The sequence below is a fragment of the Macaca mulatta genome, chromosome 5 (assembly GCF_049350105.2).
Source record: "Macaca mulatta isolate MMU2019108-1 chromosome 5, T2T-MMU8v2.0, whole genome shotgun sequence".
NCBI classification, from domain to species: domain Eukaryota; kingdom Metazoa; phylum Chordata; class Mammalia; order Primates; family Cercopithecidae; genus Macaca; species Macaca mulatta.
The window spans coordinates 148113695-148386709 of NC_133410.1; the positions used below are offsets into that span (position 1 = coordinate 148113695).

Genomic DNA, 273015 nt, shown 5'->3' on the forward strand with positions numbered 1-273015 from the left:
GTTTCATGACAGTAGAAGTCTTAATCTGTGAATTAGGGAAAAACTGTTCTTATCAAGGATGCCATCTGCTTCTTGGGAGACATTTCCCTGGTCGGCTTTACCTCAAGGGTTCCAATGGATGCACAGTTCCAATAGTGTGGAGGGACCCGGGAACCTTCTCAGTTGTGAAATCATAAACCCAAAGCCCAAGGTTCTGAAGTTTTGTTGTAGTGTGGATGACAAGGACAGTCTTTCTCTGATGTTTTCAGAAGATCCAAACCATAAAAAAGCTTTTTTTTTTTCACCTGGTAAAAATACACTGTAGCATAATAGTCTACTGTTATAACATCAGCCCTCTTGCATGGGAAAGCTTTTATACAACCAGAAAACATACATTGAAAATAACAATTGAATGAAATCCCTTTATAAAATGTTTAAATGGTCCACCAGGTGAACAAATGTATGTGAAACTTTGTCTTCTCAGGAATATAGAACCAAGCTTTGGTTGTAATGTTTTAAACAATTTCAGTATCAGCTGTTTTTTGTTTTTTTCTTTTTTGAGATGGGCACTGTGTCGCCCAGGCTGGAGTGCAATGACATAATCTTGCCTCATTTCAACCTCCACCTCCCAGGTTCAAGCAATTCTCCTGCCTCAGCCTCCCAAGTAGCTGGCACTATAGGCATGTGCCACCATGCCTGGCTAGTTTTTGTATTTTTAGTAGAGATGGGGTTTCACCATGTTGGTCAGGCTGGTCTCGAACTCCTGACCTTGTGATCCACCTGCCTCGGCCTCCCAAAGTGCTGGGATTATAGGCATGAGCCACCGTGCCCAGCCTATCAGCTGGTTTAATATGAAAATCTGGCAGTATTTTCTTGGTATTTAATTAATTTTTGTTCTACTCGGATTAGTAGCTTTATACAAGGAAATCTGGTTATTTCTGTGGTTTACAATAACAATTTAATAACTGTAATTATAATTGATAGCACATACTACTTTAGAAATCCCATACAATTTTGGAACATATATTAGTACTATTCACAAAAATATAACCTAAAGAAGACTGAACATCATTTGGCAATCCCATGTACCTAACATGTCAGAAAATCCTGTTTACCTCTTTTCTGAATGTTTTCAGGGCTCTCTTTTTTTTTTTTTTTTGAGACAGAGTCTCGCTCTGTCACCCAGGCTGGAGTGCAGTGGCGCGATCTTAGCTCACTGCAAGCTCTGCCTCCCAGATTCACGCCATTCTCCTGCCTCAGCCTCCTGAGTAGCCTCCCGAGTAGGGAATACAGGCGCCCGCCACCATGCCCGGCTAATTTTTTTTTTTGTATTTTTAGTAGAGACGGGGTTTCACCGTGTTAGCCAGGAAGGTCTCAATCTCCTGACCTTGTGATCCGCCCTCCTCGGCCTCCCAAAGTGCTGGGATTACAGGTGTGAGCCACCATGCCCGGCCTCAGGGCTCTCTTATCCATCCAAAACGTCAGGGATTAGGAAAGACAACTTTGAAACCAAGGTTTGATTTTAGAATTCCGGATTACCATAAATTATTTATTTTGCCAAAATGACTCAGAAATGTTAAACTAGTAAAAACTTTTTATCACCTTTTACAAAAAAATAAAAATAAAAAACACATTCAACTGTTCTTACACACCTTGCATGTAAAACTGTTTCTAGTAGGCCGGGCGCGGTGGCTCAAGCCTGTAATCCCAGCACTTTGGGAGGCCGAGACGGATGGATCACGAGGTCAGGAGATCGAGACCATCCTGGCTAACATGGTGAAACCCCGTCTCTACTAAAAATACAAAAAACTAGCTGGGCGAAGTGGCGGGCGCCTGTAGTCCCAGCTACTCAGGAGGCTGAGGCAGGAGAATGGCGTAAACCCGGGAGGCGGAGCTTGCAGTGAGCTGAGATCCGGCCACTGTGCTCCAGCCTGGGCGACAGAGCGAGACTCCGTCTCAAAAAAAAAAAAAAAACTGTTTCTAGTAGTCTTAATTGCATGTTACATTGGCAACTCTTAGCAATTTTAACTTTAATGTAAAACCTGGTAAGTTCTGTCCTGATAAGGTTTGACTATTTCCAGCAGAGCTAGGAGCATGGCCAACTCCACACATCCCCAGGCCTTACCTAGCTGGAAAGCAGGCAAATTAAACAATTTTCAAAAGCCAAAGAAGCAGTTTATGACCTTAAAGCATTTAGCAAACCTAATATTTGAACATAACTTAGACCACATGTTTACATTTTGAAGATACGGTATTTTACCAATCTTTAAAACCATCTTTATTTCCCAAAGATTGCTAAAGTCATGTGAACTAAAAGGCATTACACTTTCTAGTTTTCTGACAAAATATTTGATTTAAGCTCTTATTATTATTAAACCAATTAATTTAAAACTTTACACAGGAGATAAACAGTGACTTTCACTTTATATTTAACCAGTTTGCACAGAGAGAAAGAGACCAGAGACTGGTAAGAAATTCTTACCTTTTTGCCAGCATGCCAGGTTTCTGGGTTCTCTCGCCCTGAGCAGCCCTCACGACCCTGCTTCACCATATGCAAAGAGATGCATTGCTATGAATTAAGAATATTCATAGATAGTTTACAAATTTTGGAGAAACTAGGAAGAAAGAGAAATAAGACTCAAATTCTATTTGAAGAGTATACTCAACAACTTAAAGTATCAGGAAGCCTAAAATCCAAAAAGTTCGTTTAAGGATAGAAAGCTGGTGTGCTCGGCCGGGCGCGGTGGCTCACGCCTGTAATCCCAGCACTTTGGGAGGCCGAGGCGGGCGGATCACAAGGTCAGGAGATCGAGACCACGGTGAAACCCCGTGTCTACTAAAAATACAAAAAATTAGCCGGGCGCGGTGGCGGGCGCCTGTAGTCCCAGCTACTCAGGAGGCTGAGGCAGGAGAATGGCGTAAACCCAGGAGGCGGAGCTTGCAGTGAGCCGAGATCGCGCCACTGCACTCCAGCCTGGGCGACAGAGCGAGACTCCGTCTCAAAAAAAAAAAAAAGAAAAAGAAAGAAAGCTGGTGTGCTCCATTAATTCCTGCAGGCCCGACAGAGGTAGCTTGGGAATTCCAGATGAATGCAACTAATGATGACTTGCTAGAAATGCATGGGAAACAAAATAACTCTTCACAGAACCAAATGAAAGCCTTCCACTGTAAACTAAAAAACATCACAGTTTTGTATATATTGATACACAATCAGTCAGAGGCAAATAAACAGCAAACAAATGAAAACTAGAAATAAGGCTGGGTGTGGTGGCTCATGCCTGTAATCCCAGCACTTTGGGAGGCTGAGATGGGTGGATCACGAGGTCGGGAGTTTGGGACCAGCCTGGCCAACATGGTGAAACCCCATCTCTACTAAAAATACAAAAAATTAGGTGGGCACAGTGGCATGCAACTGTAATCCCAGCTACTCAGGAGGCTGAGGCAGGAGAATCACTTGAACCTGGGAGGCAGAGGTTGCAGTGAGCCGAGATAGCGCCACTGCATTCCAGCCTGGGTGACAGAGTGAAACTTGGTCTCAAAAAAAAAAAAAAAAAAAAAAACTAGGCCGGGCGCGGTGGCTCAAGCCTGTAATCCCAGCACTTTGGGAGGCCGAGACGGGCGGATCACAAGGTCAGGAGATCCAGACCATCCTGGCTAACATGGCGAAACCCCGTCTCTACTAAAAACACAAAAAATTAGCCGGGCGAGGTGGCGGCGCCTGTGGTCCCAGCTACTCGGGAGGCTGAGGCAGGAGAATGGCGGGAACCCGGGAGGCGGAGCTTGCAGTGAGCTGAGATCTGGCCACTGCACTCCAGCCTGGGCGACAGAGCGAGACTCCGTCTCAAAAAAAAAAAAAAAAAAAAAAACCAAAAACTAGAAGTAAAAACAAACAGGCTGGGCACGGTGGCTCACGCCTGTAATCCTAGTACTTTGGGAGGCTGAGGCGGGCAGATCATGAGGTCCGGAGTTTGAGACGAGCCTGGCCAACATAATGAAACCCCATCTTTACTAAAAATACAAAAAAAAAATTAACTGGGCATGGTGGCAGGCACCTGTAATCCCAGCTACTTGGAAGGCTGAGGCAGGAGAATCACTTGAACCTGGGAAGCAGAGTTTGCAATGAGCCAAGATCGTGCCACTGTACTCCAGCCCAGGCGACAGTGCAAGACTCCGTCTCAAAAAAAAAAAAAAAAAAGAGGTAAAAACAAACAGGAAACCAACCCTAAATTCTCCTACTCAATTTACCTTAGAGGTTACAGTTACCCTAGGGCCCAAAAAAAACCCACATAATCAATATTTTGTTCCTGATACACAAATCAATCTCCCTACGTTCACCAATATCATTATACATTCTGTGCAATCAAGAAATCCACTTTAGGCACATGACCAGTAAGTACTCTTGGCACTATCCACACAAAACAGTAAACATAGTGTGAAGCAATGCAAGCATGTATGTGAAATTTGGCTTTACACTAAATCCAGCTTCATGCTTAACTATGTTAAAAAAAGAATTGCCGGCTGGGCATGGTGGCTCACGCCTGTAATCCCAGCACTTTGAGAGGCAGAGACGGGCAAATCACCTTAGGTCAGGAGTTCGAGACCAGCCTGGCTAACATGGTGAAACCCTGTTTCTACTAAAAATACAAAAAATTAGCTGGGTGTGGTAGTGAGCACCTGTAATCCTAGCTCCTCGGGAGGCAGAGGCTGAGCCAGGGGAATCGCTTGAACCTGGGAGGCAGAGATTGCAGTGAGCTGAGATCGCGCCATTGCACTCCAGCTTGGGCAACGAGAACAGAACTCTGTCTCAAACAAAAGAAAAAAAAAACAAGAATTGCCAGACTGCCAATGCCAATGCATTTTTTACAATACTTCTTATTTTGCTTTAATAAAGACTAAGAGCTTTAACTATGAAAATGTTAATTAGCCAAATATCTCCAGTTCTTTATCAGGTTTTAAAGAATATTTTATTATTTGAACTTTTTCCACATCTTTCTCCCCTACTTAATGGCTCCTTACTACATTGTTGCATAAATAACCTTTGCAAATCTGTAATTTGAACTAACTTTTACATAACTTCTGAATTAGACAAAATTATTCTTTTTTCCACTAATAACCGATTCTGGCACATTTTGTATACAGAATTACAGGTTAACTGTAATTTTTATCCTTATTAACCTAAAACTTTAGTGAAACCCTAAAAAGCAAGAAATCCTGAACTATCAGATATGGACATTTATAGATAAGAACAATTCCACAATTTCAGAAACATATTCCTATATTACAACCCGTTCTTAATTGGAAATGACTCAGGTATTAAATGAGCATTGTTAGAAATACCAAATTTGTTAGAAATAGATAATCAGTGCCACAAAGAAAAGTCAGCATGGAGACAAAAGATCTCTCAGCAAGGCAATCTTTACTTTCTGCAGAAAGGGTGAGAACACACATGAACAAAGGAAAAGCAGACATATTTATCCCTTACGCATTTGGGTCAGCCTTACTGCTGTGCCCTGCATCCACTGGCTGTAGCGGGACCTCACACTCTTAAACTGATACCCGATTTGCTAATAGCTAAAACTTTTCTAAATAGGTAAGTGCAGGGAAGAACAAAGAAGTTGCTTATGAAAGGTTTAAGGAAGAAATAACATTTCCAAATAAGGAAGGGGCATAGGCTGTGAGCTGGAACGTGACTGTGAGCATGTCCAACAGTTACATAGGATAGAGCTTAACAAAGAGTTATTAGCACAAAGCAAGGAGGCTTGAAGAAAGTCTTTAAAAGAAACTATTATTTCTAACACTTAACGACTTATTACTTAACAAGAGGGGGAACTTTGAAGAGGAAACTTTTTACTTTCTACAAGCATTAAAAATAACTTTAAGATTTTAATTTATGGGCTGGGTGCAGTGGCTCACTCCTGTAATCCCAGCACCGTGGGAGGCCGAGGCGGGCCGATCACGAGGTCAGGAGATCGTGACCATCCTGGCCAACATGGTGAAATCCTGTCTCTACTAAAAATACAAAAATTAACCGGGCATGGGGGTGTGTGCCTGTAATCCCAGTTACTCGGGAGGCTGAGACAGGAGAATCGCTTGAACCAGGGAGTTGGAGTTTTCGGTGAGCGGAGATCATGACACTGCACTCCAGCCTGGCGACAGAGTGGGACTCCATCTCAAAAAAAAAGATTTTAATTTACACAAAAAGTCTACCTGAAACATTTATCCCATTCACTGTATGTTATTTTTTACTTTTAACAGGGGATACACGAGACATCAATCAACATACTTAAAATGAACCTTGGTTTGGAGGTGAGGAGGGAGCTTGGGGGCTTTCAGATCACAGGTAGGTGGGAGGCAAACAGTTGCATTCTTTTGATTTCCTGATTAGCCATTCCCAAGGAAGCAATCAGATATGCATTTATCTCAGTGAGACTTTGAATAGAATGGGAGGCAGGTTCGCCCCAAGCAGCTCCCAGCTTGAATTAACAATGACATTTAAAAATATCTAGCAAAGACAAACCAATGTAAAATTCAGACAAAATGTATGCTGACAATTCTGAAGGCATTTCTATCTTTACTCCACCAATAATTTTAAAGCTAGCTTGTTTATTAAAGTTATACTTTAAATAATGTGAACTTGAGAATTGCTTAGACCTATTTACTTAATTTATAAGTGCTTTTTTACTTATAAACTAATTTTGGTAGACACAACATATAACAATAAGTGTACGTACAAATAAACACATCTAGACATGCATACACACACATAAATGAAGATCCGGTAGCTTGGAACCTTAGCTATGAGATAGCAATACAAGCTTGCCCCAATAGATACTCCAGTGAAGGCTGTGAACCAAAATTTCCGTTAAAGAAGTTTCCATGGCAGTTTGATTTTTAAAGACCAAATCTCCCCAGACTCCAAAGAGTACTGGGGCCAAACCATACCAAAGGAGGGTGTCACACATTAACCAGGCTCCCTGCTTAGAACAGCAGCACAAAAGCCTAGATACATGCAATGCCATTCCACTTTCCCTTTAGACAGTAAACTCCAGATTCCAAACAATGTTGGGGCCAAGCAGCATTGCAATTGCAACAGAAAATTCTAAGGAGGGGGCCTGGGCGCGGTGGCTCACGCCTGTAATCCCAGCACTTTGGGAGGCTGAGGCAGGAGACTCGCTTGAAACCGGAAGGCGGAGGTTGCAGTGAGCCGAGATTGCGCCACTGCACTCTAGCCTGGGCATTAAGAGCAAAAACTCCGTCTCAAAAGAAAAGAAAAGAAAATTCTAAGGAGGATTTAGCACTAGACCTCAGAGCCTCTGCCAAGAGCGTCCCCTTTGGACAGGTTGAGGTCTACAGGACCCAGGGAGCATCCTCCTGTGGGGTCCAATCTTAGAGTGTTAGATGTCTTAGACCTTAGGTGGGCACCAGTACCACGTGCAGGTTTTCCCCTCCAAGGCCTACCTCCTCCTATGAGCCTTGTAAGAATAGCCATGAACTCTAATGAGACTAGGATTCCAGGTGGTCTTTCTGTACTTAGCCTGTAGAGTACCTAAGGGAAGAACTTAGCATAGGAAAAGAAAGTTTAAGTCTCCTGAAACACGTGGGAGTTTGCTCTGAGCTGCAGGGATCAGGGACCGCCTGAATCCCCTTCCCCCTTCTGGGCAGGGCAATTATAAACAGCCGCTGAAAGACTGAAAAGAAAGGAAAAAAGAAAGAAAAGTGAGAAAGAAACAGAGAAAGAGAGAGAGAGAAAGAGAGAGAGAGAGAGAGAGAGAAAGAGAAAGAGAGAAAAGAAAAGAAAGAAAGAAAGAAAAAGAAAGAAAGAAAGAAAGAAAGAAAGAAAGAAAGAAAGAAAGAAAGAAAGAAAGAAAGAAAGAAAGAAAGAAGGAAGGAAAGACCCAGAATTCCTTAAGCGGCTGTGAAAAGACCCAGTTCCCTTAAGCCAATCATGCGATGGGCAGTTAGGCGCCTCAACATGGCAACCCCTCAGTTTCACCGACCACCGGAAACCTGCAGCTGTCTCCATGCTTAGGCGTGGCCCACCAAGCTTCCCCTAGTTGGAAAGGAAAAGAGAGAGCGCCCCTGTATGGAGCGGAAACGAAAGGGAGTAAAATGAATCCCAAGCTTTCGGCTTACCTCTTCCTCCTGCCTGATTCGCCAAAATGTTAATTGTGAAGGGTGTCCCAGTCCTTGGCTTCTTGAACAAAGAATTGGACAAAACGCACCAAGAAAGGAAGGAATGAAGGGTTTTATTGAAAATGAAAGTACACTCCATGGTGCGGGAGCGGGCCTGAGCATAGGGTCTCAAAGCCTGTTGCAGAATTTTTGAGAGTTGAAATACCCTCTACTTGGGGTACGCGCTATGTAAATGGAGAGGATGAAGTAAGTTACAAAGTCATTTACTTGGCCTAGGCCCTATGGAGAGGATATTTCCTGTCATAGGTGAAGTGAGAATGGGCTTTACGTTCCCTGCCTCTAGACCCTATTTTCCTGCCTTACCAGGGCCAATGGAAATGTACCCTAGAATAGAAGAAGACTGTTGAAAACTAAGATTTTAGTCTATTTTGGTGTCTGCTTAGAATAGTGCCTGACATGTAGAAGGCACTCAATAAATACTTGTGGAATGATGAATGAGTGAGAGGATGAGCGTATGAGTGGGAACCCAGCCAAGCCCTTGACCTGTGGTTTTCTCTGGGTTTCAGCACCCCAGCAGCTCTCCTGGCAGGGAGGCAGAGACCCTGGGGGCCACAGGGCAGGGCAGGCAAGATCTGGAAGTCAGTGATCAATGAGACTAGAATGAGTTACCCATAAAAGGAAAACTTTTCACTAACTCATCTGGAAACTCAAGAGTGAGGGTGTTCTGTCACCCCACTGAACACCAGGAGTGACTTCACTGATCCTTCTGCTCCATGTGTGTCAATCTAGAGCCGTGACTCCTGTCCAAGAGAGCGACCTTTCCACATACAAATAGAGAGTGTTCTAGACGGACCACATGCTGAGTTTCAGAAACAGAAATAATCACTTTGTGTGGTCTAGAAACACAGCTGTAATCCTGCTTAGAGTTGCTTTTTTTCTTTGTTTGCTTGTTTTGTTTTTTGGGGAGACAGGTGTCAGGAAATAGCCTTTATAATAATGACATTAAAAATTTTCTTCTCTTAGGGCCAGGCTGGTGGCTCATGCCTGTAATCTCAGCGCTTTGGGAGGCCAAGGTGGGCGGATCACAAAGTCAGACATTCAAGACATACTTTTCACATAGTGAAACCCCATCTCTACTAAAAGTAACAAAAATTAGCCAGGCATGGTGGTGTGTGCCTGTAATCCCAGCTACTCGGGAGGCTGAGGCAGGAGAATCACTTGAACCCGGGAGGCGGAGGTTGCAATGAGCCGAGGTCGCACCACTGCATTCCAGCCTGGCGACAGAGAGAGAGTCCATCTCAAAAAAAAAAAAAAAGGGAACTTTCCATGATCAAAAAGTAGTACAATGCAATCCAGATGGGCTAGCTGAGGCTAAGAGTAGTCAATAAAATACTTGATTAATGGCATAAGAGTTGCCTCCAGGTACTGGTGTTCTGATTATATAATATCTACATTAAAAAAAAAAAATCTAGTTCATGTGAAAGCGTGGACATGCTTTAGGCATTAGGCGACAGTAACTGTAATAGGACCAGTAAGGCAATGGCCCAGTCCAAACATGTCCATACGCTGTTATTCATTACAGTTATGTTCGAAAGGGCTAGAGCTCTAGGTAGCACTGAAACTTAACCAGCAGAAACTCTCCAGTAACCAGAAACTCTAATTTTTTATTTGTTTTTTTAGATATGGGTCTCACTCTCACCCAGGCTAGAATGCAGTGACTCACTGCAGCCTCAAATTCCAGGCAGTCCTCCAGGCTCTGGGCAATCCTCCTGCCTCAGCTTCTCAAACTGCTGGGATTACAGGTCTGAGCCACTGCCCTCAGCCATGCAACTCCGATTAAAATAGTAGGCCGGGCACAGTGGCTCATGGTTTTAATCCTAACACCTTGGGAGATGAAGGCAGGAGGATTATTTGGGCCCAGGAGTTCAAGACCAGCCTGGGAAACATCACAAGACCCTGTCTCTACAAAAAGTAAAATTAGCTGGGTGAGGTGGCACTCACCTTCAGTCTTGTGAGGCTAAGGGTAGGAGGATCGCTTGAGCACAGGAGAGCAAGGCTGTGGTGAGCTGTGATTACGCCACTGCACTCCAGCCTGGGTGACAGAGTGAGGCTTTGTCTCAAATAAAATAAATAATTTTAGTAGTGTCCACAAGAATCACCTGCAGACCCCAAAGATCTTAGACTTTGAATGTTCACCTTGACTGATCCCTTTACCTAGAATGCCCACTGATCTTAGACCAGTCTAAGTACCCGCCTCTCCATTTGGCTACCCCTCCTCAGCCTTCAAAACTCAGGTAAGATTTTCTCCTTAGCGAGGAGCCCTCTTTGAGCATAATTCACTTCCCCACTTCTCCTATAAGCCCCCACAGCATCTTTCACATTTCTGTGTAGTTAACACGTTACATAGCATATTTTGTTTGTCTTTCCCTCTGCCCAGAAGGTAAGCTTCTCAGTCTATTCATGCACCTAGTAAAAGCAATTACCACAGTAGGCAGCTCAACAAATGCACACTAAGAAATGTTATTCAGCCTTGAAAAGTAGTGAATTGGCCAGGCACAGTGGCTCATGCCTGTAATCCCAGCCCTTTGGGAGGCTGAGGCAGGCAGATCACCTGAGGTCAGGAGTTTGAAATCAGCCTAACAAACACGGTGAAACCCCATCTCTACTAAAAATACAAGATTAGCTCGGTGTGGTGGCAGGCACCTGTAATCCCAGCTACTCGAGAGGCTGAGGCAGGAGAATCGCTTGAACCCAGGAAGCAGAGTTTGCAGTGAGCCTAGATCGCGCCATTGCACTCCAGCCTGGGCAACAAGAGTGAAACTCTGTCTCAAAAAGAAAAGAAAAATAGTGAATTAATTTGATCAAATAAAAGGTGCTTAGAGAGCTCTATCTACAATAAACTTTGATGCTACAAAATTTTCCAGTGATCTTTAAGAGGAAAAAACTGAGAAGCAGTGTTCCCTTTTCTTTCAGTTTCTTCTTTCCAGGAGGATACTAAGAAGTAATGATGCCTCTCTTTTTATGCTCAGAAAAATCTCAGATGAGGACAATCACCTTTATTTCTATTTTCAGCATGAGTTCTTGCTGTGAAAACAACTGAGAGAAATTATATCCAGGTACCTACTGCTCTGTACTTTTTCTTTCTCTTCCAGGTTCAGGATGGCACATTCCTAATTCCCTCTTGACCACAAAATGTGAGGATCTAGCCTCAAATCTGCAACGCTTGTATCTAAGAAACAAATTGTTTTTAAATTTCCATTTAACAGAAATACAGATGCAGAGCCATGTAATCATCAGTCTTTGATCGCTCCGCAAATCACAGAACAAGGAACAAATCCTAGAGGGGATGACAGGGAAGTTTTTGATCCTATAGTCCAGCAACCTCAACATGGAGCTGGAACTCTTTCCCACATTAATAGCAAGGCAAGCAAGTGACAGACTTTTGCTTTTTAGTCCAATCTTTTTTAATCAATTATGAAAGATGACAAACATACACCTCTCTTGGGATACTTTAGATAGGGCCTTATATAAGTATTATGTGTCCTAAAGTCAGGAAGATCTTTCTTTATCCCCATCACATATTTTACATTTCTGAAAGTAAAACAGGAAATTACTTGAAGAAAATGCCTGGAAGAAAATCAAATATTTTCAAACTATTCAGAAGAATGGAATTTTTCAAAAATTAAAACTTGCCAAAGGGAACCAGGATGGTGGGTCACACCTGGAACCTCAGTACTTTGAGAGGCTGAGACAGGAGGATAACTTGAGGCCAGCAGTTTGAGACCAGCCTGGGCAACACAGTGAGACCCTGTCTCTATAAAAAAAAAAAAAAATTAGCTAGGCCTGGTGGTACATGCCTGCCGTCACAGCCACTCCAAAGACTCAGGTGGGAGGATCACTTGAGCCCAGCAGTTTGAGGCTAAAGTGAGCTATAATCACACCACTGCACTCCAACCTGGGCAAGAGAGCAAGATCATCTCTTAAAAAAAGGGAAAATAAAATAAAATAAAATAAACTTGCCAAAGGGGAAAAAAAGCAAGTAATGTCTAATTATTTAAAGACCAAAAAGAGAAAAAAATAGCTGTTATCCCACTATTATGCTATCATATTTGGATGCGCCTTTCATTGGGTTATTATTATTGGTATCTGGGAACATACTCGGACCTTCTCTGATCTCCTGTGTCCCAACAGTCCAAAGGAGGGGGATAGCCAGCTGCTTCTCCTTGTCTCATTGTCTGGCCATGGGGAATGCTTTGGCTGTCACTTGCAGCTCGGCTTCTGAGTCTGTAGTGACGGGGGAAGTGCCTAGCTGGTTTTATCTTTTCTAGATGCAGAGGATGCAACAGGGAACCAGAAACGCCTTCCTGAAAATGTCATTTGTTTGTATTTTCTGAGTCTCTTACAGAATCTCTGGGACTCATGCAGAGACAGAAAAGGATACTCTCTATCTTCCATGACTTTTATTAAATCCTGAGATTTTAAAATGTAGTAACTGGGACTCATTCTGATCTTAGTTGAATGAATTCTCATTACTGTGTTTCTTTTCCATGTTAAAGAAATATAATATTTGTGCTCCCTTAAAACTAAAATTACAACTGAAATCAGGGTAGTGAATGGTTCACTTAGAGTGGAAGGTTTAAAGCACCAGAAGAGTTTATATTTAATAAAATTACTCACTTGGCCCGGTGCAGTGGCTCACGCCTGTAATCCCAGCACTTTGGGAAGCCAAGGCAGGTGGATCACCTAAGGTCAGGAGTTCGAGACCAGCCTGGGCAACGTGGTGAAACCCTGTCTCTACCAAAAATACAAAAAAATTAGCCGGGCCTGGTGGCAGGTGCCTGTAATCCTAGCTACTCAGGAGGCTGAGGCAGGAGAATCACTTGAACCCAGGAGACAGAGGCTGCAGTGAGCTGAGATTGCACCATTGTACTTCAGCCTGGGTGACAGAGCAAGACTCCTTCTCCAGGAAAAAAAAAAAAAAGTACTCACAAATCTGTAATTGCCTCCTCCTTCTACTTGGTTTTACATTTTTCTATATCCATTTTCACAGAGTGTGAATGTGATTTATTGCAAGTTACTGCCAATACCTTTTGAAGTCCATATGGGTAAATATTACAAGTAAATAACTAATATAAAATTTTTTTTTTTTTTAGAGATGGGGTCTCTCTCTGTTACCCAGGCTGGAGTACGTGTGATTACAGCTTATGGCAGCTTCAACCTCCTGGGCTCAAGCAATCTTCCTTCTTTAGGCTCCCAAGTAGCTGAGACCACAGGCACATTCCACCATGCCAGGCTAATTTTTTTTTTCTTTTTTTTTTTTTTAGAAACAGGGTCTCAGTATGTTGCCCAGGCTGGTCTCAAGCTCATGGGCTAAGTGATCTTCTTGCTTCAGCCTCCCAAAGTGCTGGGATTACATGCATGAGCCACAATGCCTGGCCTAAAACATTTTCTTAATCATCACTATGTGCTTATGTGTTCTGGCACTGTTCTGTATGCTATGGAGAAGGCCTAATAAGATATTTTGGGCCCTTTATTTATTTATTTTTTATGCGGAAGCCAGTTGTTCGGAATATTTTGGATCCTTACGTAGACTGTAACCCAGAGACTCAGATAAGGACTGATACCTTATTTGTACTATTTATCCACAAGTCAGGCATTACCTTTGAAATGTTTTTCTAGTAGTGCTAATGAGCTTGTGCTGCACCAACCGCTTACTCCTTAGTGGCCTCTTCTTTGACTCGTGCATACATTTTCTAGAAGTCTTATAGTAGGGACTGTGGGTTTTGTTCTTGAAACAAAACAGAGATAACTAGAACACACAGGTTTCTAATTCCCAAGCCTGGCCTGATTTCTATCATCCTCTAGCCTGCTAATCACATCTCCACAAAGAAAGGAGCCAAGTGCAGAGAAGAACATGTTTCCCAGTTTTAATTGCAACAATTATGTAACAGCATGTGACACCAAGCTCTAATAAACTGGCAAAGATCAAATCAACAAATACATAGCATGATATACGGTGATAAATGAGAAATATATAATGTAAGTTTATTTTATTTATCTTGGGATAATGCTGAAAGGAAGAACAGAGATAATTAAAGGGAGAAAGTAATTTGTTTGCAAATATTAGGAACATCTTCTGAAAAGGCCAAGAGGCAGAAAGGAAACGGAGACTGTGGAAATGATTTATGAAAAATAAGGAAACAAAATTAACTGATGGACTTACAGACTGTATATCAGCAAACACATGATGGGTAATGAAGGCCATTGAGACAGAACTAACTGGTGGAAAGTGCTGGAGCCTGCAGTCAATATCTTTAACTTTATTTAGAAGGGTGCTATAGAATTTTTGAGGCCTAATAGACCATAGAAGTGGCATTTGAGAGAAGGATTTTAAGATTCTTAAGAAAATAAACCATTTAGAATCAGCCAGATTGACAAGGAAGGGTAATGTTCTGTTTATAGCAGAAGAGCTATGAGAAGTTCAGAGAAAAAAAACAACAGTATAATTTAGTTATTAACTATAGGGGCAGGGGGCAGAAAATAAGACTCAGCATTCCTAAAAGATGAAGTTCATGATCTGCCTTACTCTTTGGTAGGATTTATAGGCATTGCAGGGTTACAGTTTTTACATCATAGGCAGTGTCTGCCTTCACGGCAAACATGGGTTTCCAAGTCTCCTGGCAGCCGTTTAGCCTCAGAATATGTCTGATAATGACAGCACAGATTCTTTCTTCCATCCATTCTCACAGGTACAGTGGTAATCTCAACTTTTTAGAGTCGGAAGGAAACTCAGCAGACATTCTAGTTCAACTTTCTCAGTTTACAGGTTAGAGAGGATATATGATTTGTTCAAGGTCACACAGTTAGTTTAGTGCTGAAGGAGAGTAAAACCCAGGCTTACAGGTTCTCAGTAGTGTTCCCAAATGTATTTGTTTCTATTTCAAATATGCCAAATGTATGTTTATTCTATTTTAAAAGGACCAGTTAGCCAATTATTCTTCTAGGTTTTGAAAAAATGATAAAGTACCATGATAAACATAAAACAGTGAAGTTATACCACTTTTTAAAAACAATTTTAAAAAATAGAGGTCGGGCATGGTGACTTATGCGTATAATCCCAGCACTTAGGGAGCACCAGGTGGGTGAATCATTTGAAGTCAGGAGTTTGCCACCAGCCAGGCCAACATGGTGAACATTTTTGTATTTTTTTGTATTTTTTAGTAGAGATGGCGTTTCACCATGTTGGGCGTGGTGGCAGGCACCTGTGATCCCAGCTACTTGGGAGGCTAAGGCAGGAGAATCACTTGAACCTGGGGAACAGAGGTTGCAGTGAGCCAAGATCACACCACTGCACTCCAGCCTGGGCAAGACAGTGGGACTAGGCTCAAAAAAAAAAAAAAAAAAAAAAAGGTGAGATGGGGCTCACTCTGTTGTCCAGGCTGGTCTTGAACTCCTGGGCTCAGGCTGTCCACCTGCCTCAGCCTCCCAAAATGCTGGGATTATAGGCGTGAGCCACTGCACTCCTGCCTTTTTCTTTTCTTTTCTTTTTTCTTTCTCTTTGTTTTTTTCTGAGACAGAGTCTCACTCCCTTGCCTAGGATGGAGTGTGGTGGCATGATTACAGGTGTGAACCATCATACCCAGCTTTATCTCACTTTTTTTTCTTTTTGAGACAAAGTTTCACTCTTGTCACCCAGGCTGGAGTGCAGTGGCGCATTCTCGACTCACTGCAACCTCCGCCTCTCGGGTTCAAGCAATTCTCCTGCCTCAGCCTCCTGAGTAGCTGGGATTACAGGCACCTGCCACCATGCCTGGTTAATTTTCTATTTTTAGTAGAGATAGTTTCCCCATGTTGGCCAGGCTGGTCTCAAACTCCTGACCTCAGGTGATCCACTTGCCTCGGCCTCCCAAAGTGCTGGGATTACAGGCATGAGCCATCACGCCCCTATCTTACTTTTATCTAACATTTTTATTACAAATATTTCAGACATACAGAAAAAGATATAGTATAATAAATACACATGTACATACCACCTTGCTTGAAAATATCCTAACATTTTGCCATTTTTTTGTTTCACGTCCTTCAAAATAAATAATACAATAAAAATACAGGTAAAGTTTCTCTGTATTCCTCCCCATCTCATTCCCCTCTGTCCCTTCCTCCTCAGAGGTAACCACTATCCTAAAATACATATCATCTCCCTTCATATTTTTACGCTTTTATAATACACGTAGGTATCTACAAACAACAGATAACATTTTTCTTATTTTTAAGTATATAGTATCATACTCTACATATCCTTTTACAATTTGCTTTTTCCATTCAACATTATATTTTTGAGATTTATCCATGTTGATACATGTAGTTCTATTTCTTCTGTTTTCACTGATATATAGTATTCCCATTCTTTCTTTTTTTCTATTGATTTTCTGCTTACAAAAATAAAAATGTATAAACCTCCAATTTTTTGATTCATTATTATTATAATCAGTAAGTAGCAAACTAAGTCACTCTGACATGAAGAGTCAGGTTTAAATGCTTGGGAAATAAGGAGGTGGAGGTTGCAGTGAGCCGAGATCACGCCACTGTACTCCAGCCTGGGTCACAGAGGGAGACACCATCTCAAAAAAAAAAAAAGAAGAGATAAAAAAATAAATACCTGGGAAATAATTTTTCAGAAACAGTGAAGCTAAAGCAAAACTGAAATTGTAGGTCCTACATTTCAATGACACCATGAAAAATGTTAAGAAGCCATTGAAATGAAATTTTTAGAGAGTCAAACACAAGATTAACATTATCTTTTGTTTACAGAAAAGACAAGGCTGAATATTATATTTGCATAACAGTTACCACAAAATTTAAGTGAAATCTATATGGTTATTCTATCTCAGCAATAGAAAATGGCTTTTCTAAGCCTATTTATTAAAAACAGCAAAAAACAAATTTTCTATAACCTCAAAAATTTTATTTTAGTAGCTTCAACAAGAATATTTTTTAATTACAGGTAATTACATTGGTTATAATGATTGTTATAGAAAGTTTGTTGACTCTAAGTTTAAATTATAAACTATGTGTCAGCACTGTCATGGGTACAAGAAGGAAAAAAGGAAAAAAAAAATGTAGAAAAAAATTATAGACTATGTTTGATCTAGGAGGTTGATTTCTCTTAGTAATGTTAAAATTAAACCAAAAGTTTAGGGTAAAACATTAAACTTTTTCTTGTTAATTTAGATGTATAACTAATATATAACACTTATATAATATATAAGGGTATTCTTTTTCAGTAAGTTGCCTTCCTAGAAAAATAAATAAATGATTTAAACAGATTAAAATCCATGTAGAATCTGACTTTTCCAGGACACAGTTGTAGCAACAAACCATAAGTTATTTCTCCATTTTCTATTAATATTAATTTAGGTCTTTTTTATTTATTTATTTTTTTGAGATGGAGTTTCACTCTTGTTGCCCAGGTTGGAGTGCAACGGTATGATATCGGCTCACCACAACCTCCGCCTCCTGGGTTCAAGCAGTTCTCCTGCCTCAGTCTCCCTAGTAGCTAGGATTACATGCGCCTGCCATCACGCCCAGCTAATTTTGTATTTTTAGTGGAGACAGGGTTTCTCCATGTTGGTCAGGCTGGTCTCGAACTCCCGATCTCAGGTGATCCGCTTGCCTCGGCCTCCCAAAGTGCTGAGATTACAGGCGTGAGCCACCGCGCCCGGTCTAATTTACGTCATTTCTAATTTTTTGCTATTACAATGTTTTTGGTACTGTTCTGGTACTCACCGTCTTGAGCACATGTCAGAGTTTCTATAGGGTACATACCTAAAAATGAAATGCTAGGTCATAGGGTATGTATGAGTATCTTCATCTTTACTAGATATTGTCAAATTCCTTTTCAAATCAGCTCTACCAATAAGCACTATATATACAAATGCATTGCTTGGCATTGTTAGATTTTTGAAATTTTTGTAAAGATGATGGGTATAAAATGTTTACATATTAATTGTTTTTTGTTTGCATTGCCCTGGTTACCAGTAAAGTTGAAGATCTTGTCTTATATATGTATTAGTTATTCAGCATTCTTCTTCTATGAATTCTTATTCTTTGTGAATTTCTATTTAGAGTGTTTCTCTTTTTCTTGTCCATTGGTAGAAATTGTTCAAATATTCTGAATCTTAGTCCTAGTCCTTCCTAGTTTTATGTCTTGCATATATCTTCTACCTATGGCTTATTTTTTCACTTTCATTATGGTGACTTTTGTTGTATAAAAATTGTTTACCTGTAATCCCAGCACTTTGGGAGGCCAAGGCAAGGGGATCACCTGAGATCGGGAGTTCGAGACCAGCCTGACCAACGTGGAGAAACCCTGTCTCTACTAAAAATACAAAATTAGCTGGGTGTGGTGGCATGTGCCTGTAATCTCAGCTACCCGGGAGACTGAGGCAGGAGAATCACTTGAACCCTGGAGGCGGAGGTTGCGGTAAGCCGAGATCACACCATTGCACTCCAGCCTGGGCAACAAGAGCGAAACTCAGTCTCAAAAAAAAAAAAAAAAATTGTTCATATTAGTATACTCCAATTTATCAATTGGTTCCTTCTGTTTTGTAATTTTATGCTTTGAGATATCCCTCCTTATCTGAAGTCACAAAAGTATTTTCTTTAAAAAATTTTGGAATTTTTATTTTCATTTTTTGTTAATTCATTTGCAATTTTTTCTGCTTATATTACGAGGTAAGAGGCTAACTTTATTATATTTTTCCATATGGGTACCCAGTAGTTTCCACATCACTTACTGAAGGGCCCATCATTTCCTCTCTGGTTTGTAACCAGTCATATACTAATTTACATATATGTATGAGCATTTATCTCAGTTCCATATTCTTTTCTATTAGCTATTTGTCCTCTACCAACTATCTTAATTCTTAATAGCTTTGTAAGTCTTTATATTCAGTAGAGTAAGTCACCCCCTACACACACACCCTTTCCTTCAGTTTTTTTTTTTTTTGTTGTTGTTGTTTGTTTGTTTTGAGAAGGAGTTTCGCTCTTGTGGCCCAGGCTGGAGTGCAATGGCACGACCTCAGCTCACCGCAACCTCCGCCTCCCGGGTTCAAATGATTCTCCTGCCTCAGCCTCCCGAGTAACCGGGATTACAGGTACCTGCCACCACGCCCGGCTAATTTTGTATTTTTAGTAGAGACAGGGCTTCTCCATGTTGGTCAGGCTGGTCTTGAACTCCTGACCTCAGGTGATCCGCCCACCTCGGCCTCCCAAAGTTCTGGATTACGGGCATGAGCCACCATCCCCGGCTCCTTCATTTTTTAATGGTATATTTTTTAGCCCTGTATTTATATTAGACTTCAAACTATGGGAACTTGACTAGACAAAAAATTCATTCATGCGAAGAAATTTCAGACAGTCCAGATGATGGCCAACTGTGTGTGCTGACAAAAATATGAGAAACTCTGCCTCCAATTAGTACTGAGTTGTGAGGAAACAGGAAATTGAACTGTAGGGAGAAGCAGGAAATGTTACTGCAACCAAATAGCCAACAGGTAAAAGGGAGTTAAGATGGTCCTGGGACCCTGCTTCATTACTGTTGTTTTCCTGAATAAGTCTTTTGAAATGAGATATGATTGGATAAGAAAAGCCTTTGCAAGAACTTGTATTAGCTCTCGTATCAACTTTATTCATTTATTTTATTTTATTTTTATTATTTTAGAGAGAAAAATTTATTGCAAGATGGCTGAGCAAGGAGACAGAAGATGGGCTCAAATCTGCCTCCTCTCCTCAGCTCACAAGCAGTATATTTAAGGACAGTGGTTTTAGGAGCTCTCATATCAACTTTATTATACTGACTTGATTCCTGAGCAGGTTTAAAGGAATAATATGAGGATATTGAGTATTTGTCAACTTTCAGCTTAGGAGAAAGTTAGTCACTCTTACATGAAGAGTCAGGTTTGAATACTTGGGAAACAATCTCTTCAGGAACAATGAAGCTAAAATAATGTGAGGTGGCACATGTAATTGCACTGGAATCTGCCTGCAGCTACAGTTCTCATGTAAACTGATTAATGTGATGATGCTTGTTCCAAAGCTCAAAAGGCTCCCCAGAGCGCTGCTGAACCCCAGTCCTACATTTGGCCTCTTTAGTTTGTTAACAAAGATTTGAAGGACAACAGTCTAGATGGAAACATGAACAAGATATCAATAAATAGAATGCTCCTTCCTCACCTCCCTGCCAACATCCCCCAGCAAAAAAAAAAAAAAGTACAAATGGAATGAGCATTCCATTCAGCATAACAACTGGGCTTTGTACTGAGAAAAGAAACAATAGGCATATATATGTGTATATATGTATATATATGCCTATTGTATGTATACATATATATGCATATATATGCCTATTGTGTGTATATATAGTATATGTATATATAGTATATGTATATATACATATATATGCCTATTATGTGTGTGTATATGTGTGTGTGTGTATACACACACACATATACACACACATAATAGGCATATATATGTCACACACACACATATACACACACAAAATAGGCATATATATGTATACACACACACACACACACACACACACACACACACATACACTTGCTCTCTCACCCAGGCTGGAGTGCAGTGGTGTGATCTCAGCTTACTGCAACCTCTGCCTACCCAATTCAAGCAATTCTCCTGCCTCAGCCTCCCCAGTAGCCGGGATCACAGGCTCCCACCACCTTATATTTTTAGTAGAGACGTGGCTTCACCATGTTGGCCAGGCTGGTCTCAAACTCCTGACCTCAGGTAATCCACCCACCTTGGCTTCCCAAAGTGCTGGGATTACAGGCGTGAGCCGCCGCACCTGGCCAAGATTTACCTTTTGGAATATAGTTAGGTTGAACCCTATGAAATGGCTGTTTTGGTAGGTCAGAAATGGCCAAATACCAGCAGATTCACAGGGTTCAGCTCTATAAAACAGGCCGCAGTTCCACAAGCCTCACGATTTCATTCAGCAAACATTTATTGAGGCCCTAATGTAGTCTTTGTTTTCAGGCAACTTTCATTCTAGTGAGGGATTCTAAAATATAAACAAATAATTGCAAATCAGAATCATGAATGCACTAGTAAAGGCACAGGGTAGCACAAAGGAAGGTGTCATCGGGTCAGCTCAGTCAGGCAAGGAAAGACTTTACAAAGCAGGTAATGTTTAGTTGAGTAGTTAGAAAGGAGTTGGGTTGGTTGAGGGATGGATAGTGTCTTTTTAGATGGAGTGAACTACCTGTGTAAGATCTTTGGGGCACAACACGGGATGGCAAGTTCAAGGAATAATGCAGTTAAATCATTTAGGATGTCTGGATCTATAGGGGAGGGAAGGTAGCTGAAGGCTGCAGGAAAATAGGAGTAAGGACAGAAAATAAGTGTGGAGAGAGACTAAACAGTTGTGGATTGTCGAATGAACAAGTATAGGTTGCCTTCAATGTCATAATATAAGAAGTTTGACTGTAAAGACACAACAAAATTTTTTTTTTTTAGACAGAGATTTGCTCTTGTTGCCCAGGCTAGAGTGCAAAGGCACAAACTCGGCTCACTGCAACCTCCGCCTCCCAGGTTCAAGCGATTCTCCTGCCTCAGCCTCCTGAGTAGCTGGGATTACAAGCATGAACCACCATGTCCGGCTAATTTTTGTATTTTTAGTAGAGACGGGATTTCACCACGTTGGGGCCAGGCTGGTCTCAAATTCCTGACCTCAGGTGATCTGCCTGCCTCGGCCTCCCAAAGTGCTGGAATGACAGGTGTGAGCCACCGTGCCCGGCAGGATATAACAAATTAAATGTCTGCAATCAGATTATGGTAGGCTAGTGAAGTTTTAGCTGGGAGTTAACACAATTGACTTACCATTTTAGAAGGTAAGTAATTCTGTGAACTTAACAGTAGGGATATTTGCTTAGAGTTTACAGGTATGAAGAAGTGAACTAAGGTAACAATCTGGAGATGCAGAGAATGGGAAGGAGTGAGAGATATGGTAGAAGTAAAATTGAAAGGGCTCAGAATACTTTGCTAGTCCTTGAGTTCTCTTGAAATATGTGACATATTTTCTTTATTGAAAGTTCTATATGACTAAAATATCTGCACTGTGACTTTATAACAACTGTTATTCTGGACATCTTAATAAAATCACTGCATAGTGAATTTAATTAATTACCATCTAATCTTAAAATGAATTTTAAAACTCGGGTTAATTTTTCATTCTATTTGTTTTCTATTTGAGACATTATAGATATAACCACAATCTTCATAGAATCTTCTACTGCAAAGGAACGTTCCTTTTCCTAGTTCTGAATGAAAGTATTTCTGATATGTGAGGAATTCTCATTCCTAAAGGGGAAGCAGTAATGCCCACAGTCTTCTCATCATCATGCCACTTGATAAAGGAAAAAGCTAATTTAATTCTTTTTAAATTTATTTCAAAAAACAGAACTCTTCACGAATTTGTATGTCAGCCTCCTGCAGGAACCATGCTAATCTTCTTTTTATCATTCCAATTTTAGTATATGTGCTGCCGAAGTGAGCTGCTGATATGCTCTTAATCCATTTTTTTCCCCTGGAAATCACTATCCATAAGAAATAATGTCAGAACATGAGTTTTTTATTAGTTTAATTATTAAATTGAGCAACGATTATTTGAAATTATATGTCCATGTGTGAAAATCAAATAACAATATCTAACTTTCATAATTCTTCCAACTTGTTCACTAAAATCTTACCCTAAAAGCTAAATAAAATAATTTTTTTCTAGAAATTTTTTTAGTGATTCTATTCAATGGGGAAAAACATTATATAATGTGTTTTATTATACTGGACAGTGTTGTTTCTAGTCAATGAATGCTATCTGACAGGACAAATAGTTGGCACCAAAACCACTAACACATTCAGAATCTAATCTCCCCTGAATCCAGCTTGAATTCTCAAAAACTGGCTGTGGCATATACTGTACTTTGTAATAGAAAATTCACACTTTAAAAAGTGGACAAAAATGGTTACCTCAGCTCTATTGTTAAAGACTGCTCAATACATTTTTTTCACAATTAAGATAATATTTATTTATTTATCTATGTATTTGAGACAGGGTCTTGCTCCATTGCCCAGGCCAGAGTAAAGTGGTGTGATCGACTCTCTGTAGACTTGAATCTCCAGGTTCAAGTGATCCTCCTAACTCAGACTCCTGAGTAGCTGGGACTACAGGCATGTGCCACCACACTTGGCAATTTTTTTTTTTTTTTTGGTAAAGACAGGATTTTTCTTCGTTGCCCAAGCTGGTCTTGAACTTCTGGCCTCAAGCAATCCTCTCACCTCAGCCTTCCAAAGCACTGGTATTACAGGCACTAGCCATCATGCCCAGCCATTAATACATTAATATTTAAATTTTATGGTCATGTCAGTGTTTGGAAAATGTGTTAGATTTTCTTTTTTTTTTTTTTTTTTTTTTTGAGACGGAGTCTTGCTCTGTCACCCAGGCTGGAGTGCTGTGGCCGGATCTCAGCTCACTGCAAGCTCCGCCTCCCGGGTTCCCACCATTCTCCTGCCTCAGCCTCCCGAGTAGCTGGGACTACAGGCGCCCGCCACCTCGCCCGGCTAGTTTTTTTTTTTTTTTTTGTATTTTTTAGTAGAGACGGGGTTTCACCATGTTAGCCAGGATGGTCTCAATCTCCTGACCTTGTGATCCGCCCGTCTCGGCCTCCCAAAGTGCTGGGATTACAGGCTTGAGCCACCGCGCCCGGCCGGAAAATGTGTTAGATTTTCTAATTTAGGCTTCCTTTATATCTCTTGTCTACATCAAAGAGAAGTAACTGAACTATTTGATTCTGTGCCTATTTTTTAATCAATTAATTAATTTTTCATTTTTTAATTTTTTTGAGATGGAGTCTCACTCTGTTGCCTAGGCTGGAGTGCAGTGGCATAATCCCGGCTCACTGCAACCTCTGCCTCCTGGGTTCAAGCAATTCTCCTGTCTCAGCCTCCTGAGTAGCTGGGATTAGAGGCGTGCACCACCACACTGGGCTAATTTCTGAATTTTTAGTAGAGATGGGGTTTCACCGTGTTGGCCAGGCTGGTCTCTAACCCCTGACCTTAAATGATTCACTCACCTCGGCTTCCCAAAATGCTGGGATTACAGGGGTGAGCCACTGCACCCAGCCTTCTGTGCCAATTTTTAGCTTTTGCAATCATTTCATATTCTATACCTCACACTCTATCTCACTTTGACTTCTTCAATATATAGTACATTTTTATTGTATTACGATCAGTCAGGCCGGGCACTGTGGCTCATGCCCGTAATCCCAGCACTTTGGGAGGCTTAGGCAAAAGAAATTACTTAAGTCCGGGAGGCGGAGGTTGCAGTGAGCCAAGATCATGCTGCTGCACTCTAATCTGAGCGACAGAACCAGACTCCATCTCAAAAAAAAAAAGATCAGTCAATGGTATAACAGTAAAAATGCTTTTTATGGAATACTGTTGTTAAACCTTCGTTATACTCAAAAAAGATCAATAAAACATAGTGCTTTTGGATTTGATAGCTGCTGTTTCAAAGGGTCATTTTATTTTATCTTATTTTATTTTGAGACAGGGTCTTGCTCTATTGCCCAGGCTGGAGTGCATTGGCGCTACCATAGGTCACTGCAGCCTCAGACTCCTGGGCTCAAGTGATCCTCCCACCTCAGCCCCCTGAGTAGCTGGAACTACAGGCACATGCCATCATGCCTAGCTAATTTTTTAATTTTTTGTAGAGATGAGGTCTTGCTGTGTTGCCCAGGCTGGTCTTGAACTCCTGGCCTGAGTGATCCTCCTGCCTCAGCATGTTAAATAATACTGAACTTTAAAATGAAAAAAATAAATTCTTCTGTATGCAGTCACATTTCCGCATTTAGCAAGTCTGAAAAGAATTTAGAAAAGGTAACAATTGGCCACAAGGCTAAGCCCGACAGAATCTGTTTCTGCTAAGCACAGCTAGTTCTTTCTTCATTCCCATTGAGGAATGTGAAAAGCAATGATACTAAATCTAAAAAAAAAAAAAAAAAAAAGTGTGTCAAATTCAAGTATTTCTGTTTCTTTTTCTTTTCTTTCCTTTTTTTTTTTTTTTTTTTTTTTGAGACAGAATTTCGCTCTTTGTCACCCAGGCTGGAATTCAATGGTGTGATCTGGGCTCACTGCAACCTCCACCTCTTTGGTTCAAGTGATTCTCCTACTTTAGCCTCCTGAGTAGCTGGGATTACAGGTGCCCACCACCACGCCCAGCTAATTTTTGTATTTTTAGTAGAGACAGGGTTTTGCCGTGTTGGCCAGGCTGGTCTCGAACTCTTGACATCAGGTGATCCATCTGCCTCGGCCTCCTAAAGTGCTGGGATTACAGGTGTGAGCCACTGAGTCTGGCCTATTTCCTAAGTATTTTAACTACATATTGCTACTTAACAAACTACCCCAACTTCATGACTTAGAACACAACCATCTTATTTGCTCACAATTTAGCGGGTCATCAATTTGGTCTGTGTTCAGCTGGGTTGTTCTTTTCTGGTCTCTCCTGGGGTCGTTCATACAACTGAAGTCATGCGGCATCGTGGCTGGAGCTGGATGATCTGGGATGGCCTCCTTCACACATCTGAGGTTACTGTTAGCTGTAGATGGAGCACCTCTCTCCCTGTGATCTCTCATTCTCATGGAGGGTAGCTCAGGCTTCTTTGCATGGTAGTCTCAGGATTTCAAGAGGGTGAGAGCTCAGAAAGTCACTTCCATAGCATTCTGTTGGTCAAAACAAAGTACAAGTCCCGCCCAAATTCAAGGGAATGAAGAAACATTCTCTATCTTTTGATGGGAAAATATGTAAAACCACATTTCTTTTTTATTTAAAAAATTTTTTTAAGTAAAAAAAAAAAAAAAATTTAAGTAGAGACAGGGTCTTACTATATTGCCCAGCCTGGTCTCAAGTTCCTGGACTCAAGTGATTCTCCTGCCTTGGCCTCCCAAAGCGCAGTAACTACAGGTGTGAGCCACCATGCCTGGCCTAAAGTCACACTTAACAGGAGTGTATACAAAAAGGTGGGAAGAATTTGTGACTATATTTTTTCAATCTACTGTGTTAACATTGGCTCAAAATTCAGAAACAATACATAAAAATATTGAATTTGATTACACTGAAATAAAAAAATCTTATACTACAAAAATACCATAAGTAAAATAAAAAGTTAAATCACAAACTTGGAAGAATATTTGTAATTTATAGCACAGACTAAAGTTTAATGTCCCTAGCATATAAAGAGCTTCTAAAAAACAGAAGGAAGGACTGACACACTACAGGAAAATGCACTAGAGATATAAACAGACAGATTGCAGATAAAGAAATGCATAGAGTCCTTAACCATTAAAAAAAAAATTGTTTTTATGGTCCTTAACCATAAAAAAAAGTCCAGGTGTGGTAGTTCATGCCTGTAATCCCAGCACTTTGCGGGGCTGAGGCGAGAGAATCTCTTGAGGCCAGGAGTTTGAGACCAGTCTAGGGAACATAGTCACACCCTGTAGCTACAAAAAAAGGATATTAAAAAAATTTTTTTGGCGGGGTGCGGTGGCTCACACTTGTAATCCCAGCACTTTGGGGGGCCGAGGCAGGCGCATCACAAGGTCAGGAGATCAAGACCATTCTGGGTAACATGGTGAAACCCTGTCTCTACTAAAAATACAAAAAATTAGCTGAGTGTGGTGGCACACACCTGTAGTCCCAGCCGCTTGGGAGGCTGAGGCAGGAGAATCACTTGAACCTGGGGTTGCAGTGAGCCAAGATCACACCACTGCACTCTAGCCTGGGTGACAGAGCAAGACTCCGTCTCAAAAAAAAAAAAAATGTTTAATGTCCAAACTCACTCTTTTTTTTTTTTTTTTTTTTTTTGAGACAAGGACTCACTCTGTCACTAAGGCTGGACTGCAGTGGTGTAATCATGACTCACTGAAGCCTTGACCTCCCAGGCTTAAGCAATCCTCCCACCTCAGCCTCCTGAGTAGCTGGGACTACAGGCGCACACCATCATACCCTGCTAATGTTTTGTAATTTTTGTAGAGACAGGGTTTCACCCATGTTGCCCAGGCTGGTCTCCAACTTCTGTGCTCAAGTGATCTGCAGCCTCAGCCTCCCAGAGTTCTGGGATTACAGGCGTGAGCCACTGGGCCCAGCCCGACCTCACTCTTAATAAGGGAAATGCAAATTTAAACTGCACTGAGATATTTTTCATCTGTCACGTGAGCAAAAACCCAAATGTTAGGGCACTCACATACATTGCTGTTTCTGCATGTAAAACAGGAAACAGGCGCTCACATACATTGTTGTTTTGGGGATGTAAAATGGTAGCCCTCCTATGAAAGGACTTTTGTAATAGCAGCAAAATTACGTATGTATTTGACTTAGTAATCCCTCTTTCAGAAATCTATCCCAATGATACAGTGGCAAAAATACGTAGGCATGAAGTTATACATTGCAGCACTATTTCTAATAGCAAATTCTAGAAATAAGCCAAATGTCCATCAGAAGGAGATTGGTTGAATAAACAATCCATGGTGCCCATACAACGTAGTTCTATGTAACCACGAAAAGCAATGAGAAATATTACTATCTACAATTTAGAGTAATCTCCAGGCATATAGTTGAATGCAAAAAGCAAGGTAGAAAAATGTATGTGTATAGTAAACTACCTCTTATCTAAGAAAAAATAATATATGTAATATATATAGGTTATGTATATTATATATATAAAGGATGGGAATAATTTGTGACTAAATTCTTACATATATAATTTCTTAAGCTCTCTCTATATAATTATATATATAATTATACATATATATGTATATTTATATATATAATTTCTTAAGCTCTCTGTGTATATATATATAGCTAAGAAAGAAGGATTTTGGCTTATCCTTTCCATTTTTTCTTTGTATAAGCTATATATAACATATTTTATATGTTATATATATGCTATATGGTATATAGATACATATATATATAGCTTATATAAAAAAATGAGAAGAACGATAAGCCAAAATGATTCTACACTGGGAAGTGGAAGGAACAGATGGAAAGAATATAGAGAAAGGGTATCACTATTTAACAACTCCTAATAAAATAATGAATCAATGGCTTCTAACATCACGAAGAGAAAAGCACCAAATATGCACCTCCTTATGGATGTATGAACATGACCCACAGATAATTCCTGCCAAAGCCAGGCACAGTGGCTCACCTCTGTAATCTCAGTACTTTGAGAGGCTGAGGTGGGAGGATCACTTGAGACCAGGAGTTCAAGACCAGCCTGGGCAACATAGAGAGACCTTGTCTCTATAAAAAAAATATAAAAATTAGCATGTGCTTGTAGTCCCAACCACTTGGGAGGCTGAGGTTGGAGGATTGCTTGAGCCCAGGAGTAGGAGGCTGCAGTGAGCTATGATAGCACCACTGCACTCTGGCCTGGGCAACAGAGGGAGACCTTGTCCCTAAAATAAATAAATAAATAGGAATGATCGAACCTCTAAATCTAAATACCAATTTATAAGCAATATGGGGGAGAGGAACATGTTAAAACAAGACAAACACATATGGTTGCAATAAGCAAAATCCAGAGTGAAAAATTCTACAGATCAAATGAGTCACTTTATTGAAACCATAAATTGCAAAGAAAAGTAGAAGAGAGATGGAGGAGCAATCTATAGAAAAAGAGACTTAAAGATGTATTTACCATTTGTGGACTTTTTTTTCTTTTTTGAGATGGAGTCTCGCTCTGTCGCCCAGGCTGGAGTGCCATGGCGTGATTTTGGCTCACTGCAACCTCCGCCTCCCAGGTTCAAGCAATTCTCCCGCCTCAGCCTCCCAAGCACCTGGGATTACAGGCACCCGCCATCATATCTGGCTAATTTTTGTATTTTTGTAGAGATGGGGTTTCTCCATGTTGGCCAGGCTGGTTTTGAACTCCTGACCTCAGGTGATCTGCCTGCTTCAGCTTCCCAAAGTGTTGAGATTACAAATGTGAGCCGCCGCACCCGGCCACCCATTTGTGGACTTTAATTGGATTCTGACTTAAGAAACAAACTGAAGGGAGAGAGAAATCCTTTATGAAGTAGTTGAGGAAAATTTGATCATTGATCATTGACTAGATAATTAACAATAATAAACAATTATTATTATTTTACAGACATATATCCAGTATCATAGATTTGACTTTATAACCTTATTCACATGTCTCAAATTAGTGTTAGCTGTAGGTGGGCCCTCCGTTGTGGTGGTCAAAGGCAATGGATAGGAATATGAATACAAGATTTGCCATGAGTTGATAATTGGTAAATCCGGGTGGAGTGCACATAAGGATTCATTATACTATTCTCTTTACTTGTGTTTGAAATTTTATACAATAAAACATTAGAATAAAAAAAGTATGAAGTTTTTTTAAGATGAGGAAACTCTTTTTTTTTGTTTTTGCTTTTTTGAGACGAGTCTCACTCTGTCGCCAGGCTGGAGTGCAGTGGTGCAATCTTGGCTCACTGCAATCTCTGCTTCCCAGGTTCAAGCGATTCCCCTGCCTCCGTCCCTTCCCGAGTAGCCGGGACTACAGGTGCGCATAACCACACGCAGTTAATTTTTTGTATTTTACTAGAGACGGGGTTTCACCATGTTGGTCAGATGGTCTTGATCTCCTGACCTCAGGTGATCTGCCCACCTTGGCCTCCCAAAGTGCTGGGATTACAGGTATGAGCCACCTTGCCTGGCCTGTTTTTTTTTTTTTTTTTTTTTTTTTTGAAACACTCCTGGTAGACTCTGTAAAATACCTAGAATTGTGGCGATTCATCCTATGATTACCAGAAGGATGAAGCCAAAACATTCTTTTTTTATTGACACAGAATCTTGCTCTGTCGCCTAGGCTGGAGTACAGTGGCATGAACATGACTCACTGCAACCTTGACTTCCTGGGATCAAGTGATCCTCCTGCCTCAGCTTCCTATGTAGCTGGGACCACAGGCATTCACCACCACACTTGGCTAATTTTTTGGGTTTTTTGTAGAGACAAGGCTGCTCAGGCTGGTCTCAAAGTCCTGGGTTCAAGTGATCCTCCCGCCTTGGCCTCTCAAAGTGCTGGGAATACAGGTGTGAGCCACTGTGCCTTGCCCAAAACATTCTTGATAGAGCAGGACAACAGATACAACCAGGGTCTTGATGAATGAGCCATGAAATAAGCCAACCCTGGATATCTAGTTATATAATAACAATCTAGTTATGTAATAACAATCTCTGTCATTTAATCCCTCTTGAGTATGTTTCTGTTATTTTTAGTAGAAAATGGAGGAAAATGCATTTGTATGTGTGTGCAAGGTCTCATTGCCCTCTAGCTGAAGAGTGATACAACTCCAGAATCCTATTCTTAGAGCCTGCTTCCTAGGATCACTTCCAGTACCAATGATCTAAAGTGACGTTCCCTAGAAACAGGAATTCTTTGGCCGGTCTTTTATGAGAGGAGTATTCCCCAGAGAATGGAGGGACGAAAGCAGAAAAGGGCAGGGGGAAGAGCTAAGCAGGGAAGTCATCTCGCCGGAGATCAACTTCAATCTGCTCCTTGGGGTGGGCTGGAGCATGAACTATTCAATTGTACTGCAGAGTCGGTGTCACCTTTTGTAATACTACGGCAGTCAGTCATTGGTTGTGAACTGCTTATGGTGATGGTGGTGCGTGGGGTATAACACCCATAGCAGCTGGGGATAAATGTACCCAGTTAAGGAGCCCAATTAAGGGGATCTAGGCAGAGCGTCGGCAGTGTCCACTACAATTTCCCAACTTACTCCATAGCCAAAACCTTACATGACCCTGCATGATCTAGCCCACCTCGCCTCCCCACTCCCTTTCTCTCTGAGACCATCTCTGGCTACTCTCCCTCTTTTTCACTCCACTTTAGCCACACTGGCCACCTCACAATTTCTCAAATTCCCAGCATGATCCTGTTTTAGATCCTTTGCCCTTTTCTGTTCCCTTACCTGGCAGATCCCCCTAACTCCTACCATTGGATGGTCCCTTATATATCTTGCAGGTTTCTACGCAAAAGATACCTTCCTAGTAAGGCCTCTTTTAGCCATCCTACCTAAAATTACAACTTCCACCTCGAACTAACACAATCCTTTTATTTTCATTACTTTTATCCTTAGCACTTATCAGTATCTAATATACTATATAATTTTCTCATTTGTCTTGTTACCTGGTTCCACTCTAGAATATAAACTGGGAACACTTAAAACAATGCCTATTATGTTGTAAGTGCTCAGCTAATATTTGTTGATCACGTGAATGAATGAATGATTTCTGGCACAAAGTGTTAATCCTCAATAAATATTGTTTGAACTGAACTGAAACAGAAAATATCTACATAGTCCCCTTTGTAAGTACTATAGATGGGAGAGGGCATACATATTGTTATATGCAGGGTTCTCCATAGACTATATGCTGTTTCTTCAATAATATTACGAAAGCTTGCATTTCTCATATGATGTTATGTATGTGTATGTTAATATGTATTATTTGTACATGCAAATATTAGTGAAAAAAGTAGAAGCACCAAAGCTTTTCTAATTTTATTTGACTCAAACTATATTTTAGACCTACATACCATACAATAAAGTAAGCTAAAAGCATAGCAAAATTAAAGTAAATACAGGTTGTATGGATAGCTCAATTTCTCTCATATAAAATGTCAATTCAGAGATAGAGTGATAAAAGAAAAATGTCTAGGAAAAAAAAAGCCAAAGATGAAACTATTTAAGCTCTTTACTGCAATGTCATATTCTGATCTCAGACAGTAGAAGAGTAATAAGAAATGTACAATCTCAAGTCTCTCAGTCCTAAAATCTATCAGTGGATGCCAAAAATCTTCAAGACACATTAACATTTTCTAGAAAATGTCTTTTTTTTTTTTTTGTAAACTAAGTGTACTAAAAACACAAAAGCACTTATCAGACACTCTATGGCATTTGTTGCTGAAATGTCTACCAGCTGGAGATTAGCCTTGAGCGGAAGCAGCCTCAGAGCCAACACTGGCTTCCTCCTGTAAATCATCTCCAGCAGAGGACTCTGACTCAGCTGGAGAATTTTCTTCTTCTAGTTCAGCATATTCATCAGAGCTTTCGTTCTCTGTTGTATCTTTATCATTATCGATGGTGACAGCTTCATCCAGGGCAGCATTTGTAACCTCTGGGGTTGTTTCAGGGTTTACTTCTGCGGTTTCCCTTGCTGCTGCATCTGTCACCTCTGGCCCAGTTTCAGCACTGACTGCTGTGGTCTCCGGAGCAGCCTCCACGTGACCTGGACAGGCAGATGCCTCTTTTATGACCACAACTGTAGCACCGGGACTTTCTTCAGCATCTACCACCTCGGCTTCCACTGCAAGTACTTCTGGGGCTTCTGAACTTGCTTTCTCAGTTTCCGCAACATTCTCCTTTTCACCTTTAAGAATGAGTCATTAAGCAAGGTATTAATTTAAAGATCGCGGGAAGGCAATGAAACACTGTGGTCATTTAAACACGTAAGACAGAGCTACATGCACCGATGTGTAACCGTCTTCAAGGTAGACTCTCAAGTGAAACAGCAAAAAAAGAACAACGTATACAGTCTGCTAGTATTGTTAGGGCAAAATGGGAGGGGAGCAGGAGGCGGGTAAGTTGTATGCCTACGTAATTGTATTTGCAAAAACTCTCCAGGAGGATTCAAATAAACTGGTTTTATTGGTTGCCTCTTGGAGGGAAAATGGGGGTTCTGCTTTTCTGTAAACTCTTTGAACTTAAAAAAATACACTTGAATATGTTACTTAGGCAAAGATGAAGAATACAAAAATAAGCAGCTACCCTATTCACCTTTCATATGAGATAGCATGGAAGAGTAGCCAAGTTCCTAGCTGGTGACTCAGAAATCACTAATCCTCTCTCAACCTCATTTTTGTCATCTGTAAAATAGGGTATTCATAATATCTACTGCACAGGGCTATTGTAAAGATTAATTACAATACTGTATATGAAAAGGGGATTAAAATAAAAAGTTCTATGCAAATGCTTATTTTATTAGTATTGTAAATAACCACGTGATTATATTCAATAATATGTATTGATGATATTCTGTTTCTTCTTATTGTCATGACAGGTGAAAACTGGTTCATAAGCCCCTAATATCTCTATCCCTAAATAGTGATCATAGTAATTGATAATAATAGCTTGCAAAAAAGTATGCTTTAAAGCAAGAAGGTGCTAGGCATAGTGGCTCATGCCTGTAATCCCAGCACTTTGGGAGGCTGAGGCAGGAGGGGATCATAGGAGTCCAGGAGATCAAGACGACCAGCCTGGGCAACATAGTGACACCCTGTCTCTGCAAAACATAAAAAATAAACTTGCTGGGCATAGCGGTGCATGCTTGTAGTTCTAGTTGCTTGAGAGGCTGTGATAGGAGGATTGCTGGAGCTCAGGAGTTCAAGGCTGCAGTAGGCTATGATTGCACCACTGCACTCTAGCCTGGTTGACAGAGGGAGAACCCATGGAGGGAAGTGGGAAGGGAAGGGGGAAGGGAAGGCAGGAAAGGAGGGAAAGGAGGGAGGGAGGGAGGAAAGGAAGGAAAGGAGGGAGGGAAGGAGGGAAGGAAGGCAGGGAGGGAGGGAGGGAGAAAGAAGTGTAGGAAGCAAGGAACGAAAGAGTGAAAATATAAAGTTTCTGTTCCCATGGTCACCATTTTATCAAATGAAGGACTCAATATACACGACTGATCCTGTTGTGTCAAATGGACCTTGTTTGCACAAAGGCACACAGGTGATCTTAGCCCAAACTGAAAGATAATTAGTTATATTATTATTTTAAATAATGAGGAAAATGAAAGCTCATGCCTGCATGGGTGGATGCCTGAGCAGCGGAAAGTAATATTATCACAAGAAGTCAAAAGTCACTGGTCAGCAATATAACTGTAAAACGTTCATTTGTCAAATGCATGCATCCAAAAGGTGTAACAGTGTTCTTCAGGTTTCAGTTGAGCTTTTTCTTTCTAAATGAACTTATACCCAGAGTCATTCTGGATTAAGCTAGGAAAGAAGCCAAAAGCAAATAGTGTTCATTGCTAGACTAAACGGATGGAAATCAGTGCCTCAAAAAATAATTAAAAATAAAAAATTAAGAAATTCATTTACCTTGAAATGGATGTATCTCTGCTTTTGTTTTTTCTTTCAAATCTGTTATATGTTCTGTGTGTTTGGCTTGGTCTGATGTGACTGTCTTGTAAGCCTGAAAGTAAATGTATGCTTAGGTTTATATCTTGAACTTTAAGATTTGTCATGCCACATTACACATTACAAGGTACACTCAAGTCTCCTTGTAATCACCATTAGACGTTTAAACCATAATCCCAATGTAGCAAAGAAGAGAAACCAGTGCACACCACTTACTCTTTTACTTCCCTTTTGGAAACCTTTGTTATTAAATTGAATGCTTTAAAAAGGAAGAAAGGTGAGACGGGGGGGAGGAGAGAAAAACTACCTATTGAGTATCATACTTACTACCTGGGTGATAAAACAATCTGTACATCAAACCCCCATGGCACACAATTTACCTATTAACAAACCTGCATATGTACCCCATAACCTAAAATAAAAATTTTTTTAAAAGGGAAGGAAATAAATGCACTATCTTAGCCAAAGATAACTAAAAAGGAAAAAAAGGAAATTATGCTACAACCAGAATATCCTGACAGGCATATACAAATATTCTCTAACATTTATCCTTGAGAAATGGAAATCTAGGTTCATATGAAAACCTGTACACAAATGTTCATGGTACCTTTATTTGTAATAGTCAAAAACTGGAATCAGGCCAGGCGCGGTGGCTCATGCCTGTAATCCCAGCACTTTGGGAGGCCAAGGCAGGTGGATCACCTGAGGTCAGGAGTTTGAGACCAGTCTGACCAAGATGGTGAAACCCCATCTCTACTAAAAATACAAAAACACCCAGGTACGGTGGCACGCACCTGTAGCCCTAGCTATTCAGAAGGCCGAGGTGAGAGAATCGCTTGAACCCAGGAGGTGGAGGTTGCAGTGAGCCGAGATAGCGCCATTGCACTCCAGCCTGGGCAACAGAGTAAGACTCCATCTAAGAAAGAAAGAAAGAGAGAAAGGAGAGAAAGGAGAGAAAAGAGAGAAAGAAGGAAAAAAGGAAAGAAAGAGAGAGTATTCGGAAGCTATTTTAACCATAGACGAAATGTGCAGGCTTCCTTTCATTTTATATTTAAGTAGTCTTCTTTGGCCTGTGTTCATATTGGAAAATGATATTAAAAAAATGAAAATCTCATTATTCAGTTACTATTGTCTATATTAATTTAGCTTTTTAAAAAATGTTGGTAGTGGTTTAACTTTTAACGGTAAGATGATAGATTTCTAAAATTTATTTATATATAGTGTCTTCTAAATTTTTAATAATCAGAAACCAAATACCTTATTTAAAAATTGTACTACTTAATTACAAACAATTTTACAGTATAAAAATTATGCTGTACATGTTCTCACTCATAGGTGGGAATTGAACAATGAGAACACTTGGACACAGGATGTGGAACATCACACACTGGGGCCTGTCGTGGGGTAGGGGGAGGGGGGAGGGATAGCTTTAGGAGATATACCTAATGTAAATGACGAGTTAATGGGTGCAGCACACCAACATGGCACATGTATACATATGTAACAAACCTGCACATTGTGCACATGTACCCTAGAACTTAAAGTATAATAATAATAAATAAAAAATATGCTGTGAAAATAGAAAGTCTGTAATGTCGGGGCTAGGCACACTGGCCCACACCTATAATCCCAGCACTTTGGGAGGTTGCTGGCAGATCACCTGAGGTCCGGAGTTTGAGACCAGCCTGACCAACATGGAGAAATCCCGTCTCTACTAGAAATACAAAATTAGCCAGGTGTGGTGGCGCATGCCTGTAATCCCGGCTGTTTGGGAGGCTGAGGCAGGAGAATCACTTGAACCCTAGAGGCAGAGGTTGCGATGAGCCAAGATCGTGCCATTGCACTCCAGTCTGGGCAACAAGAGTGAAACTCCGTTTCAAAAGAAAAAAAAAAAAGAAAAAGAAAAAGAAAAAGAAAAAGAAAAAGAAAAGAAAAGAAAAAAGAAAAAAAAATCTGGGTTGGGCACGATGGCTCAAGCCTGTAATCCCAGCACTTTGGGAGACCAAGGTGGGCGGATCACGAGGTCAGGAGATCAAGACCATCCTGGCTAACACGGTGAAACCCCGTCTCTACTAAAAGTACAAAAAATCAGCCAGGCGTGGTGGCGGGCGCCTGTAGTCTCAGCTACTCGGGAGGCTGAGGCCGGAGAATGGCGTGAACCCGGGAGGTGGAGCTTGCAGTGAGCTGAGAACGCACCACTGCACTCCAGCCTGGGCGAGAGGGAGACTCCGTCTCAAAAATAAATAAATAAATAAATAAATAAATAAATAAATAAATAAAATAAAACAAAAATAAGTTTCTGAGGATTAGAATATGTATTTTGGTTTGGTTTGGCCGTCTTACATAGTCTATGAAACTGCTTCTAGTTATGACTAAACATCCCTTTATTCATATTTCTTTTTTTTTTTTTTTTTGAGACAGAGTCTCACTCTGTCACCCAGGCTGGAGTGCAGTGGTGCAGTCTTGGCTCACTGCAACCTCCATCTCCCAGTTTGAAGCAAACCTCTGCCTCAGCCTCCAGAGTAGCTGGGATTACAGATGCCCGCCACCAAGCCCGGCTAATTTTTGTATTTTTAGTAAAAATGGGGTTTCACCATTTCTTGGCCAGGCTGGTCTTGAACTCCTGACCTCGTGATCCTGCCTTGGCCTCCCAAAGTTCTAGGTTTACAGGTGTGAGCCACTGCGCCTGGCCTGCCTTTATTCATATTGTTGTAGGACCAAACCAAAATATAGTGACTGTGTACTCATAGTTTACAAAGAATTTCTGCTTATTCTACTTTTATTCTTTCTTAACATTTTTTGTAGAGATGAGGTCTCGCTATGTTGGCCGGGCTGGTCTGAAACTCCTGACCTCAAGCAATTCTCCTGCCTTGGCCTCCAAAGTGCTGGAATTACAGGCATGAGCCACCACTCCAGGCTCTACTTTTATTCTTTTTCTTTTTTTCTTTTTTAAGACAGGGTCTTGTTCTGTTGCCCAGGCTTGAGTGCAGTAGTGCAATCTCGGCTCACTGCAACCTTAACTTCCCTTAACTTCCTAAGCGATCCTCCCATCACAGCCTCCTAAGTACCTAGGACCACAGGTGCACACCACCACGCTGGGCTAAGTTTTAAATTTTTTTGTAGAAATGAGGTCTCACTATGTTGCCCAGGCTAGACTCAAACTCCTGGACTCAAGCCTCCCAAAGTGCTGAGATTACAGGCATGAGCGACTGCACTACTTTTATTCTTTTTTTTTTTTTTTGAGACAGAGTCTGGCTGTCTCGCCCAGGCTGGAGTGCAGTGGCACGATCTCAGCTCACTGCAAACTCTACCTCCTGGGTTCAAGTGATCTCCTGCCTCAGCCTCCGGAGTAGCTGGGATTACAGGCACCTGCCACCACGCCTGGCTAATTTTTGTGTTTTAGTAGAGATGAGGTTTCACCATGTTGGCCAGGCTGGTCTTGAACTCCTGACCTCAGGTGATCCACCAACCTTGACCTCCCAAAGTGCTGAGATTACAGGTGTGAGCCACCATGCCTGGCCTACTTTTATTCTTAATAAAGATTATATTTTGATTTAGAAAGTTTATGACAAAGTGGTGAATGACTCAACAGGCTTATCTTACTTACCTAAAAAATGTCTGTTATTTTAGTCCCAAAATCTCACTATTAAAACCTTTGTCTTACAGTGGTTACCTGGAGGGAATTAACATGGGGACTGGGAAGGAAAATATACTTTTTATTTTATATATATCTATGTTACATTTTTTAAAAACTTATGAACAAATATGAATTTTTCAAATAATAAAACTGTGTGAAAATTTAAAACTAACAAAATTATGGAGACAGTAAAAAGATTGGGAGGAGAGGGGGAGAAATGAGTAGGTGGAGTAGAGGGATTTTTAGGGTGATGAAACTACTCTGTATGATACTATAATTTATTCTGTATGATATTGTAATATATTTGTAAAAACAGAATATACAACGCAAAGAGTGGATCCTCATGTAAACCCTGGACTTTAGTTAACAATAATATATCAATATTGGCTTGTCAGTTTTAACAAATATTCCACATCAATGCAAGATTTTAATATGGGAAAGGAGGAGGGGGTGTGAGGGGGTATATGGACGTTTCTGTACTTTCTGCTCATTATTTTGTAAACCTAAAACTGCTCTAAAAAAGACTATTAATTTTTTAAATAGTTATATTAATTTTTTTTTTTTTTTTTTTGGAAACAGAGTCTCACTCTGTCATCCAGGCTGGAATGCCATGGTGTGATCTCGGCTTACTGCAAACTCAGTCTCCTAAATTCAAGAGATTCTCCTGTCTCAGCCTCCTGAGTAGCTGGGATTACAGGATGCACCACCACACTGGCTAATTTTTGTATTTTTAGTAGAGATAGGGTTTCACCATGTTGGCCAGGCTGGCCTCAAACTTCTGATCTCAGGTAATCCACCTGCCTCAGCCTCCCAAAGTGCTGGGATTACAGGTGTGAGCCACTGCGCCCAGCTCCTATATTAATTTTTAAGTTAATCTTTCAAAATAGTTATTTTAAAATGTTAATAATAGTGCCTACCTTATAGAATTGTTCTAATCATTAAATGATCCAGGAGTCTGGCATATGATAAACACTCAAGTATCAGCTATCATTATTAGCATTTATAATAACATTATTTTTACTGAAAATCATCCATATTAATGGTATTAAGAAATGCTGACTTTACACATACAAAAATCTTCATAATTTAGAAAGCTGAGGTTCAAATGAAATAAAATTTAAAAATAAACAAAAATGAAGAACCTTCATAATAGTCTAGTTAATACATTCTTAGGAAAACCCTGTATTTCTAATGATTGCAAGGTATTTTTCAGATGTGTATGCTTAATGACACTTAAATCTCTTGCTATGTTGTATATTTAATTAATCCCATGTCCTGATCTCGACATTGCTTTGAGCTTTACCATGAGTTGTAAAATACATGAATTCTTGAGCACTGTGGTTATATAATCACTTACATAATATCCACCAGCACTGACTGTGACGCCTACAACCAGATAATAAATCATATTTGATCCAGATGATCCAGGGAATCTGTTAGATGACATCCGGCGCAGAGATGCTAGGAAAACAACGTTTAAACACAGTTAGTTTTACTACTTGAGCAAAACTATTTTAAATAATTACATCTTTTAAAATTTTTCTCCTCAGTGAACCTAGAATCATTAACATCAAGTGATTTTAGCTTAAGGGAATACGGTATTACAAGGCTGGGTAATAATTCCACTTGACATTCTCCCAATCTAATTTGATAAACACTCATGAAACCTGTCATCTTGATGCTGAGCATCATGCCTTCTTGGAAGGGGTGCAGGTGTGGGTAAGGAGAAATGACAAAAGCTCTAAACAATTTTAACAGCCAAATGAAGTGTACATTAGCAAAAGAAAGCCATGTACTATATGTACTCCACTACAGGATTCAATGAAAATGATAATTTTATAATGAATTCAGTATGTTTATACCTAAAATGTAATACAATTTGTATTTATATGTTAAATCAAGCATTTATGTTGAAATCATCATATTTCTATAAATCTGTAATACAAATGTAGATATAGAAAGAAATCTCAATTTTTCTCTTATAAAGCAAAGATGGGCATATAAAGGGTTTTAAGCCAAATGTTGCAACAAGGTTGTATCTGAAATAGAAGTATAATTCTGTATAAACTAACAGAAACAGATAAAAGTACTATATTATTATATTTAAACATATTTATTTTGTAGTACTAACATTTGCATATCCTATAATGCCCTGGAATTGAAATTTTTACAATAAACTCAAAGTTGGAAGGAGCTTAAAGTATATACAACTCAAATTTTTTATTTTAAAGATAAAGACATAAAGACATTTATGTATTCTTTCAACTAACACAACTGAGCATCTACTATGTATTTGGAACTGTTAGAAGCATTAAGAATACAACCGTGAATAAGACAGACAAGGTCCCTTGTCTCAAGTCATTCATAGTCTAGAAGGAGGATATGAACATACAGACAAATAATTGTGATGTTGTATGGCAAATGTAGTAAGTGCTAAGTCAAGCTACATGCAGAGAAAAAATTCAGTTAGTTGGCCAAGGTAACTGTCATAATAGAAGAGACCTGAGTTTTGAAGGAAAATAAGGGGATAGTTTTGAAGATAAATAAGGGAAAGAAGAATGGCACTGGAGGCAGAAGGTGTAACGTGTATGAGCATTTCGTGACCCAGAAGGTACAAAGTACAGGATGAATATCCTTTATCTAAAATGCTAGTGGTGGGTGGAGTGGCTCATGCCTGTAATCCCAACATTTTGGGAGGCAGGGGTGGGAGGATCACTTGAGCCCAGGATTTCAAGACCAGTCTGGGCAATGTGGTGAACCCCATCTCTACAAAAAAATTTTATAATATTAGCTGAGAGTGGTGGTATGCGTCTGTAGTCCCAGCCCCTTCGGGAGGCTGAGGCAGGAAGATCACTTGAGTCCTGCAGTGAGCTGTGATTGTACCACTGCACTCCAGCCTGGGCAACAGAGTAAGATTCTGTCCCAAAAAAATAATTAAAATAAAATAAAATGCTTGGGATCAGAATTGTTTTGGGTTTTGGATATCTTTTATTTTGAGATATATGCATACACATAATGAGATATCTTGGGGATGGGACTTAAGTCTAAACACAAAATTCATTTATGTTTCATATATACCTTACACACGTAGCCTGAAGGTAATTTTATACAATATTTTGAATAATTTTGTGCATGAAACAAAGTTTGTGTTAAGTACTTATATGTAAAATTTTCTACTTGTGGCATCATGTCAGTGCTCAGAAAGTTTCTAATTTTGGAGCATTTTGGGTTTTAGATTTTCAGATTAAGCATGTCCAACCTGCAATTTGATGTGGCCTAACATAAAGTATAGGGGTGCAGGGACTAGTGGAAGACTATGATTTGCACAGGGCAAATCTTAAGACATTTGCACTGCTTACAAACCTTCATAGTAGCAAAATCACAATGATTTCCTGTTTATGTTCTTAGTTTGGATATAAATGGCCATTTCTTGGAAAAAATTTTTTTTCCTTCTAATGTGCCCCAAAGGCTATGAGAAGAGGTTATGGCTTTGACTTGTGGTGGGACTTCTGATGGCTTAAAAGTACATCTGTGATTAAACAGGGAATATACAGCCTTCATATTTCTCAAACAGACAAAAATATCAGAAATATTTTTTAAATAGAACTAAAATTATCAGAGATTTAAATAGACTTAAATACAAATATAATGATGGACAAGTTACTTAAAAAGACAATGAAATGAGAAATTTTCAATAAGGATTAATTAGACAAATTTAAGCACATTCATACAATGTGAAACAAATAGACATAACTTGCAGAACAATATTTACTTATGTGAGAAAATATTTACAATGTATTAGGTGAAAAGTCATAGCAAAATACTCTGTATGGGACTATCCCAGATTTGTGGAAATAATGTGCATAAGGAAGGAATGAGGCAAAAAAACGGTTTGGAAAACTAAATATACTAAAATGTAACTAGTTGTGTTCACTGAGTGGTAGGATTACAGGTGAATTCCATTTCCTATTTTACCTGTTTTTCCCCCAATTATCTATTATAAACTTATTTATTCATTAAAAATTACCCTTTTAAGGCTGGGCTCAGTGGCTCACACCTGTAATCCCAGAATTTTGGGAGGCCGAGGCAGGAGGATCACCTGAGGTCGGGAGTTCAAGACCAGCCTGACCAACATGGAGAAACCCCGTCTCTACTAAAAATACAAAATTAACTGGGCGTGGTGGCGCATGCCTGTAATCCCAGGTACTTGGGAGGCTGAGGCAGGAGAACCACTTGGACTTGGGAGGCGGAGGTTGTGGTGAGCCGAGATCAGGCCATTGCACTCCAGCCTGGGCAAAAAGAGTGAAACTCCGTCTCAAAAAAAAAAAAAAAAAAAAAAAAAAAAAAAAAAATTACCCTTTTAAAAGCAAAAAGGAGAGAACAAAATGTGATGAGACACAGTTAAAAATTTTTCCTTCAATGAAACTGAAAAAAATTTATTTTTCATCAAAGTAGAAAGTATCAACAAAAGATTAATTAATGTCCACGACAGAAGACAAATTTGTTTCCAGTCAATAATAGTTCTTACATTTTAAGTGCTGCAAAAATAGTAGTTAGTTGAAAATTAGAGAAAGACCAGTACCTTTGCAAGCAGCATTGCTAGATACGTATTTAAAATTTTTAAACTACTTCTATTTTGCCGCAAATTGGGAAGAAAATTATTTGGAATTTCTGCAGCTACAAAAAATAGTGCGTGTGTGTGTGTTTGTGTGTGCGTGCAGGCGCGCACGTTGTCGGTGGGGAACGCAGACAGATAAAACGAAAGGCCACGGTCAGAGGACTAATCTTTCTCCCCATTCCCTACAGAGCAGTCCCGTTATATTACGAAGTTTAAAATAAATGGCTTCTCCCTACTTCATCAGGAGATATATATATATATATTTAAAAGCTCTATATTATTTGGTATAAAGGTCTAGAAAAATAAAGACAATAAAGATCTAGGAAAACGAAGACGTCTTGTTTCTGATACTTGAGGGGTAACTTCCTCCCACCAGCATTTTAAAAGAAAAATAAAGCGAGTTGGTTAGACCTCGTCCTTCTCTCCCACCACCACCAACAGAGGCCCAATCAACGTGAAAAAAATCGGCCCACGGAATTCTCCGCGCACGTCTTTTTCTCCGGCCGGATACTCTGGGCTAAAATTACCTCGGAAGCCTCAGAAAGCGAGGGGAAGCGAAGACAGCATTAAAAACGCTTCACGATGTTGTCTAAGAACCGTTCCCCAATCGGGAGTGGAAGAGAGAGGGGTGACGGATGGGGACTAGGGAAAGGCGGCTGGGGCTGAACCGCCCCGGAGCGCAAGCCTGGTCCCAGAGCCGCAGGCTGCTGGAAAGAAAAACAATCTTCCTTGCTCACACCTGCTAAGCACCTACTATGTTCCAGGCACTATACGAGGCGCTTTTCTATACGTCCATTTTTATTTAATAAGCTTCCAGTTCACACTGAAACTCCCCCTTTAGTTAATTTCTGAGTACCCTGCTTTTTCTCGCGCATCCCAGCTGCAGGACGACCTGCAACCTCAAAGGAAAGTGCCCCGAAGGCCGCTTCCTTTTTGGGGGTTGTGGATCTCAGAGCCAGGCGCTCGCGGGGTTCAGGCTGCTGAGACCCTGCCGAGGGTTAGATTTATTTACCCCACGAACATTCGCCCAGTGTCCACTGAGCGGGCCCTGCTTCTCTGCCTCCCAATGCTTACAGGGCCGGCTCATTCCCACCCTTCCTCTGCTTCCTCAGGAGGTTGGAGAGCGAATAGTGCCTCTAACAATAAAAGTGGTATGCTACAACTTTGTCAGCCAGGCACGTTTCTAAGTGCTTTTAACCAAACATTAACTCATTAAAAAGCAAAACTATTATCGCCCTTATTTTATAGATGAGGAAACAGGTTAAGCCATTTGTCCAAGATCAGGATGCGAACCCAGCTAATCTGGACTCAGAGGCACACCGGAAAGTTCCCTACTTCCAAAGCCTGCAGAAGCTTCGGGACGTCTTCCCGGGAGTCTCCTCCGTTCTCCTCGACCTCCAATCCAGGCTTCTGCTGTTCTGGGTCGGGTTTGGCCAACTGGGTGCCGGCCGGTACCCGGGCGCCGGCGAAATCTGCACCCGAGGCGCCCGTCCTCCTCTCCGGGCTAGATCTCCTTACTCACCGTCCTTCCCGAGCGGTGCGGGGTTGGGGGGCGCCCTCAGCGGCAGCGCCAGGGTCTTGGAGACCGCCCTGCGGAGATACATCGCGCCCGCTGTCCGCCGCGCAGCAGGCTCCGTACCCAGGCTCAGGCTGCACTTCCACAGTGAGGCTGAGAGCCTGGCAGCGCCCCGCCCGGAGAAGGCACGTCGACCTTCATCCAGCCCCGCCTCCGCGGCCCCCGGGAGGTGGGGAGACCTTTGTAGTCCTCACCATCCTCCCCTAACCCATCTCCAGCTCTGTTGCTTTCCCTGAAGTCTCGAGAGCTGACCGCGGCATCTCAGAAAAGGGATGGGGAACCTATAAGTCGCCGTCGCCCGCCTGACTCGTTCTGTACCACTGAATGTATCTCCTCACAGCACGCTGGAAATGTTTTGAGAATTGGACGAGATTAAGATAAGGACACAGTTTATCACGCTGGATGTAATCTGAACCCACTTTATCTCACGCATTCCATTAGCTTTCCTAGGAGAGGGGAGGATAGCGGGAAGTTTCTTACAAATGCAAGGAGCGCAGGGGTAGCCTCAGTCTTCCATTAGCGCACTGCGTGATGCTCAGAATCGTAAGAAAATCTCCAGACAATGATTGAATTTCTAGACAGTTCACCGTTACAATGACTTTAAAATATAAACTCCAAAAACACTGTATATTCCTCTATGGGATGTGAAATTAATATTTCCACATCAGCGGCCTGGCGCAGTGGCTCACGTCTATAATCCCAGCACTTTGGGAGGCCGAGGCAGGCGGATCACTTGAGGTGAGGAGTTGGAGACCAGCCTGGGCAACATGGCGAAACCCCGTTTCTACTAAAAATACAAAAAGTTAGCCAGGCGTGGTGGCGCGTGCCTGTAATCCCAGCTACGCGGAGACAGGAGAATCGCTTGAACCCGGGAGACGGAGGTTGCAGTGAGCCAGAGATCATGCCACTACATTCAAGCCTGGGTGACAGAGCAAGACCCTGTCTCAAAAACAAAACAAAACAAAACACCCCAAAACTAAAAAACAAAACAAAACACATCAACTAAAAATACTAAATTATTAGTTTCTTCCGTCTCACTGTGGCTACAGGAACTTGTCATGGTTTGAATATGGAAACCAATAATTTATTAAGTTTATAACATTGTCTAAATGATTACTCTTTGGAAGACACCATTTCCTACTACAATAATCCCTTATGTGTGTTTGCCACTTGAAACATTATAAAGCACTTTCACATCTATTATCTCTTTTAATTTTCACTGCAACCCTCTGAGGGAGGTGGCAATTATTCCCTTTAGCAAAGGTGGTGGGTGGGAATGTCCAAGGATTTACTGGTGGTCATGAATTAAAAAAACAAAAAGGACGTGAACATAATACTTCTAGCTTAAAGTTCTGTTGACATGTAACAGGCACAATATTTGTTCATTTGCTATGTAAATAAACATTTCTCAGAAGTTATAGTCTTGAACCCAATTATAATTATATTTAACATATTCTCATATGAAGAGTACAAGCCAATGATCAGATTGGTTTTTTGATACTCAAAAAGACAGTTAACTAGTTTAATCACTAGGGTGACAGAGTGAGACTCCGTTAAAAAAAAAAAAGTTTACAACATAGATGAGTGTGGTGGTGCATGCCTGTAGTCCCAGCTACTCCGGAGGCTGAGGTGGGAGAACTGCTTGAGCCCAGGAGGTCAAGACTGCAGTGAGCTGAGATCTTGCCAGTGCACTCCAGCCTGGGTGACAGAGTGAGACCCTGTCTGAAAAACAAAAAACAAAACAAAACAAAAGCCACCCACAGTGGCTCACACCTGTAATCCCAGCACTTTGGGAGGCGGAGGCAGAAGGATTGCCTTGAGCTCAGGAGTTCAGGACCAGCCTGGCAAACATGGCAAAATCTTGTCTGTTTCTTTTTTAGAAAGAAAGAAAGAAAGAAAAAAAAAAAAGCACATTAGATATGAAATGTAAAAAATAAAGTAAAAAAAAAGAAAAAGGATATAAAATGTGCTTAGCTAGTTGGAGGAAGCAGTGCTAGATTCTGACTTCCAGCCCAAGGTGAAGCTCAAGGCTCTCCTGCTGCCCTCTGCTGCCTTTCAGTGTGGCACATGGTGGGATTCATTGTATCCTACCATCTCTTATTAGATGGTAAGGTCCAGGGGGAGCTTATCACGCTCTCTAGGTTGAATGTGGCCATACCAGCTGGGATATAAAAGAACTGTGAGATAAATAGTGCCATTTCTCCAGATTATTTTCCTTAGTTAAAAGCTCATGCCTTTCAAGTTGAAGGGAATTTCTATCTACGCAACTGCTCCTGTGGCTTTCCATTTTGATGGCAAAATCTTTTCAAATCTTGATGAAATATTTTCCAAGAGAGGACATGCCCTCGAGTTGTCAAATTCACTCCATAGCAGACTATTTCTTCCAAACCCCAGATAAATTTAACATATTTTTGCTATGGAAGACTCTGTAAGGCTCAGCCAATAGTTTCCTAACTATTAATCATACTGCTCATAATGCTGCCCTTGAGCACATCCTTGAAAGTTTTCTTCGTTTGGTTGGAAAAACAAGAATTTAGGGTCAGAGATAACTCGGCTTACCTTAGATGACTTCCATCTAACTGTGATTATTGACAAAGATTATATTAGTCTTAAAAACATTATTATAAAGGTCCTCTACTGGCAACATTAATTATACTTTCAAGGCTTAAGTGCTATATAAATAAAATAAATTTTCAAAGATTGAGTGGTTTCCTGCATTTCACAGAAAAATCAGCTAAGTTTTTCTGAGCACTCAATTCTTAGGCTATTGCCTATACGTTTTAGGAGATAAATACTGACACACACTTAAACAATTTAGAGGAGCAACTAGGAGGACAAATTGGCAAGCAGTTAAGAAAGTCCTGATAAGCGTATGTTTCATGGTTTAAACTACTTAAAGTGAGGGAGAAAAGATAATCAAGGTGGTCAATTCTCAGGCTATTCTTTTTTTGTTTTTTTGAGATGGAGTCTTGCTCTGTCTCCCAGGCTGGTGTGCAGTGGTACAATCTCGGCTCACTGCAACCTCCACCTCCCAGTTCAAGCAATTCTCCTGCCTCAGCCTCCCTAGTACTGGGACTACAGGTGTGTGCCACCACACCTGGATAATTTTTGTATTTTTAGTAGAGACGGGGTTTCACCATCGCCAGACTGGTCTCATACTCCTGACCTTGTGATCCGCCTGTCTCAGCCTCTTAAAGTGCTGGGATTACAGGCATGAGCCACTGTGCCTGGCCTGACTATTCTTGAATGTCACTCAGTACTATCCCCATCTATTAACTATCTCTTCTGTAACAAAATAAACATCAGATTTCCTAACACTTCTGTATTATTTTCCTAAGGATACAAACTTGGATGGTTTAAAACAATTTATTCTCTAATAGTTTTCTGGAGGATAGAAGTCCAAAATGAAGATGTTGGCAGGGCCATTCCCTCTCTGAAACCTATAGGGGATGTAAATTAAAATTAAATCCTGAGCTCCCTGCCAACTGAATAGACCTCCTCTTGGCCAAGGGGACCCCAGAAAAATCTTAAAAACCAAGTTTCTGGCCCTGAGGGGGCCAGAAACCCGCTCCCTTTTGCACTTTAGATACAGTAACTGGCCAGCATAAATGTTAAAATAGAGATCCTAAAACTGATGGATGAGACTTTGTGGCAATAAGATACCAAATTATAAATGGGAGTTAAGGCCATGCTAGGCAAGGGTTAAGTCACTCACTCCTACACTTAAAGAATAAACGATTTCTAACTGCCACAGGTTTTTCTTTCTCTCTAGCAGCTAAACAAGCACTGGCATCCAGATAAGGAATATTAAAACAATTGTAGCTCATCAACAGACACTAACTGGCCCCGTTCCACAAGCTATAGCTAGAGCTTTGGATGAGAGACTGATTTCAGTAACTTTCTCCTGATAAGACCACCAGGCTGGTGTGGTGGCTCATGCTTGTAATCACAGCACTTTGGGAGGCCAAGGAAGGAGGATCACTTGAGCCCAAGAGTTCAAGCCCAGCCTGGGCAAGATGTTGAGACTCCGTTTCTATTAAAACAAAAAGAAAAGAAAAGAAAATTGGCTGGGTGTGGTAGCACCCACCTGTAGTGGGATACCTTGAATCCAGGAGTTCAAGGATGCAATGACCTGATTGTGCCACTGAACTGCAAGGCCATGTTTCTTTGGAGGAAAAAAAAAAAGGACCACCTACCAGGGACTGGCTCTGGCCTGTTTACAGATGCTGAGCACTTGAGTCCTTCATATCCTGAAAAGATCTTTTGATATACAGGGCCTAATTATAATACATTGAAATGTTAAGTCTCCACTCCAAAGCGAACACAAGTTGTATATTACATGCATGTTTGGCCAATATGCATGCATCAGGACTACTGATATCATTTGGCTCTGTGTTCCCACCCAAATCTCATGTTGAATTGTAACTTCCAGCATTGGGGAAGGGACCTGGTGGGAGGTGATCGGATCATGGGGGTGGGTTCCCCCCTCACTGTTCTCATGATAGTGAGTTCTCACAAGATCTGGATGTTTGAAAGTGTGTAGAATTTTTCCCTTCGCTCATCTTCTCTCTCTCTCCTGCTGGCCATGTGAATAAGTGCTTGCTTCCCCTTTGCCTTCCACCATAATTAAATTTTCTGAGGCCTCTCTGAAGTAGAAGCCTGCACAGCCTGCAAAACCATGAGCAGATTAAACCTCTTCCCTTTATAAATCACCGTCACAGGTAGCTCTTTCTTTTTTAAGATGGAATTTCACTCTTGTTGCCCAGGCTGAAGTGCAATGACATGATCTTGGCTCACTGCAACCTCTGCTTCCTGGGTTCAAGTGATTCTCCTGCCTTAGCCTCCCGAGTAGTTGGGATTACAGGCATGCCTCGCCACGACTGGCTGATTCTGTATTGTTAGCGGAGAAACTTGGTCTTGAACTCCCAACCTCAGGTGATCCACCCGCCTCGGCCTCCCAAAGTGCTGGGATTGTAGGTGTGAGCCACCACGCTTGACCAACAGGTAGCTCTTTACAGCAATGTGAGAACAGACTAAAACAAGTACCTCTGTGAATATTCATAGCTCCTCCTGTAACCTTTTGAATATGAATGCTTACCCAACCGTTCAGCATAAAGCTCCTACCCCAATCCCTTCTCCTCCAAAGTGCCTGTCTCTGGGCTCTGCTGGAGGTTATACTTTCCAGTCTGCAGGATGGCCACCTTGTAGGCTGTAACCCTTTACAAGAAATAAAGTTTCCATTTCCAAACTTGTAGATCTTGTGATTTTTAAGTTAATGGAGAATCCTTCTTTGACTTTTCTAGCTTCTGTTGTTTGCCGGCAATCCCTGGCTGTAGATTCATCCAATCTCTGCCTCTGTCATCACATGGCCATTTTCTCCTATGTGTCTCTTCTCTTAAATATACTAGTCATACTGGATTAGGGCCCACTCTACTCCAGTATGAACTCGTCTTTAATTACATCTGCAATGAACCTGTTTTCAATTAAGTCCACTTTTTGACGTACTAGGGGTTGGGATCTTAACATACTTTTTTTGGGGAAACAATTCAACCCACAACGTCTTATATCAGAAACTTAGTTTACACAGCCTGTTTTTTCCAAGGCAGCTTAATAATTTCAAGTGTGACTACCTAAATCTTGAAGAAAGGTCTACCCGATTTTGATCTATTAAACTCCTTGACTATACTCGACATATGATTTTGTCTGCATCTTTCTTTATATGGAAACCTTTTTTTTTTTTTTTTTTTTGAGATGGAGTCTTGCTATGTCGCCCAGGCTGGAGTACAATGGTGTGATCTTGGCTAACTGCAACCTCTGCCTCCGGGGTCAAGCGATTCTTCTGCCTCAGCCTCTTGAATAGCTGGGGTTACAGGTTGAGTATCACCATGCTTGGCTAACTTTTTGTATTTTGATTATAGATGGAGTTTCACCATGTTAGCCAGGATGGTCTTGATCTCCTGACCTCATGATCCGCCCACATCGGCCTCCCAAAGTGCTGGGATTAGAGGTGTGAGCCATTGCGCCTGGCCAAGAGCAAGAATCTTAATGACATTTGGGTTCCAGGCTTCAATTATTCCTGGGCTCAGGTACACTCCTATTCTTGGGGTCTGTGAGTCACTCTATCCTCACAATTTTTTTTCTTTTTTTTTGAGATGGAGTCTCGCTCTGTCCCCCAGGGTGGAGTGTAATGGCTCGATCTCAGCTCACTGCCACCTCCACCTCCTGGGTTCAAGCTATTTTCATGTCTCAGCCTCCTGAGTAGCTGGCATTACAGGCGCCGGCCAGCACACCTGGCTAATTTTTGTATTTTCAGTAGAGATGGGGTTTTGTCATGTTGGTCAGGTTGGCCTCAAACTTCTGACCTCAGGTGATCCACCCGCTTCAGCTTCCCAAAGTGCTAGGATTACAGGTGTGAGCCACTGCACCTGGCCTATCTTCACAATTTTTTTTTTTAAAGCATAGTTTGAGTTAGGTTCCAATTATTTAATTTAGGAAGCATTTTTACCAGCGCCACTATGTGGCACAACTCTAAATGGTGAGGTTCAGTACAGCAGCCACCAGCCCCATCTAGCTAAATTAATTAAAGTTAGGCTGGAGTGGTGGCTCACGTCTGTTCATCCCAGCACTTTGGGAGGCCGAGGCGGGAGGACTGCTTGAGCCCAGGAGTGTGAGAACCAGCCTGGGCAAAACAATGAGACCTTGTCTCTACAAAACATTTTTTCTTAAATGTATTAACAAATATATATTGAAAATTAATTAAGGCCAGGCACAGTGGCTCACGCCTATAATCCCAGCACTTTCGGAGGCTGAGGCAGGCGGATTACCTGAGGTCAGGAGTTTGAGACTAGCCTGGCCAACGTGGTAAAACCCCATCTCTATTAAAAACGCAAAAATTGGCTGGGCATGGTGGTGGGTGCCTGTAATCCTAGCTACTCCGGAGGCTGAGGTAGAATTGCTTGAACCCAGGAGACGGAGGTTGCAGTGGGCTGAGATCGCACCACTACACTCTAGCCTGGGTGATAGAGCGAGACTCCATCTCCAGAAAAAAAAAAAAGAATTAGTTAAAATTAAATAATACTAAACATTCAGTCACACTAATCACATTCCAAATGCTTAACAGTCACAAGGGGCTAGTGGCTATTGTACTGGACAGCACAAACAGAACATTCCATCATTGGAAAGTTCTTTTGGACAGCCCTGGTCTTCCATGAATGGCTCCCTGGACTCAAAGGGGCATAATCAAGAGGTAGGTCCATCATCAGTTGTGCGAAGACAAGGAAAATTTAAAAAAAGAAAAAAAAGGGGGAAGGTCCACACAACACAAGGTAGCTATATTCTCAAAGCCCAATGTACACTAAGTTCTGTTCATTAAAGGTGTACTTTATTTCCAAGGCTGTAAGTTTCCAAAATTTCAAGGGTTTTAAAATTTTAACATTTATGCTGGCCAGTTATTGTATCCAAAGTGCAAAAGGGAGCGGGTATAATGAGAGTTGTCTGATCTCCCATTCCCTCATGGCCAGGAACTTAGTTTTCTTTTTTTTTGAGATGGAATCTCGCTTTGTCACCCAGGTTGGAGTGCAGTGGCACGATCTTGGCTCACTGCAAGCTCCGCCTCCCGGGTTCACGCCATTCTCCTGCCTCAGCCTCCCGAGTAGCTGGGACTACAGGCGCCGCCACCACGCCCGGCTAATTTTTTGTATTTTTAGTAGAGATGGGGTTTCACCGTGTTAGCTAGGATGGTCTCGATCTCCTGACCTCGTGATCCACCCACCTCAGCCTCCCAAAGTGCTGGGATTACAGGCTTGAGCCACTGCGCCCGGCCAGGAACTTGGTTTTCTATTCCCTTTAGAGAGGTGAAATTTTAAGTGTTTTAGTGAAAAGTGCCCTGAATTGGTAGTTGATACTTGAACTCTTACTCTGTTACTATGTGACAAATCATATTAGCTTCATATTGTTGCTCTAACACAACTATTGTAACAACACAAATGTATTATCTTACTGTTTTGTAGGTGAGAAATCTGACGCAGGTGGGCTAAAATCAAGGTGTTAGCAGGGCTGTGTTCCTTTTTGTAGGCTCTAGGGGGGAATTTGTTTTCTTGACATACCTTGGCTGTTAGCTTCATCTTCAAAGAAGCAATGGCAAAGAAGACTCTTTCTCACATCACATCACTCTGACACATTCTTGTGCCTCCCTCTCCCACTTATAGAGATCTTGAGATTACATTGGGCCCAACTACATAATTCAAGATAAATGTTTAAATTACAAATTAACGAAGTGACAACTGAAACAAATTTTAAGTGATTCACAATAAAGGGTTTTGCTGGTGGCTCACACCTATAACCCCAGAACTTTGGAAGGCAGAGGCAGGCAGATCGCTTGAGCCCAGGCATTTGAGACCTGCCTGGGCATCAAAGCAAGACCCCATATCTACAAAAACTTTTACAAATTGCTGGGCACAGTGGCTCACACCTGTAATCCCCACACTCTGGGAGGCCAAGGCGGGCAGATCAAGAGGTCAGGAGTTTGAAACCAGCCTGACCAACATGGTAAAACCCCGTTTCCACTAAAAATAAAAAAATTAGATGGGTGTGGTGGCATACGCCTGTAATCCCAGCTACTCAGGAGGCCAAAGCAGGAGAATCACTTGAACCCGGGAGGGGGAGATGGTAGTGAGCTGAGATTGCACCACTGCACTCCAGCTTGGGCAACAGGGTGAGACTCCATCTAAGAAAAAAAAAGGCTGGGCACGGTGGCTCACGCCTGTAATCCCAGCACTTTGGGAGGCCGATGCGGGCCGATCACGAGGTCAGGAGATCGAGACCATTCTGACTAACACAGTGAAACCCCATCTCTACTAAAAATACAAAAAATTGGCCAGGCATGATGGCGGGCGCCTGTAGTCCCAGCTACTCAGGAGAGTGAGGCAGGAGAATGGCGTGAACCCAGGAGGCGGAGTTTGCAGTGAGCCGAGATCGAGCCACTGCACTCCAGCCTGGGTGACAGAACGAGACTCCGTCTCAAAAAAACAACAACTAGCCAGATCTGGATGGGCCTTGTAGTCCCAGCTACTTGGGAGGCTGAGATGAGAGGATCACTTGAGCCCAGGAGATCGAGGCAGCAGTGAGCTGTGATCGCATTACCACACTCAGCCTGGGCAAGAGGAGATCCAGTCTCAAAAAAAAGGAAATGGGCTTTCCTGAGGGTCAAATGAAGTACAGTTCACCCTTGAACAACATGACTTTGAACTACACAGGTTCTTATGCATAGATCCACTTATACAGAATTTTCTTCTCCCTCTTCTACCCAAGACAGAAAGACCAACTCTTCCTCTTCCTCCTCAGCCAACTCAGTGTGAAGACAATGAGGATGAAGACCTTTATGATGATCCACTTCCACTTAATAAATTACATGTTCTCTTCCTTAAGGAGTGCAGTGGTTTCCTGGCTCAATGCAACCTCTGCTTCCCAGGCTTAAGAGACTCTCTTGTCTCAGCCCCACAAGTAGCTGGGACTACAGGCATCATCCACCATGCCTGGCTAATTTTTGTATTTATTTTTTTGTAAAGATGGGATTTTGCCATGTTGCCCAGGCTGGTCTCGAACTGAGCAAGTGATTTGCCTGCCTCGGTGTCCCAAAGTGCTGTGATTACAGGATTCAGTCACCATGCCTGGCCCCTTCAAGTTGTTTTAAAAAACATTTTGTTTCCTCTAACTCACTTTATTGTAAGAATACAGTATATAGGCTGGGCGTGGTGGCTCACGCCTGTAATTCCAACACTTTGGGAGGCCAAGGTGGGCGGATCACAAGGTCAGGAGTTCGAGACCAGCCTGGTGAACATGGTGAAACCCCATCTCTACTGAAAATACAAAAATTAACTGGGCCTGGTGGTGCATGCCTGTAATCCCAGCTACTGGGGAGGCTGAGGCGGGAGAATGGCTTCAACCCAGGAGGCGGAGGTTGCAGTGAGCCGAGATTGTGCTGCTGTACTCCAGCCTGGGTGACAGAGCAAGACTCTGTCTCAAAACAAAACAAAACAAAACAGTATATAATACATATAGCATACAAAATGTGTTAATTAACTGTTACTGATAAGACTTCCAGTCAACAAAAGGCTATTAATAGTTTTGTTTTTTTTTTTTTTTTTTTTAAAAGCGATGAGGTCTTGCTATGTTGCTAAGGCTGGAGTGCAGTGACTATTTATAGGCATGATCCCTCTACTGATTAGCATGGGAGTTTTGACCTGCTCCGTTTCTGACCTGGGCCGGTTCACCCCTCTTTAGGCAACCTGGTGGTCCCCCGTTCCTGGGAGGTCACCATATGGATGTCAAAATTAGTGAGGACATCCTATCAGCATAGTGCACTATATCCTGAGCTCAAGAGATCCTCCTGCCTCAGGTTCCTGAGTAGCTGGGATTATAGGCTCATACTACTGTACCTGGTAATAGTTAAGGTTTTGGGGAGTTGAAAGTTATGGTGCTCCTACTGTGGAAGTCAAATGTACATTTAAAATTGTCGGCCAGGCGCGCTGGCTCAAGCCTGTAATCCCAGCACTTTGGGAGGCCGAGACGGGAGGATCACGAGGTCAGGAGATCGAGACCATCCTGGCTAACACGATGAAACCCCGTCTCTACTAAAAAATACAAAAAACTAGCCGGGTGAGGTGGCAGGTGCCTATAGTCTCAGCTACTCGGGAGGCTGAGGCAGGAGAATGGTGTAAACCCGGGAGGTGGAGCTTGCAGTGAGCTGAGATCCGGCCACTGCACTCCAGCCTGGGCGACAGAGCAAGACTCCGTCTCAAAAAAAATAATAAAGTAAAATTGTCTATTAACCCTTCATCTTTTTTAAAAAAAATCAATAGTTGCTGGGCGCGGCAGTTCACGCCTGTAATCCCAGCACTTTGGGAGGCTGAGGTGGGAAGATCACTCGAGTTTGAGAGTTGGAGACCAGCCTGGACAATATAGACAGACCTCCTCTCTACTAAAAATTAAAAAAAATTAGCTGGGCATGGTGGCACACACCTGTAGTCCCAGTTACTCAGGAGGCTGAGGTGAGAGAATCACTTGACCCTGGGAGTAAGCCTGTCTCAAAAATCTCCAAACAAAACCCTCCAAAACAAACAAACAAACAAACAAACAAACAGAAAACCAAGAGTCAGAGTTTGCAAAATCATAGGCTTAAAGTTGTATTAGCAACTTTAAGACAGCAAATTTTGTGTTGCTATAACAGTGAGTACAAGTAGTCACCCAAATAAAAATCATTCAAATTCAAGGAGAGAGTCAGAAAAACTCTGGTAACAGGATTCATCCTTCCTTTCTAACCTACCAAAATGACTCCTCTAATCTTTGTGACCCTACGTTTTTTGAGTAACAAGGTAGTTCTGCTTTCCTGATATACTAAATAAATGTTCTGATCAGAAATTAAAAGGTGACAACAAGAGTAAATCCTTCAGCCCTGACTTTTTTTTTTTTTAGATGGAATTTCACTCTTGTTGTCCAAGCTGGAGTGCAATGGCACGATCTCAGCTCACCACAACCTCTGCCTCCCAGGTTCAAGCGATTCTCCTGCCTCAGTCTCCCGAGTAGCTGGGATTATAGGCATGTGCCACGATGCCCAGCTAATTTTTTTATTTTTAGTAGAGACGGGGTTTCTCTATGTTGATCAGGCTGATCTCAAACTCCCAACCTCAGGTGATCCGCCTGCCTCGGCCTCCCAAAGTGCTGGAATTACAGGCGTTGAGCCACCGTGCCCAGCTAGTCCTGACTTTTGAATCTATGTTCACAACAACTTTTCTTACCAATGTGTCCTTAATTACCACTGACCTTCTTATCAGGTGGTACCTTCCATATTGAAATACTTCTATTAATATACCTTAGAATTAACATTTTCTACAAGTTGTCACAATATGCTTCATCTGAAGAATACAGAAGTATTTTTATTTCTTTTTATTTAATGATGCAAAATACAAATGCTGACTTGGTATATATTCACATATAACTTTTTCTCTCACATTTACAACTCAACAGATGGTGAATCCAGAGGAACAGCTAAAATCACTATACGGAGCATACCTATAATGAAGAAAAAAAAAAACTGTAGCATTAACCAGCAGAAATAATATTAAAATTAAACTACTCTGAATAATTCACCTTAGAACATCAGAAAAGAAACCCACAAAGAGTACCAATACCTGATTTTATTTAATTTTAACAAAAAATATTTTGCCTTAACTATGAAAGAATAGCAAAAGCCATCTGGTTTGCATTTAAATTCCTATTTCATTTTTACCTCTTTTTTTTTTTTTTTGGTAAAGACGAAGTTGCTATGTTGCCCAAACTCCTGGGCATATGCTATCCCACTACCTTGACCTCCCAAAGTGCTGAGATTACAGGCATGAGCCACCAAGCCCAGCTCATTTTTATCTCTTGATTGGCTGATTGGAGTAGTGAAATGGGCAGGATGCTAATAGAAAAAAGGCAAAATATTTCGATTATCAACTGTAAAGAGCTCAGTTTCAGAGTTATAAAATATGGAAAACAAAGGATAGTCTGTGATCACTATGTTTATTATACAGCAGATGTAAGTTACTTACTTTAATCAACCCAATCATGAAAGTTGAGTTTTTAAGTGACTTTTCACTTATAAAAGGATTAATATAGGACTTTTTAAAAAGGGTTTTCAGAAATACACCATATATATATACACACACCGTATATGGTATACTTACATATATTTGATACATATCTATTAGATGTATATATTATTTATTTATTCATTCATTTATTTTTGAGACAGAGTCTCGTTCTGTTGCCCAGGCTGGCTGGAGTGCAGTAGCCCAATATTAGCTCACTGCAACCTCCCAGCCTCTACCTCCTGGGTTAAAGCAATTCTTGTGCCTCAGCCTCCCAAGTAGCTGGGACTACAGGCACGCACCACCATACCTAGCTAGTTTTTGTGTATTTTTAGGATCGATGGGGTTTCGCCATGTTGGCCAGGCTGATCTGTAACTCCTTGCCTCAAGCGATCCACTCCCCTTGGCCTCTCAAAGCGTTAGGATTACAGGCTTGAGCCACTGCGCCCAGCCAGGTGTATATATTTTATATATAAAATAAACTTTCTCTTTTAAATCATGGACCATGCAGAATATGCTATCTTGTTCACAACTAGGTTTTTACCAGGAACTGTCCAATTGGATATTAGCTGAGTTGACAATCATAATGAAATAGTCACGCAGAAAAAAATTTAAAAATTGATTGCCCTGGCCAAACGCAGTGGCTCACACCTGTAATCCCAGCACTTTGGGAGGCCGAGGTGGGCAGATCATGAGGTCAAGAGATCGAGATCATCCTGGCCAACATGGCAAAATCCCGTCTCTACTGAAAATACAAAAATTAGCTGGGCATGTATCATGTTCACAACTAGGTTTTTACCACGAACTGTCCAGTTGGATATTAGTTGAGTTGACAATCATAACGAAATAGTCATACAGACAAAAATGTAAAAATTGATTGCCCTGGCCAGGTGCAGTGGCTTACGCCTATAATTCCAGCACTTTGGGAGGCCGAGGCGGGCAGATCACGAGGTCAAGAGATCGAGATCATCCTGGCCAACATGGTAAAACCCTGTCTCTACTAAAAATACAAAAATTAGCTGGGCGTGGTAGCGCGTGCCTGTAGTCCCGGCTACTCGAGAGGCTGAGGCAGGAGAATCGCTTGAACCCGGGAGGCGGAGGTTGCAGTGAGCCAAAATTGTGCCACTGCACTCCAGCCTGGTGACTCCGTCTCAAAAATAAAAAATAAAATGAATTGATTGCCCTTATACATTCATCACTTCTACAAATATTAAACTCCTAAATGGACCAGATGAGCAAGTTGCTGAATAAATGACAATAAAATAGATTTCTGTTCTCATGGAATTCACACTCAAGTGTACAAGATACCGAACAGATATTAAGAAATACACACACAAAGAATAATAATTTGTCATAAGTGCTATGAAAGCAAAGTATAAAGCACTATTAGATTTAAGAAAATAATATGATTTTGGTTTCATTCTTAAACATACCTTTCTTTAAACAGAGTCAAAGAGTAGTGATTAAAAATGATTATGCTAAAAGATTCTTGAGCCTAGCAAAGTGGCTCACCCCTACAATTCCAACACTTTGAGAAGCTGAAGCAAGAGTATCACCTGAGGCTAGAAGTTTGAGACCAGACTGGCCAACAGGTCTACAAACAAACAACAGACCAAAAAACCCAAAACCCCCCAAAACAAAACCAGCTGCTTGAGGTAAGGTATTACAAATTTATAAATTTGTCTCAGACAGAAATGCGGGTGCTAAAATGTAAAAACCTAATACAAAACAAACAACAACTTGTTTTTCAGTATTTAAAAAAGAGGTCAAGTTAATTTGCATAATCCATTCATCCAATAAACTTGTATACTTACTGTGTTAGTATTTCAAAAGTTTATTCCAGCCCATTTCTTCTTTTGTACTCTAAAATATCTTCATTGTGTTGTTTGATGAGCTATAAAGAGTTAAACAGTTAAAATTAGAAATGTAATCTTCCTGGATACTTATATTTTGTAAGAGGAATAAGAATAGAAAAAATAAACAACTATTCTAGTTAGAAATAAAAGGCTAAGCAATCCAAAAGTTCAAAAATCAGGAAAGGTATACACTTGCTCACCACAATCTGACATACTAAATTTGAGAAGGGAGACCTTAAATATTTATTTATTTATTTATTTGAGATGGAATTTTGCTCGCCTCCCAGGCTGGAGTGCAATGGCACGATCTTGGCTCACTGCAACCTCCTTCTCCCGGGTTCAAGTGATTCTCTTGCCTCAATCTCCTGAATAGCTGGGATTACAGGCGCCTGCTACCACGCATGTCTAATTTTTGTATTTTTAGCAGAGATAGGGTTTCACCATGTTGGCCAGGCTGGTCTTGAACTCCCGAGCTCAGGTGATCCACCCACCCTGGCCTCCCAAAGTGTTGGGATTACAGGTGTGAGCCACTGTGCCCAGCCAAAAAATTTTACCTTATTTGGTGGGTAATAAATGTAATGAAATGGCTTATCACAAAGGGGTAAATCAATATGATATAGTAGAACTTGGTTATTAAATGGGATCCAGGCTGGTTGGTGGGTGCGTGTTATACTTCTAATCTTAGAAGTGTGATACCTTGATTGAATGACCAACCCCACCACAAAACTGTATGTGTATTAATTAGATGTTATGGAGGACAGTCACATTTTTAGAACCACTGTCTGACAGAATATGCAACTGGAAAAACGGTTTATATACAATGACATTCATGGCAATCAAAGATCCAAGTTCAATCACTAGTGCTCTCAGCAGTAATCAAGCTTTTTGTTAGAGAAAACCTTAAATTAAGAATGCATAAAATTCATTATAAGCAACATCATTCAAAAAGATGAGTTACTATTAAGTTGTGAGTGACTCAATATCTCACCCCTTTCCAAGTCAACAATCTGAACCACTTTAACAAGAAAATTTAAAAAATCTAAGAGCTGGGGGACAGTGGAGGAAGCCCCAAACCCATCAGATAAAAAACAAAATTTTAAATATGAATATAGCAGATACTTTAACTTTAAAAACAAATTTTAGTCCTACAGAGGCAGTGTTTCACAGTGGTTTATAGGATAGTGTGGCCTCTGAAGTCAGGAGAACTGGGTTCAGCAAACTAGTTTCTCCAAGTGTGTTTCCTATCTGTAACGGGTCAACAGTATTAGGTACCACATAGTGTTGTTGAAATGATTAAACGCAAGTTTATGTGTAAAGCATACGGCGTGAATTTTTTTTTTTTTTTTTTTGAGACAGTCTCGCTCTGTCGCCCAGGCTGGAGTGCAGTGGCGATATCTCGGCTCACTGCAAGCTTCGCCTCCTGGATTCACGCCATTCTCCTGCCTCAGCCTATCGAGTAGCTGGAACTACAGGCGCCCGCCACCACACCCGGCTAATTTTTTTTTTTTTTTTTTTGAGACAGTCTGGTTCTGTCGCCCAGGCTGGAGTGCAGTGGCGATATCTCCGCTCACTGCAAGCTCAGTCCCCCGGGTTCAAGCCATTCTCCCGCCTCCGCCTCCTGAGTAGCTGGGACTACAGGCGCTCGCCACTACACCAGCCTAATTTTTTTTTGTATTTTTGGTAGAGACGGGGTTTCACTGTATTAGCCAGGATGGTCTCGATCTCTTGACCTCGTGATCTGCCCACCTCGGCCTCTCGCCACTACACCCGCCTAATTTTTTTGTATTTTTGGTAGAGACGGGGTTTCACTGTGTTAGCCAGAGTGGTCTGGATCTCCTGACCTCGTGATCCGCCCACCTCGGCCTCCCAAAGTGCTGGGATTACAGGCGTGAGCCACTGCGCCTGGCCTGAAAATTTTTTTAAAAAGGTAGCTACACACTATATATAATTTCCAGCAATGTATTTATACAAACATTGATTAAAACCTAATGTTTTGAAAGTCTACTGGGATTCAATTTGTACAACTTGTACACTGCTGGTTTGACCCTACAGCATCTGAAAAAGGTACCTTTATAAAACTCCAATTAGCCTCAATTCTCATTAAGAAATAAAGTATAATTACTATTTAGTAAAACTGCCATTCCTTACAAAACCATGTTAAGGAACAATAACAGAAATTTCAGTCCCATCATACTTTCTCAATGTTGCTGAAATCTTAATTTCTTTTTAGTCCTGGAGATTTCCCTTTTGGAGAAATATGTATCAGCAATTATATAAATATCCTACTGTTGTGAGACTTTCACTGCCATACAACGTACACGTAACAGCACCATTCAATCTCGCAATGTTATCTCATTCCCCACCACGCTGGCGTAGTCTCACGACATCCGGGAGTAAAGTACTTACATAGACCCACAAGAAGACGGTGGTGCCCAAGGTCAACCCAACTTTCAGCCAGTTAGGTTTGGCATTCAGCGGCTCTCGCACGTAGAACTTTGACCGCGCTGAAGCTGAAAGGGGCAGAGGGTCTGTAAATCTGTAACTTACTGCCTGGTAGGGAAAAAACCCTAACATTTACGTGCGTATTATCGCATTTAATTCTCCCTTTAACTCCCCCATCTCCCACTTAAACAGCCAAGGAAATAGCGGTTCAGAGAGGTCAAGTACTTCGCCCAGGGCCACTGGGAGAGTTAGACAGGTAGCACCTGTCCTGCCCGAGGCCTTCAAGGCCTCATTTAAGGGCTTGCGGACCCTCAGACGACTCGGGAGTGGTCATGTAGGAGGCGCCCGGGAAGGGTGTCTCCTCTCCCAGTCTACGGGACCGAACGTACAGAGGTGGGGAAGGCAGAGACCCAAAGCCCATTTACAAAGGCCAAGAGTGCTCAGGTTGCACTTGGATAAGTGCTGAAGGCGGGTGATGGGGAGCGGAGAGTCTTGCGTAGGGGACAGGCGCGGGCTGGGCCTTGAGTCGACGGCCGGCGAAGGTCACTGCAGGACGAACCCGGGCCGCTGCCGCCTCCTGCACCCGTGGGCTGGGTCCGCCTTAGGAGGGGTAATCTGAGGGTAGAGTCGGCCTGCAGGAGGATGGACACTCACAGCCGCTCGGGAGCCTGGCAGGGGCCAGCAGCCGAGAGAGGGGACGCAGCAACGCGGACGGCGCCATCTTGCGTGGCCAGGCTCAGTCTCTCCGAGTCGGCAACACAACCAGCGCCACCTGGCGGGCGGAAGTGCGGGACTCCAGGGCTCTGCAGCCGAGCTCCGTGGGGGCGTCAACGTGAGTTCCAGCACCGCAAGGTTCTCTACCACCCCGGCCTCAGCCTTCTGTCTATACAGTGGAATTAGGAAGAAAGTAATTAAAAGAAAAAAGAATTTCTATTCTCTGTCCTCTGGGGGTTTTTCACCCCATCTCTACGGCTATTCATCAAGAGGTTTATTAAAATTTTCCTACATGAGCCAGAAAAAAGCAAAGTGTCGTGCTCAATAATAACTAGCGCTTGGATTGAATTCTGTGGTCCAGGCACGGTGCATTAATGTATCATATGGTTTACATTCACTGCCTTATTTCATCTTCACAATGAGCACATATCATGCCGTGATTATAAGCCTCAATTTACAGATGAAGCTTAAAGACAGCTACTCACCCAAGGTGACATATTTTATAGTTGAAAAGATTTCTTAACACCATTTACACTCACGATCATACTGAAGCCTCACAAACCTGTGAAGTAGAATTAGTGCCTTGGATAGGCTCAAGGGCTCAAGATCACATAGATGGCAGAGGTGGGATACAGTTTGAGGTCTTCTGACCCCAGATCTAGTGATCCTCCTTAGCTCACCTAACAGACTTGGACCACCCTAGACCATAAGCTGTAGAATCAGCGTTCAAAGCCATTCTGCTCACCACTTTTTAGCTCTATGATTTCTTAACCTAGTAAGAGGCAAATTACCTAACCTCTCTATACCTAAGTTTTACATCTGTAACATACAACCTATAGGGTTGTTGAGAAGCTTAAACAACTCTCTGGTGGTAGTAAACAATTTATTTGGTTTTGCCTATTAAAGACATTGTTCTGAGGAATAGGTTTTATCTTGCACAATTGAGCCAGATCTTTGTACATTCAATTCAGTTCAATCTGATGTCTAAAGACTAGTAAAAATATTTATAGGTAACAGACAATACATTTTGACCCTTTAAAAGTAATCCGTTAAACCTTATGTCATTAATTTTAAAACCAAAATAAATGTTAGCAAATCTCCTATATTCTCTTTAGCAATGTTATTTTAACATCTTTTTTTAACCAAAAATTATTGACCAGAAAGTCAATTAATTGTACTATATTTTCTGGCTCATTTTAACATGCAAATGGTGGCTAAATGGATTGCTAAATTGTGAGTCACTTTAGTTTGTAATCTAGTTTGAGCCTCCTGGACTCATGCTCAAGTAAGTAAATTACCCAACGAATGTGCTGAGCCAGTTGTTGGTTCTCAACTTATTGGCTTCTTGTCCACTCAGCAGCCTGTCAGTTGTATATCCTTTCTACACCATCCTTTGGAAGCTTCTCCTGACGAAGCTTTTGCTAGTATCCAACAAGTTGAAACAGATGCTACCTTTAGTCAGAGTATACAGAACCAGTAAGCAAATTACTAATTTCGGTACTGCTGTTGGGAAAGACTGCTTTGTTCTTTTTCAGAGCTTTGGCCCTTGTAGCCTTTTACTAGTGTGTATTTTGGGAAAGTGATGAAGTATAAGCACATTTTTCTCAGCATATTAGAGCTTATGGGAACTGTACACTTGGAGTATGGAGTATGCAGCTGTATGTGAAACTCCATCTTGAAAAGAATCCTGATTAAGTAATTCCAGCTAGGAACTAATATCTATAATATTTTGTTAGAAGTTGCTTCATAACATTCATGTAAGCATCTTCAGAATTTGAACACTAAAATCTTATTTATGATCCAGGTGAAAAGATAGAGGATTTGAGTTAGCAGCCAGAAATGCAAAGTTTTAGTCCAAGATTTTTCCACTGGGAAAAAAAAATCACATCTCCGAAGGAAGGTAAAGAAAGAGCAAGAATTGAAAAACTGTATAAAATGCAAAACAACAACAACAACAACAAAAACAAACCAAACCAAACCGAAACAACAAAACCCCCCAAAAAACCACATATGTTTATTGATATAGCATGCATGAGAATACTATGAATCAAACTTAGGACTTGAGCCAGTCACAGTGGCTCAGGCCTCTAATCGTAGCACTTTGTGAGAACAAGGCAAATGGATTGCTTGAGTCCAGGAGGTCAAGACTGGCCTGTGCAACCTAGGTAGATAAACATCTCTACAAAATATATATTTTTTAAATTAGCTGGGTGTGATGGTGCACGTCTGTGGTTCCAGCTACTCGGGAGGCTGAGGGAGGAAGATCGCTTGGACCTGGGAGGTTGAGGCTACAGTAGGCCAAGATTGTGTCACTGCACTCCAGCCTGGGTGACACAGTGAGACCCTGTCATAAAAACAAAAGAAAACAAAAGAAAAGAAAAAAACCAACAACCTCCCACCTCCCCACACACCAAGATGTATCTATAAGTTTTTATTTTTTAAGACTCAGCAGCAGGCCAGGTTTTGGGGCTCACACCTATAATCCCAGCACTTTGGGAGGCTGAGGTGGGTTGATTGCCTAAGCCCAGGAGTTCAAGACTAGCTTGGGCAACATTGAGAAACCCTGTCTATACACACACAAAAACACCCAGAAGCAAAGGCAAATTGTTAACATTTGTTAAATCTAGGTGACAAATACATGAATTTCTTTTATGTTGTTTATTTTTTTTGGAACAAGGTCTCAGCTCTGTTGCCCAGGCTGGAGAGCAAAGGTGTCATCACAGCTCACTGCAGTCTTGACCTCTGGGGCCGAAGGAATCTTCCCACCTAAGCCCACCAAGTAGCTGGGACTACAGGCTCACAGCACCACACCTGGCAAACTTTAAAATTGTTTTGCAGAGATGGGGTCTCAATATGTTGCCCAGGTTGGTCTCAAACTATCTTCCTGCCTCAGCCTCCCAAAGTGTCGGGATTATAGGCATGAGGCACTATGCGTGGCCTATTTTTTTTTTTTTTTTGAGAGGGAGTCTTGCTCTGGAGTGCAGTGGTACGATCTTGGCTCACTGCAACCTCTGCCTCCCAGGTTCAAGCGATTCTCCTGCCTCATCCTCCTGAGTAGCTGGGATTACAGGCACGCACCACCATACCTGGCTAATTTTTGTATTTTTAGTAGAGACGGGGTTTCACCATGGTGGTCAGGCTGGTCTTGAACTCCTGACCTTGTGATCCGCCCGCCTTAGCCTCCCAAAGTGCTGGGATTACAGGCGTGAGCCACCACTCCCAGCCTTTTTTTTTTTCTTTTAAAGTAAGACCCAAATACTTTTTTTTTCTTTCCTTTTTTTTTTTTCGAGATGGAGTCTCGCTCTGTTGCCCAGGCTGGAGTGCAGTGGCCAGATCTCAGCTCACTGCAAGCTCCGCCTCCCGGGTTTATGCCATTCTCCTGCCTCAGCCTCCCAAGTAGCTGGGACTACAGGCGCCTGCCATCTCGCCTGGCTAGTTTTTTGTATTTTTTTAGTAGAGACAGGTTTCACTGGGTTAGCCAGGATGGTCTCGATCTCCTGACCTCGTGATCCACCCGTCTCGGCCTCCCAAAGTGCTGGGATTACAGGCTTGAGCCACCGCGCCCGGCCCCAAATACTTAATAAGATGTAACAGTCTCAATAGAGAACATCTTACGTATATGGAGAAATTTCACTCTACATATCCCTTTTGTAGAATTAAAGTTTGCAAGGTAAATAATTTTATTTCTTTCTTTTTGGTTAATAGTTTTCAGAGTTGGCATTTTGAACATAGTGACATGCAAGCACATGGGGTAAGATGAATTAACTAGCAGCAGCAGCAGCAGCCACAGCATATAGCCTTGGATATGTTAACGTTCTGAAAGCATGGCTGTCAAAGTATAACTCAAATGGGATCTCTATTTGTGAAATTGTGGTAATCAGAGTAAATATTTTTTTTAATTCAGTTCAGGTTACTATGTGGTCAGACTGTTACCTGTAGGTGCATTTTAACTAGGAAATGAATCAGTTAAATGTTGAATCAGACTAGTATTTGCCGAGCCTTTAAAATTGCCATTTGTTTGTCATCACCCAAAAAGAATGTAACATTTGCCAAACTCTATTTCTGGCTCATCTAATCAGGTACTAAGGTTCTGGTGGAAACTACTGATTGTTTCAAAGACCAGACATTTTCTTCCTCTGAAGGAAAATAGAATATTCTTTACAGGAGAAATTTAGAGAACTATAGCAAATAGTATTGCTGTGGGGATTTTTGGATATGAAGCCAGAGTTGGAAATCCAAGCTAAAATTATCAACTACATTTAGACTATTTTTCTGTCTTTCAACAGTTCAGACAGTTGAAAGACCTCTTGGGGCAGTGACTTTTTGCAGGTTATTATTAAATAACAGCTTAAAAATGAATTATAAGCTTGCCCTTAGTTTTATAAAGTTAAGGTTAAAAGACTGGCCATATTTCAAACTGAAGCATAGTTTCCTGTACATATGATTTTCTCAAAATTTTGAAGAGAGATCACAGAATTTAAGGAAACTCCAGGATTTGACTGTTAAAAACCTTATTTATGACCCCGGTGAAGGGAGAGGACAATCAATATAGCAGCTAGAAAACCCAAGTTTATATTGGGAAACATATTTCTCAACTCACACCTTTCAGGGACAGTTAAGAGAAGTTTGAAAATTAAAATGTCTTTGTAAATAAATTTAAAAGAGTAAAAAACATGTACATAACATATTGTTTAATAATTCGTAATGCAAAGAATGCTACAGAGTGAAATCAGGATTTGGAAAGAGGTAATCAAAAACCAAAGGTTAAAAGTGGCTCATATAACTTGAAAATTTTTAGATCGGCCGGGCGCGGTGGCTCAAGCCTGTAATCCCAGCACTTTGGGAGGCCAAGACGGGTGGATCACGAGGTCAGGAGATCGAGACCATCCTGGCTAACACAGTGAAACCCCGTCTCTACTAAAAAATACAAAAAAACTAGCCGGGCGAGGTGGCGGGCGCCTGTAGTCCCAGCTACTCGGGAGGCTGAGGCAGGAGAATGGCCTGAACCCGGGAGGCGGAGCTTGCAGTGAGCTGAGATCCGGCCACTGCACTCCAGCAAGGGGGACAGAGTGAGACTCCGTCTCAAAAAAAAAAAAAAGAAAAGAAAAAAAAAAAAGAAAATTTTTAGATCAGTGGAATGCCACTTTGAAAAAGTTTTATTGTCACCTGTTAATGAAATGACTTACATTTTTGGAAGGGGTCCTATTCAGTATCTAGTCTGACCTCGCCTACTCGAGTAGTTCTCTCTAGTATCCTTGCCAGTCTTTGGCTTCTAAGATCTGAGAATTTCTGGGGATGGGGAGTTCGAGTCACAATATTAAGCACTAGTTTGAAGTCAGCTCCAGGGTAAAGTCAGTGTCTTTAACTCTCCACCACTCCACTGCAAGGTGCCTCGTAAGGTTGGTCCGTCAACTCTGCATTATATGGCCTCAACAACGAAATTAAAACACATACTTTAACCTCCAGAGGCTCCCCTGGCAGTGCAAATATGTCACTTCGGATCTGGCTAACTACCTTTCCAGGCTGATCTTTTTTTTTTTTTTTTTTTTTTTGAGACGGAGTATCGCTCTGCCGCCCAGGCTGGAGTGCAGTGGCCGGATCTCAGCTCACTGCAAGCTCCGCCTCCCGGGTTTATGCCATTCTCCTGCCTCAGCCTCCCGAGTAGCTGGGACTACAGGCGCCCGCCACCTCGCCCGGCTAGTTTTTTTTTGTATTTTTTAGTAGAGACGGGGTTTCACCGTGTTAGCCAGGATGGTCTCGATCTCCTGACCTCGTGATCCGCCCGTCTCGGCCTCCCAAAGTGCTGGGATTACAGGCTTGAGCCACCGCGCCCGGCCTCCAGGCTGATCTTAAGCAACATTCACCAAATTACCGATACCACAGCCAGGCCCAGTTCATTGGTCAAGCTCTTTCACGCTTTTCAGACTCTATTAAGCCCCTTCCTCTCCAGGGCTGTCAATAAGTCTCCACTGCGGGGAAGCTTTTTTCATTTTCCACTCCGCCTCTGCTCCTTAAATTAGGCATTTCGTCCATAATCAACTACAGCGCTTCTCAAACACCTACACCTGTATTTTAGCGCTTTGGACTCAAACGATTATCACACAGTGTGCGAGACTCTTTCCAATGAATGAAAGGTCAATCTGGCAGGAAGGCGCCAGAGAGGCTATTTTTGATGAGGAGGCGGTCTGAATCGTATTTGCCTAGCCTCCCGTAGCTCAGCGGGCGCTTCGAGGGCACCACGCACTGAAAGGATGGGCGGGGCCTGCCCGGACCCTCCCGGCCTCCACAGGCGGGCCAGCCTCCAGGTTTCCCGGCAAGCTCCGAAACCCAGAGGAGGTGGGGAAAGGAGGTCACCGCGCCTGCGTGTTAGTTGGTGTGACCCGGGTGGGAAAGCCCTCTGCGTCCGCCATTTTGGCTGCCTCTGTCGGTCTGTTCAGTTACCACGTGAACCGCCGACGGAGACCCGTAGTGGGGGAGGCGGCGGCAGCGTTAAGTGAGAAAGGAAAAAAGACAACGAGGAAAAAGGAGGTGTCCGGGTAGGGCAACGCGGCGACACCCGAGGCCTGGTGGTGGCGGCGGATCGGTATATTCAAGGCTGAAGCAGCTAAGGAACGGCAGCGGCGACGGTCGGACAAACTGACTGACCGAGCCGGGTGGTGGCGGGAGCAGCAGGAGCAGCCGGAACGATGCCGGCCGTGAGCCTCCCGCCCAAGGAGAATGCGCTCTTCAAGCGGATCTTGGTAAGTGTGGGGCTCCGGGCAAGCAGTGGGGAGGATTTAGCCGGTAACCGGGCCTGTCACCCCTAACCTCGGCCCGGCGGGCACTGAGCCACTCCCGCCCGGGACCCCGCCTTCATAGTCCTCGTCAGGCCGAATGCATTGCTTTGCCCCCTCTCTGTGGTTCCTACTATGGCCCGCGCTCCAGGGACCACAGCCTTCTTCCTTCCATCCCCACGCTTGAGGCCCTGGTTCCGGACTAGGCCCCGATCTCCTGGGTCTAGACTGCCGGTTCTCGTTCTCCCCGATCTGGGGGAGGAGAGGCCCGGCCTTTGGCGGGCAAGTGGGCAACACCGGCAGGAGTCGCGGCCCGGTTGGTGTGGGAACCCTGCCGGCAGGCCGGGGTGGCACCCTTGGAAGGAACAGGTGGTGCGGATGCAGCAGGCTCATTCATTGCCTAAACGCGGTTCTCCCTCCATCATCTGTCCCTCCCTCTTCCTCCTCTCTTGGGATTCACCTGTCTCCGCCCGGCCCGGGGTCAAATGACCTGAGAGGAGGGAAAGAAAGAGTTCAGAGAAGGAAAGAAAGCTTTTCAAACGACTACCTCCTTGAGTCAGTTGCATACTGGAGTCTTCGGTGCCTCTGCCTCCCTTGTTCTCTCGTTTCTGGAGTAGGGATGAGGCATTTATTTCTTAGTTTCCGAGCGGGAAACAGCCCCACCCCGTCACTCTTCTTGGGAGGTGGGGCCCATTGGCGAGGGGGCGGTTCGGTAGGAAGTAAAAAGTTGAGTCTTTAGTTGAAACGTTCCAGACCTAGACTTTTCTTATACACTAAAGTGTATTAACACATGCAAAAACTCACCAGAGAAAAGAGAATATAAGAACTTTTGAGAAGGATTTTGTTGACGCTAACTCAGACTTATTCCCTACATTTCAAATGTGTGCAGTTTGCATTTTTTAAAACTATAAATGCATTGATGTTTGTTGGGACTGTTTACATTTTAAAATATGTCCTGTAGCCTGGGAACTATAATTAACACATTGTAGTACATTTTTTGTTTGGCATTTAGTATGTGGGTTGCCCCTTTCACGCAAACTTTTCCTTATGATAGAATTAACTGTGTTTGCCAAATTTCAGACTTTTAAAATTTAGGATGTGTGTGTGAAAGTGTTAACCTTTTCCCCTGCAGTTATAATTTATTTCACCTGTTTGAAAAGTAGAACAACTCTAGGGATTCAGTTTTTCTAGAAATAAATAATCATCCATTTGAACTAACTTTGATTTTACAAAAGTGTCCATATGCCTTACAGATTTAGTGAATTCATGTTGAAAAATATTAGAACGTCACATCCAGTGTCGGAAAACTGTTGCCCTGAAATTCTTATTGGCATTTTGTTTTGTTTTCTTTTAAGACTAAGAGTGTAGGTGGAGCTGTAAAATAGTTTTAGGAAAAAAGTTACTTTTAAACCGTTAAAAAGACTAATTGGTGTGCAGGTAGAACTATAACATAAGTTTATAATAACAATGTATCTTTAATCTCTTCTTCACAATTCTTTATTTTGAAAAAAAAAAAGAAAAGTTGAGAGAACAAGGAACACTCCTAAACCTTTACTTAAATTTAACACTTGATATTTTGCCATATATGTTTTCTCAGTATGTATATGTTTATATACATTTGTATAAAAGTAAGTTGTAGACATAAAACTTATCTCTAGGCTGGGCACAGTGGCTCATACCTGTAATACCAGCACTTTGGCAGGCTCAGGCGGATGGATCACTTGAGGTCAGGAGTTCGAGACCAGGCTGGCCAACGTAGTGAAATCCTGTCTCTACTAAAAATACGAAAATTAGTCAGCCATGGTGGTGTGCGCCTGTAGTCCCAGCTGCTAGAGAGGCTGAGGCACAAGAATCGCTTGAATCTGAGAGGTGGAGGTTGCAGTTCCAGCCTGGGCAACAGAGCGAGACTGTCTCAAAAACAAAAAATTTCATCTCTAAATACTTCAACAAGCATCTCCTAAGAATAAGGACATCGTCTTGTATACTTTTAACAGTCATTCTCTAATATTGTCTATTATCTGGTTCATATTAAGGTTTTCTCAAGTGTTAGCACTTTTTAAATAAATCAAACTTTTAATTTTGAGAAGACTGTATAATCACATAGTTTAAGGAATAATACAGTGCACTTTACTCAGTTTTCCCAACACTAACACCTTGCAGAACCATGGTTCATTATTAAACATTGATACAATCCACCAATCTTATTCACATATCCCCAGTTTACTTGTACATGCGTGTGAGTGCTCGCGCACGCGGGTGCAGTCATCGCTTGGTATCTGTCGGGGGTTGATTTCAGGATCCCGCGAGATTCCAAAATTTGCAGGTGTTTGAGTCCGTTATATAAAGTGGTGTAGTATTTGCGTATAACCTATGCATATCACCTGTACACTTTAAATATCTCTAGATTACTTATAATACCTAATGCAATATTAATGTTATATAGTTATGCTGTATTTTAAAAATTTGTATTTTTTATTGTGCTTTTTAAAAATAGTTTTTACCTATGGATGCAGATACCAAGGATAATGAGAGCTGACTGTATTTACTTCTGTGCAGTGTTATCCCATGTATAGATTGCACCACTACAATTAGGCTACAGAACAGTTCCCTCAGTCCAAAGTACCCCTCTGTTGCCCTTTTAGAACCACATCCAACATCTGTCCCACCCCACTCCCATCCCCTCTTGTTGCAGGCTCCAGCAATCAGTACATGTCCTGCATTTGTATAATTTTGCCATTCCCAGTGTGTTTACTAAAAATAATCATACAGTATACAACTTTTTGGGTTTAGAGATAGAGTCTTCCTCTGTTGCCCAGGCTGGAGTGTAGTGACTGTTTATAGGCTCTATCAATAGGGCACTGTAACCTCAAACTACTGGGCTCAAGCACTTCTCCCTCTTCAGCCTCTGGAGTAGCTGGGATCACTACAGGGCTACCACATCCAGCTAATAGTTTATTCCTTTTTATTGCCGAGTAGTATTCCATGATATGGATGTACCACAGTGTGTTTAACCATCCATAGAATAGCAATTTTTGATTAAATATCTTAAATATTTTTTTGTGGTAGTGTTAGTGGGGCAAAAACCTGTAAGTTCATTGCTAAAATCACAGTGCTGTAGATCTGTTAATAAGTTACATGTGAGAGAAATGTGAAAATCACTAAATGAAAGAAAAGGAGCTAAAATGTCCTTATTGTTCTCATACGTTAGGAGTGAAGAAAGTATTACTTACCAAAAGGATAGTATTGATTTTTTGAAATTGCTTCAGTTTCTTGAGATTCAATAGTAAGTTAGTGCTTTTGATTTTAAGATTTTTTTTTTTGCCCTGATAAAGGAAACGTTGGACTTTTAATGTGATGTGTGTGCTCTATGTAATCAAGTGTTGCTAGGTTGGTAACTTCTTTTTTTTTTTTGAGACGGAGTTTCGCTCTTGTTGCCCAGGCTGGAGGGCAGTGGCATGATCTCGGCTCACCGAAACCTCTGCCTCCCGGGTTCAAGCAATTCTGCCTCAGCCTCCCGAGTAGCTGGGATTGCAGGCATGTGCCACCACGCCTGGCTAATTTTGTATTTTTAGTAGAGATGGGGTTTCTCCATGTTGGTCAGGCTCGTCTCAAACTCCCAACCTCAAGTGATCCACCTGCCTCGGCCTCCCAAAATGCTGGGATTACAGGCCTGAGCCACACTGTTCCTGGCCACTTGGTAACTTGTTAAATCATTCCTGCAGCATTCAACTTTTGAGCTGCTACTTTGTTAGTTGTACTGTGCTTGTTATGATAAACTTATGTAGGAAATGCAGTTAGTTTGTATTTCAAAATAAACTTTTTTTTTCCTTAATTTTTTAATGGAAACCTGGTTTACACATAAGTTTGCAAAAATTTTAGAGTTTCTGCAGCAGATTTGCCTGGCTTGATCTAGTCTAGTTGATCTCTAAAATTCAGTTTTTTTGGTATATTTTTCCCTTCTTTTTTTTTTCCACTATTACTCTACTGTTTTCTGACTAAAGCATTGTCATAAGTTAGTCAAAATGCTTACATAGTGTTTCTTGCTGATAATTTGTCTAGAAAAAGGAAAGAGTGAATTTAATGTGATATATACTATGTAAGGGTTTATTTTATTTTATTTGTTTGTTTTTTTGAGACAGAGTTTTGCTCTGTCGCCCAGGTTGGAGTGCAGTAGTGTGATTTTGGCTCACTGCAGCCTCTACCTCCTGGGTTCATGCCTCAGCCTCCCAAGTAGCTGGGATTACAGGCGTCTGCCACCAAACTCGGCTAATATTTTTTTGTATTTTTAGTAGAGATGGGGTTTCACCATGTTGGCCAGGCTGGTCTTGAGCTAGTGACCTCAAGTGTTCTGCCCGTTTCGGCCTCCCAAAGTTCTGGGATTACAAGTATGAGCCACTGCGCCCGGCCCTATATAAGAGTTTAAGGAAGACTTGTGTTTGCCAGAAGCTGGGTTTTTTTTTTTTGTATTTACAAACTGTTTTAACTTATTTGGAAAATTAAGTCATTAGAAAATTGTGGCCTTTGCCTACTGTTGATGCTATTTGTTTATTTAAAAGTTTGAGGATGTTACCAGATTTTTACACCACTTTGTTAGGATCTAGGTTAAGGGTAGGAAAAATGAGGTTGCCAGGGTAGAACGAAATCCACACCTTATATTTTAACCCACTTGGAAAAAGTGGACATACCCTAATGCCTTTCAATCAAGTGTTAGTAGGTTGGTTGCTGTTGCTGCTGCTTCCTTCTCTCTTTTTTGCTCTCCAAATGTTAATGTCAGTTATAAGAAAAATTTAAATTGGGAATAGTTAAAATATTGTACATCAATAAATGTAGTTTTGGACCTTAGCCTGAATGATTTATATTGTTATAAGTGTTAAAGGATAGAATTTTATTTTAATTTTTTTATTATACTTTAAGTTCTAGGGTATGTGTGCACAACGTGCATGTTTGTTACATATGTGTATACATGTGCCATATTGGTGTTCTGCACCCATTAACTCGTCATTTAAATTAGGTATATCTCTTAATGCTATCCCTCCCTGCTCCCCGCATCCCAGGACAGGCCCCGGTGTGTGATGTTCCCCACCCTGTATCCAAGTGTTCTCAGTGTTCAGTTCCCACCTATGAGTGAGAACATGCAGTGTTTGGTTTTTAATGGACAGAATTTTTCTTTCCTAGAAAAGTGGTGAGAGAAGTTAAAATAGCATTATGATTATGTTTGTGATTTGTCACTATTTGCCAGGTAAAATGAGAAATCTACCATTTGCCAGGCTCTGCTCTAGGTGCTTTAGAATAGCACTGCACAGTAGAATTTTCTATGATGATGGAAATATTTGTTATCTGCTTTAATAGATAGCCATTGGCCATGTGTAGGTTTGTTTTTTGTTGTACTTGTTAAGACAGGGTCTAACTCTTATCACACAGGCTGGAGTGCAGTGGTTTGATCATGGCTCACTGCAGCCTCCACCTCCTGGGTTCAAGCTGTCTTCCCAGCTCAGTCTCCCAAGTAGCTGTGACTACAGGCGTGCCACCATGCCTGGCTAATTTTCGTATTTTTGGTAGAGACGGGGTTTCGCCATGTTGGCCAGGCTAGTCTTGAACTCCTGGGATCAAGCGGTCCTCCTGCCTCGGCCTCCCAAAGTGCTGAGATTACAAGTGTGAGCTACCGTGCCTGGCCTGGCCACATGTAATTATTGCACACTTGAAATATGGCTAGTGCAACTGAGGAAATGAATTTTTAATTAACCTTAATTTAAATTCAAATAGTCACATGTGGTGAATGGTTACCATTTTGGACACAGCATGCTTTATTTAGAGTCCTTTCTTAATTCTCAAAACTTTTCAAGGTGGGGACATTTTTATTAAGCAAACAGACTGAGATTAAGCTAGTGTGAGTTACAGTCTGGAATAAAACTTTTTTTTCTTTTCAGGGCACTTAACATCACACACCTGCCTAGTGTTTAACTATTTAGGGGAGGGGTATAGGAGAAGGGTGAGGGAATTCTTTGTTAGGCAAAAGAGTAGTAATACTTATTAGGTGGCTGCATATGTTGTATAATAGGTAAATTATTATTATTTTTTTTTGGGGACAGAGGCTCCCTCTGTCACCCAGGCTGGAGTGCAATGGCGCGATCTTGGCTCACTGCAAGCTCCGCCTCTGCCTTATGCCATTCTCCTGCCTCAGCCTCCCAAGTAGGTGGGACTACAGGCGCCCGCCACCACGCCGGGCTAATTTTTTGTATTTTTAGTACAGTCGGGGTTTCACCATGTTAGCCAGGATGGTCTCAATCTCCTGACCGTGTGATCCCCCCGCCTTAGCCTCCCAAAGTGCTGGGATTATAGTCTTGAGCCACTGCACCCAGCCCATTGTATAATAGGTAAATTATTTTATGTGATTTATTTTCTTTGGGAAAGTTGCTGTTTCTGCTAGTTAATGATACTTAGTTTAGCTTTAGTTGCTGATGAAATTTAGATTAGGAATTGTTAGCAAGTAGGTGTCCATATGCACATGAAAGGTTAACTGATTAAATTTCTTTGTGACAGAATTCCAGTTTTGCAACTAAGAGTGGACAGTAACTTTGAAATTGGTTTTAATATACTTTTGCTTGTACTTTGTATATTTAGAATATAACAAAAAATCAAAAAATGGAAACAAAGTTTGGTCTGTTCTGAAATCCCCTTCTGAACATAGTAGTTAATCATAAGTTTATTTATTTTTTTGAGATGGAATCTCGCTCTTGTTGTCCAGGCTGGAGTACAGTGGTTCGATCTCGGCTCACTGCAGCCTCCGGCTCACTGCAACGTCTGGCTCCCAGGTTCAAGTGATTCTCCTGCCTCAGCTTCCCCAGTAGCTGGGATTACAGGTGTCCACCACCACGCCCGGCTAAGTTTTGTATTTTTAGTAGAGACGGGGTTTCTCCACGTTGGCCAGGCTGGTCTCAAACTGCTCACCTCGGGTGATCCACCCACCTCAGCCTCCCAAGTGCTGGGATTACAGGCATGAGCCACCACGCCCTGCTGCTAATCATAAGTTTAAACTAGGATAAATTATTCCTTAAAAGTATACCAGAAAACAAAATGCAGTTTTGCTGTTTTATATATGTATATATAATGTGTATATAATTACTATAAAAATTACAAAATAATTTTTCTGTAAAAATCTAGTGAGGGTCGGGCATGGTAGCTCATGCTTGTAATCCCAGCACTTTGGGAGGCTGAGGCAGGTGGATGACCTGAGGTCAGGAGTTCGAGACCAGCCTGGCCAACATGGTGAAACGCTGACTCTACTAAAAGTACAAAAATTAGCCAGGCGTGGTGGCAGGCGCCTGTAATCCCAGCTACTTGGGAGACTGAGGCAGGAGAATCGCTTGAACCCAGGATGTGGAGGTTACAGTGAGCCAAGATCGCACCATTGCACTCCAGCCTGGGGAACGAGAGTGAAACTTTGTCTCAAAAAAAAAAAAAAACAACTAGTGAGAAGTGAAAATCTTTTAATAATGTGGTAAATTTATTCTTTGCTTGCTTTTTAAATTTGTGTGTGTGTGTGTGTGCGCGCGTGCGTGTGTGCGCATATGCGCGTGGGACCAGGATTTCACTCTGTTGCCCAGGCTAGTCCTGAGCTCAAGTGATCCTCCTGCTTCGGCCTCCCAAGTAGCTGAGATTATGACATGCTACTGCGCCTGGCCTGTTTGCTTACTTTTTAATTTTTGTTTTTCTAGAATGAGATGTAGTATGAATGAAGAAATAAATACATGTTTTTGTTTTAAATTGACAGCATATAGTTTCAAAATTCTGTATTGTGTTAGAAACCTGAAATGTTTTAAAAAATGATTCTTTTGTGGCCGGGCGTGGTGGCTCAAGCCTGTAATCCCAGCACTTTGGGAGGCCGAGACGGGCAGATCACGAGGTCAGGAGATCGAGACCATCCTGGCTAACACAGTGAAACCCCGTGTCTACTAAAAATACAAAAACTTAGCCGGGCGAGGTGGCAGGCGCCTGTAGTCCCAGCTACTTGGGAGGCTGAGGCAGGAGAATGGCGTGAACCTGGGAGGCGGAGCTTGCAGTGAGCTGAGATCCGGCCACTGCACTCCAGCCTGGGTGACAGAGCGAGACTCCGTCTCAAAAAAAAAAAAAAAAAAAAAAAAGATTCTTTTGCGTCAAGAGAGTGGGTTAAAAATACTTGCTTGTGCAGAGTGACCACAGTTCAGTTTTCAATAGTAGTAGATAGACAACACTATATTTTCGGAAAAACAGACTAAAGCTTAAAAGGGAACTGAATTTAATATTCCATTCTTTAGATGTGTCAAAGTGTTGAAGTCCTGGGTCATTACTGGGGCTCAAACTAGTTATTTGATGATAATAGAATTGCCATCCAAACTATTGAAGCACTGGTTAAAGAAGAGTTTCCAGAGAGGCAGGAATGGTGCTCTGTGTGATTAGGGGACTGGAGAGATACTGTCCAGCTGGCCTCAACTGAAGGGATCTCTCTCCTTAGTGTGCAGTCTTATATCTTTTAATATTTCTGCTTCTGACAATGCAGTTCTGACAGCATTGATTCAGTATATCTTCTTTCTTCATAAAGGCATTTTTGGACATAAAAAGCTAGGTCATATAAAGGGTCATATATGTGCAAAGGACTGTTTAGAATTTTCTCCCCCAGATACCTGCGTGACTCATTTTTCTTAGTTGTTTTAGGACTTCTGCTTACATGTCCTTTATTTATTCTTGATTTTAAATTTTATTTTTATTATTTTTTGAGACAGGGTTTCGCTCTGTCACCCAGCGTGGCATGCAGTGGCACAATTTTAGTTTACTGCAACCTCCGCCTCCTGAGTTCAAGCGATTCTCCTGCCTCAGCTTCCCGAGTAGCTGGGATTCCAGGTGCTTGCCACCAGGCCTGGCTAATTTTTGTAGTTTTAGTACAGACTGGGTTTCACCATGTTGGCCAGGCTGATCTCAAACTCGAGACCTCAGGTGATCCACCTGCCTCGGCCTCTCAAAATGCTGGGATTACAGGTGTGAGCCACCGTGCCTGGCCTAATTTTTTTATTTTTATTTTTTGAGACAGGGTCTCACTCTGTTGCCCAGGCTGGAGGTCTGGAGTGCAGTAGTGTGATCTCCGCCCACTGCAACCTCCGCCTCCTAGGTTGAAGCGATTCTCCCACCTTAACCTTCCGGGCAGCTGGGACTACAGGCACATGCCACCATGCCCAGCTAAACAGGTGTCCTTTAAATGTTATTTAGAGGCCTTCCTTGGCTAGCAGTCAGTCCTTCTCACCTTATTTTCTTATTTCTTACTTTATCTCATTTATCAGCTTCTTACATTTACTTGTATATTTATCACATATTTTCCACAATTAAAATGTAGGTTTTATGAAGATAAGGATGTCTGCTAATGGCTCTATTCATATTGGTTAAAATGATGTACCATAGTAGATGTTTAATAAATATTTGTTATGTGAAGTGAGTGTGAAAACAGTGATTACAGGGCAAGAGAGAAAGATCTTTGGACTGTGTGCTTGCATAAATATTTGGAAAACGGAGTTAAGCTGGGCTTTGGCATTACAGAGTACATTATTATATGAAGTAATTGTAGGATATTGGGCAGAGCCTGTATTATGTGGTAAGACTTTGAAGTTTAATTTATGAATGAATTATAGTATTTGTTTACATAGTCTTTCTTTCATCATAAAAGCATAATAAGAGGAAAATTTTATTAATGTTTCTTTGGTTTTGGCATTGGAGGATAAATGCTATCAGGATTAAATGAGTTGGTTGTGAGAAGCCTGCTGCTGTATTAGAATCTTCAGATAGTAGGACTCAGTCATACGTCATTTCATAGAGCTTTACAACCGATTCTGACACGAAGTCAGGGTTGACGACCGCTATATATGATATTAAGAAATGGACCTGTTATAAAATTTAAAATATAAAATGTTGAAGAGCTGGGCACAGGGGTGCATGCCAGTTACTCAGGAGTCTGAGGCAGCAAGATTTGGTTGAGCCCAGGAGTTCAAGGCTATAGTTTGTGATTATTGCCCCTGTGAATTGCTACTGCACTCCAGCCTGGGCACCATAGTGAAACTCCATCTCTTTAAAAAAAATTAGAAGGAAAATAATTGTAGTGTAGAGTTGCTTTGTGTTTTTCAGGAAATTTAAAAATCAAGTTTAATTCTTGGTATGCTGAGAAGCTGGTGTGGAAGAGAGAACAAGTCACTTAACAGTGAGCTTAGCCAGCAATCAGCATTCATATCTAAATACAAGTTTGCTCTCTATTTACAGGCAATATACTGTTGAGGAGACAAACTTAAGATTCTTAGTGAAAAATGGTTGTGAAAAGGATGTCAGTTGCTAATTCTGATAGTAAGAAGGATGAGTGAAGAGGCTTAAATTCAGTGATAGTTATCAGTGTAAATGTTAGGGCATGGAAGGAATTTTATGCTGTGGTTGTATTCTTTTCGAAATTTCCCTGAAATGTCAGCTGTAGGCTTAAACATCTAAGTTGTTTTATGATATGTGCTGTACAAACTTGTATTAAAGTTGTAACTTTAAGAACACTAGTCTAACTTGTTGCATGTGGTTTTTTTCCTCCTAGGTAAGATAGGAAATTATATTGTTCACTACTTAATGTGGCATTAAAATAATCCCTTACACTTTTAATTTAATTAAAGCAATCTTTCCTTTCCTGGTTATTTAGAAGTAAAATAGCTTGTAATCCCAGTGCTTTGGGAGGCCAGTATGGAAGAGCTCTTGAAGCCAGGAGTTCGAGACCAGCCTGGGCAACATAGCAAGGCTCTGTCTCTGTAAAAAATAAAAAAGTTACCTGGGTGTGGTGGTGGTGCAAACCTGTAGTCCCAGCTACTTGGGAGGCTGAGGTGGAGGACTGCTTGAGCTCATTGCAGTTTGAGACTGCAATGAGCTATCATCATGCCAATGCACTCCAGCCTGGGTGACAGAATGAGACTTTGTCTAGGGGGGGAAAAAAGGTAAAAGTTGCAGTGTAAGAATTAAATGATGGACAGGTTGATGTTTTTGTTATCTCATGGGCTCTACTGCATTTTCTTTGGTTAGTATAATATGAGCAAATCTTCAGTTGAAATAATATGAAATTTCTACTAAAACACCTTGGGGAAATAGTATTATTTGAAGCCAGTAATATTTTTAATCTTAAATATTCCATTTGATTTTATTACTGAGGAGATTGTGTAAACATTCCTGAATGGCATCTATAAGAGTTGTTTTATCTGATTACATAAAAGGAGAAGTGAAAGTTTGCTTTTAAAAACAATAGACCTAGGGAAAAAAAGCCTGACCTTGGTTGGTTGTCTGCTTTTACACATGGTTGCTGTTCAAATTCAAATACTTTTTTTTCCTCTCACAATAAAATGGCTTACACTTAAAATGGGACTCTATTTTTCAGAGAGAAGTCGTTGGGTAGTACAAGATTACCTTTAATTATCAATGCTTGAGGACCAAGTCAGAATTTTTAAGAAGGGGTGCATTAAGCAAAGCAGTATTTATTTAGTATCTATTTTGAGCCAGATTTTATGCTAGACTTTTTACTTGTTAGCTGATACAAAGTTTGTGACACTCCTTTAAGGAAATTGTAGGTATAGCCAATACTTAATGACTACATTGTTACAGTATATTTCTTTCTTTCTTTTTTTTTTTTTTTTTGAGATGGAGTTGTTGTCCAGGCTGGAGTGCAATGGTGGCGCTATCTTGGTTCACCGCAACCTCCGCCTCCCTGGTTCAAGTGATTCTCCTGCCTCAGCCTCCAGAATAGCTGGGATTACAGGCGTGTGCCACCATGCCCGGCTAATTTTGTATTTTTAGTAGAGACAGGGTTTCTCCATGGGCTGGCCTCTAACTCCTGACCTCAGGTGATCTGCCCGCCTCGGCCTCCCAAAGTGCTGGCATTATAGGCATGAGCCACCGCGCCCGGCCTTTTACAGTATATTTCTAAATGCTTTATGTACAGGTAATTCCACTGTATCGGAATATAGAGATTCCTAAAAGTCTCTGCGCTTTGCAAAGTCATGCAATAAAAACCACAGGGCTTATGGGAAAAATGAGGTTGGCCACAACATTAAAAAACGTTATTAGTGACAGATTAAAAACAAAGACAAGAACTTAAAATGGTAGTACTGTTTTACATATGTTAAATGGTTAACAAATACATAATACTATGATGTAAATATTGCACTTTACTTTGGATAAGACAGTGCTTGCTTGCAGAAGTGGGCATCTGAAGGATGACAGTTTGTGAATCATTGTGAGGTGGAGAAGGGCAGGTTGTCTGAAATCTGATGGAAAGTTGTAACATCACATGTGGATGGGTGTGGTTCATTGTGGCTCACAGCATACAAGGGGAACTGAGGTAGTTGAGGTGTGTGTCTGGGTGCTGCTGTGTATGCCTATGAGACTTGTTTTGGCTAGGTGCTGTTTTCTGTGTTCATCTAGATTTTCTAACAGATGAAAGTCACAGAAGCAAACATGAAATTTAAAATGCTCAAAATGCTCCCCATCAATTGTGTTGGAGCCAATGTGTGTTTTCAAGACAAGCATTATAACAGAATTTAACTGTACATGATTTCACTTAGAGTTGTAGAGATCATATATCCTGTGTTTGAGTAGTTCTTAACTCTGAAGTATGGCTGTTTACCAAGAGCCCTGGTCTTACGTCCAGTACCTGAGATAGTGCCACATTCTTTGCCATCTTAGGTTGCCACTGCCACTAAATGAAAACCAAGGAGACTTAAGCATCTTCCAACTTTTTGTTCGTTAGGGAAACTTTTTTGTTGAGATGGAGTCTCGCTCTGTTGCCAGACTGGAGTGCAGTTGCATGATCTTGGCTCACCTCAATCTCCGCCTTCCAGGTTCAAACAATTCTTGTGCCTCAGCCTCCTGAATAGCTGGGATTACAGGTGTGTGCCACCACGCCCAGCAGATTTTTGTATTTTTAGTAGAAACGGGGTTTCCCCATGTTAGCCACGATGGTCTCAATCTCTTGACCTTGTGACACTCCCTTAAGGAAATCATAAGTTAAGCCAATACTATAGAATCATCTAGTAGATTCCTCAGAAATGCTTGTGGAACAATTTCTTAAATTTTTACATGTTTAAGTTGTTTCCTATATCCTTGATATTTGAAGGACAGCTTGGCTGGATATAAAATATTTGATTCACATCCATCACCTGTCCTCTCTCTTCTATATGTATGACTTTTCTTTGATTCTTTGAAATATTTCTTGTGCTTCAGCCTCCCAAAGTTCTGGGAATACAGGCATGACCCCCCGCACCCAGCCTAGGGAAGTTTTATTTTATTTTATTTCATTTTATTTTATTTTATTTTTTGAGACGGAGTCTTGCTCTGTCTCCCAGGCTGGAGTGCAGTGGCGCGATCTCGACTCACTGCAAGCTCTGCCTCAGCCTAGGGAAGCTTTTGATAGAGGCTAATTCATTTTAAAGATTTCTGTGGGGAGTCTAAGTGACATTTTAGAACCCAGGAAATAGGCCAGGGATGATGGCTCACGCCTGTAATCTCAGTGCTTTGAGAGGCAGAGGTGGGAGGATCACTTGAGCCCAGGAGTTCTAGGCCAGCCTGGGCAGCATGGCGAAACCCTGTCTGTACAAAAATTCAAAAATTAGCCAGGTGTGGTGGTGCGCGCCTGTAATCCCAGCTACTTGGCAGGCTGAGGTAGGGGATTGCTTGAGCCTGGCAGGTCCAGGCTTCAGTGAGCAGTGTTCATGCCACTGTACTCCAGCCAGAGTGACAGAGTGAGACTACGTCTCCTCAACAACACAGCAACAATAAAGGCTCGGCAAATCTGAGTAAAAGAGAAAAGCAGTACTTTTCTTAAACTACCTCACAGAGTAGGTAGTGAGATATGTATACAAGTGCATGGCAAATGGTAAAGCATGTGTATTATTAGTACTTGCTCTTTTGTAGATGTAGTCTATTTTAAACCTTAGCTTTTTCACTGAATTGATCTCATCTTTGGTTTGTGTTATATTTACTGGGTCTTGTATTCTGTTTGATGTTTTTATTTGCTTTATTTTTTATTTTTATTTTTTACTTGAGAGTTTATATTTTTGTTATGTATACTTTTATGTATACCTTTAAAACTCCTCTTCGTCTCCCCCCCTTTTTTTTAAATTTAGGTTTCTTCCATTTGGTTTATCAGCTTTAAATTAGAGCCATTTAGTTTCATTTTCTTATGTGTGAGGTCTTATTCCAGTTTTTTTTTCTGTCTCTTTTCCTGTGATTTTTTGAAGTTATATTTACTTTGTGAGAGTATGTCATTTTCCATACTGTTCTTCCTCATGAATACCTTTGTTTTAAATTTAGTACTACAATATTGTTAAAGATTTACAGATCTTTTCTTGAAGTTCTCAATCACTTCTTGGTTGGATAAAGCTCATCATCTAGTAGATTCCTCAGGAATGCTTGTGGAACAATTTCTTAAATTTTTACATGTTTAAATTGTTTCCTATATCCTTGATATTTGAAGGACAGCTTGGCTGGATGTAAAATATTTGATTCACATCCATCACCTGTCCTCTTTCTTCTATATGTATGACTTTTCTTTGATTCTTGAAATATTCCTTGAAAATATTATCCTGCTTGTATCTTGCTTGTGTTGCTAACGCCAGCCTGATTTTATTTCTTAATGTATGACTTGGTTTTTTTTCTTAGACATCCAATAAATTTTCTTGAGTTACAGTTTTGAGTATTGGTAGTTCTGTTCTATTTCATTCTTCAGTAATCTTTGACTATTGAATCTTATTTGCCTCTCTTCTTTTTTTTTTTTTCCCCCCCAAGATGGAGTCTGGCTCTGTTGCCCAGGTTAGAGGGGAGTGGTGCCATCTCAGCTCCACCTCCCAGGTTCAAGCGATTATCCTGCCTCAGCTTCCCAAGTAGCTGGGGTTACAAGCGTGCACCACCATGCCTGGCCAACTTTTTTATTTTTAGTAGAGACAGGGTTTCACCATGTTGGTCAGACTGGTCTCGAACTACTGACCTCAAGTGATCCACCTGCCTTGGCCTCCCAGAGTGCTGGGATTACAGGTGGGAGCTACCGCACCTGTCCTCTCTCTTCTATATGTATGACTTTTCTTTGATTGTCTTCACTTCTATTTCTTTTTCATTTATGTGAAAGCATTCCTGTCTCTTTCATTTCTGTCTCTTTAGATCATATCTGTTCTATCTGTTCCCTGTAGGGCATCTTTTGTAATTTAGTCTTCATTTAAGTTCAGTTTGTTCATGTTTTGCAAGTTCCTGTTATTTGTCTACTCTTTAAAATTTTGAGTTTCTCATTTGAGGTGTTCTTTTATGTCTGCATTTGTTATTTAATTACTTTAAATTTGCGATGGATATAGTGTTGTTAATCTTTCCTCTGTAAGGGTTTTTGGTGTATTTTCATCTGCCCAAGTATTTTACTTTTTATTTCTTATAAGTAATTTTGTATGAATGCTGAGTTCTTTTTTCTGTTCAGGTTGTTTGTGCTGGATTTTACTGTACCAACAATATTGTTATCTTATTTTGTCTTATTTTGGTGATGGGGTTAGGGTGGCCTTCTCAGTCTCTTAGTTCAAGAGCACTCTGATTTGTTGCCACAGTGAAGTGTAGTTTTAAAAATAAATTAACACCTACCCCCCCAAAAACCCCCGCCATAGTTCTGTCTTGTTTTAGTAGGCCATTTATGCTCTGGTCACTTCCTTTTTTCCCTTTATCATCAACCCTCCAAATGATACCTCCTTCTCTCCCAGAAACTGTGCCTTGCTAAAACTGTTGCCTTTGATCTTACATACTTTCTAAGTGTATTATTTTTGACTTCCCAGTAGCCATTGCTCTCACTGTCATGTCTCAGATGAGCCGTCAGTACTTTCTCTCAGATGGGGCCCTCTCTTGATGGTAAATCCTCGGTCATATTACATGTAATTCAGTTACCACTAGGACCCTGCTATACTGCTCTTCTGGACAGTTCCCATTGAAGCTTCTGGTCTTCGATGTTTATGCTCTTACATGTAAATTGGAGTTTTTAGTCATTTCATCCTTACAATGCTGTGGGGTCAGCTAAGGATGATTTTATTTGCTCTTATTCTTGGCCTATATGGTTTTTATGAGGATTTGTGGAGCGTGTGGAAATTGGAGGATAGTGGACCGGGCACAGTGGCTCACACCTGTAATCCCAGCACGTTGGGAGGCCAAGGCAGGCGGATCATGAGGTCAAGAGTTCGAGACCAGCCTGGCCAATATAGTGAAACCCGTCTCTACTAAGAATACAAAAATTAGCTGGGTGTGGTGGCATGTGCCTGCAATCCCAGCTACTCAGAAGGCTGAGGCAGGAGAATCGCTTGAACCCAGGAGGCGGAGGTTGGAGTGAGCCGAGATCATGCCACTGCACTCCAGCCTGGGTGACAGAGCAAGACACTGTCTCGGAAAAAAAAAAAAAAAGCGAACCCAAATTAGAGGATAGCCATTAACCTATAGGGGACTTAATCCGTGTTTTTTATGTGCTATACTTGAAAATATTTGTGTTTGCTTTAAAATAATTTGCAGTTTAGGTTTTATATAATTGGATAATTGGTTATACTTCTGTTTCTGTGTCCCACCGCATTGTTCTCTCTTCAAACTCTCTTGGAAGTATTTGTCGTGGAAATAACTATGAGGTTATATTTTATAGCTGTCTGTCAATCATGTGTATAATCCTTGTTTTGCAGATTTCTGCTCTTATGAAGCAGGAGTCCGAAATGCCCCTTTAATGTTCTTTCTTCAAGTAACATAATTTCATGCTATAAAACAAATGAAATATAAAATCTGGCACATTTTATGATACATTAACAAGAGTATAGTATTCAGAAAGCGGATGGTGATTGTTACACTCAATTTTGCTTGCCATATATGTAATTTTCACTTCTGGGTTCCATATATGTAATTTTGGTAAGACCATATATGTAATTTTCACTTCTGGGTTCAAAACTTCCAAAGATACAGACCAGTGACACCCTAATGCTTGTACTCCACAAAAATATTGGTGTAAAGTTCCTACAGATCTTTCTTGTCTTTTTAATTCTGAGAGTACATATTTATTACCTTTATAATATTGAGATGCTTTTTTTGTGTGAAATACGCCAAAATTTTTTAATGGCTTATTTGGAAAAATAAAAATTTAGCAATTCCATTTCAGTTTCCCAGTTTGTTTTTTTTTTGGAACACTATTATACTATTTTTTAAAATATAGAGTGCTTCTTTGGCAGCACATATACTAAAACTGGAACAGTACAGAGAAGATTATTAACATGGCCCTTGCACAAGGATGGCATGCAAATTCATGAAACCTTCCATATTTTTAAAAATATACAAAAATTAAGTAAAATATAGAAACATGGTAACAATATTATATCAACTTCAAAGAGTGGTCTAAAATGTCAGTGGAGGCTGGGCACGGTGGCTCATGCCTGTAATCCCAGCACTTCTGGAGTCTGAGATGTGCTGATCACTTGAGGTCAGGAGTTCAAGACCAGCCTGGCCAACATAGCGAAACCCCGTCTCTATGAAAAATGCAAAAATTAGCCTGGTGTGGTGGCATGTGCCTGCAATCCCAGCTACCTGGGAGGCCGAGGCAGCAGAATCGCTTAAACCCGGGAGGTGGAGGTTGCAGTGAGCCGAGATCGCACCAGTGTACTCCAGCCTAGGCAACAGACCGAGACTCCATCTCAAAAAACAAACAAACAAAAAACAACAACAACAAAAAAAACCTAAAACTTTCATATATGGAACAGCTAAAAGAACAAAGCTGTTTAGCTTGAATAAAAGAAAACAGAATTCTTACGGAGTTATAATCCTTTATCTAGTTACAGGGCAATAGTTTGGATCAGTATATCTAAAAACATTTTTGTAGGCTGGGTGCTGTGGTTCACGCCTGTCATCCCAGCACTTTGGGAGGCCGAGGCAGGTGGATCAGCTGAGGTCAGGAGTTTGAGACCAGGCTGGCCAACATGGTGAAACCCCATCTCTACTGAAAATACAAAAATTAACTGGGCATGGTGGTGCACGCCTGTAATCCCAGCTATTCAGGAGGCTGAGGCAGGAGAATCATTTAAACCCGAGAGGTGGGGGTTGCAGTGAGCTGAGATCACACCACTGCACTCTAGCCTGGCGAAATTTTGTATTTCTAGTAGAGATGGGGTTTCAGCACGTTGGCCAGGCTGGTCTCGAACTCCTGACCTTGTGATCCACCCACCTTGGCCTCCCAAAGTGCTGGGATTACAGGCGTGAGCCACCGTGCCCGGCCAAAAGTTGTATTTCTTTTATTTTTGCTTTATTTATTTATTTATTTATTTAGAGACAGGCGCTCACTGTTGCCCACACTGCACTGTAGTGACATGGTCATGGCTCACTGTAACTTCAATGTCCCAGGCCCAAGCAAACCTCCCACCTCAGTCTCGTGGGCGGCTGGGATTACAGGTGTGCACCACCATGCCTGGAGAATTCTGTATTTTTAGTAGAGATGGGGTTTTGCCGTGTTGCCAGGCTGGTCTTGAACTCCGGGGCTCAAGCAATCTGCCCATCGTGGCCTCCCAAAGTGCTGAGATTGCAGCTGTGAGCCACCACACCCAGCCAAGTTCTATTTCTTAATATTGTGGGTTTCAGTTGCCATGATCTCATGATATGGTGTTTCAGCTCAGCCGTGGTGCTGATGCACTGTGCCTAACCACTGAGAATGTCTCTTTCTGTAATTCCTGTTACAACAGGTTCCTAAAGCACTGTTTGTTTCTTTAAACATCTTTCTCTGTGTTTTTCAGATTGGATAAATTTTATTGCACACTGATACTTTCCTGTTACCTTCTTTCTGTTTTTGAGTCCATACAGTGAGATATTTTCTCCTTAAAAAAATTGCTTCAAAGTGTTCACTGTTGCTTCCTTGAGCATTTTTATGGCACTGAATAGAAAGTCTTAGATATCTCTTTCATCTTTGCCTTGGTATCTGTTTCTTTTCCCAGGCAAGTTGAGACTTTCCTCTTTGCGTACTGTTTTATTAGACCCTGGATCTTACTTCAATCCCGTGGAAAATGTTGGTAACTTTGTTTTAGCGATTTGGTTAGGTTCAAGCTTCAAGTACCAACTCCTCTTTGGGATGTTGTTCTAATATCAGTTTATTTTTCAACATCTTTGCAGTCCTGGCCGGGCGCGGTGGTTCACACCTGTAATCTCAGCACTTTGGGAGGCTGAGGCGGGCGGATCACGAGGTCAGGAGATCGAGACCATCCTGGCTAACATGGTGAAACCCCGTCTCTACTAAAAAAATACAAAAAAATTAGCTTGGCGTGGTGGCGGGCGCCTGTAGTCCCAGCTACTCGGGAGGCTGAGGGAGAATGGCATGAACCTGGGAGGCGGAGCTTGCAGTGAGCCGAGATCGCATCACTGCAGTCCAGCCTGGGCAACAGAGCGAGACTCCATCTCAAAAACAAAAAACAAAAAAACCAAAAAACAAAACCAACATCTTTGCATCCCTATTTGGGTCTGTTCCATATATGTGCCGCCTCATAGCCAGTCTGGTGCCTGGACAGAGTATATGTTAGTTCAGTTTTCAAAGTCTTTAATATTGTGAGTAGGGTCATATTCTTGCATGTATAGGTTAGCGGGCAAACCTAGGGATTCATAAACAACTTTGTGGTGTTGCTTTTCCCAGTTCTTTCTCTGATCTTTCTGAATGTTTCCCCAGGTTATTTATTTACTTGTTTTTGTTTTGAGACAGAGTCTCACTCTGTCGCCCAGGCTGGAGTGCAGTGGTGCAATCTCGGCTCACTACAACCTCTGCCTCCTGGGTTTAAGCGATTCTCCTGCCTCTGTCTCCTGAGTAGCTGGGACTACAGGCGCACACCACCACACCTGGCTAATTTTTGTATTTTTAATAGAGATGGGATTTTACCATGTTGGGCAGGCTGGTCTTGAACTCCTCAGGTGATCCACCTGCCTTGACCACCCAAAGCGTTGGGATTATACGTGTGAGCCACCGCGCCGGGCCTCGCTGGTGTTTTTTGAGACTGGGTCTCATCGTGTTGCCCAGGCTGATCTTGAACTCCTAGCTTCAAGCAGTCCTCCTGCCTGGGCCTCCCAAAGTGTTGAGGTTACTGGTGGGAGCCACCTCACCCAGCCACCTCTTTTTATTCTCTGGCTAGAAAGCTGGGCCTTTAATAAGCTATTCTGTGACTGTGTCTGTCTAGAGATTTATTCATTGTTTTAATCTTCTCAAAGAACCAACTTTTGATTTCACAAATTTCTTCTGTTTGTCTTATTTTTTTTGTATTTTTTTTTGCCAAAGCCAAGTATTTCTGAATTTTTTCTGTTTAATTGATTCTGTTTTTATCTTTATTATTTGCTTCCACTTATGTTAGGTTTAATTTGCTCTTGTTTTTTCTAATTTCTTAAGGTGACGTCTATTAAAAATTTCCATTTTAAAAATAGTTTCCATTTCTTCATTGAGATTTTCTGTTTCTTCTTAAAAAAAAAATTCATAGCCTTTTACTTATTTTTTTGTAGAGATGGGTCTCACTGTGTTTCCCACACTAGTCTCAAACTCCTGGCCTCAAGTGATCCTCCTGCCTCAGCCTCCAGAAGTACTGGGATTACGAACTTGAGCCATAGTTCCTGGCCCTTATTTGTTTTTTTTTTTATGAGACGGAGTCTCACTTTGTTGCCCAGGCTGGAGTGCAGTGGCACAATCTCTGTTCACTGCAAGCTCTGCCTCCCGAGTTCATGCCATTCTCCTGCCTCACCCTCCTAAGTAGCTGGGACTACAGGCGCCCCCCACCACGCCCAGCTAATTTTTGTTTTTTGTATTTTTAGTAGAGATGGGGTTTCACCATGTTAACCAGGTTGGTCTCAATCTCCTGAGCTGGTGATCCGCCCGCCTCAGCCTCCCAAAGTGCTGGGATTACAGGTGGGAGCCACCGCGCCCTGCCCCATTATTTGTTTTTTGTTGCATTTTTGTTTTACTTTAAATCCTTTAGTGTTAGATAATAGTAATTTGTTTTAAAGTGTCAGCTACTTCCGTCATTGTTATTAATATTTCTGACTTTTTAAAAAATTTCTTTCTCCTGTAGGTCATGGGTTAGTTTCCTGCTTGGAATTTATAGTAATTTTCCTCCCATAATTTTGCGTAGTATGGATCCTAGGATATTTAGTGTCTGGATCCTCTTGCCTTTCTTAATAGAGTTTTGTTTTGGCAGACAGTTAATTTGCTTGTTTATCAGCTTCTTCTTTTTGAGACTTGTTTTTAAGTTTTAATAAAGATGGGTTGATATGGTTTGTCTGTGTCCCCACCCAGATCTTATCTTTAATTCCCACGTGTTGTGGGAGGGACCTGGTAGGAGGTAATCGAATCATGGGGGCAGGTCTTTCCTGTGCTGTTCTCATGATAGTGAATGAGTCTCATGAGACCTGATGATTTTAAAAAGGGGAGTTTTCCTGCCCAAGCTCTCTTCTCTGGTCTGCTGCCATGTAAGACATGGCTTTCATCTTCTGCCATGATTGCGAGGCTTCTCCAGCCTCATGGAACTGTAAGTCCAGTAAACCTCTTTGTTTTGTAAATTGCCCAGTCTCATGTATGTCTTTATTAGCAGCACGAAAATGGACTAATACACGGGTCTGGATTAATCTTATCCTAAGGTGTGAGCTTTCTGGATCTCTGCTGAATTCTGCAGTCTTTAACATAGTCTCTTAACTTGATACTTGGAATTCAAATGTCTGCCAGCCATGCATGAGCACCAATAGTTGTTACACTCATGCTACTTGGTAATTGTTCTTTGCCCAGCTTTCATAGACCTTTGCTGTGTACCTGTTCAGCTTACAGTGTGTGTGTATTTTATTTTATTTTTGAGATGGGGTCTTGCTCTGTTGCCCAGCCTGGAGTACAGTGGGGCAATTTTGGCTCACTGCAACCTCCATCTCCTGGGTTCAAGGGATTCTTGTGCCTTAGCCTCCTGAGTAGCTGGGATTACAGGCATGCACCACCACGCCTGGCTAATTTTCACATTTTTAGTAGAGATGGGTTTCACCATGTTGGCCTGGTTATCTTGAACTCCTGACCTCAAGTGACCCGCCCACCTTGTCCTCCCAAAGCACTGGGATTGCCAGCATGAGCCATGGCTCCCAGCATGAGCCACGGCTCCCAGCCTCAGCTTAGTATTTGACGGAAGATTCCTGTGGCAGATTTGTTTTTCTTTTTTTCTTTTTAGATGAAATTTTGCTCTTTTTACCCAGGCTAGAGTACAGTGGTGTGATCTTGGCTCACTTGTCACCTCCACCTCCTGGGTTCAAGCGGTTCTCCTGCCTTAGCCTCCTGAGGAGCTGGAATTATAGGTGCCCGCCACCACGCCTGACTAATTGTTGTATTTTTAGTAGAGATGTGGTTTCACCATGTTGGCCAGGCTGGTCTCGAACTCCCAAACTCAGGTGATCCACCTTGGCCTTGGCCTCGGCCTCCCAAAGTTCTTGGATTACAGGCACGTGCCACTACACCTGGCTAAGTTTTGTATTTTTAGTAGAGACGGGGTTTTGCCATGTTGGCCAGACTGGTTTTGAACTCCTGACCTCAAGTGATTTGCCTGCCTTAGCCTCCCTAAGTGCTGGGATTACAGGCGTGAGCCACAGCGTCCAACTCCTGTGGCAGACTTCTGAAGCCTCTTCTGTATATAGTTCTCTCTAGCACCCTACCCCATAAATTCCAGGCGTCCCAGCAGTTTCTAATTCTCATATCTACTCAGGTCAGTGAGACTGCTAAGCTCTGTTTAGGTCCCCCACCCACACACCCACACCTCTTACACCTATTCTGTAGTCTGGAAGATGCTTCTAGACAGAAATAGGGATTTTCTTGGAATTTACCCTGCTTATCTTCTGAAACCATAGTCCTGTATTGGCTTTTGTCCAACAGCGGAAAACCAACTATTTTATGTTACTTTCCGGTTTTATAGTTGCCAGGAACTTCATCTAGTGTCAGTTATTCTTATACATTTGGGAGCAGAAGTCTCAGAGGGTATGGTGCCAGAATTTAGCACATGCGACTTTATTATCTGTTAGAACCATTCAGTCGCTTTTATTTTTTTGAGGAAGGTCTTACTGTGTTGCCCAGGCTATGGTGCAGCAGCCTTGTCCTCCCAGATTCGAGCAATCCTCCCACCTCAGCCTCCCCAGTAGCTGAGACTACAGGGGTGTGCCACCAGGCCCAGCTAAGTTTTGTATTTTTTGTAGAGACAGGGTTTCACTATGTTTCCCAGGTTTGTCTGGAAGTCCTGCTCAAGCAATCTGCCCACCTTCACCTCCCAAAGTGCTGCAATTACAGGCATCAGCCCAGCCCAGTCTGTTTTAATTATATACTGGTTTGCTTCTTTGCTTCATTGTTTCTATAGCACAGTGTTAATATTTTAAATGTTAATTCCTGGTGAAAAACAATAGCCTGTATTATTATTCTAGTATTTTTGAAACTATTACGTTAGATTTTGAACTAAAATATGCAGGTGTTATAGGTAGGAGGACAGATAGATAATCTGGCATTCCTTCCATAGCAAGGGAAATCCTTATTCACAGTTTTGAAATTTCAAGAACTCCCCAAACACAAGAGTTTCAGATGAGGGAATGTAGACCTGTGTTCTGTTCAATGCAATGATTCTTCTGTGGAGAGCTGAAAATGTCTGTCTACTGTCATTTTATAAAACCTGTTTTAAGTGAATTGAATGTAAAACATATGTTGAAAGTATACCGTATGTAGTATTTTGCGTTTCACTTTCCCTAAATAAAAGTAAAGTAAGTTCCCTAAAAAGTAAGTTTAGGGCTGGGCACAGTGGCTCATGCCTGTCATCCCAGCACTTTGGGAGGCCGAGGTAGGGGAGTTCAATATCACCAGAGGTTGGGAGTTCAAGACCAGCCTGGCCAACATCCAAATTGGATATTTTTTGTTACTTCTTCCTTCCTATATTCTCATTTGTATTAAGTGACCTATTATAGAATTAGTGCATTTGGTGAAAAAAATTGAGATCTATTTACTTAAATGCATGTTGGTTATTGTTGAGGAGAAATGAATTATTAGTTATTTGGAGGGGCATGCCATTCTGAATTATTATTTTTTTTTTTTTGTAATTTTTTTAGTGGAGATGGGGTTTCACCGGGTTAGCCAGGATGGTCTCGATCTCCTGACCTCGTGATCCGCCCGTCTCGGCCTCCCAAAGTGCTGGGATTACAGGCTTGAGTCACCGCGCCCAGCCATTATTCTGAATTATTTTTACAGCTCATGTTGACAGGAGATAATTGAAATACAGCTCACGTTGACAGGAGATAATTGAAATAATGGCATTGAATATAATTTCAATAAGGACATAGCTGAATTTCATTAATTGAGAACATAATCGTTAGGGTCTAAAATTTAGCTACTATTCTAAGTATGATAAAGTAAAAAGCTAAGTGCTATAATATAAACATATCTCATTCAAAGAGAGGATCTTTAGTTTTTCATTTTCATATCAGTTATTTTGAGGGGATTATCTAGTTTAATTTTGTGTGTTCACTTCTCACTTTATTTTTGACATTTTTATTGTCCATTTGATTATAAGACTGAGTAAACAATGTAACAGTTGAATTTGTTGATTAGAAGATCTTTTAAAAGATAAAAATTCAGGCATTAATTACCTTTATGTTAACATTTAATGTAATTTCTGTATGTGATGGAAAGAGCTTTTAACCAGGAGTCAGAGAGCCTAAATTATAGTCTTAAATTTTGCCACTAGCTAGGTATGTAATGTGGGGTAAGTTACTTGTTTTCTAAATTTTACCTCTACAATAAGGATTAAACCTTTTGTGCTTATAGGATGATCATGCTGATTAAATGTTATCGAGAAGTCTCTGAAAAACATACCATAAACAAATAAAGATATTTCCAGTCACACCACCAAAAATACCAACTGGAATCCTGAATATTTAAAAAATCGGCTATGCAAAATAAAGTTACATTGTGCGTGTCAAGTAAGAATATCAATTTTATTTATTTTTTAAGAGACAGTGTATTGTTCTGTGGCTCAGGTTGGAGTGCAGTGTTGCCATCACGGCTCACTGCAGCCTTAGACTCCTGGGCTCAAACCGTCCTCCCACCTCAGCTTCATGAGTAGCGGGGACTACAGGCATGCCACCATGCCCAGTTAATTTTTTAATTTTTTTGTAGAGACAGTGGGTCTCAAACTCCCGCCTCAAATGATCCTCTCACCTCAGCCTCCCAAAGTATTGGGATTACAGGTGTGAGCCACCATGCCCAGCCATTGTCTGTTTTTATATGCTAGTTTGAATTATATTTGTATAGGTTCACATTTGTATTGTAGAATAGTAAACTATTCCATAAGTTTTGGGTGAAAACTTTCTTGTTAAAATCAGAATGTTTAATAGCAGTTGCAAGGAGATTATGGGTTGATTTTCTTTTTTCTTTTTTTTAAAGCTTTCTATAATGGCTGTTACTTGTGTTAGCAGTTTTACTTTTTTTGTAAAATGTTCTAGGCACTAGATTAGGGAAGTAGTTATAATGGTTAGGTGTTATGGTTGTATATCTATATTGTCTGGTTTCAGATTCTCTTTCTATCACTTAATAGCAGTGTGACCTTGGCCAAATTATATAACCTCCTGGACCTCAGTTATCTCATGTAAAATGAAGATAGTAAGACTACCCGCTTCATATCATTATTAAGATTAAATAAATTTTCCCTGTGAAACACTTAGCACAGTGCCTGGGACTCAGTAAATGCTCATTAAGTATTAGCTGTTATTATTGCTAAGTGTTTTACATGTCTTTTTCTCATGATTGCTCTCCATGATTTAAGGATTCTTTTTGATACTCAGCAAAGTACCAAATAAGATTATAGAATTAAAGTCTAGAGTCACTGTTTAAAACCAGCGCTATTTGATTCCAAAAGCGGCCCTTTTCACTACTTTGTTAATTCCTCAAAGTAAATTTTTCAGTTCATAATGTTTCTGTTATATAAACATTACCTTGGAATGTAATGCTAGGATTATGACACAGTGATGATACTTTATCAATTGTATACTTTTAATGGATGAGACCTAGATTTCCTTTTATATCATATTTACTGTATTAGTTTTGGTAATTTAAGCCTTTGGCATAAAGGCGATTAATACAAAGTCAATTAAAAGAGATTTTTACTTAGTCTCTTTTAGTTAAAAGAGACTATAAGTTAGTACTTTTAGTTTAGGTATGTCATTGATTTTGGGTGTCCTTTTTGTCGTTTTAATTTTTTTTTATCAGTTACTAATAAATCTTTTTTCCTTTCTTTGAGACAGTGTCTCTCTCTGTCTTGCCCAGGCTGGGGTGCAGTGGTGTGACCATAGTTCACTGCAGCCTCAACCTCCTAGGCTCAAGGAATCCTCCTCCTGCCTCAGCCTCCTGAGTAGTTGGGCCTAAAGGCACACACCAACATGCCTAGCTAATTTTTTCATTTTTTTGTAGAGACAGGGTCTCACTATGTTATGCAGGCTGGTCTTGAACTCCTGGGCTCAAGCAATCCCCAGGCCTTGGCCTTCCAAAGTGTTGGGATGACAGATATGAGCCACTGTGCCAGGCCAGTAAATATTTATTTGTTTGTTTGTTTGTTTGAGACAGAGTCTTGCTGTGTCACCCAGGCTGAAGTACAGTGGTGTAGTTTCAGCTCACCATAACCTCTGCCTCCTGGGTTCAAGTGATTCTCATGCCTCAGCCTCCCAAATAGCTGGTAGTAAAGGTGTGCGTCACCACGCCTAGCTAATTTAAAATATTTTTAGTAGAGACAGGGTTTCGCCATGTTGGCCAGGTTGGTCTTGAACTCTTGACCTCAGATGATCTGCCCACCTTGGCCTCCCAAAGTGCTGGAATTACAGACGTGAGCCACTGCACCCGGCCTCACCTGTAAATCTTATTCTCATTCTTTTTCATATCTTATGGCAAATATTTGTTTCTGTTTCTGTTGGATGTACACCTAGGTTGGAAGGATTGGATCAGATAATATGTGTATTTGTTTTTGTTTTGTTTTGTTTTGTTTTGTTTGAGACAGAGTCTTGCTCTGTTGCTCAGGCTGGAGTACAGTGGTGTGAACACGGCTCACTGCAGCTTTACCTCCCTGGCTCGAGCAGTCCTCCTGCCCCACCCTCCTGAGTAGCTGGGACTATATACAGGTGCTTACTACCATGCCTGGCTGTTTTATTTTTTGTAGAGATGAGATCTCACTCTGTTGCCTGAGCTGGTCTGAAACTCCTCTGCTCAAGTGATCTACTACCTTGGCCTCCCAAAGTGCTAGGATTATAGGCATGGGAGAATAAACACCTGGCTGTTTACTAGTTTTGTTAGAAAACTGCTAAACAGTATTTTTTAAAATTTGGGCTTATTGAGTTAATACTGTTTATGCCATAAAAGTCCGTCTGCCATACTGTTTTGCAAAGTGGTCATACCAATTTTTTTAACCCTACCAGCGATGTATGAGTTCACAGTTGCTTTGCTATTTCTCCAACTGTTGATATTGTCTAATTTAATGACATAGCATTTTTTAAATGTAATTAAAACCTTTTAATGTGTTTATTGCCTATTAAGACATCCTTTCTTGGGTGTGTTTGTTTAAGACTCTTGCTAGTTGGGTTTTCTGCCTTACTGTAACTGATATTTATGAATTTTAAAGATATTTTCTGGATATAAGATGTTTGTTGGACATATATATTCATTGTAAATACATATTTCCTGACTTCTCTTTTTTCAGACTCTTTATGTTGGACGTTTAGAACTTTCCGTTTAAGGGATCTTACCTACTTCAACTAATGGAAGATATATTTCTGTGTTTTCTTCTAGAAGCTTTTTTTTTTTTTTTTTTTTGAAACAGAATCTCGCTCTGTTGCCCAGACTAGAGTGCAGTGGCACAATCTCAGCTCACTGTAACCTCTGCCTCCCGGGTTTAAGAAATTCTCCTGCCTCAGCCTCCCTAGTAGCTAGAATTACAGGCGTGCACCACCACACCTCGCTAATTTTGTATTTTTAGTAGAGACACAGTTTTGCCATGTTGGCCAGGCTGGTCTTGAACTCCTGACCTCAGGTGATCCACCTGTCTCAGCTTCCCAAAGTTCTAGGATTACAGGTGTTCTAGAAGCTTTTTCATTTTAACCTACACATTTAGATCTGCAGTGTTTTTAGATTTTTTTTATTGTGAAGAAAGGTCACTGTAGTTCCACTAATTATCTTTTTCTACATTTTCTCTCTCTTTAATCGAGGTGGTTTCTGTTGCTATGTCTGTCTTCTACTGATTTTTTTTTCTTCCGAAGTGTCATAAACTCTGCTTTACTCTTATCTGGGAAAGGTTTCATTTTTAAAAAATTAAATTTAAAATTTTATTTTATTAGTTTTTTCAGATAGTCTCGCTGTGTTGCCCATGCTGAGTACAGTGGCACAATCTTGGCTCACTGCAATCTCCACCTCCCGGGTTCAAGCAGTTCTCCTGCCTCAGCCTCCCAAGTAGCTGAGATTACAGGTGTTTGCCGCCACGCCTGGCTAACTTTTGTATTTTTAGTAGAGACGGAGGTTTCACCATGTTGGCCAGACTGTTCTCGAACTCCTCACCTCAAGTGATCTGCCTGCCATGGCCTCCCAAAGTGCTGGGATTATAGGTGTGAGCTACCACACCCGGCTGGTTTCATGTTAAATTCTGTATTTTCTTTTTTCCTTTTTTTTTTTTTTCTTTTTCTGTTTTTTGAGATGGAGTCTCGCTCTGTCGCCAGGCTGGAGTACAGTGGTGTGATCTCAGCTCACTGCAACCTCTGCCCCCTGGGTTCAAACAATTCTCCTGCCTCAGCCTCCCAAGTAGCTGGGACTACAGGCGTGTGCCACCAAGCCCAGCTAATTTTTGTATTTTTAGTAGAGATGGGGTTTCACCAGGTTGGCCAGGATGGTCTCGATCTCTTGACCTTGTGATCCACCTGCCTTAGCCTCCCAAAGTGAGCCACCGCGCCCAGCCTTCAACTTTTTTTTTTTTTCCCCCTCAGACAGAGTCTTACACTGTTGCCCAGGCTGGGGTGTAGTGGTACAATCTTGACTCACTGAAACCTCCACCTCCCAGGTTCAAGCAATTATCCTGCCTCAGCCTCCCAAGTAGCTGGGATTATAGGTGCGTACCGCCCTGCCTGGCTAATTTTTTTTTTTTTTTTGTATTTTTAGTAGAGATGGGGTTTTGCCAATGTTGGCCAGGCTGGTCTCGAACTCCTGGTCTCAAGTGATCTGCCCGTCTTGGCCTTCTAAAGTGCTAGGATTACAGGCATGAGCCACTGTGCACAGCCTTAATACTGTATTTTCATCTTTATAAATTCTATTTGTTTTTTAAAATATATTTTCCTCTTCATTTGTTTATCCATTGCTTAAATTTTGAGCACATTTATAATAGTTGTTTTAACTTCTTTATCATAATTCCATCACATTTTAATTTCTCCTGATTATGGATCATGTTTTCCTGCTCTTAGCTGTCTAGATATTTTCTATTAGATGTTATACATTATAGGTTTTATATTATTTTACTAAATTTAACTGTCTTTGAAGAGTGGTGTTGGACTTTGTTGTGGTGCACAGTAAAGATGCTTGTCTGTCAACCTGATTTTTTTGAGGGTTTGTTAGGGTGGGTCTAGAGTAATACTCTAGGGCTAGTGTTTGTCTACTCTTAAGGAATGACATTTTTGCAGTATTTGCTGAATTCTACAGCTGTTCGTTGACACTCCATTCTGGCAAGTTGGAACTCTCACTACCTTGTGGGCCATGAGAATTGTTAAACTTAATGAGTCCTGATCATTCTTTGTCTGGCCTTGTTACATTTCACCCTCCATATGCAAAACTTAGTGTACTCAACAGTTTTCAACAACAGACACATGGGGACCTTCTATGGATTTTTGGATCTCTTTCTCAGGTTAGTTCCATCTCTTGCAGAGTACCTCAGCCTCATTGAACATCAGTCTTTGTTTCTTAACTCTGTGGGCTCCTGTAGTTTGCTTAGGATCCTTCCTCCTGTGCTGTGATATAGAAAGTGCCTCCAGGTATAAAGTGATGGCATTTCTAGAGCTCATCATGTTTGTTTCCCTTTCTCTTGGTTCACAGTCTTCCGCCACCTGTTAGCACCACCTGTTGAACCTGTTATTTCATATATTTTGTCCCGTTTTGTTTATGATGAAAGAACAAGTTGAGCTTCACTTACTTCATCATGCCAAAAGTGAAAGTCACCTAACTACATTTTTATAAATGTAAAATTTCAGAAAGCTGATGGTTTTATGAGCAGTGACACTTAACCCTCTTCTTTATAGGTATATAGTTTTCATAAACAGCAAGAAGTTAATAACATTCCTTTTAATTATGTTAGTCTTTACATCATAGCTTCCTTTAGTGCTTTCTTATTGTAAGAAAAACAAGTTACTTTTAGGCTTTCTGCTAAGTAAATGGGAACACTAAATTTAGCTACTTAGTCTTACTATGTTTCTTTGGCTACATATGGTGAATGACAGCTCTCAAGTAACTGCTTCTGCTTTCTCCTCCTCTTGTCCCTAAAATCACTGTGCCTGCTGAATGCATAGTTGATTGTGGGAGACAAAGAAAAATATTCAACCAGTTAGGAAGCTATTGCTGAGAAACTGGGTCTGATGGGACCTACTAGAGGACAGAAGTATAAGGGAAGGAGAAGTACCAAAGATGATTAGTTTTTTTTTTTTTTTTTTTTTTTTTTTTGCATAATCATCTAGTTGATTGAGTTGAAGCGGGGGCATCAACTCTATCTTCAGGATGGTGAAGACTTGGTGCAGAATACATTTTGGGCAAGAAAATCAGTTGTATTTGGATATATTAGGTTTCAGATGCAAAACAACAGCATTGGAAGGCTGAGGCAGGAGGATTGCTTGAGCCTGTGATTGACCCACTGCACTCCAGTCTGGGCCAGAGTGAGATCCTGTCTCAAAGCAACAACAAAGTGGAGATGATGGGTATATAGGTGGTTGTAAAACAACTCTAGTTTGCCTTAGTATGAACTTAATTAATTGATTTCTTGATACTAAAATGTAAATTTTTACATTTTTATTTTTCTGTTTCTACACATTTTCTGCCATGATTTTTGCCATCACTTGCATTAATTTCCTTCCCAGATTTTAAATATATTGCCTCAAAAATTATGAGCAAAATTTTAAAAATTTACATCAATGTGTTCTGGCACGAATTGTATGTTTTAGATGCACATTTTTTTTCTGTAACAAATACAATGCTTTAAAAATAAATTTTCATGTGAAAGCATATGTTGATGTCTAAAAGTCAACTAGCACTAAAAGATATATGATGAAACAAATAATGTTCTGTATTTTCTCCCATCCACTTGGTTTCCTACTCCAGAATCAAGCAACTTCAGTTCTTTATTTTGTCTGGTATTTGCCTTCTTGTTGCTTGGTAATACATCACTATTTCTTCTTGATACATAGCTTTTAAATATTTGTTGACCTCTAGTTTTTGAAAATGAGGACTCAGAACTTACTCATTCACACATTTGCCCACTTCCATTTTCCTCGTTCCTCAACATAATTATATCATGAGTTTTTTTTTTTTCTTCTTCTTTTTTTTGTTTTGAGACAGAATCTGGCCCTGTTGCCCAGGCTGGAATGTGGTGGCATGATCTTGGCTCACTGCAACCTCCGCCTCCCAGGTTCCAGTGATTCTCCTGCCTCAGCCTCCTGAGCAGCTGGGATTACAGGCGCCTGCATGCCATCATGCCTGGCTAATTTTTTTTTTTTTTTTTTTTGTATTTTTAGTAGAGATGGAGTTTCACCATGTTGGCCAGGCTGGTCTCGAACTCTTGACCTTAAGTGATCTGCTCGCCTCGGCCTCCCAAAGTGCTGGGATTACAAGCATGATCTTCTGCGCCCAGCCATATCACAAGTTTTTTATAAACTAGTACAGAGTGTTTGCATTTTTATAACTATGCATGTATTGTTCAGTATTGAGCCAAATTTATACTAAATCCAAGTCTTATACAAGCTTTTGTTTTTTGTGGAGTTAATACCTATTATTTAGGCAGTTGCCTGGTTTTCTGTAGACCTGTTGCTCATGTTCTGCAAGTGTGCCTGTATTTCTGTCATGAGCTTATGATTAACATTTTCCATATTAGCAAGCACACTAGTTCAATTTTTGCTTTTGCTGGAAACCTATTCCATAGCAGCTTTTGACTTCTGCTCCAGTCTGGAGTGGCTACTCTCTAGTTCTTTTTTCTGTATTAGATTCCCTACTTAATTACTAAGTCCTATAGTGCTTTTTTTTTTTTGAGATATGGTCTCACACTATCATCTAGCCTGGAATGCAATAGCGTGATCTTAGCTCACTTACAACCTCTGCCTCCCGGGTTCAAATGATTCTCCTGCCTCAGCCTCCCGAGTAGCGAGGATTACAGGCGCCCGCCACCATGCCCAGCTAATTTTTGTATTTTTAGTAGAGATGGGGTTTCTCCATATTGGCCTGGCTGGTCTCGAACTCCTGACCTCGTGATCTGCCTGCGTCGGCCTCTCAAAGTGCTGGGATTACATATGTGAGCCACCACGCCCGGCCCTCCGTAGTGCCTTTTTAAAAATTTATCTTCTTTTAATGGCTTCTTAAGGAAGAATACGTGGACACAAAAGTTTAGCTTTTTGCAAAGCTTTGAAATGTCATTTTGCTCTTATACAGTCTTGGTATTTTGGTTTGTTTGGGTTTTTTTTTCTTTCTTTTTTTTTTGAGACGGAGTCTCACTCTGTTGCCCAGGCTGGAGTGTGGTGGCACGATCTCCACTCACTGCAACCTCTGCCTCCTGGGTTTAAATGATTTTCCTGCCTCAGTCTCCTGAGTAGCTGGGATTACAGGTAGCGCCACCAGGCCTGGCTAGTTTTTGTATTTTTAGTAGAGACAGGGTTTCACCATGTTGACCAGCCTGGTCTTGAACTCCTGACCTCATATGATCTGCCCCCCTCGGCCTCCCAAAGTGCTGGGATTACAGGTATGAGCCACCATGCCTAGCCTCTTATATAGTCTTCATGTATGGGAGCAAAATGACATTTTGCGAGGTTGGTTCCATGATCTCCCTTGGGTACCAAAATCCAGGGATGCTCAAGTCCTTGATACACAGTGGCACAGTATTTGCATATAACCTATGCACATCCTCTTGTATACTGTAAATTATCTCTAGGTTATTCATAATACCTAATACAATGTAAATACTGTGTAAATAGTTGTTATACTGTATTGCTTAGACATTAATTACAAGAAAAAAGTGTACTTTTGTATAGACGCAGTTTTTTTTTGTTTTGTTTTGTTTTTTTCCCTGAATACTTTCTATCTGTAGTTAGCAGACTCCACAGATGTAGAACCCATGGATATGGGGACTGACTGTACTTGACTGATGACTTGGCTGGGTATAGAATTATAAGTTGAAACTTAATTTTCACTCTGAATTTTGAAGGCTGTATATTTGTCTTCTAGATTTCAACAGTATTTCATTTTTACTTTGGAATAAGAGTGCACTGCCATTCTGATTATAGATCTTTTTTATGTGACTTGTTTTTTTTCCCTCTCTGGAAGTTTTTAAGGCCCTTTTTTTTTTATTTTCAGGCTTTGAGATTTCACTGTGATATGTTACAGTCTGGGTATTTTTTCCGTGTATTTTGCATGGACATTTTTGGCCCTTTCAGCTTGAAAGCTTCAGTAAAAAGAAAATATTCTTCAGTAAAAATAAAATGTTCTTTAGAAAACTAGCTGGGCATAGTGGCTCATGCCTATTATTCCAGCCCCTGGGGAGGCCGAGGCAGGAGGATTGCTTGAGTGAGTCCCAAAATCGCTTGAGAATCTTGGAGTTTGAGACCAGCCTAGGCAACATAGTGAGTCCCTGTCTCTACAAAAAATAAAAATATTAGCCAGGTGTGGTGGCGTGTGCCTGTAGTCCTAGCTACTTGGAAGGCTGAGATAGAAGTATTCCTTGAGCCCAGGTGGATAAGGCCGCTGTGAGCTATGATCACGCCACTGTGCCCTGCCTGGGTGACAGAGTGAGTCTCAGTCTTTAAAAAAAAAAAAATTCTATACCATTTATTTTTCTGTTCTCTTTCTGCATTACTCAGTTGTTGGACTTTACTAATCTGTATTCTGTTCGTTTGTCTTTATTTTACTTCCTGTATTTGAACCTTTTGTATTTTTTATTGGCATTTTTCCGGGATTTAGAAGCATATGGAAATAACATTCTGTTTTTTTTAAACAGAGTAGAGAAATTTAGTGTTTAATTTAATGTTGTTTGCATTCCTTGCTAAACTTGAATTTTTTTTGTTTGTTTTGACAGAGGTGTTATGAACACAAACAGTATAGAAATGGATTGAAATTCTGTAAACAAATACTTTCTAATCCCAAATTTGCAGAGCATGGAGGTAAGTGCAAGTAGATAAAGCTTTACTACATACCTGTCTGGCTTCTCTTAGTGGATTGTATTCTTCCCAGCTGCCTTAACTGTTTTCCAGAGAGAACAGACCCTCTCATCTTTGACTTCTGTGAGAAGGTGAAATTTAATACTGAATTTTGAATTTAATATCAAGAAAATGATAACACATTTTACTTGAGTTCTGATTTATTCTTAGTTTGAATATTAGCTCTGTAGGAAAAGAGAAATAACTTAATAGGATAGAATGCCAAAATTTACTTTAGAACTTTGGTTGAGCTGGATAAATTTTATGCTTTATAATAAGCTTATTCAGAAAGTGACCATTTGGTCCTTTGCTCATGAACTATCATATTTTTAATTTATGTTTTTCAGTTTTTCAAGACCTAGTTATGTTTAAGACATGATTTGTATATTGTAATGTTCTGAAAGTGTACAGGCTTTTGTTTGTGTGAAGGTAGATTGTTGGATGGTGAGATATTTGTAGAGCAAGGGGAGAGTGTGTGGCTAAACTTGAGAGGAGGCAAAGGAAAAATAAGGTTTCGCAGGTCTCATTTGTACAGTTAAGAAACATGGCTTTTCAGTAACTATTGATAATATACTCTTAGTATTGAAGATGAGGAGAGTAATAATTCTCCATTAGATTCCTTGCTTTTTTTTTGGCCTGTGTTTATAATAATTCTCACTTTCTTTCACTGCATTTCACTTGATACTTTCTTTTACTGTAATTGTTTGGAGACGGAAAACAATGGAGATAAAAGTATCTAAATTTATCTCTCCGCTGGGTGCTGTGGCTCCCTCCTATGATCCCAACACTTTGGGAGACTGAGGCAAGAGGATTGCTTGAGTCCAGAAGTTCAAGATCAGGCTGGGCAACATAGTGGGACCCTGTCTTTATTATGACAAAACATATATTTAAAAAAACACAAATAAATAGAAATAAATTTCTCTCTCTCTTTTTCCATATTAAAAATTATTTATTTTTGCTGACCAGCTGAGCATCACATTGTTTGATATCATTTCTAAAGTAGGCATACTGATAATGTGTCAATATAGAAAAGTATCAGATTTCATTATTTCTGAAATGCAGTTTTCCCTACATTATTTCACTGTTTTTTTCTTCTTTTTTTTTTTTTGAGATGGAGTTTCATTCTGCTGTCCAGGCTGGAGGGCAGTGGTGCAATCTCAGCTCACTGCAACCTCCACCTCCTGGGTTCAAGCAATTCCCCTACCTCAGCCTCTCAAGTCGCTGGGATTATAGGCATGTGCCACCATGCCGGGCTGATTTTTGTATTTTTAGTAGAGATGAGATCTCACCATGTTGGCCAGGCTGGTCTCAAACTCCTGACCTCAGGTGATCCACCCACCTCGGCCTCCCAAAGTGCTGGAATTACAATGAGCCACTGCGCCCAGCCTGTTTCTCCGTTTCTGAAATGTGATTCTCCAACTCCCTACCCTGCCACTGTAACATATCTGAAATCAGGTTGCATATAAATTGTCATAATTTCATTGAAAGTTTTGTTGTTTGTTTTTGAGACGGAATCTCACTCTGTTGCCCAGGCTGGAGTGCAATGGGGCAATTTTGGCTCACTGCAACCTCTGCCTCCTGGGTTCAAGCAATTCTTGTGCCTCAGCCTCCCAACTAGCCGGGATAACAGGTGCCCGCCACCACACTTGGCTAATTTTTGTATTTTTAGTAGAGGTGGGGTTTCACCATGTTGGCCAGGCTGGTCTGGAACTCCTGACCTCAAGTGATCTGCCCACCTTGGCCTCCCAAAGTCTTGAGATTACAGGTGTGAGGCACTACGCCTGGCCGAAAGTATTTTTAAACAGTACATATTGATTCTTCCTCAGGATTATATCTTTAATCCTTATCCTTTATACCTAATGAATTTCTCTCTAAAGTCTAAATTTTAGTCTAAAAGTTAAGCAAATCAATCAAATAAATTAAAAAGTTAGGCAAATAATATTTTCACTCGCTTTAGGCTTCATAGGATACATATAGAATTAGAATTTATTTTTCCTCTTTTCTGAAAACTTAATATTTCTTTTAACTCTTTTAATCTTTTGGTTGCTAATGACAGATTTCTGACATCTTTTTCTTGTATATTTAATAGTAATCTCAATCATTTTAAGATAAATTTAGGAAAATAAAAAATGTAGGAAATTTATGTGTATTTTTTTAATCACTGAAGAATGAATTTAACCGGTATATAACCTAGGTTCACAGAAATAAAGTATGTTTTCAAGATAAAGTTTTTATATTTTAATGAAGTGGATATATAAGGTTATCCCATGGAATTCCCCTGAAGAATGAATTACTAGATTATCTTTCTAGTCAAATAGCATGTATTTTGTATCTTTTATCTTAAAAAAAAAAAAAAAAAAAAAAAAGAGAGTCTCTTTCCGATTAGAGTCTGGAAATCGGTGTTTACTTGGATTGCCAATTTTTAAAAATGTTTTAAATCTGCAAGAAAGTGGAAAGTATCTTAGTAATCTTGAAATTTTTAGTTCTTAAGGCAATGTAGCATTTGTTTTTGAGATTATGTTTTGTTGTTATTTTAATATTTAATTTTTTTTAATGTTCCTTTTCTTTTTTGTTTTTAAAAAATAGAAACCCTGGCTATGAAAGGATTAACATTGAACTGTTTGGGGAAAAAGGAAGAAGCTTATGAATTGGTTCGTAGAGGTTTGAGAAATGACTTGAAGAGTCATGTGTGTATCCTTTTTGAGATATATTTAAGGTTTGAGTGGGGTGTTTTGAGCTAAGGCAGCAATTTGAGAGTCAAAGTTTTAGATCTCTCTTATTGTGCAATTACAGAGGAAATTATTCTTTTTTAAATAGGGTAACAGCAAGCAACTGCCTTCATTCAGGGAACATTTTTATATACCTAACCATGTTTTAACATTCTGTTTTCTCACAGATAAATGGGACTTGCCTTAAAAATATCTATGAAAGCTTTTCTCACTCTTAAAAAGGGGGCATTGCTAAGGTCTGAATATTTGTGTGGCACTCCCCTACCCCATTTGTTGAAAGCTCATCACCAATGTGATAGTGGTAAGTGGTGGGTCTCAAAAGGAAAAAGGATATAAAATAAGGAATATTAGAGTGGCATTATAATACCCTGGTTTAGAGCACAAGGTTTTGGAGTATAGGCTTAGAATGTGCCTCACTTAGGTTCAGAACCCATTTCAGCTTCTTTCTGTGTGATCTTAGGGCTCAGTTTCTTCATGTGTAAAATGGGGTAATCATATTTACCTCACTGTGTTGGTTTAAAGATTTAATGATGAGATATATAACATAGCCACTGATAATGCTAAGTACCATATTGGATAAATATTTTATTAACGGAGAGTAAGAGCAAATAGAAATATCTGAAGGAGGATAGAGAAAATATTGTGGGTTGCTATTTTTAAGATAGACTTTAGCAAATATTTCTGTACCTATTTTGTGGGCTGACACAATTTTAAGTGCTGAAATATTTAGCAGTTTTTCAGATGTTTACCAGGCCCTTGGCTTGGTACAGACAAAGAAAAGATTTGCTCTCAAAGAACTTATAGTCTGGTGAAGGAAGATACTGATGAGAAACATTTACAGAACATTTGGGAGTATTACATAAAATGTTGTGGTTTATTCAAATAGTTGTCATTAATCCAGTAAAGTGGAAGTATGTGAATTGAGAGTGACTAGAGGACTAGAAAGATAAGTAAAGGCTTAACTGTTAAGACTGTCATAGATAGATGTCTTTTCATAACTTTTAATGATTGTATAGTGTTCTGCCAATGTCTTTATTATGATTTATTTGAGTTCCTCTTGATGGACATAATTTTCTTTAAATTTTTGGCGGTATTAAACTCCGTGGGGATAGGATTTTTAGGAGGTGAAGATGAAAGTCAAGTTATGTGGCTGTTGTAATATTTAAGAGAAGTAAAGTCCTGAAATACAAGGTATTAGTGATAGAAATGGGAGGGAGTGGAAAGATAGGTAATGGGAGCTAGATTTTAATGGGTAGTGTTTCCTAGTTTATAAAACCATGATCCAAACAGCCGGGAGGATTTGATCCAGTTATACTTTGTCATTTATATTGCGGAAACCAAGATTATTTTTCAAATAAAATTTGTAATATTTTGATTTGCTTTAAAAACGTGTAATATTAAATATGTGTTTTTCATTCATGCCTGCCACCCTAAACATTCTGGGATTTTTTTTGTTTGTTTGTCTTTTTTTTTTTTTTTTTTTTTCCAGATGGAGTTTTGATCTTGTTTTCCAGGCTGGAGTGCAATGGCACAATCTCAGCTCACTGCAACCTCCGCATCCCAGGTTCAAGTGATTCTCCTGCTTCAGCCTCCCAAGTAGCTGGGATTACAGGTGCACACCACCAAGCTGGCTAATTTTTGTATTTTTTAAGTAGAGACAGGGTGTCATCATATTGGCCAGGCTGGTGTCTTAAAGTCCTGACCTCAAGCCACCCACCCATCTTGGCCTTCCAAAGTGCTGGGATTACTGGTATGAGCCACCATGCCCGGCCAACATTCTGTATTTTATTGACTCTGTTGAGGACCTCTGGCCTAAAAGTTGTTAGATTGAAGGTTGTTGTTTGTTTGTTTGTTTTTGAGACGGAGTTTCACTCTTGTCACCCAGTCTGAAGTACAGTGGTGTGATCTCAGCTCACTGCAACCTCCACCTCCCGGGTTCAGGTAATACTCCTGCCTCAGCCTCCCGAGTAGCTGGGAATACAGGTGCATGTGACCATGCCTTGGTGTTTTTTGTATTTTTAGTATAGACGAGATTTTGCAGTGTTGACCAGGCTGGTCTTGAACTTGTGACTTGAAGTGATCCGCCTACCACTGCCTCCCAAAGTGCTTGGATTACAGATGTGAGCCACCGCACCTGGCCAGATTGAAGTTTGAGCTTGATCTCAGAAAGAAACATTATAAATTTCTGGAAAGGAAAGACTTCCTTTTTTCTTTTGAGTGTGTTTTAGAAAGATTATTTTGGGCCAGCCACAGTGACTCATGCCCGTAATCCCAGCACTTTGGGAGGCTGAGGCAAGGGGATCAGTTGAGGGTAGGAGTTCAAGACTAGCCTGGGCATCATAGTGAGACCTCGTCTCTATAGAAAATAAAAAATTAACTGCATATGGTGGTGGCATGTGCCTGTGGTCCTAGCTGCTCTGGAGGCTGGGGTAGAAGGATTGTTTGAGCCCAGGAGTTTGAGGCTACAGTGAGCTATGAGCATGCCACTGCACTCCAGCCTAGGTGATAGAGCAAGACCCTGTCTCTTTTAAAAAACATAATAATTGGGAGACCAGTGGATCACGAGATCAGGAGATTGAGACCATCTGGCCAACATGGTGAAACCCTGTCTCTACTAAAAATACAAAAATTAGCTGGGCGTGGTGGTACATGCTTGTAATCCCAGCTACTTGGGAGGCTGAGGCAGGAGAATTGCTTGAACCCGGGAGGCAGAGGTTGCAGTGAGCTGAGATCATGCCACTGCACTCCAGCCTGATGACAGAGCGAGACTCCATCTCAAAAACAAACAAAAAACAACAAAAAAACTCACAACAAAACCCGGTTACTTTGGTAGGAGAATAAAAGAAGAGAGACTGAAGATAGGTGGATTGGGTAGCTGGTACAGTAATCAAGACCTAAAGTGAAAAAGGGCTGTATTTGGGAAGTGGAATATTTTCCTTCATTATAGCAGTTTTTACAGCCTACTTTAATTTTGCTTATTTATCTGTCCTTTACTAGACCTTAAGATCTTTGAATATAGGAGGCTGTTTTGATGACCTACATCTTAGTTGTTAAGAAGTTTTAGGCTGGGTGCGGGGGCTCATGCCTGTAATCCCAGCACTTTGGGAGGCCAAGGCAGGTATTGCTTGAGCTCAGGAGTTTGAGACCATCTTCGGCAACATGGCGAGGTCCCATCTCTACCAAAAATACAAAAAATATCTGGCATGCTGGTGTGCGCCTATAGTCGCAGCTACTCAGGAGGCTGAGGTGGGAGGATCACTTGAGCGCAGGGAGTGGAGGTTGCAGTGAGCAAAGACCACACCACTACACTCCAGACTGGGTGACAGAGCAAGACCTGTCTCAAAAAAAGGAAAAGAAGTTTTAATAATTATGGTTAAATGAACGAATGTTTTTATTTTGTATGTGGCTGAGTTTTAGAAACTTTGTATTACACTTAGGGTTGTCCTAAGGATCTTTTGGTTCAAGAAAATAAAATCTTCATGACTTTACATAATTATATTCCATGAAGACCCATTCCTTCTTTTTCCTTTTACTATTAATAATATAGTAACTGCTTACATATATATATTGACTTTGTGCCAGCCAGTGAGCAGTTTATATATGTTATCCCATTTAGTTGTCAGTAGTATGATTTGCTGCATAGACTATTTCTGTTTACATTTTAGTAATGAGGAAACTTAATGAGACTGATTTGTCCAAGGTTACAGAGCTGATAAGGCAGGCTAGACCTAATTTTCTCTGGCTCCAAAAGCTGTGCTCTTTTCCACTGTATTAAAGTGCTTTATATCTTTGAAATCAATCTCCCCTTCTCCCTCCCCCTCCCTCTTTTTAAGCTTATAATTTTATAAATGGCTGTAGTTCTCCAAGTTTCTTGGGAAGTCATTTGGAATAGTAATTTTTGACTTGTAGGTTGTATCCTTAACTAAATTCTTTAGGTTGGCACGTTTATGGCCTTCTTCAGAGGTCAGACAAGAAGTATGATGAAGCCATTAAGTGTTACAGAAATGCACTAAAATGGGATAAAGACAATCTTCAAATCTTAAGGGACCTTTCCTTACTACAGATTCAGATGCGAGATCTTGAGGGTTATAGGGTAAGTAAAATGGACTTTTTAAAAAAAATTCTAAGGGGAAAATATGTACAACTTTGAGTACTTTCTGATACAGAAATTTTTTGTTTCATTTTGAAGATAATTTAATTGAACTTTTTTCCCTCCTACCATAGTGGTTGTGTTTATGATTGGAATAATCAGATCTTTAAAAATAAATTATTTTATGGTGAGGCAGATTTTGCCTACTGTGTAGGATTGACTTAATTTGATACAAATTAACATCAGGCCGGGCGCGGTGGCTCACGACTGTAATCCCAGCACTTTGGGAGGCCTAGGCGAGTGAATCACGAGGTCGAGAGATCGAGACCATCCTGGCTAACACGGTGAAACCCTGTCTCTACTAAAAATACAAAAAATTAGCCGGGTGTGGTGGCGGTCACCTGTAGTCCCAGCTACTCGGAAGGCTGAGGCAGGAGAATGGCATGGACCTAGGAGGCAGAGGTTGCAGTGAGCCGAGATCGTGCCACTGCACTCCAGCCTGGGTAACAGAGCGAAACTCTTGTCACAAGAAAAAAAAAAAAAAAAAAAAAAAAATTAACATCAGTACTCCTCAAATAAACAATGCTTTTGTCTGGTATTGACGTGTAACTCTTTAATATTTACTTGGCCCTCAATTTTTTTGTTTTGTTTTGAGACATTAGAGTCTTACTCTGTTGCCCAGGCTGGAGTGCACGATCTGTGCTCACTGCAGCTTCCACCTCCTGGGTTCAAGCGGTTCTCATGCCTCAGCCTCCTGAGTAGCTGAGACTACAGCCATGTGCCACCATGCCCAGCTCATTTTTTATATTCTAGTAGAGATGAGGTTTCACCATGTTGTTCAGGCTGGTCTCGAACTCCTGAGCGCAGGCAGTCCGCCCTGCCTCAGTCTCCCAAAGTGCTAGGATTACGGGCATGAGCCACCACACCTGGCAAAAGCAAATGTTTTGTTTCTTCTTTCTACCTGCTCTGAGTCTAATATATTTTTGTAGCTTCAGTTTTAACCCTTAAATTAGTGTTAGATCTATTTAGTTCCTCTTTCTTATTCTTTCCTTTTTATATGATAGTACCTGCTGAATTTTTCTCCAAATATATCTTAACTCTGTAGTTGGACACTTAATTTTTAAAAAAATTTTTGAATATTTTTCCTTTGTGCTGTTCTTTCCATCCTGTCTCTTTTCTTGGAGTAAGCAGATCAAGAAGTAAGAAGGATCTTAAGTTTGGTCTTAAGTTTTAAAAACTTAAATCTGGTCTTAAGTTTAAAAAATGTTTAAGATTAGCTTGGAGGCTTCATTATGTTCTTAACAAATATTTCTTTGCCTCCATAAAGCTACACAATATGGATGTTTGAAGTATTTTCTATTATTGTTCCCATCATTGTGTTGTAAAATGCTTAGGGTTGTGGGATAAATTAATATGATCTTTTTCTTTTTCTTTTGAGACGGAGTCTCACTCTGTCGCCAGGCTGGAGTGCAGTGGCGCATCTTGGCTCACTGCAGCCTCTGCCTCCTGGGTTCAAGTGATTCTCCTGCTTCAGCCTCCCGAGTACCTGGGACCACAGGCGTGCGCCACTATGCCCAGCTAATCTTTGTATTTTTGATAGAGACGGGGTTTCACCATGTTGGCCAGGACGGTCTCGATCTCTTGACCTTGTGATCCGCCCTCCTTAGCCTCCCAAAGTGCTGGGATTACAGGCGTGAGCCACTGCGCCTGGCCTAATATTAAAGGAGCACTTGCTGTTACTGAAAACCTAAGAAAAAGTGTTTATTATTTTCCAGGAAACGAGATACCAATTACTTCAGCTTCGACCTGCACAGAGAGCATCATGGATTGGTTATGCTATTGCTTACCATTTATTAGAAGATTATGAAATGGCAGCAAAGATTTTAGAAGAATTTAGGAAAACACAACAGGTAATAATAACTAGAAGCCATTTTACTAAGTCTGATTCTAAGTATAACTGAAAAAAAAAAGGGCATTGTCTGGCTTACTTTTAATTTTGAAATAGTTTCAAACTTAAAGAAAAGTTGCAAGAATAGCACGAAGAACTCTCCATAGGGGTTCATTTATACTAAACTAATTGTTAATATTTGGTGCATTTACTTTAAAAATCTGTGTATCTATTTATCTATTTTAATTCTCTTCCTTAAACGTTAGAGAGTAATTGAAGACATCATGCTCCTTTACCCCTAAATGCTTTAGTGTGTATTTTCTAAAAATAACTGTATAGTTGTCAGTTCTCTAGATAGTATTATATGGATAGATTATAAAAATTAGGAAATTTAACATTGATAGACTGTTATCCCCAGCCCATATTCAAAATTTACTAATTGTCCTAGTTATAGCCTTTCTAGCGATTTAATTTCATTGCAGGATCCAATTAAGAATCATACCTTACATTTAGTTATCATTTCTCTTCAGCCTCTTTTAATCTGAAACAGTTTTGAAAACTTCCTTTGTGTATTATGACATAGACATTTCTGAAGAAGGCTGTGCTTTTGTAGGATGTCCCTCAGTTTGGATTTTTCTGATGGTTCCTCATTGTTAGATAGAGTCTTGTAATTTTGGCAGGAAACCACATAAATGATGTTGGGTCCTTCTCAGTTTGTTACATCAAGAGGCACATGCCATCAGTTTGTTCCATTTGATTACATGGTGAAAGTTGTATTTGCAACTGTAAACTTATTTTTCTCTCTTTGTGTTTAATATGCAATTTGAGACTGAAGAGTCTGTTGCTCATCAAACTTTCGCCCTCTAGTTTTAGCATTCATTGATTATGATTCTTGTGTGAATCAGCTATTACTATGATAGTTGCAAATGGTGATTCTCTTAACTCTTGTCATTCCTTGTAGGTTTATTATTTGGTATTCTACTGCTGAGTAAGAGCTTTCCCTTCTTCCCCATGTTTATTGTATGTAAGGACTTGTGGATTATTATTTTCTTCAACCTGTTATATCCTAATATTGTCATTATTTACTTAGTTGCTCCATAGACAGATACTTAAGAATATTTTTGAAATTAGTTTTTTCAACCAGATGTTATCCTTTGACTTCTTACATGTTTTTGAGTATTGTGAACAATTTTCTGATGTGAAAATAAAATTCTTACTGTCAGTATTCCTTATATCCATATGCAGACATCCCCTGATAAGGTGGATTATGAATATAGTGAACTACTCTTATATCAGAATCAAGTTCTTCGGGAAGCAGGTCTCTATAGAGAAGCTTTGGAACATCTTTGTACCTATGAAAAGCAGATTTGTGATAAACTTGCTGTAGAAGAAACCAAAGGTATTTTTAAAACAATGTCATTAATTCTAATATTGAAATACGACAGAGAGCAAGGCTGAAAAATCTAGTTGCTGCTGACAATTTCATATAATTCAGCTTTTTGATGATAGAAAATCTATTTCTTACTCATATACTTTGAATAATTTGTAATGTGGGAAAATGTACATTTAAACAATATTGTAGATAGAGGAGAAAGTTGATGGTGAACAATAAAAAGTAGTTGAATGAAATGACTGATAACATTCTTTAAAATATCTTTGTATGAAAAATATTATGGAATTTAATCAAAACATAAGAGACAATTAGTTTTATAAGACAGAGGATTACATTTCTTAGAAATAGTTTATTAATTACAGTGTATGTAGTGTGTGCCAGATGTATTGCTAATAATATATATTGATGAATCAGTCTTTACTAAAATACATATAGGATATTTCTGAGAGTCTTTATGGTTAATCTGAATGTCTTTGATGACATAAAAAGAATATGAATTCTGGAAGAAAGGGAGAGCAGAGATTTGGGTTCATAATGTGTAGATTGTGATAGAAGGGTTAGATTCCACTCAGCAGAGGGCTGAGAAAAACGAGTCTTAACAGTTTTAGAAGTTGAGGGTGTGATTATAGAAAATGAAAGAATAACAACAAGTAATGAAAGGACAAGTGAGTTTTTTAAAAAAATTACCTTCTGAAATGCTGCTTTGTCCTTGCTAGTCTAGGGAACTGAAGTTTGCTGGTTTCAAATTCCCTTGGTTCACCTTGAGGTTGAACACTGGAAAAGTTTAGTATACATCCATGTGCATAATAGGTATAGCCATTGTTTGCCAGATGAACTTTCATCAGAGGATATTGCTACTGACAAGAACAACTGGAAGTCTAAGGCTTCTGTAGGGAGCTCTCTTGTGAACTGCAGATCCAAGACAAACTTCTTTCATTTGAAGTAGTCATACTTTAGTAGTCTGTTAATCATAAAGGAGGGAAATTTCTGACTTACTGGAAAGATTACAAGTCTGGAAAAAACTTGCCTCATTGGCCACTAAGTAGCTCTGTGACCAGGGTCAAGGCTTGGGCCTCAAGTTTCTTTATGGAAATAAATGACAGATTGTTTCATTTGATCCCTTTGATAACTGTATTAATGAGGAAGAATGGCAGATAGATCAAATTAGATAAAGGACTCACAACTGACCAGTGGATTTTTAGCAATTTAGAAGGCATTGGTGACCTTAACAAAAGCACTTTCTGAGCCTCTAGAAGAAGGATGGTAAAAGCCCAAACATGAAGTCTATTTAAAAGAGATTGAGAGTAGAGGAACTGAAGATAGGAAGCATACATGACTCAGTTGAGGAGTTTTGCTGTAAAGGAAACAAATGGGGGTGCTGGTAGATGAAATGGGATGCAGGCTCAAAAGAAGTTTTTTTTTGTTTGTTTTTGTTTTTTTCATAGTGTGTATTTGTGCTGACTGGGGAGTGATCCAATAGAGATAGAATATTTGATACAGTAGAGAGGATGTCATGTGGTAGATTGATGTCATGTGAAGGATTAATCTTAGGTAAGAACATGAATAGTTCATCCACATCAACAAGTGGTGGTGGAGTATAAGTGGCGGGCAAGTAAATGTGTAGATGTAATGGGTATTTTGGAGTTCCTTCTAATTGCTTCCATTTTCTACATGACATGAGAAATAAGGCTATCAGCTCATTCCACAAAATATGTATTGAATACCTACTTTGAGTTAGGTAATGGGACAGGGTATATAAAGAGAATAGAAGGGAAGTGAGGGTAGACTCAATCTTTGGAAATTCTAGCGATCTTTAGAAATTCAAGGCAGTGTTGTTGGTAGGGATAGTTGGGGAGAAGATAAGATGGTCAAGATCACTCAGGAACTTCTTAGAGTGGATGAATGGGCACAGTTAGGCAAAAAAAAAAAAATTTTGTTTTTTTTGAGACGGAGTTTCACTCTTGTTTCCCAGGTTGGAGTGCAATGGCACGATCTCTGCTCACCACAACCTCCGCCTCCCGGGTTTAAGTGATTCTCATGCCTCAGCTCCTGAGTCGCTGGGATTATAGGCATGCGCCCCCATGCCTGGCTAATTTTGTATTTTCAGTAGAGATGGGGTTTCTCCATATTGGTCAGGCTGGTCTTGAACTTCCAACCTCAGATGATCTGCCCACCTCAGCCTCCCAAAGTGCTGGGATTACAGTTGTGAGCCACCGTGCCCAGCCAAGGCAAAATTTTTTATTGTTTATTCTTATACCACCAGTTCCTCCTGCTCAGAAAAGGTAGAAGACAGAGGGAAGGAAAAGAGGATGGGTGTAGTGTAGAGGGGAGTAAAGGTGCAGGTTATTTTTATTTTTTATTTTAGAGGTGAGGTCTTGCTGTGTTGCCCAGGCTGGACTTGAACAAGGCTCCAATGATCCTCCCCTCAAACCCCATCCCCAGCCTTCTACTGCAGGTGTAAGCCATCGTACTCAGCTGCAGGTTATTTTTAGTGTTTTTGATGAAGTTGACTTTTGGTTAGTATAGTGCAGGCTTTGTTAACCTCGGCAATGTTGACATTTTGGGCCTGAGTTGTTGAGGGTGAAGATCTCTTCTGTGCATTGTAGGATGTTTCGTAGCGCTCCTAGCTTATACCCGTTAGATGCCAGTAGTACTCAACACCCTTACTGAGACAAACAAAATGTCTTCAGACATTGCTAAATGTTGGTAAAACTGCCCCTGGTTGGGAACCACTGGTACAGATACTAAGCATATGGGCTTGTAAGCCATGGTGGCTCATGTCTGTAATCCCAGCACTTTGGGAGACTGAGACCAGAGGATCACATGAGCCCAGGAGTTCGAGACCAGCCTGGGCAACATAAGGAAGCCTCATCTCTACAAAAAATAAAAATAAAAAATTAGCTGGATGTGTTGGCATACATCTGTAGTCCCAGCTATTCAGGAGGCTGCGGTAGGTGGAAGGATTGCTTATGCCCAAGTGGTTGAGGCTGCAGTGAGCCAGGGTTGCACCACTGCACTCCAGTCTGGGTGACAGAATGAGATCCTGTCTTCAAAAAGAAAGAATGAATGTATATCTGTTCTTTCAGATAAATTGCTTGGATTCAAATCCTAACTCTATCACTATCTGCAAGACTCTTAGGAAGTTTACTTAAGTCCTCTAAGTTTTAAAGTGATGAAACTAATAGTAATCTATCTCATAGAGTTCTGAGGATTGAATTAGTTAATGCATGTGAAATGTTTAAAAGTCACTGGTGGCCGGGCACGGTGACTCACAACTATAATCCCAGCACTTTGGGAGGCCAAGGTGGGTGGATCACTTGAGTCTAGGAGCTCAAGACCAGCCTGGACAACATGGCGAAAAACCGTCTCTAAAAAACATACAAAAATTAGCCAGGCATGGTGGCACATTCCTGTAGTTCCAGCTACTAGGGAGGCTGAGGTGGTAGGATCGCTTTAGGAGGCCAAGGCTGCAGTGAGCCATGATCAATCGCACCACTGCACTCCAGCTAGGGTGACAGAGCGAGACGGTGTCACAAAAAAAAGTCATGGGCACATGGTAAGTACTCAATAAGTGTTCATTTTTATTATCAAATGAGAGCGAAAGATGCAACAGAGAGTGAAGGATGCAAGGGTGAAATAGTGGCTTAAAAATAATACCTTGGATGAAGGGAAGCACATTAAGGATAGAGAAAAGGAATCCTGAATAGTTGAAGCTTATATGGCTTTGGAGCTCATATATAATAGTGAAACCACTGTCTCTGTTCATCTGGTTTGTTTCCTTCCATGAGAATGTGTGGAGCAAGTAAACAGTTGGGATGATCTGGGCTTTAAAATTAGTAAACAAAAGAGCCTAGGTTTTAAGATTGATTTTTGATAATTGGGGCTGCTAATAACATTCAGGGATGTGATGGGTCATGCAGCCCAGGGAAGGCAAACAGTGAGTTGGCAAGTTGCTGTTAGGCTGATAGTTTTTTCTCTGAAGTTGAATAGTAGGATTAGTGAGACAAAAAGAAAGAAAAGCAATTAAGCTTAAAATAGGGTGCTTATTTGCTTCTTGGAAGACATTAAAAGGTAAAGTCTAGGTGGTTTTGAATGTGACCAGATTAAGGACTGCTACGGCAAAATTGTTTTGTAGCTGATTAAGGGATCATAAGGTTAGGATATTGGATTGAGTCATTAATTTGGATGCTGAAGTTGTTCCATATGGTATCAGGAATAATTGAGCAGTAGAAGATGGCTTGGTGACAGTGTGTTCAGTGAATGTGAGAAACTGGCCTGGCGTTGGACAGATTTTCTGAATAAATTGAGGATGTGAAGAGGATGGCATTTCTAAATAATGTGAACTTCAAAAAAGGAAGAAGACGATAAAATAACTTGGTAAATGATCTTAAGGGAACTGGAAACTCAGGAGGATACCAGGTCCATCTACTTAGCAGCATTGATTTATAATAAGATTTTAAGAGAACATTTGAGGAAAAGTTAAAATTCTAATTAGAAGGTTTTCTCAGATATTTAATTTTTTTTTCTATTTTTAATCAGGGGAACTTCTGTTGCAACTATGTCGTTTGGAAGATGCTGCAGATGTTTACAGAGGATTGCAAGAGAGAAATCCTGAAAACTGGGCCTATTACAAAGGCTTAGAAAAAGCACTTAAGCCAGGTAGTATTGTTTAAAACTTACAAAGTTTTATTGTTTCTTTTGTTAATATATATTTTATTTACTCATTGAAAAGTACAACTAGAATAATAGTGGTTAAGAATTGATTCAAAATCTGAATACAGGCCAGGTGCAGTGGCTCCTGCCTGTAATCCCAGCACTTTGGGAGGCCGAGGTGGATGGATTGCCTGAGCTCAGGAGTTCGAGACCAGCCTGGACAACATGGTGAAACCCCGTCTCTACTAAAATACAAAAAATTAGCCTGGCGTGGTGACATGTGCCTGTAGTCTCAGCTACTTGGGAGGCTGAGGCACGAGAACTGCTTGAACCCAGGAGGCGGAGGTTGCAGTGAGCCAACATAGTGCCACTGCATTCCAGCCTGGGCAACAGAGCGAGACTGTGTCTCAAAAAAAAAAAAAAAAAGTCTGAATACAAAAGTACACTTGCAAACTTCTATTTAATATGACAGATTGAGCATGTTCCGAAACCTTTCTTCTACAGATTTATAGAATGGTTGAGAAAATAATTTAGCAGCAACTTTAGAAAAAAATTCACAAATGCATAGTAGCATCAAAAACATGAAAGGAGGCCAAGTGTAGGGGCTCACACTTATGATCACAGCACTTTGGGAGGCCGAGGTGGGAGGATTGCTTGAGCCCAGGAGTTTGAGCTCAGCATGGGCAACATGGTGTGAGACTCTGTCTCTTAAAGAAAATTTCCATGGACAGAAATGGAGATGTATTCTTAAAAGCAAGAATAAGCTCTGTGGTAAGCTGTGGCTGCATCAAAGTGACTTGCCAGGGTCACATAAATGTAGCCAGGCTGAATGAGCATCACTGTTCCTTTGTGGGAAGAGGGGTTAAATTTCTGTCAGTCAAACTTGGATTCAGACTCTCTGTGCTCCCCCAGTCACTCTGTCCCATAAATGGGATCCACTTTTGGGAACAGGCCCAGAAACAAATAGGCAGGATTCTCAGCAGAGGTGATCTGATTTGTTTCCTTCAAGGCTGGTTGTGAGCCATTGAAATATACAAGAGAAACCTCTTGTTGCAGATTACTTTGTAACAAAGATTCTCAGATTGTTTTAGGAACACCAGCAAGGAATGGTAATCACCACTGTCTGCAAAAGGAAGAGTAGAGATGATGGAGGAATCTAAGATAGAGGTAATTGCTGCCATGAAACATGAATAGTTAGGAGTAGTACCAATTAGGAATCTGAAATGAAAAACCTACTTACTGAAATAAAAATTTTAATAGAATGGAAGAGAAGCCACGACCAAAATCAGAGGAGAGGAGTTAGAGGGGAAAAGCTAAGGAGAATGGTAGGAGAAGCAGCAAAATATGGAAACATCATAACCGAGGCTTTTTCAGAACTAAAGAAGTTCTCAGGTTTTAAAAGCCTACCTAAAGCAGAACAGGATAAAGATAATTATGTACTTAAGATAAAAAAAATTGAAAAGAAATAGTCTAAAATAATTGTTGAAATAGTAGGTATAAGATTATGAATAATTCCAATTTTCTTTTAAATATTAAAATTTTAATATATTTTGAGAAGTTCGTAATTTTCCAGGAAAAAAAAATGCAGTTTATAATTACATATAACAAAGAATTTTTCTTTGTCTGCAGCTAATATGTTAGAAAGGCTGAAAATTTACGAGGAGGCCTGGACTAAGTATCCCAGGGGACTGGTGCCAAGAAGGCTGCCATTAAACTTTTTATCTGGTGAGAATAATTTCAAAGGAATAAAAATGCTTTTATGATTTAAAGTTTCTTTTCTTGGTTTTAAGTATGAGTATGCATATTAAGTTTAAGCTATACATTGTTAGAGTTGTCTAACAACTCTACTAAATGTAAGTTGGTAAATGTAAGTAAATACTTTGGTAAATGTAAGTAATTATTTGATAAATATAAGCCAAAAGGATTTTTCTCTTCCAAGGTGAGAAGTTTAAAGAATGTTTGGATAAGTTCCTAAGGATGAATTTCAGCAAGGGTTGCCCACCAGTCTTCAATACTTTAAGATCATTATACAAAGACAAAGAAAAGGTAAAGTGTAATATGATATTTTCTTTTGGCTACCATTTCTTTGCTCGGTATTTGGAATTATTGATTCTCGATTATCTGTGCACAGTAGTACATGTTTCGTGAATCTCGTGTCAGTCTTCCCAGTTTGCAATTTAAATGCTTCTGATTCCTCTTTTTTCCATTTCATCCTTTTTTTTTTTTTCTTTAGACAGTGACTTATTTCTTACTTGTTTTCTGTTTCCTTTCTGCTATGAACTTTTAATGAGTCACTGTAGGTTATGAAAAGTTGATAAGGTGATGATTTCTTCACCATTTTCTTTAGTCCTGTTCATAGTCAGAAGCCAGAGGTTTTTTTTTTTTTTTTTAAGTTTTAGCTTAGTCATCTTTCTCCATTTTAAATTTGATAGACAAAAAGTTCTGTTCAGAAGAGTTTTTTTGATGTTCTAGTAAGTCAGCTTACTCTTTCAGCTACATGTTAATAATATTCAGAATGCTTATTTAGAGGTTATTTTAACTTTTTTCTGTTTTGAGACTGAGTCTTGCTCTGTCACCCAATCTGGAGTGCAGTGGCATGACCTCGGCCCACTGCAACCTCTGCCTCCTGGATTCAAGCAATTCTTGTGCCTCAGCCTCCCAACTAGCTGGAATCACAGGCGTGTACTACCATGCCTGGCTAATTTTTGTATTTTTAATGGAGACAGGGTTTCACCATGTTGGCCAGCTCCTGACCTCAAATGATCTGCCCACCTCGGCCTCCCAAAGTGCTGGGATTACGAGCGTGAGCCACCGTGCCTGGCCAAGGGTATTTTAATCTTAATTTAGACTATTTTGCTTATAAGTACAGTGTCATCAATACATATTGGTTGGATTCTAAAAAATCAGTTACATTGAAGAGTCAAAGATGGAACAAATGAGACATAAGAAACACTTTAACCAGAATTACATAATGTGCATTTATTTGCCAGTCTTTTGTTGGAGACTCAATGTATGGGCCTTTTTTATTGCTCTTTCACTTTTTTTTTCTTGCATAAATCACATCCATAAAATATCTTTTTTTTTTTTTTTTGAGACGGAGTTTTGCTCTTGTAGCCCAGGCTGGAGTGCAATGGCGTGATCTCGGCTCACTGCAACCTCCGCCTCCTGGGTTCAGGTGATTCTCCTGCCTCAACCTCCCGAGTAGCTGGGATTACAGGCACGTGCCACCATACCAGGCTAATTTTTGTATTTTTAGTAGAGATGGGGTTTGACCATGTTGGCCAGGCTGGTCTTGAACTCTTGACCTCAGGCGATCCACCCATCTTGGCCTCCCAAAGTGTTGGGATTACAGATGTGAGCCACCATGCGTGGCCAAGTAGGATCTTTTGTTTCCAGTTTTGAAAGAGTCAGGCTTTGATGCTTATGAAGTGGTCTTATGTATAGAATCCTATATTTTTATGATTTTCTTCTACTTACGGTATTTTTATTTAGATCTAAACTGGTTAAAAATACCTAACTTATCTTTTTAGTCTTTCCTTGGTATTCAACTTAGGGAACAGTCGTTTTCATTCTCATATCTTAAGTTTACACAATACTGAATTCTGCCATTAGGATAATAAATGCAACTGATGCAAGGAGGTTTGAGAAAACAAAACAGTTTTAGTAGGCATGTAGCTCAACTTGTAGTAGGGAACATGAGTGCACCAGAATAACCTAGCTGCAGTTGTGAGTAGTCCTCACAATTTACTGAGGTTTTGGGGAGAGGTGTTATTAGTCTGTTGAGTCAGTTAAGTTGAGGTCATTCAACTTAACTGTGGATGGCCACTCATTCTCCTGGACCTCACAAACTCTCAAAGTATTTTTTGAGTTTTGCTAGTGTTTTACCCTGGATTGTGAAATTGAAAGTTGATTACTGTCATCTACTTAGACAATTTCTCTTTTCACAGAGCATTTAATTCTTAACTGCAAATGTTTATTGTGGGTGTTCATTTATACAAACTTTGATAAAAGAATCAAGATATAGATCATCCACAATATTGCCTGTCTTTGTCCATCTCTTTTTCTGATTTCTGGTTCAGCTGAAAAGGAGTAACCAATAAGCTTTTATAAAATTACATCTTAATGCACACCTGTGCAAAAGTATGATGTATTTTAAAATTTGTATCTAGAGGTTAAGATATTTAATAAAGGAGGGTGTGTGTGTTGGAGTGTTTATTTAGTGTTTTAGTAGAAAATAACACATTTTGCATAAGAATAGTAACTGTGTATTTTTTCTATTAAAGTGTGTTTGTGTGTTTGTACTCTAGGTGGCAATCATAGAAGAGTTAGTAGTAGGTTATGAAACTTCTCTAAAAAGCTGCCGGTTATTTAACCCCAATGGTAAGTCCTCAAGTTTTATGTTTTAAAAAATCTTGAAAATTTTAATACATTGTGAAATTCTTAATCAGAAGGTCAGTATTATTACTTAGGCAGGAAGCATAGTGCATTAAATTTTTTTCCCTTTAAGAGGGACATCCATTAATTTGCACATTGTGTGATGATACTTGGTTAGAAGAGAATTACATTATCTTTGTTTTTTGTGTTTTGGGTTTTTTTTTTGAGACGCGATCTTGCTCTGTTCCCCAGGTTGGAGTGCAGTGGTGTGAACACAGCTCACTGCAGCCTCGACCTCCTGGGCTCAGGCGATCCTCCTGCCTCTGCCCTCTGTGTAGCTGGGACCACAGGCATGCACCATCATGCCAGGCTAATTTTTAAATTCTTTGTAGACATAGGGTCTCACTTTGTTGCCCAGGCTGGTCTCAAACTCCTGGGCTCAAGTGATCTTCTTGCATTGGCCTCTTAAAGTGTTGAGATTATAGGCTTGGGCCACTGTGTCCCACCTCACATTAGTTTATTGAAAAGAATGTTATGTAAAAATTTAAAAACATCTACAAAATCAAATGCAACAGTATAATGATCCTCTCTTTACCCAGCACTCAGCTTCAATAATTTTTAATTCATGATTGAATTTATTTATAGCCTCTCCTACTTTTCTCGACTCTCATATTATTCTGAAGCAGATTCCAAACATCACATCATTTTATCTATGGATATTTCAGTATGTCTAAAGAGAAGGACTTAACCTCAAATGTAACCTAATACCATTCTCATACCTGAAAATTAATACTTTTTTTTTTTTTTTGAAATGGAGTCTTGCTCTGTCGTACAGTGGCACGATCTCAGTTCACTGCAGCCTCCGCCTCCCAGGTGCAAGTGATTCTTCTGCCTCAGCCTCCCGAGTAGCTGGGACAGGTGCCCGCCACCACGCCCGGCTAATTTTTGTATTTTTGGTAGAGACGGGGTCTCACCGTATTGGCCAGGCCAGGCTGGTCTCGAACTCCTGACCTCAAGTGATCTGCCTGCTTTGGCCTCCCAAAGTGCCGCGATTATAGGCATGAGCCACTGTGCCTGACAAAAATTAATACTTTCTTAATCATACCTATTCAGTCCATGTTCACATTTCCAGTTATGTTATAAATGTCAATTTTTTTTTGCCTTTCTGTTTTTGAAGTTTGTTTTAATGAAGATCCAGATAAGATGTGTACTTTGAATTTGGTTGATGTGTCTCTTAAACTCTTTTTATCTGTGGGTTTCTGCCCTATCCGTTTTCCTGCAATTTATTTGTTGAAGAAATTTTTTTTTTCAGTTTTCCCAGTCTAGAGTTTGCTGATTGTACCCCATGTGTTGCTTAACACATTATTCCTTGCCCTCTGAATTTCCTATAAACTGGTAGTTCGATGTAGAAGATTGTTGCTAGTATGGCAGCCAGTAGCACAGTGGCTAATTAAAATTTTAAAAAATTAAATAAAATAAATTCCATTCCTCATATTAGTAGGCATACAGTGTTTGTTTTATATGTTAGCAACTGTTAAGAATTACCGACTGGTGATACTCTATAATTTTTTATTATTTTAAAAGAGAAAATTTGCTTCCTCTATTATGTGCTTACACAATGTTTCAGTTTGCATAGGAAAGCATGATAAATGGATTTTTTCTCCCTGCTCCCTGCTTTTTAAAATTTCTTTACGAGTTTTCAAAATAATGAATTGTTGGTTCAATAGCATCCTTCAAAGACAGCAAATACATTTTTTAAAAGTATTATGAATTCATGGATTTAAGCATATTTGAATGTTGCATATTCAGCATGATATTAAAATATGTTAAGAATATAATTACCAAATTCTAAATAACCACATTACAAATCTCAAATGGTCCTATTCTTTACATACCATAGTAGTAGTTGATAACTTCTTGGGTGTTAATAAGACAAGATATTCCAGTTTATCGCTGCCACTGCAGATCTGGAATCAATTGTTTTTCCTAGGAGTTCTGGTTCCTGTAGTGGGAAAGCCCAGTATGGGACCCTGGGTGCATATTGCTATTGGGTTGGTCATTGTTTCTAGGTCTCAGATTAATTTAATAGTACTTTTTCCTATGATTTCATTGGTTAATCATCATAATGTTCCTTTGATTATCAGCATTTTCCTACATATTTTACAAATGTGGAAGAGGTTCAATGACATGCCCAAGAATATGCAGCACTTTTGTTGCAGATCTATCAGATGAGGAGTTGGTGAGTTCCACTCCTATTATTTGTCCACTGAGCCATCCTGCTTTCACTAGGAAAAATTTTAAAAAACAGCAATCTGTTGCTTTCTTTGAAAGCACGTATCAGTTCTCAGATTTTAGAAATTTGTATTTAAAAAGAATTTTTTAATGTGTGGTTTGTATATTTAACTTACACATTTTCTTGTGAGTATATTAAAATTAAATCATGAACTAAAATATAAAAATTTTTTTGCTTGTCATCCCATTTTTGGGGTATAGTTTTTATTTGACTTAAATTATGCATCTTTGCATATTTAGCATATTAAAATATATTAAGAATATAATCACCAAATTCAAAATAACCACATTACAAGTATATTTATATACAGTTTGGTGCATTAGCTAGAAACTCAATTAAACAGCCAGGGCTTTTTTTTTTTTTAACCTCATATAAATGGAGAACATTTTTAATTTTTCCCATTTTGTAAATAACATCCTGATCAGTATGCTCTCATAGTTCTAGTACAGCTTGTCTCCCCTCTACCTGTTTCAGTTTTCTTTCTAGGTAGTTAGACCTTATTTATCTCCCATGTTTGTTCCGTGAAGTTATTATATGCAAGGGATTGTGCTAGGGGTTGTAAGGATACAGAAAAGAAAATACAGACTTTTCCAAAGATCTTATAAACTTAGGGGGAGTTTTATAGCTAGATACAAATAAACTCCTTTCATAGTACCTCCCTTATTAATAAACATAGGAACCATTTCGGGGGGTGCTCTTAATATATGTAATGCCTCACCTTGGTTTCTTTTCCCTCTCTCCCTCTTCTCCTAAGATGATGGAAAGGAGGAACCACCAACCACATTACTTTGGGTCCAGTACTACTTGGCACAACATTATGACAAAATTGGTCAGCCATCTATTGCTCTGGAGTACATAAATACTGCTATTGAAAGTACACCTACATTAATAGAACTGTTTCTCGTGAAAGCTAAAATCTATAAGGTAAAAATCTTTTGTTCTGTTTTCTTATGAGGTAATGGGACTTGTCATGAATTTTTTCTCTCTATTTTATACATTCTAAATGTAGGAAAAGTGACATTTGATAACTCAAAAAACACAAAATAACAAGTTTAGTACATTTCTCAGTCCAGTTACTTTGAGACTTGTCATGGTCATGCTAATTTGGTCATTTATCTATATCCGTATACACACGCATACTTACGTACATACATTAATGTATATGTATTCACATGTATCTGGTAATTCTCTTGGGTTTGGAGAGTAAGAGTATATAGGTAATCCAAAAGAAATTTTGTTTGCTGTGAAATGTATATTTCTATTAACATTTGAGTATGGTAACATATCAGTATCTGTCAATGTTAATGAGGTGAAACTGTGAAGATTCTATTGTGAATTCTACAGGTTATCTCTTTTGACTTCTCAACTCCTGGGCCTTGCTTGAGAATTTTTAGTCATATATTTTAGCACCATCTTAAAGTAATGTTGGCTTTTCTCTGTCTTACTGAAAATAAAATTTAGTAATGAAAGGTCTTGAGGGACTGACAATAAAACAGTAATTTATTTAGCAAGAAAATAATGAAATTAAGTAATACTTAAGAAGTTTTTTTTTTTTTTTTTTTGAGAGAGAGAGTCTTGCTGTATCACCCAGGCTAGAGTGCAGTAGCGCAATCTCAGCTCCCTGCAATGTCTGCCTCCCAGGTGAAGTGATTCTCATGCCTCAGCCTCCGGAGTGGTAGCTGGGATTATAGGCATGCACCACCATGCCCAGCTAATTTTTGTGTTATTTGTAGAGACGGAGTTTCGCCATGTTGGCTAGGCTGGTGTTGAACTCCCGGCCTAAAGTGATCCACCTATTTTGGCCTCCCAAAGTGCTGAGATTATAGGCATGAGCCCCCGCATCTGGCTAAACAAGCACTTTTTATTTTTTATTTATTTATTCATTTATTATTAATAATTTTTTTATTTTTAGATTTTTAAAAAATTATACTTTAAGTTCTAGGGTACATGTGCACAACGTGCAGGTTTGTTACATAGGTATACATGTGCCAAGAAGCACTTTTTAAAATTAGATTATGGCTCATTAGTTTTGAGGCTTTGCCAGATGGACTAGTTAGGTAACTTAGAATGAGAAACATTGGGGAATGTCTACTAATGGTCCTAATCAGTAATGTTTCCATGGTCCCTTTAGCTTAGAGATTTGGCCATGCCTTTTATGACTTTCACATTTAATTATGTTTTGATTTAAAGATTTATATTATTGGCTGGGAGCTATGGCTCATGTCTGTAATCCCAGCACTTTTGGAGGCCAAAGTGGGTGGATCACAAGGTCGGGAGTTCAAGACTAGCTTGGCCAAATATGGTGAAACCACGTCTCTACTAAAAATACAAAAATTAGCCGGGCGTGGTGGCGCATGCCTGTAATCCCAGCTACTTGGTAGGTTGAGGCAGGAGAATTGCTTGAATCCGGAGGCGGAGGTTGCAGTGAGCCAAGATTGCGCCACTGCACTCCGGTCTGGGTGACAGAGTGAGACTCCCATCTCAAAAAAAAAAAAAGGTTTCTATTATTATTTATTCTTTTTTATTGAGATGGAGTCTCACTGTCGCCCAGGCTAGAGTGCAGTGGCACAATCTCGGCTCACTGCAACCTGCACCTCCTGGGTTCAAGTGATTCTCCTGCCTCAGCCTTCCAAGTAGCTGGGATTACAGGCATGCGCCACCACCCTTGGTTTACTTTTGTATTTTTAGTAGAGATGGGTTTTCACCATGTTGGCCAGGCTGGACTCGAATTCCTGATCTCAGATGATCCACCCGCCTCGACCTCCCAAAGTGCTGGGATTATAGGAGCAAGCTACGGCCCCCAGCCTTATTTATTCTTTAACAATTATTTTTGAGTATTTTTACTATGTGCCAGGCAGTTTTAGGCAATGGCGATATTAACAGTAGACAAAACTATTAAAATAAGTCTTAACTGTCAGCTTAAATTCTAGAAGGCTGGAAAAAGGAATCAGAACTTATATTATGGAAGAATGCATTATTTTATATTGATTAACATCTGAGAGTCACAAGAATGCCTTTACTTTCATTTGTTTTTAAATTATTTATCAACAGATAATGAATTACCTGCACAGTAAACTTAGCATATTAACCGGTTTATTTTGCTTTTGTACCTTGTAAGCACGCTGGAAATATTAAAGAAGCTGCAAGGTGGATGGATGAGGCCCAGGCCTTAGACACAGCAGACAGATTTATCAACTCCAAATGTGCAAAATACATGCTAAAAGCCAACCTAATTAAAGAAGCTGAAGAAATGTGCTCAAAGTTTACAAGGGTTTGTACAACTAGTGTTCTTAATTATGAATAAAGAAGACACGAGCCAGTTCATACTTGTGTACCATGCTTATTTTTCAAAGTTTATCTTTAATATTTTCGACACCAAAATAGCCAGGATTTTAATTAAATCGTTATATCAGAAGACACTGGAGTTGACATTGGTACAGAGGATTTTCCTTTTAGAGGATTGTACAGTGGACTTTTAAACTGGTTTATATTGATGTATGTTCAGATGAATTTTTTAGGGGTCAAGGGAACTAATATTTATTGAATACCTGCTATGTGGTGGTGGTCTTTTTCTTGTACTAATCGCTACCCTCAGTTATGTAGACCTTTTGTTTAATCACTCGTGAAACTACAAATTATTTTTAGTGGTTAGAGAATTTCAGTTGCTTTCCCATGTTAACTATTCTTTAAGAATGTTTTAAAAATTTTTTTTGAGAGTCCAAATCAGCGGAACATCTTTGTTTGTTTTTTAAAATTCTGTGGTAGAATGTCTTTGATAAAAAATGATCTTGAAAATACTTAATTTTTGTATAGGAAGGAACATCAGCGGTAGAGAATTTGAATGAAATGCAGTGCATGTGGTTCCAAACAGAATGTGCCCAGGCTTATAAAGCAATGAATAAATTTGGTGAAGCACTTAAGAAATGTCATGAGATTGAGAGAGTAAGTACCTTTTACATAAACGTTTTCTCGTTTTATTCTGTTGATGGTTTTGGACAAATTTCATAGTTTTTTTCTCTTCTACCTCTTTATAATTCATAGTAGGTGCTTTTTAAAATCAGTATTCACTTTTTTCAGTTTTCATAATGGAAATATAGACTACATTTTCAGCCAGGGTCTCTATTATCTTTCTGTAAGAATTCTTTTTTTTTTTTTTTTTAAAAAAAAAAAAGCTTTTTAAAAAAACTTGATAGAAATTTTGTATCTTGGCTATGTTTTTATTGATTTTTGAACCTTTCAAATTGCTGCTGCTGCTTTAGTAGTACATACACAGCTGATTAAATTACTCCTAGGATCCTGTTCATTGTAGAGTTTATTGATGATGCCATATACCCTTGGTAAGATAAAAGTTGAAGACTTTTCACAGTATTTCTTCTATAGCATATGTAATTTCATGCTTTTTGATAAAATTGTTTTCTTAATCCTCTTCACTTCTGACTCATTTCCATGACTAGTGGTTGGTTTTTCTTTTTTGTGTTTTACAAAGATAAACATAGTTTATATAACTAATTTCACATTTGTAATATTGTCAAGTATAGAATACCAAAGCTTAGTTGAAATGCATCAGGTTCCTGATTGCCTGACTTACTTGCTAATTGATTTTTTCCCACATACCAGCATCACATTGCATAGGATTCAGATTTGTGTCCTCAAAAAAAATTACCAAATACATATTGTAATCCTTTGCAAATTATTCTAAATATAAAAACTCAATGTTTAACATGTGAATCTACTTTCTTGCACTACTATGTATGTTAATAAATTATGTTTGATGTTGTCACAGCAGCTTTAAGTATAATTAAGGAAGGGATAATGAATAAATATAGTTTTAAATCTTCCTTTTTCAACAAATGATTCAATGCCTTCAGTATGCCATATCCTGTGCTAGACAATAGCTAACTGTATTTGCTTATTTGAAATGCAAAATATTCCTGTTGAATAATTGTAATTTTTTTTTTAATTTTACTAATTTTTTCATGCCAAAGTAACAAGTATTCCAAGCCTTCGATTTTATAGTTTTCTTAGCCATTGCTGTACTTCGGTATAATAACAAAAAGATAATTTTGTTAGCATTTTATAGAAATCACTGATGACCAGTTTGACTTTCATACATACTGTATGAGGAAGATTACCCTTAGATCATATGTGGACTTATTAAAACTAGAAGATGTACTTCGACAGCATCCATTTTACTTCAAGGCAGCAAGAATTGCTATAGAAATCTATTTGAAGCTTCATGACAACCCCCTTACAGATGAGAATAAAGAACACGAAGCTGATACAGGTATAATATTCAGAGTTCTTCTTGTGCTCTGGTGTGTCTATGTGTATTTATGTTTTTCAGTAATATATATTTTTCTTGAGCACCACGTGGGAAGATATACAGGGTTCTCTAAACAACAAAAGAAAAATGTTTACTTTTATGCTTCCAAAGTTAAACAAGAATTTAATTTGCAGTTATTCATTAGCATTTAAGAAGTTTGCATATCATGAGTTTTACATTTAATATCTGGTTTACCCAAAATTATAAATTGCTAACTATTTTACAGGTACTAGATTGCTAATTGTATAATTAGTATTATAATTCTACATTAGTGTTGGCTATTAGTATTACTAGTTATTTTTTTGAAATGGAGTCTCGCTCTGTTTCCCATGCTGGAGTGCAGTGCATGATCTCGGCTCACTGCAACCTCCCACGTTCAAGCGATTCTCCTGCCTCAGCCTCCCGAGTAGCTGGGATTACAGGTGCCCACCACCACGCCTGGCTAAGTTTGTGTTTTTAGTGGAGACAGGGTTTCACCATGTTGTCCAGGCTAGTCTCGAACCCCTGACCTCAAGTGATCCGCCCACCTTGGCCCCACAGAGTGCTGGGATTGGCCTCTTAAGTGCTGGGATTACAGGCATGAGCCACTGTTCCCGGCCTATTCCTTTTTTAATAGTAATTTATAATTAACCTACTAAAAATGAATATTGCTTGAACATTAAAAACCAGCTTGGGATAAAGCTAGGAAAATTGCACAGTGACTTATCATTTGACCCATTTTTAATGTGCTATTTTTATAGCAGGGCATCAGAATGACTAGGGAGAAGTCTTCCTTAGACAGTTATTTGGGGAAGAACCTGAGAATGAGTGATCTCATATGTAGAAAAATATAAATTTTGTGACTTACTCATGGCAAAAATGTTGTATAAAAACTGTGCTAGATTTTTTTTTTCTTCTGAGCTTATTTTTTGAGGATATGATTGGCTAATTTCTGTATCCTTCCTTCTGCTAAAGAGCTTTTGAATTATTTTGCTAATTTGTCATTAATTTTTACTTCTTGTTGCCTACGGACAGTTCAGAAATTTCTAAGGTCACATACTGAGGCCTTTGTACAGATACCACTTGAATCTCTTTCTACCTGTTGGTGTTGCTTCAACTTAAAAGAAAACACCAGTAAGAAGAATCTGCTGGACAATTTACAGTTGAAGTTGAGAGCTATGACCCTCTGGCTTCTTTTGTTTTTCTTTCTTTTTATTCTTCTGCCTCCTTCCTTCTCTTCTTCAAATTATACAAATAATACACAATTAACTTTTCAAAGCTGAGACTATTAATACAGAAATATACTTAGCAAATATGAAGATCCCCTTTCACTTTTCTCCCACCCATTATTCATTCCAGCAATTATCCCTGTGAAAGGACCAGTTCCCTTTATGCACAGCTACAGTTTCCAGAGTTCTGTGTGTACATATACACATGCATTTCAGGATGGTTCTTTGCAGGGTTTCTTGTTTATTTTTCTTTAGTCCACAATTGGGTTTATATCATACTCAGTGTTCTGCAATTTGGACTTTTTACCCCATTTAATAGTATTGCTCCATGTCTGCATATCATAATTATTATTTTCACTGTTAACATTTTAATGACTATTTAGGAATCTATGTGAATTTTTTCACCATTATAGTACTATAGTAAATGTCCTTGTACATAATTATGTGCATATTTATTTAGCATGGATTATTAAAAGCGGAAATTGGTGGATTGAAAAGTATGAGAATTTGAGATAAAGGGTTCATCAGTTTTTATTACCACCAACATGGATATTGAGATTTTCTTTTATTTTACATTATTGCCAGCTCTGAAAATTACTGTTCCTTTACATTTTTGTATGTTGGGCAAAATATCTAGTTTACAATTTATATATTTTGTTTGTTTGTTTTGTTTTGTTTGAGACAGGATCTCATACTATTTCCCAGTCTGGAGTCCACTAATGTTATCATAGCTCACTGAAGCCTTGAGCTCCTGGGCTCAGGCAATCCTCCCACCTCAGCCTCCTGAGTAGCTGGGACTACAGGTGCATGCCACTGCACCCAGCTAATTTATTTTTGTAGAGACATGGTCTTGCCATGTTGCCGAGGCTTGTCTTGAACCCCTTGGCTCAAGTGATTCTCCTGCCTTGGCCTCCCAAATTATTGGGATTATAGGCATAAGCCACTATGTTTGGCCAATTTCTAGATTTTTAATGGAGTGGATTATGTATTTTCTTTTTTTCACTTAGGTTTTATCCTTTAAGAATAGTATCTTTCATTATATATAATTTTTAATTTTTAATACTTAGTCTTTTTTGTGGCTTCTAGGTCTTGCTTAGAAAGGCTTTTTCTACTTAAAAATTTAAAATATATTTATGAATATCTTCTGTGTTTTTCTTCTAATACGTCTGCTTTGCAACTTTTAGATTTGGCTCTTTAAACATTTGGAGTTAATTTTTATATACTTTGTAAGGTGGAGGGTGGCTTTCCACCTCCCTTCTTCCCCAAAATAGACTGCTAACTTCTCAGTAATATTTATTGAATAGGTTTTTCTATTCCCCACTGATTTCAAATGCTACCTTTATCATAATAAATTTTGGAAAAATAATTTAGTAGGTCATAGGCATGGTTTCTTGGTCTAACATGATACGATTAAAACTACATGGTATTGACATCAGTACAGATAGGTTTCTGTTGTTATGATCCATTTTCTCAATCTAACACTGTCTTTAGAATTTTCGTGTTTTTACATGCAGATTTTTGCTTAGCATACATGGTAGAATTAGCTTGTCTTCCAGAAGGTTTCTGATACTAGGTTGATTCATTTTTCAGTTGATTTTTGAAAATTTTCTATGTAGGCCATTATGTTAATCTGTAAATGGCAGTAGTTTTATTTCTTTCAGTATTTATACCTTTCCCCCTTATGTCTTCTGGTCTGGTTAGAGTTGCTAAAACAGTGGTGATTAGTAGGAACAAAAGTGTACTTGCTGCCTTTTTTTCTATAGAGGTAGTACTTCTAATGCTTCATGATAAAGTTTAATATTTATTTTTGAGATGGAGTTTCACTCTTTTCACCCAGGCTGGAGTGCAGTACAATCTTGGCTCACTGCAACCTCCGTCTCCTGGTTTCAAGCAATTCTCCTGCCTCAGCCTCCTGAGTAGCTGAGATTACAGTCATGCGCCACCACTCCCGGCTAATTTTTGTATTTTTAGTAGAGACGGGGTTTCTCCATGTTGGTCGGGCTGGTCTCGAACTCCTGGTGATTCGCCCACCTCGGCCTCCCAAAGTGCTAGGATTACAGGTATGAGCCACCATGCCGACCTACATTTGGCTTTTTAATCATCTGGAGTTTAGTATAGCATAGAAGAAGCCTAGACTTTGGAGTCCAAGTGAAGTAGATTTACATCCTTGCTCTGCCTTTTACCATGACTGAGTTATTTTTCTCTGAAACCTCAGTTTTCTCATATGTAAAATAATATTATACTCTAATTCATGAGGTTGTTGAGGACATCAAATGAAATGCAATGTATGGGGTATCGGCTGGGTGCAGTGGCACACACCTGTAATCCCAGCACTTTTGGAGGCCAAGGCAGGTGGATCATTTGAGTCTAGGAGTCCGAGACCAGCCTGGGCAACATGGTGAAACTCTGTCTCTACAAATACAAAAAAACCCCCAGCCAACCAACCAACCAACCAAACAAACAAAACAGGCATGGTGGTGAGCACCTGCAGTTCTAGCTGCTTAGGAGGCAGGAGTGGAAGGATCATTTGAGCCCTGGAAGTCAGAGCTGCAGTGAACTATGTTCGCCACTATACTCCAGGCTGGGTGACAGAGTGAGATCCTGTCTCAAAGAAAAAAAGAAAGAAAGAAAAAATTCAAGGTATGCATTGTATCTATCATGTAGCAAGGCTACAATTGGTAGCAATTATTTTACCAGTCGTTAAAAAGATCAATGCTTATGTTGCCATCCATTTATAGTTTTGTGTTTCCAGAATGTAGTTTTTTGGTCTCTATTAGAATTTTTTTGTTTTTTGCTTTTTGTTTTTAGTATTAGGGATTCTTCGCTAGGAAAAAGATAAATAATGCATTTGTTTTCGTTGGCTATATGTTATCTATTGCTGCATCATAAATTAATCCCTAAATTTAGCAGCTTAAAATAACCGTTTTTTTGGGTCAGGAATTCAGAAGTGTCTATGTCACTGACTCAGGGTCTCTCATGAAGTTGTCGTTGAGATTTTGGATGGGCCTACTATCACTGGAAGGCTTGGCTAGGACTGAAGGGATCCATTTCCTAGATGACTTACTCAACCTGGCTGTTGGCATGAGACCTTAGTTCTTAGTCTCTCTGTAGAGTTTCTAGTTTCTGAAGACATGGCAGCTAATGATGACAGAGAAAGGCAGAAGCTACAACACCTTTTTAATGTTCTGTTCACGTGATATCACGCCATTACTTCCTTCATATTCTAATTGGTCAGAAGAGAGTCACCAAGCACAACCTATTTGAGGGGAGTAGAATGGAAGAATTTGTAGACATAATTTTTAACTGTCGTCGTCTGCATTTTGGTTACATTATTGTTTTGGGTTTTTTGTTTGTTTGTTTGTTTTTAATTTTTAGACAGGGTCTCACTCTGTCTTCCAGGCTAGAGTGCAGAGACTCAGTCATAGCTCATTCAGCCTCAAACTCCTGGGTTCAGCCAGTCCCCCAACCTCAGCCTCCACATAGGTAGGACTACAGGCACATGCCACCACACCCAACTAATTTAAAAATTCTTTGTAGAGGTGGGGTCTTGCTATGTTGCCCAGGCTGTTCTCAAACTCCTGAGCTCAAGTGATCCTCCTGCCTTGGCCTCCCAAAGTGCTGGGATTACAGGCATGAGCCACCACGCCCAGCTTACATTATTCTTATATGCAAAATATAGTTAGCCTTTTCAAGGCTTTCAGAAGTCTATCCCATTGTAACATTAGCTTAAAGTTCAGAATCTTGTCATGTAAATCAGGTACAGGTACTGAAGCAGCTCCTTGAGTATAAGTGTTTTATTTTTTATTTTTAACCTTAAGTGTGGCTTTTCAATTATAGTTCTTTTAATATGAAATCCTGTGAACTAAAATTACAAGTTATTTATCAACTACACACCCAATATAAAATGAGACAGGCATAGGACAACCACTGTAGACATTATTAGGAGGCACACAGGAGTTACTGCGTCCATCCTCAAGTCCAGTGGGGCATGGCTTAATAGTTCTTTGATGAGGACCCAAGACTGGAATAATTTTCCATGGCTCTTGGCCCTGCCCTCTGAGTTCCTGCTTCCACTTTCTGAATTATCCTTTTTTTCTTTCTGAAGTTAACATTTGTTTGCAACTGAGTAGTTTTTCAGTATTCTTCCAGCCAGTAAAATCTTGTGAGTCTAAAGACCTCTTTTCACTTTGTGCTGTCATTCTTTTCCATCCAGATTTACTATTTCTGCCCATAGAATAAACATCATGAATCTTTCGTGAGTCTTACTGGAATCCACGTGTACCTTGAGCTTCTATGGAGGGGAGAACACCCTTAAGTTTCTTAGAAGTTTTATTGTTTGAGAGAATCTGTGAGTCATACTCTTAAAATTTTTAGAGAGCCTTTCTTCAGACTAACTAGTGAGGCACCACCATATTCTGAGTAACAAAAGATTGTAATGCCAAGCCCTTTGCCTTCCCTCTTGACGTATTTTCCTGACAATTCCCTGGGTTTGATCTTTGCCCAGCAAGCCATTTCTGGAGAGACTGAGAGTTTTCAAAACCATCAAGCCCCTGTCTCTTTTCTTTAGTTTCTTTTTCCTCTTGCATTTTTCCTGGGCACTTTGCCTAAAAATCCCTTCAGTTAGTTAGCTCACTGAGTTCATTTGACACATTTTATAACACTTGCTAAACTTTCTGCTACTCTGTGGCTATAACATATCCTTCACTTCATTTTAAGGACTCACCTGCAGCCTCCCCCAAGTCTAGACTTCTATGAATAGTCCAAGGCTCTTCCAACTTCCACTAAAGCCCTACTCAAAGTGTCCACCTTTTGCAACTCCCTCACTCCAGAGTTACTCCATTTTAGGTTTTTGTTACAGCAGTATCTCATGTCCAGGTACCAAAATTTATATTGTTTATCTATTGCTGCAAAACAAATTACTCAAAATCATAGCAGCTTTAAATAGCAATCATTTATTATCTGACTGTTACTGTGTGTCAGGAATCCAGAAGTCACTTAGCTGTATGTTTCAGAAGACTCTGGGTCTCTCAGGCTGTTGAAGTCAAGATGTTGGCTGGGCACGGTGGTTCATGCCTGTAGTCCTAATGCTTTGGGAAGCTGAGGTGGGTGGGTTGCTTGAGTCTAGGAGTTCGAGACCAGCTTTGTCAACATAGTGAGACCTTGTCTCTATTTATATTTTAAAAAAGAAAGTTGCCAGCTGGAGCATCTGAAGGATCGACTTGGCTTGGAGGATCTCCTTCCATGATGGCTTACTCGCATGGCCAGAGGCATCAGTTCTTGGCCACACATTGGTCTTTCCATAAGATTGATTGAGTTTCCTCATAAGCTGGCGTCCTCTGAATGATCCAAGAGAAAGCAAGGAGGAACCTATAGACCATTTATGTCCTAATATTAATGTTACATACCTTGGTGTCTAGTACATGTTATTCCTTACACATGAGTCACTAAATGTAGCCCATGTTTAAGGGAAGGGGAAATAGGGTCTGCCTTTTTAAAGGAAGAACTTGAGGGCATATTTTGAAATCACCACAGTGGTAGTGTATTTTGGAATGACTTTTTTCATTTATCAATATTAACATATTATTCAAATAAATACTAGATGAGCCTGTAGCTTTCAAATTTGTTCCTTGAAATCAAAATAATATAAATTTTTCACTATATTGTAACATATTTGTCAGTGATTTCCAGTCTTTTGAGACATTCGATAGTTTATACTTCTAGGGATATTGTTAATTTTCAATATTAAAATTTTAATTTACTGTAGAGTTATTCATTTATTCTGTTAACAAATATTTGAGTGTTGTTTGTATGTTTCAGCATGCTGCTAGGCCATGAAAATAAAAAGGTTACAAATGACACAGGAGCTCCTTTACCAGAGATCTCATAGCTTAAAAGAGAGACAACTGTATAAACAAACTATTGTGACAAGCAAAATATATTAGCCGTAGTGGCAGCACAGAGAGAATGAATAATTGTTTGGCCAGGTTAGAGAAGGCATAATAAGAGAGCATAGTCCTCTGAAGCCATAGAGATATGCAACAGCTTGTTATATTCATAGATTGCAAATACTTTGATATTGCTGTTTAACTTGTATGTTTTGCTGTGATCATTTGTTTACATGCATATCCCATGTGGTTTACATGCATACCCCATGTGGTTTCAAGAAAGTTTTCTGAAGTGGTTCCATTGTTTCCTATCTGATGTTGAACCATTAAAAGGCTACGTACTGCTGGGCGTGGTGGCTCGCGCCTGTAATCCCAGCACTTTGGGAGGCCGAGGCAGGCGGATCAGGGGGTCAGGAGTTTGAGACCAGCCTGACCAACATGGTGTATTTTGCTAAAAATACAAAATATTAAATACAAAATACAAAAATTAGCCGGGCGTGGTCGCGCGTGCCTGTTAATCCCATTTACTCGGGAGGCTCAGGCAGGAGAATTGCTTGAACCTGGGAGGCAGAGGTTGCAGCAAGCCGATATTACGCTACTGTACTCCAGCCTGGGTGACAGAGTGAGACTCTGTCTCAAAAATAAATAAAAGGTCTATGTACATATAGGGACATTTACGTCCATACCGTGCAATAAATTTTTAAATTTGTTTTTTGAGACAGAGTTTCGCTCTTGTTTCCCAGGCTGGAATGCAGTGGTGTGATCTTGGTTCACTGCAGCCTCTGCCTCCTGGGTTCAAGCAATTATGCTACTTCAGCCCCCTGAGTAGCAGGGATTACAGGCGCGCACCACACCCCGCTAATTTTTGTATTTGTAGTAGAGACGGGGTTTCACCATGTTGACCAGGCTGGTCTTGAACTCTTGACCTCAGGTCATCTGCCCACCCCGGCCTCCCAAAGTGCTGGGATTACAGGCATGAGACGCCATGCCCAGCCTCATGCAATATTTTTTAATGGGAGTTTGGTAATATCAAATAATACTTAAAATTACTAATCTGATTAACATGCTTGTTAATTTTATTAACTTATTGCCTGCAGCAAACATGTCTGACAAAGAGCTAAAGAAGTTACGTAATAAACAAAGAAGAGCTCAAAAGAAAGCCCAGATAGAAGAAGAGAAAAAAAATGCAGAAAAAGAAAAGCAACAGAGAAATCAGAAAAAGAAGAAGGATGATGATGATGAGGAAATTGGAGGTCCAAAAGAAGAACTTATTCCAGAGAAACTGGCCAAGGTACTTAATAGTGTTTAGCACAATTGAGTGACATTTTGTGACCAGCTGTTGTCATTTTCATACTGTTTTATTTGACCAATGTGATTATAGATTTTAGAGCCAAAAATTATTTTATTTTTTAGTATTCTTTCTTTAATATTTTGTTTCTGATCGTGTTTCATGTTTAAAACTTGAGATAATGATCCTGTTCCAAAGTCATGTAGTATAGTATGGCGGAAAAAATTTTGGCTTTTGAGTCATTCTGATCTGGGTCCAGATGTTAGCTCTTATAGTTTCACTGTGTGCCCTTGGACACTTTGTCTAACCTCTCTGATGGTTTTTTCATCTATAAAATGAAACTAAGAAAATCCTTATTTAGGACTGGAGAAAAAATATATATGTAAAGCATCTAGTGTCTGTTACAGTGGTAACATGCAAGTTTTTATGTCTAGGCTAAATTGAGTTTGTTAAAAACTGAGGACTATACGTGTATCTCCCACTACCTATGTTGTCAGTTTACATTATTTCTTTTCTAGCCTAAGGCCGTAAATATTTTCCCCAGGCCAAAATCTGACCTGCTGGTTTTAACCATTAAGCTGAAACCAAGGTATTCATTGTCACATGAACCATTTTGATTAATAACATTCCTTTGTCCTTTCTTCTGACCCTAGACATCTTCCTGCTTTGTGTGAAAATAATTGCATAATTTGTTATGTTAAAGCAATATAGTAAGCAATCGCCCCAGACTTTAATTAAGGAAAATTATAATGCCAAACAAATTATAAATTATAATGCCACCAAGGAAAATTATAATGCCAAACAAATAGAGTTGGAGAATATGTTTAGAATTCTGTTCACCAGAGCAGGTGGACAGTAATATCACATAGACATAGTAATATTGCTATGTGAAATATAGCCATGTGCCTATAGTTCCAACTGTGTTGGAGGCTGAGGTGGGAGGATCACTTGAATCTAGGAGTTTGAGGCTGCAGTAATGCTGTGAGCTATGATCATGCCTGTGAATAGCCATTGCACTCCAGCCTGGGAGACACAGCAAGACTGTCTCTTAAAAAAATAAAAAGAAAAATAGCACACACACACACACACACACACACACGAAATATAGAAAAATCTAGTTGGATTCTACAAGGATTTATTGACATCTTTTTACAAATAATTGTATACCTGCTAGGAACAAACACAATACCTTTTTATTCTTGGGAATTTATTGGAAGACTACACAGGGAAACAAGAAAGCAAAGAAAATGGACCTTCAGACCTCAGAGAATTTCAGTCATTCAGGGCATAGGACTTAAACTTTAGACCTTCCATCTTTATGCCCCCACTTTATTACTACTACTTTTACCACCTTCACTGCCTGCCTGCTGCTGTCATCACTTTGTCTACTTGCTTTTCCCTTTATCCCATGACTTTCCTTAATGACATTTTTCATTATACCTCTTCATGTTTTCATGTATTTCTTAAGGAGAGGATCTTTTTTGATTATTTAGTTACTGTTTAATAAAGAGTACACCTACAGAGCGGAATTCTTGTACTAGATTTCCTTAAAGACTGTTAGGTTATCCTTGTGTCCAGGGTGTCATAATTGCCTTCAAGCCAGATAACAACCTGTGGTCTAATTATTTGTAGCCATGATTGTAGAGTCTGAGAACAAAGTAATGGCTACAAACAGTGCTTCTGACTGCTTTGTTTGGAAGCAGCTTAGTGCAAGGTACCCTTTTTCATGAACTGCTCCTCAGTACATATTATTCTTACCTGTTAGGTACATAAGACCCTTTTCTTCTTCAGCTAACTTCCTCCAAGATGCCCCTGTCTAAAAGCATCTATACTTACCAAGATCTTCAATGTGGTAACAGTGTCAAATTTTACCAAGCCATCATAACTAGGAGTGGCTTTGTAGGTTATTTTAAGAGCTGTCTGCCAAGTCTGGCTCTACGGTATATAGTGTCTCCCCCGCCCCTCAACCCCTCCTTTTTTTGGTGATCCTGTATTTCAGCTTTCTTCTATGTGGTAAATAGCAAATTTAGTGTCACCAGTTCAGGTAATATTCAGTCATGCATCATTTAACAGGGATACATTCTGAGAAATGCATGCTTGGGTGATTTTGTTGCTTTCTTTTATTTTTTTTGAGACAGGGTCTCGCTTTGTCACCTAGGCCTCTTCCTCCTGGCCTCAACTGATCCTCTCACGTCAGCCTCCAGAGTAGCTGGCACTACAGGTGCTCACCACCATGCTTGGCTAATTTATTTTTATTTTTATGGAGATGGGATTCTACCATGTTGCCCAGGCTGGTCTCAAACTCTTGGGCTCAAGGGATCCACCCACCTCAGCCTCCCACAGAGCTGGGATTACAGGTGTGAGCTACCACACCCGCCTTGGGTCATTTTGTTGTTGTGCGAACATCATAGAGTGTATGTACACAAACCTCGATGGTAAAGTCTACTACACACTTAGGCTATATGGTATAGCTGATTGCTTCTAGGCTACAAACCTGTATAGCATGTTACTGTACTGAATACTGTAGGCAATTGTGATACATGGTAAGTAGGTGTGTTACTAAAATGCCCTAAAAATAGGGCATTATAATCTTATGGGACCACTTATGCAGTCCATTGTTGACCAAAACATCGTTATGTAGCACATGACTATGTAAAATAAAATCAAAGCATTATTAAATTAGCAGTAGTTCCAGTAAAGAAGGAGAAAAGGAAAATGGGAATTAGTAAGGTCAGCATTCAGTCAACTGAGTATAAATCTCAGGTCTTGGCAGAAGCTGTATCACTTGTTTCTCCAACTTACCATGAGGCATTAGTTGGTATTTAAGAATTCCCTTTTGTAGCAGTCATCCTATGTTCCTCCTTGCCTTCACTCAGCTTTTTTTTTTTTTTTTTTTTTGAGATGGAATCTCACTCTGTCGCCCAGGCCGGAGTGCAGTAGCGTGATCTCAGCTCACTGCAAGACTCCGCCTCCCAGGTTCAAGTGATTCTCCTGCCTCAGCTTCTCCAGTAGCTGGGATTACAGGCACATGCCACCACGCCCACTAATTGTTTTGTATTTTTTAGTAGAGACGGAGTTTCACCATGTTGGCCAGGCTGGTCTCGAACTCCTGACTTGAAGTGATATGCCCACCTCAGCCTCCCAAAGTGCTGGGATTGCAGGTGTGAGCCACCGTACCCAGCCTAGCATTTTTTTTCCCTGTTGTATATACACTTTTCCTTCCAAAGGCTATGATTCCTTAGTACAGTATTCTTTCTTTAAAAAGTTGAATCATTTTAAACTTTTTGTTGCTGTGCTGGGAGTTGCTATGCTAGAGAGATATACTCCTTTACAACATATCTTAATATGAGGATTAGATTTCAAGTCAGTTTATAAGTTTAAAAATTGCATATGATTAAAATTGCCCTTGGAAGTGTCTTAAATTGCCCATTAAGTGCGGTGCAGTCTTATCCTACATGCATTTAACCTAAGTGAATTCAACTCTTCGTGACTGGATGTAATTTTTTCTTTAAGGGAGACAAAGAATAGTATGCATAATGATGGTTAATTCTATCCAGTATTTCCCTCAGTGAACGCTGGACCCCAGCTGACTGTGAGATGGGAGGCATGACTGCCACAGTCCATTTCAGTTCTTGTGTGCTTATCTTGGTGTGAACATCTTGCTATGATGATTGTTAATTTGGTATTGAAAACATGGTTTTCATACACGTAATACAAAGTATTTATATTTTTATATCTGCCTATCTTCAGCTTAAAGGATTTTCAAGGGATATTTTGACTTTTTTTTCCTGAAATACTGATTTTAGACTTGCATTTCTGATTACATGCTTCCATGTATATATAAAACCTTGTTCTGCACGATGTATGAGTAAATATAGAGTGTAGTTAGATTTCTTGTGGTTATCTACGTATATTTAAACACTTAGATTTACCCTGACAAAGTCTTATCTATGAGAGGTAAACAGAGACTGAGACTACATATCGCAATATCAAACCCAACCCAGATCTCCTTTGGGGGAATATGTTCTTGTTTATTAAAGTTGGAGACAGAATTAATTTATCTGTTTCCTCTCTCCAAGTTCAAGTACTTGATTTAACTAAATATAAATACTTGTATTGATTCACCTGCCCTATAGTCCTTGTTTCCCTTTGTAATAGCAGCCATATCTCTGTGTTAGTAAATTACCCTGGTCAATACGCTGACCCTCATTTCAATCTGTACCCTAGAGGCATGAAAGCATGATACAGCTAGGTGGCAGGTTTTGTTTCCAGTTCTCTGCCTTTATCTGATACAAATATTTCTCCCCTTGTACCAGAAATTCCTATATAGTAGAATATGGAGTCATGGGAGCAAGAAGTAAAATATGTGCAAATGTGTGGGGAAGTCATACCTATGAGGGCCTTTATTTTCTATCTCTTGGTTCCTGAATCCATAGTTACTAGAGTGACAGAGCCATATATTAATTTCTGGTTCTGGTTTAGAACATGTATCCTTCGAAAGAAAACATTCTGACACTGGAGCTGGGCTTTTAATGGGTTATTTTATTGTCATGTAAGGTCAGCTGCTTTACACACTAGGACATGGTGAATCCCATAGAATTCACTTTATTGCTTTTCTTTTTTTTTGTTTTTAATGCAGTGAAACAATTTTCTTGCCCAGAAGCTGTTTTGGTGAAACCACAATTACCGTACTGACAGAGGCACGTTGACCAGATTGCAAATTCATTTTCCATTAGGGTAAATTGTTACTGCCTCTGTGATGAGAGAAGGCAGATATAGAATCCAGATGTTCAGTGCCCTTCTGATAAATATGGTGGTGGTCTCCAGCCCTACCTGAGATAAGACAGGGAATAATCTTGTCTCAATATTCAGTCCAGGAGTTTCAGAATAGTAGCACAATTGCATTATACCTGCCTAGTAATGATTACAAGTATATAATTACTATGACATTTATGTAATTAATAAAAAATTGGTAGGAACACAGTTCTATAAATATTAATATTTTAAAAGCCACCTCAATATTAATGTCATTTGAATAAATATGAATTCCTATAGAATTTATAGAACAAAGCAAGACAGAATGGATAGTGTATGATTTTGAATAGCTTGATTATACTTTACTTTGAATTATAAAGAACATTCACTCATTCTGTCATGGTCTCTATAGTTTCCTTTGTACTTCTCCTATCCTAGTTCACATCTCTTCTTTTTTCCCCCTTGGCTATCTGACTTGTTTCTCTTTCTGTCTTTCTTTCTCTGGTTCTATTTTATCTACTTCCTTCTTTTTGGGTAGTTTCTATCCAGCAATAATATAGTATCTGGGGTTAAAAATCAGTTAAGAACTCTAGAATTCAAAATCCCCTTTGTTTAGGTTATGGGAGGTTAAAATATGACAGTATTTTTCTGGGTGACTGGTAAGTGGTTTTATTTTTTAAAAATAAGAATTTTTAGTAGAATAAAATCACATTCCCCAAGAACCTTACTTTCATTTGTATAATATCTTTTATTTTTGTTAGGTTGAAACTCCATTGGAAGAAGCTATTAAATTTTTAACACCGTTGAAGAACTTGGTGAAGAACAAGATAGAGACTCATCTTTTTGCCTTTGAGATTTACTTTAGGAAAGGTAGGCAATTAGGGTACAGTGGCCCTGATAAAACTGATCACTGTATTTCTTAGGTATAGTCACCCAACTGTGATAGCCTTACCACTGTACGATTATTTAGCAAATGCCAACACAGCTTTCTCAGAGAAATGCCTGCTATGAACAGAATGTGTAGGGAGATGTAGTGATACGATCACTTCTTTCAGGATATTAGAATCAATGATAGATGTACATACATAACTAGGATTCAGGTCAGATGTAATTACCGTGTATATGGTTCAAAGAACTGATAATTGTGTGGATAAAATTAGTTAATACACAGAGCTTAGACCTAGTACCTGGTGTATAGTAAGCATTAAATAAATGTTAGCTATTATTAGCTATTGTTATAAATAGAAGATAAAATGTTGGGTCTGGATCTTGAGGGATGGATTATATTTCTAAAGGAAAAGATACATAGAAGGCAAGAGTATCTGTTAAGAAAACATGTAAATAATGTTGAGGTTGTCTGAATTGCCTGGAGCAGGTAAAAGATAATGAAGGGTCTTGGTTTCCAGGTTTAGAATGCTTAGAATATATATATAGTAGATAATAAGATTTTAGAGTACTGAGTTAATATTATCCAAGTGGTTAATTGAAAAAAGAGTTCATCACAAAGGTGATGCATATTAAAGGAAAGGGAAACTGTTTAATAAGATCAAAGAGAAGGTGTTGCTCTAAACAATTTACCTACTAAAGGAAATTGAATAACATGGTACATCTCTATATGAGCATCCATTTAAAAAGTCATGTTTGGCTGGGCGCAGTGGCTCATGCCTGTAATCCCAGCACTTTGGGAGACTGAGGCAGGCGGATCACCTGAGGTCAGGAGTTTGACACCAGCCTGACCAACACGGAGAAACCCTGTCTCTACTAAAAATACAAAAAATAGATGGGTGTGGTGGTGCATGCCTGTAATCCCAGCTACTCAGGAGGCTGAGGCAGGAGAATCGCTTGAACCTGGGAGGCAGAGGTTGTGGTGAGCCTAGATCATGCCATTGTACTCCAGCCTTGGCAACAAGAACGAAACTCCATCTCAAAAAAAAAAAAAAAAAAAAGGTCATGTTGGCCAGGTGCGGTGGCTCAAGCCTGTAATCCCAGTGCTTTGGGAGGCTGAGATGGGCGGATCACAAGGTCAGGAGATCGAGACCATCCTGGCTAACACGGTGAAACCCCGTCTCTACTAAAAAATACAAAAAACTAGCCGGACAAGGTGTTGGGCACCTGTAGTCCCAGCTACTCGGGAGGCTGAGTCAGGAGAATGGCGTAAACCCGGGAGGTAGAGCTTGCAGTGAGCTGAGATCCGGCCACTGCACCCCAGCCTGGACAACAGAGTGAGACTCTGTCTCAAAAAAAAATAAAAGGTCATGTTTATCAGAAGTAAATGATGTTGGGGAAAAGTTGCTATATTATTCCAAAATAGGATACAGAACTACCTATAAATTGAAATTTTATTAATATATTTACATAGGTGCTTAATATAGAAGTGGCTGGAAAGAAATAGATCAAAAGATAACAAATTGTCTCTTGATAGAATTTCGAGTGATTAAAATATTTACTGTATTTTTTACTTCCAACAATTACTATGTTATAATGTGGAAAATAAGTTTAATAAATAGTCCAATAATTTTCAAACCTTTAATAGTTAATACAACTCCCCCTTTAAAAAAAATTCTTAAATGGAACCCCAAAGTACAAAATTCAAAAGCTGCTCTACTTAAAGTAGGGAAGGGCAATCTGAAGCCCCATTCAGTTGGCTTCTTGGCTGTGTCCTAAGCTCTAAAGGACCCCAGCATTGGGAACCCACTGCAGTTGTGTGAATTGGTAATGACAAAGGCATGACCGTATTTTTGGCTTTTTTAGTATTGGGGACAAGGGAAAGGGCATTAGGAGAAGAGACTGGGGTTTTGAACTTTGATATTGGGAAAATGGTACCAAATTAGGGAAGTTTTATCAAAGAGGTGGTTATAGATAAAACTCGGAAGTGGACTGGTATTCAAGTGCAAATTTCCATATAACAGGTGGAGATACTACTGAATCTTGGGAAATACAGGGAATGGGAGTGGGGATAGCATAGGGAAAGATCAGAGAATGACTATAAATACAACCTTGGTAACTATTCTACATTTAGAGGAGAAAGGAGGAGTCACGAATTGACAGGAGAGGAACAGTCAAACAGAAGGGAAGCTGTTTCACTTGTCACAAAATAAAAGAACACCTTCAAATATACACAATGAAATTTTCTAAGTAGTGGGAAAGGTTGCTTTATTTTGAAATTAAGGGCCGGGCACGGTGGCTCACGCCTGTAATCCCAGCACTTTGGGAGGCCGAGATGGGCGGATCACGAGATCAGAAGATCGAGACCATCCTGGCTAACACAGTGAAACCCCGTCTCTGCTAAAAATACAAAAATTAGCCGGGCGCGGTGGCGGGCGCCTGTAGTCCCAGCCACACAGGAGGCTGAGGCAGGAGAATGGTGTGAACCCGGGAGGCGGAGCTTGCAGTGAGTGGAGATTGCGCCACCGCACTCCAGCCTGGGCAACAGAGCGAGACTCCGTCTCAAAAAAAAAAAAAAAAGAAATTAAGGAGGTTAGGAAATGAAGGCACTTCAAATTTTCTTTGCTTATATGTCATTAAATATTGCTAAATGCCACCTAAATTTTCTACATTTCACAAAACCCTTTTTCTTAAAGAATGTTATGTGAAAAATATTAACTAATGTTGCTAAATTTGAGGAAAATCGTTTGCCTCAATCATGTTTGTGGTTCTGATGTGATTGACTCTAAATTTACTTTTTCTATTTGTGAAATCTTGGCCCTCCAAAGGAGGCCTCTTATCCAATGATCAAAATATATCTTACTTTCTCTTTTTATAGAAAAGTTTCTTTTGATGCTACAATCAGTAAAGAGGGCATTTGCTATTGATTCTAGTCATCCCTGGCTTCATGAGTGTATGATTCGTCTCTTTAGTACTGGTATGTTTTTGTTTTCCATTACTTAAGTATTTGATACAGTGGTTGATAGTGATGGTATAAGTGGTCTGTACAAGTTTATCATAAACCAAATGATTTTAAAGCTGTCGCATATTAAATTAGCTAAGGGAAAAGCAGAGCTGTTTTCTTTATGATGAATGTTTTTATTTTAAGGATACAAGTATTACCTGATTTTGACATAGAATTATTCAGTCCAGATATTTGAGAATCATCTTTGTTTCTGTTTCTAAAAAGTTACATGTAAGTTGAAATTTTGAACCATATTTCATTATGTAAAACTTCTTAGTAAATTGTTTTAAAATTGAAGAATCTCTTTGAAATGGACTGTTTTCTCCTTATTTATCAGTATTGTAGATCTGAATTTGCATGAATTATATTTTCTTAGCACAATTCAAGTCATAAACTTTTTTGTTACTTTAAAACAATTATCTGTGTCTTCAAATATTTTGGCAATCAGATCAATTAGTTTTATATTAGTTTTACTGTAAAGTAGAACTACAGAATTTTAGACCCTGAATGGTAGAATGTTACAGTAATTGTCTCTCATTTCACAGTGGGAAAAATCTGAGACCTTAAAAGATGACTTATTCTAGGTGTCATAGATAGAAACTTAATAACACAACAGTGACTACAGCCCACATCTTCATATTGTTTTTTCTACTGTAAAAACTGTAAATTTATAATAAAGTACTCCTGTAGTCAGGTCGTATTGTTATTGTTTGGATTTTTAAGTGACTGGTGGGGGAGAAATAGAACCTTTAACAGAATAATCTATAGAATTTGGAAATAATATTAACTATCTCATTGCCAACTCCATACATTTAAAACTGAGGAAATTAAATCAGGCATCCCAATCACCAAAAAAATGCTAAATTATCCCAATTTAGAACATCATTTTGGCCAGGTGCAGTGGCTCACACCTGTAATCCCAGCATTTTGGGAGGTTGAGGTGGGCGGATCACTTGAGGTCAGGAGTTCGAGGCCAGTCTGGCCAACATAGCGAACCCCCATCTCTACCAAAAAATACAAAAATTAGCCGGCCATGGTGGCACATGCCTGTAGTCCCAGCTGTTCAGGAGGATGAGGCAGGAGAATCGCTTGAACCTGCGAGGTGGAGGTGGCAGTGAGCTGAGATCACGCTACTGCACTCCAGCCTGGGCAACAGAGTGAGACTCCGTCTCAAAAACAAAAAAAAACCACATCGTTTTGACTTTCAAGAAAGATTAGACTTAAATTATACTTACACTTGTCCAAAAAATAATTTGTGTTACAAAAACTGAATTGTAGTATTTTTCCTCAATTTTTAAAAATTATGAAAGTAAATAATATAACCATATTATAGAAAGTAAAAGAGAGAATTGCTGTATTTAGTAGTTTGTTTCTCTTTAGTTTTTTTTTGGGAGGGGAGTGTAAAAAATAACTTTGCAATCATGGGTCAGAAAATTAAGGATATAAATAATAGTTTAAATTTATTCTCAGTTAAGATGGAGTATATGTAAAGTATTTTCAAAATGAAGCATTTTCAAAAATAACATACACATTGTTATATACTTTATACATGTTTTCCTGAAAGGTAGTAAAATAACCTAAATCCTTTTGAGTTAGATACTTTCTTTGGAAATACAAATGTAAAGTGACATATTTAAATGTATTTGCTTATAATCAGTATGTAGGTTGATTAACATGAGTGTTTTCTTTCAACAGTTGGTTTCTGAAAATTAAAATACACATGGGCGTAGAATGATTAATAGTTAGAACTACTGAGTATCTATACTGGCTATTCCCATTGCTCTATGTGTTCAGCTGAAATCATCACTTTACAAAGTGATCTAATTTTGACTGACTTTAGGCAATGAAATTAGGTTGTGATTATTTGCAGTGGTAAAGAGCTGTCTCTTAAAGGCCTTTAAGAAGTTGGGTAGACCGCTTCATTGCCTTTTTCGAAAATAAAGGCATATGTGAAAATACAGATATCCAAATAGTAGCATATTTGTTATACCCCAAGGGTTTCTTTAACTAAAATATTTGGTACTTTAAAAAAATATTTAATTTAGAAGTAAATTTTCAGGAATACATTTGTCATGTTAAGATACACTGTTGTAACTGCTTCTTTACAAAGAAACCCTCACAGACACCTTTCTGGAGAGTATGGAGGAAAACAGTGCCTCCACACCTATTTCATCAGTTGTGGAAACTTTGCTGAATGAATGTGGATTTTAGCATGGTTACTGGCACCCTCCAAATCTCTAGAATATGTTGGTTTAAAACAATGTTATTACTAAATGCCACATGCAATTATTTACCATATAGGAGCACTGTCTTTGTCTTATTATGAGAATGATTTAATACCCTTTGAAAGTTTTTTTATGATTTTAAATTTTAAAGTTTTAGGACTTAAAACAATTAAATTATATTTCTGGTCAGTGCTAAGTAAAAGATAGGCGCTTATATATTCTATTTGTCTTATTATTTTCTTAAATGTTTATATTCTCCTAAGTGCTTTTAAAATTAGCACTGGCTGCCTTGATCTACAGTGAAACTTAGGTCTTAAACTCATTTTTCTTTTATCTGCAGAGATTTTTTTTATACTTATGTATCTCTCCTCCAACCTTCTTTAATAATCTAATTTATTGTTTATTATTTAAACCTTGTTTAATACTTATTAAATTATTAATTAAATTTTTTATTTTTTTAAGCTTTGTTTAATTTTCTCATTTATTTTGCCATTTTGAGTTGTAATCACTTACTAGGTTGTGCTGTAACCTAGTAGTGAACAGTCATTACCTCACACAAAATAAGAACATTTTCTACCCAAATTATTGACAATGCTAGCTAGCCTGAGAACCCTGCACAGTCCCTTTTGCTAAGAATCAGCCACCTTTTCATTGTGTGTTTTAACCATTGGTGCTTGCTTAATTTATTCGTTCTGTTAATAAGCTAATAGCATGAACCAAACATTCCAGTTTAAGATGTCAAAAGACCTAAATCAAAAGCGCCTTAGAAAAGGTTTTATTCCTCTTCTCGCCCATCAGTTATTTTCCTTGATTCCCAAGACTTATTACTCTTTCGTGGAAGGTAATTGAGTTAGTAGGGGATTTTATACTTTCCTGAGGCCTTGATGTTTTTTGTCAGTTTTATCACATTCAAAGGCTTTTTAGAGTTTTTCTCCCCTGTCCACTAGTCTTTAGCAGTAAATGGACATCTGATAATCTGTGACATTTTCTTAAAGGTACACGTAAAATTTCATTACACAGAATTCCATAGGACATTCTGGGTTTTACTGCAGTAGAATTTTTTTATCCTTTTTGTAATTGATATTTTCCTGGAAGTTACAATTCTAGTTGTCTGGAACTGTAATTTCCAGGAAAATATCCAGAAAAGTTTAGGAGAAAATTAGTAGGCCTCAAACTTTTTGGAATCAGCTATTAGTGAAGTTATTTGCTTCTAATTTTGTAGAGTTTTTTTTTCCCGCAGTTTTAATTTTTCTGGGAGATTGTTTAATCTGATTAAAACAAGTTAAAAAAGATAATGAAAACCATAAAAATCCCTTGCCTATCCCTGTCTTCATCAACTATGATACAAACTATGCAGATACTTTCTACATGTAAAGTATCCTGAAAGCTTTCCAGGCAAACCAACAAGGCCCATGTAAATAATTTTTATTGTACAGAAGATACATACTTTTTGAGATAATTAATGTTCATTGCAGTTGGCTGTAACCTATTTTAATAACTTTACTTCCTGTTCTCTCTCTATTCCTGCTTCTCCACTGAAAAACAAGTATTGATAAATTGTCAAAACCAAGTTGAAAGTACAGCCATAAGTTAAGCTAAAGTATTTCACTATAGCTCATTTACTTGAACCACCCAGTTTTATAGAATAATAGAAGAAATGCTATTTAACCAACAAAGAGCATGTCAGTGAATTATTCAACTAATAATTATGTATAGAATATTTCACTTAGAAGATGTTTCCTACTGAGTTCATTATATTTTTTAAACTTAGATTAATGATCCATTGGCAGGATAGTGGGTCATTACCAGCACTCAAAAACCCAAAATCGAAATAGAATAGAAAAAATCAGCATATGTTACGCACAGTAAGTGTTCTGTGAAACTTTTGCTTCACATAAGGTATGGATATGGAATATGTATTTGTCTCAGTACAAATACCCGACTGAAGTGAAAATTTGAAAGCCATCACCATAGTTCCCAGCCATAAGGAAAATCTACTTAATGTTTTCACACTATGATAAAAATAGTAACTATGATTTATTGACTACACCCCATTACATAATTAGCACTTTTACACAGTAGCTTTTCCTTACTGTAAACCTTTTAGATTAGATATCACCCCAGTTTTATAGAACAAGAAATAGGTTCAGAGAGGTTATGACTTATCCAAGCCTGGATCCATACCCAAGTCTACTAACTTCAAAGCTCCAGACTCTCTATACCAAAATGATAATGAAACAAAGCGTAACTTGGATTCAATCCAGAGGAATTAGGGTCTGCTTTCTATAAATCCCAAGGCCTGGGAATATGATGACAACAGTGCATTTATTTATTTATTTATTTAGAGACAGAGTCTCACTCTGTCACCCAGGCTGGAATGTAGTAGCATGAGCTTGGCTCACTGCAACCTCCACTTCCCAGGTTCAAGCTGTTCTCCTGCCTCAGCCTCCTGAGTAGCTGAGACCACAGGCGCACACCGCCATGCCAGGCTAATTTTTTAATTTTTAGTAGAGATGGGGTTTCGCCATGTTGGCCAGGCTGGTCTCAAACTCCTCATCTCAAGTGATCCACCCGCCTTGGCCTCCCAAAGTGTTGGGATTACAGGCGTGAGCCACCGTGCCCAGCCTATTTATTAACAGGAAAATGCTTTGGTGGTCGTTGGGAGTTTATTACATAGTGATAGCTCAATATACATAGTTTCTGAAATAAAGGTCAATAACATCAACCATATTTTGTTTTGTTTTTAATTGAAACACATGTGCTTTACTTGGGTATAGAGGAAGATAGAAAGGGTGAGGAAAATTTGTTGTCTTCAGCATTACATAGTTGCTGTGATACTATTTACCAGGTAGGTTGTTGCTTTGCAGACCTTAAGGTCGAGGAGGGCAGCTCTAGGTGTTTAGAAGGCTGTGAAACTACATGTTTTTTCATCTACTTTGCTTACAGTTCCTTTTTGGAAATGAATCTTGTGTTAATAAAATTCTTTGAATGCCTTTAGAACACTAGATTGTTCTGCTGACATATATTCTTTTAAATGTATATTGCTGGGCATGATGGCTCATGCCCAACAATCCCAACACTTGGGGAGGCCAAGGCAAACAGATCTCTTGAGCCCAGGAGTTTGAGACCAGCCTGGGCAACGTGGTGAAACCCCATCTCTACAAAAAAATAGAAAAGTTATCTGGACATGGTAGCTTGCACCTGTGGTTCCAGCTTCTCAGGAGGCTGAGGTGGGCAGATCACTGAAGCGTGGGAGGTTCAGGCTGCAGTGAGGCATGATTGTGCCACTGCACTCCAGCTTAGGTGGCAGTAAAACCTTGTCTGTCTCAATCAATCAGTCGATTTATATAGGTAAGCTCTTTTTGCAAATGTTAAATTATCAGTAGATTATTTTTGTATATAATTGCCGTGTTTCATTGGCTTCATCATTAAGTAATTTAACTCCTACAGGCCGGGCGTGGTGGTGCACACCTGAAGTCCAAGCTACTTGGGGGGCTGAAGTGGGAGGATTGCATGAGCCTGGAAGGTTGAGGCTACAGTGAGCCATGGTTGTGCCACTGTACTCCAGCCTGGGTGATAGAGCAAGACCCTGTCTCAAACATAAACAAAAACAAACTTTTGTAAACTTTATCAGAGTATTCAACTGCTAAGATTTTATTTTTAATTTATTCAGCAGTGTGTGAAAGTAAGGATTTACCGGATACAGTTAGAACAGTATTAAAACAAGAAATGAATCGTCTTTTTGGAGCAACGAATCCAAAGAATTTTAATGAAACTTTTCTGAAAAGGAATTCTGATTCATTGCCACACAGATTATCAGGTAATCACTTTATTTTATCCTTTCTTAGCCTTCTAAAACAACTTCAGTAATTTTAATGAATCAACAATAATATAAGGTACACATTTTTAGAATGGAAGTGGCAATGTGTATATGTTACATTGTGATCCTATGAAAACAGGCAGCTTAAATAAGCTTCCTAAACTGGGTACAGTGGCACATACTGGTAGTCTCAGCTACTCAGGAGGCTGAGGCAGAAGGATCACTTGAGCCCAGGAGTTTGAGACCAGTCTGGGCAACATAATGAGACCCTGCTTCAAAGCAAAACAAACACACACACACACACACACACACACACACACACACACACGCTTTCTATACATTTTTAAATTTCTTACGGCAAAATAATGACTACAGATCAAGGTCAGTAGCCTCTTCTGGTTCAGCATTGGCATTACAAAGAAGCAAGTGTAACTGAACTTGAATGTGTATCATAAAATGAAGGTAGAGTTTTCTTTAATTTCTTCTTTCATCTTTGGGGTCTTAAAATTCACTCAGATAGGACCATCCTCTTCCATTTCTCATTCTTATGTAGGTATCAGACTTGACAATGCTAAACACCTGAAATTATCTTCACAGTTTGTGAGAAACCTAAGGCAAAGGTCTGTGCCAATGAGCCAAAATCTGACCTTTATGGGACCACATAGGTAGTACTTTTCAGATACCTGGCTTAAGCCCAGCAGCTTTGTATGTCTTTGTGGAATCCTGAATTCAGCATTTTGGCTCACACTGTCAAGACAGGATAGTCCCCCAACCTCCAAATTATTCCTTATTTCAGAAGGAAGACTATCATGGTCCCACCACAAAAAGACAAGTATTACTAGAATGCTTGTGTTTCTTCATAGTCTCCTTTACTGTGCATGTTTTGCATATACATTCTATTTTATTGGGTAGATATACGTGGTATACCTCTATCATTCTCTTACTTTGAATGGTTAAGCTAATCCCCTTAGAATTATTAGTTTTTGAATAACAGTGTCTCAAGTAGTTGTTCCAATTCTTCTAATAAAGTGCCACATCCTCTGTGCACATGTATCTTGTTTGCCTTTTATATTTAAATAAGTAGAGGATAAGATGTTGGTTTTACCTTGAAATAAATTTCCCATTTCCCTCTCATTTAGCTGCCAAAATGGTATATTATTTAGATCCTTCTAGTCAGAAGCGAGCTATAGAGTTGGCAACAACACTTGATGAATCTCTCACTAACAGAAACCTCCAGGTAAAGAGTTTTTCATAATCTCTCTGTAAGAATACTGAACTTTTTTCACCAATAGAAATAACTGGTTATTTATACACACTGTTCTTTAAATCATTATGAACCTGGATCAGAAACAACTTATCTTAAAATTTATTTAGGCTACTTGGTATTCAGTAACTAGTTTCACATCTGTAGCTTGGAATAACTTTTTAGGAAATATGTTTTAATAAAATCATATATATATTCCATAGTCATTTTTGGATTTCACCTCATATCTGCATTTCTGAGCAAGCAGTGGTCTCAGTGAAGATTCTAACATGTTTAAGATGTATTTCGGCTAGGCGTTGTTGTTCATGGCCTGTAATCCTAGCACTTTGGTAGGCCAAAGTGGGCAGATCACTTGAGCTCATGAGTTCAAGACAAGCCAGGGCAACATAATGAGACCCCATCTCTTAAAAAAAAAATCAGATGTGGTGGCACTGTATTGCCGGCTACTTGGGGGACTGAGATTTGAGGATCACTTGAACCTGAAAGGTTGGAGTTGCAGTGAGCTGTGATTGTGTCGCTGTACTCCAGTATGGACAACAGGGCAAGACCCTTTCTCAAAATAAAGATGTATTTACTAGGGGCTAAATAAAAATGCTTATTTTGTAACTTGTAATACAATATGAGATTAAGTTAAATAAAAGTTAATATGGGTATATTGTAAAATACTGTAGTTTAAACTAGAAACAAATGGATAGCTACCTCATGTTATAATTTGCCAGATAAACATGTATATGCTGAAAGACAGTTATTAATATATTCATATAATAGCAAATTGAAGGCAGTATCTTTAAGAAAGAAAAGTTAGACTTATTAGTTGTACCATTTAGATTAGAACCTGGATTTAAAGTTCTAACCTAGGTCCTTTGTAACCTGGATTTAAGTTGCTTTGTAACCTGGCAAAGTTTGTAGGGATTTTTGTATCTGGAAACTAAGTAGCATTTTCTAAGTGAAAATATTAAGAAAGCAAATATGAGAAATGCAAGTCAACATGAATCAACAAAAAAGATAAGAAGCAGACTTACTTAGGGGTTTGGTTGAAAGAATTACTCGTTTTCATGAATAATTTTTCTTGCAAATAATCATTTCATGTTTGAGACACTCTTTTCTGCTTAGTTATTGGATGTGCCTTAAGATGCTCTTTAATTTGAACACAAGGTTGAATACAGTGTTTGAGTTTGCTGGCTGGTTCTAAGCTTTCAAAAATATTAAAAGGCATACGTGCAGTAATTGATATTGGCATTGTAAATCTAGATGTTTATACCCAGGGCCAGGCTAGGCTGAGGTAACATTGCTGCCTAAGGTCATTCACATGCTGAGAGTGAGCGACTTTTTAAATATAGCACCCTGTATACCTTGCTTGCCTCACCATAGTCCCATTCCGGTTTCTACAGTCATCCCTGCTTAGCCTTTTGTATAAATCCTGCAATTCTGGAGAAATGGTTAAATTAGCCCTTGAAGAACATTCTAATAGAATGTATATCCAGGAGTAAATAGCTAAATATGTGTATTTATTTCTTATTTTAGAAATCTCTTGCTGTTGAAATGTCTAATAAATTCACAGTAAGAACCTTTTTTTGACCAGTTATAACATGACTTGTTTTCTTTCCTTAGACATGTATGGAGGTATTGGAAGCCTTGTGTGATGGTAGCCTAGGAGACTGTAAAGAAGCTGCTGAAGTTTATAGAGCAAATTGTCATAAGCTTTTTCCTTATGCTTTGGCTTTCATGCCTCCTGGATATGAAGAGGATATGAAGATCACAGTTAATGGAGATAGTTCTGCAGAAGCTGAAGAACTGGCCAATGAAATTTGAACATCACTAAACAAGCAAATGGAATGACTTTGGACCATATCTAGTATATAATATTTTTGTCACGCACCTGCTGCATTGCTCTAACTTACACAGAATGAGAGGAGTAAATGTTCTTGCCTTCAAATAGTGTTTTACGTTTTTTATCCTGCTGAAAAAGTATATATAAAATATCTAACATTACAGGATAGAGGTTCAGTTTCTTAAAAAATTAAAGCTGCTAAAATTGAGTGGTTAAAAAAGATACCTTATCCTATTCCTACCCACCCACCCATGTTTTTAAACTAATTTATATAAAATCTGGAGGCTGTTACAGCTAACAAAGCAGGTGTGTGGCAGAAATATTACTTTAAATTTGTCTTGTGAGATTTTACTATATCTCAGACAGCATAAATGCTGTTTTAGCACTGGATTCTTTCACTGAGCACAAAGAGTTGTTGGGGCTTTAGCATCTGACTGATTTTGTTACGGGGTTGATTCTGACCATAGGAAGTATGCAATGTGAATCACTATTTACAGAGAAACCTACAACAGATGCTTGATGTTGTAGAAACTGGGACATATAGATACCAAGCAAAATTATAAGAAACCTATAAGGTGTTCAGTACGCTTGTGTTTCCAAAATTCACTGTACATGATCAGTTTGGTGTTCTTGTACCACAGTTTTTAACTGAAGGAACCAGTTGTAACAGTCTCAATTTTAACTAAAACTTGAAGAACTAAAACAACAATGCAAACCTTTCAGCATTGTTTGGCCAAACTTGTTAAAACTGTAATGCAAGAACCAAATGCACTGTGATGTGGCACCAACTAATTAGCAAGCATGAATTTTTCACCCAAGAGTGAAAAAAGGAAAATCTACCATGGCTTGAAGTTAAACAGCAGAACTCCTGACTACCATTCTATGACTGATCAAAAGACTAATAGTTAAAAACCTCAGCAGGCCTTGTTCACGATATGCAGAAAAAAAAGTGCTGCAGTTTAGATACCTCTGGAATTTTTCCACAGTGTCACAGGTTTGTAATACTTGAAGCCCTACATTTCTAAGAATATATTTCTTGCTCAGTCGTTTCAGGCAAGCCCAAGACTTTGTAATTTTTAAAGGGCCCAAGATTTTTTTTTTTTTTTTCAAATAACAGACCAGCTTCTTTTTCTTGCAGTTACAGATGTAATTTCCTTTTTGTTGTCAAACATAAGGTACCAAATATGATGCAATAAATTGTTTTGAAAAACAGTTGTGTGAATATTTCAACTAATCTGTGTTGGGCTTCTGTGAAATACACAGGTGGAAACAGAGGTGCAAGCCAGAGGCAATGTAATAATGCTGTAAGGCTAGTGCAGATGGGAACTTTTTAGAAGGGGCTAAGTGCTGGTGTCAGGGAAATTCTATAATGAAGTAGAATGCTGCTCCTGCATTAAGATTTCATTGAAGGCAAGGATGGTGGCAGGTACTATGAATGTAACTCATAATTTAAAAGGAAAACTAAAAACTATTTTGATTGGGAAAATGAGCCTTAATTTGTTAAACCTATACACTGAGAACTAGCCTCAGGCTTAATATTCTCATTGCATTTGCAGGATCTGAGCAAATAAGATTAAGTAAAATGAATCAATTGTATATATAATTGACCTTTTTGTGGAACATGTAGTTTATAGAAAGTATACTCTAAAGGGAATTTGCCGAAGACCTTTTACTGACTGAACAGTTGTGCTACAATCAACCTTTCATAGTACATAACCTGCATTCCACATCCCAGTCTAACAGTTCAGTAGTGATGTAAAGAGAAGTACAAACTGAACTCCAGTGCTTTGTTATGTTTTATTAACTGGCCCTGTCTCAGGAACATCTTAACAGATGGCAAAAAAACAAAAACTTTTTTTCAACTCCTATGAGTGGCAACTGAAGTTTTTATTGTTGGGAAAGAACACTAGTCCTACCTCTGCCACTAATGAGGTGTTTGGAGGAGGTACCAGCCATATAATAGGGGGTGTATGTGTGAATTTTGTTTAAACTCTACTGTATATTGAAATGAAATTCATCTATTTGTCTTGACAATGTTCAAATGATGTAGATTGTCTCAGAATGAATATTCATAAGTACTCAGAACTCTTAAGATGCAGATGCCACCCGTGAGGAGCTAAATTCCTAACATGTATATTGTATTCCAACCCAATTTTACTGGAACTATTGAATAAATCTTTTATTTTCTTTCAGGTTTACTTGATAGTGGATACATTGGTGTCAGAGGACCTTGACTGGGTTCATTTTATGTCCAGACATCACCCCTGAAACACTGTACTGTACTATCTTGCTCTGAGTAGTATCAACTGGATCGTCTCTCATTTGCCTCATTCATCCTATTAATTTCAAATGATACTGTGGGGGAAAAACAGGGTTAGAAAAACAAGTGGAAAAAATGGAGTGATGTTGTAATCTAAACAAGTGCCTTATGTTTATTGCTAAGAACTGGTGTTACCAACCCTTTTGAGAAGAAAGGGTCTCTTGACCTGTATTAACATAGGAAAGTAAAGTTCTTTTTGTTTTTCTTTATATTCAGCTACTCTTGTCATTTCTCGTTGAAAAACTAAAATCTAACTAGGTTAGTTTACTCAGCTTTAATTAGATAGTTGAGTCATATATTTTCAACATTTTTCTGTATCTTATTTATTATGCACAAAAATAAAGTGTGATCTCTAATAGCATGGCTAAAGGTAATGCCAATATTAGTGAATAGCTTTGCTGTGGGCTTTATCAGGCCCTTGTTTTTCACAGTGTTGTTTGTATTCCCATGTTGTATTGCTATTGGAGCTGTGAAATGAAAGCTGTGACTTTATGAAGAGATAAAAAAAAAAGTGTGGTCCAGATTCAGGTAGGTTGTGATAAGTTCAGGGAAGTCTTTTGTACAATTTCTAAGAATATTTCAGTTACCATGTATAGTATTTGCGAAAAGCTGTAACATCAAATATTGGACTTTGTTGCAAGATAGGTATATACTGGTGTCAGATAATTAAAGCCTTAAATTTTGAAATGAATCTTTGAGAATTCAAAGACTGACCTTTCAGATAGAAGGCAGTCTTTCTATTACAGCTCATGCCCCACTTCTTTAAATTATAGACAAAGTTTCAAGATACCATTCTGCTATCATCTAAACTTTGCTGAACTATACTACCAACCTACATTAAAAACAAAGTCCCATGAAATGGCTGTGTTAAACCATAGTGAGCAGAAACTTAAATTTTGTTCTAATTTTGATGGTTGAAAAATTTCAACCTGTAGCAATAAAACATTTTTGGAAAAGATTACTGAATTGTACTTTTACCTTTCAGTATGCAATCTGAGATGGATGTTGAAATTAAAATATTGGTAATGTGCAGGAGGTTCTGGAGAAAATAATGCTGGTATTTTTGTTTTGTTTTGTTTTTGAGACGGAGTTTCGCTCTTGCTGCCCAGGCTGGAGTGCAATGGCGCGATCTCGGCTCACCGCAACCTCTGCATCCCAGGTTCAAATGATTCTCCTGCCTCAGCCTCCAGAGTAGCTGGGGCTACAGGCATGCGTCACCATGCCCGGCTAATTTTGTATTTTAAGTAGAGACAAGGTTTCTCCCTGTTGGTCAGGCTGATCTCGAACTCCCGACTTCAGGTGATCCGCCCACCTCGGCTTCCCAAGGTGCTGGGATTACAGGTGTGAGCCATGGCACCCAGCCAATAATGCTGTTTTAATAAATCAGAAGAGTATCTTTTATGTGCCATCTTGGTTATATAGTATATTCAAACCAGCTGCCTCCATCAGGACACACCCCCTCTTTTGTTGTTGATGTTTTGTTATAGAGACGGGATCTCACTATGTTGGCCAGGCGTATTGATTGTGAACTCCTGGCTTCAAGCAATCCTCCCACCTCAGCCTCCTGAACAGCTGCGATTATAGGAACAAGCTACCATGCCCAGCTTAGGACACACCCCCTTTTATGAAGATATATTAAAAGTAGGGAGAGGGAGCAGCATATTATAGGAAAGAAGATCTAAAAGTTTCTAGCGCCTCAGTTTATCCAGTTGCCTTTGAAACAATGCTGTCTTGGGATTGTAACCAGAAGAAAGAAAAAAACTGGTACTATATAAATTAGAACTTTTACTAACTTGTAGTCTTAAATTCTATGTGCCAAAACCAAAATATAGACTTTGATTCAAGGGTGCTTATACCAAAAGTAAAGTTGATACTTGGCAATCTAATAAAACTATACTGTGGTTCTTACATTTTAAAAATTAGGCCTTTGTCCCTAGTTTAAGGGTCTGCATTATCTAATAAAAGTGGTATAATTCTTCCTAACTGAAAAAAAGTTCTTGGTGGTGAAGATGTGATGGAAAATTTTCTCTGTGATATAAAGGTTCCTGCTGTTGCTAAATCTTCAACTAGGTCTCAATAAGTACAAATTACCCTCTCAATTAGAAACAAGGTAGGAAGTGAAGGGATTTTTGGAGTGTGTTCTGGATCCCGAGGCTTGTTTTCTGCTAATAATTACATTTATCTTCTAATTTAGTTACCGTGCATTGTCTAACAAAAACAAGAAGCGTCTCTTATTCTATGGCTGTCTTACCAATCTACCATGGTTTCCCAACTTTGGGCTTTTATAAGTACTGCTTGTTTACTTTGATCTGCAAGCTTACCAAGTTCATTGTCCCGTGCTTAATGCCTTATCACAAATGGGATAGGAACTGGTTTCTTTCTAAAGTGATCTTCCAAAGCTATCTGATATTTCTTTATCAGTAGTGAAAAATTAAATTGGCTGCCACTTCTCATCTCTTTTCGAACTACTTATTTGCCTTCAAGTAATCATGCTGTCACTTGATGTCTTTAAAAATGAAAAGGGAACCATTTAAAGAAGTAGATAATAAACCTGTCTCTTAGATTCTTCCCTTTCCTTTCAAGTTCTGAACTCTGGAGTACTAAATACTAATTCATTTCCTTCAGTGACTTAATAATACATTTACTATGCATTAACAATAAAAGTATTTAGAAACGTATTTAACTAGCATTATTGTACAACTAACATTTGTTCGGGAGTTCATAGAAAAGGACCTAAGAATAAGCCAATTACTTCACTTACACCTTCTTATAAACAGTTTTAGTTAAAAGCCTACTTGGTATTTCAAGCATTCCATTTCATGTCACATTTTTCATTCACCTGCCAGGATGCTTTTTATTTGAGAAAAATATCCATTTATGATATGAAATTAAATGTTTCAGACTCATCCATTTTTAATATGATGTATGAAATCTTAAGGGTTTATCCTGGGTACATTGTGGTATAAAAGTATAGCGACTACGACAGTATATACAGATTGTATAATAGCTGTAAAAGACTATTAACTTTTAGGTCACCTGCCAAGGCCACAATTTTTTATCCTTTATCTGTTGATGTAGAATATTCCCGTTCATCTTCTTGTCCTTCTCTGTTGTTCTTAAGGAATTCCTTCAAAATACTATCAATCCATTATCGTGTATATATGCTAGGAATATATTTCTCACATCTAAATTTTGCTTTTTTCCTATAGTTTGTCAGAGGAATGGCTGTGAATGGATGCCTGGAAGGACCATCCTCTAAATTTCTCAGTTGCCTGTTCATTGTGGCATTGGTTGGCAGTGAATCTACTCATCTTTTATGTCTTTAGCAACCAGCCACCCAGGTAACATCATGCCACTGGAATTAAGTTACTACAAGGATTGTCACTCAGTTTTTCATCTTTCAGACAGTATAAGAATACTGGTAACATACACACCTACTAGAAGGCTCTGTTTTTCGTAGCCCAGTATCTCCACTTTTAATCATTACAAGTAAGAAGACAAAAGGTAGGGATATGCTATGATTCTTTCTGGACACTTGGCTCACAGTGTCCATCACAACAAATAGCTGTGACCCACAGTTAATCTCTACTGAGGCTAGGCAATTGAATCCTTTAAGTCATAAATTTAACATTGGTTGTGTATTAGAATCTGAGTGAACTGTAGAAAATAAATCTTAATGCCCAGGCTTACCAGCAAAGATTCTGACTTAAATGATCTGGAGTCAGGACTACGCATTGGTCCTCCTTTATTTTCTGGCCTCTCTTTTCCTCCCCTCCTTTACTTCCTTTCCTCCCTTCCCCAGTGATTCTAAGGTACATCTAAAATTGAGAACTATTGTCTGATGAAGAAGTAGTTAAAAAATGCTTTATACTATTGGTTTTTCTCCTCAAAAAGATCAGAGGACAGAGGGGCCAGGTGCAATGACTCACGCCTGTAATCCCAATACTTTGGGAGGCCAAGGCGGGTGGATCACCTGAGGTCAGGAGTTTGAGGCCAGCCTGACCAACATGGAGAAACCCCGTCTCTACTAAAAGCGTGGCGGTGCATGCCTGTAATCCCAGCTACTGAGGAGGCTGAGGCAGGACCTGGGAGGTGGAGGTTGCAGTAAGCCGAGATCGCGCCAATGCACTCCAGCCTGGGCAACAGGAGTGAAACTGTCTGAAAAAATGATAATAATAATAGTTGTCATAGATAGATGCTTGGGTTTTTAAGTATCAGAGCAAGGCAACGAGTCAGCAGGCTTTTAAATAAGGATCAGTGGTAGATACTACTCTCTGAAAATACAGACATACCTAACCCCCAAATACGTCTTCTCTTGCTATCCCTACAGGACTGCATTTTCCATAAATGAATGAATTACTGTTACAAATCTTACATGTGAAAGGATCCATAATTCTGGGACAGACAGAATTCAAGCTGAACATGTTGGCCTGTAGTGTCAAACCTGGGAAGGAGATTTATTTGCTACAGAATCATATGTCAAGCTAAAATTTACCTTATGAGATTTGTTGAAATAACATTCTGGATAGAACTCCCAAATCTATCCAATCTAGTTTGTTTCTTACTCATTAAAGAATATTTGATAATGAGTCAGGCTGTGTTGATACTGTTGATCGCCATTCTTGAGTTATAGACATTGATGGTTTTCTATAATTTTATAAACTGGGAGGTCTACATGTTTTAGTCTGCACATAGGTGCCTTGCCTTATGCTTTAGTTACTTTTCTTTGATCCTTGTGACTTAGCTGCTAAATACCTGGTATAAATACTCAGTGCTTTGGTACAACAGTAGTATAATATAGTTAAAAATAAGCTTTTAGGTCAGACAGAGCTAGGTTTAAATCCTGGCTCAGGTCCCTTAGACAAGATACTAAGAATTTATAGGTCATACAGCTGTTGGAAGGATAATATACTGTATATAAAGTGATTACCACAACATCTGCACAATGTCATTATGTTTATAAAAGGTTCCTTTCTGTTTGTCAATGTGATATTTGATTATTCTTTTTTTTTTTTTTTGAGATGGAGAGATGGAGTCTCGCTCTGTCACCCAGGCTGGAGTGCAGTGGTACGATCTCAGCTCACTGCAAGCTCTGCCTCCCGTGTTCACACCATTCTCCTGCCTCAGCCTTACCAGTAGCTGGGACTGCAGGCGCCCACCACCATGTCCGGCTAATTCTTTGTATTTTTAGTAGAGACAGGGTTTTACCATGTTAGCCAGGATGGTCTTGATCTCCTGACCTTGTGATCCACCCACCTTGGCCTCCCAAAGTGCTGGGATTACAGGTGTGAGCCACCATGCCCGGCGTTCATTATTCTTATTTGTCTACAGCAGCACATTTGGCCAGTGTTTCAAGAAGGACTTTTTTTTTTTTTTAAAGACGGGGTCTCGCTCTGTCACCCAGGCTGGAATGCAGCGGTGCAATCTCGGTTCACTGCAACCTCCACCTCCTGGGTTCAAGCAGTTCTCCGCCTCCCGGGTTCAAGAGATTCTCCTACCTCAGCCTTCCAAGTAGCTGGGACTACAGGTCCCTGCCACCACGCCCGGCTAATTTTTGTATTTTTAGTAGAGGCGGGGTTTTGCCATGTTGGCCAGGCTGGTCTCAAACTCCTGACATCAGGTGATCCACCTGCCTTGGCATCCCAAAGTGTTGGGATTATGGGTATGAGCCACCATGCCCAGCCAGGAATACTTTATAATTCTTTCCTAGATACTAACAGGTCAAATTTGCCTTTTTTATTTTTTAGTAGTCATGCCTTGGGAGATATTGTGGGCTCAGTTCCAGACCACTACAATAAAGTAAATGTTTCAATAACGTGAATATCACATTAAAGCAAGTCATACAATTTTTTTGGTTTCCCAATGCATATAAAAGTTATGGTTATAACTATATCATAGTCTGTTAATTGTGTGATCATATTATGTCTAATAAAACATTGTACATAGCTTAATTTTTTTTTTTTTTTTGAGACGGAGTTTTGCTCTTGTTGCCCAGGCTGGAGTGCAATCGTGCGATCTCGGCTCGACACAACCCCTGCCTTCCGCCTTCTGGCTTCAAGCGATTCTCCCACCTCAGCCTGTCGATTACAGGCGTGCGCCACCACGCCCAGCTAATTTTGTATTTTTAGTGGAGACAGGGTTTCTCCATATTGGTCAGGCTGGTCTGGAACTCCTGACCTCAGGTGATCTGCCCACCTCGGCCTCCCAAAGTGTTGGGATTACAGGCGTGAGCCACCGCCCCCGGCCTTAAAAATATTTTATTGCTAAAAAATGTTGATGATTGTCTGAGCCTTCAGCAAGTCACCTTTTTGCTGGTGGAGGGTCTTGTCTCTAGGCTAATGACTGCTGACTGATCAGGGTGGTGGTTGCTAAAGGTTGCGGTGGCTGTAGCAATTAATATAAAACAATAAAGTTTGCTGCATTAATTGATTCCTTTTATGTAGGAATCTGTAGCATGTGGTGCTGTTTGATAGCTTTTTACCTGCAGTAGAACTTTCAAAATTAGAGTCAATCCTCCCAAACGCTGCCACTACTTTATCAACTAAGTTTATGTAATATTCTAAATCCTTTATCATTTCAACAGTGTTCACAGCATCTTCACCAAGAGTAAATTTCATCTCAAGAAACCACTTTCTTTGTTCATCGTAAGAAGTAACTCTTTACTAAAGTTTCATCATGAGATTGCAGCAATTCAGTTGCATCTTTATGCTCCACTTCTTTTTTTCTTTTTCTTTTTTTTTTTTTGAGACAGAGTATTGCTCTGTCACCCTGGCTGGAGTGTAGTGGTGTGATCTTGGCTCACTCCAACCCTCCACCTCCCAGGTTCAAGCGATTCTCGTGCCTCAGCCTCCCAAGTAGCTGGGATTACAGGCATGTACCACTATGCCTAGCTAATTTTTATAGTTTTAGTAGAGATAGGGTTTTGCCCTGTTGACCAGGTTGGTCTCAAACTCCTGGCCGCAAAGTGATCCGCCCACCTCGGCCTCCCAAAGTGCTGGGACTACAAGCGTGAGCCACCAGGCCTGTCCATGCTTCACTTCTAGTTCTAGTTTTCTTTCTTGTTTTTTTAACTAAGACAGGGTCTCGCTCTGTTGCCCAGGCTGGAGTGAGTGGCACGATCTTGGCTCAGTGCAACCTCCGCCTTCTGGGCTCAAGTGATTCTCCCACCTTAGCCTCTCAAGACTTAAGACTACAGGCACATGCCACTACACCTGGCTAACTTTTGTATTTTTAGTAGAGACAAGATTTTGCCATGTCGCCCAGGCTGGTCTTGAACTTCTGAGCTCAAACGATCCTCCCGCCTTGGCTTCCCAAAGTGCTGGAGTTACAGGCATGAGCCACCACATCTGGCCTTTCTTTTTTCTTTTTGAGATAGGGTCTTGCTCTGCCCCCAGGCTGGAGTACAGTGGCACCATCACAGCTCACTGCAGCCTCTACCTCTTGGGCTTAAGTGATCCTCCCACTTTAGCCTCTCAAGTAGCTGGGACTCCAGGTATATACCACCAATCCTGGCTAATTCTTTGCATTTTTTGTAGAGACAGGGTTTCACTCCAGGCTGGTCTCAAACTCCTGGCCTCAAGCGATCTGCCCGCTTTACCCTCCCAAAGTGCTGGGATTATAGGCTTGAGCTATCACACCCGGCCTAATTCTAGTTATCTTGTAATTTCTACCACATCTGCAGTTACTTCCTCCATTGAAGTCTTGAACCCTTAAAAGTCATCTATGGGGATTGGAAACAACTTCTAAACTCCAGTAAATGATATTTTGCCCTTCTCCCATGAATCATGGATGTTCTTAATGATATCTAGAATAGTGAATCCTTTCCAGAAAGTTGTCAATTTACTTTGCACAGATCCATCAGAGAAATCACTATTTATGGCAGCAATAGCCTTACCACATGCATTTCTTATATCATAAGACTTGAAAGTTAAAATTGCTCCATAGTCTATGGGCTATAGAATGGACATTGTGTTAGCACGCATGAAAACAGCATGTATCTCCTTGTACATCTCCGTCAGAGCTCTTGGGATACGAGATGATTGTTAATTAGCAGCAATATTTTGAAAGGAGTCTTTTTGCGCAGTAGATCTCAATGGTGGGCTTAAAATATTCAGTAAATCATGCGGTAAACAGATGTGCTGTCTTCCAGGCTTTGTCCCATTTATAGAGTACAGGCAGAGTAGATTTAGCATAATTCTTAAGGGCCCTAGGATTTTCAGAATGGCAAATACACATTGGCTTCAATATAAAGTTACCAGCAGCATTAGCTTCTAAGAAGTCAGCCTGTTCCTGGAAGCTTTGAAGCCATGCATTGACTTCTCTGTAGTGGTGAAAGTCTAAAAGGTGGCTTCTTCCAATAAAAGGCTTGTTACATCTACATTGAAAATCTGTCACTGAGTATAGCCACCTTTAACAATGGTCTTAGCTGGATCTGGATAAATTCCTGCAGCTTCTACATCAGTACTTTCTGCTTTACCTTGCACTTTTATTTATGGAGATGACTTCTTTCTTTAAACCTCATAAACCAACCTCTACTAGCTTCAAACTTCTGTAACTTCCTTACCTCTCAGACTTCATAGAATTGAAGGTAGAACCTTGCTCTAGATTAGGCTTTGGCCTAAGGGAATGTTGTGGCTGGTTTGTATTTTCTATCCAGACCACTAAAATTTTCTCCATATCAGCAGTAAGGTTTTCTTAGGTGTTCACTGGAATAACACTTCTAATTTCCTTCAAGAATTAATGGTTTGGCACAAGAGCCTAGCTTTTTTAGCCTGTCTTGGCTTTCGACATGCCTCTTCATTAAGCTTAACCATTTCTAGCTTTTGATTTACAATGAGAGATGTGCAAGTCTTCCTTTAACTTGAACACTGGGAGGCCAGTGCAGGGTGATGAATTGGCCTGATTTCAGTATTGTGTCTCAGGGAATAGGGAGATTCGAGGAGAGGGAGAAAGATGGGGGGATGGCCGGTTGGTAGAGCGCACACACCATTTATTAAGTTCACTGATGTTATATGGGTACAGTTTGTGGTGCCCACAAATGGTCAAAATAGTAACATCGAAGATCACTGACCACAGATCACTATAACAGAAATAATAATAATAAAAATTTGAAATATTGCAGGAATTACCAAAATGTGACACAGGGACACAAAATGAGCACATGACTTTGGGATGGCGTTAACGGACTTGTTTGATGGAGGGTTGCCATAAACCTTTAATTTGTAAAAAATGCAGTATCTGCAAAGTACAGTAAAGCAAAATGCAATAAAATGAGGTATGCCTGTGTTTATGCTTGCTAGTACTTTATACTATTTTACCTTTCCCACAGTTGAGAAAACCACCTATCTGCCACTCTTTTGACATTCATTGAAATCTTTAGTAGTGTTAACAAACTTGGCAAACTTCATAATGCCTCCATCCGTCCAGTAGTTACTGAATGCCTACTATCTCTAGGTGCTCTGCTTCACACTGGGGGAACATGACATTGTCCTTGCTCCCACATTTTTCACAAGTTCCTAAAGGAGACAGACAAGAAGTGAATGCAACAGCAGTAGCTTAACTCCTGGGAGTCAGCACTCATTTCTGTTTGGATAGGTTAGGAAGAGCTTCAGAGAATGTTGAATTTAGGTATGTGAAACAGAACAGTGTATTCAGGGGCTTTATGTAGTCTAGTGTGAACAGAATCTGAGAAATGAGACTGGGGCTCAGATTAAAGATTTAGGTGATTTAGGGGCCAGGCGCGGTGGCTCATGCCTGTAATCCCAGCACTTTGGGAGGCCGGAGGCGGGCGGATCATGAGGTCATGAGATTGAGCCCATCCTGGCTAACACGGTGAAAGATACAAAAAATTAGCTGGGTGTGGTGGTGAGTGTCTGTAGTTCCAGCTACTGGGGAGGCTGAGGCAGGAAAATGGCGTGAACCCGGGAGGCGGAGCTTGCAATAAGCTGAGATCGCACCACTGCACTCCAGCCTGGGTGACAGAGCGAGACTCCATCTCAAAAAAAAAAAAAAAAAAAGTGATTTACTAAAAAGGTCTGATTTAGTTTTTTGTAAGCAAATGACAGTTACTGAATTAAAGGACTGTAAGGGCTGGATGCAATGGCTCACGCCTGTAATCCCAGCACTTTGGGAGGCCGAGGCAAGTTGATCACTTAAGCCCAGGAGTTCAGGACCAGCCTGGGCAACATGGTGAAACTCCATCTCCCATCTCTACTAAAAGGACAAAAAATTAGCCAGGTTTAGTGGTGTGCGCCTGTAGTCCCAGCTATTCAAGAGGCTGAGGTTGGAGGATCACCTGAGCCCAGGAAATTGAGGCTGCAGTGAGCTGTGGGTGCCCATGCACTCCAGCCTGGGTGACAGAAATGAAACACTGCCAACCAAAAAACAAACAAAAAACGTGTTTGAAATAATTCTGCTAGTAATGTGATGGTGGGGGAAGGGGAGCAAGATTGGAGGCATCAAGACTAATCAACACTTAATAATTGAGCTAATAAATAATAACTATCAGTATCATTCGCTGAGCTCTTACTATGTGCCAGGCAAACATTCTACATTTGTTAGCACATTTAATCCTTGAAAAAAAACCACATGAGGTAGGTATTGTTGCCCTTTAAAGGAAAACTGAGGGTCAAAGAAGTTAGGTTTGTAACTGCCAAAGGTCACACAGGTTATAAGTGACAAAATCTGGATTCAAACCTAGGTGTGTCTAACTCCAAAACTGCTTGCTTCTAAAAACTGGACAATCTAGGTAGCCTCAGGCAAGAAATGGTAAGGATAACAATAGTAAATACGGAGAGAAAAGCAAGAATACAAGGGATGTTAAGGTGGGACAGATCAGCTGACTCCGGGGGGAAACGGTGGTGAATGGAGAAGGGATAGTTAACAATGATGTCCAGGGTTCTGACTTAAAATGTTTTGTTTTTGAACAGAGTAAGAATTGGGTAGAACAAATTGAGGGAAGAAGAGAGATCATTTCAGACATGAATTTTAGGAGCTTATAAAATCTCTAAGTGAAATTGTCTAGTAGGCAGCTAGGTGTGGGTAAAGAATGAGTTGTGTGTATTATGGCCTGAGCAAGACTACTCAGAAGGAACAAAGATGGTGACTGGCAAACACCAACAGTGGGTAGAGGAAGAAGCTAGCAAGAGATCAAGAGATTGTAGTAAAAAAGCTAAGAGAAGTAGAAGATAACAGTGTTGAGCAACCGAAGTGTTTCAAGCCTTCAAAATTAAGATAATTTACACCTATCAAGTTGTTAAGATTTTAAAAGTCTGAATATTAAATATTGATGAGGACATTGTAAAACAACACAGCAATTCTCGGGCACTGTCTTCAGGAGTCTACATTGGTGTAATTGTTATGAGGGCTATTGGCAATATTCATTTAGTAAAATGAAACTTGCATATCCTGTGAACCAGTAATTCCACTCAGGTATATGCCCTGTAAACATTCCCCACCCATTTGCCAGAATGGCGTGTGCAAGAATGTTCAGTGCAGCATTGTTCATAATAAAATCTGGAAATAAAATGTCAGTGTAAGAATGGATACATTGTGCTATGTTCACCAAATGTGCAGTTAATAAGTTAGCATTAAGTGAATCAAGGATTACCTTCCAAAACAGTGGTACTGCCCAAAGGCAAGTTAAATGGCATTATATTATATATCCTTTATATAAATTTTTAAAAATGCAAAACAAAACTAAATATGGTTTATAAATATATTCACCTGACGTAAAACTTTAAAAACAGGCTTGGGAATTATAAACAAAATTCAGAGCAATGGTTCTCTTTAAAGGAGGGAGGGACACATTAGTGGCTTTACCTCTATAATCTTATTTCTTAAACATTTGAGGCAAGTGTGGCAAAATTTTAAGATTTGTTCTTTGTTAATTTGGGTCTGTTTGGGATTTTTTTTAACTTAAATTTTGCACTCCCCAATGACAGTGTGGGTAAACAGTAATGGATAATACGAATTCACTCAGAAAGCAGGGAAGCTATCTATAATTGAACCAAATAATGGCTTGGTTTCTATACATTCCCAAAAGGTCAAGGGTACTTTTACTGATTTATCAAGAATGGCCAGAAAATGAAAAAAGAGTTTAAAAAAGTATGGGGGAGGGTTACTAGGATGTGTAACATAATTTGTCAGGAAGAAAAGAGGCTCAAATAATATCTAAAACGTTACTGCCCTTTGTAATTTCCAAGGTGGTCATATGTAGGTATTATTATTCTTTCCTTATAGATACCCGTCTCAGAAATGTTCAATAACTTGTTAAAGGGTGTGCAGATAGCAGTAGAGAGAGCCAGGTCAAAGGATCCATATATATATACACACACATATATATACATATATATATACACACACATACACACACACGTATACATATATATACACACACACTAGTTTTTCCCTGTTGCTCCTCCTGTTATCGGCTGGTTGTTCAAGGTCACTGAACTATAAATGTTAGAGCAGGAACTTGAAACCCGTTGTTAGTTTTAAGGCAAAGTAAACTGCACTATGTTCCTGGATCCTATTATTTTGCCTAGGGAACTATAAGTGAAGTTAAATGTGCTTATGCTATTTAGGACTTCCTTAGAAGAAAAGAACGTTGAGATTTTAAATATCAGTATTTTAAAAATTATGTATTACACAGTGTTTATCCACTTTGATATATACATCATACTTTATGTTGGCACTGCTTTGTGTTTCAAACTTAACTTTTCTTCATAACCCCCTGTTAGAATGGCATTTAGATTTCCTCTTACATTAGGGAGGTAGTTCTTTAAAATGGTGAATATAAGTGCCTAAGATTACCTACCAAATCTATGAATTAGAAATTACAATCCCTGTATCTCTTAAGTGAAGTACAGTGTCCTGCAGAATAAACTATTCCAGTGAATAATATGCCAGTAGGTAAGTAACTAAGAGCTGTCTGTTATACATGTATTCATTATTAGAGATTGCTGGGTTGTCTTGCTAAAGTATAATTAGAAACCAAGAAAGTAGGATCTATCTGCATGTAACTTTACCCCAACTGCAATGTTATACTCGGGCCAAAGATCAACTCCTCAGTAAAATGAGGGAAAACACTATTGCAAACTATTATAAACTCACAAATTTTAATGTTTATTCAATTTTGCAATTAGCAAGTCCTTTGTCAAGTTAGCATAGTTTCCACAGAGTAGTGAGAATAGAAGCCAGGCATATGAGTTGAACAGTAAGTGAGAGGTGAAGATAGAGACAGCAAGAGAATACACTTTTCCAAAAAGCTTTAAATAAGACGGTAAGGAGAGGTGGAGGGGAGAAACCAGAAGGAGATATCATAAAAAGAGGGGTCATGATATTTGAGAGGTTTGAGGATGATTGTATTTTTTTTTTTTTTTTTTTGAGAGTGGCGCGATCTCGGCTCACTGCAAGCTCCGCCTCCCGGGTTCCCGCCATTCTCCTGCCTCAGCCTCCCGAGTAGCTGGGACTACAGGCGCCCGCCACCGCGCCTGGCTAGTTTTTTGTATTTTTAGTAGAGACGGGGTTTCACCGTGGTCTCGATCTCCTGACCTTATGATCCGCCCGCCTCGGCCTCCCAAAGTGCTGGGATTACAGGCGTGAGCCACCGCGCCCGGCGGATGATTGTATTTGAATGAAAGAAACTAGTACAGAAGGAGGGAGAAAATCAGAGTCAGGTCCCAAAAGACACAGGAAAGGTGGTCCTTGAAAAACACACTTTAGGCCAGGCACAGTGGCTCACGCCTGTAATCCCAGCACTTTGGGAGGCTGAGGCAGGCGGATCACCTGAGGTCAGGAGTTCGAGACCAGCCTGACCAACATGGAGAAACCCCGTCTGTACTAAAAATACAGAATTAGCCGGGCGTGGTGGTGGATGCCTGTAATCCCAGCCACTTGGGAGATTGAGGCAGGAGAATCCCTTGAAGCCAGGAGGCAGAGGTTGCAGTGAGCCAAGATCACACCATTGCACTCCAGCCTGGGCAACAAGAGCCAAACTCCATCTCAAAACACACACACACACACACACACACACACACACACACACACACACACACACACACACACACACACACACACACACATAAATTAGCCGGATGTGGTGGCAGGCGCCTGTAATCCCATCTACTTAGGAGGCTGAAGCAGGAGAATTGCTTGAGCCCAGGAGGTGGAGGCTGGAGTGAGCCGAGATCGTGCCACTGCACTCCAGCATGGGCAACAGAATGAGACTCCATCTCAAAAAAAAAAAAAGAAAGAAAAACACACCTTCACACCTTTTCTCAAAACTAGAAGGAAGTAAGGGAATAGTTATAAGTTTGTAGATGTGAACAGAGAGATTTATGTTAGATATTCTCCAAATTTTTTATGAAGTAGGAAGTGATAGGTGATATTATTTATGAAGTAGGAGGGGGAAAAAGGTTAGTTTGGAGGCTTGAAGAGAATAGAGATGGTTTGGAATAGAGCTGATGAAAGACAAAAACATTAATGAACAGGGTTAACCATGGAACTGAATTTGGAAATCATGAAAGTATGGTGATTTTGTGATTGTTTCTAGCATCTCATCTGAATGGCTTACAGGGCCAGGTAGATTACAGGACTGATCCAGAATTGTGATTTGGATAACGGATGTAGGAGAAAGACAAGGATAGAAATTGAGAGCATTTGTGCCAGGCAGGATACAGAAATGTGAGTTGGAAGAGATATACCAGGGATGGAAAAATATGGAGGGTAATTGAAAGCACTGACGAGGCCAGGCATGGTGGCTCATGCTGTAATCCCAACACTTTGGAAGGCTGAGGCAAGAGGACTGCTTGAGCTCAAGAGTTCGAGACAAGCCTGGGCAACATGGGGCTAAATAACACAAAAATTAGCCAAGTGTGGTGGTTAGCGCCTGTAGTCCCAGCTACTCAGGAGGCTGAGATGGGAGGATGGCTTGAACCCGGGAGGTGAATGTTGCAGTGAGCCGAGATTGGGCCACTGCACTCCAGCTTGGACGACAGAGCAAGACCCCTGTCTCGAAAGAAAAGAAAAGAAAAGAAAAGAAAAGCACTGGAGCAGGTCATATGACCAATTTAAGAGATCCAGGTCAGATACAGAAGGAAGCAGGATCAAGAATAAACTGGAAGAGGCGACACTATAGGAATGGAGGTCTCAATGGGGTTAATGATCAGGCACGCTGTGGGTAATATGAATAGAAGCATAAGGGTATGAAAATCACCCAGAACCGCTCCATAACAAAGTGGGGGGTGTGACCAAGGGAATGAGGTTGAACTGGCATTGGAACCGTGAAGGTTGGATATTCAACCGACATTCCACACAAATGTTGAAATCCCCTAGGAAATGATTAAATGAATTTGGGGTTTAAAGGAATAACACGATGTAGGTATTAGGGACAAAGCAAGGTAAAGGGTGACAAAATTGAATGGAACGAACTTCAAAGGAATTAAAATTTTTAAAAGCGCTGAGAATAAAGGTGGGTTTATTTATAATAGAATAGGTTGTCAAAGCCATACTTGAAAGGTTGGAGGGAGGGCATTGTGTGTTGGCGGGATGCTATCCAGTACAGTTTGGAGACAAGAAATGAGAGGGAACTGCCTTCTGAGCAGTGACCAAGCATAATCGGAATGAAAAGTTTAGATGGTACTAAAGTTTCTCAGCTTTTGGCCAAGTTATTTTGAGCAAAACTGAGAAGCTGAAGGTCGCAGGCAGTGTTTGGCCTATCTTTGTGAGGGTGTCTTAGATCCATGGTGTAGTGGTAATTGCTGGATCCTTGCAAGAGCTGCTGTGCAAAATGGTAACTGGTAGTATTTTGCTTAGTCTATATGAACTTCCTTATGGTTTAGGACATGCAGCCATTTACTTGCTATACTTTCTGGCATATATGGCATGTAACTCCAGGAGACAGAACCCAAGGATTTTCTCTATAGGACTTTACCGTGTTTAGCATAAGGATCACTATCTGTGCCTTATATAAGATGCAATCCCTTTTTTCCTTTTTCGTTAAAGATAGATTTCATTCACCAGTCTGTCGTAGAGAGTATGATATAGGAGAAAAAAAGAGCATGGACTCATGTAGAACCAGGTCTGAATCCTGGAAGCTTCTTGAACAATTCACTTAAATTTTCTGAGTCTTAATATAGCCCAAGTATAATAGACCTTATATATAAAGTGCCTAGAACACAGAAAGTACTCAATGGATTTTTCCTATCATTAGTTATTCAATAAAAGTCTTAGGAAAGACTATCGGCCAAGCACTGTTGTAAGTCCTGGGAATCCAAATATGAGTATGACATGATCCTTGCCCTAAGAGCCTTACAGTTTAGTAGAAGGAGAGAGAAAGATAAGAATATTCAATGACATAACAAATGCCTTGGTAGACGCATAGATGGAAAACAGTGGGAGCCCAAGCGGCAACAGTAAGTTCTGCTTGCCAGCCTGAGGTGGAGTGAGAAGGCAGGGAGCCTCCTTAACTATTCCTTCTCAATTTTCTCTGCTCTTCTTCCTTCCACTCTGTGTGCATATCTATTTTAAGTCTAGGCACATTTCCTGAAATAGACTCAGTGTGCCTTATGTCTATCTCAGTGTGTCAGTGATAATGTATGTGCTGACGCGTCCAGATCTCTATAGTGAGCATCACACCATATATTCAGTTGTCAAGTAGATGTTTGTTCTTAGATACATCATGAGTGCCTCCAGCTCAACAGGAGTAAAAATGAATTTTATTATCTCAAAACCTGCTCCTCCACTTTTTGGACACCACCATGCACTCAGTTGTCAAGTCAGAAACATGGAAGTCATCTTTGGTGTTTCCATCTTCCTAATTCTCCATAGTTGGCTTTTAGCAAGTCCCATTTATTATATCTGCAGAACATCTTTCAAACCCTCCAACTTCTCTCCATTTCCATGTTTATAATCCTAGCTTAGTACCATTATCTCTTGCTTAAATTACTCTAACAACCTCTCTCGATGCTCTAATCTTATCTCGTTTTAATCCATTCTCCATACTAAAACCAGAATATTATTTCTAACATACAAATCTAACTACTTCATTTCCTTGCTTAAGATCTTTCAAAAAGTCCAAAGCTTTCCATTGCTTCTAGAATAAAATAGCTTACAGGACACAGCAGAATCTCATCTCCTCTTACCCACTGTTTTCATTTTAGATAAACTTCCCACTAATTTTCTCTAAACCTTTAACTCCTGCTGGTGCTTGTTGGCGCTTACATATTTTCTGTACTTCTGCTCTCGTAGCACCCACTACCCAGTATTCAAATGCTTAGTTGTATGTTTCCCTGACTAGACTAATCTCTGTAGGGCAGGGATCAAGCAGATTGTTTTATTTTTGTTTTGCTTTTGAGTGTGAGAGTGTGTGTGTTTGTGTAATATGGAAGAGCCTTGAGCATGAGGTAGTCACAGGTTATATAATCACCTGCTTGGGTTGAGGCATATAATTACCAGGGGCAGCATGGACTGCATTATGGCAGTCACATTCACACTCCTATAAAGGAGATGTAATTGGTTAGGGGCTTCAGTGTGTTCCTTCTAAGTCTACAAAAAAGACAAATAGAACATTGTCAAGAATGTTTCAACAATATACTCAGTATTCAACAACTAGATGGCAATGTCATCTCTACAGTTTATATCTAAATGAACAAGTTGATTAGGTTTACTCTCAGTGGGTTGCCTGTTTTTACATTATTGCATGAGGTAGTGTATTAATCCATTCTCACACTGCTATAAAGAATATCTGACACTGGGTAATGTATAAGAAGAGGTTTAACTGGCTTACGTTCTGCAGGCTGGACAGAAAGTATGGCAGCATCTGCTTCTGGGGAGGCCTCAGAGAACTTTGAATCATGGTAGAAGGCAAAGGGGGAGCAAGGCATCTCACATGGTAGGAGCAGGAGCAAGACAGAAGGGGGAGGTGCCACACACTTTTAAAACAACCAGATCTCATGAGAATTCATCATCGCGACAACAGCACCAGGGGGCGATGGTGTTAAACCATGAGAAACCACCCCCATGATCCAATCATCTCCCACCAGGCCCCACCTCCAGCACTGAGGATTACATTTCAACATAAGATTTGGATAAGGACAGAGATCCAAACCATATCACGTAGCAGGATTGTTTGTTCTATTTTTTACTTATAATCTCAATTTAAATGTTCCCTAATTATAAAAATTGAATTATTTATTTTAGAGATAGGATCTCACTTTGTCACACAGGTTGAAGTGAAGCGTTGTGCATTTCGAACTCCAGGCCTCAGCCTCCTTAGCAGCTAGTACTACAGGTGAGTGCGTGCCACTACACTTGGATAAACATTTTATTTTAAAATTTTTTGTAGAGATGTGGTCTTGCTATGTTGCCCGAGCTGATCTTCAACTCCTGGCCTTAAGGGATCCTCCTGCTTCAGCCTCCTAAAGCACTGGGCTTACAGGTATGAGCCAACATGCCCTCTAATCTATTATTCTCTAATAAAAGGTTGAGCAATTTCAATCTTAGGAATAAAATAATCATTTTGCCTTATGCAGGGTAGTCATTTAACTATGATAGTTTATAGGTAATCATATATGTACTTTTGTCTTAATCACCATGATTATCTTATATGTCCTGGAAATTAAGACACATGGGTCTCTGGTCTTATTAAAACCTTATACTGATCTTTTAGATTCAACATAAGATGGTTTAAAAGACAAAGGTGATGTCTCTCAAAGAGAAGTGTTTTTTTTTTTATTTTAAACAGCTTTATAGGGGCAGAATTTCCATAAAATAAGCCGTTCATATTTAAAATATATCACTGACACGTACAGAGTTGCGACTTCATCCTCACAATCAAAGTAGTAAACATATCTATCATCCCAAAAAGTTTCCTCATGCCTCTCTGTAATGCCTCCCTCCTACCCTTCCTAGTACCTGCCCTCAGTTTTCTGTATGTGTAGATTAGTTTGCATTTCCTAGAGTCTTATATAAATGAGATCATATAGAATTTACCTTTTTCTGGGTCTGGTTTCTCTCAGCACAATTACTTTGAGATTCATCTGTGTTGCTGCATGTATCAATGGTTAATTCCTTTTGATTTTTGAGTAGTATTCCTCTAGTGTTGTAGAAAAACCAACCCTGAGCTTCCTCCTGCTAGTGGAAGAAATTACAATTTGGGACTTCTGTCTCTTAAACATTTAAATGAGACTTTCTGACCAAAATAGGCTGATATTAATCTATATTAATATTGTGCCTGTGTGTGCTTTCATTGTTGCTAATGAAAATTTCAGGGTTAACTCTACAAATTATGTGGTCAAAAGGATCACACAGAGGCTGTTTGTTAAAAATACATTCTTTGAAAGACAAAAGAAAGGGCTACTTTCATTGTTGTACAGTATTTTCCCAAGTGGAACATCGGCATTATCATAAAGACTGGAAATCGGCTTTCCATCCACCTGTAAACAAACAAGAACCGGGTTATTCCTAATCCTTTCCCATGCAAAGCCTTTTCTCGTATCTCTCACTCTGGCTGAAATATTATTTCCTCTCTTATCAACTGAGCAAATTCTGCCCATTCTTTAAGGATTTTTCTCAGCTGGATATAAGTTCTTTCTTCTCTGATCTTTCTTTTTTTTTTTTTGAGACGGAGTCTCGCTCTGTTGCCCAGGCTGGAGTGCAGTGGCCGGATCTCAGCTCACTGCAAGCTCCGCCTCCCAGGTTTACTCCATTCTCCTGCCTCAGCCTCTCGAGTAGCTGGGACTACAGGCGCCCACCACCTCGCCCGGCTAGTTTTTTTTTTATTTTTTAGTAGAGAACTTCTCTGATCTTTCATAACACATTCCATCTTTCTGTCAGTCATATGTAGTATTAAACTTTTTTGAGTATTTGTCTTATTTTTATATTATTATAAGCTCTTTAAGGGCAAAGTGTCTGCCAAATACATAGTAGGTACTCAAATATTTGCTGCATGAGTAAATAAACCTACCAATAAGAAGCAAGAAAGTTATAGTTCCATTTTTAGCCTACATGAGAACAGTGACAAGATTTCAAAAGGAGCATATCCATTGAACACTTGAATACATTTGGAGCCACAGGAGCTTTGCATAAAGCCCCTAACCAACATTAAAAATAAGAGGATGAGAGAATTTTTACCTATACAAGGCTAGGTACAGGGATGGGAAGTAAATGATCATATTGTTATATTGCATACTGGCTGGATTCATTTTATATTGAATGATTTTCTTTTTTCATCTTAGATACCCCTGCCATATCAAAAGTACCTATTCTAGTACTTAGGCCACAAACGTGGAATGTGGTGGAGCACAGTATCATGGTAAAACCCAGGCCGAATTTGAGCCAGGTGAACAAGAGCACAAAGGAGTGAGGGTATTTATGAAAAGTTGGATCATGAAACCTGGATCATGCGTCTAGGCTGATTTAAGGAAGGAAGTGGCAGAGGAGGGCTTTTAGTAAGAAAATGGATGAGCTAAAGGAATGGAAGAGATTGAAATTTAGGATAAGGAAGTGGCAAAGGAGGGCTTTTAGCAAGAAAATGGACGAGCTAAAGGAATGGACGAGATTGAAATTTAGGATTTAAGAGGTGATAAACCACCTGGTTTGTAATAAACTTAGATTTAGCTATAGAATAGACCAAAGAACAGAATAAAGTTGTGACAAACCACCTAATAGTGGCAAACTTAGGTATAGCCATAGAACAGACCAAGTGGAATGTGTTAAAGGCTATCAAATTGAGAGGATTCAAGGAAATGGAGACTAGGGCTGTTCACATGGACAGTGAAGTCATCTCAGATGATGGGACCATAAACCAGAGAGAAGAATAACTAGTAGCTTAGTAGATGTCAGTAACAAGCAGTAGAGAGATGGATTGTTGAAAATAAAAGCTTGAGGCTGGGCGTGGTGGCTCACGCCTGTAATATCAGCACTTTAGGAGGCCAAGGTGGGCAGATCATCTGAGGTCAGGAGTTCGAGACCAGCCTGGCCAACACAGCGAAACCCTGTCTCTACTAAAAATACAAAAATTAGCTGGGTGTGGTGGCAGGGTGTCTGTAATCCCAGCTACTCAGGAGGCTGAGGCTGGAGAATAGCTTGAACCTAGGAGGCGGAGGTTGCAGTAAGCCAAGATCACGCCATTGCACTTCACCCTGGGTGACAAGAGCGAAACTCCATCTCAAATAAATAAATAAATAAAAATAAAAGCTTGAAAGGAGAGGGTTTTCTACAAGGGTGAGACAAATTAACAACTTCCACCCAAGATAGCAGTAGGAAGATAATTTTTCTAATGGAAAACAGGTTTCTATTTTAGGCCAGAGATGGAAAGAATATTCTGTTAAAAGGATGAAAATATGACTAGGCACAGTGGCTTATGCCTATAATCCCAGCACTTTGGGAGGCTGAGGCAGGTGGATTGCTTAAGTTCAAGACCAGCCTGGCCAACATGGTAAAACCCTGTTTCTACTGAAAATACAAAAATTAACCAGGTGTGGTGGTGCACACCTGTAGCCCCAGCTACTTGGGAAGCTGAGAATCACTTGAACCTGGGAGGCAGAAGTTGCAGTGAGCCAAGATGGTGCCATTGCACTCTAGTCTGGGTGACAGAGTGGGACTCTGTCTCCAAAAAAATAAATAAATAAAAATAAAAATAAAAAGCAACAAAAAAAGGATGAAAATATAGGTGAGTTTGTTTTGAATAGGCTGGAGTTCCAGAAAGCCCAGGAAAAAGGAGAGCAGTAAGCAGAGGGTTTGGGAGAACTTGCAAAGCTCTCTGGGAGAGGAGAGCCACCTGGAGAGGCTTGTATTTGGAGAAGTGATGAATATGATAGGTAACTGAAGATTAACTGGCCTTAGAGATCTCATGGAATTCATATGAAAAGATGTTTCAGGACTGGTCCAGGCAGAGGCATCAGAATTGTGAGGAAGAGGACAGTTGGCAAGTAGGTCTGGGATGCATTTCTTTCTGCCCTAGCTGGTATAAGAGACATAATGCTATTAGCAACCTTTGTTTAAGGTTTTTTCATTTACTCAGCATACAGTGATTGAGCATCTCTTCTATGCCAGGCACTGTGCTAGATTCTGGGAATGGAGTTACAATGGTAATAGAGATACAGCCCTTCCCAAAGGAAACATATAGCGTGGGGTATAGACCAGTGAACAGATAACTATAATATTTTGTATTCTGATGGGGGAGTTCAGGGTGTAATGGGAATATGGGCAGTGAGGGTGGGACATATACCCAGACTTAGAAAGAGTGAGGAATGCTTCTTGGAGGAAGTATTGAATAAACGGGGGCCTAAAGTATTAGTATGAATTAGCCAGTTGAGGAGAGGGTCAAAGAGCAAGGGAAAAGAAAGTAGTGTTTCAGGCAGACAGCAGTGTGACCAGCATGTACAAAATCCTGGAGGTAAGAGAAAGAAAAGCTGAGACATTGAAAGAAACCTGTTTTCTACCTTACAAGGTTGTTGTGCGACAGCCCCTAGAATAGTGGCTGGCACAGAATCAATGCTGAGAAATATCAGAAATTATTACTATGCCTGGACCATAGAATTGAGGGGGCCAGGTGCGGTGCCTCACGCCTCTAATCCCAGCACTTTGGGAGGCTGAGGCAGGCGAATCACCTGAGGTCGGGAGTTTGAGACCAGCCTGACCAACATGGAGAAACCCCATTTCTACTAAAAATACAAAATTAGCCGGGCATGGTGTCAGGTGCCTGTAATCCCAGCTACTTGGGAGGCTGAGGCAGGAGAAGCGCTTGAACCCGGGAGGCGGAGGTTGTGGTGAGCCGAGATTGCACCATTGCACTCCAGCCTGGGCAACAAAAGCGAAACTCTGTCTCAAAAACAAGCAAAAAAACCAAAACAAAAACAAAAACAAAAACAAAAAAACAGAATTGAGGGTGAGTGGGAAAAGAAGGCTACACAAGTAGGCAGAAGGCAAATTATAAAGTCCCATAAACCATGATACTAGGCATTTAGACTTAATCCAAGTCACTGGCAAACCACTCACAGATTTTAAATAGTGGAATGAATTTCATGCATTTTAGAAAGATGGGCTGAGACTAGTAGCAGGGAGATGAGGCAGAAGATTACTGTAATCATGATCTGAACTAGTTAGAGGCAGTGATGGTAGGGAAACATAGATGGATTTCAGAGCTAAGAAAATTAATTTCCTGGGACTACCATAACAGATTACTACAAACTTCATGACTTAAAAAAGCAGAATTTATTCTCTTAGTTTTGGAGGCCAGAATTCTGAAATCAGGGTGTCAGCAGGGTTGGCAATTCTTGGTGTTCTTTGGCCTGTAGCAGCGTCACTCTAATCTCTCTCTCCAGCCTTATAGGGATCTTCACATGGCATTCTCCCCTGTGTCTGTGTCTCACATCTCCCTCTCCTTTCATGTTTAAGGACACCAGTTATTGGATTTAGGGCCCTCCCTAATCCAGGATAATCACCTCTCAAGATCCTGAATTACATCTATAAAGATCCTAAGATCACATTCATAAGCAGTGGGGGCTGGGACTTTGACATATCTTTCTGGAGGGATACAATTTCTCTCACTGTAATAGAATTAATGGAAGCCAACGGTTGGCTAGATGGGGGAAGGGGGCTGAAGGCAAAGGATAAATCAGGACAATATCCATGTTTTCTACTTGAGCAACTGGATGATGCTACCACTCACTAAAATAAGTAACACTGGCGGAGAATCAAGTTTGGAGATGGAAGAGGGCATCTTTATTTTGAGGTGCTTGTGGAAACCAAGGTGGATATCAAGTAGACACTAGGTCAAATAAGTCACGAGCTTAGTACAGAGAAATGTGAGCTGGGCATCCAGGTTTGGGTGGTAACTAAAGCGATGGATGTGGTAAGATTGCCAAAGAAGAATCTGGAGAACATGAAGAACTTGTATCAATGCTGTGATACACAAAATTTGAGGGAGGGACAGGAAAAGTAGCAATCAGGGAAGTAAGATAAAAAAAAAACATGAGAGTAGTATCTTGGAAGAGCTCAGGAAAGAAACTGTTTAAAGCAGGAGTGAACAGTTTCTATGGGTTTGGAGAAACTAGAATAAAAGAGAAGTGAGGCAATGCAAAGAGTATAAATAAATATTTCAAAAATTTGTTAAGAGCAGGAGAGACAGAGACTGGCAGCTGGCAGGGGATGCCCAGAGAGAATTTTCTTTTTTAATTTAAAATGGGAGAGATGTGTGCTTGCCAGAAAACAGAAAATGTAGCTGGGGAGAATCGAACGTAGAAGATAGGCAATATTAAGGAATGCTGAGGAGGCAGGACACAGGGGAGACATTATAATCTGAGACAGGAAGAAAAACATCTCTTCTACTTAAAAGGAGCGGGGGGCAGGAAAGGATGGCTGTGGAAGCAGGTAAGTTTGCTCACTTACTTATTCAATGAATATTTTTGAATGCCTGGCAGATGTAAATGCTGATGATACAAAGTGAACAAAACAAAGTATTGAACCTGTATTTCAGGTGGGAAGCTTACATTTCAGGTGGGACTACATATAGAGTCAGGTGTGGTGGTGTGTGCCTATAGTCCCAGCTACTTGGGAGGCTAAGGTCGGAGGATCACTTAAGTCCAAGAGCCTGGGCAACATAGTGAGACTCCTATATGAGGGGAGGGGAGGGGAGGGGGGAGGGGAGGGGGGAGGGGAGGGGAGAGGGGGGAGGGGACAGGAAGGGGGGAGGGGAGGGGAGAGGGGGGAGGGGACAGGAAGTGGGGAGGGGAGGGGAGGGGAGGGGGAGGGGGGAGGGGGGAGGGAGGAAAGGAGAGAAAGGAAGGGAGGGAGGGAGGGAGGCAGGAAGGAAAAAAGAAAAGAAAGAAGTAGCTCAATATCAATGTGGGGTAAGTGCTATGAGGAAAATAAGCATAAGGAGAGAAAGAAAGCCTTGCAGGGGTATCTGCTTAAAATGAGGTACCTAGTGTCAGCCTCTCTGAGTTAGAAAATGAGAAAGCAAGGCATTAAAGATCTAGAAAGCGCATTCCAGGCAGAGGGAACAACAGATGTAAAGGCCCCGAGGCAGGAGTATTCTTGGCACCATCAAAGAACAGGAAGGAGGGCTGGGCATGGTGGCTCCCGCCTGTAATCCCAACACTTTGGGAGGCCGAGGCAGGCGGATCACCTGAGGTCAGGAGTTCAAAACCAGCCGGGCCAACATGGTGAAACCCCATCTCTGCTAAAAATACAAACAATTAGCCGGGTGTGGTGGCGGGTGCCTGTAATCCCAGTTACTTGGGTGGCTGAGGCACGAGAATTGCTTGAACCCGGAAGGCAGAGGTTGCAGTGAGCCAAGATCACACCATTGCACCCTAGCCTGGGCAACAAGAGCAAAACTCCATCTCAAAAAATAAATAAATAAAATAAAAATAAATAAATAAATAAATAACAGCAAGGAGGCCAGTGCTGCTGGAGCAGAGTAAGGTAGAAGGAGAGAGGTTTGAAGTCAGAATGATAGACTGGGGTCAAATCACATAGATCTACTAAGATTTGGTAAGGACTTCAGATATTTAGTCTAAAAGTGATAGGGAGCTCTTGGAAGGTTTTGAGCAGAGAAGTGACATGATCTAATTTATAAAAGAATAACTTTGGCTGCTATGTGAACAATAAATGGGAAGCAGCAAGAGTGGAAGTTGGGAGTCCAATTAGGAAGTGACTACAGTTGTATGAAAAATGATGATGGCCTGGACCAGGGAGGTGGTCCAGGGAGGAGCAGGAAATCACTGAGTTACGAATCTAGTCTGAAAGCAGAGCTCACAGTATGTATTGAGAGATCGAAAGTGGGGTATGAAAGAAAAAAGCAGACAGCCGCAAATACCTCAGATAGAACACTGGCTAAGATAGAAATGGTTCCTCCAAAGAAATCCTAGCCCATGTGGTTAAGTATATAACAACGGAGAAGGGAAGGAAATGTATATTTGCTAGATGCCTCTATGTCCTAGTTTTATGTGTCATCCCATTAAATCGTCTCCACCACCTTTGGTGATATTATTATCCTTAATTTTATATAATAAAATTAAGTAATTAAAATTTAATGTAAGTTTCCTCATTACAGCTAACATGTGAATTTTAACTCAAGACTGTCTAACAGTTAAGCTCTTTTTACTAACACTGTTCTCCAAAAAATGTAGCTGAAGAATAGGAAATAACACTTATAATACTAGTACAAATAAAAAGATTTATTTTGAAGCAAACTAATACTTGAATAGAAGCACCTTTAATTAGACAATGATACAATAGTACGTATTCATTTTGGGACCAGTTCTGAATGAGACTTTTGGGGTCTTCAGGGGTTTCACAGGCTAACTGCACTCGTTATTTCAGATTTCTAATTTCCCTTTCAAATGGCAGATTTATCCCTAGTACAACTTTTACACTTATTGACATTGATGCCATTTGTTTTTTCTTTTGTAAACTGAGGTAATATATAACATATCATCTTTACCATTTTAAGTGTACAGTTCAGTGGTAATAAATATATCCTTTTTCCCCCTTCGTCTCCTACTCCATCCCCTCCTTTCTGGCCTCTGGTAACCACCAATGTACTCTATGTCATCATGAAATCCACATTTTTAGCTGCCATGTATGACTGAAAACATGCAATATTTGTCTTTATGTACTTGGCTTATTTAACATAGTAGTCTCCAGTACCATCCATGTTGCTGCAAATGAGAAGGTTTCACTATTTTTTATGGCCGATTAACATTTCATTGTGCATATATACCACACTTTATCCATTCATCCATTGATGGGCACTTAGGTTGATTCTGTATCTTGGCTGTTGTGAACAATGCTGCAATAAATATGGGAGTGCGGGTATCTTTTTGATACATGGATTTTCTTTCTTTTGGATATATACTCAGTAGTGGAATTGCTGGATCATATGGTAATTCATTTTTAGTTTTTTGAAGAACCTCCACACTGTTCTTCGTAGTGGTTGTATTAGTTTACATTTCTACCAACAGTGTACGAGGGTTCTCTTTTCTCCACATCCTCACTAGCATTTGTTATTATGTTTTTCTAATACAAGTCATTTTAACTGGGGTGAAATAACATGTTGTTTTAATTTGAATTTCTCAATGATTAGTGATATTGAGCATTTTTTCATATACTTGTTGGCCATTTTTATGTCGTCCTTTGAGAAAAGTATGTTCGGATCTTTTGTCCACTTTTTTTTTTTTTCCTCATAAGATGGAGTCTCGCTCTGTCACCAGGCCAGAGTGCAGTGGCGCGATCTTGGCTCACTGCAACCTCTGCCTCCCGGGTTCAAGTGATTCTCCTGCCTCAGTTTCCCAAGTAGCTGGGACAACAGGTGCATGCCACCATGCCCAGCTAATTTTTTTTTGTATTTTTAGTAGAGATGGGGTTTCACCATGTTGGCCAGGATGGTCTTGATCTCTTGACCTTGTGATCTGCCTGCCTTGGCCTCCCAAAGTGCTGGGATTATAGGTGTGAGCTACCGCGCCCAGTCTGCCCACTTTTTAAATTATTTGGTTTTTGTTGTTTGTTTTTGGCTTAAATTGTTTAGTCTCTTTATTCTGGTCATTAATTCCTTGTCAGATGGATACTTTGAAAATGTTTTCTCCCATTCTGTGGGTTGTCTCCCTAACTCTGTCGAGTGTTTCCTTTGCTGTGCAGAAACTTTTTAGCTTAATGTAATCTCATTTGTCTGTTTTTGCTTTGTTGTCTGTGCTTTTGAGGTCTTATACAAAACAAAATCTTTTGCCCAGACCAAGGTCCTGGAGCACTTCCCCAGTGTGTTCTTCTAGTTTCGTAGTTTCAGGTCTTAGATTTAAGACTTTAATCCATTTTGATTTGATTTTTGTGTATGGTGAGAGAGAGGAATCTTGTTTCATTCTTCTGCATATAGTTATCTAGCTTTCCCCCACACCATTTATTGAAAAGACCATCCTTTCCTCATTGTATGTTCTTGGCACCTTTGTTAAAGATGAGTTGGTATATCCAGATTATCTATTCTGTTTCATTGGTCTATGTGCCTATTTTTTTTAATGCCAGTACCATGTTGTTTTAGGTATCAGAGCTTTGTAGTAAATTTTGAAGTCTGGTAGTATGATGCTTCCAGCTTTGTTCTTTCTGCTCAGGGTTTCTTTGGCTATTTGGGGCTTTTATGGTTCCATATATATTTTAGAATGATGCCCTTTGTGTTTGATCCACAAAAAGGGAGACATCCAGAGCCGAAGAGTTTTCCCTGAGAATTTTGTCAAGAGCTAGAAGAGAAAGGGGAAGAAGTACATGAACAACTGCATATGGTGATATACACTCTTAACTCTGCTATACAGATACTTAAGGGGTGGGAGGAGGGAGGGTTATAGTGTGGAGCCAGGAACCCAAGGAAGCCTATCCATAGTTCCACATCGCTGATGTAAGATTCTTAGTATATGGACACTTGAACAATTCAATATATTAATAAGTCTACGTTTCTACCTGGACAAGGATCTTGGGGTAAGGAGCTGGGGGTATTTTCTTTCCTTTCATGTTGTGGGAAGTCAGGGACCCTGGAGAGAGGGACCGGCTGGAGCCGCGGCAGAGGAACATAAATTGTGAAGATTTCATGGGCATTTATCAGTTCCCAAATACTTTTATAATTTCTGATGCCTGTCTTACTTTAATATCTTAATTCTGTTATCTTCACAAGCTGAGGATGTACGTCACCTCAGGACCACTGTGATAACTGTGTTAACTGTACAAATTGATTATAAAACATGTGTGTTTGAACAATATGAAATCAGTGCACCTTGAAAAAGAACAGAATAACAGCAATTTTTAGGGAACAAGGTAAGACAACCACAAGGTCTGACTGCCTGTGGGGTTGGGCAAAAAGAGCCATATTTTTCTTCTTGCAGAGAGCCTATAAATGGACGTGCAAGTAGGAGAGATATCACTAATTATTTTCCTAGCAAGGAATATTAATATTAAGACCCTGGGAAAAGAATGCATTCCTGGGGTGAGGTCTATAAACGGCCACTCTGGGAGTGTCTGTCTTATGCGGTTGAGATAAGGATTGAAATATGCCCTGGTCTCCTGCAGTACCCTCAGGCTTACTGAGATTGGGAAACTCCATCCTAGTAAATTGTTGGTCAGACCACTTCTCTGCTCTCAAACCCGTTTTTTGTTAAGATGTTGATCAAGACAATACATGCACTGCTGAACACAGACCCTTATCAGGAGTTCTGCTTTGCCCTTGTCCTGTTTCCTCAGAAGCATGTGATCTTTGTTCTGCTTTTTGCCCTTTGAAGCATGTGATCTTTGTACCTACTCCCTGTTTGTACACCCCCTCCCCTTTTGAAATCCTTAACAAAAACTTGCCGGTTTTGAGGCTTGGGTGGGCATCATGGTCCTACCGATATGTGATGTCACGCCTGGCGGCCCAGCTGTAAAATTCCTCTCTTTATATTCTTTCTCTTTATTTCTCAGCTGGCCAACAGTTATGGAAAATAGAACCTACACTGAAATATTGGGGGTGGGTTCCCTGATACTTATACTTCTCTCAGTAAATGTTTATACTGTCTTTACTGTCTTTTCCTTCCCTCCCTCCCTCTCCTTCCTTCCTTCCTTCCTTCCAGACAAGGGTCTTGGGGTATTTTGTTTCCTTATACTTCTCTCAGTAAATCAATCTTTCCTTCCTTCCTTCTTTTTTTTTTTTTTTTGAGACAGTCTCGCTCTATCCCCTGGCTCCCTGGCTGGAGTGCAGTGGTGCGATCTCAGCTCACTGCAACTTCCACCTCCTGGGTTCAAGTGATTCTCATGCCTCAGCCACCCAAGTAGCTGGGATTACTTTAGTGGAGATGGGATTTTGCCAGGCTGGCCTTGAACTCCTGACCTCAGTTGATCCACCTGCCTTGGTCTCCCAAAGTGCTGGGATTACAGGGATAAGCCACCACACCTGGCCTATACTGTCTTTTCATCCATGAGAAACATAACACAAAGACTGGGCATATGCTAAGAGTTGCCACCAAAATACTGAAGAAAGGGACAAGGAAAGGGAAAGGGCACGTAGTGGAAGGGGCAGGGGCAATTAATGGACTAAGAAGGTATAGTACAGAAAGTTCAGGAGAGGGAGGTAAAACTCAGAATGACTGGCTGTATCCCAAGTATACAGCCTTGGGTAAGTTGCTTACTTTTTCTGAGCCTCAGGATCCTCATCTGGTAAGTAGGGATAAGTGAGAGTAAAAATAGGACCAACCTCATAGGCTCCTGTGACAATAAAATGATGTAATTCATTTGAAGTACTTAGCAAAACGGCTCTACAAATGTTTGCTACTATCATTAAGTTTCACTAACAGTGCAACTTTAGACAAGTGGCTTAAAGTCTTTCCCCTTTATTTCTTCAGCTACAAAATGATGGATACAACCAGGTGATACTGAAGATTTCTTTATAACTTTATATAATTATGATGCTATGTGCGTTGTACTCAAGGTGGTAGAAAAGAAATTAGAAACCTCCCTTGGTTGCCACCAGGTGGCAGTAATGAGGAGTTTAAGTACCATCCCATTTTGGGGAAAGCTTATCATTTTTTTCAGTGTACAGATGCAGAACTATTGTTAACATTTTGACATATCATCTCCCATCTAGGTTTTTTCTTCACAGGTATATGCCAATTTTTATTTTACAAAAATGTGGACACTATTAGACATCTGTTTTGTAAACAGCTTTTTAAAAAACATAATATATGGCAATTACCTTCCATATCAATTAATGTAGTTCTACAACATCATGCTTAAGAGCCCTGAGGTATTCCACAGGAATGTGTTTAAACCATACTTTGTTAAAACCATCCTCTACTTGTCAAACAATCAATGTTTTTAATTGGTTTGGCATTATAACATTATAGACAATGTTTCAATAAACATCTTTGCCATATACTATCTAGTTATTTCTCAGGGAAATGTTCCAGAAGTGGAATGTCTGGGCAGAAGGTATGTACTTAAAAAAAAAACTTTTAATATATACTACCCATTTGTCTTTTCCTATATAGGGTTTTGTGTCTAATAGAGCAAGGTCCCTTATCAATGCCTTTATTCAAAATATGAATTGACTATTCTGAAGCATTTATTCTTCATGGTGAAATTTACAATCATTTTGTCAAATTTGCCCCTTCCTTTCCTCCAAAAATTCCACTGGAATTTTTATTGATATTGTGTCCAATTTATAGATTAACTTGAAGAGAGTTTACATTATTACAATATTGTGTCTTTCCATCCAGCAGCATGGTACTCTCCTCCATTTATCCATTTCCTCTGTCGGTAAAATTTGGGTGTTATTTACCATTTAGTTTACTTCTGAATATTTTATATTTTTTATTACTATTACCGGGTTGGTTTTTGTTTTGTTTTGTTTTTTGTTTTGTTTTGTTTTGAGACAAGGTCTCACTCTGTAGCCCAGGCTGGAGTGCAGTGGCACAATGTCGACTCACTGCAACCTTTGCCACCCAAGTTCAAGTGATTCTCCTGCCTCAGCCTCCCAAGTAGCTGGGATTACAGGCGCATGCCACTACACCCAGCTAATTTTTGTATTTTTAGTAGAGACGGGGTTTCACCTTGATTGCCAGGCTGATCTTGAGCTCCTGACCTCAGATGTTCTGCCCGCCTCAGCCTCCCAAAGTGCTGGGATTACAGGCATGAGCCACCATGCCCAGCAGAATGACTGATTTTTTAATTGGTCACATTACTAGACTTGCTTAATGGTTCTAATATTCTTCAGTTTATCTATTCATCCTCTCTACAAATATTTATTGAGTGTGTACAATGTGCCAAATGCTATTCTGGGTCCTGGAAATAGCAGTAAAAAATCTGTTCTCCAGGTCTTTATATCCTACTGAGAGGAAATACTAAACAGAGAAATATATGAAAGGTGGTGATAAGTGCTAAGGAAGTGGTGGTGGGGAAAAGCATAGAAAGGAGGATGGAAAGTGACCAGGAAAGATACTCTTTCAGATAGTGTATTAAAATAAGCCCCCTCTGATGAGTTGAAGTTTGAGGAGACACCTAAAGTGATGTTGCTTTTCTTGGGTTTTCCTGGTAGATATTTATTTATATTACTATGCTCTTTCCCAGTCACAGCAGGATTTCCAAGCTCCTGGAGATTGCCTGTCCCGTGGCAGCAATACCAAAGACTTAAGACTGTAAAGAAAGCCTCTAAAATTCCCAGTGTTCCTGGATTTAAATAACACATCCAGAGTTCCTCCCAGTCGTCACAACTCCAACTGGACTTTAGAGGCACACAGAGCTGAGTGTGATCCTGGTAAATCTACCCCCGACCCCATCACAATATCCACCTGCTTTATCAACTGCCTAAGAGAACAATTCCAAGAGATTATAATAACCACAAACTGCTTAAAAGAACAATCCCAAGAGGTATAACGAGACCTTCTTTTTTAAAAAAATAGAAATAACCCTGTCATACCTCATTTGCCTATTTGCATCTTTTAAAGTCCATTGTATAGAATTGTGACACCATCATGCTTTCCTCTAATCTAGCCTAATTTCCCATTCCTTTCTTTCTTTTTTTTTTTTTTTTTTTTTTTGAGAGAGAGTCTTGCTCTGTTGCCCACGCTGGAGTGCAGTGGTGCAATCTTGCCTCACTGCAACCTCTTCCTCCCGGGTTCAAGCAATTCTCCTGCCTCAGCCTCCCAAGTAGCTGGGATTACAGGCATCAGCCACCACACCCAGCTAATTTTTGTATTTTAGTAGAGATGGGGTTTCACCATGTTGGCCAGGCTGGTCTTGAACTCCTCACCTCAGGTGATCTGCCTGACTCGACCTCCCAAGGTTCTGGGATTACAGGCATGAGCCCCTGTGCCCAGCCTCCCCCTCCTCTTAATCTGTGTTGACCCTTCCATTGTATTGTCATCAGTCAAATTCCCTAATCCTTAATACCTTTTCTAAACATTCCTTTCATTTTCTTACTCTAACCAAAACCTAACCATCTCCTAATAATGTTGCTTTCCCTACAATACTCTCAAATTGTGTCTGCTTTTAAAAATTACTCAACCCACTTACCAAAGGAGCCTAGAGATGAGGTAGGTGTCCTGCTTATTTCCCGCTGTCAATTCCAGACCTTTTTTCTCCTTTGAAAATTCCAGTTTCCTTGACCATATCCATTCTCCTTTTTTTGTACAGTCATCTATTGTCCTCCTGGTCTTTCACCCTCATCGCAGAAGGGCTTCTTAGCATGCAGTGTCTTGTTTTCCTTTCCACTGCTACTGCTGTCATTATTCTTTTTTTTTTTTTTTTTTTTTTTGAGATGGAGTCTCGCTCTGTCATACAGGCTGGAGTGCAGTGTTGCGGTCTCAACTCACTGCAAGCTCCGCCTCCTGGGCTCAAGCGATTCTCTTGCCTCAGTCTCCCAAGTAGCTGGGACTACAGGCACCTGCCACCACGCCCAGCTAATTTTTTGTATTTTTAGTGGAGACAGAGTTTCACCATTTTAGCCAGGGTGGTCTCGATCTCCTGACCTTGTGATCTGCCCGCCTTGGCCTCCTGAAGTGCTAGGATTACAGGCGTGAGCCACCGTGACTGGCCAGCTGTCATTATATTTAACTCTAACAATTCATCTATTACCTTAGCTATGGCTGGTTCTACGTGATTTGCCCTGCCTGCTTCTTCACCTTTACATCCTGCCGCTCTCCCGTTAAGTCAGAAACTGTGAAGTGTCTTAGATTTTGTCCCTCTTGCAAGCTAATAGGTTAGCTTGCCACAGTTTCATATACACATACTGCCAGAAGACACCAGACCACTGGGCCATAAAAGATTTGTTACTGAAAGCACAAAGCATTTGCAACACCTGGTGTCATTTCCCCATGCCCCATTTTCCATAAGGCAACAGATGTTTCCCGTGCAGTGGGTTGCATCACAGGAGAAGAATCTTAAATTCAGAAGACTCCAAGCTTTTATCAAAGTTGCTGTTGACCTATCCATTCCTCCCATTCAGGAGAGAAATTATTCATTATCTTGAAATGTAAGTGAATTTCCTTTGGGAGGAGGAAGAAGGCCCCTCTAGGTTTATTACCCAGGAATTTAATATACACTGGGGTTTGGGAGGTGGATATGAATATCATTATGCACTTTTTCACCTAGAGATGACTAGTCTGAACTTGTGGCAGGAACCTACCCAGCTTGACTGCCTGCTAAAACAAAAATATCAACATTCTTAATAGGATTTAAATAAGATCCAGCATCTCAAAACAGAATATTCAAAATATCCACAATACAGTACAGTCCAAAATTACAAAGCATACAAAAAAAAAAAAAAACCCAGGAAAATCTCAATTCATATAGGGAAAAAAAGGACAATGCTGAGATAACACAGATAACACAGATTATAAAATTATCTGATGAAGGTTTTAAAGCAACTATTAATATTTGTTAGGAGACTATTCTTCATAGGTCTCTTACATTTCTACATGTGTTCTAGGCAAAGGCATTAACAACTTTTTCTCTGAACTATCTTTTTTAGCTGTTTGTATAGCAAACATCCTTGGAAGATAGAATGTCTTCCTTTGGGAACAAGGACAGATGTTTTTTCCTTCCAGGATTAAAAAGAAGATAATGTCTCTCTCCAGGACAAGGCTGGGCAGGTTTGCTGGCCCTTTATCAAAGACTGGTGTTTCCCACAGAGTTCTTCTATAACAAATCCCACAACATATACAGGTAGCAACAGGCCTAGGAACTGAGGCTCAGAAAACTGGGTTAAATGGTGATACTCTGCCTCCTGCTACTCGTGTGGGTAATAAACTGTCCTTTATCTCTGACCCAGAGTCTCGTGTCTTCTGTCACTATTCATGAAATTGTGGCAGCCTAACTTGTTAACTTGCAAGTAAGGTAAAATCTCAGACCCTCCGAAGTTCTTGACTTTGTTATAACAATTCTCCTACAAGCAATCACAAGCATTTTTTAAGCCAATATAAAAAACAGAAAGTATCAGCAAAGAAATAGAAGACATAAAGAAGAATCAAATTGATATTTCAGAACTGAAAAATACAATAGCCAACATTTAAAAAAAAATTCACTAGATGGTTTCAATAGCAAGGTAAACATGACAGAGTCAATGAACTTGTAAATAGATCAATAAAAATTAACTAATCTTAACAGCAGAGAGAAAAAAGATTTGAAAAAACAATGAGTAGAATCTCAGAGACCTCTAGGATACTGACAAAATGCGCTGAAAAATTTAGAATAATGGAAGAAAAGGTCTCAAATTTGGCAAAAGACAAATCTACAGATTCAAGAAGTTCAACAAACCCCAAACAGGATGAACACATAAATTTATACCCAAACACATCATAATCAAAATGCTGAAAAATGAAGACACAGAAAAAAACCTTGGAAGCAGCTAGAGAAATTGAAAGTACTACCTACACACAAACAATGTGAATCACAGCAAATCTTTCAGCAGGATCCACGCAAACCACAGAAGTGATACAATAATTTTAAAGCTCTGAAAGTGTCAACACAGAATACCACATCTAGTGAAAATATTCTTCAGGAATTGAGATGAAATAATGGCATTCTCATATGAAGGCAAACTACAAGAATTCATTTCTAGCAGAGCTGTTCTAAAAGAATTGCTAAAGAAAATTCTTCAGACAAAGGGAAATGATACCAGAAGGAAACCTGAAACATCAGGAATGAATGAAGAGCACCAGAAATGGTAAATATCTGTGTAAAAACAGTAGTCTATTCTCCTATTCTCCTTTTTCTTAAAAACTTATACTTTAAGTTCTGGGATACATGTGCAGAACGTGCAGGTTTGTTACATAGGTATACACATGCCATGGTGGTTTGCTGCACCCATCAACCCATCATCTACATTGTTTCTCCTAATGCTATCCCTCCCCTAGTCCCCCATCCCCCAACAGGCCCCGATGTGTGATGTTCCCCTTCCCGTGTCCATACATTCTCATTGTTCAGCTCCCACTTATGAGTGAGAACATGTGGTGTTTGGTTTTCTGTTCCTGTGTTAGTTTGCTGAGAATGATGGTTTCCAGCTTCATCCATGTCCCTGCAAAGGACATGAACTCATCCTTTTTTATGGCTGCATAGCATTCCATGGTGTATATGTGCCACATTTTCTTTATCCAGTCTATCACTGACGGGTACTAAGTTCTTTAAAAATATATTTGATGGTTGAAAATAAAAACTGTACCATTGTCTGATGGGGTTTTCAACATATGTAGATGTAATTCATGACAACTCTAACGTAAGGGGTAGAGGATAAGTGGACCTGTATGGTAGTAAGGTTTCTACATTCTACTTAAAATTGGGGGAAAAGACATTCTAAGCAGATTCAAAAAGCTAAATATGTATATTTGCATTATGTGAAACTCATTTTTGCCTCAAGGTCTTTTCAGTTGCTTTTCCTTTTGTCTGAAAAAATGTTCCCCTCAACTAATGTCTCCCTCAACTAATTCATGTGTCTGCATAAATGGCACCTCTTCAAGGAAGCCTTCCCTTAACCACCCTCATAAAATAACCACCTCTTCCCATCAGATTCTACCTTTATATTTGATTTTATTTTCTTCATTCATTTATCATTATCCAAAACTTGACATTTTTGTTAATTTATCTTCCCACTAGCATGCAGGTGATGGTCTCCCTGTTCACTTCTGTATTCCTAGGTCCTAGACCAACGCACTGGTTTTTGTTTGCTTAACCTATCAAGAACTGAGAGAGCTGCATAGAAATTTGCCACCTCCTATAGTTCTAAGATTTTTGGCTGTATATAGCTTAAGTCCATTTTATTAGTTACAAACCGGATTAGAATTATTCTGTTTTACTGGTGAATTCAACCTTTTATCAGTAGGTAATGACCTTTTTATTCTAATAATCTTTTTTGTCTTAAAATCTTTTTTCTGATACTAATATATGTATGTGAATTCTTTGTATTAAGATCTGCCTAGTGTATGTTTTTCTATCTCTTCTACTGTTTTGCCTGTATGTTTTTAGATTCTTGTATATGTCATACAGCTAGATTTTTCTTTTCAGTCTGACAAACTCTGTCTTTTAATTGGTAAATGTCATACATTTATGTTTATTGTGATTCTTGATATTGTTGGATTTGTTTATACACCTTGTTTGTTTATATTTGCCTTGCTTTCTCTGAGCTACTATTTTTATAGCCCCAATGTTTTTGTTTTTGTTCTTGTTTTTTTTGAGATGGAGTCTCGCTCTGTCGCCCAGGCTGGAGTGCAGTGGCGTGATCTCCACTCACTGCAAGCTCTGCCTCCCAGGTTCATGCCATTCTCCTGCCTCAGCCTCCCCAGTAGCTGGGACTACAGGCGCCCGCCACCACGCCTGGCTAATTTTTTGTATTTTTAGTAGAGACAGGGTTTCACCATGTTAGCCAGGATGGTCTCGATCTCCTGACCTCGTAATCTGCCTGCCTCGACCTCCCAAAGTGCTGGGATCACAGGCGTAAGCCACTGCGCCCGGCCTGTTTTTGCATTTTTAAAAAACTGATTTTATGGTTAGATTTTTAAAATTCCATTTATTCCTTTTTTTACAACTGTCCCTGCACTTTATAAGTGTCTAACTTAACAAAATGTAAAGGCAAACGTATCTTAACCTTCCTTCCAAATGAAGCAATGATCTTAGAATAATTTTAATTACATTGACCCCTCCCCAAATGCCTACATGCTATTGTTATTGAAGGCATTAGTTCAAAACTTCACAAATCAGACCTCATTTTTCTAGACTGATTAATGTTTGTTTGCACTGACAAGCTTGTTCACCATTTTATTCACTCACCATTCTGTTTTGTACTTCAGACCATTCTTCTATGATAATTTCCTTTTTTAAAGCTCTGATTTAACAAAGCGCTTATATTCCAGGTTTGGTTCTAAGTGCTTTATTTTATCTTAGTTCATTTAATCCTCATAACAATTCCATGAAGTAAATACAATTATTGTCAAAATTTTACAAGTGAGAAAAAACAAAAACAAAAACAAAAACCTGAAGCACAGAGGTGTTAACTAACTTTTCCAGTGTTCCACAGCTAGCAAATGGTAGAACAGGGATTCACACCTATGGAGTCTCCAAAGTGCATATTCTTAACTCCTGTAAAATACTATCTCTCAACTACAGCCACACATCACTTAATGACGGGATACATTCTGAGAAAGGTGAAATGTGTCCTTAAGTGATTTCATCATTGTGTAAACCACAGCGTGTACTTACACAAACCTAGATGGTATAGCCTACTACACATGGCATAGCCTACTGCTCCTAGGCTACAAACCTGTATAGCATATTACTGTACTGAATAGGCAACTGTAATACAAGAGTAAGTATTTATATGTAAACATAAAAAAGGTCCAGTAAAAATACGGTATTACAGGCTGAGTATCCCTAATCCTAAATGCTTAGGACAAGAAAATTTTGGTTTTGAATTTTTTTTTTATTTTGGAATATTTGCATGATACTTGGTGTTGGGCATCCCTAACCTGAAAATCCAAAGAAATGCTCCAAAGAACATTTCCTTTGAGTATCATGTTGGCACTCAAAAAGTTTCGAATTTTGAAGTATTTTGGATTTTGGATTGTTGGATTAGCAATACTCAGCCAATATAATCTTACGGGACCACCATTGTATACGTGGTCTATTATAGATCAAAACTTTGTCAGGCCGGGCGCGGTGGCTCAAGCCTGTAATCCCAGCACTTTGGGAGGCCGAGACGGGCGGATCACGAGGTCAAGAGATCCAGACCATCCTGGCTAACACGGTGAAACTCCGTCTCTACTAAAAAATACAAAAAACTAGCCGGGCGAGGTGGCGGGCGCCTGTAGTCCCAGCTACTCGGGAGGCTGAGGCAGGAGAATGGCGGGAACCCGGGAGGCGGAGCTTGCAGTGAGCTGAGATCCGGCCACAGCACTCCAGCCTGGGCGACAGAGCGAGACTCAGTCTCAAAAAAAAAAAAAAAAAAAAAAAAAACTTTGTCATGCAGTGCATGACTATGTGTCATTTAGGAGTTTCATGCATATCTCTGAGCTAAACTCTCAATTATCACTTATCTTTAAATGTCTCTATTTCACTCTTGTTCTTAAAAGGTAGTCTGGGCAAGTACATAATTCTAGTTGACCATTATCTTTTGGCACTTGAAAGATATTATTCCATTAACTTCTGGTTTCCATTGATGCTGATAATAAATTCACTGTTATTTTCACTGCTGTTCTTTTGCAAGTGATCTGCCCTTTCTAGCTGCTTGTAAGATCTTATGAGTTCTGCCATTTCTTTATACAATATGTCATATATTTCTGTTTATGTATCCTGCTTTCATTATGCTGTGATTCCTAGATCTATTAATTTTTTTCATCATTTTTGCAAAAATCACAGCACTATTTATCTAAATGATACCTCTCATTAGGACATTTCCTACCAGTGGGAGGTAAAGGGCAGGGATTGACTAGTAAGGGGCATCAGGGAACTTTCTGAAGAGCAGTATTTTTTTTTTTTTTGATAGTTTGTGTTACACAGGTGTATGCACTTGTAAAAACTGACCAAATGTTGCACTTAAGATCTGTGCATTTTATTATATGCACATTTTAAATACAAAAAAGCTATAAAACAATATTGAATACTAATGATGAACATAGTAAAATGTTTAGTGGTGATGTCTACAACTTACTCTGAAATGCATACAAAATAGGATTGATGGATGGATAAGTGGATACCTATATGATATAGTAAATATAACAAAATGTTCTAGAATTAATTGGTAAATGTAAAAGTTCACTCTATAATGCTTTCAACTTTTCTGTATGTTTGAACAATTTCACAAAATATTGGGGGGCAGGGAATATTGCCTCTTCTTTTTTCCTCCTTTTCTTTCTGAGATTTCAATTAGTCATATGTGTGACTTTCTTATCCAAGCTTCCATCTCTTAATATTGTTTTCATATTTTTACTTCCTTGTCTCTCCTTAGTATACTCTGGGTAATTTTAAAAGATATCTTCTCATTTATTTTTTAAGAGACAAGGTCTCACTCTGTCGCCCAAGCTGGAATAATCATAGCACTCTGGCATAATCATAGCACTCTGAAGCCTCAAACTCCTGGGTTCAAGTCATGCTCTGCTTTAGCCTTTTGATAAGCTAGGACTACAGGCATGCACTACCATGCCCAGCTAATTTTTAAATTTTTTTGGTAGAGACAGGGTCTCACCATTGTTGTCCAGGTTGGTCTCGAATTCCTAGCCTCAAGTGATCGTCTTACCTTGGCCTCCCAAAGTGCTGGGATTATAGGCATGAGCCACCGCAGTGGCTTCATTTATTAATTCTCTCTTCATCTGTATCAAATTTGCTCTTTAACCTTTCCATTGAGCTTTGTTATTCTAACAATTATATTTTATATTTCTAGAGCATCTCCCCATCTCCCACCTACCTTCCAACTTGTCTGTTCATTCCTGGTAATCTCTTGCTCATCTTTATAACATCCTTTACCTTTTAAAACATTTGGAACACAGAAATTCTATACTTTTCATATCTGTCAATTCCACTACCTATAGTCCTTGGCGTTGTACATCTATTGAAGGTTATTTCTGCAGACACTCATAGCAGTTTGGCTTTTCGGTATATTTTTCTCTGTGTGCTACAGCTTGAATAGCTTCTATTGCTATGCTTCAAGGTCACCAATTTTTCTTCTACATTAAATTTGCTTTAAACTCCTACAGTGATTTAAATTTTTTTCAGATATTACATAAGTCTAAAAATTACATTTGTTTTTCATATCTTCAACTTTATGTTCATGTTTTCTTGTAAATTCTTAGTTATATTAGTAATAGCTGTTTTAATGGCTTTTTTTTCCCCGCTAATTCCATGATCGCTGTCATTTCTGATCCTGTTTCTATTGACTGATTTTTCTTCTGGTATGGATCACATTTTGTTGAATCTTCATGTGTCTAGTAATTTTTTATTGTATAGTGGTAACTGTTACATTGCTTAGTATCTTGATGTTGTGAGGTTGTTTCCTTCTTTTACACAGTGTTGAATCCTGTTTTGGCAGGCAGTTTTTTTTTTTTTTTTTGGAAACAGAAGTCATTCCTGGTGACATGCTGGATGCCACAGATGGTGGCATTCTGCCTCATGTATGTCTTGAGCAGTGTGTGCACCTTCTCAGCTTTCCAGAAGGTCGGGTGGGTCAGTAGGTCCATGATGTAGGTCCCCATTGTGTCAGGTCCCTGCTGCCCATGAGCTCGTCACAGATCCAGCTATGGCTGGGGCTCAGCAGGCTACCTGAGTAGATGCAGGTGTCGCAGATCATCACCACTCCTGTGTAGTGCTTCGAAATTGGTTGGTTCACGTGCACACAAAGGCAGGCAGGAAATGCAGCACGTTCCCCACCAGGCTCATCAGCTGCAGGCAGTAGCACAAGGCCATCACCATCCAAAAGGCATCCACTGATGTTGCTGTGTTCTTGCAAACCACATTCTTCCCAATACCCTAATGGACTGTGTATTAGTCCATTCTCACACTGCTATAAAGAAATACCCGAGACTGGGTTATTTATTTTTTCAAGATGGAGTCTCGCTCTGTCGCCCAGGCTGGAGTGCAGTGGCATGATCTCGGCTCACTGCAACCTCTGCCTCCCTAGTACAAGCGGTTCTCCTGCCTCAGCCTCCCAAGTAGCTGGGACTACAGGTGTGCGCCACCACGCCTGGCTAATTTTTGTATTTTTAGAAGAGATGGGGTTTCACTATTATTAGTCAGGCTGGTCTTGAACTCCTGACCTCGTGATCCACCCGCCTCGGCCTCCCAAAGTGCTGGGATTACAGGCATGAGCCACCGCACCTGGCCCAAGACTGGGTAATTTATAAAGGAAAGAAGTTTAATTGACTCACAGTTCCACGTGGCTGGGGAGGGCTCAGGAAACTTACAATCATGGCCAGAAGGTGAAGGGGAAGCAAGGACCTTCTTCACTTGGTGGCAGGAGAGAGAAGTGCAAGCAGGGGAAATGCCAGCAGCTTATAAAACCATCAGATCTCATGAGAATTTACTATCATGAGAGCAGCATGGGAGAAACAGCCCCTATGATCCAATCACCTCCTACTGGGTCCCTCCTTCCACACATGTGGATTATGGGGATTATCATTCAAGGTGACATGTGGGTGGGGACAGGGACCCAAACCATATCATACCAAGATGGATTCTGTTCACACAGGCTCAGGAGGGGAACTCATCTGGCCAGCTTGCAGCAGAAACAATCGTAGACACAGACAATAAATCTAGAGCCTTGACATATATCTGCTGGGTGAGTGGAGGGGAGATGCTGATGCACACCAGATCCATATCTTGGTGCAGCAAGATGTCATTGGTCCGGCTGACACAGAAGCAGCAAGCTGCTTTGCCTCCTCCTCAGTCTTTCCCCAAAGGGTCTCACCAGTGAACCCTTCTGCCCTCAGCAGCGAGAGCAGAACCCGGGGGGAGCTGCCAGTCCCAAACAGGCCCACTCCTGAAGGCATCTTCATCCTGGTCTCTCTCTTCACCAATTCATCTCCTCACAAGAACCTCCTGCACGGCTATGACCTTCCCAATGTTCTGGTCAAATATGGCTTCTGGCACACTGGCATCACCCACCCTGTATTGCACTGGAGACCATGGGTCCGGATGGGTCTCCATGGCCACCCATCTGCCTTCAGGGAGGCTGGTGGGGATGCGAGAGCCCGGAATCCAGCGTGCCACCACCGGGAATATGCAGCCTGGTTTCTAAAGAATGGGAAGCTGTGGAAAGGGTGCTACTTATTTTTGTATGTTGATTTGTATCCTGCAACTTTACGGGATTTATCAGTTCTAATACTTTTCTTGTGGCGTATTTAGGTTTTTCCAAACGTAAAATCATATTGTCAGCAAACAACAATAATTTGACTTCTTCCTTTCCAATTTGGATGCCTTTTCTTTCTCTTGTGTGATTGCTCTATCTAGGATATACAGTACTGTGCTGAATAACAGTGGTCACAGTGGGCATCCACGTTGTGTTCCAGATCTTAGAAGAAAGCCTTTCAGTTTTTCCCCATTCAATATGACACCAGCTATGGGTCTGTCATATATGGCATTTATTATGTTACGATCCTTCTATACCCAGTTATTTGAGGGTTTTTATCATGAAGGGATGTTGAATTTTATAAAATGATTTTTCAGCATCAATCGAAATGACCATATGGTTTTGTCCTTCATTCTGTTGATGTGATGTTATCATATTATCACACTGGCTGATTTGCATTTGTTGAAACACCCTTGCATCCCAGGGATAAATCCCACTTGATCATGATAAATGATCTTTTTAATGTGTTGTTGAATATGGTTTGCTAGTATTTTATTGAGGACTTTTGCAAAAATGTTCATCAGGGATATTGGCCTGTAGTTTTCTTTTTTTGATTCATCTTTGTCTGATTCTGCTATCAGAGTAATACTGGCCTCATAGAATGAGTTTGGGAGTATTCCCTCCTCCTCTATTTTTTGGAATACTTTGAGAAGGATTGGTAATAGTTCTTCTTTAAATCTTTGGTAAAATTCGGCAGTGAAGCCATCAGGTCCCAGGTTTTTTTTTTTTTTTTTTTTTTTTTTTTTTTTTTCTGAGGCAGAGTCTCTGTCGCCCAGGCTGGAGTGCAGGGCCTGATGTCAGCTCACTGCAACGTCCCCCTCCTGGGTTCAAGCAATTCTCCTGCCTCAGCCTCCCAAGTAGCTGGGATTACAGGTGCCCGCCACCACACCTCGCTAATTTTTTGTGTTTTTAGTAGAGATGGGGTTTCATCATGTTGGCCAGGCTGGTCTCGAACTCCTGACTTCAGGTGATCAACCCGCCTCCACCTCCCAAAGTGTTGGGATTACAGGCGTGAGCCACTGCACCCAGCTTGATCAATTCATTTTTATTGTTCTACTTAAGATATGAGTCATTTACATACCACAATTACAGTTACAATATTCTGTATTTTTCTGTGTATTTACTGTTACAGTGAGATTTTTACCTTCAGATGATTTCTTATTGCTTGTTTAACATCATTTTCTATCAAATTGAACTCCTTTTGGCATTTCTTGTAAGAAAGGTCTAGTGTTGATGAAATCCCTCAGCTTTTGTCTGTCTGGAAAAGTATTTCTCCTTCATGTTTGAAGGACATTTTTGCTAGATATACTATTTGAGGGTAAAAGTTTTTTCCTTCAGCATTTGAAATATGTCATGCCATTCTCTTCTGGCCTATAAGGTTTCCACTCAAAAGTCTGTTGCCAGACCTACTGGAGTTCCATTGTATGTGGTTGTTTGTTTTTCTTTGAGACAGTCTCACTCTGTCACCCAGACTGTGGTAGAGTGGCACGATCTTGGCTCACTGCAACCTTTGTTTCCCATGTTCAAATGATTCTCATGCTTCAGCCTCCTGAGTAGCTGGAATTACAGGCACACACCACCATGCCTGGCTAATTTTTGTATTTTTTAGGAGAGACAGGGTTTTGCCATGTTGGCCACGCTGGTCTTGAACTCCTGACCTCAAGCAATCCACTTGGTCTCAGCCTCCCAAAGTGCTCAATTACAGGTGTCAGCCACCATTCCTGGCCTCCATGGTATGTTGTTTCTTTTCTCTTGCTGCTTTTAGGATCCCTTTTTTATTCTTGACCTTTGGGAGTTTGATTATTAAATGCCATGAGGTAGTCTTCTTTGGGTTAAATGGGCTTAGTGTTCTATAACCATCTTGTACTTGAATATTGATTTTTTTTTTTTTTGAGACAGAGTCTCACTCTGTCGCCCAGGCTGAAGTGCAGTGGCGTGAGCTCAGCTCACTGCAACCTCTGCCTCCCGGGTTTAAGCGATTCTCCTGCCTCAGCCTCCCGAATAGTTGGGATTACAGGTGCACGCCACCACACCTGGCTAATTTTTGTATTTTTAGTAGAGACGGGGTTTCACCATGTTGGCCAGGCTGGTCTTGAACTCCTGAGCTTGGGCAATCTGCCTGCCTTGGCCTCCCAAAGTGCTGGGATTACAGGCATGAACCACCACGCCCGGCCTGAATATTGGTATCTTTTTGAAGTTTGGGCTGGTGTCTCACTATGTCACATGTCCCCCAAATCCACTGGTTCCAAGCCCAGCACAGCATTAGAACTTTCTAGGCTGGGTGCAGTGGCTCACGCCTGTACTCCCAGCACTTTGGGAGGGCGAGGCAGGTGGATCACAAGGTCAGGAGTCCAACACCAGCCTGACCAAGATGGTGCAACCCCATCTCTACTAAAAATACAAAAATTAACTGGGTGTGGTGGTGGGCACTTGTTATCCCAGCTACTCTGGAGGCTGAGGCAGAGAACTGCTTGAACCCAGGAGGTGGAGGTTGCAGTGAGCCGAGATCGTGCCACTGCACTCCAGCCCGGGTGACAGAGCAAGACTCTATTTCAAAAATAAAAAATAGAAACAAACAAACAAACAAAAAACTTTCTAGGAGGTGCAGTCCTTGTAGTCTAGACTGTCTTTCAGGTTTATTTAGAACTGTAGGGCATGTTAGCCCATGGTGGCAAAGCTTGCTGAAACTCATGTTCCGACCTCTGGGATGGGCAAATTCCTTCTGGCTAGGGCTGGTCTAAATGCTCCCTCTGGGGGTGCTGGCTGAGTTCTGTCCAGTGTTGTTCTCAACTGCAACAGGGGAGCACTAAATTCCAACACAGTCCCACAATCACCGCGCTCTCCCTCCTTCAAGTGCAGAGTCTCTCTGTGTGCCACGTGGCCACTGCCGGGGGCTGGGGGAGGGGAGGTGTTAGCAATTCAAGACTGTCTTTCCTACCCTCCTCAGTGCCTCTTTCAGTCACATGAAGTTAAAACCAGGTACTACGAGTGCTCACCTGACTTTTGGTTCTTATGAAGGTGCTTTTTAATATAGAAAGTGGTTAAATTTGGTGTCCCTGTCAGGAGACACCTCCACAATTGGAGGCTTCCATTTAGCTGTCTTGCTTTGCCTCCTCCATTTTTGTTGTTGTTTTTTTAGACAGACTCTCACCCCGGTTGGAGTGCAGTGGCACAAAAGTGGCTCACTGCAGTCTCGACCTCTGGGACTCAAGTGATTCTCCCACCTCAGCCTGCTGAGTAGTTGGGACTACATGCGTGCACCACCGTGCTCAACTCATTTGTGTTTTTAATTTTTTTGTAGAGATGATGTCTTACTATGTTGCCCAAGCTGGTCTCAATGTCCTGGGCTCAAGGGATCCTCTGGCCTCAGCCTCCCAAAAGTACTTGGATTACAGGCATGACCTGTTACTGTTTATGAACTGTGTGCTCTTTACAATTTTCTCTTTGCAAGAATTTATTCTTTAACCCACAATTACTACAACCACTGTCAGTCATAGATTTGCCAGAAATTAGGTAAATATTTTACTTGTTTTTATTAATCTTTCTTAAATGTACATGTAGCTTGCATTTATTTCAGTGTTTAAAGCTGGAGATGTTTTGGGTCTTTCTTTAGGACTTTGATGATGTTTTTGTGACCAGAAACATGCTGTAGGAACTTAATTCTTGTTTATAGAAATTAGTCTGTTTTTTTTTTTTTTTTTTTGAGACAGAGTCTTCCTCTGTTGGCCAGGCTAGAGCACAGTGGCTTAACCTCAGTTCACTGCAATCTCTACCTCCTGGGCTCAAGTGATCCTTCTACCTTCTACCTCAGCCTCCCAAGCAGCTAGGACTCCAGGCTTTCTTTTTTTTTTTTTTTTTTTTTTGGTAGAGGTGAGTCTCACTCTATTGCCCAGGCTGGTCTTGAGCTCCTGAGCTCAAGTGAACCTCCCATCTTATCCTCCCAAAGGGCTGGGATTACAGGTGTGAGGCAGTGTGCCTGGCAAGCCTATGGCAAAATTGGCTTCCTGATATACCATTTTACTTAAAGCGACAGTTTCCAAGTACCTATCAACATTAAGTGATGACTTAAACTCTATAATCCTTTAACTATACTGCTGAATTCCGTATGCAAGTACCTTTCAGAGGATTTTTGCATCAGTCTTCATAAGGGATATTGGTCGGTAGTTTTCCTGTAGTACCTTTACTAGCCTTGGTATTAGGTTAAGGCAGGCCTCATAGAATGTGTTAAGAGTATGCTCTCATCTTCAATTTTTGGGAAGTCTGAAATGATTGATGCAGTTCTTCTTTAAATGCTTGGGAGAATTCATCAGTGAAGCCATCAGGTTTAGGGCTTTTCTTTGACATGAGACGTTTGATTACTGATTGAATCTCTTTAGTAGTTACAAATCTACTCATATTTTTTATTTCTTCATGGTTTAGCCGGGTAAGTTTAGTGTTTCTAGGAATTTCTCCATTTCACTGGGGTTATCCAATTTGTTGGCACACAATTGCTGATTGTACTCCCCTATAACCCTTTTCATTTCTGTGGAAATGGTAGTAATGTCCTCATTTTCATTTCTGATTTGTCTCCTTTGTCATGAGTAGATCTAGCTAAAGATCTGCAAAGTTTTTTGATTTTTGAATAACCAACTTTTGGTTTCATTTTGATTTTTCTGTATTATTTTTCTAGTCTCTATTTCATTTATATCTATTCTAATCTTTACTACTTCCTTTCTACTGCTAGCTCTGGGTTTAGTTTGCTCTTCCTTTTCAGTTCCTTAAATTGGAAAGTCAGATTGGTGATTTGATATTTGTCTTATTTTTTAAAATTATTTTTAATTTTGCTTTCTTCAGAACACACTCTTATTTTTTAATGTAAGAATTTATAGCTAGAAACTTTCCTCTTGGCACTGCTTTTGCTGTGTCTCCTAAGTTTTGGTATGCTGTGTTTTCATTTTCACTTGTCTTTATACGTATTTTATTATTTGTCTTGTGGTTTCTTTTTTGATCTAATGGTTAAGAGTGTGTTAATTTCCACGATTTTTAAAATTTTCCAGTTTTCTTTTTGTTTTTGATTTCTAACTTCATCCCATTGCGGTCAAAGAAGATACTTTGCTGTCTTTTAAAATCAATTCAGACTTCATTTATGACCTCTCTTGGAATTTATCCTATGTATACTTGAGAAGAATGTGTATTTCATTGTTGGGTGGACTGTTCTGTGTATGTTAGATCTATTTGGTTTATTGTGGTTTATTGTGGTTTATTGTGTTGTGAACGTCCTCTATTTCCTTGCTTAGATTTTGATGGTTCTATCCACTATCGAGATTGGGATATTAAAGTCTCCAACTATTAATATAGAACTGTACTTTTCCCTTCAATTCTGTCAATTTTTGTTTCATATATGTTGATGGTTTGTCATTAGGAGCATAAATGTTTACAACTGTTATACCTTCGTGCTGTATTGAACCTTTTATGTTTTTTATTTTTCTAAGACAGGATTGTGCTCTGTCACCCAGGCTGAAGTGCAGTGGTGTGATCACAGCTCACTGCAGCCTCCAATGCTTTGGCTCAAGCTATGCTTCTGCCTCAGCCTCCTAAGTAGCTGAGACTACAGCCACGTGCTTCCATGCTCAGCTAATTTTTAAATTTTCTGTAGAGACAGGGTTTCCTATGTTGCCCAGGCTGTCTCCAACTCCTGGTCTTAAGGCACCCTCATACCTTGGTCTCCCAAAGTGCTGAGATTACAAATGCATGAGCCAACGTACTCATCCTGAACCGTTTTTTAGTATATAATGTCCTTCTTTGTCATTAGTAACCTTTTTTGCTTTGAAGTGTATTTTGTTGGATACTAGTATCGCCATCCTTAATATTTGGTTATTAGTTTCATGGAATATCCTTTCCTGTCCTTTCACTTTCAACCTGTTTTTGTCTTTGGATCTTAAGTCTCTTACAGACAGCATATACAGTCATGTATCATTTATGTATGGGTACATATTCTTAGAAATGCATTGTTATGCAATTTCATCATCATGTAAATATCACAGAAACAAACCTAGATGGTATGGTATAGCCTATTGCTCCTAGGCTACAAAGCTGTACGGCATGTTACCATATTAAATACCGTAGGCAGCTGTAACCCAATGGTGTTTGTATATCTAAACATAGAAAATACATAGTAAAAATATGGTATTATAATCTTACCATTATATTACCATCCTATGTGCATTCCATCATTGACTGAAATGTTATGTGGCACGGGAGTCTTGAATCATGGTTTTTTAAACCCATTCTTCTAATCTCTGTCTTTTCATTGAAGTTTAACCCATTTACATTTAAAATAATTACTGATGAGGGAATTCTGTCATTTTGCTATTTTCTATATATTGCAGCTTTATTTTGTTCCTCATTTCTCATCTGTCTTCTTTTGTGTTTAGTTGATTTTTGTAATGAAACTTAACTTCCTTTCTTATCTTCTTTTAGCTATTTTCTTTGCGTTATCATCGGATTACATTTAACATTCTAAATAAGGAAGCTTCTAACATAAATTTATAGCAGCTTAATTTGAAAAACATACAAAAACTGCTCCTTAACTGCCCTGTCCCCCACCCCTTTCAGCTGCTGATATCACATAATTACATCTCTATACAACGTGTGTCCACAACAAACTAAATATATTAGTCCTTTAAATTAAGTAGAAAATAAAATGTGGAGTTACCTGTTGCGAAAATGTTTTCTGGGTACATGACCACAAAGTGCATTGTAGGATGCAGTGACCTAAAAATGCATACCAGTGCTAAAATAACTGCTGCTGTCTGCAATATCCCTCCTCCCCTTAGGAATGTTGACCAGACTCTACAAAACCCAAACAGTTCCTGTAAGCGGAGAGTAAACAGATTAAGAAAACAACCAGATGGCTTAACACACCATCAGTGACTTCCCCCGGCCTCTCCATTCCCTCTTCATGATATAAAAGACTAGATAGGCATGCTCTATAAGCACTGAAATCTGCGTTGTCTTGCTGCTGCCCGAGGCTGCCTTGTAAATTTCCCCTGAATAAATCTTTGACTACCTGCCAACCTGGAATCATCTGCCTCTTTCTTTGGTCTGATGGCAAATCAGTAATTTGCCTCCACTTGTAGAGGGCAGTTCTCAGTCCTGGCAGGGAGTTTTCCCAACAAAACTAAAGTTACAATAATAGTAGCTTTTGGACTAATCATTGGTTTTTGTTAATGTATTGGTCTCAAGTCATGTTGTAAACAAAAAGTGGAGTTACATACCATTGTTACAATAATACTAGCTTTTATAATTTCCCATGTATTTACCTTTACTTATCTTTATTTCTTTATACAGGTTCAGTTACTGTCTAGTGTCCTTTCAACTTGCAGGACTCCATTTAGCATTTCTTGTAGGGCAGGTCTTGTGGTAATGAACTCCCTCAACTTTTGTTTATCTGGAAAGTCTTACCTTCTACTTCAATTTCGAAGGACAGGTTTTGCCAGATATGCGATTTTTTTTTTTTTTTTTTTTTTGAGACGGAGTCTCGCTCTGTCGCCCAGGCTGGAGTGCAGTGGCAGGATCTCAGCTCACTGCAAGCTCCGCCTCCCGGGTTCACGCCATTCTCCTGCCTCAGCCTCCCGAGCAGCTGGGACTACAGGCACCTGCCACCTCGCCCGGCTAGTATTTTTGTATTTTTTAGTAGAGACGGTGTTTCACCAGGTTAGCCAGGATGGTCTCGATCTCCTAACCTTGTGATCCGCCCGTCTCGGCCTCCCAAAGTGCTGGGATTACAGGCTTGAGCCACCGCGCCCGGCTTTTTTTTTTTTTTTTTTTGACACGGAGTCTCACACTGTTGCCCAGGCTGGAGGGCAGTGGCACGATCTCAGCTCACTGCAAGCTCCACCTCCTGGATTCACGCCATTCTCCTGGAGTAGCTGGGACAACAGGTGCCCGCCACCATGCCCGACTAATTTTTTGTATTTTTAGTAGAGATGGGGTTTCACTGTACTAACCAGGATGGTCTGGATCTCCTGACCTTGTGATCCACCCGCCTCGGCCTCCCAAAGTGCTGGGATTACAGGCATGAGCCACCGTGCCCTGCCAGATATGGGATTCTTGATTGACAGATTAATTTTTTCTTTTACCACTTTGACTATATTAGCTCATTGTCTTCTGGCCTCCAAAGTTTTTGATAAGAAATCTGCTGATAATCTTATTGAGGATCATTTGTATGTGAAGAGTCATTTATCTTTTGCTGCTTTCAAAATTCTCTTTTGATAGTTTGATTATAATGTATCTCAGTATGGGTTTCTTTGAGTTCATCCTACTTGAAGTTTATTGAACTTCTTAGATATTTATATTCATGTTTTTCATCAAATATGGGAAGTTGTTGGTCATCATTTCTTCAAATACTCTCACCAGACTTTTCTCTCTCTTCTCCTGTAATTATCACAATGTGTATGTTGATCTGCTTGAGGTATCCCACAAGTTCCTTAGGCTCCTTTCACATGTCTTCAATCTCTTTTCTTTCTGTTCCTCAGACTCAATAATTTCCGTTATCCTTTCTTCAAGTTTTCTGATTCTTTCTTCTAACAGTTTAATGTGCCTTTGAATCCCTCTTGTGAATTTTTCATTTCAGTTATTGTACTTTTTCACTCCAGAATTTCTTTTTGGTTTCTTTTAGGTTTTCTATCTGTTTTTGATATTTCCATTTTGTTCATACGTAATTTTCTTGACTTTAAATTCCTTTTGTTTTTTTGAGTCTCTTTAGTTTTCATTTGAATGGGTTACACTTTCCTGTTTCTTTGTATCCTTTGTGATATTTTTGTTGAAAACCAGACATTAGAATTTACTAATGTGTTAACTCTGGAAATCAGATTCTTCCTCTTCTCCAAGGTTTGCTGTTTTTGTTACTGTTTTTATTTTTCTTTTTTGATTGTTGTAAGCCCTCTTTGCCTAGGATGAGTCTGAAGTATAAATCTAAGGCCTTCTCAGGTCTTTTCTGAGCCTGCACCATCCCCTAGGCATGCGCCATGACTTTCTGATTTCTCTCATATATGCAATTGTGTTTTTGTCTGGCTCCCAAAAGAGGAAAATGAGAAAAACGAATGGGAATGGAGAGGGAAGCACCAGCTCTTTAATTCTCCTGGAAGTCACTTCAACCAGGTGAAGGACTTGCAACAATAGAAGTGCAACAATGGCTAATGACTCTGCACCTCTGTGATCACAAGTAGCAGTTAGGAATCAGAGCTCAGATCTAATGTTTTGAGGACATTGTCCTTTTTGCCCCCCTAGCTCCTACAAGCTGTGTGCAAACCACTCTAGGAATATGTGCACAGCTGCCTGCCATGAGATTCAGTGGTAGAAGATGGTTAGCTGCTACTGTGCTAAGAGTGGAAATTGACCAATTTTTTTTTTTTATTTTTTTGAGACAGTCTCTCGCTCTGTCACCCAGGCTGGAGTGCAGAGACATGATCTTGGCTCACTGCAACCTCTGCCTCCCAGATTCAAGTAGTTCTCTTGCCTCAGCCTCCAGAGTAGCTGGGACTACAGGAATTCACCATCACGCCTGGCTAATTTTATATTTTTAGTAGCGACGGATTTTGCCATGTTGGCCATGGTGGTCTTGAACTCCGGACCTCAGGTGATCCACCCACCTCGACTTCCCAAAGTGCTAGGATTACAAGCATGAGCCACTGAATCCCACCTCTTTTTCTTTCCTTTTTGTTTTTTTTGTTTTTGGTCTTAAAACAACATGCATTTATTTGGGTCACAATGCTATAGATTGGCTATTTGGGCTGGGCTCCGCTGGGCAATTCTTCTGGTCTCTGCTGGACTCACTCACGCATTTTTTCCCCAATTGCTAGGTTGGCTAAGTGTTGGCTAGTCTAAGACAGATGGCTCACTGCTGCGCCACATAATCTCATCCCCCAATAGGCTAGCCCAGGTTTATTCTATAGCAGCTGAGTAGGATCCCAAAAAAGCAACTGGAAGCATGCAAGACCTCTTAAAGGTTACACTTAAAACAACCACATGATCACTTTCAGTACATTCCATTGGGCAAAACTTCATAACAAGGCTAGCTCAGACTCAGGGTTGAGGAAACAGATTCCACTCCTTAATGAGAAGAGTTACAGAGACACACTGCAAATGAATGAATATAGGGAGAAACAAAGAACTGGAGACATTTCTGCAATCCTCTTCAAAGCATTAGCATATACATTTTGCCTTAGGCTTTATTTTTTAAGGGACTCAGGCAATGACAGTGTCTATTACACTAATTTTTTTTTAAAAGAAATTGACCAAAATGAACCACAATGTACTGTCCAAGTCTTCCTCTGGAAGCTGCAAGTTTCAATAAATTCTACAGTTCTAAAATACAGATGTTCCTTGACTTATGATGGAATTATATCCCAGATAAATCCATCACAAGTTGAAAATATCTTAAGTCAAAAACACACTTTCGACATATTATTTTTAACTTACAACGGGTTTATCTGGGACATAACCTCACTGTAAGTCGAGAAGCATACTAAAATCTGTAACATTTCTGGACTATTGTAAAGTTGAAAAATCGTAAGTGAAACCATCATTAAATCAGGTATTGTCTGTACATACAGACAGACTCTGCCAGTGTAATTTTTGTCTAGGTAAGGAGACAGATTTCTTGTGCTTCCTATTCTGCCATTTTCCTAGAATCCTCTATTTGTTTCATTTTCATTCCTTCTATATTGATTAATATTAAACATCTAATATTGTGACTTTATATACTACTTTGGCTGAACTCTCATGTTTCTATTTTTTTGTTCTCATTGTGATTAATTTCTAAATAGTTTATAAATCTGCAATTGCAGTTGTGATTTTCTCCTTGACCCAGATTTAAGGCATTTTTCACTTTAGCTTCCAATTAGATGAATTTCCTTTTATCTTTTTATCTAAAAAATTATTTTTAGTGCTCTCTGTTAACAGAGTGTGTAACTTAAAATTGAGATTTTTTTGGTGTAAATCTTAAAAATCAATTTTTATAAATGTTTCCTGGTCACTAAAGGTAACTTCTCTATCTGCAAGTTATGAAGTTTAATATAGCTATTAAATCTTGTATAGATACTTAGGTTCTTTTGAAAATTATTGTCTATTACTTCCCTGTTGAGGTTTCAAATACAAAGAATGGTATATAATCAAACAATCTAAAGGTGAGGAGAAAGAGAATGTGACGGTTAATACTGACTGTCAACTTGATTAGATTGAAGGACACAAAGTACTGATCCTGTGTGTATCTGTGAGGGTGTTGCCAAAGGAGTTTAACATTTGAATCAGTGGGCTGGGAAAGACAGACCCACCCTTAATCTAGGTGGGCACCATCTAGTCAGCTGCCAGCATGACCAGAATATAAAGCAGGCAGAAATATGTGAAAAGATTAGACTGGCTTAGCATCCCAGCCTATATATTTCTCCTGTGCTGGATGCTTTCTGTCCTCAAACATCAGATTCCAAGTTCTTCAGGAACTCAGACTGGTTTCCTTCTTGCAACTTGCAGATGGTCTATTGCGGGACCTTGTGATGGTGTGAGTTAAAACTACTTAATAAACTCCCCTTTATATATAAATATATGTATCTATTCCATTAGTTCTTTCTCTCTAGAGAACCCTAATACAGATTTTGGTATCAGAAGTGATTCTAGAAGAACAGAATATTAAAGATGGAGTTCTTTTGTTGGTTTTGGGGTTTCTGGAGTTGGCTGCTTAATATGATTAGACCCCAAAATGCTAAGGACTCTAATAGTATGGAGAACACTGATAGTCGTTGGCATGAACTTTTTAGAGAGTTATGAAAAATAAATGCGTTTGACACTCCTGATTCATCATTTGTGAGAGGCAAGGAGTTTAGTGACTCTATACATAATACCTTTGACTGTATATGGAGAACCAAGGAACACAAATAAGTTGGTTGGTTTTTCCTAAGTTCACTGGACAAAGTGAATCCAAAGGGATTCTAACTCCTGGCTTCAGAAGCAGATACTGAGCCTCAAATCTGCTAAGACTGTCCTAAGTGAGAGTCTTTATCTCCTGTAGAGAAAGAACTGAAATTGTGGAAAAACAGACACAAGCTCTTATCATGCAAGTGGCTGACCTGCAATGAAAGGTGCATGCACAGCCTCACCAGGTGTCTACTGTTGAAGTGAGAGCATCGATTGGAAAAGAATGAGACACTGCAAGTTGGAATGGGGACGTGTGGGAGGACCCTGATGAAGTTGGGGACACTAAGCTTGTAAACACTGATGAACTTTTTTTGCCAAAAGAAACAGCTTCCCCATCCCCAGTAGTGGCAACATCCCCTCCCTGACCCACACTGCCATCAGCCTTTCTACATTTGTCGGAGGAGATAAACCCTATGCTGCCTAAGGCAACATTGATGACCTCCCCTGAGGCAGTTGCCAGGCAAGATAATGTTGATTCTCTTCAAGAGCCACCCCCAACACCCTTGTTTGCTTCCAGATCTATAACTAGACTAAAGTCCTGGCAGGCCCCTAAAGGTGAGGTTCAGACTGTGACCCATGAGGAGGTGCGCTATACTTGAAAATAACTGCTTGAGTTTTTTAATTTATATAAGCAGAAATCTGGAGAACAGGCATGGGAATGGATATTAAGGGTGTGGGATAATGGTGGAAGAAACACCGAGTTGGATCAGGCTGAATTTATTGATTTGGGCCCACTAAGTGGGGATTCTGCATTTAATGTTGCAACTCGGGGAGTTAAAAAAGGTTCTAATAGTTTATTTGCTTGGTTAGCTGAAATATGGATTAAAAGATGGCCCACTATGAGCAAGCTGGAAATGCCTCATCTCTCTTGGTTTCATGTAGAGGAACGGCTCCAAAGGCTTAAGGATATTGGGATGGTGGAGTGGATTAGTCACTTTAGATATACTCATCCCAGCTGGGAGGGTCCAGAAGATAGACCCAGAACCCCTTGAATGAAGGGGAGGCTGGTCCCCTTGAGGAAGGACCCCACTACATTACCAACAATTTAGGCTGTTAATCTTTCTCCCATTCTTCCCCAAGGAGACCTCCAGCCTTTTACCAGGGTAAAACTGTGCACTGGGGAAAGGGAAATGATCCAACATTTCAGGTACTACTGGACACTGGCTCTGAGCTGACGTTGATTCTAGGGGACCCAAAATGTCATTGTGCTCCTCCAGTTAACATAGGAGCTTATAAAATTCAGGTAATTAATGAAGTTTTAGCTCAGGTCCAGCTGACAGTGTGTCCGATGGGTCCCCAGACTCATCCTGTGGTCATTTTCCCAGTGCCAGAATGCATAATTGGCACAGGCATACTTAACAGCTGGCAGAACCGCCCCCCATTGGCTCCCTGACTGGTAGAGTAAGGGCTATTATGGTGGAAAAGGCCAAATGGAAGCCATTAGAGCTGCCTCTACCTAGAAAAATAGTAAATCAAAAGCAGTATCACATCCCTGGAGGGGTTGCAGAGATTAGTGCCACCATCAAGGACTTGAAAGACGCAGGGGTGGTGATTCCCACCACATCCCTGTTCAACTCTCCCATTTGGCCTGTGCAAAAGACAGATAATCTTGGAGAATGACAGTGGATTATCGTAAGCTTAACCAAGTGGTGACTCCAATTGCGGCTGCTGTATCAGATGTGGTTTCATTGCTTGAGCAAATTAACACATCTCCTGGTACCTGGTATGCAGCCATTGACTTGGCAAACGCCTTTTTCTCCATTCCTGTCCATAAGGCCCACCAGAAGCAATCTGCCTTCATCTGGCAAGCCCAGCAATATACTTTTACTGTACTACCTCAGAGGTATATCAACTCTCTGGCTATGTCATAATCTTATTTGGAGAAACCTTGATCTCTTTTTGCTTCCACAAGCTATCACACTGGTCCATTACATTGATGACATTATGCTGATCAGATCCAGTGAGCAAGAAGTAGCAAGTAGCAAACACACTGGACTTACTGGTGACACAGAAGGTGGAAAATAAATCTGACTAAAATTCAGGGACTTTCTACCTCAGTAAAATTTCTAGGGGTCCAGTAGTGTGGGTCCTGTCAAGATGTTCCTTCTAAAGTGAAGGATAAATTGCTGCATTTGGCCCCTCCTACACCAAGAAAGAGGAACAATGCCTAGTGGGCCCATTTGGATTTTGGAGGCAACACATTCCTCATTTCGGTGTGTTACTCTGGCCCATTTACTGAGTGACCCGAAAGGCTGCCAGTTTTGAGTGGGGTCCAGAAGGCTCTGCAACAGGTCCAGACTGCTGTGCAAGCTGCTCTGCCACTTGGGCCATATGACCCAGCAGATCCAATGGTGCTTGAGGTGTCAGTGACACCTCAAGGGATTGCTGTTTGCAGCCTTTGGCAGGCCCTCATAGGTGAATCACAGAAGAGGCCTCTAGGATTTTGGAGCAAGGCCCTGCCATATTCTGCAGATAACTACTCTCCTTTTGAGAGACAGCCCTTGGCCTGTCACTGGGCTTTGGTGGAAACTGAACGTTTGACTATGCGTCATCAAGTCACCATGCAACCTGAACTGACTATCATGAACTGGGTGCTTTCTGACCCATCTAGCCATAAAGTGGGTCATGCACAGCAGCATTCCATCATCAAATAGAAGTGGTATATACGTGATCGGGCTCAAGCAGGTCCCGAAGGCACAAGTAAGTTACATGAGGAAGTGGCTCAAATGCCCATGGTCTCCACTCCTGCCACCCTGACTTCTCTCTCTCAGCCTGCACCAATGGCCTCATGGGGAGTTCCCTATGATCAGCTGACAGAGGAAGAGACGACTAGGGCCTGGTTCACAGATGGTTCTGCACGATATGTAGGCACTACCCGAAAGTGGACAGCTGCAGCACTACAGCCCCTTTCTAGGACATCCCTGAAGGACAGCAGTGAAAGGAAATCTTCCCAGTGGGCAGAACTTTGAGAAGTGCACCTGACTGTGCACTTTGCATGGAAGGAGAAATGGCCAGATGTGCGATTATATACTGATTCACGGGCTGTAACTAATGGTTTGGCTGGATGGTCAGGGACATGGAAGAAGCATAATTGGAAAATTGGTGACAAAGAAATCTGAGAAAGAGGTATGTGGATGGATCTCTCTGAGTGGTCAAAAACTGTGAGGATATCTGTATCCCATGTGAGTGCTTACCAATGGGTGACCTCGGCAGAGGATTTTAATAATCAAGTGGATAGGATGAGCCCTTCTGTGCATAGTTCTCAGCCTCTTTCCCCAGTTACACCTGTCATTGCCCAATGGGCCCACGAACAAAGTGGCCATGGTGGCAGGGATGGAGGTTACATATGGGCTCAGGAACATGGACTTCCACTCACCAAGGCTGACCTGGCTACCGCCACTGCTGAGTGCCCAATTTGCCAGCAGCAGAGACCAATACTGAGCCCTCAATATGGCACCATTCCTTGGGGTGACCAGCCAGCTACCCGATGGCATGTTGATGATACTGGACCTCTTTCATCATGGAAAGGGCAGAGGTTTGTCCTCACTGGACTAAACACTTATTCCAGATATGGGTTTGCCTATCCTGCATGCAATGCTTCTTCCAAGACTACTATCATCTGTGGACTCACAGAATGTCTTATCCACTGTCATGGTATTCCACACAGCATTGCCTCTGACCAAGGTACTCATTTTATGGCTAAAGAAGTGTGGCAGTGGGTTCATGCTCACGGAATTCACTGGTCTTACCATGTCCCCCATCATCCTGAAGCAGCTGGACTGATAGAACAGAATGGCCTTTTAAAGTCACAACTACAACATCAACTAGGTGACAATACTTTGCAGGGCTGGGGCAAAGTTCTCCAGAAGGCCATGTATGCCCTGGATCAGTGTCCAATATATATTAATTCTCTCACAGCCAGGATTCACAGGTCCAGGAATCAAGGGGTGGAAGTGGCACCACTCATCATCACCCTTAGAGATCCACTAGCAAAATTTTTGCTTCCTGTTCCCACAACATTACATTCTGCTGGATTAGAGGTCTTAGTTTCAAAGGGAGGAACGCTGCCGCCAGGAAACACAACAGTGATTCCATTAAACAGGAAGATTGTCAACTGGACACTTGGGGCTCCTCCTACCTTTAAGTCAACAGTCTAAGAAGGGAGTTACAGTGTTGGCTGGGGTGACTGACTCAGACCATCAAGATGAAATCAGTCTACTACTCCACAACAGAGGTAAGGAAGCATATGCATGGAACACAGGAGATCTATTAGGGCATCTCTCAGTATTACCACGCCCTGTGGTTGAAGTCAATGGGAAACTATAAGAGCCCAGTCCAGGCAGGACTACAAATGGTCCAGACTCTTCAGGAAGGAAGGTTTGGGTCACTCCACCAGGAAAAAAACCACGACCTGCTGAGGTGCTTGCTGAAGGCAAAGGGAACAGAATGGGTAGTAGAAGGCTAGTCATCCATACCAGCTACAACCAAGTGAACAGCTGCAGAAATGAAGATTGTAATTGTCCTGAGTATTTCCTTCTTCTTTTGTTAAAAACATGTTCGTGCATATATACACTCATACTAAGAAAATATCTTCATTTCATTTCCTTTTCTTGAGACAGAGCCTCACTTTTTTTTTTTTTTTTTTTTTGAGACGGAGTCTCGCTCCGTCGCCTAGGCTGGAGTACAGTGGCAAGATCTCGGCTCACTGCAACCTCTGCCTCCTGGGATCAAGCGATTCTCCTGCCTCAGCCTCCTGAGTAGCTGGGATTACAGGCTTGCGCCACCATGCCTGGCTAATTTTTGTATTTTTAGTAGAGACAGGGTTTTACTATGTTGGCCAGGCTGGTCCTGAACTCCTGACCTCAAGTGAGCCACCCAGCGGGGCCTCCCAAAGTGCTGGGATTGCAGGTGTGAGCCACCATGCCCGGCCGTAATATTATTTTTGTGAAAATGTGTTCTGAGGTCTAAACATTCAGCTTACAAATCCCTTTTGCATGAGTGTTTGTAGAGTATGTGAGTGTTGTGAATGTGTGCATGTGAGTATATGAATGTGAATGTGTAAGCGCACAAGTGTAAGTGCATGAGTGTGTGCATGCGTAGGAATGTGTGTAAATCTGGTTGTGAGTGTGTAAAAGTGTGACTGTGTGGGGAGGGCTGCAAGTGCTGAGAGCTGTCAAGAATGAGGATTTTTATTTCTCCTCACCAATCTCTAGATCCTGCTTTATTTTATCCTCGCCTAAGCCTTATGCAAACTTAAGACAACTCAGGTTGAGACCCTCTATTACTGTCAAAAGCCATTACTCGCCTCGGCCTCCCAAAGTGCTGGGATTGCAGGTGTGAGCCACCGCGCCCGGTCTCATTTTATCACGTGATGTAAGATTTACTTCATATCAGCATTTAAGTATTGTTAACTTTATGTAGTAGCATTTGGGTTGGGGACTGGTGTGTTTCCAGTTGTACAAAGGATAGCTGTATTAGATGTAATTATGACCTTATTATTGTCATTATTTGAAGATTATGAATGATCTCAGGAGATGTGTATGTGTTCAACTTGACAAGGGGTGGACTTGTGATGGTTAATACAGTCAACTTGATTGGATTAAAGGATGCAAAGTACTGATCCTGAGTGTGTCTGTGAGAGTGTTACCAAAGGAGATGAACATTTGAGTCAGTAGGCTGGGAAAGGCAGACCCACCCTTAATCTGGGTGGGCACCATCTAATCAGCTGCCAGCACAACTAGAATATAAAGCACGCAGAAAAACATGAAAAGACTAGATTGGCTTAGCCTCCCAGCCTACAGCTTTCTCCCATGTTGGATGCTTCCTGTCCTCAAACATTGGACTCCAAGTTCTTCAGCTTTGAAACTCGACTGGCTTCCTTTCTCCTCAGCTTGCATATGGCCTATTCTGGGACCTTGTGATCATGTGAGTTAATACTACTTAATAAACTCCTATTATAGATATGTGTGTGTGTGTGTGTGTGTGTGTGTGTGTATCTCCTATTAGTTCTGTCCCTCTAGAGAACCTGGACTAATAAAGAGAACGAGATAGAGGAGGAAACAACAAGAGGCCATGACTGTACTTTTTACATATATCAAATATTTGCAAGTCTTGCTAATTCACAATTTGGGTTTATTAGCTAGAAGAATCCCACTACCACAGGCACACTCATCTTCAGTTTATTGTCCAATTTATTTGGACAATACCTGTTTATTGTCCAGGTCTGCCATCCTAGCTTCCTGTTGGCCTACAAGTGGGCAGAGTCATTTTTAACCTTTCTTACTGTGAACATACTTCAATTCATTTAGAATTCTTGAAGTCCAGGCCGAGCACCTCTAGGGAAAAATTTAACATTCTATTTTATCCAGGTGTTCACTAACGGTTCCATATTAACTTGCTTCTGCAGATACAGTATAAATTCCTCATGGGCTAAAATCACACCTTCTTTTGTATCTTCCCCTGCACCAACCACTAGCATAGTACTGAATACATAGTTCAAATGCTATTAACTCCACAATGATCTTAACTATGAAGATAGGACTTGAAAAATTCTGAAACTCAGCAAGCTAACCTATAAAAGGATACTAATTTGCTACTTATGTACTGAAATTAAAGCCCTAGGATGATGTTTGGGGTTACCAAACACAGTGATATGGTAATTCTGTGGAGTCCAGCAAGGCCAATGCCATACTTCTCAGGGTAACTGGAATTGTGTCTTCAAAGGAGAAGTAATTCCCACTATCAACTGGGATACACACACTTGTGAGAAGAGCCCTTTTTAGGCTCAAGGAGTGCCAGTGGCATTCAAGGAGGAGGGAGGGAGGGAGGATTTTTGTCCCCAAGCGGCATCTGGCAACATTTTGAGACAGTTTTGGTTGGTAGTGGGGTGCTACTGGGATTTACCGGGTAGAAGCCAGGGATGCTGATAAAATAAACATCCCACAATGCACAGGACAACCTTCCACAACAAAGAATTATCTAGCTTAAAATGTCAATAGTACCAAGGTTGAGAACCCTTTCTTTCGTAGGCAATCAAGGGAATTCTTTGTCCCCTGTGCTCAGACCTGAACTTAGGAGCAAAATCATCTAAGAGCTGTTTCTAAGACAAGTTAGAAAACTGGCACCGTCATCAGGAGGTGGCATCTCTAGTTAAAAAAAAAATGCTGAAATTGAGTAGTCTTATTTTGTATATAAGATTATCCTTATGCTATTCTGTTTTCTACTTTTTTTTTGAGACACAGTCTTGCTCTTGTCGCCCAGGCTGGAGTGTAATGGCACAATCTTGGCTCACTACAACCTCTGTCTACGGGGTTCAAGCGATTCTCCTGCCTCAGCCTCCTGAACAGCTGGTTTAAAGGTGCCCAGCACCACGCCCAGCTAATTTTTGTATTTTTAGTAGAGATGGGGTTTTGCTATGTTGGCCAGGCTGGTCTCGAACTCCTGACCTCATGATCCACCCTCCCAAAGTGTTGGGATTACAGGCGTAAGCCATCGCGCCCAGCCTGTTTTTTACTTTTATGTTTTAGAGATGGGGGTCTCACTGTGTTACCTAGGCTGGAGTGCAGCGGTGCAACTATAGCTCACTGCAGACTTGAACTCCTGGGCTCCAGAGATCCTTCTGCCTCAGCCTCCTGAGTAGCAGCGAGTAGAGGTGTACACAACCACACCCACATTTTTTTTTTTTTTTTTCCGGAGACAGGAGGTCTCACTCTGTTGCCCAGACTGGAGTGCAGTTTTGCAATTTCGGCTCATTGCAAACTCTGCCTCCCTGGTTCAAGCGATTCTCCCACCTCAGCCTCCAGAGTATCTGGGATTACAGGCGTGGGCCATCACACCAGGCTAATTTTTGTATTTTTTGGTAGAGATGGGGTTTCACCATGTTGGCCAGGTTGGTCTCAAATTCCTGGCCTCAAGCAGTCCTTCTGCCTTGGCCTCCCAAAGCACTGGGATTATAGGCATGAGCCACCACACCCAGGTACTACTGTGTGATTTTAATAAACGATGTTTTTTCTTATATTACAAAAGTATCTTTACATACTTATCTTACCCTAAGCCATTGAAATTGTTCCATTTTAAGTTGTACTGACAAAGGATCCAAATTTACAGTTTCTGCTCAGCTGTGTAGCGAAGTATTCAGGAAAGGGTTACATGTTCACACTTTGAGGCCAAGTGGTAGTGACTCCAAGGACAAAATGAACTGTCAAAAAACAGGGCTGCATAATCCATCCATTTTTCCCAACAGCAGAATCTCCTCCAATTATCAATTCTGGAGATTCTGGGGTTATTCAATTAAGAAGAGTAGCACATATTTCAGTCACATGAGGACACTCTCAAAATACAAGCTGAAAATACAAAACTCTTCATAACGATATCAAGGGCCAACAATGATTTTTAAAATTTAAGTGGGGCTGAACTGTGTGTAATTGGTGAAATGTTCAAGTTAACAATCCTTACATACGAAATCTCTCACTTCACTGACTTAATTCATTATTTGCTGAATAAACAATAAACTTCCAGTCAGTAGTCAAGAGTTGGCAATCTAGCTGGTAGGACATAACATATAATCATGAAATAGCAAAAACAGTATTCAAAGACTAAATTAGCAATATCCCAAAAAGTGTGTTACAGTTAGCATAAAGAATTTCTGCATAAAGAATTTGTGATGTAGCTTACCAAGATCTAAACTAAAAAGTCCACAATACAAAAAAGAACAGGGGTGCAATGATGCTGAGTTTTTTTCACCATCCTTGAAATTCTCCCATTAACCACAGCTTTCAGTTTTCAACTGCTCTTCGTCCTTAAATCTTCAGAGTCCCTCCTTTGAATGGGATAGGTAGAGTAGATTAGAAGAAGTATATTCCGAGGCTCTCTAATAGTCTCTGGATGATTAATCTTCATGAAAATAACCTCACAGATAAGTAATTAGGATTTTTCACCCCATTTCTATAAACTTGGTAAGTAAACTTTTTCTCTAGCGAACATAACTTGGTATATTAGTGACTGTGGAAAGTCTTTCTACAGCAACAGAAATTACTCTATATCAAGGCTTTTGCAAATTCCTGGCAACTCCGGGCATGTTTAAGTTCTACCACTCATCTGTTCTGACTACATTTTCATCTCATCTGACGGAATAAGCAGCTCATCTCCTTTCCTAGGACTTTTAGTGCTCAATTGTCCCCCTCACTTTAGTTAAGGCCTGCCATGTCCTCCTCCTCTCCGACAGTCCTTGACTTTGCCAATGGCATATTCATCTGCTCAAACAGATGTCACTGCAAAACAAAACAAACTTTTAACAAAAAGGAAATCTGTTTGCATATTTGGGACCTTTTGTATGACAATATAGGACGTGTCCTCAGAAGAATTCACGGAGATTCTTTAAGGTTGGGGGTTTAATCTATTGATATTTTCCTTAGGTAGACAAAGACAACCTCTAAGTGCGCTCAGTTAATCTTTAACCGCCACATCAGCGTCACCCAGGAACTAAGACATAACTAGGGCATAATGAGTTTTATTTCCACCAGAGGCGCCTAGTAACTCCCAGGTTCAATGCTCCCAAGTGGCAGACATGTGATGTGCTCTACTTTTTGGGCTGGGGACATTAACCCAACAAACTGTGGTCACAAGGATCACGCGGATATTCTTGGGGACTTGGGGGATGCCTAGCGAAATGCGCTGTGCCTACGCCTCGAACTCTCGCCTGCTCTCCGGTGGGCGGCCTCGAACTCCAGCCTGCTCTCCGGCAGCCCACAGCAATGCGCCTGCGAAGACCTTAGGCTTCAAAACTCAGTGCGGCCCACAGCTCGCCTCCAAGTGCGCCCCGCACCGGGCAGGCTTTCGGCGATGACTCGCGTCCCACCCATCTAGCCCTGGCCGCCGTCCCAACTCCCGCAGTTCACAGAGGCGGTGGCGGTGGGGAACGCAGCCGATGCCACATCCCCAGCGGCAAGCTGAGGGAACCTGCCTCTTCTCCGGGGCAACCAAACGATACATCGGTGCCGGAACCGACCTGACGCCGGAGCCCGGCGACATCCTTACCGTCGCTCTCCAGGCACACGCCCCCGTCAAAGGCGGCTCTGCGGCCCTCTCGCGAGAGAGCGCCCATGGCACCTCCTTCCTCTCAGCTGTCTATCTCTCCCCGCCCCCGGAGTGATTGCGCGGCTTCCTCCAGAGGGCGGGAACGTTGGACGTGGCGGGGCTAGGTCAGCCAGAGCGTTGGGCCTGGGGCGCTCGGCTCAGCCTCTCGGCAGGCTAGCTTTCCGCGCCGCCATAAAGCCCCCGACAGGCCCCACGCCTGCCCAGGTAGACCGGCGCCAGCCCGAGTGACGCGTGGCGTGTGGCCACGAGCAGGCGGCTCAGTGCGGCAGGGCGGGCGGGCGCCACACCTGTGCGCGCGAGGGTGGGGCGGGAAGGTGCGCAGGCGCGCTCGGGGCTGGTGGGCGGTGGCTCGTGGGAAGTTGCGCAGCCGAACTGGCCGGCTGGGCGCGCGCGCTCGAGGTGGCGTAATCTCTCAGCCTTTCTGTGTCTCCTTTCCTCCGCCTCAGTTTGGGGCGGGTCGGGGGAATGGCTGAGGAGATGGAGTCGTCGCTCGAGGCAAGCTTTTCGTCCAGCGGGGCGGTGTCAGGAGCCTCCGGGTTTTTGCCTCCTGCCCGCTCCCGCATCTTCAAGATAATCGTGATCGGCGACTCCAATGTGGGCAAGACGTGCCTGACCTACCGCTTCTGCGCTGGCCGCTTCCCTGACCGCACCGAGGCCACGATAGGGGTGGATTTCCGAGAACGAGCGGTGGAGATTGATGGGGAGCGGATCAAGGTGAGCAGATGGGGAACTGTTGGGGAGGATGGGATGACAGGTGTCCCAGCCCCACCGTGGGCTGGTCGCTGGCCCTGTGCACGGTGTGTGTGTGCTCCATTTTTTTCTCATGCTGATGAGATTGGAGTTGGGGATTGGAAGGATTCATATACTGCAAACTTCTGAGACACTGTTTTTCAGACTTCAGTGTGCATGCGATTTCCCTGGGGATCTAGTTGTTGAAAATGCACGTTATGATTTGATAATCTCGCGGATGATGCAGGTGCAGCTAGTCCGTGGACCACACTTGAGTTCAAGAGTGTAGGGTTTATCTACCGACCCATTGACTGTGTGTCATGTGCTGGGAGTCAGTGAAATATGAACGAAGGAAAAACAGTGACAGTTCGCTAGCATGGAAAATTCATTTAATCTGTAATAGTTATTAAACATTCATTTGAGCAGTGCCTTAGGTGTTGTGGAAGTAAAGCTCATTGCCTTTGAGGAAGTGCTTAGGTATTCTCTTGCATACAGTTTTGCTATGGTAGTTTCTGTATGATACTGATTTTAGAAAAATCTGTTTTCCTGCAGAAATATTCTGTATGTGATAGTTCCTATTCAGGTTGCCAAAAGCATTTCTCACGATGCCACCTCAGACACACACCTAATTCTTTATTCCCTTTAAGTCGTTATTGAGGGTCCCTGGTACTGGGAACACTGAGTGACAGTAATAATGGAGGAGGTAGTATAGGCCCCAGGGCAGGTTTGAGGTTCTGAAGGGTTGGAATGCAACAGTGAAATGAGGATCAATGACAAGGCTTAGGTCTCTTGATGGTATAAACCTTAGACACACCTTCATAGCAAGCCACCACTAAATGCCACCTGTTGATGCCACTCCTTAAAACATAGGTGGAACTACCCTGCCTTATACCACTGCTTTAAATCAGAGATCATCTTTACCTCAGTCTCTTGGTGGGGAGTGGTGGGAGAACAGGCTTGCTTCAGACATTCCTACCCTCATATCTTTGAGGCAAGAACAATTTATTTTTCAGTTCCCTAATCATCGACCCCCACCCCAATGGGTTATACTGCTAATGATGGTAGAGGTGAAGTAAGCAGAGTTAAAAGAAATTAACCTTTCTTTGGTGCTTTTGTCTTTTAATTTTTCACATTTGTATTTCATGTCCCATATGAGCCCTCAGTGGTGGTTTTGGGGGTGCTTTGTATTAGGGAGTTTAGAAAGATTTGTATACTTGCAGAAGAAAAGATAGAATAAAAGGCTAAATATTTTTCACCAGAATTAGGTTTGGCCCAGAAGCCTTTGGGGTGAAAAATAATGGAGCTTCTGAAGTTCGAAGGGAGTTCAGTTTGGGAGAAGCAGGGAATCTGGGCAGTACGTGGGCTTTGGAGCCCCACTAACCTGGATTCAAATCTGAACCTACGAAAGGGTAGGAATGGGCTGTGTGTCCTTACTAGGGTGACAAACTTTGCCCAAGACCGTCCAGGTTTTGAAACTGGGTCTCACATCCCGGGGACTCCCTGTATTGAGCACACCAAAATAGTTGGTCACCATGGACCTTAGGCAGATTCTTTAACCTCTCAGAGTCTGTTTTTTTCTTCTGAAAAACTGGGATCATAATACCTTATTAGGCTGCTGTGAGGATCAGATGAGGGCATATATGAAGCACCTGGTTCATAGTTGGTACCTTTAAAAAGATTCTTTGTCTTTCCTGGTGGCTTAACATTATTTTTCCTATTTGCCACCATTAGTTCTGCAGTTGTACACCCAAAGGTGAAAGCAGAGATAGTGGAGGGCATACGTAGACAGCTAAGGGGAGAAATATTTCAAAAACAAAACAAAAACAAAACGGAAGTAGGAAATTCTTTCAAAAGTGGAGAGAATGAGGGTGGGGGAGGAGTTGGGATTTGAGGGCCCTTTATCTGTTCCTGGGTTGCTGTTTATACTTAAAGATCACAGACGAATCAGGTGCAAATTTAAGAGATAATAGTATTGAAAAAATACAAAGCATGTGCAGTGTATAAAGTCAATTACCTAACTACTGAGGTGAGTGCTGGCAGTGATAAATAAGACAGAACCACAGGTATGACAAATCTGGGAGCACAGAGTTGATAATTCTGATTGGGAAGAGCAAGGAGAAAATATTTTTGGGGGGATTACTTCTACCGAACTTTAGCCTAACCTGTTATATTAATGTGGACTTGGATACTGAGATTGTTTTTCTTCTAAAGCCCTAACCATTGATTTGTGCCACCAGTGGTGAGACTTGAGATTTTTATTGTGGTTGAAATGACTACAGACATGTTCTGAGGTTTCTATAGTAGGAAAAGATATAGCTGTGTTGGGCATTTTTTTTTAAACCACAGAGCTTAATTTTTTTTAGTGCCCTTTTTTTCTAAAACTGAAAAGTGATATAAAGAGCTTTATTCTGTGTGCTGCTTCTGCTGCTTTTCTGTTAACCTGTAATACATCTGAAGTGCTGCTGAAATGTTCGTATTATGTCTTTGGAAAATTGTAGCCTGATCTAAAATGACATTTTTCCTAGTTTTTCATCTTAAAGCTGGAAAGGTCTATGTTACTTTACTAGTAAAATGCCATTCTAGACATTATTTGTTTGATAAAAATGAGATATTGTGTTAAATGTTTTGATAATCGTGGACTAGAAAATTTTCAGAAAGCATGACTTAACGACAGTGCCCTTTCGGAATCTGTTAAAATGTTTTATGAAACGTAAGAAAGCCTGTATCTGCTAATCCGTTCCTAAGCAATACGTGTGTGTAATTGAAAGAGGAAAATCTTGTTTGCGAAATTTCGGAAGTCGAATAAAATTATAAAATTAAATTCCTGAAATAAAAATACATTAGGCTTTTAAATTGAGACTCCTAACTCTAATCCTTATGCTCCTTCCTCGTGTGTGTATCCCCTTCATGACTAATTGTATTCCTTTTGCACGGTCATTTTCCAGTAACAGACACACACCAACCTATTAAAGCCTGGTGTTGTATTTAATCCAGCCTCCCATTAGAGGTCAGCAGTTTCTACTTGAACATTTTAGTCACTTACTTTTTTGTAGCGGTGGAAATGAAATGTTCCCATGTTAAGTGCAATTTAGTTAATATTAACATATTAACTAAAGGAAAATAATCAGGACCTCTCCCCACACTGGTAAAACAAATATTTAATGAGTAATTGCTGGAAAGAAGACATTTTGATAAGCACAGAGAATTATGATACAGTACAAGGGTTAGCAAACTATGCTTGAGGGCCAAAAATGGTCTGTTGCCTGTTTTTACATGGCCACAATCTAAGAATGATTTTTTATATTTTTTAATGTTTAGGGAAAATATCATAAGATTTCATGACACATGAAAATCATATGAAATTCAAAATTCACCTAGGTTGTACTGCTGTAATCCTTCTTATCCTTGTAGTGTCACCCCTCTCCTTTGCTCTCTGAGTCCAATTGGTTTTCCACCTGCACACTTTCTGTTAACTGTCTTGTCTTCAACATTCTAGTTCAAGTCCTTTTTTTAACCTCTCTTTGAAATGTTGGAGCAGCTTAACAGTTGCAGCAGCTCACCTGTTCTCCCAGTCCTCAATTAATCTATTTTGTACATTGTTGCCGAAATGCCAGATTAATGTTGTACTTCAAAGAGATTTATCTCCCCTGACTCAAGTGCCCTGGGTGGTTCCCCATTATATTATAAAATTCCAGCTGGGTGTTGTGGCTTGTGCCTGTAGTCCCAGCTACTCCAGAGGCTGAGGTGGGAACATTGCTTGAGGCCAGGAGTTCAAGGGTACAGAGCACTATGATCGAGCCACTCCAACAGAGCCAGATCCTGTCTCTGTCTAGCCCCCCCCACCTTAACACTTTTATTTTAGGTTCAGGGGGTACATGTGCAGGTTTGTTGTATAGTTAAATTCATGTTACGGGGCTTTGGTGTACAGATTATTTTGTCACCCACATATTAAGCATAGTACCAATAGGTATTTTTTCTGATCTTCCTCCTCCCACCTTCCACCCTTCAGGAGGCTCCAGTGTGTGTTGTTCCCGTCTTTGTGTCCATGCGGTATTTGGTTTTCTGTTCCTGCATTAGTTTGCTTAGGATAATAGCCTCCGGCTCCATGTTGCAACAGAAACAACCCCATTAAGAAGGGGGCAAAGGACACGATCTTGTTCTTTTCATGGTTGCATAGTGTTCCATGGTATGTATATACCACATTGTCTTTATCCCGTCTACTATTGATGGGCATTTAGGCTGATTCCATGTCTTTGCTATTGTAGATAGTACTGTAATGAACATACGTGTGTAGATGTCTTTATGGCAGAATGATTTATGTTCCTTTGAGTATATACCCAATAATGGGATTGCCGGGGCAAATGATAATTCTGTTTTTAGCTCTTTGAGGAATCACACCACTTTCCGCAGGGGATGAACTAATTTACACTCCCACCAGCAGTGTTGTCTTTTCTCTGCAACTTTGCCAGCATATGTTATTTTTTGACTTTTTAATAATAGCCATTCTGACTGGTGCGAGATAGTATCTCATTGTGGTTTTGATTTACATTTCTCTAATGATTAGTGATGTTGAGCATTTTTTCATATGCTTTTTGGCCACGGGTATGTCTTGTTTTGAAATGTATCTGTTCATGTCCTTTGCCCCCTTCTTAATGGGGTTGTTTCTATTAGGAACAGATCTCATCTCAAAAAAAAAAACCAAACAAAAAAACCAAAACTTGCAGCCAGCCGGATTCCAGTGGCTCACACCTGTAATCCCAGCACTTTGGGAGGCCAAAGATTACTTGAGCCCAGAAATTCAAGACCAGCCTGGGCAACTTAGTGAAGCCCCATCTTTACCAAAAATTTTAAAAAATTAGCCAAGTGCAGTGGCATGCACCTGTAGTCTGAGCTGCTCAGGAGGCTGAGACAGGAGGATTGCTTGAGCCCAGGAGTTGGAGGCTGCAGTAAGCCATGATCACACCATTGCACTCCAGCCTGGGCAAGAGAATGAGACACTGTCTCTTAAGAAAAAAAAAAAGTCTCCTCACACCTTCACTCTACTTCCTTCTATGAACTTTTTTAGCAACTTACCTGAACGTTTAGATGATCTCTATCTCATTTCGTACGTAACTGTCTTACCTCCCTTATTAAGTTTTATTCAGGGCAGAATCCATGTCTGGTAATTTCATAGACTTCTTCCAATGTCTAGTTCAGTTTTTTTTTTCTTTCTTTTTTTTTTTTTTTTTTTGAGACAGAGTCTCGCTCTGTCGCCCAGGCTGGAGTGCAGTGGCCGGATCTCAGCTCACTGCAAGCTCTGCCTCCCGGGTTCACGCCATTCTCCTGCCTCAGCCTCCCGAGTAGCTGGGACTACAGGCGCCCGCCACCTCGCCCGGCTAGTTTTTTGTATTTAGTAGAGACGGAGTTTCACCGTGTTAGCCAGGATGGTCTTGATCTCCTGACCTCGTGATCCACCCGTCTCGGCCTCCCAAAGTGCTGGGATTACAGGCTTGAGCCACCGCGCCCGGCCTTTTTTTTTCTTTTGAGACAAAGTCTTGCTCTGTTGCCCAGGCTGGAGTGCAGTGGCACGGTCTCAGCTCACTGCAACCTCCGCCTGCTGGGTTCAAGCAATTCTCCTGCCTCAGCCTCCCAAGTAGCTGGGATTACAGGCGCCTGCCACCACACCTGGTTAATTTTTTGTATTTTTAGTAGAGACAGAGTTTCACCATGTTGGCCAGTCTGGTCTCAAACTCCTGACCTCGTGATCCGCCTGCCTCGGCCTCCCAAAGTGCTGGGATTACAGGTGTGAGCCACCACGCCCAACCTAGTTCAGTTCTTAAACCACGTAGTAAGTATTCAGGGAAAAGTGTTGAATATATAGAGGCAGAGAGATCAGTTGATAGGGTGCTCTGGAAATCCAGAATTGAGGTGACAGGGGAAAATAAAGGAGTGATAAAAGAGGTGTTTTGAAGATAAAGCCAAAGGCTTCAGTGACTGGCTTTTGGTGATGAGAAAGAAGATGACTAGATGAGTGAGGTTGAGTCTGGGTGATGGGAGGTAGGTAGTGGAGCTACGGGGGACTACGTGAAACATCGAATTTGGACGGGCTCTGTAACATTGTGTTTTAGTCATGTGTTTATTGAGGTGGTCCTATTTCAAATGGAAATATCTGATTGGCAGCTACAAATACCGGATTGGCACACAGGAGAAATAATTATGCACATGAAGTTGAAGTTTGGAAGCACAGATAGAACAAAATGTAGCTAACATGCCTAGAGAGAAGAGTAGAAATTTTGTTAAATTTTTTTATAGCATGATGAAGATGACATTCAGTGAATGCTGTGTAAATATAAAATATCAATTAGGTTACTTATCCTAATTTTTGTTCTGTGTTGATCTTCATTAAAAGTAAATTAATGTTTATAAGTCAAAAAATATATTATATGAAATCACCTTGTACCCTATCTTAAAACAGAATCAAATTGATACTTTATTTCTTAAAATGTGGTGTTGGTGGTTGGAGAGATACCAAATTGATTCTCTTGATTTGATTTGCATTGAAATTCAGTGAATGAGAATATGAGCAATTAAGGTATCTTAAGAATGCTCAGGAATCTTGTGATCTCGTAGCTCAGAAACTTTTGGGCAGTTGGGTTTGGTCTGAAAAAGACTTTGAATTGCTAGGATTTGGTCCTGGGGCTGGCACGGCGTAAGTAATATACGTTATCACAGACCCAGGCCTTCCTACTATCTGAAGGATCGCAGGAACCAGGTTAGAATTCCTATTGTTCTTCCACCCTGATTTCAGAAGCCTATGATTCTCTTCTATCACTTCTTATGAAGATGGCAGCATTGGTGTGTACATTCAGAGGTGGTGAGAAGAGAGAGAATTACTTCTCTGGAGTCAGTGGTCAAGATCTCTTGCTTTGGATACTGTGTGAGGACTCTAAGAAAATTAGTTTAAGCAAAAAGGTAATTTATTGTTTCACGTAACTAAAAAGCCTAGAAGTAAATTTCTCTGTCTGTCAGTTCCAACTACAGTCCTACATGCCCATTTCCTAAACTATGGTAGTGACAGGGAGTGCGGGGGTGCGATGCTCTGATTGTTCAGACATAGGTCACACACCCTCTCTGGGAGCCAGTGGTTCATGTGAATGGAAAGCAGGGGAGGGCTGATTCCCAAGGAAAATAGGGTGCTATTAATAGAAGGGAGAATGAGGGTTAGGCTGGAGAAGCAACATGCATTCTCTACAGAATCAGGTAGTCTAGGTTTAAATTCTGGCCTTAAGACTTACTCATTTTGTGGCCTTGGGTGAATTACTTAAACCTCAATTTTCTCATCTGAAGATTGGGTAATTATTACATAGGGTCGTATATATTAAAATAAGAGCATGTAAAGAATTTAGCAGAGTTCCTGGAGTGTACTTGGAATGTGCTAAGCCCCAAATCAATAATAATAGTTTAAGAGTAAATGCTTATTCCTTCAGGAGAGAGATGGTAATGGGAAAAAAACAAAACAAAACAAAACAAAAAAACAGTGAAAGAATAGGGAGAGAGGATGGATAACCAAGATTACTGTTCCAAATTGTGTGTATTTTTTTCCTCTAAGGCAATAACTAATTGAAAAAAAAAAAGATGAACCCATAATGTTGCAGAAGTTAGCCCAGGTTTTAAGATTAAAACAGCCTCTTGGCCGGGCGCGGTGGCTCAAGCCTGTAATCCCAGCACTTTGGGAGGCCGAGGCGGGTGGATCACGAGGTCAGGAGATCGAGACTATCCTGGCTAACATGGTGAAACCCCGTCTCTACTAAAAATACAAAAAAAAACTAGCCGGGCATGGTGGCGGGCGCCTGTAGTCCCAGCTACTTGAGAGGCTGAGGCGGGAGAATGGCGTGAACCCGGGAGGCGGAGTTTGCAGTGAGCCGATATCACGCCACTGCACTCCAGCCTGGGAGACACAGCGAGACTCCGTCTCAAAAAACAAAAACAAAAACAAAAAAAAAACAGCCTCTTGAAAGGCTGAGTGACTGGATCAGTTATACAAGTTGGTAACTGTACTGGGAATACAGGTCTTGCCTCTGTGTCCTTTCTCTCACTGCTTGCTCTCTTCCTTATCACCATTATTATTCTGTAATTAATCCTTCATTTAAAAAAAATTTTTGACCGGGCGTGGTGGCTCATGCCTGTCATCGCTTGAACCTGGGAGGCAGAGGTTGCAATGAGCTGACATCGTGCTACTGCACTCCAGCCTGGGTGACAAAGTAAGACTCCATCTCAAAAAAAAAAAAAAATTTATGCATATGTATACTTCCTTTATATAATACTTCATAAATCTCTAAATTCCAATATCAAGTTTTAACAAAAATGGCAACCTAGCTACTGCTAAATCCTAATAGTAGATTGTTGTTCATGACAGCTCTTTTGGTAGTTTTATTATCCAAAATGAGAAATGATCTGACTTTAAATTGATTTAATACTCTTTTTGCTTGACTTAAAATGTTAAAGGTTTTAATCCAAATTTTCCATCCCTAATTAGCGATCAAATTTCCTTCTCCCCTGTTTCTTCAAAGAACACATTTTTATTCTTTCACGTGAAAGATCATCTATATAAGAACAACATAAGAGCTTCTGTTAACATTTTAAGTTGTAAAACAACATCATAACTGGTATTAGTAACATCTCAAGAGAACTTTTTGCTTTTTGTATGTGGAGTAGAAATTTGTGCGTCTGGTGTACGGAATCAAATGGCAAATCTTTGAAATAAATTTTAGCTTTCTGGAATCTCTCTCAGCCTCTACTGGTTCTGAGTGCTGCCAATTCATGTATTGGTCTGTGGTCACTTAAACCCTGTTAAAATTTTAAAATAAATAAATTTTAGCTTCCTAAGAAGACAAGTAACAAAGTTTTGTGACTATTTGAAAGGAATCCTGCCTTTAAAATGAAGAATTTGGGCCAGGCGCCATGGCTCACGCATGTAACCTCAGCACTTTGGGAGGCCAATCAGATGAGCCCAGGAATTCAAGACCAGCCTGGGCAACATGGAGAAATCCCATCTCTACAGAAAACACAAAAATTAGCTGGGTGTGATGACACACTCCTGTAGTCCCAGCTACTCAGGAGGCTGAGGTGGGAGGATTACTTGAGCACGGGAGGTGGAGGTTGCAGTGAGCCAAGATTGTGCCACTGTACTCCAGCCTGGGCGAGAGGGAGACCCTGTCATAAAAAATATTTTTTTTTGAGATGGAGTCTCTGTCGCCCAGGCTGGAGTACAGTGGCGCGATGTCGGCTCACCACAACCTTTGCCTCCCAGGTTCAAGCGATTCTCCTGCTTCATCCTCCCCAGTGGCTGGGATTAAAGGCGTGTGCCACCAAGCCTGGCTAATTTTTTTGTATTTTTAGTAGAAACAGGGTTTCACCATGTTGGCCAGGCTGGTCTTGAACTCCTGACCTCAAGTGATCCACCCACCTCAGCCTCCCAAAGTGCTGGGATGACAGGCGTGAGCCACCGCGCCTGGCCAAGTATATATTATGTTGTCTTTATAATGTTTAAAATGGGAATAAGATTGGTGTGAGCACATATTAGCCATTTTTCCTAAGATATTTAAGTATTAAATTGGGAAAAATTTCTCTGAAAATATTTCCTAATTTAACATTTACCAGATGAAAGCATCTCACTTCCTTGGGTCCAAAAGTGTCATTTTCTCTTCTTTTTTAAACATCATAAACCATTCCACTCATAGCTAAGCCTCAAGAGTTTTCTAGGCTTTGCTTTTTGCCTACTGTCTGTCTGTCTCCTTCAAAGTTTTCTCTAGCCTTTTATGGCCAACAGTTTTTAATCAGTTGTCCTGTCCTGTAATGGCTGGGTCTCTCGCTGCTCCTTTCCTGTCTCCTCATCTCAGTGTGCAGGCCTGGAAGGCAGCAGGCAGCAGTAGCCCTAAGCCTTCCCATCATTTAGTTATTCCGTAGGAGAAATTTTGAAGCTTCTTTTTAAATATTCCTTTGTAAATGCCTCATCAATTATTAGTTACTTTTATGGGTCTCCAGTAAAGTGTAAAGAGTTATGTCAGGCTGGGCATGATGGCTCATGACTATAATCCCAAAGCTTTGGAAGGCCAAGGCAGGAGGATCACTTGAGCCCAGGAGTTTGAGACCAGCCTGGGCAACCTAGTGAGACCCCCCGCCCCAGTCTTTACAAAAAATTAAAAACATAGCTGGGCCTGGTGACACTCGCCTGTGGTCCCAGCTACTCGGGAGGCTGAGGCAGGAAGATTGAGCCTAGTAAGTGGAGGCTGCAATGATCCATGATTGTGCCACTGCATTCCAGCCTGGGGGAGCTGAGTGAGACCCCGTCTCAAAAAAATAAAAAGAAAAAAGGGGTAATTTCATACCTCTCTGTTCTGGAAGACTTGATATGATTAGAAAGCATAGAATTTTGAACAGGATTGATGGGAAGAGGAATATTGTTTTTTTGTTTTTGTTTTATTTATTATACTTTACGTTCTAGGGTACATGTGCACAATGTGCAGGTTTGTTACATATGTATACATGTGCCATGTTGGTGTGCTGCACCCATTAATTCGTCATTTACATTAGGTATTTCTCCTAATGCTATCCCTTCCCTCTCCCCCAACCCCACGACAGACCCCGGTGTTTGATGTTCCCCACCCTGTGTCCAAGTGTTCTCATTGTTCAGTTCCCATCTATGAGAACATGTGGTGTTGGTTTTCTGTCCTTGCAATAGTTTGCTCTGAATGATGGTTTCCAGCTTCATCCATGTCCCTACAAAGGACATGAACTCATCCTTTTTTATGGCTGCATAATTCCATGGGGTATATGTGCCACATTTTCTTAATCCAGTCTATCATTGATGGACATTTGGGTTGGTTCCAAGTCTTTGCTATTGTGAATAGTGCCGCAATAAACATATGTATGCATGTGTCTTTATAGTAGCATGATTTATAATCCTTTGAGGATATACCCGGTAATAGGATGGCTGGGTCAGATGGTATTTCTAGTTCTGGATCCTTGAGGAATGACCACACTGTCGTCCACAATGGTTGAACTAGTTTATAGTCCCACCAACAGTGTAAAAGTGTTCCTATTTCTTCACATCCTTTCCAGCATCTGTTGTTTCCTGACTTTTTAATGATCACCATTCTAACTGGTGTGAGATGGTATCTCATTGTGGTTTTGATTTGCATTTCTCTGATGGCCAGTGATGATGAGCATTTTTTCATGTGTCTGTTGGCTGCTTAAATGTCTTCTTTTGAGAAGTGTCTGTTCATATCCTTTGCCCGCTTTTTGATGGGATTGTTTGATTTTTTCTTGTAAATTTGTTTCTTTGTAGATTCTGGATATTAGCCCTTTGTCAGATGCGTAGATTGCAAAAATTTTCTCCCATTCTGTAAGTTGCCTTTTCACTCTGATGGTAGTTTCTTTTGCTGTGCAGAAGCTCTTTAGTTTAATTAGATCCCATTGGTCTATTTTGGCTTTTGCTTTTGGTGTTTTAGTAGTGAAGTCCTTGCCCATGCCTATGTCCTGAATGGTATTGCTTAGGTTTTCTTCTAGGGTTTTTATGGTTTTAGGTCTAACATTTAAGTCTTTAATCCATCTTGAATTAACTTTTCTGTAAGGTGTAAGGAAGGGATCTAGTTTCAGCTTTCTACATATGGCTAGCCAGTTTTCCCAGCACCATTTATTAAATAGGGAATAGGAAGAGGAATATTGTTTAGTCAGTCTCATCTAAAAACAAAGGGTTTTCTTAAGGTTAAAACTTCTTTTTTTTTGGAGACAAGGTCTCACTCTGTCGCCCAGGCTAGAGTGCAGTGGCACGATTATGGCTCACTGCAGCCTTGATCTCCTGGGCTCAAGTGATCCTCCTACCTCAGCCTCCTAAGTAACTGGAAACACAGGTGCATGCCACCACTCCCAGCTCACTTTTTTTTTTTTTTTTTTTAAGAGACAGAGTCTTACTGGTAGAAACAAAGTAGAGACAAGGTCTCACTGTGTTGCCCAAGCTGGTAGAGACAGGATCTCACTGTGTTGCCCAAGCTGGTTTCAAACTCCTGAGCTCAAGTAATCCTCCCACCTCAGGCTCCCTAAGTGCTGGGATTACAGGTGTGAGTCATTGCACCCGGCCTGGGGTTAACATTTATCATTACTGCTTACATTTCTTGAGGACATCCACAGTTCTTTGAGGCAGGTCTAAATTCTGTGTAATCATTTTTTTTTTTTTTTTTAGTTTGTTTTTATAAATGACATGCATGTCTGTTAAGGAAAATAGAAAAGTAGAAATAAAGGGAGAAGTCACCTTGGAAACAAGCATTGTTAATATTTTGGTATATTTCCTTTTTGTGTGCTTTTTATTTTTTATCTTGTGAATATAATTTGCTTAAAACATAAGTCATTTTTCATTAATGAAGTGATGCTTGAACATCTGAGTTACAGAAAATGTTATTAAAAGAGAAAAAAATCAGCTCTAGTTCCCTTGGATAGCTTTTATATAGGTCATCCAATTTATTACCAAAATATCTTTCTAAATGCTAAATATAGAATTTCAAGGGTCTTTTCCTTTTTTGTTTGTTTGTTTTTTGTTTTGTTTTTTGTTTTTGAGACATAGTCTTGTTCTGTCACCCAGGCTAGAGTGCAGTGCTCAGCTCACTGCAACCTCCACCTCCCGGGTTCAAGCGAGTCTTGTGCCTCAGACTCCCAAGTAGCTGGGACTACAGGCACATGCACCATGCCCTGCTAATTTTTTGTATTGTTGGTAGAGACGGGGTTTCGCCCTGTTGACCAGGCTGGTCTTAAGGAACTCCTGAACTCAGACAGTCTGCCCGCCTCAGCCTCCCAAAGCGCTGGGATTACAGGCGTGAGCCATCATGTCTGGTCTCAGATATATTTTATTTGCAGATATTTTCTCCCATTCTGTGAGTTGTCTCTTCACTTTGATAGTGTCCTTAGAAGCACAAACCTTTTTTTTTTTTTTTTTTTGAGACAGGGTCTTGCTCTGTCGCCCAGACTGCAGTGCAGTGGCATGATCTCAGCTCACTGCAGCCTCTGTCTCCCAGGCTCAAGTGATTCTCCCACCTCAACCTCCCGAGTAGCTGGGACTACAGACACCTGCCACCACACCTGGCTGATTTTTGTATTATTAGTAGAGATGGGGTTTCACCATGTTGGCCAGGCTGGCCATGAACTCCTGGACTCATGTGATCCGCCTGCCTTGGCCTTCCAAAGTGCTGGAATTACAGGAACGAGCCACTGTGCCTGGCCCTCCACCCACCCCCGGTATTTTTTTTTTTTTTTTTTTTTTTTAAGAGACAGGGTCTCCCTATGTTGTTCAGACTGGTTTTTTTTTTTTTTTTAATGGAATATTTTGATTTCATTTTTAAAAATTTTTAAAAAGTTTTTGTGGATACATAATAGGTGTATATATTTATCAGGTACATTATATGTTTTGATACAGGCATGCAATGTGAAATAAGCCCATCATGGAGAATGGGGTGTTCATTCCCTCAAGTATTTATCCTTTGAGTTACAAACAATTCAGGTCAGATGCAGTGGGTCATGCCTGTAATCCCAGCACTTTGGGAGGCTGAAGCAGGCAGGTCGCTTGAGCTGAGGAGTTTAGACCAGCTGGCCAACATGGCAAAAACCCATCTCTACAAAAAAATAAAAAAATTAGCCGGGTATATTGGCTCGCACCTGTAGTCCCAGCTACTCAGGTGACTGAGGCAGGAGGATTCCTTGAGCCCAGGAGGTCGAGGCAGCAGTGAGCTGAGATCGTGCTGCTGCACTCCAGCCTAGGCAATAGAGCAATGTCCTGTCTCAAAAAAAAACAAAAAACAATTACATTAAGTTATTAAAAAATATACAATTATTATTGACTATAGTCATCCTATTGCCTATCAAATAGTAGGTCTTATTCATACTTTCTATTTTTTTTGTACCCATTAACCATCCCCATCTCCCCTACCCTGAAACCCCACTACCTTTCCCAGCCTCTGGTAACCATCTTTCTACTCTCTATGTTCATAAAGTCAATTGATTTGATTTTTAGATCCCACAAATAAGTGAGAACATGTGATGTTTGTCTTTCTGTGTTTGGCTTATTTCATTTAACATAATGATCTCCAGTTCCATCTATGATGTTGGAAATGACTGGATCTCATTCTTTTTTTGTGGCTGAATAGTACTCCATTGTGCATATGTACCACATTTTCTTTATATATTCATCTGTTGTTGGACATTTAGGTTGCTTCCAGATCTTAGCTGTTATAAATAGTGCTGCAAAAAACATAAGAGTCCAGATATCTCTTTGATATACTAATTTCCTTTCTTTGTGGTATATACCCAGCAGTGGGATTGCTGGATCATATGGTAGCTCCATTTTGAGTTTTTTGAGGGACTTCCAAACTGTTCTCCATAGTGGTTGTACTAATTTACATTCCCACCAACAGTGTAGGAGGGTTCCCTTTTCTCTACATCCTCCCCAGCATTTGTCATTGCCTGTCTTTTAGATACAAGCCATTGTAACTGGAATGAGATGATATCTCATGGTAGTTTTGATTTGTATCTCTCTGATGATTGTTGGTGTTGAGCACCTTCTCGTATACCTGTTTGCCATTTGTATGTCTTCTTTTGAGAAATGTCTGTTCAAATCTTTCGCGCATTTTTTATTAGATTATTAGATTTTTTTGCTATAGAATTTGAGCTCCTAATATATTCTGGTTATTAATCCCTTATCAGAGGGGTAGTTTGCAAATATTTTCTTCCATTCTGTGGGTTGTCTCTTCACTTTTTTGTTTACTTTGCTGCGCAGCAGCTTTTTAACTTGATGTGATTCCACTGTCCATGTTTGCTTTGGTTGTCTGTGCTTGTGGGGTAATGCTTAAGAACTCTTTGCCCAGACCAGTGGGCAAATCTTCAGGAGAAGATTTTCCCCAATATTTTCTTGTAGTAGTTTCATAGTTTGAGGTCTTAGATTTAAGCCTTTAATGCATTTTGATTTGATTTTTGTATATGGCGACAGATAGGGGTCTAGTTTCATTCTTTTACATGTGAATACCCAGTTTTGCCAGCACCATTTATTGAAGAGACTGTCTTTTCCCCAGTGTGTTCTTGGCAACTTTGTCAAAAATTAGTTCACTGTAGGTGTGTGGATTTGTGTCTGCATTCTCTATTCTGTTGCATTGGTCTGCAGGTCTGTGTTTATGCCAGTATCGTGCTGTTTTGGTTACTACAGATCTGAAGTACAATTTGAAGGTAGGTAATGTGATTCCTCCAGTTTTGTTCTTTTTGCTTAGGAGAGTTTGAGTTATTCTGAGTCTTTTGTGGTTCCATATAAATTTTGGGATTGTTTTTTCTATTTCTGTGAAGAATGTCACTGGTATTTTAATAGAGATTGCATTGAGTCTGTAAATTAATCTGGTACTATGGACATTTTTTAACAATATTGATTTTTCCAATCCATTGACATGGAATATTTTTCCATTCTTGTGTGTGTACGCCTTAATTTCTTTCATCAATGTTTTATAGTTTTCATTGTAGAGATCTTTAACTTCTTTGGTTAATCCCTAGGTATTTTATTTTACTTCTGTTATTTTGTTATTTGTTTTCTGGTTGTTTTATAGTCTTCTCTTCCTTCCTTCTTTCTTTCCTTCCTGTCTTCCTCCAGTGAAGGTAATTTTCTCCAGTGATATGATTTAGTTTCTTGCTTTTTATTATTTGTGTATCCATTGTATATTTTTTGGCTTGAGGTTACCATGATGCTTGCAAATACTATCTTATAACCCATTATTTTAACCTGATGTATTAGTCCATTTTTTATGGTGCTAATAAAGACCTGAGACTGAGCAATTTAAAAAAGAAACAAGTTTATTGGACTTACAGTTCCATGTGGCTGGGGAGGCCTTTACAATCAAGGCAAAAGGTGAAAAGCATGTCTCACATGGCAGCAGACAAGAGAAGAGAGCTGGTGCAGGGAACTCCCCTTTTTAAAACCATCAGATCTCTTGGGACTTACTCGCTGTCATGACAACAGCACAGGAAATACTTGCCCCCATGATTCAGTTACCTCCCACAGGGTCCCTCCCACAACACATGGGAATTCAAGATGAGATTTGGGTGGGGACACAGTCAAACCATATCACCTGATAACAGGTTAACACTCTTTATATAAACAAACAAAAAACTAATAGAAACCGTATGCCTTAACATCATCCTTCCCACTTTTTAACTTTTTCTTGTTTCTGTTTATATCTTATTGTATTGATTATGTCTTGAAAAGTCATCATAGTTACTATTTTTGATTGGTTCATCATTTAGTCTTTCTACTTAGGATAAGAGTAGTTTACACGCCACAGTTACAGTGTTATAATATTCCGTGTTTTTCTGTGTACTTATTATTACCAGTGAATTTTGTATCTTTGAGTGATTATATATTGCTCATTAATGTCCTTTTCTTTCTGATTGAAGTGCTGCCTTTAGCATTTCTTGTAGCAGAGGTCTGGTATTGATCAAACCCCTCAGCTTTTGTTTGTCTGGGAAAGTATTTCTCCTTCATGTTTGAATGATATTTTTGCCAGATATACTATTCTAGGGTAAAAGGTTTTTTTCTTCAGCAGTTGGAAATATATCATGCCAGTCTGTCCTGGCCTGTAAGGTTTCCACTGAAACATCTGCTACCAGACCTATTGGAGCTCCATTGTATGTTGTTTCTTTTCTCTTGCTGCTTTTAGGATCCTTTCTTTATTCTTGACCTTTGGGAGTTTGATTATTAAATGCCTTCAGGTAGTCTTCTTTGGGTTAAATCTGTTTGGCGTTCTATAACTTTCTTATACTTGAATTTTGATATATTATTCTAGGTTTGGGAAGTTTTTTGTATTATCCCTTTGAATAAACTTTCTATCTCTGTCTCTTTCTCTACCTTCTCTTTAAGGCCAGTAGCTCTTAGATTTGCCCTTTTGAGGCTATTTTCTAGATCCTGCAGGCATGCTTCCTTGTTTTTTATTCTTTTTTTCTTTTGTCTCTTCTGTGTATTTTCAATTAGCCTGTCTTCAAGCTTGCTTATTCTTTCTTCTGCTTGATCAGTTCTGCTGTTAAAGGACTCTGATGCATTCTTCAAGAATCTCTTCATTGAATTTATCTGGTAGTGTTCTGAATTCCTTCTCTGTGTTATCTTGAGTTTCTTCAAAACAGCTCTTTTGAATCCTCTTCTGAAAGGTCACATATGTGTTTCTCCAGGATTGGTCCCTGGTGCCTTATTTAGTTTATTTGGTGAGGTCATGTTTTCCTGGATGGTGTCGATGCTAGTAGATATTCTTCTGTGTCTGGACAATGAAGGGTTAGGTCTTCACTGTCTGGGCTTATTTGTAGCTGTCCTTCTTGGGAAGGCTTTTCAGACATTTGAAAGGACTTAAGTGTCATGATCTAAGCTGTATCTGCCTTAAGCGTTACCCTAAGCCCAGTAACACTGTGGTTCTTGAAGACTTGTAGGGGTACCACCTTGATGGTCTTAGACAACATCCAGGAGAATTCTCAACCAGGCAGAGACGCTTGCTCCCTTCCCTTTCTTCCAAACATACAAAGTCTCTCTTTCTCTCTCTCTGTTCTGAGCCACCTAATACTGAGAGTGGAGTGACACAATCACCCCTGTGACCACCACCACTATGACTGCACTAGGTCAAAGTCTCCTTTACTTTTGCCTCTGCACTAGGTCTAGACTGTACTAGACCTGAAGCCAACATAGCAATGTGTCTCACCCAAGGCCTGCTGTAACCACTCCCTTGCTACTGCCTGTGTTTACTCAAGGCCCTAGGACTCTGCAATCAGCAGGTGGCAAAGCCAGCCAGGCCTGTGTCCATCTCTTCAGCGTGGCAAGTTTCCCGAAGTCTTGGATTGGTCCAGAAGTGCCTTCCAGAAGTCAGGGACTAGAGTTAAAAATCTTAGAAGTCTACTTGGTGTTCTGTTGTACTGTGGCTGAGCTGGCACTCAAACTGCATGACACAGTCCTTCCCACTCTTCCCTCCCCTTTCCAAAGAGAGGAGCTTCCCACCTGTAGCCACTGCCACCCCAGGCCATGAGGAGTACTGCCAGACTACCACCAGTGTTCCCTTAAGGTCCAAGGGCTCTTAAGTCAGGTTGTCATGAATGCTGCCTGGTCTGGGCCTTACCCTTCAGAGTAGTGGGGTCCCCTCTGGCCCAGGGCAGGTCCAAAAATGCTGTCCAAGAGTCAAGTCCTGAAATCTGGGACCCCACAGGCCCCCCTGTGGCCATGCTGGTACTTAAGGTACAAGACAAAGTCCCCTTTACTTTTGCCTCTGCTTTTCTCAAGCAGGAGTTTTGCCCTATAGCCGCCACAGCTAATTACGTGCTGAGTCTCACTTGCAGCCAGCAAGTCTCAGAGGTTCACCCAAGGCTGTCAATGTAGTGCCTGGGTATGGCTGCTGGTTTTTCAGGGCCCAGGGGCTCTTCATTTAGCAGTGATGAATGCTGCCAGGATTGGGTTTTTTCCTTCAAGGCAGCAGGTTCCCTTCTGCCCAAGATGTATTTAGAAATGTCATCCAGGAGCTAAGGCCTGGAATGAGGACCTCACAACTGACCAGTGCCCTATCCTGCTATGGCTGAGCTGGTATCTAAGATCAAGACAGTGTCGTCCCCACTCTTCCCTCTCCTGTCCTGTCCTCTCATCTCTCCTCTCCTCCTCAAATGGAAGGAAGTGGTCTTTTTTGGAGCTGTAAGCTGTGCAGCCTGGGGTTAGGGAAGGGGTGATGGCAGCACTCCCTTGGCTGCCCCAGCTGGAGTCTTAGTATGTCTCCTGCCTGCCTCAGTCCACTGTCTCTAGGCCTAGTTTAGCACTAAGACTTGCCTCAGAATTGCAATGCTTTTGGCCTAGACTGCCTTTCAAGTTTACTTGGAGACACAGAAGGCAAGGTTTGTGGGAACTCATGTTTGGACTGCTGGGATTGGTGGTTCCCCTTTGGCTGGGGCTGGGTTAAATGTTCCCTCTGTGGGTAGACATCAGCTGAGTTTGGCCGGTTTTCCTTTTTGCTCTAACAAGACAGAACTGAGTTCAGTGCCTCACAGTTGCTGTGTTCTCTTTTTCCCAGTGCCCAGAGAAGCTCTCTGTACCACACCGCTGCTGCTGGGGGTGCGGGGAGTGGGTGTTGGCAATTCAGGACTGTTTTTTCTATCTCTTCAGTTCCTTTTTCAGCAGTATGAAGTTAAAACTAGGTACTATGAGTGCTCACCTGATTTTTGGTTCTAATGAAGTTGTTTTTTTTGTTTTGTTTTGTTTTTGTTTTTCCTGTGTAGATAGTTACTAACTTGGTGTCCTTGTCGGGGAGTTGGGGGCATGATAGGTGGAGCTTTCTATTCTGCCATCTTGCTCCACCCTCCAATTTTATTTGTTCAGGCTGGTCTTAAACTCCTGGGTTCAGGTGACCCTGATGCCTTGGACTCCCAAAGTGCTGAGCCACCATACTTGGCTGCACAAATATTTTTAATTTTGATGAAGTCCAGTTTATTTTTTTCTTTGGTTGCTTGTGCTTTAGATATCATATCTAAGAAACCATTGCCTAATTCAGGGTTACAAAGAGTTATAAAGTTTTAGCTCTTAAATTTAGGTCTTTGATCCATTTTGAGTTAAGTTTTTATATATGGTGTGAGGTAGGGATCCAGCCTCATTTTTTGCATGTTGTCCAGCACCATTTATTGAAATGACTAATCTTTCCTGCTGTTGCATTGTTTTGGTAATCTTGTTAAAAATCAGTTGACTATAGATACATGGGTTCATTTCTGGATCCACAGTTCTGTTCCATTGATTTATGTGTTTAATCTTAGGCCAGTTTCACAGTCTTGATTACTGTAGCTTTGTAGTAAGTTTTGACATCTATAGTTTTAAGCATTTTAATTGTATGTTGAGTGTTTTTATTCTTGCTTTTTTTCTAGCCTTCTTAAATTTTCAAGGGGGCCTGGATTTCATAGACATACACATACATGTATGTTTGTTTGGAGGCTGGATCTCATAACAACATCTTTCCTAGGTTTAATATTTTAAATTAGACTAGTGAAAGGTAAAGAGGAGTATATAGTAACCAAATTTACAGGAACTAAATGCTTAACATGTTAACACCTGATATATTTTTCTCAACATTTTAAAATAAAATTTTGAGGTATAATTTTATTTAAACAAATTGGACTTTCAGAAATTTAGAAAATCCTGTATTGAAATATTTGTTCCGACACTTGTATTATAATTTAATTATGAGGTAACTGGTATCATGAAGTCTGGATCCCATAGGTAACACTGAAAAGACATTATGGAAGGGAGAAATCAAAATATTTTAAGTGACGAGATAATAAAGACAGTGCAAGATGATTACATTTCTTGATATGTATAATTTGAATGAGATTTTCAGTTTTCTTCTTTTTCTTCCCATTTTTAGATCCAGCTATGGGACACAGCAGGACAAGAACGATTCAGAAAGAGCATGGTTCAGCACTACTACAGAAATGTACATGCTGTTGTCTTCGTGTATGATATGACCAACATGGCTAGTTTTCATAGCCTACCATCTTGGATAGAAGAATGCAAGCAACATTTGCTAGCCAATGATATACCACGGATTCTTGTTGGAAATAAATGTGATTTGAGAAGTGCCATTCAGGTACCCACAGACTTGGCACAAAAATTTGCTGACACACACAGTATGCCTTTGTTTGAAACGTCTGCTAAAAACCCCAATGATAATGACCACGTGGAAGCTATATTTATGACCTTGGCTCATAAGCTTAAGAGCCACAAACCATTAATGCTTAGTCAACCCCCTGATAATGAAATTATCCTGAAGCCTGAACCAAAGCCTGCAACGACGTGCTGGTGCTAAATAACAGTCTTTATTATATTACCTAATTTTGGCTAAAGAAATACTTTTCAAGTATGACAGTAATAAGTCATAAGATTTAATCTCAACTGTAATGGGTCATCTTGACACTTTGCTGTTTGTCATTGTCACACTTTTGTATTTTGTATCTACTTAAGTTTGTCACTGTGACAACACAGGAAAAGTTGGTTTTCAGGTGAGATTGAAAATGAAGCAAAGATAGGATGAATCTGAACATCTCTCCATCTAGAGCCCAATGAAGGAAGCTTCAAACGAGAGCATGATGGAATAAAGAATCAGTAACCGTTCCATGTTGTGTTCCTAGGATTGGAATAAAATATTAAAGGTTTAGCACACACCTAATAGTATGTCCTTTAAATGGGAAGTGTTCTTAATAGGGTAAAAACTGGTATTTGCCTCTCCCCAGAGTACTTTTTTTGTTTTTTGGTAGAGACAGGGTCTTGCTATGTTTCCCAGGCTGACCTTGAGCTCCTGGGCTCAAGCAATCCTCCCACCTCAACCTCCCCAGTAACTGGGACTGTAGGTACTCACCACTGCATCTGGCCTTCCTTTGTTTTACTAACATATTTAGTTTTGTTATTATTGGTAGTTTTAGAGCTAACACTTTAGTTCCAGTGGGATAAGAAGGCACAGAATGTTTCCTGGTTCCCAGTCCATAAAGAATGACTTTTCCAAGAGTTCTAGATGTTTGATTTTCTAATTAATATTTATCAGATCTACAAAAATCATTGTTATTTTTAAAAGAGTTATTTGAGTTTCTTTTTCTTTTTTTTTTTTTTTTTTTTGAGACGGAGTCTTGCTCTGTCTCCAGGCTGGAGTGCAGTGGCGTGATCTCGGCTCACTGCAACCTCCACCTCCCAGGTTCAAGTGATTCTCCTGCCTCAGCCTCCCGGGTAGCTGGGACTACAGGCGTGTGCTACCACGCCCAGCTAAATTTTGTATTTTTAGTATAGACAGGGTTTCACCATGTTGATCAGGATGTTCTCAATCTCTTGACCTCATGATCCACCCACCTCAGCTTCCCAAAGTGCTGGGATTACAGGTGTGAGCCACCATACCTGGTCAAATTGCTTTCTTACTAAATCCTATTAAAATATGCAAAAATAAGTCAGATTTTAAGGCAAATAAAGTGACATAGGTGCTTTATATTTTATTTTGGTATATTTAAACAGTGTAAAACTAACTGAAAGCATATGAAGAGTTGTAACTTGGGGGAAAATAGGTAAACATAGCTTCTAGCTAACACAGGAGACCTATTCTTACTTGGCCTTTAGTAATTTCAAGCGGTGTGTCTGGTATGGTATCTCTTGCTCTCCCTTCAACTCCAATAAATTTAATTACAACTGCCAAGTTAACAAATGAACTTGCATTTGGATTGTAGCTGTGAAGGCACAACTCTAATTGCTATTAGTCTACATGTATTTCTGTAATAGTATTGTGTTGTATCAATTTTTAAGATATCTAAATTTTATGGTCACAAGAAGCTGTTCCTCCTCAGTCTGAAAAATAAATTAGATATTGAAAAATGTCTGTCCTTCAGTGATGGAAATAATATTTCAAAAAGTTTTTTAACCTAAATACTTTTATTTTGAATTTAAATCTTTGCACATAAAATATAGCAAGCTTACATATTAAACTATTTACGTAAATGGAATGTAAGCCATGACTTTTAACCGAAGTGTTCACATTCACTAATTTTGATAGATTGCTGTCCTTAATAATTTTGGAGGAAATTAAGCCAAAAGATTATTGTACTTAAAATATTTTCAGAATGTGGGAAATCAATTAAAAATGTAATCTAATCTAGTTTAAGATTTTTGTTTAATCATCATGGTGGTCCTAACTGGATAATTTAAATATAAAGACAAGGTAATTCTATTAAATGAACTAACTGAAAATAATAATTATAGGAAGTGATTATTCCATTTTAAGTATTAGAACTCAAATTGGCTTTATTTGCATTTAGGGAGATCATTTTTGTTAATCATGCTGGAATTAAAAATTAAAAATTGTTTTACTTGTATCGAAATTAACCTTGATTTATAACTATTTTTGTAATAAAACAGTGACAGCTGTAGTAACTGTGATGGATGTAACAACTTTTTTTTTTTAAAGAAGGGAATCTGTTTATTGCTTTTCAAAATATTTTCTAAAGTTGGGGAAGAAAGTTTATAGACTTTCCAAGCACATTTATGGTTTTTTATTACTGTTATTATGGTTTTAAAAAGAGTAACTTTATTTCTTTTTGTAAGGAATTAGTAGTATCCTTCACAGTTCTGTGAAAGGACTTATTTTTTAACTTTAATATTTATTAGTTTTAAAATATTTGTATCTCATTTGTAACAATTTGTTTTAATTTTTTATATGTATGTTTTTATTTTTAAAAAGAACCTACCAGTTGAATGGGGATAAAGCTTTCAATATCTTAAAATATTTATAAAACAGTTCATTGCCTGTTGCAAATCACTTCCAAAATGATAGCTATCTAACAACTAATTATTAATTTTTAAGGAAAAAATCACACATTTTAAAAATCTGCAGAATTTATTTTAACTATGACCTTTAATTGAAAATAATTAAAATATCAGACATGTTTTGGAAAAGTCTTAATTTGAGAATACCAAAGGAAACTACCCCAGAATCTAATGTAGTTAGCTGTTAATAACAATGCATTATTGAAAGTATATTGCAAATACATGTTTCCTCATGAAATCTAAAGTTAAATAATTTTGTTGTGGAATAGTGTCACTGTTACATTTCCCCCATGAAGTTCAATAAACCAGCTTAGCCACAAAGAAATTGTGTTCTATTTCCTTTGTTTTGTTACTGGGTAGAGTATAAAATAAAACAATCTTTTTTTCCTCCTGGTTTCCAGATAATGTTATATATCTGATACACTTAAAAACAACAAAAAGCCTGCAACCCATTGGAAATTTATTTTCTTGTGTACATTTGAGGTTAAATGTATACAAGAACTTCAGGAAAAAAACTTAACAGAGTATTAAAATTAGCTGATAACATAGCTTTTGCATTTGTGTGGTTTAGTAATCCAACTTTTTTTTAGAATACTTCGGTGCAAAAAGCAAATGGTGCAAGTGGGGTTGATGTGTATTTAGAGGTAAAAGCATTTAACAGAATGAATAAGTATAAAAAGTATAAGAAAAGAGAACGAACAACATCTCAGGTATAAGATTGTAGTTACTGATTTAGACCCCATAGGATTAGGGATGTGGGGGGCTCTGATGTTGATTCTGCTTCCCCTGGTCAGTTTATTTTACGTATAAGTTACCCTTGTTGTGTTCAAACACAAAATTGACATTATTCATGAAAGACTGCTTTCTTAATCAGATATTAAGAAGTTGGTCATGTCTTTTGGGAGCACATTTGCTACAGCCCGTGTGGCAAGGGGGAATGCATTTGATTTGTTGGAATAACCTGATTTATCAAACATTTAAGAAGTATGGGTCATGTGTTCTCTATTTGTGTTAGTGGAGCTACATAGACACTGTCCTTGAAGAACTTAAAAAACAGTATATGAACAAATGGGAATTCTACAATATAATGTGATCAGTGTAATCAAAGAAGCATCTACAAAGGACAATGAACCACAGAGAATGGAGTGGTCTTTTGACTTGGATATGGGAGCAGTAGATAATCAAAAAGCTTCACAATGAGTGGAAGCATTTTTGCAGCATCTCAGGGTAAATGTGAGGCATTCTCCATGTAAAGGAGAAGGAAGAAAGTCATCCCAGGTGAATGCACTGCAGGGCTCAAGAGTGGAGTTGAATTTGAGGGGAATGACTGCTAGGTCAGTGTGAGTATGTGATAGAATGGAGGTGTGGTCAGAACATGGAAGTGAAGCTAGCAAGGTAGATTGTGGTTAAACTGCCAAGTTGCCATATGCAGTGGGATTAGGACTGACTTAGGTGCAGTATCTGAAACTCAGTCTGAACCAGCCTGTAACGGGGATTTTAATGTAAGGAGTCGGACTTGTCTCGCTGGACTTGAAGACAAGGATGTGACTGGACTCGAAGAGCTGGGATTGAGCACACAATTTCCCAACTCTGGGTCCAGCTTCTCTGCACATCTTCATTTTCTCTTTCTTTTATAACTAGACTTTTCCAATTTTTAGGTTTAATTAGCAGAAAACATAGCCACTGAGTACTTCTGAACTTTTGGATGCTGCAGGCATCCAAAGAGAGATGAACTCTCAGTCCCAAAGTTGAAATTTCCAGCATAGACTGTTAATTGGCCTGGCAAGAGCCAGGTGTCCACCCAAGACCAATAGCCAAAAAAGATAAAATAAGCAATTTCCACATTTAGGAGAGAAGGTATTTTGGGGGAAGGGGAGCAAAAAAAGAAGACAGTCACACAAAAACATTTGAACTTTACTATTTAGGCAATGGGTAACTTATGAAAGCATTTTGCAAGGTAGTGAGACCATTAGATTTATGCTATAAATTCCAGCGGCAATGGGAAAGATATGAGGGGATGAAGTCATGGTGACAGCTTACTGAAATAGCCTAGAAGAAAGAGCTTTAACTGGAACACTGGCAGAAAAAAATATGGATTTGAGGCACTTTAGAACTAAGATCCCCAGGAGTTAAAGACCAAGGTCAGGAATTTCATTGCATGAAACAGTCAGTATTCTTTTCTAGGGCTACTAGTTGCACTCATGTATGTGGCCAAATGTTTTTTTAAAAAGTCAGCCTTTGGTTTTATTCTTTAGATTATTACATTGCTTTAATTCGCCTTTATCAAAAGTTTGATTCCTGTGATGCTATTTTCATACATGTTTTTCAAAGTGTTTTGAGTCAGATGAAACTTGTCATTTGAAATTATTTAAGTTTTATATCCTAAGCTTTTTGATATTTTTCTTGTTCTGAGTAATTTAATTATAGAAGATTCTGTATATTTTTCTTTGAGTCCCAGAACATTCTTCAAATTATGAAAACAACTTTTGTTTTGGTTTTTCATTCCATAGACTTAACAGAGTATATGGAGCCATTTTATTACTTCTCAACTCATTATTAATCTTGCTGGAAATGGAGAGTTCCATGTTTCAATAAAATGTGATCAGTAATGGGACTCCTTTTTTTAAGTTAAATTTTTGTATAGGAAATACATTCACATGGTTCAATATTTGGACCATTCACAAAAGAGTAAATGGTGAATTCTCCTTCCCATTCTTTCTCCCAGCTCCCCAGTTCTTATCACAAGGAACCAGTACCATAAAGTTTTGTTTGTTTGTTTTCATTTTTGTTTTGAGACGATCTCAATCTGTCACCTACGCTGGAGTGCAGTGGTGTGATCTCGGCTCACTGCAGCCTCCATCTCCCGTGCTAAAGCAATCCTCCCACCTCAGCCTACCAAGTAGCTGGGACTACGGGTGCGTGCCACAACACCCAGCTAATTTTTTGTACTTTTTGTAGAGACAGGGTTTTGCCATCTTACCCAGGCTGTTCTGGAACTCCTGGGCTCAAGTGATCCTTTCACCTTGGCCTCCTGCCCTGATTCCCACGCTGGGATTACAGGCACCAGCCACCACACCCAGCCCCTGAATTTGGTGTGTTTCTTCACATAACAATATACCCTGGAGATGAATTAATGTTAAAATATGTAAGCTTCATCATTCTCTTTTAGGCATCATGGAGTTCCTTTAGTTGGCCGTTATTTAGACAGCCCTCTATTGATGAACATTTAGGTTGTTTCAAATCTTGCTATTACAAGCATTACCAAAATGAATATCCTTTTACGTAAGTCATTTCTCAAATGTGTGAGTATATACAAAGGGAAAATTCCCAGAAGTGACATTGCTAGATGAAAGGTAAATGCATTTGCAATTTGGATTTCTAATCGCCCTCCTCCGAGGTTGCACTGCTAATAAAAAGCATGCCTGTTTCCTCACACACTCACAACACAGTCTATTATCAAAGGTTTTGACATTTGGAACATTAATAGGTGAAAACTGATATCTCACTGTGGTTTTAACTGGCATTTATCTTATGAATAGGGTTGAGCATCTTTATATTTAATGTTTATATTTCGTTTTCTGTTGAATTGTCTTCATATTCTGTCAGGGTTTTTTTTTTTTTTTTTTTTTTTTTCTTTTTGTAGGGATACTGAGTATTTTGGGAAAGTTAGTGATAAGAGTTTTATTTTTTTTTTCTAGTTTGTTTTTTGCCAAATGGCATTGCTCCTAATGGTTTTTGGCATGAAAATAATTTTAATGTAGTGAAACTTAGTAGTCTTTTCCATGATTATAGTTTTGTGTCATAACTATAAAGACTAACCTTGCCTGAGATAATACAAGAATTCTTGGCCAGATGCGGTGGCTCACGCCTGTAATCCTAGCACTTTGGGAGACCCACGCGGGCAGCTCACTTGAGGTTGGGAGTTCAAGACCAGCTTGGCCAACATGGTGAAACCTAGTCTCTACTAAAAATACAAAAATTAGCCAGGCGTGGTGGCAGGCGCCTATAATCCCAGCTACTTGGGTGGCTGAGGCAGGAAAATCACTTGAACCTGGGAAGCAGAGGTTGCAGTGAGCTGAGATTGTTCTACTGCACTCCAGCCTGTGGGACATAGTGAGACCCTGTCTCTCTGTCACACACACACACACACACACAAGTGAATGTTACCTATGGACTGGATAATTATGATGTCTCAATGTAGGTTTATCAAATGTAATAAATGTACATAGTGAGGGAGGCTGTGTGTGTGTGTGGATGGGCAGGGGCTCTGTGGGAACTCGATGGTTTCTGTTCCATTTTTCTGTGACCCTAAACCTGCTCTAAATATAAACCCTATTTATTATTATTATTCTTTAAGTTCTAGGGCATACGTGCACAACGTGCAGGTTTGTTACACATGTATACATGTGCCATGTTGGTGTGCTGCACCCATTAACTCGTCATTTACATTAGGTATATCTCCTAAGGCTATCCCTCCCCCGTCCCCTCACCCCACGACAGGCCCCAGTGTGTGATGTTCCCCACCCTGTGTCCAAGCGTTCTCATTGTTCAATTCCCACCTATGAGTGAGAACATGTGATGTTTGGTTTTCTGTCCTTGCAGTAGTTTGCTGAGAATGATTATAAACCCTATTTTTTTAAATAGATGTGTCAGAGACTGCAGGTTGCCTACCCAATTTTTGTCTTCCCTCTTGTATTAATTTCCTAGGCTACAGGAACAAAGTACCATAAATTGGGTGGCATAAAAAACAGAAACGTATTGTCTCACAGTTCTGGAGGCTGGAAGTATCAGCAGTGTTGATTTCTTGTGAGGACTGTGGAGAGAATCTGTTCCATTCCTCTCCTGGCTCACTGCAGCCTCGACCTCCTGGGCTCAAGTGATCCGCCAACCTCAGCCCCTCAAGTAGCTGGGACCACAGGTGCATGCCACCAGGCCCAGCTAATTTAAAAAAAAAAAAAAATTGGTAGAGATGGAGTCTCCCTATGTTGCCCAGGCTCATCCCAAACTCCTGGGCTCAAGTGATCCTCCAGCCTCAGCCTCCCAAAGTTCTGTGACTACAGGGGTGAGCCACCACGCCTGGCCAGATTTTTTCCTCTTTTCTTTTGTGTGTGTGTGTGTGTGTGTGTGAGATGGAGTCTCACTCTGTTGCCCAGGCTGTAGTGCAGTGGCGTGATCTTGGCTAACTTCAACCTCTGCTTCCCGGGTTCAAGTGATTCTCCTGCCTCAGCCTCCCGAGTAGCTGGGACTACAGGCGTGCACCACCACGCCTGGCTAATTTTTGTATTTTTAGTAGAGACAGGTTTTCACCATGTTGGCCAGGCTGGTCTCAAACTCCTGACCTCAGGTGATCCGCCAGCCTCAGCCTCCTAAAGTGCTGGGATTATAGATGTGAACCACACCACCCAGCCCAGATTTCCTTTTCTCATAGGGACGCCAGTCATACTGGATTAGGGCCCATCCTGATGACCTCACTTAAGGCCCTATCTCCAAACAAAGTCACATTCTGAGGTACTAGGGATTAGAACTCCAATATCTTTTTTTGGGGGGGCAGGGGCATAATTCAGCTCGTAACACATCTTCCTCTTTTCTTACTAACAGAACCCTGGTTTCTTTTGGCCTGGCCACATAGCCCACAGGAGAAAACCAGTTCCCAGCCTCCTTTGCAGCTAGGTATGGCCACATGTTACAGTTCTGGCCAAAGAGATATGAGCAGGTACTTACTAGGGATTTCCAGGGAAATTTTGCTTTCCTGTAAAAGGCCTGCCCTTTCCTCTGGTTGCTTCCTCCTCCTCTGTCCATGGCTGGCACGTGGGAGGGAGGCTATAGCGCTGGCGTGGATGCCTTGGCATTACAAAATGCTCTGGAGAACAGTGTCCTGCAGCTACCACACCAGCTCAGGCTACTTATCTCATGACTTCTGGTGAGAAAAATAATCCCCACTGTTTGGGGGATTTGGATACCTGTAGACGAATGCAATTCTAACTGGAAGAACAGTTGAGGTGAAATGTGGAAGAGACTTGGGGACACTGGGACTAAAACTTTTGGATGACGATTGCACTATCTCTGTTTAGGGACTGCCCGTGTGGTCAGGGAGCAATTTGGGGCCCACTCACTGCCCCAGTGCATCAGTCCTTCAAGGGTAGAAACTTGCTGGGAGAGCCTGAGTTAGTGCCTTTCTACCAGCCTTTAAACCTGCCCCAGGGGAAAACACCCTTTTAGGGACTTGGTGAAAAATGGGTGTGCCATGCAGATGTCATTCCTCGGCAACACCCTAGGAGTGGCAGAGCAACCAAAGAGAAGGAACTGGGGTCCCAGATGCTGTTCTGCTACCACCACAGCCCCAGACAGTTACGCTTGGAAGAGTAAGTGAGAGTCAAGCAGAAGACTTCCATCTGGTTTGAGCCAATGTTATTTGGACTTAACTAATACCTCATCTAAGTTATCCTAGAAAAGTATATCTAGCTTCAAATTGTTAAAATGTGTCAGTCTGTGATAAAATTGATGGTATACAGTTTTACTACTGTATGAAAATAAATATACGTGTAAAGTCTGTTATGGAACTGGTATACGTTAGGGATCTCTTCTAGCTCATTTAAGAAAGGGACTGGCCGGGCACGGTGGCTCACACCTGTAATCCCAGCACTTTGGGAGGCTGAGGCGGGCGGATCACGAGGTCAGGAGTTCGAGACCAGCCTGGCCAATATGGGGAGACCCCATCTCTACTAAAAATTAGTTGGGCTAATTAGTGGTGGTGCATGCTTATAGTCCTAGCTACTCGGGAGGCTGAGACAGAAGAATCACTTGAACCTGGGAGGTGGAGATTGCAGTGAGCTGAGACCCCACCACTATACTCCAGCCTAGGCAACAGAGTGAGACTCTGTCTCAAAAAAAAAAAGAAAAAAAAGAAGAAGAAGAAGAAAGGGACTTAGAGAATTGGGGTAGCTTATATTATCTTTAGGAGAACCTGGGCCCAAAATTTGGTTGCTACAAAGACAGGAACAATAGTAGCCAAGAGAAATGCCCTGATGTTGTAGCAGGAAGTTCACTGCCACCACTCTCTCTCCTCAGCACCTATGGCACTCAGGACTGGCCACAAAATGTCCCAAAAGCTGTCCCAGAAGTACTGAAATCTTCCAACATTACACTGGCAAGAAAGGCCATTCTCCCTGTGACCCTCTCCCTGCTCACTTCCTAGAACTCAAGTTGCAAATACATCTTGGGAATGACAGGTTTTATCACCCCAGGCTCTGCAGCAGGAAAGCACACTAGAAGAGGATGGAGAGGCGTCGAGTAAGCCAGTCAGCATCTGCCGCAGAAAGTGATACTAGCTTACGCCTCTGAAGCTCTTCACTGGGAAACACAGCATACTGCTATTTTCATGCATTTCTGAAGTACTTCTAAAGTGTGAACTAAAAAATCCTTGCTAATTTGGTGATTTGTTATATTTTTGTAAACTCCTTATGCAAATGTAAGATTAGTAAATGTTGCCTGCTTCTGAGAGTGTATTCTTCCACTGTACATCCAAAGGCGCTATGGAGCACACATTTTTAAATTCTGAAAACATTGGGAACTTAATCACGTAAGATAAGGTGTATGACCAGCTAAACGAGGAGGCACTCCCTGAGCCTTTGTCCTCCATCCTCTTCTGGCTGAACATCCTTTCCTTTACGATCTCACCTTCAGAGGCACTTGATTCCTGAACCCATGTTTAGAGCCTCAACTTTACCTCTCAGTTCCTGAATTGACAGCTGCATGTGGGCCATCTTTCTTTTGCAGTATCTGTGGACCACTCAAACATGTAATTTAAAATGTATAAACAGTGGGGCACAGTGGCTCACACCTGTAATCCCAGCACTTTGGGAGGCTGAGGTGGGAGGATCACTTGAGCCCAGGAGTTTGAGACCATCCCAGGCAATAAAGAGAGACACCATCTCTACCAAAAATTTAAAACCTAGCTGACTGTGGTGGTCTGTACCTGTGGTCCCAGCTACTCAGGAGGCTGAGGTGGGAGGATCGCTTGAGCTCAGGAGATTGAGGCTGCAGTGAGCCGTGATCATACCACTGTACTCCAGCCTGGGCAACAGTGAGACTCAATCTCAAAAAATAAAAATAAAAAATAAGCCGGGCGCGGTGGCTCAAGCCTGTAATCCCAGCACTTTGGGAGGCCGAGACGGGCGGACACGAGGTCAGGAGATCGAGACCATCCTGGCTAACACGGTGAAACCCCGTCTCTACTAAAAAATACAAAAAACTAGCTGAGCGAGGTGGCAGGCGCCTATAGTCCCAGCTACTCGGGAAGCTGAGGCAGGAGAATGGCGTCAACCCGGGAGGCGGAGCTTGCAGTGAGCTGAGATCCGGCCACTGCACTCCAGCCCCTAGCGACAGAGCAAGACTCCGTCTCAAAAAAATAAAAAATAAAAAATAAATAAAAAATAAAATAAAATAAAATAAAATAAAATGTATAAACTCAATCTTCCTCCTTAAATTTGTTTTTCTTCCTGTGTTTCCTCAAAACAACTGGAGAGGTTCTATCGCGGCTTCCCTTCCCCCAGCTCCTACATCTAGTCTCCCACCTGGATCTATCACTTCCGCTGCCTTTGACCCTTGCTTCTGTCCTCTTTTGCTGAGAGGCAGAGGACTCCACACTCTAACTGTGGAGTGAGACCACAAAGAAACTGAACCCTAGATGTTCTTTTTTTTTTTTTGAAACAGAGTTTTTCCCAGGCTGGAGTGCAGTGGCGCGATCTTGGCTCACTGCAACCTCCACCTCCTGGGTTCAAGTGATTCTCCTGCCTCAGCCTCCTGAGTAGCTGGGACCACAGGTATTGTGGTCAGATTACAGGCGTGTGCCACCACGTCCAGCTAATTTTTTGTATTTTTAGTAGAGATGGAGTTTCATCATGTTGGCCAGGCTTGTCCCGAACTACTGACCTTAGGTGATCAGCCCTCCTCAGCCTCCCAAAGTGCAAGGATTACAGGCATGAGCCACCGAGCCTGACCCAGATGTTCTTTTATAAGCAAATTATTTTATTTTTTAGTTTTTTAGAGACAGTCTTGCTCTGTCACCCAGGCTTGAGTGCAGTGACATGATCTTAGCTCACTGCAACCTCTGCCTCCCGGGTTCAAGCAATTCCTGTCTCAGCCTCCCAAGTAGCTGGGATTACGGGAGTGTGCCACCACACCTGGCTGAATTTTGTATTTTTAGTAGAGAAGGGTTTTTGCCATGTTGGCCAGGTTGGTCTCGAACTACTGACTTCATGTGATCCATCTCTCTCAGCCTCCCAAAGTGCTGGGATTATAGGCATGAGTCACTGTGCCCAGCCTAAATCCTAGATGTTCTAACAGTCAAACCTCTCCATTCTTCAATTTCTTCATTTTTAAAAAGGGCTGACACTAACCCACGGGGTTATTGTGAGAATGAAATAATATATGTGTAGTATCTAGTGTTATATAACAAGCTTCCCCAAAACTGAGTAGGTAAGACCACAGTTACTGGTTGTCTCACCACTGCGGCGAGGCAGGAGTGTGCAGGCAGCGCAGGCTGGAGGTCTCTCCTGAGGCTGCAGTCATCTGAAGGCCAGGTGAAGATGCAGCAGCTGGGGCAGAGCAGCGGGCACTCCTCCGGCATGTCTCTCTCTCTCTCTGTGCTGCTCTGTATGGCAGCCTCAATGTAGCAGGACTTCTTACATGGTGGCTGCAAGCACCCAGAGTAAGTGGCCCGAGATAAACCTGCAAAGCCCTGGGGCGTTTTCTAACTTAGCTCGAAGGTCACTCTGATCCATGTAGAACAGCAATCGCAAAATCCTGCTTGGGTTTAAGGGGAGGAGATGCAAATTCTGTGAATGAGAAGCCTGTCCGAAAACCTGTGGACCTTTCTACAAACCATCACAGAGAGTGACTATGAAGATGTTTTGCACTATTTGGATGGTCCACTGTTTATCTCATGACAGAGTAATTAAAAGACTTATTAAACTGAAAAAATGTGCTACACATTTTTTTTCCCACAGATACCTGTTTCAAATTGTTGACCATTTATATATGTATGTATGTATGTATGTATTTATTTTGAGATGGAGTCTTGCTCTGTTGCCCAGGCTGGAGTGCAGTGGCGCAATCTCTGCTCACTGCAAGCTCTGCCTCCTGGGTTCACGCCATTCTCCTGTCTCAGCCTCCTGAGTAGCTGGGACTACAGGCGCCCGCCACCACGCCCGGCTGATTTTTTTGTATTTTTAGTAGAGATGGGGTTTCACCATGTTAGCCAGGATGGTCTCGACCTCCTGACCTCGTGATCCACCTGCCTTGGCCTCCCAAAGTGCTGGGATTACAGGCGTTAGTCACAGCGCCCGGCCATTGTTTACCATTTCTATAATGGCAGGTGAAATATATTTCATACTAAGGAATATGCTACCTTAATAGTTATTTTTAGATAAACAATCTATCTCTTCCTAGTAGATGTTTGGAAATGTTTCCATCTGATGCATGTGTTTTTTCTATTTCTGTGTCACCTATAAAAATTCTCCTACTCAAGCATTTTAAGAGTTAGAATTTTCCATCCTGTTTAAAATTCTTCCAAACTAAGACTAGGCTTTGGATCTTTTTGTTAAAAATATAAATATAATGCTTAATTGGTTTGCAAGAACGATTTGGGGAGATGGCAATCTAGCAAGTTAATTCCAGTATAAACTTCTGCATAACTTTATACTGAAGTTAAACTTCAGTATAAACATACCACCTTCTGCATAGCTGGTAGGTGGAATTGAAAACTCTGGATCAGGGTTTAACAAGCCTGGCTGATGATGCTTTTCTTCATTTTGGATCTGAGGATCTTTGTAAGGTCATTTGTTTTCACCATTGATAGTTATTAAATGCAAGCATCAACATAAACTGCATTTAGAAACAACCTTCACCCTGTTTCATCATGAAGTAGTGAATCAAAACTTTCAAAATAATGAAGCATATTTAATTTCAAAAAATGACGTTGAAAAATATTGTTGGATGGGTGCAGGGGTACAGTGGCTCACACCTGTCAGCCTGTCATCCCAGCACTTTGGGAGGCCAAGGTGGACGGACCACCTGAGGTCTGGAGTTCAAGACCAGCCTGGCCAACATGGTGAAAACCCGTCTCTGCTAAAAATACAAAAATTAGCCAGGCATGGTGGCGCACGCCTGTAATCCCAGCTACTCGGGAGGCTGAGGCAGGAGAATTGCTTGAACCCGGGAAACAGAGGTTGCAGTGAGCTGAGATAGTGCCACTGCACTCCAGCCCGGGCAATAGAGTGAGACTCTATCTCAAAAAAAGGAAAAGAAAAAGAAAAAGAAAATATTATCAACAATATAGGCTGGTGTATCTGCGAATAAACAGGTTTTTTTTTTTTTTTTTGGACTGGTAAGTGAAAAATACAAATTATTTTAAAAATTATTTATTTCATCTTTTCATCCTTTTAAATTTCTATTTTGTAAATGTTTCTTAATCTACTAGCTAGTATGCTTTGTGATTATAATTTTAGGTGAACCAGTGAACATGCATTGGGAGTGCTTGCTGAAACACTTTTTCTGACAAGGGTGTGATCTAAAGAGTGTCAGTGGTCTGTACAACAGCCCTTTGCAGAGGGGCAGTTGTGTCTTCTTCAGCTTTGTGACTCCATGGCTTCACGGCCTCTTTGCTGCGTGGGAAGAGGCAGAGACAGGAGCCACTGCTTGAGGATTTATATTATACTAAGCATCTTCCCTTTGTTCCAGTCCCCCTAGCGTATTTTTGTGGGGAAAAGGTGCACCTAGCCTTGTTAATTCTGCTTACATTAGCCTTCATTATGTTGAATAGTCTCCACATCTTTGTGGTCAGTATCTTGTAACTGAATGTCACTTGTTTCCTACACAATAATTCTCTTCCCCAAAGTGTTTGCCAGTTGAAAATCACTCATATCCTGAAGTGGTTCCTCTTGATTCTTTAACAATTTGGCTCTAAGAGCTTTACAAGAGGAAAATGTTCGTGACATGATGGTGAGTCATGGTTTGTGAAAATGAGCAATTTATGCCTAGCGTGGTGCTATGGCCAAATTGCACTAAGACTTTGCCTTTTTTTTTTTTTTTTTTTTTCCTTTTTGTGGAGAACGGGGTCTTGCTATATTACCCAGGCAGGTCTCGAACTCCTGGGCTCAAGCTATCCTCCCGCCTCTGCCTCCCTGAGAGCTGGGATTACAGGCGTGAGCCACCGCACCTGGCCTTTGCTTATTTTTTTTTTTTTTGACTTTGCCTAGAATATGTGTCTTCTGAGAGTTTTGCTACATGACAGTAAAAATTAAAAGTCACTTTGCTTGTAATGTCTCTGCTAAGCTTAAGAAAACAAAGCTGCATTTGGGAGGCTGAGGCGGGCAGATCACAAGGTCAGGAGATTGAGACCATCCTGGCCAACATGGTGAAACCTCATCTCTACTAAAAATACAAAAATTAGCTGGGTGTGGTGGCGCGTGCCTGTAATCCCAGCTACTCAGGAGGCTGAGGCAGGAGAATAGCTTGAACCAGGGAGTCAGAGGTTGCAGTGAGCCGAGATCATGCCACTGCAAAAAAGAAAGAAAGAAAGAAAGAAAGAGAGAGAGAGAGAGAAAGAAAACAAATCTGCATTTCTGAATTTAAAAAATACAATGAACTTAAAATATCGAATTCCTCATCTATTCTCTTGTATGGTGATAGCAAACAAGATCCAGTTCTGCCAGCCTCATCTCAGCCAAGACTCCTACAAACAGCTGCAACCCTCTCTCAGCCTCAGTTTTCCCACCTGCAAAGTGGGGATGATAACAATACCTGCCCCCTTTTAAGCCTTAAGACACTTACTTATTATCAGATTGACTTATACTAATTAAGTCCTCTTAGCAACATAAGGAGGACTTCATTCTTCTGCAACTGACAAACTGGTTTCTAACACAAACTTTTGTACTTCCTATTGTATTTTGTATTATCTCTCATTATCCCCAATTTACTACAGCCAGAACCTTATATGGCCTTGAATGATTTCTAATTAAATACCCTCCATTTCAGATATACTCCTTAGCAGAAACAAAACAAAACAAAAAAAGTCAGCAGATTCTCCAAACTATGAGCCTCAATCTGGAGTTTCTGACCAGTTTTGCTCAGAAGATGTCCTGTTACCTTCTCAAAGACGATTTCCACCATGGGTGACACAGGCAGAAAAGTGATGTCTCCCAGCAGCCGCTTTCACCTTTCTCTCTTTCTTCTCCTCTGAGCCTCAGGACGTCTCACTGCCATCCAGTTTTTAGAACTTAAACCACAGAAACTGCCTTAGTGGGGAGAAAGTGCTGGGCTTAAGTCAGTTTCTATTTCAAATGCCATTCACTGAAAGCTATCTCCCGCCCTCGGCAAGCCCTCTTTATCAAATAGGCAGCTTCTGTACCATGCCTAGGACCAAGGAGCTTTCAGATGGCCTATAAAAATTTTTGAGACCTGAAAAAGAAAAAGAATTGACCCCAAAATATGAAAATAAAAATGAATAAAACAGAATTAAAGAGCATTTAATTAAATGTCTGCAAACTAAAAATTAATGCTGACATCAGTAGTTGATAAAATGCTAGTATTCATAAAAATATAATAGTAATTACATTTGAAAACATTTAGTGGATCAGATTATTTTCCTTCAAAAGAGTTCCCAAGCATGTACTATGCTTGCTGAGAAACTATAACTGATTACAAATTAAGTGGTTTGATTGTAGCTAAATCATTTCAGAAGCAAAATTATCTTTTAAAATTTTTTAAGAAAAAACTCAGGGTACCATGGGTGCATTTCAGTATAACTGATATGATTATGACCTCTCAAAGAAGGAGTACTTGGAAATTTGAATACAGGCTGCGTGTTAGATGGTATTAGGGAATGATTGTCAATTGTCTTACTTGTGATAATAGTATTGAGGTTAAGTGGGAGAATCTTAGAAGATACATATGGAAGTATTTAGGGGTGAAGTGTCCTGATGTCAACAATCTGCTTTCAGAATGTTCTGCGAAATAACAACAACTATACTTTAAGGGGGAACTAATTTCCTTAATTCTGGTTACGGTAGCCTTGAATATTTATAATAATCTCCACCTCTTCACACTCAGTATGCTCTATTTGAATGTTATTTGTTTTCTACATAATCATCCTTTTCCCCAAAGTGTTTGCCATCTGAAAATCACTTAGTATGTCAGCTACCTACTTTCAAAAGGTTCTGCAAAATAATAACAAATGTGTGTGAATCCTTATACTATACTACACACACACACACACACACACATACAGAGAGAGAGAATAAATGTAGCAGAATGTTAACAAATGCTTTGAAAACTGTAACAAAGCAGGCAACAGGCTACAGAATGTTGGCAGCTGAAGGGCATTATTTGGATAATATGGTCAGAAAAATTCTCTCAGTAGGGTAACAACTGAACCAGATCTGAATGAAGTGAAGGAACAAGCTCCGTGAAGATTTGAAGGAAGAGTATCCCGCTCAGGGAGGCAGCACATGCAAAGGTCCTGAGGCAGGACTTCACAACACTTGATATTATCCAACTAAATGATGTTTTGTTAATCTGGTGAAAGTAAAATGGATTCTAATGATTTTAGTTTGTATTTTTCTGTTTACTAATGAGCAACTTTCATTTCTTTGTTAAATTCTGGTCATGTGTTGTTTTCTTGAAATTCTTGTCAGGTCTTTCATTTGTCTGTTGGGTTCTTTGTCTTTTTCTTACTGATCTGTAAAGTTCTATATGTTCTGGATATGATTCCTTTGCTGATCATATGTGAGGCAAATATCTTCTCTCTGTTTATAGATTGTCTCTTCACTCTTTTTACAGTGTCTTTCAAAGAACAGATTTTTTTTTTTTTTGAGATGGAGTCTCACTCTGTTGCCCAGGCTGGAGTGCAGTGGTGCAATCTTGGCTCACTGCAACCTCCACCTCCTGAATTCAAGCGATTCTCCTGCCTCAGCCTCCCAAGTAGCTGGGATTACAGGTGCCTGCCACCACACCTGGATAATTTTTGTATTTTTAGTAGAGATGGGGTTTCTGCATGTTGGCCAGGCTGGTGTCTAACTCCTGACCTCAGGTGATCCACCCGCCTCAGCCTCCCAATGTGCTGGGATTACAGGTGTGAGCCACTGCAGCTGGCCAGAACAGATGTTCTTAATTTTAATACAACTGAATTTATTGATAATTTTATTTATGGTGTGTGCTTTTGTGTCTTGTTTAATAACATTTTTCTTACTCTGAAGTAAAAAAAAACTGTTCCATCTATATGTTATTCTAAATGTTCTATGGCTGTATTTTTCACATTAGAAAAATGAAGTATTTAATCCACCTATAACTGATTTTTGTATAGTATGAATTGAAGATCTAATTCTGTATTTTTTATATGAATATCTAATTGTCCTGGCACCATTTATTAAATCACCGTCTCTTTCCCTATTGAACAATAGCGACCACTCTATCATCAATGAAGGCTCCATACATGCCTGGGTCTGTTTCTGGGCAATTTCATTTAATTGGCCTATTTGTCTGTTTCTGGCCAATACTACATGTCCTTAATTCCTAAAGCTTTCTAACTTGATATTTGGTAGGTCAAGTCCCACATCTTGCTCTTCATCCACAGTTTTGGTAATTCTTGGGCCTTTGTTTTTTACCTAAATTTTAGATTCAACTCATCAAATAAAAAACAATGTTGGGATTTTAATTGGAATGCTTTGAATTTATCAGTCCACTTAAGAGAATCAATATCTTAACAATGTTGAGTTTTCCTGGCCAAGAATATGATAAATCTTTCCATTTATTTAGGTTTTCTTTAAGTCTTTCTTTCTTTTTGAGACAGGGTCTCACTCTGTCGAGTGCAGTGGCCTAATCATAGCTTATTGCAGACTTGAACTCCTGGGCTCAAGTAATCTTCCTGGCTTAGCATTCCAAGTAGCTGGGACTATCAGTGTACCCCACCATGACTGGCTAATTTTTTTTCTTTTACTTTTTGTAGAAACAGAGTCTTGCTATATTGCCCAGGCTGATTGCAAACTCCTGGGCTCAAACAATCCTCCCACCTCTGCCTCCCAAAGTGTTGGGGTTAGAGGTAAGAGCCACCATCCCCTGCTCTTTAATGTCTTTCAGTGAAGTTTTATAATTTTCTTCTTAAAGGGTTCGATTGATTGAATTCTTTTTTTTCTCGCTCTGTCACCCAGGCTGGAGTGCAGTGGCATGATCTTGTCTCGTCTCACTGCAACCTCTGCAGTGTTCAAGTGATTCTTGTGCCTCAGCCTCCCGAGTAGCTGAGATTACAGATGTGTGCCACCACGCCTGGCTAATTTTTGTGTTCTTAGTAGAGACAGCGTTTCACAATGTTGGCCAGGCTGGTCTGGAACTCCTGGCCTCAAGTGATTCTCTTGTCTTGGTCTCCCAAAGTGCTAGGATTACAAATGTGAGCCACTGTGCCTGGCCAATTTGTATATATTAATTTTGTATTGAAGAACCAAGTGAAACATTTATTAATTCTAATTATTGGAGATTCTTTTTGGTGTTCTACAAAAATTATATCACCTTCAAATAAAAATAGCTTTTTTCATTCTTTCCAACTCCTATACATTTTTTGCATTTCTCTTGTTTTATTGCAATGGGCAAGATGTTCAGCATATTATTGAACAAGAGAGGTGACAGCTGACATCCATGTCTTTTTCTTTATCTAAAGTAGAATGCTTTTGACATTTCACCATTAAATATGATGTCTGCTGTAGGTTTTTAACAAATACTGTTTTTTTTTTTCTTTTTCTTGTTAACCACCCCTCTCCTCCCCAGCCTCACCCTGCTTGTTTTGAAGTTATATAACTTTATTACTTGGCTCCGTACTGGGACAGGTGCTTAATATAGTATCTCATTTAATCTTCACAATAACCTTTATGAGACAGGTATTATTGCTTCTCTTAGAGAAGTTAACTTTACTAAAATAATATTGCTAGAAGGAATAGAGCAATGGAATACAGCAAGAATTTAAAGCCAGGATTGTCTGATTCTGCAGCCTCTGCTCTTCCCAGAAACCTTTGCTGCCTAATCCTTGGGTTAAAATTTATCCAATACAAGGAACCTTAAAGGAGATGAATCAGAGTAGCCGGAGGATAGAGAAGGTGGGTAAAGAAAGGAAGTGAAAAGAAACGGAAATTCATATGGACAGTGAGAGCCACCTCACCCCTGGCATGTGATTTTGAATTTGCAGGAAGCAGGCATGTCACCTTGACTAGGCTGCCTTCTCCTCCAAATGCCTTCTTCCAAGACCTCCTGAGGTGTCTGTAGCTGTGGCAATCCACCTAGCTATTGGTTGATAATGCAGACACAGCATTTTCCACTGCTTTCTGCTCCCACCCAATCACAATTGCCCCCTTCCCTCCCTCCCTCTTTCCCCTTCCTTCCTTCCTTCCTTCCTTTCCTTTTTCTTTCTTTTCCTTTTTCTTTCTTTCCTTTTTTACCACCAAATTGGCTCCTCTGATTGCTTTTTCCTGGAAATCATCCACCCATCATGCAAGTCCTGAGTTAACACTTGTTATTCCTATTTTGCACTCATGTTTAGCCTTGCATTTCCTTTGATGAAGAGGAATACATAGGAGATGGAGATTCATAGGGAAGTTTCATTCTTTTATTTTGTAAATATTAAACAAGCATCCCTTATGTTTCACACACTGTGTAAGGGACTAAGGATGTAGCAATAAACAAGACAGGCAAAGGTTGTTCCCCAGTGATGCTTATATTACAGTGTCAGAAGACAGACAAATAACAAATACACAAAATAACTGTGGATTAGGGATAACAATGAAACACTCTGGTGGTAAGACAGCGGGTAAGTCGAGGAGGCCTTCTGAGACATGAGGGTTGGGGAAGGCATCTCTGATGAGGGCAGTGTGAGTCAAGGGCTGAAGGGTGTGAGAGAGAAGCTGTGCAAAGAGCTAGGGGCAAACAGGCAGAGGAATCAGCAGGTATAAAGGCCTGGAGCCAGGAAAATGGTTGGCAAGTTTGAGGAACAGAAGGTCTGGCTGGAGTACAGTGGATCGGGGAGAACTGACTGAATGATACTGGAGAGGGAGCAGGAGCCAGTCCATTGTAAATAGTTTGGATTTTATTCTAGCTGCAATGGAAAGCCATTGAAGTGTTTCAGCAGGATGATGGCAAGATGTGCTTTACTATTTTTTTTTTTTTTGAGACAGGGTCTCACTCTGTTGCCTAAGGCTGGAGTGCAGTAGCACAATCACAGCTCATTGCAGCCTTGGCTTCCTGTGCTTAAGTAATCCTCCCACCTCAGCCTCCCAAGTATCTGGGACTACAGGCAAGTGCCACCAGGCCTGGCTACTTTTTGTATTTTTTGTAGAGACGGGGTTTTGCTATGTTGTCCAGGCTGGTCTCGAACTCCTGGGCTCAAGTGATCCACCCACCTTGGCCTCCCGGAGTGCTGAAATTACAGGTGTAACCCACTGCGTCTGGTTGCTTTACTGTTTTACATTACTTTGGTTGCTTTGTGAAAAGTGGGTTGGAGGGTAAGCAATGAAGGCAGCATGCCAATGGACTCTATTTCTTGTACATAACTTTTCTGGAGGCTGACTCAGTGACTGCCTGCCTCCCTTGCTTAACCTACCGTTGGCCAAAACTGAATCTGGTGGCCAGCCTTAGCTGCAAGAGATCCTTGGAATGTAACTATTTTAGGCACAGGAAGACAAGGGGAAAATGGCTTGTGAATGTCTTTTGGGTAGGCAATCCACAGTATCTGCCACTAGGGTCATCTGCCCTGTATCTGAAACAAGACTGTGAAATAGATGTGGCAATTCTTATTTGATTAATTTATAAAGGGGGAATGGCACTATAGCCAGAATATGATATTACAGATTGTAAGCAGTATTTAAAATAGACATATTTTTCTAGATTAATGCACAATCTCTTTCATTCATTCTTTTGTACTTTTTTCCTTTAACCAGTTTGGATGGAAATCTCTCCAAGTAATACCATTTCTACTATGAAAATTAAATGAATTAACAAATGAAAAGTACCCAGTTCAGTGCTTGCTGCAGAGTAAGCCATTCAATAAGTTACAGCTATTGTTTCTCCAGAAATTCAAGGAAAGCAACCGCAAGCTCATGGGGTATTTATTCACCTGGCTGTCTTCTTTTAGAGGTTACATCAGGACAGATTCATTACCTTCGAAAATTTTCCTCGGCAATCAGAGAATTGCTTAGTGAGTAGGAAATCAGAACCAGGGGCAATGTATCAGTCCATTTCCACACTGCCTTAAAAATACTACCGGAGACTGGGTAATTTATAAACGAAAGAGGTTTAATTGACTCACAGTTCTGCATGGCTGGGGAGGCCTCAGGAAACTTACAATCATGGCAAAAGGCAAAGAGGAAGCAGGCACCTTCTTCACAAGGCAGCAGGAGAGAGAGAGCAGGGGAAACTGTCACTTTTAAACCATCAGGTCTCATGAGAACTCCCTCACTATCATGAGAACAGCATGGGGGAAACACTCCCATGATTCACTTACCTCCTATCAGATCCACCTCCCACCACATGTGGGGATTACAATTCAAGATGAGATTTGGGTGGGGACACAGATCCAAACCATATCAGGGAGTTTTCAGTTATATAAATGTAATGTTTAATGATCTCTGATATATCCACTTTATAATAGGGATTAGTTGCCAGTAGGGCCAGAAAATTCAAGGAGCGTGATTGCTTGGGCAGAGTTAGGAAATATTTGCCTCTGTGACACTTTTTCCGTATGTTTATACCTAATAACCTGGGTTAAAATTGTTTTGTAATTTTTTATTGTGGAGATTTCAAAAACATATAAAAACACACATATAAGATCATGAACTCCTTGTACTCATCACCCAGCTGAAATCCTTATCCACATGTAGCCAATCTGGTTTTATTTACACCTACACTTCACTTCCCTTACCTCCCATATTAGACTGAAGAAAATTCCAAATATCCTGATTGTTTTAAAAGATATTTTATCTAATCAAGTCCTGCTGGTTTGAGGGTCTTTTTCCCCGCTCTGGTGACTTTATTTATTGATTTCTCTCTTATTAGGTATCTCTTTTCAGAACTTAAAATGGCTCCCAGAGTGTTATTTTGAGTTCCTGAGGGAAGCCTATGTTCTGACAATTGCCATTATCATTAGGCAGAGTACACTCCATTCGCTTTTATCTTCTCTTAATTACTCAGGAACATCATGATGAGCGTCAGCCCTCGGGCTGCACTGTAAGGAGGAATGCCAGCTTTTCTGGTTCTGCCCAGGGCGCCCGATCCAGATGTGGGATCTTTGGGAGTGGAGCCCAATCATCTGTATCTTTTACACATTCCCAGGTGTTTCTTCTGGCCACTGAAATTGGAGAAGCAACTGGCTGCTAACATTTTCAGAGATTATTAAGATACATAGATCTCAAGCCATGGTGTTGAAAAGCCAACAGGAGACTTTTAGAAACCCAACTGCATTTTTCTAAATCTTCTCCATCCTCTCTCTTTTGCTGGCTCTGACTTTTCACTGGGTCAGAGACTCTAAGGCTGGAACCTGATGTTCCACGGGGACTGTGTTATGGTTGTTCTTCTACAGAGTAAAGTGCATGAACTGAAATAGCTATTGACTGCTCAGAAGTCACTCAGTCTCAGGTTTCTGGCTGTGTTCCACATAGCTGTAGGTTCTGTAATCTTACCTAGATAAGTTGTGTTCATGTACACACACACACATACACACACACACAGAGTCCAAGTGCTATAATAATTCTGATGTGTAAAGAAATTTCAGAGGCCAAGCACAGTGGCTTACGCCTATAATGCCCAGCCAGTACTAATAATCTTATAACCCATGTTTTACAGATAACTGTGCTCTAGGCAGAGAGAGATTTTAAAGAGCTGTATGACACGGAAATGCTTCTGTTTGTTTTAAAAGATAAACCAGTTTTGTTCAACTTTGTTTACTGTAGGCTCCAGAAGTGCTATTAGCCCTCTTGAAATTTGGGCTTGTTTAAAAACAAAGCCCGGGTGCAGTGGCTCATCCCTGCAATTCCAGCACTTTGGGAGGCCAAGGTGGGCAAATCACCTGAGGTCGGGAGTTTGAGACCAGCCTGACCAACAGAGTGAAACCCCATCTCTACTAAAAACACAAAAATTAGCCGGGTGTGGTGGCAGGCGCCTGTAATCCCAGCTACTCGGGAGGCTGAGGCAGGAGAATCGTTTAAACATGGGAGGCGGAGGTTGCAGTGAGCCAAGATTGCGCCATTACTAAATTCTAGCCTGGGCAACAAGAGCGAAACTCCGTCTCAAAAAAATAAATAAATAAATAAAGCCCTGGAAGTGGTGTCTTAATTTAGCTAATCAAAGTTCAAATTGATGATAGGAAAGAATGTCAGCTGAGTTTTCATGTTTTTTTTTTTTTTAATTTTATTTTTCTTTTTTACAAAGTCTTGCTCTTGTCCCCCAGCTGGAGTGCAATGGCATGATCTCAGCTCACTGTAACCTCCGCCTCCCAGGTTCAAGCGATTCTCCTGCCTCAGCCTCCTGAGTAGCTGGGATTACAGGCGCCTGCCACCATGCCTGGCTAATTTTTGTATTTTTAGTAGAGACAGGGTTTCACCATGTTGGCCAGGCTGGTCTTGAACTCCTGAGCTCAGGTGATCCACCCGCCTCAGCCTCCCAATGTGCTGGGATTTTTGTTTTGTTTTGTTTTGTTTTGTTTGAGATAGAGTTTCACTCTTGTTGCCCAGACTGGAGTGCAATGGCATGATCTCACTCACTGCAACCTCTGCCTCCCAGGTTCAAGCGATTTTCCTGCCTCAGCCTCCCAAGTTGCTGGGATTACAGGCGTGCACCACCACACCCAGCTAATTTTTGTATTTTTAGTAGAGACAGGGTTTCACCATGTTGGCCAGCCTGGTCTCGAACTCGCGACCTCAGGTGATCCGCCCACCTTGGCCTCCTAAAGTGCTGGGATTACAGGCGTGAGCCACCGAGCTTGGCCCTCTGCTGGGATTTTTTTTTTTTTTTTTTTTTTTTTGAGACAGAGTCTTGCCCTGTGACCCAGACTGGAGTACAATGGCACTGATCTTGGCTCACTGCAACCTCCACCTCCTGTGTTCAGATTTTAAAATATGTTAAATCATCCTTTCCCTAGAGATGTTTGTTTTACAGCATGTCAGAAACAGTATGAGACTAAATCCTCACCACAAGAGGGAGCTGGACCATGAAGAAATTAATGGACTGTTTTGGAAATAGAAATAAAAACTGAGAAAGGGCAGGAGATTTACAGTAAGACCATCAGTATCATCAGTGGTGACCGTTATTTGCACTAAGTGATTACTTCATTCTTTCAGTTGCTCAGATCAAAAAATCCCTGATTCCTTACTTCCTATTATATTAAAGCATGTCTTTTAATGCTGACGCTTTGACATCTAGGGCCTTGCGGGCTCTGGAGGGACTGCCCCTACCAGGGCTAGCTGATTCCCAAACATAGTAAAGGGCTGGCGCCTTTCACATGCAATGCAACCAAATCAGCTTCTGTGCCTGCAAGCACTTCCTTCCCAGGCGTCTTCCACTCCATGCCACCATCACCCCAGGGACAGGTACCAGACAGCTAAAGACAGCTGGTATACCCCAGAATCTATTGAAGTTATTCAAGCTAGCCAATCCCAGGCCTGCTGACTGCCTCTCCATTTCTTCCCGCAGACACCACAATGCAGGCTCTTGCCCACATTTCCTCTTCACTCCATCTACCTCCTACTTGATCCTGGTGCTTCCCCATATGGCCCCTGTAACATGGTGTGCCTCCTCCTCTTGGGAACTGTGAATAACAAACTATTGTTGGGTTTCAGAAAACAATACCCGAAAATGAAGGCCTCAGGGGTAGCTTCAGGAGCAAAGGTTTTTCTCTGACTTTCTCCTGCCCTTCTGTCTCTGAGTCCCATCCTTCCCAGAGGCTGCCTATAGACCCCAAGGCAGATCCTGGCAACCAGACCATTTTTCCCCAAAGCCATAAAACCTAAAAATATCACTCGAACTTTCCCTCTGCCTTTCTGTGTAAAAACTGACCATAAAGAAATTATCTCACGCTTGTAATCCCAGCACTTTGGGAGGCCAAGGTGGGCAGATCTTTTGAGGTCAGGAGTTTGAGACCAGCCTGGCCAACACGGTGAAATCCTGTCTCTACTACAAATACAAAAATTAGGCACGAGAATTGTTTGAACCCGGGAGGCAGAGGTCGCAGGGAGGCAGAGGCTGCAGTGAGCCGAGATTGTACCACTGTACACCAGCCTGAGCAACAAAGCAAGACTGTCTCAAAAAGAAAAAGAAATTATCTGACCTACCTTGTTTGACTATAGTCAGAAGACCCCCATTCCAGAAAGGGCCCTAAAGTTGCCTTTGCAAAATTATAGTCAGGGAAATCTGACATAACTGACTATCTTGCTTCTACCAGGCTAACTTGCTTTTGCTCATTCTTGTGTGGAGGCCATAACAGTCCTTTCCTCGAACTGCTCCCCTCCTTGTTCAAAAATGGAAATCGAATTTGTAAAGACTAACAAGAGGACGCGAGGTTAGAACTATGGTAGAGGCTTGAACTTTGCTAAAGAAAGGGTTGAGTTAAACAATGACCTGCCATTGCCGAGCTTGTTTTTCTGTAAGTTGCTTACTGCCCCAGAGTCACAAGATTTATAACTTCCCCAACTACTCCTGTAGATAACATTACTACTGTGAAACCTGAAGAACCAGTCTTTGAGATATTTTTCAGATTTAGCATTCAGCAGACCAAGAGATGCCACCTGGTCCCAAGACCCCCTAGTCCCAGGAACTGATTCGGCTGCATGAAGACAATTTAGACACCCCTGTGATTTTATCCAAAGCCAATCAATCCTTTCAGTTCCCCAGCCCCCTTCCCACCGAAGTACCCTTAAAAACCCCAGTCTCTAAATTCTCGGGGAGGTAGATTTGAGAAATTTCTCCTGTCCTCCTGCTTGGCTGGCCTTGTGATCATTAAAATTCTTCCTTTGCTGCAACATCTGCTGTTCTCGGTGCATTGTTTTTTTTTCAGGGCAGTGGGCAAGAAGAGCCCATTGGGTTGTGACAACCCTGCCCCATACCCAGAAGAAAGGAATGCATGCTCAGAGAGGCCAAGAAGAATCTAGACGGAGAGGTTTGGCTAGGTTTCCCCACTCAGCCTGTTAGCATTAGATCGTGCCCTTTTTGTCCAATCATATTTCATACTTCATTGAACCTAAGCATAAAAATGGCCAATTTCCCCTATATCTTTGGATCATCATTCTAAAGGCTCTTGTGTATTCACATTAAATAAATGTATGTGCTTTTTCTCCAATTAATCTGCCTTTTGATTTTGAGTTGATTTTTCAGCAAATTTCTGAGAGTGGGATTTGTCTCCTGATCTGTTGGCCTCACCATTCCTGAATAATCAGTGAAATGCCTAATGCCACATCTCAGCACATTCTACTGTTTCCTCCTATGATGTACCCCAATTCAACCACTTCTCCTCACCATGGCCCCTCTGTCCTGCCCACCATCATCATGAACCCCCTGCTTCCACCTGGGTCCCTACTCCCACTCCAACCTATTCTCAGTACAACAGCCTGAGTGATCCTTTTACATGCGGGAGGAAGATCTTGTCATTCTTCTGCTGAGATCCCTCCAGTGAAAGGGCTAACAGCAATTACGATTTCTAAAACATTTTCAGAACCCGCAGTAAACTAAGTTTAAGAAAGCTGGTGGTTTTTGTTTGTTTGTTTGTTTGTTTGAGACGGAGTCTCACTCTGTCGTCCAGGCTGGAGTGCCGTGGCGCCATCTCAGCTCACTGCAACCTCCGCCTCCCAGGTGCAAGCGATTCTCCTGCCTCAGCCTCCTGAGTAGATGGGATTACAGGCACGCGCCACCACACCCGGCTAGTTTTTGTATTTTCAGTAGAGACGGGGTTTTGCCATGTTGGCCAGGCTGGTTTGAAACTCCTGACCTCAGGTGATCTGCCAGCCTTGGCCTCCCAAAGTGCTGGGATTACAGGTGTGAGCCACCGTGCCTGGCCAGTGTTCTTAAAAACAAACAAAGTGTTTTTACTTCACTGGTTGGCTTCCCCTCGCACTCTGAGTTTAAAACAAAGTCTTTAAAATGGTTTTCGGGGCCCCTGTAGAATTTGATTCTCTTCTCTCCCCACTGGCCGGTCCCCTGGCCTCTTGAGCTTCCTCGAGCATTCCCACCTCAGCTCGTGGCTCTCTGTGGCCCCCTCAGCCTGAAATGTTTCCCCTGGAATCTCCATAATTTGTTCTCTCCCTCAGGAAATGAGATCTTCCCTGACCTTCACCCACAAAAAAATAGCACCCCTCTTGGCTCTGCACACCTCCTCACCCTCTTTATTGCCCTCTCTTTGTCCCATACCACTTACCTGGGCACATACAGTCACTTACTTGCTTCTTGTCAGTTTCCCTCACTAAAATGCAAGCTCCACAAAGGCAGGGATTTTGTTTTTATTCACTGCTGATTTGCTAATGGCCCAGAAGAGGAACTGCTATGTGGTAAAGCTTAAGAAATTCGTGCTGGACTTGGATGAAGCTGGAGGCCATTATTTTAAGTGAAGTAACTCAGGAGTGAAAAACCAAAACCCGTTATGTTTTCACTTATAAGTGGGAGCTAAGCT

General features: G+C 40.4%; 4 protein-coding genes, 2 long non-coding RNA genes and 2 other non-coding genes across 11 annotated transcripts; 4 read left to right on the forward strand and 4 right to left on the reverse strand.

The window, feature by feature from the left end:
* Positions 1-22587: 22587 nt before the first annotated feature.
* LOC114678513 (U6 spliceosomal RNA) lies at positions 22588-22692 on the reverse strand. The gene has a single exon (XR_003729954.2). It is a non-coding gene; the product is annotated as a U6 spliceosomal RNA (small nuclear RNA).
* Positions 22693-31749: 9057 nt separating this feature from the next.
* On the reverse strand, positions 31750-44427 carry MGARP (mitochondria localized glutamic acid rich protein). Its single transcript, NM_001193816.2, is given in 4 exon segments — positions 31750-32632; positions 34350-34443; positions 39383-39486; positions 44166-44427. Coding segments are annotated over 4 exon segments (723 nt in total). The 5' UTR covers positions 44248-44427; the 3' UTR covers positions 31750-32189.
* Positions 44428-56132: 11705 nt separating this feature from the next.
* On the reverse strand, positions 56133-61898 carry NDUFC1 (NADH:ubiquinone oxidoreductase subunit C1). The gene is made up of 4 exons (XM_028848780.2): positions 61801-61898; positions 61111-61214; positions 58663-58742; positions 56133-56288 (listed from the first exon to the last, which is right to left on the reverse strand). The coding sequence occupies exons 1-3, from the start codon at positions 61865-61867 to the stop codon at positions 58683-58685; spliced, it is 231 nt and encodes a 76-aa protein (XP_028704613.1). The 5' UTR covers positions 61868-61898; the 3' UTR covers positions 56133-56288; positions 58663-58682.
* A 6376-nt stretch (positions 61899-68274) lies between these two features.
* Positions 68275-158575, forward strand: NAA15 (N-alpha-acetyltransferase 15, NatA auxiliary subunit). Of its 3 annotated transcripts, none has more exons than XM_015139217.3 (20): positions 68275-68600; positions 103010-103094; positions 105717-105821; positions 109795-109952; positions 111725-111859; positions 113083-113236; positions 117770-117889; positions 119513-119608; positions 119823-119929; positions 122191-122263; positions 125305-125474; positions 127669-127821; positions 128364-128492; positions 129621-129834; positions 138064-138257; positions 143771-143879; positions 146773-146871; positions 152800-152943; positions 154083-154180; positions 155819-157250. In XM_015139217.3, the coding sequence occupies exons 1-20, from the start codon at positions 68547-68549 to the stop codon at positions 156017-156019; spliced, it is 2598 nt and encodes an 865-aa protein (XP_014994703.1). In that variant the 5' UTR covers positions 68275-68546; the 3' UTR covers positions 156020-157250.
* Positions 85877-85985, forward strand: LOC114678487 (U6 spliceosomal RNA). Its single transcript, XR_003729933.1, has one exon. It is a non-coding gene; the product is annotated as a U6 spliceosomal RNA (small nuclear RNA).
* A 1343-nt stretch (positions 158576-159918) lies between the features above and the next one.
* LOC106998504 (uncharacterized) lies at positions 159919-162947 on the forward strand. The gene is made up of 2 exons (XR_001444993.3): positions 159919-161699; positions 162689-162947. It is a non-coding gene; the product is annotated as an uncharacterized LOC106998504 (long non-coding RNA).
* Positions 162948-184523: 21576 nt separating this feature from the next.
* LOC106998506 (uncharacterized) lies at positions 184524-223538 on the reverse strand. The gene is made up of 2 exons (XR_013417304.1): positions 223184-223538; positions 184524-186593 (listed from the first exon to the last, which is right to left on the reverse strand). It is a non-coding gene; the product is annotated as an uncharacterized LOC106998506 (long non-coding RNA).
* On the forward strand, positions 223300-247656 carry RAB33B (RAB33B, member RAS oncogene family). 2 transcript variants are annotated; one of them, XM_015139219.3, is made up of 3 exons: positions 223300-223447; positions 223690-223957; positions 244399-247656. In XM_015139219.3, the coding sequence occupies exons 2-3, from the start codon at positions 223709-223711 to the stop codon at positions 244837-244839; spliced, it is 690 nt and encodes a 229-aa protein (XP_014994705.1). In that variant the 5' UTR covers positions 223300-223447; positions 223690-223708; the 3' UTR covers positions 244840-247656.
* The last annotated feature ends 25359 nt before the right edge of the window (positions 247657-273015 follow it).

Coding starts and splice junctions, on each gene's coding strand:
- NDUFC1 (XM_028848780.2), bottom strand. CDS start 61,867: ATGGCGCCGTCCGCGTTGCTGCGTCCCCTCTCTCGGCTGCTGGCCCCT. Junction 61,215..61,800: donor TGCCAGGCTCCCGAGCGGCT/GTGAGTGTCCAT, acceptor TGCCCCTTTCAG/CTTCAGCGCGGTCAAAGTTC. Junction 58,743..61,110: donor CCGTCTTCTTGTGGGTCTAT/GTAAGTACTTTA, acceptor AACTCTTTATAG/CTCATCAAACAACACAATGA.
- NAA15 (XM_015139217.3), top strand. CDS start 68,547: ATGCCGGCCGTGAGCCTCCCGCCCAAGGAGAATGCGCTCTTCAAGCGG. Junction 103,095..105,716: donor CAAATTTGCAGAGCATGGAG/GTAAGTGCAAGT, acceptor TTTAAAAAATAG/AAACCCTGGCTATGAAAGGA. Junction 119,930..122,190: donor TATACAAAGACAAAGAAAAG/GTAAAGTGTAAT, acceptor TTTGTACTCTAG/GTGGCAATCATAGAAGAGTT.
- RAB33B (XM_015139219.3), top strand. CDS start 223,709: ATGGCTGAGGAGATGGAGTCGTCGCTCGAGGCAAGCTTTTCGTCCAGC. Junction 223,958..244,398: donor TTGATGGGGAGCGGATCAAG/GTGAGCAGATGG, acceptor TCCCATTTTTAG/ATCCAGCTATGGGACACAGC.